The sequence below is a fragment of the Scardinius erythrophthalmus genome (assembly GCF_964197995.2).
Source record: "Scardinius erythrophthalmus genome assembly, chromosome: 5".
Lineage (NCBI taxonomy): Eukaryota > Metazoa > Chordata > Actinopteri > Cypriniformes > Leuciscidae > Scardinius > Scardinius erythrophthalmus.
The window spans coordinates 26591924-26831984 of record NC_138225.1 but is presented as its reverse complement, the minus strand read 5'-3'; the positions used below and the strand labels follow the sequence as shown (position 1 = coordinate 26831984).

Sequence of the window (240061 nt, the reverse complement as noted above, 5' to 3'; positions counted from 1 at the left end):
CCCACCCGGCTCGTTGGAATATCAGTTGGATATGTTTGAAGTACTTCTGCTGCTATATTGAATTTCTACTTTTGCTTACATATCCCTCACTGCTGTTGTTTCATTTCTCTTGTTCGTTCTTTTGAGTGCTCTATGATTTTTGTTTTGTTTTGGTTTGGTTTTTTTGGGGGGAGAACACGCAATGGAGTTTTGGGGAGGCGGATCCTTTTGTAACTGTTGGCAATTGAACGTTTCTCAGTTGTTGTTGTTGTTGTGGTTGTATTTAAAAGTTGTTGTTATTTTTTGAATAGTTAACAGCACCAACCTGTACAGTTCTCACCCTGGCAACACTACTGTAAATGTGATGGCAATGTTGCAGTGATGTTGCCAAGGGTTTGACATGCTGTCACCACGACACCGGGGTTTCACTGCACCATGTCTTTATCAAACAGTACGGAGGACCACAGTAGAGGAGGGCTGGTGCAATGCATGCTGGGAATTCTTGACAGATTCCCTTAAAGATTCAGTTCAAGGTTGGGCTGCGTCCCAGTCTTTATAAATTGTGCCCAGTTTGTACTTCAGATATACTAAATAATCACCTAGTGGCAATTTATTAAGATGAAAAGGGTAACTTAAGTATTATTGGGTAAACTAGTTTACAGAAACTGTCGGCTTTGCGTGTCTACATAAACGGTGGCCATATTATGAGTGCCATAATATATTGGTATGGTAAGATACGGTGTACCTTGGAAATCACTGTAGTGCTATATTTGCATTGATATCGTCATGAAATAAATTTTATATGATGAACATAGCATCATGTGTGCGAGTAACAGTGTGTGTGTGTGTGTGTGTGTGTGTGTGTGTGTGTGTGTGTGTGTGTGTGTGTGTGTGTGTGTGTGTGTGAGAGAGAGAGTAAAAGAAACTGTTGAAACCCACATGGCTTTAATGTCTTCTTGTCCTGCAGTCTACTCATGATACGATCAATTGGATATCTGCTATCACAGTCTGATGTGCTAATGTTTTTATTCATTCATTCACTCTCTCTTCATCCTGACCTTCTAGGCTTGTTGTTTCAGCATCCAGTTTCACTGTGGGCAGTTGTTCCTTACTCAAGTGTCAGCATCATGAATACAAGGTGCTGTAACAACAGTCTGTTGCAGAAATGTGTGGACTTGCTGTTCACTGATGTCCTGTATCAAAGATGCAGCTCTCATACAACGGTCTCCTGTATAAGATATTGTTGGCCCTGATCTGTCATCTGTCTCCTGAACTTCATTAATCATTACATACGTTGTTTGACTTTTTTTGATATAACAGATGTATCAAGAGTGCAAGATTTAGACTTCTGAAGTATTGGATTTATACGTAATGATTTGCTGTCCAATATAGTTAGATAAAAGGAATGCTTGGCCACTTCCCAGTACTTTTTTTGTTTCCCTGCATTAAGAAAAATGGTACTGCTTAATTAATTCTACACTGTAAAATTGGGATGTTTGTAGAACTAAAAAAAAAAAAAAAATGACTTTCACACTTTAGATTAGGGTTCAATTCTCACTATTAATTACGACTTTTGCCTTAATAAACTCCTAATAACTGCTTATTAAATAGTTAGTAAGGTAGTTGTTAAGTTTAGGTATTGGGTAATGCTAATAAGCAACTAGTTATTAGTTAGAATTGGACCCTAATTTTTAATTACATATTATTAATTCTTTATATAATTCATTATTTTAAAATGAATCTCTTACTGAACGTAAAATGTCAAATTGCCATTAATCTGCTATCATTTTAAAAATGAATTCTAGACATCAAGACAAGGTTTTGAACATGATGAAATCAATGGCAATGTAAATAAAACTTGCAAGTAGCCAAGCAATGTAACCCTTGCTGAATTCGGAACCGCATGCTTATATACCACTCTTACTACTTTTACAATATCTTTCTATGACAGAAATAGTTGGGGTAGTATGCGATTCTGAATTCACACATAGGCTATTTAAGTATTAATGCCCCAGTGCATGCTGGGAATATGGCAAATAAATTTTTTTTAATGTAGCGCTGTCTGAACTAAAGAATTAATTAATCCAGTTGTATCTATCTGTAATGCCAATTGACAGTCAGAGTAGTATCTACGTTAATCAAGTAAATCTTTAGTTATTTATTTTCAGTACCATTTACTTAATCTAAGATTATGTTTTACAGTGCATCTGATAATCTGAGGCCTTTGGGAGTCTTTGCACATCCTGAGAGGAGTTTTTCCTGACTTCACCTGAGACTTCCCATTGCAGGGCACATGACGAGTGTCTCCTTGGCAATGGCCACCTGAGATACTGACAGCTGAAAGATGCCCCCACAAGTCTCTGCCATCACAGCCTTTACAATTTGTCACTTTGCTGAGGGGGCGGGGCTAAGTGCGCCGCATAGCGTTGCTATTGGCCAAGACGTGACTTGAGTTTTGCCCAGGGATGGCAATTTTTCTTTTTTTTTTTCTTCTTCTTTTTTTCAGGCAGAGCTTGTCCTACTGCAGTATAGGCACATTAGTGCTGCACTGCTCGCTCTCGCTCTCTCTCTCTCTCTCTGTCTCTCTCGCTCACTCTCTCTCTCTCTCTCTCTCTCTCTCTCTCTCTCTCTCTCTGCGGAATGCGCACTGCACTTTTGGGTGGGCAGAACACCGGGCGTCACAGAGGGAGCGAGATCTACTCACACTCGGTTCTCGCTTGAGTGCTCAGGTTTCGGCAGAGTGCCTTGAGAATCGCTTGTACCCTGTTTTTCAAATAAAAACGCTTTCCATTGAGACCTAAAAGCTCGTTTTAACCATTTCTCTACACTATTCAAGGGTTGAATAGCTCTTTATTACTCTCAAAGAGAGTGTTAGCCTCGAGGCGTTGACTCTGTGAGTGCACATTTATTTCGGCAAGGAAAATGGCAAAAGATGATAAGGAGAACGGGTGGAAAGAGTTCTTCTGGAACCCGAGGACGCGCGAGTTCTGCGGGAGGACCGCGAGCAGTTGGGGTAAGTCTTACACAGCATTGACAGGATTACACTCATGCATGTATGATAATTAGTTCCACATCATTTTGCATTATAATATGTATCTGAGCTGCAAACTTTAGCACAGTGAGGCTCACTGTTTGTGCGGAGAAGTTCACTGAACAGACACGTCGCTGTCCGAGGTGCTGAAACTCCAGTTGCTTTGCCGGGCTGTAATGCGTCACATGCGTTTCCTCTTCTCGGCGTGTTTATGCAGCTGCAAAACGTAAGACGTTAGAATTGGTGTGTGTTTATGCTTGCCAAATGAACGAAATTTGTATGTACGGATAGATGTTACTGTACTCAATGATTATTGTCTTATTATTCTGGACTTTGCGGTCAGAAGTGTTGAATGCGCGGCATCAGCCAATGAACAGCGCGGAGAAATGTGATGCGTCGAGTTACTGCAAAACTCCACAATGCGCTTCTGGCAGAATGTCTAAAGCTGGGATGGGCTACTTCGGTCCTGGAGGTCTACTGTCCTGCAGAGTTTAGCTTCAGCCCTAATCAAACACACCTGAACAAGCTAATCAAGGTCTTCGGGATTACTAGAAAGCTACAGGCAGATGTGTTTTTATCAGGGTTGGAGGGTTGGAGCTAAACTCTGCAGGACACTGGCCCTCCAGGACCGAAGTTGCCCATCCCTGCTCTAAAGGCTTGCACACATCAGTATTTCCTGAACCACATTCTGTAAAGAATGGTCATTTTAACTGCAGAAGAATGTCAAAATTCTGCAGTAGTTAAATACCTTACTATGTACAGTTGTTTACAGAAGTATTAATTATTGTATAATGTTTTGTGAAAGATTACAACCTACTTAACGAGGCAGTTCAAATATAGTGAAAATACTGTATAAGTGATGTTTTTGTTAAAATTATGAATCACTTTAATTGGAAAAGGGGCATTAGTTTCTTTCTGTGTAGCAGTCATGTAGATTGGAGGGCTTTGTGTTGTATTTTATAATGTTTATTGCATTATTTTACCGTTTTACCAAACAGTTGTTATAGAGGCCAGTTTTGATTAACTTTAGCCCTTAGTGTGCCACCTTTATCATTATGTGTACATTTGATCATAAGGCTGGTATAAACCTAATTTAATGACAGTTAGGAACTGCAACATATACTGTCACCAAATGCCAACCCTTCATTTTGATAACATCATCAGCCAGTATTTTTTTTTTTTTTTTTTTTTTTTAGGCTGTTAGGCAGTTTTACAATGTTCATTCTGCTTTTGGTTTAAACCTGGTTAAACTTTCCAAACATATCCAAATCTAAATAGAAGTGAACCATAAAACACCTTTAGCCCATTACATGCTGCTGCAAATTGTCTTTTGCAGTGACATTGGGATGATTTAATCTAGCCAAGGGCCATTTTGAGTGTGTGCGTGAGGGTTTGTGAATTAGTGTAAGATGTAATCCTTTACTAATAGGCTCATTGGTTGCCTTGGTGAGGCTATCATGTGGAGACGCAGCCTATTCAAGGGCCGTAGATTAATTCTGGAACTGAATGTATCTTTTAATCAGGGTGTGATGGCATTAATTGCCATCCAAAATTGCCCGCTGGGCATCTATAACTCAGCTGTCAATGCTATGGGATTGTGTGTGTGTGTGTGTGTGTGTGTGTGAGAGAGAGAGAGAGAGAGAGAGAGAGAGAGAGAGAGAGAGAGAGAGAGAGAGAGAAAGAGAGAGAGAGAGAGAGTGCACTTGAGTTGGAAAAATGCTAGATCACTGCCCTCAAGACTTCCATGTATGCCAGCACATTTTGCTCTAGGGAGCTGAGTGTGTAACACTTCACCGAGTGTGTGTGTGTGTGTGTGTGTGTGTGTGTGTGTGTGTGTGTGTGTGTGTGTGTGTGTGTGTGTGTGTGTGTGTGTGTGTGTGTGTGTGTGTGTGAGAGAGATGCTCTGAGGACTAGCTGCCCAGTTAAGCCAGTGTGCTCTCTAAGACTCCTTAATTAGTCTATTTTTGTCTGTGCCCAAACCAGAGTGAACCTGGGTATGCTTAGATTCTTTAACAAAGTACATCCTCATTACTGGAGCTTAATCGTGACCTATGGAGGACGGTGGAAGCTGCAGCTACATTCATACAGCTGTGTTTTCTATTGAAACATATCCAAGGTTTCTTTCAGGATTCATGGGGCACAGAGGAGTCAATACATCCGGTAAAAGCACTTAAACCTGATCTTACTACAGCTCTCTGGAGGGTCATAAACAGCCTGTGCCCCATCTTGTTGTTAAACATCACTCTTGCAAAGGCTGTAAGTGAATCTCTAAACCACTCCTGGGAATGACAGGAGTAATTACAGAATTACATATTGCAGCATCCGACAGCAGAAGATCTTGAAGTTATGACAACATACGTTTTTACATTGCTTTAACTCATCAAAATAAATAATTTTCAACTTTAAGTTATACACCAATAAGGTATACAAGATTCAACTCATTTTGAAGCATTTTTAAGTTCAAATGACTTAAACATTTAAGTTGATTGCACTTAAAAATTTAAGGCAGCAACTTTTTTTTTTTACAGGGAAAGTTTTGGAGATATTATAGGGCTGATATTCTAGATCAGGGGTTCCCAAGAAAAAATGATCAGCCAAACCCCTTTGACAAAATGTTTACTTAAAGTAAATCATTTAGACTTTAAGTTAATATTTCAATAATTTAACAAAACATTTGTATGGCTCTCTGATGACGGTTAACAGTAAGTAAAAAATAAAAATTCATCTTTTTTAGTAAGCATTTAATTTTGATTGAGATGAAATTATGTAATTTTACCTGCATATTATCCTTAATATTGTACTACAAATGTAAAAAACAATGAGCCTTGCATGGCGAACACATATGAGGTCTTCTGAAAGTAGCGCCAGTTTCAGTTTAGTTTCCGAACAAGTACAGTACAGTACAGCGTTGCAATGGATGACTGGCAATGTTCAAATCAAGAGCTATGTAATAAGCGATTTGCTGCAGTTACCCTGAGGAGCTTTTTTCTTTTTTCTTTTTTAACCTGATCTAACCCTTATCTTTGTTTGTGTAACTTAATTGATTATAAGTATTTTTGCCTTAAATAAAATCAGTTAATTTAGTTACAATGTGAAGCACATTGTAATGTTATCATTTAGTTACTATATGTATAGTAATGCATCCATTACAAAGTTCTTGTTGCCAAAACAGGAAATTGATATTCACTTGATATTCCCTTTGTCTACATCACAGCTGTATGTTCCTCTGAAGCTGTGTTTGATAGTATGGTGGCCTGGTAGGTTTGATGAATCAGAAAGGATGTGTGCATAGATCTAAAGAGACTGTTTGTATGGGTTTGTGTCTGTATTAATGAACAGATCACAGCGGCACATTTTGCTCCTGTCTTTCAGGTTGCATTCAAATTAGAGGGTTGAAATAGGGAGGGTGACTTTCATCATGATGAGAGACAGATAAAGAAACAGAAGAGCACCGATAGTGTATCACTCTCACCCGGTGCAGAATTCACCACACGCACACACACACACAGATCGTGAGGAGGGCCAGCAGAGCTAATGAGGATGTACCACATTTTAACCCTATAACCGAGTTCAGCAGGTAATGTTTGATAATGCAGGAACTTGGTGTCCTGATAGAGCTGTTATTTTAAGGTTCTCCTGCTGTGAGATTAAGTAGTGCTTAATCATTCAATCATTTGGGCATTGTAAGTCTCTGCATTAGGCAACGTTCTCACCTTATCTTTGCTCGGTTTTTCTCTTACGCATCCATTGCGTCGTTTTTCACTCTCTCCAGGCATATTAACACACACTCCTGTGTAATCCTAGCCTGAAGAGTAACCTCACATTGCACTGCTGTTATTGATCAGTGAAAGCCTGTCTGTGCGGGGAGCTCCTGGATGCAGAGGAGCGGGGGGGGATAGAGATCCGGTATCCCTCCTCTCTCGGCCCGGGGCAACCTGATCGGCGGTCCCCAGGGGCCTCGCTGCCTGAAGCTCAGGTGTCCCGTAGCTTAATGAGCTCTCCTCAGGCGTACACACTCCTGCAAACATCCCTCATATCCCCTCTATGGAATGATAGAGCTTGATCTGTTCAAAATAGCAACCATAAATTATGTAATGTGTTGGTGAATATGTTTTGAAGTGCATTCTTAGTACAGAGGCAAATGGAGGTGCTGCTTTTTATCAGAGTATTCAGGTAATTAACATAAAATGTTAGGCAGTCCAAAAGTCCTACAAGATATACTATTTTGAGCAACATTTTCCTGATATATAATATAAATACTACATGTACACTGCTGTTCAGAAGTTTGGGATTAGTAGGCCTACATTTTTTAAAATGAAATAATACTTTTAATTAGCAAGGATGCAACTGTGCAAAACATTTCCAGTTCAAATAAATGCTGTTCTTTTGAACATTATATTAATATTAATAATAATAATAATAATAATAAAGTCAGTTTCCGCAAAAATTCAGCAGCACAGTTGATGTTTCTTGAGCAGCAAATCAGCATATTATTTTACAATGTATTTTAGTGATGTCAAAGCTGAATTTCCAGCATCATTACTCCAGTCTTCAGTGTCACATTATCCTTCAGAAATCATTCTAAACTAAAATAGAAAATTTTAATTGTAATGATATTTCACAATATTACTGTTTTAATGTATTTTATTGCAGTCTTGGTGAGTAGAAAATACCTGTGAGTAGAATGTATATAATTATTACTACTATTGTTACAAGTCTATTGCAAAAAGGTGTTTAAAATAGTGACCATCATACATGTTCCCATACACTTAACAGTATACAGTATATATGCATTTTAAACTTTTGACATTAACTGTCAGCTATGTCAACTACCCATATGATAAATATTACCGTTATATCAATGGCTCATAAACAATACTTATTTATGCAAAATGGCTCCGTCTGTCATTAACATGAGCAAAAACTCCTGGCTCTTTTATAACCATATATGGTGCCAGATTATTTTACGAAATTACAGTACAGAGTACAGACATTAAATTCCTTATGAATAAACAACCATTGGCGTCATTTAGCCATTCATCTAAGTGGTACTGCCAAATATCAACCCATAATGCCAGTGCTGCAGTCTGTAAAGATACCTATTTAGCGCAGTTGTGTGGACAATCATCTTTATGATTAAGAGTGCTTGCATGACTGTCTGTAGAGACATAGGCTACTCTGGAGTTTTTAAACCATACAGTTTATTCCCTGAAAATCCCCCTTGTGATTTAATCTGCCCTCTTCTCCTCCTTCTGTCACCATCCCTCCCCTTTTCACCCCTCTTAACACACATCTGCCCTGAAGTAATTCAAATTTGTCAGAGGCATTGACCAGAAAGGATTACAAGAATTCCTGTATGGGACATTTGTGTGTGAAAGTATGAATGTGTGTGAGACAGAACTGCAGTGAATGTGTATTAATGTACTGTATAAATATATGAATGAGGAGAGGAGATCGGGATGCTCTGGTGAGAAGTTAAGAGGATTAGGCCTACTAGTCATTTCTTTTCTCAGTTACATCAGCAGAAGGAGGGAGAGGAAGCAAGAAAAAGTGTAAAAGATGCAAAAGATGATTATGGTCATATAATATTCTGTATATCTTATAACAAACACTCTGTTCACAAATATGTTTTTATAAAAGAGTGTAGAGTGTAGGAGAAGTTACAATAAGGGAAAACAAGTTTTATCCTATAACATTTCATTGAGTCATTGGGTCAAGACACACTAAATGTATAGCTCTGATGTAATTTCTGTCAAGAATAAATAGGGATTGTTTGCAAAACATACTTTTGCAAACTACTCCTAGACTGCTGGCCCAATCTGAAAAATTCTTTGGAGTCCCTATGCAAATATTAGTTAATTAAAGGCTTAGTTCAACTAAAAAAATAAAATTGTCCCATAATTTACTGGCCATCAAGCCATCCTTTGCATATATGACTTTCTTTCTTAAGCCAAAAACAATCTGAGTTAAATTAAAAATATCCTGGCTCTTCCAAGCTTTATAATGGGAGTGAATGGTAACTGCGATTGCCGGACGTTACCGGAAGCCAGTGATTATAGTTTATAAATGCATAAATATTGATATTTTTCTTATAAAAACGCATCGCTTCACTTCAGAAGGCCTTTATTAACACCCTGGAGCCATATGGATTACTTTTATGATGTATGGATGCGCTTTTTTGGGGCTTTAAAATCTGTTACCATTCACTCCCATTATAAAGCTCGGAAGAGCCAGGATATTTTTAATATATCTCTGATTGTGTTTGGCTGAAAGAAGAAAGTCATATACGCCTAGGATGGCTTGAGGGTGAGTAAATTATGGGTTCATTTTCATTTTTGGGTGAACTAACCGTTTAAAGGAGAACTTGGTAACTTTTTTAACTTAATAAAACTGTCTAGAAATCATTTGGATGGTTAAACAACCTGTTCTGGTGATATTGGTGACATTCCCCGCTCCCCCCAGCGTTCCCAGGCGGAAAACCAACCTTGCAACTTGGGGACTACCGTCCCGGCAAGATAGAAATTGGAAGTCTCGTGAGAAACGAGAACGAGAACGGGAACGAGCGCGAAACACGAATTGCTTTATGGCAATTCGACATAAACACACGCATGTATGATGTATTACCAGATTACCCACCTCGGTAGCTCCACGCGATACAGTTGGCTTGCTCTGATCAAAACAAACGCACATGAGCAGCGGTAGAGAGGGGGAGGAGGCCGCCGCAAGTGAGTTTTTTACGACCGTGTTGTGAAATATACGCCCCCCCACAGCTGTAGGGGGAGCTCGTGGGGAAAACATGCGGCAACAAAACGGAAAATCAGCGAAGAAGTGACTAGAGTTCGCTAGAGTTGCCGAGTTCTCCTTTAACGGTAACATTTGTCACTCATTAAAGGTATGGCGGAGGATTTTTTACTTCCGGGTGGAATACCTATACTATTGGTCCTCCTAATTGTCAATCATTCTGGTGAATCAATCAAACTTTTCAAAAAGTGGAGAGGGCGGGTCTTATCTAAAATTCGGAAAGATCCTCCGCTATACCTTTAATATTAACCTTTTATCTAGCATGGCTGCCACATACTGTACCAAAATAAATGTATTGGCTTTGGCCACTTTTACTTTAAATGCTGTAACTCTTAAAAGAACAAGATATGTAAACAAACTTTGGTATATTAATATAAGAGCTCAAATTAAGGACGCATGGCAAATTTGGAGGGACTTGGCCACTTGGCAGCACTATCACAGTGAAAACCTTAAAAATGGCTCTCACTATACAGGACTGTTGTTCAATCTATATTTTGTATGTAGTATACTTGTTCCATCAGTGGGGACAGTCATATATAAAAATAGCCGCCATCAGCCAATCAGTATCGCCTGCAGCTACAGACAGGTTAAAATGATCTGCTCAAAACACATATAAAGTGGGAGACATGTAAAATTTGCTTGTGCTGATTGGACAGTAGGTGGCATCAAAAATGCTCCTTGAAATGTATGGGGCATTTACATTGTCATTGTGCTATCTGTCTGTCAAAAATGCTTAATGCCATGCAAAATATGGGTTCATGGTGCCTAAACTCTAATAATTCCTGTATGCAGCTGTATTTATTTGTCAATTTAAATGAATCAGCATTATTTATTATTATTATTATTATTTGTAGTAGTAGTAGTAGTAGTTATTAATAATTAATATTCGAAATGTTATTCACCCATAATTCCCTTAAAAAGTATATTTTGATGCTAAGTTTGACCAGTGACACATATTTTGCATGTAGTGTATGGGGAATTTCCTTGAGTGCAGGATGTGTTCGTTTTGAGTTTGTATTTGAACGTGTGTGTCCATATAGGTCTGATCCTGCTGTTTTATCTGGCATTCTACATTTTCCTGGCTGGATTATTTACTCTCACCATGTACGCAATGCTGCAGACACTCGATGACCACAAACCAACATACCAAGATAGACTTTCAACTCCAGGTGATACACACAGACTTGTTCCTATACATGTGGAAACCTTTTATAATATTTTTTTAAATTGAGCAAATTATAACCACTGCACCCGAATGTTACCATTAATTGGTCTGTTCATTAGCCTTTTTGATGTATAATAAATGCAAACATATTTCGGTCACAGTGATTGTGCCAATTAAGACATTTCTGTCTGAAAATGTACCTATCATATCGTTACCCCTAACTTAACCCTACCCATAAGTTATCCCTAAAATCAGAGGGAAATGATTGGTGAATAACACTGATGTAGAAGCACCTATAGTTGTAAGCCTAAACTTGACATAAACTGTAAACTTGTCCCTCAAATCTGACTGGTTGATTGGAATGTTGTTCCAGGATCAACAAAGATGTTGATCCAGAAACATGTTGTACTTGGTGAAATCACGGTGACCCAAACATACACACACTCACAGACTACATCTGTGAACATCGCCTCTTATTGGTTCTCTGTTGTTTTGTAGGGATGATGATCAGACCTAGAGGAGAGCAGTTGGAGATCGATTACACAGTAGAGTACACAGAGACCTGGGAAAGATATGTCCAGGCCCTCAATAACTTCCTCTCTCGTGAGTACATAATATATGTAGGCCTATTACAGAGAAACTGCTGCAGTTATTTTACTAATATAATTACGCATGTAATTTAGCAAGACATTCACAGAAGGTTATGTCCTTTTGCTTCTTTTATGCAGCCTACAATGACTCAGTCCAGGCCCAGAAGAATTACGAGTGTAAACCAGATCAGTACTTCATCCAGGAGGACAGCGGCAGTTTGAAAAACTTCCCCAAGCGTTCCTGCCAGTTCAACCGCTCCATATTGGAGGATTGCTCTGGAATCACAGATCGCTATTATGGTTACAACGAGGGCAAGCCCTGCGTCATCATCAAGCTCAACCGTGTAAGACGTCGAGCTTGGAATGGAATGTGAAATCTTTGTGTCAGAAACATTTACAATAATATCCAAAAAGTTGTACCAGTAATGGACAATGGTCAAATTACAGTTTATGGTAACACTTTAGTTTAGGGTCCAATTCTCACTATTAACTACACTTTTAAGAAAAATGGTTCTAAACAGTACCAAATTAGGGTTCTTCGGGTTATAACAATAGCAGAACCCTTTTTGGTGCTAAATAGAATGGTGCTTTTTATAAGGTTCCATAAAGAACATGCTTTTAAAGTGCTATATAGGACCTTAATGGTGGTATAAATAATTCATTAACATTAGTATATTGGTATCTTCATATTATTAATATTACTATTATTTTTTATAAATTATTTATTAATATTGTTTTTTAAGTCCTCTATCTGCTTGGTCTTATATCTTGTTGCCTCTTTTTAGGTTTTACATTTTAAAAAAAACAGCATGTTATGTCAATTAGGTAGCTACTTTTATTTTTTATTGACATGGATGGCAGGTTGTAGCAAACATGACAGTGCTCTAACAACAGAGGATAGCTGAATACATTAATAAATAACAATTGACATTGAACACGATATAGATGTAGACCAACTTACAGTGAAATATCCTCAAAATCCTCTATGATGTCTTTACGTCCTTCATTATGTGTGTGTATTCTGAGTGGCAGTTTCTCTGTGCAGATGATGAGGTTATGATTTGGACAGAATCTAAAATACACAATTGAATTTAGAGTTATGTCTTTTCCATTTGATTATGTAAAAACAATTATGTTCATGAAGGCCAAAATTAGCAAAAATGGATAGTATGAGTCCTTTACCATGTTAAAAGGAAAAAGTGATTTAAAGTCATGGGATGGCTTTTATGTTTTTGTGACTGGGTATGTTTAGGCATAAAGTCATAATAATAAAGTAAAAAAACAGTTTGGATCATAAATTCCATATCTCTTGTTACTCACTTTGTAGAGAAGAGAAGATGAGTAACGTTATCCTTAACTGAACAGAGCTGCTCACACTTACATGTTCTGTTAAACTAAAAAGAGACAAAGACATGATTGTTAGGAAATGATTGTTACCATTTTAAAGTTATAATGTATAGACATTTTAAGACAGAAATCATTTACCTGTTGAGAGTATGTTGACAGTCAGTGTAGTTGTATAGCTGAGCTCCAGAAAATCAGTATGAGGAGGCTTTGACAGTTACAGATTTGAAACACAAAAAGGCGGGAATAAAGAACCCTAAACTCTTAACAGGAAGAACCATTACAGCATATAAAGGGTTCTTCAGGAATATACTGTTCTAAATAGAACTGTTTCTATGTGTAAAGAACCTTAAAGAACCATTTTTTTTTTAGAGTGTAGTTGCTTATTAGCATGCATATTACTAGGCCTTATTCTGCATGATCATATTCTACATTCCTTAATCTTACCCAATACCTTAACTTAACAACTACCTTAATAACTATTAATAAGCGGTAATTAGGAGTTTACTGAGGCAAACATTATAGTTAATAGTGAGAATTGGGCCCTAATCTAAAGTGTTACCCAGTTTATATGCAAACATATTGTACCGCTCAATCCTTCAATTGGCAAATCAGAGACAAGTATTCCTGCAGACTCTCCCACCTGACTGTTTATAATAGTTCATCCAAGTTATTTTAGATTCGTAACGAGACCCAATTTGACCTTTTGGTTCTTATCTGTGGGTCACTTTCTTTTTCTCTCTCATTTCAATCTTTTTTGCAGGTGATCAATCTGTTACCTTCTCAAAGCAAGATTCCTCCTTACGTCACATGTAATGCTAAGGTAAGAGCGCTCTGTCTCAGTCTCCCACTCTCTTCTTATCCTTCAGTCTGTTAGAAAGGGATTGATTTCAGATTAAAGTTACATGAGCCATTCAACAAGGCCACCAGATTAAATTAGCCAGTAATCAGAACTGCGGCCAGCTTCAGAGAAAAGCTGCCACGACAGACTATGCGCTGCCGACTCACGTGCAAATAAACGAGAAGATACAAGCTGAAATGAGAACAAGTTAAGAAACATTGGTGTGTTTCCCATGCATTGTAAGTCAGAATGCATTCAGCATTTATTAGTTGGTGCAAGATTCAGTCTCTTTGCACTGTTTTCAAATTCCATGAAACTGAGAGGTGGGCGTGTTTAAGCCATTATCTCATTTGCATAATTACTTTAGATGTTTAGTTTTAGAAAATGAAATAGTTTTAGTTAACAACACCGTTGCTTGTTTGTATTCACCTACTGTAGGTTAGTTTAAGTTGTTGTTACCCCACTGTAATGCCACACATTGTCAGGTGGCAAACTTTGATCTGTATTGCATTAGAGCAGATGTTTTTCATGCTCTTTCCCGGAGCTTTCTCAATAGCGTGTGCCATTGGAATCCGAATCAATTATGTTTGTGTTGGTTCTGGCTGTCGACCAGTGGTTTAATCTGATGGTGCCATTCAGGCTCATGCAGATATGTTCCTTTTTTCATTTTAACACATCTTGCCCTTTTGTCATCATGGACACATCATTCCTCCTCCTGTGTTCTGTATTGTTGTCATTTAATTGTTGCTTTCATTGTTTGTTCAATGAGTGTTGTTTTACACCATTGCTCATCATCTTCGTTTATGTTTCATGTGGATGATTTGTTTTGTTTTTTCTGTCTCATCTGTTCTCCCCATCCATTCTTGTCAGAAATACAAAGTTGGGAAAGACGAGTGGGTAAGAATAATAGACAGAATAAAGAATAATCATTTTAACAGAGTATTTTACAGCTTCGATATTCTGCAAGGAGAGAAAAATTGGAAGCCAGACTTTATATTTTTCTCAAACTGACCAATCTTTATTTAAGTTTAAAATCTATGTTTTAGCAGCAAAAGATAAAATGATTATTCATACAGTCAGATCATATGCTAGATAATTCCAGCATAAGATCATATCAAGGGGTATTTGTTTAATATAGTAATAGTAGTTTTGGTATTAGAACAGGTTGATACCCTCAGATCAAATGCTGAGCTGAGATGAACTGAATGTATCCCTCCCTCTGTAGACGGATGACTCAGACAAAATTGGTGAACTGAAGTACTTTCCCCCCAATGGCACCTTGAATCTTATGTACTTTCCATACTATGGCAAGAAATCCCAGGTACAATGCACACACACACACACTTGGAGAATACACCTGTAAGCACACAGACACACATCTTTCATATGTACTTAAAGTCAGCATGAACTTAAAATCTGTTTTGTTTCATTATTATTATTATTATTGACCATTTTAAATCAAAATGCAAAAACTGAATTTTCCGGTGAAATGTCATACATCTCTCATATGCTGGAATTCGCGGCGACGTGTGCTGGAATTCTCCAATCAGTTAGTCCACTTAAACTCCGCCCCTTTCTTACAATCAATCTAGAGATCGCATTCAGATCTTCCTCCGTCCAATAATCAATTGATGGAAAGAATTGTCCCCATCCTACATGTTTTTTTTCTCGATAACCCGTTTCCTCAGATGTACATGATTAAATGGAAGAAAAGACTCAGGCTGCATCTGAAATCGCATACTTCTCTGCTATACAGCGAAAAACAGTATGTGACAAAAGAAGTATGTCTGAATTCATAGCACTCATAAAAGAGTAGGCAAAAAGTATCCGTAGGAACCCGTAGGAATGATCTACTTCTTCAGGCGAGATTCTGAAGTGTGCATACGATGTACACTTTACTATCCCATGAAGCCACAGGCGAGGATTTATGAATGGCAGTGAAGCGACGCAACTAACACTGGTAGGCAGGGTTCGAATTATGATTTCATCTTTGTGGGGGTCTCTAAAAAAAAAAAAAAAAAAAAAAAAAAGTAGCCTATGAGCAGGGGCGGTGTAGCTTAATAATGTAATATAAAAAATATAAAAATTTGTAAATATAATACAAATTTAATAAAAAAAAAAAGCGTTGGTAACACAATTCAATTTAAATAGTACATTTGGTTTAATTTGTCTTCAAATTCAAAAACACGCGTGTACTTAAGTGGTCTAGTGGTAGAACTTTTGCCAAGCGTGTCAGAGGTTCTGGGTTCGAATCCGTACTCGTATAGGTTTTTTTTTCTTTTCTTTTTATCAAATCCAATTATGTTTATCAGTGGTTGTATATCAGGCAGAGACACATTTATGTGCATTTTGTTTTGTAATTTCACTGGAACGAATAGAGTCTCCACAACGGATTGAAGCGCGCGTCCGAGTGAAGAATGCGAAGCCACAAACAAACACAGTATCCGCGCCACTGATCGCAGCGGCAACGAGCACTTTGATCACTTGATTTAAGCATAAGGATGTATTGTAGTGTGATGACGATCCGAGATCCCGTGAGATCCATGTGTTTGGCATCTTGTCCTATCTTTTAAGTCATGCTACAGTAGTCTGAAGGAAAAAGTGCTTTATTTGTAATTTAAAATAATGGTGCTGATGATTTTTAGAGACCCCCACAGGTATATGATTTTACAGCTTTCATGGGAGCTCATCCTCTCTCTATGGGAGCTCAACTCCCACTGGCTCCCACATAATTCGAACCATGCTGGTAGGTCACATGATAATGACAACATGGCGAATGTAGTATGTCCAAATTCATACTACACACATTCATACTATATATAACATATTTTTAGTGGTCGTGAAGTAATTACTTATTCAAAATAAGTACCTACTCAGGAGAGTATGCGCTTTCGGACGCAGCCTTCAAGTGCAATCAGTGGCTGAATCAGAAATCGCCCCCTATACCCTCAAATAGGGCGTTATTTGAGGGGACAGCCAGTTGTAGTGGTGTCCGAAACCATAGTGGGCATTATTAAGTGCACTTATTCAATCCCACATTGCACTGCAGTAACGAGTGTTCAACCGATGTACGTTCAACGTCTGTCTGAATTCGCTCACTCCTTTTCATTCACTCCTTCAAGTGAACAGTGTTAGTGGACTAATGTAAGAAATAGTGAATGAGGGTTTAGGGGGCGATTTCAGATTCAGCCAGTATTTTATGTTGTGCTGACATGGTATTCATCTGATACTGACACCTAGTGATGTGGATGTAGCATCACAGGAAGAAAAGGGATAGGACAAGTTGATTTCATTTTAGAAATGTGCTATGCACAGCAAATGAAAGTGTCCAATAACAGGAGGCAACTGAGATAAAGCGAGTTGTATTCAGTTGGTCATGTGATCTCAACATCTCAATACAGCTTTTATTAGGCCACCTTTAATAAATGAGCCACATCTCACTCTTCTTCTGCTGCAGGTAAACTACTCTCAGCCTCTGGTGGCCATAAAGTTCCTCAACATCACCATGAATGAGGATGTCAACGTGGAGTGCAGAATCAATGCTGATGGCTTTGGTGTGGGCAGTGAGCGAGACAAGTTTGCTGGGCGCATTTCCTTCAAACTGAGGATCAACTCCAGATTTTAAATAGATGAAATTATGTTCCTTTATTTCACACACACACACACACACACACACACACACACACACACACACACACACACACACACACACACACACACACACACACACACACACACACACACACACACACACACACACACACACACACACACACACACACACACACACACACAACAGAAGGCACAATATGCACAGAAGGCACAGCTAGAGACATAAGCCAGGCACAGCAATCCTCAGCACAGACAGATCAGAGAATAATACTTCAACATTTCAAAGATTTTTTTTTTTTTCATTTGAGACTGTAGTGAGGTTGTAGAGAGTTATCAAGGTTGTGGTTTTGTGTGTATTAATGTGTGTACATCTGTGTGTGCGTGTGTTTGCATGTGTGAGTTGAGATATTACAGTATTTATTTTCTGAAACAAAAGTTAAACCGCATGCTCAGCTATGAGAGCTATTTATTAAATAATATATTATTCTATTAAACAATAGTAAGAATAAAGGGACATCATTTTTTAAAAGGAGAAAAAGTCAGAACTTAAAAAATGCTGTTTTTCTTCCATTAGTAGCTGTAATAATTTAGCAGAAAATAATTATGATTTCAAAGCAGTTGTCTATGACTTAATGTGAGAGATCTCATGTTTGGATTTCATGCTCTTGAGTGCTAGCTAAGAAAGGTTTTTTTTTTTTTTTTGCATGCATGCATGCATGCATGTATCAGTTGTAAAAATTGGTACTGAAACCTCTCCTCTGTCTGATTTGTGGATATTTTATACCAACATGTAGATAACACTGATCAAAGTCAGCTCTACATTCATCTTCAACACACATGAAAAATCTGATACATTCTGATTCATACAGTACAAACATTTCTGCATTCCTATTGGTTTCGGCACTGACTGTCATATGCGTCACGTTTCATTTATTGTGAGGCGTGTCTATTTAAGTTTGTTTATATGTATAAATAGATCTTTTGCAGTATTTTCCTTTTTTTTTCTTTTTTGCATGTGTAATCCTATTTGTCTCACATGGTGAGGGGATATGATGTTTTGTATTGATTTGCAGCGGCTCAGAGGACGACAACAGGCCTGGGTTCAGTTCAAAATCTGAAAAATAGGTAGAAAAAGTTTAATATGTGTGTGTGAGAATACGTATGGATTTCTGCATGTGTGTGTGTGTGTGTTTTATTTGATTTGATTTCATTTCTTTTATGTTAATCTTTGTGCACAATTTACTTTCTGAATATATTTGGATTTTGTTGTAAGTGATTCCATAGAGACAGAGAGAGGCTCTAAGAGCAGGAACAGCAGGCTTATGTTTCTGCTGATAAGGGAGACAGAAGTGAATCCAACCCAGTCCTTACCCTGCATGAGTCAATAAAACAAACAAACAAAAAAACAAGGTCACCCACCTCATTTCTCATCATTTTTAAAATCTCATTTTTTCCTTCTTTTATGTTTTTAAACAGAAAAAACTCCCCTTTGAGCACATACACATGCTCATGCTCCATGCTTTGAGTGTCTTGTGTTTCATGTTTAGGCTACTGTCATACGGAGAAGAGAACGGATCAGCCATAAGAATATACACGCATGCTTCTCTGTGCCGTAGTCGCTCTGACAAGAATCTGTGTGTACACTTCCTCTAATGCCCTAATCCTTTAATCTCACTAGATAATCCTAAATAGGTATGGTGCTCTACACACCGACATTTCTCCAAAAGTCTGTCTATCTATCCATCTATCAGACATAAGTTAAGTGTCTTCACTTATTGAAGAATATTCAATTGAGTGACAAATTACATTTGATCACGTTCACATGTTGCTCTGTGATGTCTGTATTGCATATTTTTTGTTTGTGCAAGGTAAGGATGTTATCTGACCCAGCAGAGAAAGCTTCAAATCAACAAAATGAAATATTCATTTACCTCAGGTCCCAGCTCACATATCATTAACTTGATCCTGTTCAATAGTCCTGTACACTCTGGAGTGAAAGATCAACATAATTCTAATTGTGTTACATAATTCTAATTTTGCAGTATAATTCCAATATTGTTCTAATTTTTTTTTTTTTTTTTTTTTGAGAATGCTGTTCATTTTCTTTACCATGCACAAAAAGGCAAAAGAGAACAGCTGTAAGTGCAGACTTTGCTGCAAGCAGGCTTAGTTGGAGATTTTGCAAACAGCGCCCCCACCGTTTCTACGGGTGAACTACACATTTAATAGTACCTATTAGCATGTGTTTATTAAAGGTATAGTTCACCCAAAATTCTGTCATCATTTACTCGCCCTCAAGTTGTTACAAACCTGTATGAGTTTCTTTCCTCTGTTGTGCACAAAATAAGACCCATTGACGTCCATGGTTCCATTCCATTTGTTTTTCCTACTATGGAAGTCAATGGCTACCAACTGTCTGGTTACAAACATTCTTCAAAATATCTTATTTTTTGTTCATCAGAAGAAAGAAACTCGTACAGGTTTGGAACAACTTGAGGGGGAGTAAATGAAGACAGAATTTCATGTTTGGGCGAACTATCCCTTTAATATGAAAAGCAATATATATTTTTATTTTGTGTCAATTTCGTGTATAAAGAAAAGTTACGTAATATATGTTTATTTTCCTTTGGAATGGCTGATCATGAAGATAATTATGTATTAGTAGCACATATTTAAATAAATATATAGATGAGAATGGCTAGATGTGTTTTAAAATCACCTGCAATACAGAAAAGATAGTATATTTTCAAAGAACCTATATTTTTATTTTTGTTGAGCATTTTATGAAAAAAGCATGGGGAATGTATGATATATTAAGCTGTGCAGTGCTTATTATAAAGGAGGTCACAAGGCTTACTTAGCCCGAGAATGTAATAATTCATGGTCACCAGTCTGGATCTCACCGTAGCCTTTGAAATACCAAAATATATGCAACTTTTATGTTTCATAACACTACAAATGTCACAGTGATTAAACAGATCATGCCAAAGATGATGATCTGTTAGAACAAATTAAATGTCTCCTGTTAACATATTAACCATATGAACTGAACAGCTTTTGAAAACAAGATGACAAGTCATCCATCTAATGTATATGAAGCATACGAAAAGGGATATATAATAAATGCTGTGGTTTGGATGTATTTGAACAGATAAAGTGGGTTGTGTAAACAGGCCCAGCAACATCACAGAACAAAACTGCAGTTTATTCGATATGGCTCAATGTTCAGTGATTCACACAGAACTGGACCTTGCGCAAAGTGTGCTGAAATGTTTGACGAACAATAAGAGGGTGAAATTATATTACCTAGTCAGTTAAATTAATTATATAAACGCCTTATACTGTATATGTTCAGAAGCTTAATCTAATGTATTGAAATAACAAACTTAATAAATTGAACAAAAATACACTGTCTGCTCTTCATCAATAAAATCTGCATTCGAAATTCTATAACTCAATTCTGGAGGTAAAAAGGGTTCAAACCAAGGTTTCTTGAGTTTACATTAGTGATATCTGTTCAACTAAAACAGACTAATAAAGAGCAGAGCTGGCATACCCACACAATTGCATGCTCAGTATTTCCATTGTCCACATGACAATATGAATGCCATATGTATTTGTGTAAGTTTGCCCTTATAAATCATTTTCATGCATGTTAGCAGTGGTCACTATGCGAAACTTTATGAAAAACAGTCTCAGCTAAATCCGAATTATGGCCAATTTCATTGCAATAAATACTGAGTTTTTATTTGAGAACCTTTCTTTATTTGCTTGAGCTTTGGTTTCCTGAAATAATATTCATATGTGACTCAATGCAAGGTTAAATATCCATTTTTATGTCTAAAAATGTGATTTCATAAATATTATCATTATCATATAATCTCAAATATTTTGAAAGAATGGTTTAAACAATACATTTCAGTACATTTTCAAGTTTACTGTTCAAAATTATTGTAAAATAATATAATTTAGCACACTTTCTGTTCCATACCCCTCTGTGCTCTTCATTTAGAGCCAATTTTAGCCACCTTGAGAGGTTTCTGTAAACCGACCGCTTAAGAAAACAAGTAAAAGAAAATAGTTGCATTGCTATAGTTGCTATCTCATGTCATCATGCCAGAATAGATGTAGGCATGTGTGTGTGAGAGTTTAATATCGCCTGGACAATCATTAGGTATCAGTTGAACAGTTATAAAACTGAATTTGATAAGCATATGGATTGTAAAAATGTTTTTCTGCTGAAACTTGAACTTACATAACAAAGTCTGTCACTTTTTCTGTGCCTGCATTTCTGGATCTTTCATAATCAACTACTATTATGGTGCAAACCTATTGAAAACTGCTAATATCTCCACAAAAATCAATGCATGTTTTTTTTTCTCCAATATCAGGAAAACAGAAGACAAACACTGAGCACAGCATGTTGACCTGTTGCCTAGTTTCTATAAAAAGTTGTTAACAATATTAATTATTGATTTATGTTCTGTATTTATGTAAATTGTAAGTTGTTTTAACAACAAAAAGCTATTACATTTAAGGTGTCAAGTCATTATTAATAATCCTTTAGGAAAGCTGACCTTTCTTTGAGTATTTCTTCTTGTATTTCTCCCATTTATCCAGCTGTGTCTTCATTCTCTTCTTATAAAGGTTCAAAGTTCTAGTCTTGTATTTTAGTGTCCTGTTCTTTAGGTTGGTCCCATTCTTATTTCCCTTTCTCTTTCTACACTCAGGGTAGATCCAGCATGCCGTGTTCCTTTAGAGCAACTTCAATTCTCTTGTACACTTCTCCTATCGCTCTCACAACCCTGTTCAGTACCACAGTGGCTTCTGCCTGCGTTCCCACACACACCAACTTGTAGAAATAAGGTCGTTCAGGCATAGCAAGAAAGGCCAGCTCTGCTCCTTTTCTCACAAACCAGGTGTGATGGTGGGCCAGTGTGCGCTGGTAAGTCTCTTTGCAGAGGTCAGAAGGGCTACGTAGACGCTCTCCTTCAGTTGCATCCTTCCCTAGTTCCTGCAGGAAGCTTTGCAACCAGAGCAGAGCGCGGTGTAAGCGCAGAAGAGTCCGGCAGCCTGAGTTCGTCTGCTGGTGAAAATCCACCAAACCATTCTCCAACTCCCATTTAATCATAGACCGAACAGATGTGTATCCGTGGTTCATTTCAGAGTAGCTAGAAGATCTGTTATTTGATGACACTGTGTCTCCTTGCTGAGTCATTCTTTTTCTGTCTTTCATTTTCTTCTCTGCCTCTTTTTCCGCTTTTTGTGCCAGGTCACGGATGATGGTGGTTTTTGACTCAATTTCTTGTGAAATTAAACCCACCATTGGCCCCAAGGCTTCCAAAAACCTTAAATGCACAGAAAAGAGGAGAGATATTTTGAACATGTCATGCATGTTTCTACTTTATTTATGATATTATTATCAGAGTGTTGCAGTTCTCGGATTTGATTGGCCAGTTGGTGTTGTGAAAAGAGTAGTATGTCCGATTCATGTACTTGTGCACTATTTTATACTTCAGTTTTTTTGTATAAATAGTGTGAGTAGTGTGTTTACAGTGGAAAAAAGCACTTAAAATACACAGATGATACACTTAATTCACCAAAAAAGTTAAGAGTGAATTGAGTGTGCAATTTTGGACACCGTATCAATTCATACAGTAGATGGATGCATGTAGTAGTGCATAGTATAGGTGAATAGTGTATAGTGCAGGAGTTCTCAGCTCTTACCCTCAAGGATCACTTTCATGCAGAGTTTTGCTCCAACCCTAATCACCTGAACACAGTAATCAAGGACTTAGGGATTACTAGAAAGTTGCAGGTAGGTGAGTTTAATCAAGGTTGGAGCTAAACTCTGCAGGAAAGTGAACCTCTCAACCAAATTTGGCAAGCCTTGGTTTAGTGACATTTGGGACACAACTAGGCCAATAGTAGCCTATTCATAAAATATTAGGTGAAAAGTACCGGTATGACCTACTAAGTCTGGCGAGATTCTGAGGCTTGCATCTGATGGACACTTTACTATTCCATGAGGCCATGGGAGAGCAGTTGTGAATGGCAGTGAAGCGACACAACTGACGCAGGCGCATTGTCACATGACATTGACACACCGAATTATACTCATACTAGCTATATAATACATACTTTTTGAATGGTATAGACTAGAGGTAAGTTCTTCAAATGTAGTACCTACTTTTAGACGCAGCTAGTAACTCTTTCTGCAAGTTACATTGGTAATCCAGTTGGTGGCGGCAAGTGACTTTTGAGTCAGTTGTTGAATCATTTATTTAACCAATCTGTTCAACAACATTGTTTCATTCTGGAACGAAACACCACTAATGTGTGTTGCTCTGAGACACGCAATGGTTTATTCTTGCTTTGCTACTTGTTGGTAAAAAAAAATAAAAAATGCACAAAATAATGTGTCTAAAATATAAATAACTATTCAGTAGTAACTTGTTTATTGAAGTTCGTGTTCTTCATCTTGCTGCTCGTATGTTATAGCTTAGGAATATTTAGGTTAGCATAGCCTGCTATATGATGAGATTATGTCCGTTAACCTACCTGATAAGCTCATCCCAGCTTGCTAGGTATGGCTTTAGCAGCACGTCATTGGCCGAGACTGGTGCTTCCTGCAGGTGAGCCAGCAAATCGGCAATTTGAAACCTCTGACCAGGACACACCCTCAGTGGAGCCTCACCTTTATCTGAACTATTAACTAAAGCCAAAGACGGAGGCTGAGAAAAGACAAGAGGTGGAAGCGTGAGGTAAGAGGGACAGATTTCTAAGGAGAGTGGTGCAATAAAATGAGTGACAATAACTGGGCAAAGTTCCTGTTACCACGCACAAGCTGGAAATAACTGACAGCTTCGTATTATATCGTGTTCTCTTTTATATTTTACCATTCTTACCTTGATTTTTAGGCTATAAGCTAACGAACAAGTATCCCAGTGTTGCTCCAGGTTCCCATCTACAAGGAGAGGCAGAGGATGGGAGAATAAATATTTTTAAACAGGAAGAGAAAATAAAAAAGTAATACAGTCAAATCACAGTTTCATAGAGTGTAAGTTAATTAGACTCCCACAGAAACACATCCAGGAGTAGTGATAGGCAAGAGTACTCGAGTACTCGTACGTGACTGCGATGATCAGTCATGAAAATGAGGATTGCCCTGACTTTAAAAAATATATTTATCTTTTTTTCTGATTGGTTATTGCAGCATTTGTGGTGGTTCCTGAGGTCTGATTTGTTAGCGTTAGACATTACGCATTCCAGACCGGCGAAATAAAGTGAAACTGGATTTGAAAGCGCGCACTGCAGTGATGCCTGGATTCACTTTAATCATGACATGTAGTTAAGTGCAAAATGTGCAGCGCCAATCTATCATATACAAAACATTATAATGAGAACACGTTTGTAATAGAATGTTGTAAATTCTCTGTGCTTTAGTTTTTACAGCGCGCTGTTATGGAAGATAGTGTCCACAACAAGAGTTACACATCAGACTAGCACGATCAAGATCATGTGCGCATTCACGTCCTTTTGTGCAGATGTAAATTGAAGGATTACTTTTATGATGTCTATATCTGAATAATCTCAAATATTAGACGCATTTGATTGAGTTTAATACCCAGCTAGCATGATACAATGATACAAATGAGAAAATGTTGACAAAAATGCCCATCCCTATCCTAGAGGTCTATAAACTGTATCACTGACTTGCATGAGTAAATATTTATCTGAATATTAAAGGAGTAGTTACCTCCAAAATAATAATAAAAAACCTGTCATCTTTTACTCATCCTTATGCCATTTTAAACATAAAGACTTACTTTTTTTTCCTGAAGAGAAAAAAACGTCAACTATACAAATGTGAAAATAATGCGTAACTGCGTTCCTAAATGCATGCTAAACCCAGCACATGCACAGATAGAGTTCACTGCATTCATTCACTTTGAACTGAGAGAAGGACCTGATCGCAGAGTGAAGTGCACACTTCTCTTTGTGCAGTGCAGTCAGACAGTCTTTTGATAAGGACACATAGCCTTATCACACTTTGATTTTAGTTTGTTTGACAGCAATGGTGCAAAACACGACATTAAAAACTTTTTATGTTTTTATGGGAAGTTTAAATATACTTTCTGGCTGCCACAGTCTAGTTAATGAATAGGAAGCACTGAAATTGATTTGTGGCAGTCAATGTTGATATTGTGGCGAGCCGCCACAGATAAATCAGTATGGGAAACACTCCAGCTACTTTCATGAACTGTACACAAGATACAAAATAAGATCAAATATATTTTCAGCGTCTGTTCATTGATGAGTGCACTGTAAAAAAATATATAATCATGATGAAGACATGACAACATATGTTTTTACATTAACATTAAAATTATTTTAGCAATTTCAACTTGCTATACAAGATTCAACTCAATTTAAGTCAGCTTAATATAATTTAAGTTGAAATTACTTGATTATACTCAAAAATTTAAGGCAGCTGAACTTGAGTTTTTCAGTTGAAAGGTGGAAATCCCTTACAGTGTGATGGTCAATCAGCTCTGCTGTAACAGCCATACAGAGGGACAAGAAAATCTGGCCTATGAACCAATTGTACATGCACCAAATATGTTACATCGAGTCTGTCGAAGAACAAATAAAAAAAAAATATGGAAAAACTTACGTAGCCACATGGAGCCAAGCAAAAGGAGGATGAAGACTATAGCAACACAAGCCCTGAATTTGACTCCCATAATGATCTGCTGTCCTCCTCTCCGCTGCGTCTCTTCGGGTGGCCTCTCTTTCCTTCTCAGTCTATTCACTCACGCTCTCTCCTCAGCATCTCTACACCACCACCACTGCGCTCAGTACCTTTCTTCTCTTACACAGTGTTTTTTTGATTGGGTTTCAATCTTCGCTCAAACTCAAATTGCCTGGCGAATCCTTACTCTCATGTTTTTACACTACTGCACAGACGCAAACTCTATGTAATTTCCTGTTTTGTGTTACTCCTCTCTTTCTGCATCTCCAGTTTATTCCACCAGCCTAACTTATGCTAAGTTGATCTTTGCATTATGTTGTTTTTCTTTCTCTCATCTCCTGTCCTGCTCTCTCTGTATTGTCAGTCTCCAATGATCTTGCTCAATCAGAGTCCATAGATTAGTCAGGAGCAACAAATCACTCCTTATTTGGCAAGCCCTAAGCAAACTGTAGTAACCTTTACACCAACACGTACAGACACTACACACTTGTACAACGCGTCACAAATAAATTGTGAAATCCTGAAATCCGCAAGGGAAGGTCCTGGGTTTTATCTGTCCAATATGTGCATCTCTCAACGAAAGAGAGATTTCTTTCTTCGACAGAAAATAAGGACTGTTTGAAAGATTCAAATGTCCCATTCAAATGTTGAATTCAAATGCGTCACATTCAAATGTTCTGGTTAGGCAGCTAAATAATGTTGTTGGTTTTTATTCTTTAATTACCTTAAATGTATATATTTGTATCATTTTAGTGAATCTGACACACTTTTCAAAGAGATGGTCTTTGAATTTGTATATTTAGAATGGTTGAGTTGCATGACAATGCCAATGTTAATCAAGTCAGCACTGGACAGTCACTCTGACCTAATATGTCAGCGAGCACCTTAAAAAGAAGCTGTCATGCCCTAAAAACCTCACCACACTGGTTTGAAAGCTGATTAATTTTAATGCCCCAGTTTGGCAGAGTAAGTATGATTGTAGGCATTAGCAGTCTACCCAAGTCATCTGTTATAATTTATAGACCTCAGTTCATTTACACAAAGGCAAAACATAGTCACTCATCAAGGGTGACATTATCTGATCAAAGCTATCATTAATTCACACGCTATATATTATCAATGTCATTTCCCTCCTCATGATTAAATTATTCTCATCTCTAAGGTGATATATTAAAAGTCTGAAATTTTTTCAGCCTAAAAGATATCGTCATATTTTTTAAAAGCAACACCAAAGCACTTTTCCTCTTCCGTCCCCCTACAGGTTGGAAGCGGAATTGTCCAGTACCGCTGTCGTAAATAATTTAGCCTACCGCAGCCTACCATCGCACGCACGCTATTTGTTTATCCAGCAAAAATTAGGAATAAAGGAAAAATTCATATGAATTGTGTGTTCCTTGGACAAATAATGCATTTTCATGAAAGGAATAAAAGAGAAATGAAAATGAAAATGAAAATGTTTATCCAGCACTGGCTTTGGATATAACGATGTCCACAGACAAGGTAGAGTATGTTGCATGGTTTTATGAAAATATGATGTATTGCGACATCAGAAATTTTATATAGACTCCTCCACCTATCGGCTATAGTAACTCTTGCCGTAAAGCAAGTCAAATTTGTAGTTTATTATTGTCTCATTCGAGCTACAGATCTGCTACCCAATCTGGCAAACTTGCATAGTGCGGTTATAGCCGATAGAGGGTCGCAAAGCGAATGCAGAAATGCCGTTCACCCTGTTACGAGTTGATGAACCACTGAAATGATTTTGGAAACATTATTTTATGGTACAAAAGAATATTTGGTGTTGCTTTAAGGGGTGGTTCCTTAAAGGAATTTCAGCATACGGCTACTGTTTGATTGGCTAACATCATTGCACAGGAAACAATATCAACAGCCACTCGACTCGCTATTGCATGCAAGAAGAGTTTTGAAAACATATAAAACTTCAATTTACAGACAAAGCATTATTCAATAATTTACTTACGAATTTTGACGCAGCTGCTGTCAGAGACAATACCGTTGACTGCTTCATCTTATCTATCAAGAAAGGTTTGTTTGCAAACCTTTACACACGTTTACAAAACAATTTGCAGTCAAATACTCTGAACAAACATAAGCTCAAACGCAATCCATGACACCATTTAAAACAGACCATCCACTTGTTCCAGATGCTGGTATGCTTCTAAAGTCTCAACAGAAATGAACAAATGAGCAGTTTAAACAGAACGCATCAAAGTGAAATTTTCTTTATGCGTCCAATGGCTAGAGAATACCCATAATGCACTGCCAGTGAAAGTCGCACCGAATGAATTCCCGAGTCTGACCAGAAGATGGTGCCTGCAGCTGATTTATCATACAGGTAGGCTATAACTTCCTAAGTTTAATTAAAGTTGATATAGCTTCCATAACAGAACTGAAGATACATTTTTTCATCTTACTACTGGAGCAGCCATTTTAATACTGTAAGTTTCAAATTATTATGACATAAAATTTGAAAACCAAATTTAGTAAAATACCAAACTCCATGTCAGTATATTGTAGCCTGGCTTGCGATCTCTTAAGTGTCGCACATTAGAAACGAAGCTTCGCAGCAGCACTAATTGTGTTCCCAGCAACATATTTCTGCATCATATGTCAGCGAGTGGTGCAAAAGCTTATTAAAGTGGTATTTAAGTGTGCAGTAGGGACTCTTATTCTGGCTGTAGCCTACTGAAGACGAAGCTGTTTGACCAATCAAATGAAAGGGGCGTTTCAGCGCCGCCCACGTGCGAACTAAATATCAAAGCCATAAACCGATTTGTAAACCACAAACGAAAATTGAGAAATCGAGCCGAAATCTCATTTTCCATGTATTAAACTAAATGAAAAAAACAAATAAACGATCCGTCTTTTCATTTCTCGTTATTCCATTCCAAATAAGAAATTAAATGATCAGATGATACACGGACCCTACCACAATCATTTCAAGAACACATACAGCAGTGGTTATCAACCCCTGGTGTATCTTTGGAAAAATGTATCTTCAGTTCTGTTATGGAAACTATATAAACCTTAATTAAACATAGGAAGTTATACCTGCAACAAAGGGGGCTGCAGGATGACTTAAAGGTATTTCAGTTTACTAATTATTTATATAAAATAATCTAACTATACTCTAAATTAAAATGCTAAAAACAGACAAAATCAAGATTTAGACTGCAATATATTTCTTTTAAATTACTACTGTTTTTATTTAAATAAACATACAATTCTTGAAATTTCTGGAATCACAAAATTAATCGTGGTTAATAATTTAATACATCAATAACACCAAAGCTGCAAGTGCAAGTTGTTTTTGCTGCAAAGAACCATTGAAGAACCTTTATTTGAGTGTAGCAGAGCTCCCCCTGCTGGACTGTTTTTATATTTATTTATTTATTTATTTATTACTTAAAGAATACATTTGGAATTGAGGAGGTGCGGATATGCAAGCAACCCTTGTATCTACCAACAATTTTTCAGGAGGCTTTTCAACAATCTAACAATTTGGGATGTTTGCTACATGCTCATGGTGAGATTAATCCAATATGATGAATACATTTTGGTAAGACACATTTAGAAAATTAAGACAAAAAGTCACTGTTCATGACACTTATCACATGCATCTTTGACATTCTCATTTGGCAAAGACAGTGAGTCACGTTTCCCCGGATGTGGAGTTTCCGGTTACCCACATAGAACACGGTTCAATTTCAGGTCATATTAATAGTACACAAAGGAGACAGGAATTCATGCTCCGGTAAACCCACCAACAAGCTTTGCAATCCAGTAACACTTAAGCTCATGTACCTTGTACCACTTAAGCCCAGTGGCCACAGCAACTGGCCAAGCAATGCATCGATGCCACTTGGCTCATACAGAATGTAAATAAAACAAAAATCCACTAAATAAACAACATGATTCCATAATCTAATTTAAATGGCATCAAAGAGCCTGACCTCTCCTGTTATTAAAGTCTGTGTGCATAAGATTATTCAAACATCAGTAGATCATGGTGGCTATTTCATTTGAAATGGTGTGCAGACATTCTTTATAACCGACCTATAGTGTCAGCTATCATAGTGTGTGCTGGACCTCATAAATCATTTAAAACCTGACATGTAGGACAGTTTTGTACATGAGCTCACCACTCAGACATCTCTCATAACTCACCGTTGAGCTTTTTACCTTCTGGGAACAAAAATAAACTTTTAACAGTCCTCGTTGTTCCCTCACACACACACACACACACTTTATATTGACCTTTATTGGTTTGATACTGAGCTATCTGTCCCCTACCCCTACTGCCAAACCCTATTGCGTTTATAGGTGTTTCCCTCATAAAGACATGCCAATGTAAGATAATTTCAAGTTTTATCTTGTGAGGACATTTGGTCCCCATGTAGACTGTGAGAGAAAAAACTGTAGAAAAAGGAAAGGTACTGGCAATTTTCTGCCAGGACATCTGTTATTTTATGCAATGCGTAATTCAAATACAAGTAAAACACCAGTGAAAAAATCATATTATGTACATTGGGGCATATTTTTACGGACTTTTCTTATACAACACAACACACCATTGGCTCCATAACCCCTGCATTTACTTTGTTCCAGTGATATACAGAGCAGAGCACTGGTTATTTATACCCACGTGCATGGGAGACATCAACACTGTGGCCCTTAAGCCCCCCTCCCCACCCTTACACCTGTTGACATTGCTTATCATTTGCTCAGACTGAAACACAATTCCCCAAGGCTGAACAACACTATCAATAACCGTTATACGTATCGTCATTAAGCCATTATGATACTGGAAATGCACGACTGTAAGCATCATCATGAGCTCGCGCAGCAGTTCAGTGAACCAAAGCGACTGGCACTTGAAATTCACGCTCCTGTCAGCATGATTTTGGCTCTATTTATTATATCTGAGGTCACTTACAGTCATACTTGAGAAGCAGCCTACATAATCTGAATCATTGTTGCTTATTATTAGTGGCGTTATGATATTGGCGATAAGTGAATGTGACTTTAAGAGCGCTGTAACTCGAGCCTCGTGCAGTGACAGCTGTAGCACCGAAGAGAAGAGAGAGAGCTTGGTTACTGACTGCTGGAAAGTTACGTGTCTGTCTCTTTATTACCAACTTTCAAGACCGTCTTTTGGCGACCATGGCCATGGCCGACCGGTTCGGCAGGACGTGTGTATTTGCTTTTGCGCTCGTGGCCACTGTATTAGTATTACAAGGTACGTGCTCTTGTGTACTTCAAACAGTGACTGACGTGGCTCTCCGTCTTTATCACACTTGCCACTGCACTGTGACCGCGGGCAGCCTTATATTGAAGTGCATTATATTTTATAAAGGTCCTTTCTATTTTGTGGGTATTTAATCATATAAAAATGTAATAAGGCGATAAAGCTGTTACAAACATTAACATTAGGTGTTACTGCAGTGTAAACTACTCATTGGGTTTACAGTGCTGAGTCAGTAAAGTATTAAATGACTAATGTATATTATGAATATTATGCTATGATGTGGAATCTTGTAACATTAAAATTGAATGATAATTGATATATCTCCCTAGGAAATCTTAAATATTACTATGTTAACTTTTAGTAATAAATTCTATAAACTCTCAGTTTTCACACTTACACTAATTTATTCAATTTGTCTACTAACAATGTTTTTGTTAGTACGTTTTAAAGCTATTTTCTGTCTTTCATTTTGCAGTCAGTGGAAATGAGGAGAGGCAGTTGATTGCAGATAAATTTAAGAACTACAATAAAAATATTCGACCAGCAAGAAACATTGATGAAAAAGTGAAGGTTCAGGTCAAGTTAACCCTTACCAACCTCATCTCCTTGGTAACTAATCTCCCTGCCAACAGTAACAAGTATTGTGAGTTTTTAGTAAACAGACATATATATATCATTACATTATATCAGTGATCTAAATAGCAGTAAAAATAAGTAAAAGCTGAAATATTACAAATAACATAAAATTTGTTTTTAGAAATGTGCATGTACATCATTGCTAGTATATTATAAAATATTTTGGTAATATTTAGATGTTTGTAGTTTCTTTTATATATAATTCAATTATATTTTCAACAGGGACTGTGCACAGTGCAACTAGAGACTATTTACATTTAGAATCTTTTCTTCCCTGAACAGAATGAAAAAGCGGAGACTCTCACTACAAATGTTTGGATTGAGATTGTAAGTATCTTATGCAACCTCCTAGGGGCCGCTCACACAGTACATGTTTTTACTTTTAAAGTCGCAATGTAACAGAAGTAACGACAGATCTTTTCATTCATTCGAGTGAAACAGATTATCGAAAAATAAAACAATGTAAGGATAGTACTCTCTTCTCTTCACTGGTTGTGATTGGATGGAGGCAGTTTGATAGCTTGCAGTCCATTGAAGAAAAAAAAAAAGGATTTAAATGATTATAGAAGTCTGGTATACATCACAAGAGAGAGGTCTGACTTTTTCCTGGAACACTTATGACATTTTGATAAAAAATTATGTGCTTAAAAAAAGCATATACATAAATGAATCTACATACGATCAATAACATGGATTTTGAACAGGTGAATTAAAACACTAAAATGTGATACCCAGTGTAAAAAAAGAAACAAAACATTTTAAACTTGGCATGGCACATTTATACACATTGTATACACATTTAAAGACGTCTGTCTCGTGCGTTTACAGAAAAACAATAGAAACGCAGTGCAGTAGGATACAAAAACTTGTTTTGTGTGAATGGCCTTCAAGATGCTTCAAAGAAATAATTTATCTTTCATATTCATTTATCTTAATTATCTTATATTTCAAGATTTAAAATATTGAGCTACAGTACTTTTTTTTTTTAGCTTTTTCCTATTCCTTTGCATCATTTCTCCATATTTACTTGATCTTTTTTTCTGAACAATTTTCTCTCTCCTATTTTTGCTCCTTCATTGGTTCACGATTATAATCTAAAATGTCTTATAACGCTGTACATGTGTCTGTCTGCACTTCTTTTTTCTGTTCTACACTCACCTTAAGGATTACTAGGAACACCATACTAATACTGTGTTTGACCCCCTTTCACCTTCAGAACTGCCTTAATTCTACGTGGCATTGATTCAACAAGGGGCTGAAGGCATTCTTTAGAAATGTTGGCCCATATTGATAGGATAGCATCTTGCAGTTGATGGAGATTTTTGGGATGCACATCCAGGGCACGAAGCTCCCGTTCCACCATTTTAGTACAGTGAACTCATTGACATGTTCAAGAAACCAATTTGAAATGATTCGAGCTTTGTGACATGGTGCATTATCCTGCTGGAAGTAGCCATCAGAGGATGGGTACATGGTGGTCATAGAGGGATGGACATGGTCAGAAACAATGCTCAGGTAGGCCGTGGCATTTTAACGATGCCCAATTGGCACTAAGGGGCCTAAAGTGTGCCAAGAAAACATCCCCACACCATTACACCACCACCAGCAGCCTGCACAGTGGTAACAAGGCATGATGGATCCACGTTCTCATTCTGTTTACGCCAAATTCTGACTCTACCATCTGAATGTCTCAACAGAAATTGAGACTCATCAGACCAGGCAACATTTTTCCAGTCTTCAACTGTCCAATTTTGGTGAGCTTGTGCAAACTGTAGCCTCTTTTTCCTATTTGTAGTGGAGATGAGTGGTACCCGGTGGGGTCTTCTGCTGTTGTAGCCCATCCGCCTCAAGGTTGTGCGTGTTGTGGCTTCACAAATGCTTTGCTGCATACCTCGGTTGTAACGAGTGGTTATTTCAGTCAAAGTTGCTCTTCTATCAGCTTGAATCAGTCGGACCATTCTCCTCTGACCTCTGGCATCAACAAGGCATTTTCGCCCACAGGACTGCTGCATACTGGATGTTTTTCCCTTTTCACACCATTCTTTGTAAACCCTAGAAATGGTTGTGCGTGAAAATCCCAGTAACTGAGCAGATTGTGAAATACTCAGACCGGCCCGTCTGGCACCAACAACCATGCCACGCTCAAAATTGCTTAAATCACCTTTCTTTCCCATTCTGACATTCAGTTTGGAGTTCAGGAGATTGTCTTTACCAGGACCACACCCCTAAATGCATTGAAGCAACTGCCATGTGATTGGTTGATTAGATAATTGCATTAATGAGAAATTGAACAGGTGTTCCTAATAATCCTTTAGGTGAGTGTATAGCCGTTTCTCAATACCAAGTACGCAATGTTCGGACTTGAGTCCTTGGTAGTTCGGACTAACAAGTTCGACTCAGGAGAACGAACTCCCGAGGACGGGAGGACGCGAGTCCGATAACTCTGCAAATGGAACAGCGGCGTACTTGATAGTGTCACTCAACTCGCTCTGGCTACTCCGGTTATCTCTTTATAGGCTACAAATAAAACAAAATATGTTATAAACCACCACTTTGCCTCTTTTCATTTTCATTTAAAAAAGATCTTTAACATAATGGCCACACAAATGAGGTTCAGGCAACGCAATTGATTATCTTCACTGCATATTTACAACAACACGAAATATAAAGCACAACCCTGACTCTTTTTGTTTTCATTTTAAAAATATGATGAATAAAAAACATTATAATATTGATCATTAAAACGAACATTTAGCAAAAAGAGACAGGGTTGTGTCATATATGTATATACAGTGAAGAGAATGTAGGCAACATGTAGGCTATTATAATAAAATATTTTATATGTTTTAAATATATAAAATAAAATGACATAACCTTTTTTGCTAAATGTCAGTTTTAATGATCAATAATAGCCATTCTAAAAGTATAAGTACAGTGAGGAAAATAAGTATTTGAACACCCTGCTATTTTGCAAGTTCTCCCACTTGGAAATCATGGAGGGGTCTGAAATTGTCATCGTAGGTGCATGTCCACTGTGAGAGACATAATCTAAAAAAAAAATCCAGAAATCACAATATATGATTTTTTAACTATTTATTTGTATGATACAGCTGCAAATAAGTATTTGAACACCTGTCTATCAGCTAGAATTCTGACCCTCAAAGACCTGTTAGTCTGCCTTTAAAATGTCCACCTCCACTCCATTTATTATCCTAAATTAGATGCACCTGTTTGAGGTCGTTAGGTGCATAAAGACACCTGTCCACCCCATACAATCAGTAAGAATCCAACTACTAACATGGCCAAGACCAAAGAGCTGTCCAAAGACACTAGAGACAAAATTGTACACCTCCACAAGGCTGGAAAGGGCTACGGGGAAATTGCCAAGCAGCTTGGTGAAAAAAGGTCCACTGTTGGAGCAATCATTAGAAAATGGAAGAAGCTAAACATGACTGTCAATCTCCCTCGGACTGGGGCTCCATGCAAGATCTCACCTCGTGGGGTCTCAATGATCCTAAGAAAGGTGAGAAATCAGCCCAGAACTTCACGGGAGGAGCTGGTCAATGACCTGAAAAGAGCTGGGACCACCGTTTCCAAGGTTACTGTTGGTAATACACTAAGACGTCATGGTTTGAAATCATGCATGGCACGGAAGGTTCCCCTGCTTAAACCAGCACATGTCAAGGCCCATCTTAAGTTTGCCAATGACCATTTGGATGATCATGGGAGAAAGTCATGTGGTCAGATGAGACCAAAATATAACTTTTTGGTCATAATTCCATTAAACGTGTTTGGAGGAAGAAGAATGATGAGTACCATCCCAAGAACACCATCCCTACTGTGAAGCATGGGGGTGGTAGCATCATGCTTTGGGGGTGTTTTTCTGCACATGGGACAGGGCAACTGCACTGTATTAAGGAGAGGATGACCGGGGCCATGTATTGCGAGATTTTGTGGAACAACCTCCTTCCCTCAGTTAGAGCATTGAAGATGGGTCGAGGCTGGGTCTTAATGACCTGAAGCACACAGCCAGGATAACCAAGGAGTGGCTCTGTAAGAAGCATATCAAGGTTCTGGCGTGGCCTAGCCAGTCTCCAGACCTAAACCCAATAGAGAATCTTTGGAGGGAGCTCAAACTCCATGTTTCTCAGCGACAGCCCAGAAACCTGACTGATCTAGAGAAGATCTGTGTGGAAGAGTGGGCCAAAATCCCTCCTGCAGTGTGTGCAAACCTGGTGAAAAACTACAGGAAACGTTTGACCTCTGTAATTGCAAACAAAGGCTACTGTACCAAATATTAACATTGATTTTCTCAGGTGTTCAAATACTTATTTGCAGCTGTATCACACAAATAAATAGTTAAAAAATCATACATTGTGATTTCTGGATTTTTTTTTTTAGATTATGTCTCTCACAGTGGACATGCACCTACGATGACAATTTCAGACCCCTCCATGATTTCTAAGTGGGAGAACTTGCAAAATAGCAGGGTGTTCAAATACTTATTTTCCTCACTGTAGCCTAAAAGGTATAAGAAGCTATACAATAATAAAGCCAACGATTCAGTCAAACATAAGTCAGCTCTCTAGGCTACATAGTTAAATAGACTAACGTTAAATAAAGCTATAACTTCACTTTGCCCTCAGCTAAAACGTTGCAGGGAACAAATAATACATTAATGAGACAAATAAAATAAATAAATCGCCTGTTGGATATACACAAGACGATTTAAATCTCATGTTATACCCAGACTGTAAAAGGTTATACCACTAGACTAGAGACATCCGAGCCAACGGCAAGTCAGCAGCAGAAGCCGAGGAAAGGCTGTTCTCGGCGGGGTACGAGCGCCGAGCGTCCGATTTCCTGGTTCTCACAACTCCGAAAACGTCAGATCAAATTTTCAAATAGGCGCTATCTTTATAAATAAACCAAAGATTTGAGCTTTAAACAACTACATTCTCGCCTGAAATACTCTTAAAACTACATTTCGTGACACATTTATAGCAGTATTTTTAAATTACGCGGGGTTTCTCCTCTGCTATTGACGCTTGCTGGTTGGTGGTGTGAGATGCATTCTGGGATACCTGGCTTGTCAAGTCCGCACAAGTCACCTCTTGATGCATCCTCGGTAAAAGGGGCGGATCAAGAACACATCCGGGGATTCGAACTGGACTTGGCTAGATGTGAACTTTGAATTGGCACAGTACTAGGGCAGCGACTGATGACGTTTCACAAGTCCACAAGAACACAAGTACAGACAAGAACGCATATTGAGAAACGGCTTATGTCCTGCTAATTCCTGCTTTTCTTCTTTCATGTTTCTGCTCTTTAGCAATGGCAGGATTACCGTCTTGCATGGAATACATCAGAATATCATGGCATTGATACGATCCGTGTGCCATACAACACTGTGTGGCTACCAGACATAGTTTTGGAAAACAAGTGAGTTAGCAGTAAAAGAGTGAGTTTTCCAATATTGTCACTTGAAAAATGACCTCTTTTCTACTCTCTTAACAGCATTGATGGCAAGTTTGATGTGGCATACTACGCTAATGTGTTGATTTCGAGTGACGGCTCCATGTACTGGCTTCCCCCTGCCATCTACCGCAGTACCTGTACCATTGAGATCACCTACTTCCCTTTTGACTGGCAGAACTGCACACTAGTCTTCAGGTTGGCACAGAGTGAGATTTTGGTTTAAAGGGATACTTCACCGATTAGCATTAAGCTTTGTATCAGTAGAAACCCGGTAGTATTTTCGAATGACCGTGCTTCCCTCCCCATGTCCCGCTGAGACGAGAGATTTCTGTATTGTGTGTCCGGAAATAAAAACCCTCCGATGACGCAAAAGTCGTCATTTTGCATCATTGGAGGCTTTTTTTTGGCCAGAGGCTAGAGACTACAGCAAGTAGTAGGAGCTAGTTCACATGTTTTCAACCCGTCCGTAGGGGGTGGGATCTCACGATAAAACAACGTATTTTCAGTTTCGAGTCAACTAGTAGCCTAGTTGTATCATTTCTTCCAATACTGCCCTCTGTAACTGGTAAGCGTGGCTTGAGAGTGGCCTCGTAGGGCAGCGAAGCAAGTGCATTCTGTGAGTTTCATCCACATGAGCCAAAAATACATTTTCTGGCTTTTCTCAGTCTAGAAGGCACCAACTTCTAAAATAATTTCACATTTCTACTACATAAATGACCCAATTTAAATACACAGTCATCTTTCCAGCGGTGAAATATACCTTTAAATGCAAGTCTCATGGGTTCATGGAGATTCATGATTTTTTTCATTTTTATTATTTCTTTTTATGTAAAGCTAGATATATTTTATTTTACATCTACAGGTCTCAGACATACAGTGCAAATGAAATTATTATGGTATTGGCAGAAGATGCAGATACAGGGAAGCCTATTGAGTGGGTGGACATCGATCCTGAGGCCTTCACAGGTGCAAAATCTACACACACACACTAAGACACAAATTTGAGATCACTAAGATTTTTTTACAAGAAATTAATAACTTTATTCAGTAAGGACAGACTTAATATGATCAAAAGTGACAGTAAAGGCATTTATAATGTTGCTTAATATTTTTATTTCAAATGCTGTTCTATTGAAATTTATATTCATTAAAGAATCCTGCACAAAAAAAAAAAAAACGCATCCCAGTTTCCACAAAATATGAAACAGAAGAACTGTTTGTACCATTGATAATAATAAATGTTTCTTAAGCACCAAATCAGCATATTAAAATGATTTCTGAATGATCATGTGACACTGAAGATTGGAGTAATGACTGCTGAAAATTCAGCTTTGCCATTACAGAAATAAATTAAATTTTAAAATATATTCAAGAAAACAGTTTTTTGAAATTGTAACATTTCACAAATGTTTTTTTTTACTGTATATTTGATAAAAAATGCAGCCTTGGTGAGCATAAGAGACTACACACAAAAACAGAAAAAAATGTACAGTATAGACCTCAAATTTTTTAACGGTGGTGTAATTTATTCAAAATTTGAAACAAAAAAATTTCAATGAACCGATTAAAAATAATGATGAAACTCTTAAAGCAATTACAATTCAAAAAGATAAATCAAGAACAGATAAAATAGAGAGTCTGTAAAAATCGCATGGCATCACAATTGGGCATCACATGTCTTTCTTCTGATGCTCTAATTATATGTTCTCACAGAAAACGGGGAGTGGGCAATCAAGCACCGTCCCGCCCGTAAGATGACGGACTCACGTTACTCCCCCGATGACCTAGAGTACCAGGAGGTGTATTTCAACCTCATCATCCAGCGGAAACCACTCTTCTACATCATCAACATCATCCTGCCCTGCTCTCTCATCTCCTCTCTGGTTGTTCTGGCCTTTTTTCTACCTGCACAAGGTGTTTGCATGTGTAGATATTCTGAGGTTAATGTACAGTATGCCTCAAAATACAGTATTAAGATCCCTTTCTATTTGTCTTACAATGTTGGTAGTGGTACTCCCTCTGTCTGTCTCTGTACACTGTTTATCTTTCTTTCTGTCTCTTTTAGCTGGAGGGCAGAAGTTGACTGTGTCCATTTCTGTACTGTTGGCTCAGACTGTGTTTCTCTTCCTGATTGCTCAGAAGATTCCAGAAACGTCACTTTCCGTGCCTCTTATTGGCAAGTGAGTGTCAGTGTGTAGACAGCTGCATTTTTAAACCAAGTTGTATCAGTCTTACTGGCTTTAACTCCACTCTTTCTTGCTTTGTTTTAGGTATTTAATCTTCGTCATGTGTATGACCACACTGATCGTGACCAACTGCATTATTGTCCTCAACTTCTCCCTCCGCAGTCCCAGTACACACAACATGTCGCACACCATCAAACATGTGCGTTTATGTGTGTTTTGTCCTAAATATATCATATTTCCTAATTATAAATATTGCTGAATCTGTAGTCCTTCTTTTACTGTACTTCTCTTATATCCACTAGATTTTCCTCGTGGTGGTCCCTCGTTTCCTTGGCATGGCCTCATTTGTGGATGAGGAGGAGCCAGGTGGAGGGACGTATGAAATGAGGGAGAGGCGCCGCAGTTCGTTTGGGCTGATGCAGAGGGCAGAGGAATATGTTTTGAAACAGCCGCGCAGTGAGATGATGTTTGATAAGCAGAGAGAAAGACATGGACTTATGCGCTCAATTGGTAAAACAAATTCAAACATTCACATACCTAAAGAATTCATTATTATACAGGAATATAGGGAACTACAGATGCATACATGTGGTCGGTCGGCATAAAACGGAAGTATCCAAGTGAAACGGCTTCTTGTACGGCGGAACTTGATCTTGTCCTTTAGGAATTAATTGAAAGATTGTGGTTTGCTATTGCTGTGATCTCATCTGAATGACAGGTTGTCCCGCCCTCGTGCCAGTGAACACTTCATCAGAGAAGAGAAGAGATGAGATGTCGCTACAAGGCGGAGGGGAAGTTATTCTGATTAAAGATTATAAGGGCACATGAATTTAAAAGAAATGTGCACGGATAAATCATATTTAATAAACACTGCAATGTTCCATAAAATTTTGATTCAATTAAATCAAAATGGACAATTCTTATTTTTTTAAAGAATGTTGCAGTGTTTATTATAAAGGAAATGTCCATGCACATCATTATTTTTTTTTATTTCATGTGCACTCTTCAATCAAAAATGCTAACCTCCCCTCCCCCTCGAAATGACATTTGTTCTCTTCATGACCTATGTCTCAGCAGAAGGTGGGACTAAATTTCCTCCACAAGTTGATTGTAAAGTGGTATTCAGATCTGCCTCCATTTAGTAAGCAACGACCAACTTCCTATGATCCAGTCAATTCCCGAAGACGAAATCTAGTCCCGCCATACATTTTTTTCTCATTCCAGAAGCCGTTTTACTCGGCTATATGACACAATATGGAAGAAAAAAAACTGTCAACTTCTGTTTCATGCCGACTTTAACAATTAGTGGTGAAGTGTGTAAAACATTTAATTCCGTTGTAGCTTCAAATGTGTTTGTGTATGTCTCCCTCTAGTGGATGAAATTGATGTGAGCAGTACGGCAAACCTATACAAGAGTCTGGCAAAGACAGCACCAGAAATAAAAGAGTGTGTGGATGCCTGTAACTTCATTGCTGAATCCACTAAGCAGCAGAATGACATCGGATCTGTAAGTGTGTGTTTGTGTCCTAGCAAGAAAACACTTTTATAAACATCATAAGTGCGGTCATCTCCGCTAACAGACTGTTTTATTTATCTTGTTTTTCCTCTTTTTTTTCCGCAGGAGATGGAGAGTTGGGTGCTGATTGGAAAGATGATTGACAAGGTTTGTTTCTGGGCAGCCATATTGCTATTCTCTGTTGGAACAGTGGCCATCTTCCTCATGGGTCACTTCAACCAGGCACCTGAGTACCCATTTCCTTGGGAGAACAAAAAGTACTTACCTGAGTAGAGAAGAAACTCTGACGACTCTGTCCAAAAGGTAGAGAGCTGGAACAAGCAAAGAGGCAATTCCTTTCTGCTTATTTGGAACATAAAAAATACTAGGACAAGTTTTATATCTGGAGTTAGAGTACAACAAGCTGTACATGATTTGAACAGTATCGTTCGACTTGATATGAGATCTTGTCTTATATTTGTCCATGCATGCATTGACATTGTGTACTAAATATTACTTACACTAGTGGGATTTTTACAGGAATGCACATTTTGCTTATAGTTGTGCAAAAAAAAGAAAGAAAAGGATTAGTGAAATAACAAGGAATAAATTATAAAGATTTAAGCTCATTTCATACCATGTAATGGTTCTCCAGTTCTCTGTGGCTGCATTTTGCAACGCCCCAACCCAGGTTATCATCTCTGTTTACAGTGTGTGTTACTGTTCACAGTGTGTTACATCAGACCCATTTTTATAACTGATTGTACTGTAGTATTTAGCATTAGTATTATTGAGATGCATGTTCATTTTTGTTTGTTCTATCTTATGTATTTCATTGTCGTTTTAAATGTTAAATTTCACTTATGCAATTTTACAGTTTATTTACTATAAGCTTTACACACACACACACATATATATTAATTAACACTGTCTTAAGATATGCACTGCAAATTTATAAGAAAAAAAGTTTGAAGTCTGCTTGTAAGAACACTTTTAAATCCTTATTAAGCACTGTGCTGTTCTGATTTTTCTACATGCACCAAAGACGGAGAAGAAATTAACTGGCATATGCAAGGTAGACATCTATTTGATTATTTTTTTTAGCTCAGCTACCACACTTGTAGAAAGAAAAATTGTACAAAAGCTGTCTATGGGGCAGAATTCTTTTAAAAGGTATACATACACTTTTTTAAAAGGTAATACTATATAGGCTACCTTTAAGGTACTAATATGTTCCCTTGAGGGGTAAATAAAGTACAAAAGTGTAGAATAAATCCAGTGACATCTTTTGTCTTTTTTTTTTTTGAGAGAGAGTTTTACTTTAATATGTAAAGGTACAGACAATTTAGTAGTCTACAGTTACAAATTAACAGAACAATTTCTAATATAGACAACACAGTAGGCCTACGGTCGGTCACGATCTCTGTGAATGTGTGTATAATTATTATGTGTATAAAAGTGGAGGGATATATTGCAAGGAACTCTGACTTCAGCAGCAGTTACATTTTAGTTTTCAAGTTAAAGTGAAAAAATGTGTTTTACAGTGCACAGTGAAATGGTTTCATGTGAAAAGGGTGAGCCTGTTTAAACGGTATTTTTAATTTCACAATGACGATTTCCTGTGCTGTTGCTAGCCTAAAGTGCACTGAGGGTGTTAATTTCCTGCCATACCCAGAGCTTTCTGTCGTGTTGCTTCCTGTGGTCCAAGCTCTCTGAGTGTCTCCTCTGATGTAGATATTATCAGTGTGTTGTTGTTAAATCCACTGTTCCACCAGTGCAGATGCTCCATCAGCGCCTCTGAGGATATTCTGTAACAAGACGCTGCGTATCTGTGCTGCAGCACGCGTCGCATCTACGCAAATTACGGTGTGGTTGTGGAACGTTTACGCCAATGACAAATACACTTGGGGAATATTTGTTTTAATAATCCAGACAGCACTTATAGGGACAATATATTTAAGGAATGTTTCTCTAAACGGACCACATTTATATATGCGCCAGAACTGCCATGTAAAAGGTAGCTGCATACGTAGGCTACTTATGGATTCTTCTGGAGATCATTCTCGGGGTTTTACGGTAAATTCGGCCTCTCAAGTTTGTCTACGTTGAATGTTACAGCAGCAAACCTACTACGCCTTGGAAGTTGTGATGGGAGAAAAGTTATGCAGAAGTTGGAGTATAACTTGGAAATAACAACATACGAAACTACAAAGAGCAAAACAAACACTTAATCGCGACAGTTTCCTTGTGGGTGAGTAATATTTAATAAAGTCTTGTTTAGAAGGAGGAAATACGATCACCATGCATCGGAAAATGTGGCTTCACACATATTTTCAACAGTGTGTTGTAAAATATAATTCTTACGCTTGTCTTTACAATCTGTGAAACCCTTTAAATCTCATACGATTTTATAAAGGTTTTAGAGTTTCGTTTTATTTGGCGAGTGAAGGGTGTCCCATAAAACACGAGACAGGAATGTTAATGGCCACAAAATGAAGAAGGTCATTGATGCATAATAATGGATCTGTCCCAAAAACTAGTGAGCTGCCTATCTAGACAGTATTTGTTGCACCGTAAACGCGTGATGTTCACGGCCACGGGTTACATTCTTCATTCCCACATCCTCTGTTCTTGACCGTTTAAGGATTATTAGTGGACAGCCTCATCCGGGTTGCCAGTAAGAAGCAGGTTTAGAGAGATTTTTGAAGAGGAAAGTGTATGGGATAGTTGTGTGTGCGCACTGCTCACGGGACACAAGAAGATACGAGAATTATCAGTCATAATCGTAACGTTATTCCTGCCAGGTAACGTTAGTGGGGGAAAATCATTTCAAGTGTTTGAATATTAGATAGATTGATTTCGATTTACATTATAATTATGTATTGAATGCATGCATTACCTTCATAATACCCAATTTTACAGACTTAAAGGTTTAGTTCACCCAAAAATGAAAATTCTGTCATTAATTACTCACCCACGTGTCGTTCCAATCCAAACCTGAAGCTCAAACAGAACGCGCTGCGTAACACACGAGGATGAACATCATTGGTTCTCGCACTCAAGTGAACATGCTTGAGCTTCCATTCACCATAATTCATGTGTGAGCTGATGAATGTTAATATATAAATAAAAGCCTACATTTAATCTGTTCATCAAAGTGATCGTGTCTCTTGGGAAATTTTGGACTAAACCGCTCCTTTATGATCTTTTTGTAGAATCAAAGTGGTAGCATTGCTGTCAATCAAGGGACATAAATCTCTCAGATTTCATTAAAAATATCTTGCTTTGTATTCTTAAGACGAACGAAAGTACGGGTTTGGAACAACAGTGTGAGTAATTAACGACAAAAAAAGTTTTTTTTTTTTTTTTGGTAAACAAGTATCTGTTAATTAATTGTGGTTGTAAGCAGCTTGAGCTGTTATCAGGTAAATTGCTCTTCAGGAAATCACATAGTTTTGAGTCATGGGCACAGTTCAGGATTTGTAGCTGTGGTTTTCATATCTAGGCAAAAGAGTTGCACATTTGGAAATCAAATGCAAACAGCTGCAGTAGGCTATATCTTGAGAGTGAACTACAGTGTCAAATCATTTTACTCATACATGGTTTTATGATCGGTTTTATCTGCTATCTTTTTATACGTTTATGATTTGTTTAACTTCTCCCTCCCCTTCTTCCAGCTCCTCCAGTTTACTTTAGCTTCTCTCTCTCTCCCACTGTGTCTAGTGTTTCACATGGAGCCTGGTTGCCTGGCAACAGTGGGCCCAGTCAGCCAGTGCAACACCCTCTAATAGACCTTATTCAGAGCAGCGCCATGACAGGTATGACAGCGAGGCTGTGAGGGATAGACTTGCCGTGTTTTCATTGGCATCTGCTGTAAAAAGCTGTACAAGCTCCTAAATCACTTAACGTTTTCCACAGCTCATGGTGTCTGGAGTTTTTTTCGTCTGCTGAAATTTCTTTTTGACTGCAGAACAATCAAATAACAGTAGGCCTACAACCCACTGAATAGATGCATGTCTATCCCTCACAGCCTTGCTTTCATTCCTGTTAAAAATCAAAGATGGCGCTGCTGTGAATAAGGTCTATTACCTTTTCTTGGTATACTACTGTTCTCTTCCTTTTTGACTTAAAATATTTGAATTTATAGTACACTACCATTCAAAAGTTTGGAGGTAGTTAGTTGGCAAAAATACAGTAAAATAAGTTTTATTACAATTAAAAAAAAAACTATTTTAATGTATTTTAAAATGTAATTTATGATGGCAAAGCTGAAAATATATTCAGCAGCCATTACTCCAGTCTTCAGCGTTACATGATTCTTCAGAAATCATTATAATATGCTGATTTAGTGCACAAGAAACATTTTTCCTATTACTATTAATGTCTACAACAGTTGTGCTGCTTCATATATTTGTGGAAACTGTGACATTAGTGAGATTTCAGGATTCTTTGATAATTGGAAAGTTTAAAAGAAATATAAATCTTTTACAACAATTGAAAGTTTAATTTTGATCAATTTAAGCAATAGTATTAATTTATTTTAAAACAATTTGTTTGTCATTTGTGTCAGTGATAATGTCAGAGTAATATCCAGTGTCGTAACAGAACCTCAGAGACATGGTAATTATCATATTACCTAAGGCATCTCTTACTCTGCTTTGTTAATTACTTACAACAGCACTTTTTCACAGCCTGTTCCTGGAGGTTCCCCACAATGTCATGGATATCTTATGATAGGTTAGTGAGTCATCTGTGCCACAGCTGGAGTGCAGTTTTTTTATTGCTAGAATGTTGTGCTCTTTTGTTTAGTGGCAAAGTTGCTTTAGAAATACAACGCAGTTCAGCCCAAAGACCATCTGGATTGATTCCAACAGCCACAAGGGCTTTAGCTTTTTTGTCCTAGTTATTTTTACTTGTTCCTAAATGAATACAGATTATGTGATAATAACATTGCGCAGACAAATCCTGTGCCTGTGAATATAAAATACATGCACAGTGATAACAATAATTAATGTTTTAATCATACATCTTTTCATACATATCATGCTATGTGGCTTAAGTTTCTTTACAATTAAATTGCATACAAACTGTCAAAATATGAAACGTGCTTTTATATATACCGAATAATAAAAGGAGAATAATACATCACAGAAGAAAAAATACATAGAAGATTATGGAAATATTGGTTTCAAGTAATATAAAGCATATAGAAGATAAAATGTGTTGATATAGATGGTATGAATGGTTAGATGATTCTTTAGTTCCCAAAGCTCCACATCCTGCTATTAAACATGTGAACTTTGTGTTAGAAGCCCAGATCTCTATCCATCTCTCTCCTCCCTGCATCACTTTTTAACCCTCTGCTGCTGCAATAAATCAAATGAATGTACTATATTTTAGTTCGATAATGTTTTTTATTTAATATTTTGTATTTTTAGGGGATTTTATGGTATTAAATTATATTTATGGTATAGTTATAATCCATTTCTTACCTGTTAATCACTTTTTAAGCATAGATGTGAAATGAAATTTTCTACTTAAACTGTCTTAAATCTTGAATGCTAAGTTTTGGGAGTTAATTTTTAGTCCACCTCTGCAAAATGGACTTCAGGGTATAGATGGACTAAAATGAACTCCAAAACTTACTGTCAGATTCTGGAAGATGAATTCTTCAAATAGTGGTAGAGGATGTGGTGCTGGTTTTTTTTTTTTTTTTTTTTGACCCAATGAGCATTTCACTGTCCAATGGTCTTGCCTTAACTGCAATTTTTAGTATTGCATTAGTATTGCATCCTTCTAATGGGCATTTCATCATTTTTGACTTTTCAGTCTGAGTTAAATCTCTTTTTTGGCTTATTTTATCTGTAAACGAAAATGTGCCTAATAATTCTGCACACCTGAATATAAGGCGCTTTTCATTTCCAGCCTTCATGAACAATTAGCTATATACCACTTATTTTTAAATAAAAAATTAATAGTAGCTATTAAGATTAATGTGGTTTGGAATTGGTAAAATGTGCCTGAAAAAAGTATGATCGGAAAATCAATGTGCCTAAAAATTCCGCATGCTCTGTAGTTTTATGTCATGTTAACGTATGCATTTTGAAAAACTGTTGAAAAAACAAAGTGAATTTCCTCTTTTTTTCCCTCTTTGTGTGCGTGGGTGTTCATTTGTTGGTGTGTTTGAACAGGTGTGTCGTGGTCCAGAGGCCTTATGGCTAGTCCTGAGACGAATGCAGCTCAAAGGTGGCGAAAATGTGTGGACACTGTGCTGTGCGACCTTACTGAGGATCAGCTGAAATCTATCAAAAACAATAGTGGTGAGACAAATCACATACAATAGTGTTAATTAACAGATCACAAAGTTTGAAACCTGCCTGTAACTCTCCAGTAACCCAAAAGACCATGATCGTTTAGGTCATGTGTTTTTACTTTGAGCTTGAATATGCACCACTTGTGCACACAGTTTTCATTGGCTTTTTAGTTTGTTCATTGCTTGCCTCATAGCTATGATCACCGTGTAAATTGTTGGCATACCTTTCTATTGTCTGTCCACACCCTGATGGACAATTTCAAAACTTATTGGAGTTTTTAAGTCTGTTTTAATAGTTTCGACATTTAACATTAACCGTTTATCAGTTTTAAATGGAACAACATGAAAATAATTATTGGTTTATTGGTGTTGGCTAAAATTGTTACAAAGAGCACAACAGCTTTTTTTTATGTAGATATATATTTGTCACAAAAACAAATAAGTTTACCATTTATATTTGTAGTTACAGTGTCATGTACCAAGAGCACAGAAGGTTTTCTATATAGACAATGACAATATGAGCTGTAAGAAAATTTGATTGACACAATGTCTCAAATGTGATCAAATAATTCCAGTGCTCAGTTCCTCATTGCAACTAAGGAATTTCAGGGGACAGGCATAATGCTTGTGACATTTTCTCAGTGTTTATTTTATTACAGAACAAAACCAGTTATTAGTTATTTGCTTAACAACTCACAGTTAACATACAGACTTCTTTTCAATCACTCTTTTGTCTCTAAGGACTAAAGTTTATTTATGCCACATCCACATGTCAGTCATGCTGTAAGAACAGGTAATGAAAGTTTTACAATGGGTTGTACTTCTTTGTGAAAAATTGTGAAACATGTAGAATGCAGAGAGAGGAGTGACTGGCTTCACAGCTCTTTTCTCTCATTCACATACTTCTAGAAGGATTGTGTTCTTAAGCACAACACTGAAACTCAGTGACTTGCCTGATCTTTGACCTCTGGTGTTATAACATTGTTGATACTGAGGCCTGTCACAGTGGCTGTTCTTCAAAACACAACGAGGAGGAACGAAGGGGCCAAAGTCTGGGATTCAAATCTAATTCAAACTTGAAAATAAACAAATAATTATTATGGTGTCAAATAAATCTGCACTATTTCTAGGTCACTAATCTATTTCTCATTGAAGCTCAAGATGCTCTTTGGATCATTTTAAATCACACAGGTGTTGTAGTCTAGACCAGCTCATTCGAGTCTGAATCAAGACAGAGTTCAAATGCTCCAGAGTCCACGACAAGGCCAAGACCATGAAAATGTGGTCTTTAAATCTGAGTCCGAGAGCATGTTTCATGGCCTTGGTCTTGTTATGAAATTGGGAGCATGTGGGCTCAGTCTTGACTCTCTTCTGGTCTTGACCTTAACTCAAACTCGAGTCAGCTGGTCTCGACTACAACACTGGGTTTTACACAAACTTGAGTTCATGCATCTTGAGTGCTGCTTTCATTAAAACAGAAGTTCATGATGATTTTTCAATTAAACTTTTCACTTATATTGTTTTGTATTTTTAGTATTAAGTTAGGCAAACGAAAAAAGCATTTTCGCAATAGTGGCTTTATTCTTGTCTTTTTGTGTCTCTCTATCAGAGGAGCGTGACTTTTTCGTTGTACATCATCTAGCAGACCTGAAGGAGGGAGCCATTCCTCCTCTCATTCATGGCACACCTATCACCTGCAAAGTGGAAAACATGGAGCGATACACTACCCGCTCCAAGGTACGTTTGTGAGTTTTTACTTAACTGTGTAATGTTGCGTTATACCTGACAGTCTAAATATCTTGTTTGTAGGTAAATGTGTGCACTTTGTACACAGTCCGTCTGACACATGGTGAGTTCACATGGACAGTGAAAAAAAGGTACAAGCACTTCCAGGAGCTCCACAGAGACCTGTACAAACACAAAGTGTTGCTACAGTTCTTGCCTCTGGGGAGGTGAGCGCACACACACACATGCAAATTCACCACGCTTCATTTGTTTGACCTGGAGTTTTGACTTTGTGGTTTCCTTTCATTTTGCTTGTGATTTGAATTAGATTTGCCATTCAGAGACAACAGCTGGCAGGTTTGACAGAGGACATGCCGACTTTACACGGAACCGATAGAATCAGGAGAACGTCTAGCAAACCGGTACATATGAACTAAAGCAAAGCATCACTTCTTTCCAAAAGTTACACACCTAACGTGTTGTACAAGGTGTTTATATTTGTGTTTTCCAGAAATATCTGGAGGAATATTTAAACAACTTGCTAGAAAACACCTTCTACAGGAACTTTCATGGGCTGGTGAGAAGCATACATGCACATACTGTAAATACGTATAATTGCCCTACCCCTTAAAGAAAGACTTTACATTTTTAGAATTAAAATACACATAATTTAAAAGAAATAAGCATTATTGTAAAAAAAATAATAATAATAATTTGACTGGTATGTGGTTTGGTTTTATATGGTTTAACTATGTTTTTAACTGATATTCGTATACCTTTTGAATAATTTTCAACTTTACATATTGACAGTTATCCGTCCTTCAGTATTGGGTCTACTGAATAATAAAAAATAATGCATATGTTTTTATTGTTGAAATTGTATTAAACAATTTTATGGATATTGGCTACTGGACCACATAACAGTAATATAATAATATTGGTCGATCTGTAATGTTTCTTAATTTAAAGGTCCCATGGCATGGACTATTTTATTATTTTATAATGTTTCCTGGTGTGCCCTTATAATGTTAGTATGTTTTTTAGATCAAAAATTGTCATAATTTAAAAAATAATTTTTCCTAGCCTGATTTTAGCCTCTGATTTGACCGCTGTTTGAAGGGGCGTGTCTGCTGAGAGACTTCGGTGTAAACGTCCACTGCTGTGATTGGCTGACATGCTTGCATATGAAATAGCTAGCATTACATGTGGAACTCTCTCGAAATCTTTTAGTATTACAGCTATTATACGTTTTTACTATTACAGCTATCGAGATTAACGAATCGTGAGAAGTTTAAGTATTTAGATCCATTCCCATCACATAAAAGGTTGCAGTGATGAGCATTGAGCAGATGACAGACAGTCTGTTGATCGCGTGAATGAAGATCTTATCATAGCAACACAGTTTCTGCACTCTCACTAATGCTTTCACCAATGCAAACATGATGTAAATACAGTAAGAGCTTCGTTGTGCAGTGTAACAGCGTCATTGATTTCATAACGAGTTTTGGCAAGTGTCCAGATAAACTCATGCTGTGTGATTGACAGCTTGGGTGATTGGAAAGGGATTGTTCTTTGATCGCTTTCGGTATATATTTTAATCACAGTTTAAATAAGATTATATTTTTAATACTACTACTACTTTACATCCTATGAAGAGAAACAATGTGAAGTTGATATTTTAGTCACTGGCTTGATTTACTGATGCATAACAGTATTGAACGATTTTAAAAGAAAGATTATCTGTCTGAACTTGAACAATTACACATCAGAAATTCACATAACCCACTGGTTCTTCAGAGGCTCGGATGAAGGAACTAAAAAAATACTTATGTGTTCATTTGTACATCCAAACACTGAGCACCTGCTATGCTTCGCTCGTTTGCAAGCCATGATGTCTCTCGAGGAAAAAACAATATCGCGCTCATGTAGCTCATTTTCTCAAAGGCGAAGCAGGATACCCAAGGCTCGGTTTACACCTATCACAATTTCTAGCCACTAGACCATAGGCAGGCTAGGGGAACTAAAAACCTCATAAAGTAAACATTTTCATGCCATGGGACCTTTAAGGATGTCCCGGATGTCTCCAAAAAGACTTTTTGTCAGATTTAGCTAAATTCTGGAGACAATTTTGTATACTTAGTGTATCCGAGTTGATCCCCTCACACACACAAATACAAAGTTACAGAGGATTTTGGTTGCATACATACATACTTAAGAGTGTGTGTATCATGCTCTCAGTTAGACTTCCTGGCAATCAGTCCGCTGTCCTTCATCAGAGACCTTGGACCCAAAGGCCTGTGAGTACAGACTGTGTGTGTTTCTTCTTTTGTGATTTTAGTAATATTCCATTGTTGCTTACATGTATTTCTGCAACTCTTTTTTTAGTTTTTGTTTGTTTATTTGTTTGTCTCAGAGAAGGCTATATTCTGAAACGGTCCGGGGGTCACCGCATCCAGGGGCTCAACTGTATCGGACACCATCAGTTCTGCTTCCGCTGGTCCCGTCGCTGGCTTGTGGTGAAGGATTCGTTCCTCCTGTACATGTCCAGGTGAGTTCACTACAAAACAATTAAACCCACATGTGAATTGATATCGGTTACCTTACATTGCTTCATGCTATTTTATTTTGTTTCATGTTACAACATACATATATTTATTCATTCTCCTTTAGGATGAGTCATGTTTACCAGAACCCTTTATTGTCATGTGGCAAACCTCTAATTTTACCCTCAGAAAACACTGATTACCACATCCAGCAGAGAGACGCTACATCCAGCATGTTTCATCTATGCACTTATATACAATGTAGGGTGGAAAGGATTGTCTCTCAAAACAAATATTGATCCCTCTCAGCCTGCAGCTTACTTCCTGCTTCAAAATCACAGAAGGTTATAGAAAGTTTAAAGCTGTAGTTTAAGATGATACTGGAGTTAGTACTTGGATTAGAAGCCTGTCAAACAGGTCCTTCCCTTTACTATATCCATTATAGAGGTCATCGGTGTTGTGTCATTAACCAGAACAGACGCTAGGTCATTAAAGGACTATCACAAGTGTGTAAATCTCTAATAGAATTTAAGATACATTTGCACAGGTCAGGAGTGTCACATTTAACCACTCGGTTGCACAGCACTGAATGCCTCTCTCAGTATTTTAACAGCATTTTAAAACACTGCAGGAAAGACATTTTGAGGAAATGACATGACTCATAGGTTTTCCTTCTACTTTTGTAGCTTGAGCCTGTTTAGGTAGTTGCAGTAACCATGCATTATGCCTGTATGCCAAACAATTCTAGAAAACAGAACGGTTTCCTTGAAAACAGGTGAAACTTTGCCCAGCCCTTTATTGTGTGCTTGTAAAAAGCCGTCGGTATGCTGTACAGGCACTTCTATATTTGAATCTGTAGCGTACTCTTACTTTTTCTTGCGTACTCGTACTTCTCCCATGTTGCCGGTACTCTGACCACCCCATCATAAAATATATTGGCTATTCAATGTCGTGCTTGTTTACATATCTTCATAAAGGACAATCAGAGGTGTTGTCTCTGTGGCTGACTGGCCTCATCTGGGTGTGGACCTCCTCATCAGTTGTTTATATGTGTTTGACATATACAGTATATATTATTAGCACTATATATAAAACTCTCTTCCACTATTTTACACCTTCTCCACCTCTCACAATTACTATCGTTTACTATTCTTTTTAATGTTTTTGAAAGAGGTCTCTTATACTTACCGAGGCTCCATTTATTTGATCAGAAATACAGTAAAAGCAGACATATTGTTGAATATTATTACAATTTATTTGAATATATTTTTGAATTCATTCCTGTGATGGTAAAGTGGAATTTTCTGCATCATTACTCCAGTCTTCAGTGTCACATGATCCTTCAGAAATCATTCTAATATGCTGATTTCTTATGATTAATGTCAAAAGAAGTGCATTTATTTGAAATAGAAATCTTTTGTAACATAATTATCTTTACTATCACTTTTGATCATTTTAATGCATCCTTGCTGAAGAGTCTTAATTTCGTACTGGCCCCATACTTTTGAACGGTAGTGTATAATCAATGCGAACCTGACAAAATTATTTTGTTCTTTGTATTGTTTTTGAAATCATATATTTATACTTTTTATTCTGTGTATAAAATGCTGCTGGAGTCTGCTCTGAATAGACTCAGCATTTGTTATTGTTTGTTACAATACTCATATTTAATGTGGATTAATATTTAATGTTACATTCTAAATAATAACTAATGTTTTTGTAATAGATTTTTCTTGTTGTTGTTTTCTATCATGGCTGTGTATGAGCAGAGATCCCGGCAATGTGTCGTTTGTACTGCTTTATGACCCTGAGCTGAAGGTGTTGGTTGGACGTGTTTACACTGATACTAAGTATGGCGTCTGCATCGAGAACTTCAGCAGGTAAAACAGTGGAGACCAATATTAGGAAGTCTTCCCACTACTGATATAGACAGTTTTACAGAGGCATGTGTAGCCACAGCTGGTGTGTGTGTGTGTGTGTGTGTGTGTGTGTGTGTGTGTGTGTTTTTTAGGAAGCTGGTGATTAAGTGCAGTAGCTACAGGCAGGCCCAGTGGTGGAGTCATGAGATTCGATGTCTCTCTGAGCGATGTGATTTCCTCCAGACCCATCGCTTCGAAGGCTTTGCCCCACCCAGGCCGGACACCCTCACAAAGTGGTGTGTGCATATACATAATATGTCCTGGGATGTACTTTTGTTCAAAGAACACTGATTGATTGACTAGTTAGATAATGAAGTGGGTACTGAGTAAATGACTTACTGGTTGATTGACAGGTATGTTAACGGGAATGGCTATTTCTCTGACCTGGCTGATGCACTGGAACAGGCCAAGGAGGAGATCTTCATCACTGATTGGTGGTAAGTGTGCTACCACACACACATGTACAGTAGATGGCCTGAAAGCGTCAATTGCTCCATTTGAAATGACATACTGTCAAGTATATGTACAGCACTCCCATTTGATGAAAAAGAGACTATTTTTTTGACCGTGTGTGGTATATATACAATCCAGACATACTGCTTCCACCATGTTGGCATTGCTATGTGACCCCCGATAATGGTTGCATCACTGTTCTCCGCCATTTACAAATATGAGGATTATTCCTCTCCTGTGGCCTCATGGGATAGTAACATGTTCTTTGAAACATTGAAAAGTATTTTAACCTATGGACGTACTACTCATGTGACTTACTGTTTTTCGTATGCTAAAAACTTCCATTCAGTGGTTTGGGATCAGTAAGTTTATATTTTTATTTACCAAGGACACATTAAATTGTACATTAATAATGTTACAAAAGATATGTATTTCAAATAAATGTTGTTTTTTCTAAATTTCTATTCATCGAAGAAACCTGAAGAAAAACATTTTCAGGGTTTCCATAAAAAAGCAGCACAAAGATAAAAATAAGAAATGTTTCTTGAGCAACAAATCAGCATATCAGAATGATTTCTGAAGCATGACACTGAAGACTGGAGTAATGATGCTGAAAATTATGATTTACCATCACAAGAATAATTTCTATATATATATATTTTTTTTAACTGTATTTTTGATCAAATTAATGCAGACTTGGTGAGCATAAGAGATCTTTTTTAAAAACATTAAAGGGGACATATCATGCTAAATCCACTTTTTTTAGCCCTTAAATGCATTTTGTTGTATATTTGGAGTGTTTAGAAGTACAGAAAAGTTGAAATTATTCTCTTCAGGTGCTTCGTTGATATCTTTATATTCTGTTTTGGCCTTATTTTTCAACCTGTTCCGATTTTTCTGTTATCTATGACGTTTTGTGAACTATTACGTCACAGTATTTGCAGCGGAACTGCCAAATAAGGACGTTGACTTCCAGCCCAACACTTCGAGCAATCCGCCATTTTTATTTCTCGCTGGAATTTTGTAGTCCAAGCTAAAAGATGCAGAAGTTACGAGAGGGTAAGTTAAAATGCTCGGTTGTTGTATGTAGTAACCCACACGCTTCATTACACCGTCTAATGTAGATGAACTGAAAGAACGAGCAGAGAGAGAGACCCGTTCGCACGCGCGCGCGCACTCTCTCTCTTCGGAGCCAGGCAAAAATGTAAACAAGACACCGTCTCCAAACTAGACGCTGTCTTGCTCTCTCTCCCTCGCACATATTAATCAAAATAAATCGACACGGTGGTAAAAGGTCGGAAGACCAAAGTTTCTTGTGTAAATACAGTAACACACCATTGCGATACATCCATATGAAGACGTTGTTCTGCAGGTTCGTCGTCTTCATTTTCATCTCGCTCCGGCTCCGACTCTGGCTCGAACATGTAAGGCTGGCTGGACAAGTCTTCCGTTGTTGACATTTTGTTAACAACGTGTTAATAAAAAGTTTCTGTGCCGCTAGATAATCGTATCTCTGCTATCAAACTACAAAAATGGCCGAACGGGGTGGAGTTGAACCTCTACAACCTGGAGAGGGGGCGGGGTATGAAGTGTCTCAGTTGTATTTAAAGAGACCGCACCAAAACGAGTTGATCTCAGACGCACGTCAGAAAAGGGTAGAAAAGGGGCCCGTGGAGCTATAATAATGAGGAATTCAGACCCAAGCATTGCAGTTCCGCTTTATATAGACTACAAATGTATGATTTATATGTAAAAAGGAACGATTTAAAAGCATGATATGTCTCCTTTAACACATTTTACAAACTCCAATTTTTTTTAACCATAGTTAACTTGGGAAGTAGGCATTTTCGGATGCTGGGAATATCTGAGATTCAGTTGTTCAATATTGTGTTGTCATTGTTGAATGTTGTGTTGTGTTGTCATGATTGAAAGTGCTGTGAAGACATTTGAGTTTTCTCTCTGCAGGCTCAGTCCAGAGGTTTTCCTCAAACGTCCAGCTACAGGAACATACTGGCGCCTGGACAAGATTCTCAAACGCAAAGCAGTATGGAGGAAAAATCTTTTACATTACATTTATTCCTTTATACATTTCATAAGTTCTCTCCCCTATATATCTTAAAAGCTGTCCATCTGTCAAACTATGTAAGTGTTTAAATATGTTGATTGCCATATACTTTAACATTGCTCGTGTGTGTGTGTGTGTGTGTGTGTGTGTGTGTGTGTGTGTGTGTGTGTGTGTGTGTGTGTGTGTGTGTGTGTGTGTGTGTGTGTGTGTGTGTGTGTGTGTGTGTGTGTGTGTGTGTGTGTGTGTGTGTGTGGTGTTTAGGAACAGGGAGTGAAGGTGTGTGTGTTGTTGTATAAGGAGGTGGAACTGGCTCTGGGTATCAATAGCGGCTACAGCAAGAGAACACTAATGAACATGCACCCCAATATTAAGGTTTGATTTACAACACACATCTGCTCATACTGCTGTTCTCTTCTCCCTCCCAATTTTGTCATTCTTTCACATCATGACAGCTGTCTTATTGTGTTCTTTTTTTATATAGATGATTCATTCCATATTTCCTTTTCCTTAGGTGATGCGTCACCCTGATCATGTTTCCTCAGTTGTGTTCCTCTGGGCCCATCATGAGAAAATGGTAGCCATCGACCAATCAGTGGCCTTCGTGGGTGGGTTGGATCTTGCGTTTGGGAGGTGGGATGACAGCGACTATAGGCTGAGTGATCTGGAACCGCCAAAACCAGCCAATCATGCAGAGGCAGGCCCAGAGGTACAATTGTGACCAGTAGATATGATGAAATCCTTTAATGATCCTGTAGTCTTCATCTCTCCCTGTTTAATTTCTGTCTTTTAACTTCCCTCTCCCTCTCCCTCTTCCTGACTCAGTCTGATACTGTGGATGGCTCTGCAGTTCCTCTGACAGTATCTGCGTCAGAGTGTGAGGATGAAGTCGATCTGAGCTGTAATGCCCTCTTGTGGCTGGGAAAAGATTACAGCAACTTTATCAAGAGAGACTGGACACAGCTGGATCAGCCCTATCAAGGTACACAGTCCAATGTAGATTTACATCACTACTTAAATATATATATTTTTTTAAATAAACCATCTAACACTTGCATATCTTTTTATAAAAACGGCATAATTTTTGAACTAAAACCTTAAGGGTGCTCCGATCAGGTTTTTTGGGGCCAATTATAGATCACTGGAAGCAGTATTGGTCGATACAATCACCGATACCGATCACTGGAATAAATAATACTACATGATAAATAGAAGGCTTCAAATAGACCCACTGAGGTTATTTAGCTAGTCTCAACAACAATGTATTTTAACATGTATTTTTGAAGAGATGAGGAAATATCATGAATTGACAACTCTTTATTTACTGGCAAATAACATGTGCAACATATTCCATTTCCTCTCTTCGAGGTGATTAGGAAAAATTCACTGTTAAATTAAATATAGATTAATCCTACTAAATCTACTAAAGAGCAGTTGAGTGATTTGCTCTTTGTCTTTTCTTGTTTGATTAACATTAATGACACAGACGGCAGCAGGAATATTAGGCTGCTGTCACTTTAAGACCTAATGCACAGATCTAATATACTGTTACACATGTGACGAATTTCTAAAAATGTTATGTTCACTTAAGACATAACCAACAGTATTTAATCATATACTCACCAAGCCAGGTATTTTTACATATTTCTGTGTGTATTTATCCATTTAGGTGCGAACCCGAAACTCGAAGTTCACTTTGCTTGTCTGTTTTCCACTCCATCTCTTAGCGCACACACAGAAAGTCGCTTGGGGAACAATTTCTATTTCGCGGCTTAATGCGGTTTTAATAACTCTTTATCATCGAGCACATGCTGCAGTTTAGCAACAGTAGACTGCATTCTATGACAATCGCCGGTCTAGCTGATTTGAACGTTAAGTTTTGCTTTTAGGGAGGAACGAAAGTGCACCGCTGAGAAGGAAAGAAATGTACTAAAATCACACAGCCCGAGTTTCTTTCTGTCATGCTGTAGGGTTGCTGTCGTCGCAATTTCTCCACTCTCTGCAAAGACGTTGCAGATGTATTGTCCTTTTCAGACACTTGGTAGAACTGTCAGACCGTAATGTAATGATTTGGTGCTCAAGTTTTCACTGTTGAAAACAAATTTTTTTTTTTTAAAGAACAGAATTCTTCTTATGATTATCATTTAATTATCATTTGATATTTATGCTTTGCAAGAACAAAGATAAGGGAATATTGAATGTGGGTATAGCCAGTAGAGTAGCTTCTGCTTTTTCCCCCTCAGACAATGTTGACAGAACTGAGGTGCCACGCATCCCCTGGCGAGACCTGGGTGCGGTGCATCATGGGAAAGCAGCCAGAGATCTTGCACGACACTTCATCCAGCGCTGGAACTTCACTAAGGTCAGAAATCAAATGACTAATTTTAGTGATTGTTTTTGAATCTATATGCACTCTGGAAACTTCTGTCATTGATTTTTTCTTAATATATTCTATTTGTCTTTTAAGATCTTTAAGAACAAGTACAAGGATGACTTCTACCCGTACCTACTGCCGAAATCACACTACACAGCAAATAAGCTGCCATTCACAATCCCTGGTGTCACAAAAGCCTCTGTACAGGTACATGTGTGTTCATGCAGTTTTCCTCATTTCATTTATTTTGTTTTGCTTTTTGCCATCATCATTTATTTATGTCTGTTTCTCTTTCATACTCCCCTTTATTTTTCTCCCAGGTTCTTCGTTCTGTGGATCGCTGGTCCACTGGCACATGTGAACATTCAATCCTCAATGCCTATGTACATGTTATTGAGAACAGCGAGCATTACATTTATATAGAGGTAACACTCATTCTATGACCTTACCAAAAGCATTTACCTCTGACTCATAAGACTTCACGCACACACAGCTGAACAGACACTGTGTTCTGTTCACACACAAAGTCTCAGTGTTGTGGAGTTGTTTACAGTGTTCTCTCCCACTAGGATCATGTGATTCTACTGCATTCAGCTGGCAACACACAATAGCCCTCTGCACTTGCCTCATGCTCAGAAACAGGGTCCTAATGCGAGTCAGCTAAACTAAGAAGAATGGATGTTATGGATAATAATATTATTAATTATTTAAGATGGACTTTACAACTCTTAAGAGAAAATTATGAATTTATTAATGAATTTATTTAAATTTTATTTAGGTATTTTATAAGAATGTTCCAATTATTATCTATTTTCTAAAGAAAACAATGTCAGGCTTTGTCATTTATAATTTTGTACTACACACATCTAATTAGTCTACTAGTATGCTAGATTATAGAAGTAAATTGAGGCTATCCTAAGTTTGAGAGTTTATTTATGGTGATTTCTATTGGGATAGTTTTCTATAATTCTGTCATCATTTACTCACCCTTATGTAATTTCCAACTTGTATGTCTTTCTTTCTTTCTTCTGCGGAACACTAAAGAAGATATTTTGAGAAATGTCTCAGTGTTTTGTTGTCCATAAAATGGAAGCCAATGGTCACCAAAACGGTTTCGTTACCTACATTCTTCAAAATATCTTCTTTAGTGTTCTGCAGAAGAAAGAAACCCAAACAGGTTTGGAACGACATCAGATGATTTAACAATAGTCTTCAAAAAAACATGTATTTTTGGGGATACCTTTTATTTATTTAAAATATTCATAAACATTTGTTTCTTTGGTAAGACAATAGTGATCTTAAAGCTAATTCACACTGCACCAACAGACCATTACCGACCATTACAGACGATCGCAAGATTACAGCATGACATCTCAGACTTTCAATGACCGGAAACAAGCGCTGGCCAACAGGGGTAACGCACTGATCTGACAAAACCCGACGAACATGTCTGTTGCTGTAGGTCGACATCTGTAGGTGCGGTGTGAATAAGCCATTACAGGGAGAATGTTACAGTAAGCATGTTGGCTGCTGGTCGTTGGCTGTGGAACATTTAGTGAGGCAGCTTTACTGGACATAGAACTTTTGCGAAGATCACATGCTGCAGCCCACCATGTCCGTTTGATGCTCTTAGACAATCACATTATTTCAGTACCAGATTCCCAGAGCTTAGCAAACAAGTGAGACAAATGAAACAAACCCCTCTCTGTCCCTCCTCTTTTTTAGAATCAGTTCTTCATCAGCTGCTCAGATGAGAAAAATGTACACAACACCATCGGAGATGCTATTGTCAAACGGATCCTACGGGCTCACAGGTGTGTTACCTCTGTGAAAATAATACAAGTTGCAGTCAAATGAAATGTATTCTGCTGTGTTTCTTATTAGCATGAAGTGTAAGCTTTGTTTGAATTGTTTTAGTGAGGGGAAGAAGTACAGGGTGTTTGTTGTAATTCCCCTGCTGCCCGGCTTTGAGGGTGACATCAGTCAGGGAGGAGGAAACGCCATTCAGGCTATACTTCACTTCACCTACAGGTACACACACACACACACACACACACACACACACACACACACTACATTAATACACACTCTCACCACCCAAAATATGCAATCGTGTTTTACTAAGAGAACTTTTTCTGTGTGTAGAACGATTAATCGAGGAGAACACTCCATTCTTTCAAGACTAAAGGAACAAAGTAAGTATCTGGCAGAAACATATTTAGCTGTCTGTAATTCTGCCACTCTGGTAGAGTACATTTTTAGATACTGTCTTGTTCTCCATCTGTTACTTTCACATTTGTCTGTTTATCAGTGACTAAATGATTTAGTTTATCTGATGTTGTTGTTTTTAGCAATGTATTATAAAATTCTACCCATTAACCAATCACACTAATGGTTTACCATTTATTGTTTTAATGATTGTCTCATCTTCTCATCAGTGCAGGACGAATGGACTCAGTATATTTCTCTGTGTGGTCTGCGCACACACACTCAGCTCGGCCAATGCCCTGTTACAGAGCTCATCTATGTCCACAGCAAAGCCCTTATCGCTGACGACCGTTGCTACATCATAGGTGAGACATTTGGCTTCAGATTAACACAATAAGACACAAGAGACTATGGGCCCTATCTTGCACCCAGCGCAATTGACTTTGTACACCGACGCATGTATCATTCCTATTTTGCACCCGCGCAAAGCGGACTTTTCCCTCCACAGACGCACGTCGGTAAGTTAGGAAATACACTTGCGCTCCCTGGGCGGTTCAGCGCAAAGAGGAGGCGTGTTCCGGCACAAACGTTCCTTCATGCTATTTTACAGGTTTAGAAAACAATTGCGCCACTAACCAGGAAAAAATAGTTTAAAGTCAGTGGTGCGTTGCGCATGTTATTCATATGCTATTTTAAGAGTGCATGCTTGGCCATAATCAATGTAGCGTGTGCACAACGTGCATACACTTTGATTCTCTCATCTACACAGAAGCAGCAGTTTTAATTTTTTGCAAATCATACATTATTACGATAGATAGATAGATAGATAGATAGATAGATAGATAGATAGATAGATAGATAGATAGATAGATAGATAGATAGATAGATAGATAGATAGATAGATAGATAGATAGATAGACAATTTATTATAAAAGCATACATCTAGCTTACGCATTTACCCAAATTATCATACGCCTGTTTAACCGAAGTTAATTTGGGTGGGTTTCTCCATTTCAATGGAACTTCTCTCTTTTACGGCCGTGACGAGAGCGTTGCTCTCCTTGGCTGTGAACCGCTCCTGGCGCGCGCCTGGCAAATCCGCCGTTACAATAGCAATCCGCTATGGAAAAAGCGCGTCTGCTTTTAAAGGGAATGTGAGATGACGCTCTGATTGGTTTATTTCACGCCCAAACCACACCTATGAATAATGAAGCTACTTCAGACCAACCCCTTTTAGATTTGCGCCGGGCGCAAGAGTCATTTATCCCGCCGGGAAAATAGCAACAGCGCCTAAGACCCGCCCACAAAGTTACTTGCGCTTTGCGCTTGACACTTGTGTTTCAGATCGTTAAAATAGGGCCCAATGTCTGTGATTCAAAGATGGATGTAAGACAGATGTTTGAAGAAATTAAAACTTTTATTTAACAAGGACACATTAAATTGATACAAAGTGACAGTAAAGACATTTGTGTTGTTACAAAAGTATTTTTTTTTTTTTCAAATAAATCTAGGCATCAAAGAATCTTAAAAAAAAAACATCACGGTTAAAAATATTAGGCAGCACAACTGTTTTAAACTGTAATTAGAAGGTGATAACCAGATAATAATGATAAGACAAGTTTCTTGAGCACCAAATCAGCATATTTGAAAGATTTCTGAAGGATCATGCGACACTGAAGAAAGTTATAATGCTGAAAATTCAGATTTCCCTTCACAGGAATAAATTAAATTCAGCAGTCATGTTAAATCATAATAATATTTCACAAAATCACTGCTTTACTCTATTTTTGATCAAATAAATGCTGCCTTGGTGAACACAAGAATCTTCTTTCAAAAACATTAAACTTTTGAAACCCCCCACAGACCCATGGTGGAAAATGGTGAAAATTAATCATCATCAAAGCTCAACTTCGATCTGATGACCGTCTTTAAATCATTTTGATTTTATATAGGTTTAACAAAGCAAAATATATAAAGTACCCCTGGGGTATTTGCACCTTGGGATGGGATTTGGGAATCGCTGACCCATGATACTTACTATTTGCATGAAAAAGCTCCAAAATCCTCCTGTACGTTGAAATCTAAAGTTCTTCAAAATGTCCTTCCTCTCCTGTTGTTATCAGGGTCAGCCAACATCAATGACAGGAGCATGCTGGGCAGTCGTGACAGCGAGCTGGCAGTGCTGGTTGAGGATGAGGAAAGAGTTCCCTCAGTCATGAACGGAGAGGAGTACCAGGCTGGACCACTAGCACTCGCCTTACGAAAGGAGTGCTTCAGGTGTGTGTATACTTGTGTCCAAAGCTGCGACAGAGATGCACCAGAACATGTTTTTAAAGTTGACTAGCTCTCTGTGAAGAAGTCAGAAAGAGTCACAACCACCAACCAAAAAAAATTGTGTTAATCAAACACATACTATATGAAACTTACATCAGACTTATATCAGAGTCTTCTCTGAAAAACCTGAACTTTTAGGGAATTTTAAACACAGCTTGGAAAAGTCATGAAAATTTCCATAGTAAATGAAAATGTCTTTGGATATGCTTTGCATGGAGGCTCAGAAAACTTGATCCTCCAGCGCTTCCAGTACTGAATCTACAGCGCTATGGCATTGTGAGTTATCAGTCTGAATCCAATGTGATTCAAGGCTGTATAACAAAAATTAAAGGCAAGAAAACATGTCTTTCTATTGAGCTGTCATCGCAAACTGCAAGCAAGAACATATATGCACAGTGCAACCAGTGTACACTACCGTTTAAACTTTAAAGGTTTGGGGTTGGTAAGATATTTTTGTGTCTTTGAAAGAAGTCTGTTATGCTCACCAAGGCTGTGTTTATTTGATTTAAAAATTCAGTAAATATTGTGAAAAGCTGAATTTTCAGCAGCCATTACTTCAATCTTCAGTGTCACGTGATCCTTCAGAAATCATTTTAACATGATGATTTGGTTCATAAGAAGCATTTCTTATTATCAAAGTTGAAAACAGTTGTGCTGCTTAATAGTTTTTTTTTTAGAAACCATGATCATTTCTTTTTTATGGAAGCTTTGTTTCCGCCACAAAATAAAAATAAATAAAAGATAATTGCGACTTTTTATCTCACAATTGCGAGTTTACATCTCGCAATTCTGACTTTATTTCTCAAAATTGCGAGATATAAAGTCAGAATTGCGTGAAATAAAGTCGCAATTGCGTGATATAAAGTCAGAATTGCGAGATATAAAGTCAGAATTGCGTGTTATAAAGTCAGAATTCTGACTTTTTTCTCAGAATTGCGACTTTATATCTCGCAATTGCGACTTTATTTCTCAGAATTGCGACTTTATTTCTCACAATTCTGACTTCATATCTCGCAATTCTGAGAAAAAAAGTCAGAATTGCGAGATGTAAACTCTCAATTGTGAGAAAAAAAGTCAGAATTGTGAGATAAAAAGCAATTATTATTATTTATGTATTATTCAGTGGCGGAAACAAGCTTCCATACTTTTTCCTCAGCATTCTTTGATAAATATGAAGATAAAAAAAACAGCATTTATTTGAAATAGAAATCTTTTGTAAAATGTTAAATATCTTTACTGTCACGTTTGTAATGTAATGTGTCCTTGCTTAATAGAAGTATTAATTTCTAAAAGAAAAAAAACTTTTGAACGCTAGTGTAGTTAGATTCACAACAAATGAGTTTCATGAGCTAGATAGTGAATCGTTCAAGACGAATCACAAACCATGATTTACTGATTTTAGACTAGCAGACCTTAATGACTGTGACAAATTAAAGCATTTAATTTATGGAATTTGTCACGAAATGTCAAGCACAATTGATTGGAAATGAGTAACAGAGATACGAGTATGATATTAGTAGTCAATAGCCAATCACTTTGTATCTTTTTGCATTTCTTTCCATGAAATACCTTAAACAGTCATAATCCATCTCTTTTTCATGAGAATGGTTCTGTAGCTATGATAGATCTCTGTTTGTGCAGTGAAGCACCTCAGCTTCCCATTTTGTCCAACTTCTCCCCTGTCTGTGTAGGAGTGTGTGAGTGAAAGAGAGAGGTGTGTGCGTGTGTGTGAGCAGAGCAATTTGTGTTGGCACGCTGCGTTCCATACTGCCAGCTACCAGAACATCTCTTGGTTGCCAAGGGAAACAGTGAGATGTTTCTAATGACGTGTGTCTGCAGCACCTTTCACTGCTAGTCTTGGCATGTGACCTCAAGTGATTGTGTTAATGTCCGTCTCTGGGTCCTATGATTTGATTGAATTATTCCACTTTAATCTCCTCACATAATAGTTTTCACAGTTCACATTTCTATTTGCTTTATGAGACTTTCCGCAGGCTTTCTACACCCCAAGGGTGCACTGTATCAGTTTGTTGATATTTTCTTTTTTGATGCTGACTTGTCCCTAATGGATGAAGTAAAATGCTCTGAAAATACCTCTTTATATGATATGATTAAAAATTGAAATAAGATGTAGACTGAGATTGTGCAACCACAATTTTTAGTCCTAGTTTGAGCATTTGATTCAAAGGAGCGAACTCTGGAAAGGGGGAGGGGGAGTTCTCACGTGATTTATCAACATAATATGGTTCTTTTGAAGTGTTACCTTGTGAAACATAATTAAAACAATAATGATACGTTACATTTACATGACAACGATGTACTAAAAACGGAAAAGTGTTTCGCTTGCAGACGACAACGCTGTCAAAACGATCCCTGTTCACACAGATGACGATAGTTGACGATGTCACTTTGTAAAATAAAAAAAACAATCCGCCTATAGACTGAATATGTAATATGCGCGCATGACATCACCGTTTTAACACATTCGCTTTTTTGTAGTTTACACGGAGACAGTAATAGCATTATTTTTAAAAAGTTGCACTTTAAAACCTGTTTTCAAAAGTTTGTTGTGTATTGTTGTGTAAATGAATGGCCAAAATGCATCAAAGGTTTTTCCGTTTTTAGTTGAAAATGGTGTTGTGTAAATGACCCCTGAGCATAAAGATGTACAGCATTAAACTAGCATCTTATACGACTGCTCTAAATACTGTTAAACTAAACTAACTGTCTAAATTCACCCTTTACCTCCTCTCCTCAGTGTACTTCTCGGAGCAAAATCTGACCCAACTCTGGACATCGATGATCCGATCAGTGATCATTTCTTCAACAATGTTTGGAACAAAATCGCCCAAACCAATGCCGTCATCTATGAGAAGGTGAGGGACAGACCTTGTGTTCTGAATTTCTCCACACCCCCTCTATGCCATTTATGAATCTGATGTCTTTAACTAAAGGTTTTCATTTAAAGTCAATGTGCTGGGTTCGAACTGATACAAATGCATTGAATGCAAGTCTAAACTATGACAAAACCTGCAATTACTGTAATTTGCAGGTTGTGCAGCAGTCCTGCAGACAATAGCACCACTCCCATGTACTTCTATGCTATCATTACCCACATATTTACACTCACAATGCTAATCCCAGAGATCTCGATGGTTGCATGTTCTAGTTATGGATTAGGTTTCTGGATTCTTTTCACCTTAAAATAAAAGTTGGCCAGTGGATGTACTACTGTACCTTTTCTTTACTGTGCAGGTCTTCCGATGTCTTCCACTGGACTCCATCCGTAACTTGCGTGAGTTGCAGGGGCACGGGAACACGGAGAATCTCAGTCTTACCGACCCGGAGAAAGCCAGAGAAGAATTACAGGCCATCCAGGGCATTCTGGTCCATTTTCCGCTGCATTTCCTTTGTGAGGAGTACTTGCTCCCGTCATTTAAAAGCAAAGAAGGAATGGTTCCTATGGATGTGTGGACGTAGCAGGGAAAAGCATCAAATAGTTTGAAGTGTGCCAGTGAAACAGGATTACAGAGTTTAAAATATCACACATCGGCTAACTGAGCTATAAGCTGCTGCCACACTTTTTTGTCCATTTATGTTTGGACTAACGTAATGGTAGTAAATGTATGATTATCTCTGAACACTAACCCAAATACAGTGTAGAAACACATGCTGATCTTATATAAGAAGATAAATGCGTTTATATTAGGAGAATCACACGGTGCAGTTGCTAATTTTATGAAGATACAATGAAATGACATCGATCTTCTCCCCAAACGCCCATTACGGCCACAGATGTCATGATCTGAGTATTTAAGATGGCCGAGGATGTGCTGCATATTATCGAGGATAAAATGAGGAACAAGGAAAGAAGAGAAAACTAGGAAAAAGAGAGAGAGAGAGAGAGAGAGTATTTTTGATGACTGAGGAACAGAACGTACATTTATTGTTGTGAATGTGTGTGGGTGGATAGCATTGCTTTACCTTCTTTTCCCTCTCTCTTTATTTTTTTCTTGCGTGCACTACACCTCTCAATGCAGTGGCAGCAAATCTGTCAGAACATTTGTGGTTGTTATGGTGACGGTTATAAAGAGCTGACTTGGTCTTGGCTGCTGAGAGAGCGATAGAGAGAACGAAAGAAAGAGAGGAAGATCGAGAAGAATCAGGAAAAAATAGACAAACCGTAAAAACAGGGATAACTGTCTGTGGGTGCTGGCGTACTTGGTAAGGGAAAATTATGCAATGTTTTTTGAAACAGGTAGGGGGGAGTGTTACGGAGCAGGGATCAGGTGGGGCATCAAACATGTTGAGATATTCAGGGGGAGTCTCTCAGCTCAACATTTATCACCAACCACCCCCCACCCCATCTCCATGACAACCAGAAGAAATTATTGTTATGTAATTATGTCAGTGGCCCAGAAGGTTCCACTTTGAGTTTTTTGAAGGGGGTGTCGACACAAGTGGAGAGCACACTGGAGACCAGAAAAGCAAAGCTAATTTTGTCAATGCCCCACTTTGTAAATGATTAGTAATCTCACATGTAATGCTGTAGAATGTTGTAGGTGACTTTACCTGCACTGGAACAGAATGTTTTAGGGTTTGACCACTGAAGACACAATCATTAATATACTGTAACATTCTAATCACATCAAGCAGTCAACTTTATGAACTGACAATTGTGCTGTTTTTAAAAATCACTCTATACCTGTTGTATCTGCTTTTGCACATTTTTATACTGTTTATGTACTATATACAATTGCTTTTATTTAGAAAGCATACTGAGCTCACAGACTAATACTTAAATTAATCTTGGCTAACACTATGTGTTTTCACAACTTCTGAATGTCTACTATAGACAGCTAGGATAGACAGCAAATTAAATTTTCTTGAGATGAAAACGAGGCTATGAAGGACAGACTTGCAGTCTTTACAACGGCATGCTTTCTATAAAGATCCTAAATCACATGTCATTTTCAAAACTCACTTTCAAAACTGTTTTATGGTGTTTTTGGCTACATGCATGACGTATTTTTGGATTAATGACTATAAATGCAATATCATAGTTATCTGTGAGCAATTGAGCAATCAATTATTTTTCCTTCTGTTCTCCATCTGAATAAATATACCATTCACTTCAGAGCTTTGTGTTGTTTGTTGTTCACCAGATCACAAAACTCACGGTTTGGATCAGTTTTTAGGTCACGAATCGGATCAATTTTCGGATTAGCAAGAATTATTTTTTAAAATGTAATAGGCAAATGAACAGACAGTAAAACAATTACAAGCATACATAGCCTACAAACATAAAGTCACAAATAAATGAAGGACTAACTGTAGTATTCATTTCGGGTACAGAAATGTAATAATTGAATGTAAAATAACACTATGTCCACTGTATAAATGTAATATAGATAAATCTTTGTTAAAGCTGTGTTTTGTTGTTTGATTAACATGACAGACAACAGCAGGTATTTATAGGTTACTGTCACTTTAAGACTCCATGCACGCACTGATCCAGTGTAATGATACACATCCGATTTCTTTCTCAACTTTTTCACTGAAGACATGTTTACGAAAATACTTGCTGAGACGGGTATTTTGAGTGACATAAATTGTGTGTGTGTGTGTGTGTTCATCCAAATGGAGGAATCAGTTTACGCGCAATATCCTCCTGAGACCCAGAAAAAATAATTTTTTTAAATGTAGTTTTTTTTCCATGCCATCACACTGTTTAGAGCACAATAAACAAATGGTAAAAAAAACATTTTTGAAAAATAATATTTTATTCATACGTTATGCTATGTCCTCTGTAGTGGACACCAGGACTAAGTTGTTTAAAAAATGAAATTATATGTATAGGCAAAAACAATGGGATTTTTTTTTTCAATCACCAATAAATTTGGGGGTTTCAGGATTTTTTCAACCAAAATTTGTATAAAGATTATTCTCAACTATGTTATGAAAGAAATAACGGAATGAATTGATACACCATTTTACTTTATGCAATATGTGGGTAAAATGTCCATAAATTAATATTCCCATTCAATGCAATGTATCTATAAACTGTATCTAATTTGCACATTAATGTGTTCATGGAGCAACATTTAATGAAAAAAGAAGTGTAATAATTGGCAACATTTTAATAATAATATCTAATATTTCTAATCTAATATATCAAAACAAAAGAACCAACTGAAACAGGAGAATTTAAGTAAATAAATTGTTTAAGTATAAGACCTTTTTTTTAAAGCAAAGTAAATGATAATAATATATATATTTAAAACTAGCGAAACCAAATAGTCTATAAAAGTTCTATAATTTACTGTCATGTCATTCCAAACCTTCTTATGCAGAACAAAATAGAAAATATTTTAAGGAACGTTGGATATTTTTTGGTGACCACTATCTTTTGCGTTCCACCGAGGGTCAAGAACGACATGAGGGCAAATGATGAATGTTAATATTATTATTTTGTTTTCCAGATGAGCTATCCCTTCAATAAACATACTAAATTATGTCTTAAATTAGAAAATTGTTAAAGTGTGAGAGTTAGGCTTATGTAAGTTTATGAGAACAAAATATCATTAGCTTTGTATAAAAGTCAATGTAAAGCCTAAAAACAATTACAAAACTATGTTCTGCAATAGTTTATTTTATTTTATTTTTTTATGTTCTGCTACAGTTATTGAGGTATTATCCCGGTACCACCTGTCTCCATTGTAACTAGCTTATTCGGGAAGTTTGTCCCTGTTGTAGCACCGTAGCAATTCAGTCAAACAGTACAGGAAGACGGGAGTGAGAAAGTGCAAGGGAGGGGGGAAAATAAAGTGGCTGGAAAACAGAGTGTTGTGTATTCTTGCAGAGGAGGGACGTCACAGCCCGGACACAGCAGAAGTAGGAATAGGATCATACCAACACAGGGAGAGAGAAGTTCAATCTGACCCATGAAAACAAACGAGATTACAGCAAAAGGATAAAGTTTATTTCCGAGGCGACTCGTTCTAACAAATATCTTAATAATAATAATATTATGTAACGCTATGCATCGTGACGAGTAACTGCCTTAAAGGGTCCGGCCTGAAAACAAGGTGCTGTTTCTGATTTCCCGTTCTTCCCCCTTTCCTTCTCTTCAACAAATCGGCGGAGGTTTTGCGCACAACCGGGAGGTGCCGCTGACTGACATCAGGAGGGAATGAAAGTTTGCCAGGCGGGCGGAATTTTATTCGACGTAAACACTTCTTGTTTTTGACATCAGGACCGCGTATTTCAATCCGAGACGCATTGTAGAGACTTTTAAAAACTGTGGACATTAACTGAGCCGAACAGTGCCATCGAAATCCACACAGAAATCCCGTTTAAGGCGTGTGCGTGGGTTGCGCCGTAACATGACGGCTGTGGCAGATTGACGCGGATATCACGAGCGAGCGCCGCTGTTTTGGAGCTCGGCTTTTGACTTATCTTGAAGTTCTGCCTCTTTATTTACATATTTTGTGATTTCTACTGCTCGTGTATATATTATTCTACTGTTTTGACTGAGGTAGGCTTGGCTTAACTTACGCAGTGCTGCCAAAATGAGTTTAGAGACGGAGTGCAGTGTGGCACATCTGATTCAAGCTCATGTAAATGTTGCCATGCAGTCTTTAGGATTATAGGCTCAACCTCAGCCCTTATCATCGATAAATGTTCGCTAGGCATTTCGCGAACACTTGCATGAAGAACCGGACCACTTAGCCTTAAAGAACCCTTTGTGCTCCGATAAAGAAGAAACAAAAATTTTATGGTCAGAAATCCTGCAGCTGTTGTCGGTTAAACTGGTCGCGGCGGGGACGAGCCAAATGTTTCTCCGGGGACCTCACAAGTTTTTCTGAACTGTCCATTGAAAGAAATATACTGATCAAATAAAAATACCGCTGTCGTAGCTGCAGTTTTGGAGTACATATTTTGAATTTCCTCCTGAATCGCTGTAAAAATGTCAGAAAACGCACCTACGCGGAGTCTGGATGACATCGACCTGGCCGCCCTGCGGGTGAGTGTGTGTGTATGTGTGTGTGTGTGTGTGTTCACCTGCCTGCACCTGCCAGAGGCCTTCACACCCAAACAAATCCATAATAGTATGATCTATGCCGATATTATGAGTTATGAGGAAAATATATACATAACGAGCTTTTAATAACGACCTTAAAGGTTTACTAGCTCGTGATTGATTATTTCCTGCGAGCAGGTGAGTCTTGGGCCTGTATTGTGTAATAAAATAATCAAGGCCTGGAGTGTTTATTTATTTCTGTGTGTGTAAGTCTAGGTCTCTCTCTCTCTCACACACACACGCACACGTACATTTGTGGTTTGGGAGGGCCTAGTTTGCAAATAAGTGTTGACACTGAATATGCTTCCTCTGTAATCTTAGAATATCTCCCTTGTTGAATGGGGAATGCCCTGCAAAACATTAGTGTAACTTTACATTTAGGCCATCACTCACCATGTTTACGTACAATACAAAAAGGAATGATTCAGTGGACTGTCTGGGTTTTTTTTTTTTTTAAATGGCTTGGCTGCTTAGTTTTTTTTTTTTTTTTACAAAAACTCACCATTCCCTACTGACCAGATGCTGGAAAGTCTTAGTTAATGGATACATTTGATATGTTTACAGCAACGATTGAGTCCATTTTGTGAGGGGAGAAAATGAGTTGCCCACGTAGTATGGAGAAGTGGGCAGATTATTTTCTTGACATTAATCCAGACTTTATGGCAAGAAGATGATAATCCTTCACCAAAGTATATTTTAGCAGGAAACCAGCTAAAATACCATTTTAGCAACAAATGCACTCTGTCAGTAACGGTCAGTACGATTTTGGAATATTTTTCAAAGAATTCTCTCATGTTCACCAAGGCTGCATTTATTTAATCAGAAATACATTGAAACTCGAATATTGTGAATTATGTTTACTATTTAAAACATCTCTTGTTTTTAATATAAAACTAAATGCTTTTTTTTTTGCAGGATTCTGTGAATAGACAGAAATCTTTGTAACATTAATGAATTTACTGTCACATTGGCTCAATTTAATGCATCTTTGCTGAATGAAAAGTATTATTATTATTTTTTTTTTTAATCTTACTGACCCCAAACCTATGCACTGTGCACATTAGCCTTAGAATAGCTGGCATATTATGTTGTATACTAGAATAGACTGTGTGTATTTAATGTGCAAGCAGAAGGCTAATCTAGTCATCTAGCTTAGAGGTATGTAAGCAGGTGGCTAATCCAGTGTCTTAGGGCTAATTATGATCACTAATTAGGTGAATACCAGCATATAGATAAGGTAACATGTCAATCTGAAAATAAAAATCATTTTACTTTTAGTATAATTTTTATGTGCTTTTGTCATTTTTATTGTATTACTATTTAGGTTTAAATTATTTATTTTTCCATTTCAGTTTTAGGCTAGTTTTTATTTCCAATTGATTATTATTCAACTTAAAAGTATTTCACTTAATTTTCAATTAGTTTTCATTAAAATGTCATACAGTAAATCTATGCCAGACATCTCCAATCATTTAGTTAGTTGCCAAAGCAAAATTTCCAATTTTTAAAGTTTTTTTTTTTTCATTTAATGTTTAGGCCTATATATTTTTTTTTTCAATGAACAAAAATGTTTTAATAGTTTTTCGAGGTATGCGTCCTTCCTAAACAACTGCTTTGAACCTTGCGGACTGGACATAAACACGACAGGACTGTCCTTTTGACACTTCAGCAGTTACGTGTGTTAGTGCGGTTGTGTATATGCCATAAACGTTAGACCTCTGGCCGTAACTCTATATCTCTTGTGTGTTGGTACAGTGAGTTCCTGGGCACGGCTCTCCCAGGGTGTGATGTGTGTGATATTGCCCCTAGAGAGAGAGAGAGAGAGAGAGAGAGAAAGAGCACGATGATTCACTTAAGCTCATTGTTTGATAGCTGTCCTATATAACACCCACATACAGCGTAGATGCACATTTAGGTGAGCATAACACATTTAGACTATCTCAAGAGTTCTGCCTTACATGTGGTCCTCTAGCTAGAATCGCACACGGCCGAGGTGGTTAGTAGTTTCGTTGTATTGTTTTTGAACTTGAGAGCAGCCTGCTCTCAAGTTCACCTGTGGTCATCTCAGTTTCAGTTCTTGTAAGGATCACTTTTAAATAACATTGACTTGCCAGAGCATCAAACTTGGCACAGAAGCAGCTGAAGTTATTTGCTGGCTCCTGAATTTTGTGAAGTCATGTATTTAAATTGGTCTATTATTACATAACATAGACTGTAAAAAAAGATGGACGACGCACCTTCATTCTTTTTCATTGTAGAAAAGTGAAGCCGCCAATGTCCCAATCTTGCGCTGATTCGCTACCCGTGAGCGGAGAAGTATGAAGTGGAGCCGAAGTATCAAGGCCCCTCCCACACTCCTGCAGAATCAGTTAGTACAGTTTACAGCAGAACAACTCATGTCAGTGTGAAATAAACAGTTATGGAAATGTAGAAATTAAAGCTCCAAACTCCTCCTGAAAATCCTGAAAAAAAAGTCTGTTGGTGCTTCAGTGGCTACTTCGCTCAGAGAATCATGACGTGTCACTCCCGTTTTTACAACATCAAATAACTAACTAAAACCAAACTACCTAAAATGACAGAAGCGATCTTTGAAAAAAAAAAAAAGAAGTGTAAATTGATTTAGTTTGTCTCATAGGCCATTAGACTACATGAAGAGGGCGGTGTTTATGACCTATACAGCGCCCAACCACCTGGGGGCGATTGAAACGTTTTGGCTTCACTTTTCAGGAAATGTGCGGCATCATTTTTACATAATCATAATAGCAGCCTGTTTGACAGTTGGGTTGTTTATGTAAATGCGACAAATGCTAATGATATCTTAACAGAAACCAAAATATCAAATAGTAGTGGTGTAAGATATTGGTTAAACACAAACTAATGAATATGCATGTCATGATGACTAGAAAAATCTGCTATACTGTACCTTACAAAATGTAACAGAAGCTTGTTATTGACTGATCAAAATAAACCAGCTGAAGTACACGTGCCTAAAGCCAGATGTTTGCCTTACATTGTCAAGAAGAGAATATTTATTAATGTTTGTTGGTATCTGTATTCATGAGGTTGCAGGTTAATGATGTAACTTGATCTAGTGATGCTTAAATATTGATAACCGTAGGCTGGCTCTGATGGGTATTACTTTAGTGTCTAATGGCTTCATCTTCCTGTCAGATAACTGCATGCTGTTCTGAATATTTCCAATAGCTGTTTTTGTTTTCCAACCTTAAAGGGGGAGTTCACCCCCCCCCCCAAAAAAAGTTATATGTGAATAAAAGCCTGAATTCAATCTGTTCATTATATAAAGCAATCATGTCCATTTAGAAAATTTGGACTAAACCGCTCATGAAGGTGAGTAGCCTAATTAATGAAAATTAAAAAAAAAATGTTAATGCCGGCTAAACATAGGCTGCTGATGATGATGTCTGTCACCCATCGCGATGGACGATGGTATCGTCTATCGGCCCAACCCTAATCTAAGCTAGGCCTATTTATTCAGATTAAATTTTTATATTGAACCAACTTCATTCCAGGTCAATGCTATCTTAATGATTAATAAAACTGTCAGTCAAACAGATAGGCAGGCATAATTTGTCAGTTCAATTGTTAATTCAACAATTGTTCCAAACCAATTTGGCAAAAAAAAAAAAAAAAAAACTGTATAAAACCATCTACCTATATAAAACTATAACAAGGTGTCGAGAGTGTGTGCATCTTTTTCCATTAAGTAAATTTCTCACGTGTTGCCAAGGATTGACGCGATGTCACCGTCCGGAGCAGAAGGTGGTTGTAATGCACCAAAAAGCTGGTTGTAGGGCCCTATAAAATCTGTATTATTTTTTCCCACATTCCAAATTCATTGTTTTTCTGTGTTAATTTTTCTGGACTCCCATTTTAATGGTTAAAGGGCACCTATTATGCAAAATTCACTTTTACATGGTGTTTGAACATAAATGTGTGTTGGCAGTGTGTGAGCAAAACCACCCTAGAATGATAAAAATCCACCCAGTGGTTTTTTTTTTACAATCCCCATAAATCATAAGCACTGTCTCAGAACGAGCTGTTCTCAGATTCGGTGCAATGTGATGTAGAATTGCACAGGCCCCTCCCACAACTGTTGAGTGACACTTCAGTTTGAGCATAAACCCGCCCTGAGTGAGCTGGACACAGAATCCGCCATTGTTCGAAGCCTGAGCAGCTGTAGACAAGAATGTCTCCTAAGCTATTGAGGTGTGTTGTTGTTGTTGGATGTAAGAATGAACATATCAGTCTTCATTTACTCTCGTTGTTACTCGAGGATGGATCAGTACTGTTTGTGATCCAGCTTACGGTCTCCGGAGCGACAGGACTAACGTTACTGACCACGGCAGAGATGAAAGTGAGAGCGCGCGCTTTATGACAGCTCATCGAATAGTTTTACGGATTTACAGTGTACTAGTTTATTAAGCACCCACTGAAAAGGTGTGTATATATTTGTTTACTGTTAGTTGTAACGAGTGTTTTGTGTACTTCGCTGTGTATGTTCCATGCTAATGAAATGGAGAGAGAGAGAGTTTATGGATAAGACTTTCATGCTCACATCTTATACTGTGTTTATTCTGCTTTTACTGTGATTCTCTGGAGTAAAACTAACGCTTCATCTTTTGTGTGATGTACAATAAACTTAATTGAACTCATCAGTATACTTTGGTCATCATTCGGACGAGGTCTGCTACAGCAGGCTTGTATTAATAATGGATAAAAGCAGATGACAAATAAGTTATAACCATAATTAAGCTAAACTATACCTGTTCTATCTCTATACAGCATATATTCTCTGGTTCTGTGGGCATTATTGTCCGACTCCGAGTCAAAATGAACACCGCTACTGAGAGTTTCTGTTTTGATATTATCAGATGAGATTGTCATGACCATAGACTGTAAAAAAAGATGGACGACGCCCCTTCGCTCTCTTCCATTGATGAGAACTGAAGCCGCCAGAGTCCCGATATGGCGCTGACATATTGGAACTTGAATCTGCGCAGTAGCGACTCGCAGAATGCACTCAGGGAGAGTGGATTCTGCACACTTTTTAAAAAATTGATTGCAGTACGACAAGAGGCTTGTTAAAATAAAGTAAATACAATCTCCTCAGTCCTCTGAAGATCCCGAAAAAAATGTCCGTTGGTGCTTCAGTGACTACTTCGCTCAGAGAACCTGTCAATCACAGCTGTCAATCATGACGTTACACCACCGCATCACGTAACTAACTAAAAAACAACTTATTTTTGAAACAGACACTTAAACTTACATCAGCGTGATAAAAACGGCAGCAAATGAAAGAAACCACCTTTGGAAAAAAGATATTTGAAGTGTAATTTAATTGTTTAGTTGGTCTCACGTCCCGTTGAATAACATGGGTAGGCGGCGCTTATGACCTATACCAGGACCAGTCACTGGGGGGCGATCGAGACGTTTTGGCTTCACTTTTCAGGGCTTGTGTGGCACGCTTTTTCCTGACTGAAGCGCGAGCTCGTGAGGCTCCGCCCCCTGTGCCGGCAGCAGCAGATAATTTGCATTTAAAGGGATACACACTAAAACAGCACGTTTTTCTGAGCCCCAAAAAATGACAATTTAAACATGCTGTAAAAAAATATCTGTTGGGTATTTTGAGCTAAAACTTCACATATATACTCTGGGGACATCAGAGACTTATTTTGCAACTTGTGAAAAGGGTCATAATAGGTGCCCTTTAAATTAAATTATAGTAATCAAAAAGCATGTGTAATTGATTGAAATCATGAAACGTATACAATTGAACAATAATTTCTAAACAATTTTTCTCAATTTTTTTTTTTCCATTTTACTGGTTCAAACTGTAATGACCAATTATTTAAAATGTTGGCCTAATGATTTAAGCAAAACTTTCTTCAAAGTTTAAACTTTTTATATTGACGGGTTGCCAAGTATACCTTTGAGTCTCTCTGTGTTTTTATAATATGACGATAGTTTTTCTCAAATCAAGCTAAAATGCGGCTAAAGTGACGCTCAGAGCGACTTTGTAGATGAAGTTCATCCATTAATGTCTTCATATAGGCTGAAAACATTGCGTGCTTCAGTGAGTGTGTGCCTGAATCCCTGCATCTGCGTCATTCATTCACAGAGATGCGCAGAACTTGCATGATTCCTTTTTAAATGGTCTTTATGCGGTTTAATATTCACAGACACTGGTCTGTATCGCGCTTTTATTTACTGTTATTTAGTAAATTGTTTTTATGCCTGGATTCCACATTTCCTTGCGTGTTTTTCGCATCGCGGAAATGAAATCATATGGTCCTACAGTTGCTAACCACCGTAAAACACGAAGAAGAATTCACCGTCTCTTACTGATCCAGCATCAGTGATACTTAGCAGTTGTATTTCCGATTTCAGCTTGAGCTTTAGAAATGCTTGGGAAAATGTAGCTTGTGTGGACGCTACCGCACTACTTGATTAAAAAGAGAGCTTTGCTACTGAACAGCTATTTGATTCAGAAAACAGCGACGGCTACCACTACGCTACTGAGAAATGTAGTTAAACTAGTAAACTAGTAGTGCCCAACACTGCTAAGTAGTCTAGCTGTGATAACTTTACCCATATTAAAGTACCCCTATTTTACTTTTTTGAACATTACCTTTTATGCTGTGTGTATAGCTGTTTATGAATGTAAAAGTCGCAAAGTTTTAAAGATCAAAGTGCACTACAAATAAAGTAACTGTCTCCTAAAAGAAAGAATTGATTCTGAACTGCCTAAACAAGTCGTCAGCAATTCCAGTCTCACTTCCTGTTACATACCTACGGAACAATGTATACATTTGCATAATTCCAATTTCATTGGCTGCCCGCGAACAACGTCTCCTTTGACCTTCCCTCAATCACTGTATTTGTAGCTGAGGCCTGGAAGAGTTTGGTTTGTTTTGTCGAGATGCTATTTTCAGCACTGTGAATCCACTTTGCACTTATCAAGTTCTGAGGAAGACTCCGGAGCTGAAATTCAGATATGGTAAGAGGCGTTTCATTTTGTCACGCTGCAAGTGGTAGACCAATCATAACAGACTTGGCTGGGTATGCTTGCAGAAAGAAGTGGTTTAGAGAGACTGAATCTTTGAGCAAACTAATTTGCAATTTTGGTGTCATCGTTACAGTGTAATTACACTCACCTAAAGGATTATTAGGAACACCTGTTCAATTTCTCATTAATGCAATTATCTAATCAACCAATCACATGGCAGTTGCTTCAATGCATTTAGGGGTGTGGTCCTGGTCAAGACAATCTCCTGAACTCCAAACTGAATGTCAGAATGGGAAAGAAAGGTGATTTAAGCAATTTTGAGCGTGGCATGGTTGTTGGTGCCAGACGGGCCGGTCTGAGTATTTCACAATCTGCACAGTTACTGGGATTTTCACACACAACCATTTCTAGGGTTTACAAAGAATGGTGTGAAAAGGGAAAAACATCCAGTATGCGGCAGTCCTGTGGGCGAAAATGCCTTGTTGATGCTAGAGGTCAGAGGAGAATGGGCCGACTGATTCAAGCTGATAGAAGAGCAACTTTGACTGAAATAACCACTTGTTACAACCGAGGTTTGCAGCAAAGCATTTGTGAAGCCACAACACGCACAACCTTGAGGCGGATGGGCTACAACAGCAGAAGACCCCACCGGGTACCACTCATCTCCACTACAAATAGGAAAAAGAGGCTACAATTTGCACAAGCTCACCAAAATTGGACAGTTGAAGACTGGAAAAATGTTGCCTGGTCTGATGAGTCTCGATTTCTGTTGAGACATTCAGATGGTAGAGTCAGAATTTGGCGTAAACAGAATGAGAACGTGGATCCATCATGCCTTGTTACCACTGTGCAGGCTGGTGGTGGCGGTGTAATGGTGTGGGGGATGTTTTCTTGGCACACTTTAGGCCCCTTAGTGCCAATTGGGCATCGTTTAAATGCCACAACCTACCTGAGCATTGTTTCTGACCATGGCCATCCCTTTATGACCACCATGTACCCATCCTCTGATGGCTACTTCCAGCAGGATAATACACCATGTCACAAAGCTCGAATCATTTCAAATTGGTTTCTTGAACATGACAATGAGTTCACTGTACTAAAATGGTGGAACGGGAGCTTCGTGCCCTGGATGTGCATCCCACAAATCTCCATCAACTGCAAGATGCTATCCTATCAATATGGGCCAACATTTCTAAAGAATGCTTTCAGCCCCTTGTTGAATCAATGCCACGTAGAATTAAGGCAGTTCTGAAGGCGAAAGGGGGTCAGACACAGTATTAGTATGGTGTTCCTAATAATCCTTTAGGTGAGTGTATATTAGTGATATATCAGTGTAATTATATATTTAAGTACTGAGTGATATTAAGTAACTACATGTACTTACTATAGGGTTAGGGTAGGATTAGGATTTGGTTGAGGGTTAGTTTCATGTAATTATGCATAATTTACTGTTATTACTATGGTAAGTACATGTAATATATTTAACAAGGACACTGTAAAATAAAGTGTTACCACAATTTTTTTCGAAGGGGTTTTGTAGTCTAATTTGCTCAACTTTTATGAGAGCATCATTTCTCTGTTAGCATGGCAATTTAAATATCAAGATTTTTTTTTGTGTGTCATTTTTAAATTTGATTTAATGTTTTTTCAGTATTTTAAATGGGTTTTTCAGTGAACATTTACATATATTGGCACATTGCAGTTTATGTGCTGTCCTGTCACTCATCACACATGCATGGACATACACTGGCTCATTTGGAAGATTTACCCTGTTTTTTTATTTTATTTTAAATTCTGTTGTTTCACAATTTTTGAAAAGCCACAGGCAAACTTCCCCCCTGTATTCTCCAGGGAAAGTCTTATTATATGTTTATCATCTTATTCATCGGCTCATTTATTAATTTCCCTGCGTACGTGTCATCTGAGACAGATGCTCTCTCTAGAGTATAGACTAATTTCCTTTGATCTTTTTAAACTCAGTTTGAATATTATAAAGGCACTAAAATATAGGTTGGATATGATGTGCTATTTTATGTTATAAATGCTCATTTTTTAATCTTGTTTGTGTCTGTTCTCATTTCCATTCGCCCTCTTACTGATGTTTCACATAAGAGCATGTTGCTCACTTACAGCTCACCACTCCAGATCTCTTTAAGAGAGGGAGAGAGGAAAAGATAAAAAGGAGATGAAGAGAGTGAGAGAGGAAAAAGATTGCAGTTATTGGAGGCAGATGAGAGCGAGATGATCATGGTGTGTATATGTGTGTGAGAGCTAGGAAGAACGTTAGCCTTGTCCACCCACAGAGCTGTACCGAGGCCATATTGAATCACGCACTGTGTGTGTGTGTGTGTGTGTGTGTGTGTGTGTGTGTGTGCGCGTGCGCTGCGCTGGCTGTTTTTAACCCTCTACTCATTCTAGTTTTTGGCTGCGCTCCCCAGCTGAAGCCACACATAAGATGTACATAAAGCTGCTTGAGAGTTGCATAATGGGTCTTAATACACCACAATGCAGCATCAACTCCTTTTTTAAACCTTGGGGTTTGTAAAAGCATGACGCTTTGTCTTGTTCTCAATGGCTGAGCAGGTAATGGTTCTGTCATTGCCATCCTGAGCCAGAAGGGATCTGCTCGTCTAAGAGAGTAAAATGATCTCCAAAAATAAGCTTGATTTAGGCCATGAAATATTTTCTTTCCTGGTCATCGTAGACTTAGTTCAAATCGTGTAGTTTGGATATTTTACACTGAGAGTGACAATAAGAAAGTACAGAGAGTGAAGTTCTGACTTATAAGGTTCAAAACACACCCAGTGCAAGTTACAAATGCTGACACTTCTAGCTTTGCTAGCTCTATTTCATGCATACTGAAATGCCCGACCACAATTTATCAATTCTTAGTATTGCCACAAGGGGAGCCATAACTATATTAGCATAAAATATAAGGGAAAAAATCTGCCGTTTCATCAAGAATTTATTGATTCTGATTTGTCTTAAATATCCTGGTTATTTAACGGTTTCATTAACCGTTCTTTTAGAAATGTAAGACAGTTCTTGACAAAAGGTTAAACCGTTAAGATCAATTATTAGATTTGATTTATATCACCTCTAAAAAGATGTGAAAAGTCAATATGTAACTATTTATTGGCTTTAAATAAAATAAAATCTAATAACTGGTCTTAACTGTAAATAAAAACAACAACGCTAAAATACCAAATGGAGAACAGTTTCTTTTTTTTAATGGCACAGAATTAATTAACTCGATGTACCTCTACCTTTCCCTGAGGTTTGCTTTGCCAACGTAAGAGCACATATCAAAGAATGTTCAACCATTTTGGTCAAATTCTGGCATCTGCGTTCACATTCCTGAGTAAAGGATGTTTCTGGCCTAAGCCTCTAAGGTATTTCGGGGTCTTAATGTCATTGGACTGAAGTACGTAAATCCAAATGAATTTCCCTCTACAGTCTTTATTTTAGGGGTTTGCATGATTGTATGATTTCACAATCTTAAATTTTTTTTTCTCTCCGTCAGGACCCAGCAGGAATCTTTGAGCTGGTGGAAGTCGTGGGCAACGGCACCTACGGACAAGTGTACAAGGTGAGATACAGATGGAGGGCAGGAGAAGGAGGGATGGCGATATTTGTTAGGAGTAAATGCTATCCTATGGTTACTCAGCAATCTTAGATGACCTCTCGAATGATAAATAAAACTCCAATTTGTGTTCTTAGAAAAATCGAGTTATGTACCACCATTTGTGTTTTGAGTGCGAGAGTGAAGATGGATTGAGTGGTTGCTGGTACATGAGTAACAGAGGACAGAAGTTGTTTAAAGCAGTTGTGTTCATGTGTACGTGAGGGCATGTGAGAGAATGTCATTGCACTCTCAGCGTGGTGCAATAACACAGAGTACCTCAGATCACTGCAGCTGCGCTCAGACCTGTCAATACTCGCCGTTGAGATGAAGATGCCTGGATGAGGGGAGGAAGCTGACAGAGCCGAATGAATGGAGAATAGAACAAATGCAGATAAATTCAATGGTTAAAGCTAAATTGTGTAATTTCTGTACTATTAGTGCCACCAAACAGAATTTGAAAAATAACTGTGGTTTTCAAACAGATTTCCTTAACCCTCCTCATCTACAATTAGTCAGTCAAACATATAGTGCAGTGATGCTGTTTCGGGTTAGTCGGGTATGTTTACACTTTTTGGATAAATTGGTCTACAAATGGCTTTCTTATAGTCTGCATATTAAGCTGGGATATGAGGGAGTATTTTAACATAGAAAAAAATACATTCTTCATTTTAAAGGAACCACATGACATGTAGTGTGTAATAAGTCATTATACTTGCAGACTCATAGTGATTTTAACCCTAAAGGCCTCTGTAATTATTGCAATGTATGGCATAACAGTCTTTAAAGAGTGTGTAGGGTGTAATTTGTACTTCAGGCTGTATTGTTTGGAAAATGTGTCGTTTATAGACTGTAGTGAGGATATAGTTTATGTCATGTTTAATGAGTGTGTACTGTAGTTTATAAAGGAATGCAGTATGAATGTGTTTAGCTTTTGGGTTGACAGTGATGTGGTTTATCTAGCTTAGTTTTAGTGTTGTGTTTAATAATGTAGTTTGTAGACTAGTGTATACTATGTGTCTTCCCGTTCTCAAAGTACTATGGTTTTAGCACAATCATTTTGAAAGGGTAATTGAATGCAAATAAGAATATGTCCGCAATATGTTATATATAAATATACTGTTATGTTATACATTAATATACTATAATGTACCTTTTTTTGGATTTAATCATTTGTCGAGCCAAAAAAAATAATTTGTTTGGAAATACATACACTACCTTTCAAAAGTTTGTGGTATGTAAGATTTTTTTGAAAGACGTCTTTTATACTCGCCAAGTCTATGTATTTTTTTAATCAAAAATGCAAACAGTGATTTTGTAAAATATTATTACAATTTAAAATAACTGTTTCTATTTTAATATATTTGAAACTGTAATTTATTCAGCAAAGCTGAACTTCCAGCAGCCATTACTTTAGTATTCGGTGTCACATGATCCTTCAGAAATCGATATGCTGATTATGCTTCAGCAAATAGTTTTTTTTTTTTTTGATGAATAGAAAGTTCAATGAACAGCATTTATTTGAAATATAAATCATTTGTAACATTACAAATGCCTTTGCTGTCAATTGTGATCAATTTAATTCGCCCTTGTTGAATAAAAGTATCCATTTCTTAAAAAAAATGTATTACCCCACACTTGTGAATGCCAGTGTATTTTTTGTCAGTTTTCATCATACTTCTATGCCTTACTGCCTAATTTTTGCTCATGTAATATTAAATATGGTGGTATCTACTCTGATTATGGTGTATTAACAAATATTCTATGCTACTTGCTATTGAAATTCTTTCTGTCTCAGGGTCGTCATGTAAAGACGGGCCAGCTGGCGGCCATAAAGGTCATGGATGTGACTGAGGAAGAGGAGGAGGAGATTAAAGCTGAGATCAACATGCTGAAGAAGTACAGTCACCATAGAAACATTGCCACCTACTACGGAGCTTTCGTGAAGAAGAGTCCGCCCGGACACGATGACCAGCTCTGGGTCTGTGCTTCCTCAGACTTCTGAACCTGATCGTCTCCTGACCTTATAACTGATCTCATAACTGCTCAAATTCTTGCATCATGACACTGTGATCAGATACATCTATAGTCTGCCATTAACTGAAATGGTTTAGCATGAAAAATATATATATCTTGGTCATGGACCTTGTTGATTTGGGAAAACAATGGCTTGTATCAGCTTGCAGTTTCATATATGTACATATATGTGTGTTTTTGTTCAGCTGGTGATGGAGTTTTGTGGTGCCGGCTCAGTGACAGACTTGGTGAAGAACACAAAGGGCAACTCTCTGAAAGAAGACTGGATCGCTTATATCTGCAGAGAGATACTGAGAGTAAGACTCTTAAAGTCACCATGAAATCAAAATTGACAATTCTTATTGCAGTGTTTATTATGAATGATTTATCTGTGTGCATCATTTCTTTTTCTTCATTCATGTGCCTTCGTAGTCTTTAAACAAAAACTTTAACTCCTCCCCCTCGCAATGACATCTCTTTACTGATGGCATGTGTGCCTGCAAGTGTGTGGGACAATAATGCATCCCTTCCAGCAAACTGCATATGTCGCAACATAGAAAAAAAGATGATCTCAATTTTCATTTCATGCTGACTTTAACAATACATATTACATGCCTGATACATGGTGCCTAACTGCAGCCTTACTTTAGTACTTGCTTGAATTGTATATGTAATGTTGCACAGCCAGTAAACACGGTCTCTCTGTTCCTCAGGGTCTGTCTCACCTCCATGCTCATAAAGTCATCCACAGAGACATCAAGGGACAGAATGTACTGCTTACAGAGAACGCAGAGGTTAAACTTGGTGAGTGGGATATTTGCTTGACAAAAAAAACAAAACAGACTAGCTCAGTAACTGTGATATTTGATTTGTGCAGCCCAGTTTTGTATGTTTGAGTGTGTCTGTTGTCTTGCCCATATCCTTTCTGATTAGAGAACATCTTTTAACAACTAGAGCAAAGCACTGAAGCTCATTAATATAGGCCTGACACCACGACAAAAATATCTTCACACACCACAACCCAAGGGAGAGTGTGGCTTAAGTGGAAGAGTGTGTCTGTGTATGAGAAGGAAGGAATTAGCATAGATGAATATAAACATTTTAGCTGCGCAACAGGTTTCATAAGACTTTGAAAGCAAAACTTGTCGTGTAATATTCCAGACCCTAATTGCTTCCTCTTTCCTCACTCTTTCTGTAGTGGATTTTGGGGTGAGTGCACAGTTGGATCGTACAGTCGGCAGAAGAAACACTTTCATTGGCACTCCGTACTGGATGGCCCCAGAAGTCATCGCCTGTGATGAGAATCCTGACTCCACCTATGATTACAGGGTAAAATGAGCTTCTGACTGATGATGTACACCACTGTTTCTCAACCAAAAGTGGGTCGCAAGACCGTTTTGAGTGGTTTGGATGTGTGCAGTCAAAGAAACAACAGACTTTTTATCTATGTTTAATTCTATGTTTTTCTGATGCGAGACTTTTATTTTGAAAGATGTTCATGAAAGCTGTTGAAATTTCTTTAGAAAATCTCATTGACCTCAAACCTTTTTACGGTATTATACATCTGTGTGTGGGCCACATTGTCTTTTTTTTTAAAGGTACATCAGGCATTTTCCCATTTTTTTATCTAAAGAAACAATTGGTACTTTTGACAAATATATTTTACAATAAGTTTAACAGACAGATCTAGAATTAGCTGCGTAAGAGGGTCTTCTGTCATGGTGGCTGCCATGTTGAGATCACATAAAGCCCTGTTATCATATGCCGATGATACCAATACTGACGCCTCTATCACAAGGAGAGGGTTTTGTGAATTCTGATGATAAAATGGGGATGTTTAATTATATCAATTAAACGTTATAAAGCCATTATCAACATTTAAATGGGACTAGTTGTTTGTTTTCTGTTTAACAAGAATAATACAATATTGTCAATCAACAACTCGTGAGATTTAAAGCAATATTAATTCCCTTAAAAATCTGTCTACAGAAAATACACGTGACATTTAGCTTGGTAATTATTCAGTGAAGTGATACTGAATACTACACTTTTCTCTGTTTGGTTTGAATGGCTATAGCATTGTCTGCGAGGAGAAATGGTTCCTCTAAGTCTGAACTACTGTTTGTTGACAAAGTTCTTTGTTTTTCACCTTTTAGCTCATGATACACGTTAATGTATTGTACATAACCAATAAACAATGCAATGTGAGGATCCTGTTAATACACATTAGTATTGGTAGTATGAATTTGTCCATTTCAGTCCACCCATCCCTATTATTGCACCCCTGTATTGACTGATTTTGTGTGTGTGTGTGTGTGTGTGTGTGTGTGTGTGTGTGTGTGTGTGTGTGTGTGTGTGTGTGTGTGTGTGTGTGTGTGTGTGTGTGTGTGTGTGTGTGTGTGTGTGTGTGTGTGTGTGTGTGTGTGTGTGTGTGTGTGTGTGTGTCTGCCTGAATAAAATAACCTTTTTTTATTTTTTATTTTACAACAGAGTGATATCTGGTCTCTGGGAATCACCGCTATAGAGATGGCTGAAGGAGCACCTCGTAAGTACACTGTCTGTGTGTTTACAGATGCAGATTACAGTGTGGATCCAGACCTTAATATGAACAAAATAACTATCAGTCCCTCGTAGCAGCAGTATGACACTCACATTACAATCGCAATTGCAGCTCCTGTTTTTAAGTGAATATTCAAAAAAGGGTTGAATATGTGAGTTTGCACAGTTACTGCTTTCACTTTACCCCTCACATACTCTGGTCTGAAATGCAAATGGGGTGACGTATGCTGTAACGTTCTGTTTCTTACAAGCACAGTTATCGTCTTCTGCATTAAATGCTCAAGCTATTTAGAGTCGTGTGGATTCTGATGGGCTGTCAAATTCTTATCGTTCATCAGCTGGAAAAAACGTTCTGAAAAAGATCCAAATGATATTCCTCTGTTGTTATCATTATATTTATTGTGTGGACTTTCCTATTCTCATTGAATTAAAATTATTATTAAAACTTTATAGTTTTCATTATAGTTAACATCCTTAGTGTAAATGGGCCTTGAAGATGATTTGTTTTTTTCTTCAATTTAAAAAAAAAAAATCTATTTAAAACATTTCACATTTTACAAACCAAGCAAACAGTAATACTAAACGTCCCTCTTTCCCATACCTGTTATGCCAGTTGAACAAAAGAAGTAATAGAGTAACAGAGGTCGATCTGTACTCCATTGTCATAACTTATGCAGCACAACACTTAGTCATATGCTCACACGGACACCGTGTAGCAGCGGCCCAGTCAGCGGTCTACTTTCGTTCATGAATTGTGGTCCCCTCTTGAATCAGTTCGTTTGTTAATTGGGCACATAGGTGAAAGAGTCTTTTATCAGCATGTTTGATCTCTGTGCTCTTTCCCTCAGCGTTGTGTGACATGCATCCCATGCGAGCTTTGTTCCTTATCCCACGGAACCCTCCTCCTAAACTGAAGTCCAAGAAATGGTGAGGACACGCTGTTTCAGCTGTTATTTTAAGATCAAGCTATATTTTCCTTCTTCCTTCCCTCCCCTTTTTCCCCTCATCTATATATACATGCACTGCATACTAAGTTATGATTGCTGCCATCCATATAGGTTCTCTTTTTGTATGTGGTTTCCTCGTTTCTCAGGCAGGAGTTGCAGCGTTTGCTTTCACACCTCTATCCTCACACATATAGAGTGCTGTTGCATGACGAAAAATGAGTTCTCTTTCTACCTTCATTTCATCTATGTTTTTATCTTTTCTTCCTGTTGGTTGCAGTTTTCATATATTGGCATGCCGTGCTATAGTTTTCAGATTGGAGTTATTTTGGTACTTTTGGTCAGAGCCCTGCCCTTGAACAGCTGGTTATAGAAGTAGAGATGGAGCATTTGTTGGGTTTGAATGAAAAAGGCGGCCTTGTTTTGTTTTACTGCATTCTCTTCAGCCTGTTCTGTTGGCATTCTGTGTCTGTCTGATTTTGTATAATTTAGAATCTTTTTGCCTTTATAACTTTATATTAAACTATTACAGGGCTCATCAAGGAGGAGTTTTTCTTGTTTAATATGTTTCTTTTTAGCAATATCAGAAATAAATATACACTGTTCAAAAGTTGGGGTTAATATATTTCTTAAAGTGCCCTAATTATGCTATTTTAAAGGTTCATAATTTTGTTTTGGAGGTCTTCTACAACAGGTTTACATGCATCAAAGGTCAAAAAACACTTTCATTTTCTCACAATATACACTGCACATCACCATATTTTTCAATGATTCTCAAATGACGCATCCAAAGATTCAGTCTCTCTAAATCCCTCCTTTCCATGAGCTACTCTGCTCTAATTTGCCAGACGGCCCAGTCTTTTGTGATTGGTCTACAGCTTACAGTGTGTGTCGGAAACAAAACGCCATTACCATAACTGAATTTCAGCTCCGGAGGCTTCCTCAAGTTCACCGATTATACACACTGTAAAGACAGAAACGATGATGTCGATTTTACCATATCATTCTGAGCGCGAGTCCAATGATGAAACATTGGAAGAACTAGTTATTCAACCCGAACCTCCATCGGAAGGACGACTTGAGCAGGATGTTTCTCAGTGATGCGTTGCTCAGTTTGAAGTACATTATGAGATGTTGCAACTGTAATTCTTCAGCATTAACAAGTGTTTGTCCATCAACAAGTAGATTTCTATTTTATTGCAGTGCATGTGTTGAAACTATATCAATAACTGTATCAATATCAATGCATATGTTAGCCGAGCACTGACATGAATGACTCATGTAACATTAAAGTTTTTAAAACAAATCTTGCTCCATCCTTTATCCATCCAATAACAACAACAGTCAGTCTGCATTAATGGACACAATTTTAGGCAGTATTGGACCCAGAGCTCATTTGCAGAAGTATTTCAGTATGACAGTAATAACGTGAGTTAGACCTACACAATATAAAACACAATTCTACTGTTTTGAAAACCCAGTAGAAAATATATACATCTTTAATGGAGAAGCTTTTTGTAAATCCCATTTAGACCTCACAGAGATTTGAGAAGCAATCATCAAAAGGTTATAATGCTGTTGTATTGCTGTGGTAATTCTTCACATCTTTTGGAAGTGTTTACAAAGAGAATTTGCTTTCCCAGAGCATAAAACAGCGGCTTCTTGACATGTACACAACACCAGCTTCAGTGTTTGAGGGCAGGTCAAAGTTAATGTTGTTTGCGGGCAGCCAATGCAGACCATAGGTGGGCATTTGGCAAATGTGTTACGTATGCAGGTCACGAAAGAGTTCCTGACGACCCGTTTAGGCTGTTCAGAGTCGATTTCTTTCTTTTGGGAGACAATAACTTATTTATCGTGCACTTTTGACTTTACAATTTTGCAGACCGTTTACATTCACAGACAGCTGTATCACACACTGCATGAAAGGTAATATTTGAAAAAGCATAATTGGGGCACTTTAAAACATAAAAATAACAAAAAAATGTACTGATTGAATGTAAACGGTCTGCAACGGCCTAGTACAATAGCATTCTATAATCAGTTTTATTTTTTTAATTGACTTTCTTGCTAATACATTAATGTTTTTCTGTCTCTTTCAGGTCTAAGAAGTTTATTGACTTCATCGAGGGTTGTCTTGTGAAGTCCTATCCCAGTCGTCCATCCACAGAACAGCTATTGAAGCACTCGTTCATCAGAGACCAGCCCACTGAGAGACAGGTCCGCATCCAGCTCAAAGATCACATCGACCGTACACGCAAGAAACGTGGCGAGAAAGGTATGTGCAATGCGTTTTCTTTAATGTTGCCTTTGCAAATGATTTTAGACAAAACATAAGAGCAATAGAGCTTTATTAAACACAGAAGCCCCAAACATTTCATGACCCAAGCACTTAATAATTAATTCAGTAGTTAAATCAGTTTTATCATCAGAGTCAGGACAGATGCAGGGGCTCCTCTTGGACTATAGATTATAATTTGTCCACCGGAGCTCTGTGGTGGAACAGAATATTTAATAAAGTTTGTTTACTTGCCTTTGTGCAGTGAGGTCACCAAGACTCCCATCCAATCAGAGCTCATCTTTGCCTTGGACCACAAATAGGGTGCTTGTGCATAACTGCATAGCTTAGAGTAACTTATGAGATCTGTGGCCAGGAGTGTAATCAAATAGCACAGCTGGGCTTGAATTATGTTTCTTTCTGGATATGAAGAATGAAGAACAGCTAAAAATGGAAGCAGCCAGCCAGCAGCCTTCAGCATTATTATTAGAGCTCACATGGTATCAGTTAAGGAAGAGTGCAGATGATTTAGACTCTAAAGTGCTGCAGTATGCATAAACTGTGTTGAGCCATATTATATTAATGCCTAAAGTCTTTTTTGTTATTTTCCTGCCCTCATCTCTGTCTCTCTCTCTCTCTCTCTCTCTCTCTCTCTCTCTCTCTCTCTCTCTCTTTTTCATTTTGTCTTGATTCCTCTCAGAGGAGACTGAGTATGAGTACAGCGGTAGTGATGAAGAGGATGAGAACAGAGGTGATGAGAGAGAATCCAGGTAAACACAGCAGCATCTGTGTTTACACAACCCTACATAGCACTACACAACATTGCAGAAGCTCTCCCCAGTGTTACTGACATTTTGTGTTAACTTAGCATTATATAGTGTGTGAATTTTATATCAAAGTTTAATGTATAGAGACACCAGAGATAGCTAAACTCTAGGGTCGAGCTGCATTAAAGTGAGAAAAAAATTTTTTGCAACTTGACTTAAACTATTAGGTAATTGACCTGAAACTTCACATAAACTAGTAGATAATTTTACTTAAGATTTGATTTGGTAATCAATTTTCTTTGAGAACTGACTTAAACTAGTAGATAGCTGACTTGAGATTGAGACTAGTTGATAACTGACTTGAGTACTAGTACATAACTGACTTGACTTGAACTAGTAGATAACTGATTTGAGACTTGGCTTGAATTAAATTTATATTTTGATTCACATAAAACTTCTGAGAAAAGATTTGAGACTTGTCTGTACATGTCTGAATGAGTCAGTAATAAGTAAGCCATTTGTTTGTTTAAGGTGGGATCATCAAATCATGACAAATGCTATTTGGAAACAATCACTATTTTTGCAATTGCGCTTGGAGCTTTGGGGCAGAAATTACAGCCTTAATAGATTTGTTTAGGGAACTATTTTATGTGCATAGATGGTTCCTCGTAATGCTCCATTAATGCTTTATCATATTACTCAACATGGATCAATCCCTACTCACTTGCACATGAGTGCATGCCCTTGATGTAACTGAGAGAGAAATGAACGTACAGTCCTCCTTGCAAACCTTAACTGTCTAAATCAACTGACTCTCCTGTTTCTCTGTTTATTTATGTCTGAAGCTCTATTTTGAATGTTCCTGGTGAGTCGACATTGCGGAGGGATTTCCTGCGGCTGCAGCAAGAGAATAAGGAGCGTTCAGAGGCCTTAAAAAGACAGCAGGCGCAGCTCGCCGCTCAGCGCAGAGACCCCGAGGAGCACAAACGCCAGCTGCTGCATGACCGGCAGAAACGGATAGAGGAGCAGAAAGAACAGAGGCGTCGCTTAGAGGAGGTACACATGCATGCATGTGCACATGAAAGTCACTGAACATCATCTTTCTTCTCACAGGAAATAAGGGCAGAGTGCCAATCATAAAAGGTGGTCTGTATTTGCGTACTGACAGATACTTGCTCTGTTTGAGATGTGGTATTTTCCTCCATGCATAACTTACATTTCACAGGTATAATCTCCATCTGTCAGTGTTAGAAAGTCTTGCAAAAATTCCCATTTGCTGTCTGAAGTGGACGAGCCTTATGTAAGCTAGTCTCTGCTAAACTTCAGCGAACGAGGGCCGCTACCGCACGCAAGCGCCAAACAGACAGATCGCAAAAGAATAGGAGCGCGATAATTCTGACTAAAATATACATATATACACAGATTACACACACACACAGACAGAATTAAATTTTTTTGGCCTTATCACCCGGCCCTATGAACCACTTTTATAATACTTTTATGGTTCTTTTTGCAACCTTCCCTGAAGCATAACAGCTTCATCTTTATTTACTTTCATTATATTTAAAAACGTGCCCAGTGTATTATTTTGGGTTCCACAGAATAGAAGGTGATAAAAGTAAGTAATAACAAGAGTAATCAATGACAAGATTTTCATTGTTTGGTGGCCTAATCCTTAAAGTGTTTAACATTTTATTTCCTGTCCATGAATGTTTGACTGAATAGATCAGAACAGCTCATTGAACGCTGCTAAAAGTTTATGAGCAGAATATTTTAGAAAAGTCAATGTTTGACATAAAACACGTAGGTCACAGCCAGAAGATTTACAGCAGTGTTTGTTGAAGTGCTGAACATTTTTCTCTTATCTGGAGCCGGTCTTTCTTCATTAGAGTGAACACAGGGAGGTATTTGTGGAATTTTGTTAGGTACATGTTGGTGAATTTGAGAGACACACCCGGTAAATGGGTGAGAACTCTACATACTCTGCAAAGTCAGACTTTTAATTGATTTAGTTTTGAGTGGTCATTGTCACTAGATGACTGTGGAAGGACATGATTAGCATGACTGCCTGATTATCCTACACTAGCTGAGTGAGACATGGGGTGATGAATAGGCCACAACACAAAGGACTGTGTGTATTTGTTATGTACTGAGCATCATAAGCCATTATATTCATGTCTGCCTTTGTACACTAGGAGAGATTCCCAAAGTCAAGCCCCTCACAGCTAAGCTAATTAAATCAAGAACAGGTGGGATCAAGACATGTTTGCTGGGGGATATAGAATATGGCACTTAATTAACTTTGTATAGTAGGGTACAAAAGTCTGAGACCACTTTAAAAATCTGACCAAATTTGCAATCCCATTGAAAGCAAAGGAATATTTTGAGCTGAAATATATTATTTTCATTTAATAATGCACTACCATTCAAAAGTGTATTACTTTTATTCAGCAAAGATGCATTAAATTGATCAAAAAGGACTGTAAAGACATTTATAATGTTACAAAAGATTTCCATTTCAAATAAATGCTGAATTAAATGGATTTCAAAAAGAATTCGGGGGGACAAAATCTATCACTAAAATATTAAGCCCAATTGTTTTGAACATTTGATAATAAGAAATGTTTCCAAAGCACAAAACCAGCAAAGTATTTAAATAGAAAACTGTAGAAAAATATTTCACAATATTACTGTTTTAACTGTATATTTTAATCAAATAAATGCAGCCTTGGTGAACATAAGATACTTCTTTCAAAAGCATTTAATAATCTTACTTGATAGAATAATAATAATAGGAACAATAAATATTAATAATAATTATAACATCATTATTAATAACATTATTGGTATTTAAATAATATTAATTTAACAATTTTAAAGTTAATATTTAACTCTTCTGCACTATTTCTAGCTCACTAATCATAAAAGTAAATTTGTCATTGAGTAGTCGGATGTTCTTCCATTGAAGTGCAAGATGCTTTTCTCATCATCTCTAATACTACTTATATGAAAAAAATAATATATATACATGCATATATACTGTATATATATCCCATAAATTTCTCACAAACACACTTTGTCTTGCTATCAGTGATATTTAAATTCAAATGAATAATTATACTGTAAAATTGCTTGTGTTGGGAATGATATAGTTTAGGTTTGCTGTTCAAAGTTTCATACTGTATATAGGCCATGTGCAGTGTGACAGCAGCACCATCTAGCCACTAACCCACTGAATACAGCACCGCAGTGCACTGACTCACCAATATCACTATACTCACCCTCTCTCACCATAACTGTGGCCAATGTCTTAGTCACTTTCGCTTTCTCTCTTTTCTCTGGCTGTGTTCTCTGTTCTCTCCCCCTTAATTTCCCTTCTCAAAAGCATTACATGATTTTTTAGCAACAGGAAGGCTCTCATTATTTCAGCCAAATATGTTAAAGTGACTCACTCTCTCTATCTCTCTCACACACGCACAGCAACAGAGGAAGGAGAGAGAGATGGTGCGGCAGCAACAGGATAAAGCTCCTCACCGGAGACTCGATGACATGAGACGAGAGGAGGACAGGAGGATGGCAGAGAGAGAGCAGGTAACCAATCACAGCCACAGAACTGCAGCCGGGCCGGCCAATCGCAGCCTGGCGTGGGTGTTCCCCACTCAGCACAGCTCTGGCCCTGGAATGTCTGTGGAGTGGTTGCCATGGCAGCAGGTTCTCAAATGCAGTGTGTGTGTGTGTGTGTGTGTGTGTGTGTGTGTGTGTGTGTGTGTGTGTGTGTGTGTGGGTGTGTGTGTGGGTGTGGGTGTGGGTGAGCCGTGTGCAGCCCTACATTCAATACAATTCAAACTGACAGAAACACAAAAGACCAATCAGCATGAATTAGTGCACAATGTGCCACAGGACACACTCTTCAGAACGACCTCACATGTACATGCCTCACATCACACTTCCTTCAGTTTTCCTCCTCTAAACGACTGGAGAAACACGCATACGCAACACACTCCTCAGAGTGGCAGGAACTAGTTGTAAACACTCACTGCGTGCCATTTTAAGATTATAAAAGCAGTGTGACGTTACGGCTCTACCGCAGTAAGTGAATGAAGCGCATGGAACAAATCTCTCTCTGTCGAGGTGTCTTCAGCCATTTTAAAAAGCCCATCAGAAACACTTCTTTAAAATGTCTGCCTCTATCTTCAGAGGCTGCACAGACAGGTGTATCTGTCCGCTCCCTCAAATATCTTTTTATTCTATCCTTTAGAGTCTATTCTGATCCGTCTCTTCCTTCCTCTCCTCTTCCACTGCTCCCCATTTCTCTCTCTCTCTCTCTCTCTCTCTCTCTCTCTCTCTCTCTCTCTCTCTCTCTCTCTCTCTCTCTCTCTCTCTCTCTCTCTCTCTCTCTCTCTCTCTCTCTCTCTCTCTCTCTCTCTCTCTCTCTCTCTCTCTCCATCCCTCTCTCTGTAGGAGTTTATAAGACATAAGTTGGAGGAAGAACAGCGGCAGTTAGAGATACTGCAGCAACAATTACTGCAGGAGCAGGCATTGCTAATGGTAACACTCCATTCTTTCTCTTCCCTCTGTCAGTCCTCAGACAGTTTTGGTGCGTGTCATGTTACAGCACCCCGAGATTGTGCTGGAATGATCAGAATCCGCCTGGTTTCAGAATTTGAAACATGCAAAGCAGGGTTTTTAAATGTTCTGGAGCATGGGTCTTTAATTATTTAATTATTCATTTGATGAAAATATGCACTAAAGAAAAACACAGTATTAAGTTAAATTCACCCAAAGCTAGTGTTAAGAAGCTTAAGTTGAGCTAAATGTTTAATTGTTCCTTCCAAATTAAAATAAAATAAGTTATTTAAAATTATTTGATTAAAAATGCTGTAAAAACAGTAATATTGTGAAATATCATTAAACTTGTAAAATATCAGTTTTCTATTTGAATATATTTTAAAGATGTAATTTAGCTGTAATCAAAGCTGAATTTTCATCAGCAAGTACTCCATTCTTCGGTGTCACATGACCCTTCAGAAATCATCATAATATACTGATTTGTTGTTCAAGAAGCATTTATTATCATTATCTGTGTTGAAAACAGTTGTGCTGCTGGTTCATATTTTTGTGGAAACAGTGATAAAAAAAAATGTCAGGATTAATTTGATGAAGAAAGTTCAATAGAACAGCATTTATTTGAAATAGAAATCTTTTTTAACATTGTAAAAGTATTTACCGATCAATTGAATGCATCCTTACTGAATAAAAGTATTAATTTAAAAAACACAACTTTACTGACTCTAAACTTTTTAACGGTAGTTTATTTATAAATGAAAACAACAACGCTTTTAAGTATAAAGCAGTTTTAGACCCCTGTTCTTAAACATGAGAACCTTTGCTGAAGTGAGACACGTGTATGTCTTCACAGCTCCGTTTATGCTTTAGTCAATATAACATAAAGATTTGATTTGGTAATTTGTTTATATTGCTTGGATTAGTTTCATTTTAAATGTACAATTTGCTGCGAACAAGGTCAAAATATCAGAAGAAAATACAATATGACATAATTACACACAATATTACATCACTGTGTACCCAATACAGCAAAGCTGTTTTACATATTGTCCAATTGCTTGGAATCCTTGACAGAAGAATTGTACAGCTAAGGGAAATGTTTTTCTTTCATTCTTTAGTTGTCAAAAACTTCAGAGAATGTGAGCCAATATATCCTAAAACTCAAATAATCACGTTTTTGTGTGTAATTATTCATTAATTCATAATTATTTCCTTTGCATGTTGGGAAGGGGCATATGTTTTACATTTTTCTTTGTGTCTCTGTGTTTGCGCATGTGACACTGTGCTGTTTTGTGTTAATTATTTCCTGTGCCTGCAAAAATGCCATGTAATGACTTCTACATTTTTTCTAGTTAATAAGTTATTGTTTGTTCGTGTGTGTGAAGGAGTACAAGCGTAAACAGCTGGAGGAGCAGAGACAGTCGGAGAGACTTCAGAGACAGCTGCAGCAGGAGCACGCGTATCTTGTCTCACTGCAGCAGCAGCAGCAACAAGACAAGAAACCACAGATGTACCACTACAGCAAGAACCTAGAGAACAACAAACCAGCCTGGGCTAGAGAGGTACGCTTACACCCTGCTGAAAACAACAGTGCTCTGAATTGAAGCATCACAATATAAATTCTCATGCTTTGTTTCTCAGGTTGAGGAGCGCAGTAAACTGAACAGACAGGGCTCTCCTAAAATCTGCACTACAGTCTCTGACACCAACATACAGTCCCGTTCAGAATCAATCAGCCAATCAGGAGCTTCACAGACTCCACCCATGCAGAGACCCGTGGAACCACAGGGTGGGCAGGGAAAGGTGTGCTACCTGTCATTTTATTCCCTCACTCAAATCTCAGCGGTCAGAATGCAGTGTGAATAAATATTTCTTAAAAAATACAAGAAAACATTTGCGTGAGTCTGCGTTGGACTATATACTTTTGTCTTTTGTTTAAAGCCAGGGACACACCAAGCCGACGGTCTGCCATCCGTTTTTGAGATCCGGCCGACATAGTTTTTTCTGTGTGTTCCGCGCCATTGGCTCTAGTTGGACGTTTTTATTTTTTTTTGGCCGATTCAATAGAATCTGCGTCGGGCCGTCGGTGAGCGAGAGAACTCTGATTGGCTGTTCAGTTTAGCAAACGAGTCGGTGCACGACAATAAACACGAAAGTGATGAAAGCAAGCCAAGAAGTCATGACGGCACAGACAGAAAGGCTGTTCTAATTTCACGTCATATTACCTGAGCGTTCAACAGCGCAAATATTTTCATAATAACATGAGCGGAGTGGAATAAAGAACGTGATCAGCATGGTTTATATTCAAAAACGTTTTTTGCTTTGGTTATGGTTTGTATAACTGCTTTTGCGTTCCCTTTTTGAATGACGAATATAGATGAGTTTATCTGCTTCAATTGACAGTTATCTCATTTACACGCAGGCGCAGAACACGCGCTAGTCGACAGTCGTCTCTAGTCCTTTCGGTGTGTTCAAGCATAGATTTTTTCCCCGACGTAGGCGATGCGAGGCGACAACATAGTCGACCTTTATCAGCGCTAGTTCTTTGGCGTCGTTTTGGTGTGTCTCTAACTTAATGATATGGAAATGCAAATACAAAACAATATATTGATTTCCTGTCCACCTCAGTAATTTAATGTCTTTGAACTATGTACACTATTGTTCAAAAGTGTGTGTGGTCGGTAATATTTCACAGTCGCTCAAAAAACACTTCTTATTATCATTGTTTAATGCAGTCGTGCTGCTTCATATTTTTGTGGAAACCGTGATACATTTTTTCCTGATTCTTTAATGAATAGTAAGTTCAAAAGAACTATTTGAAATCTAAATATTGTAACATCATAAATGTCTTTACTGACATTTTTTTAAATAAGTTGTTATTGCTGGGAAAAAAACTCATTCTTGAAGAAAAATATTCTTAAACTTTTGAACGGTAGTGTACATTTTAGGGTTTTCTCCAGCATATATTGATTTGTTGTTATTAGCCATTATTTTTTTGATGAATTAATAGTCATTTTTCATGTACTTCATTTTAATTGATTAAAAATAGCCATAAAAAGCCTTGATAAGAAAGAAAAAGACAGTGATTTGCAGGAGGATGTCATCATTTCTGTTCTTTAATGCTGCATGCTCTGGCTAACACTTAACTCTCTTTTCATTGACTTTGTTTTTTCTTTTTCTTTCCTGTGGGGCCCACTCGCTTCCTCTGTAATCCTCCAACATTTTTGGGAACATCCTCTTCACTTGCATATCCTGCACTTGATCTTCTACCTTACTCTGCTGCCCAACCCTCATTGCCTGTAAACTGCTTTACTGATTTACGCTCTCTAAAACTCTTCTAAACCCCTTTTGCAAAACAAACAAAAAAATCCTAATTTCTCTCTCAAATAAAAATAAATATCTAACCTTGCCCAATTGGCCTACCTTTTACCCTCTCACTTTTCTTTTGGCTTATGTCTCATCTTTTATCCTGTCCTCTTGTCCTCACTCCCATCTACCGTAGTTCCAGATGGCCCACCTGGTGCCGTTAAAACCGTACGCCGCTCCTGTCCCTCGCTCCCAGTCTCTTTGTGATCAGCCCACTAAGACCATGTCCGCCTTCCCCACCCAGGATCCCTCTCCCACACCCACACCTCGTCCTCTACACTCCAGAGAACTAGTCCGTCAGAACTCTGACCCCACCTCAGAGACCCCTGCCCCTCAGTCTCGACCAATGAGAGACGACCGGGGACCCTGGATCCGTCTTCCTGAGATTGAACAACCTCCTAAAGTAAGACAGAATATTGTTTTTTGTTTTCTTTCTCTCTCTCATACAGTTTTTGTAAAGCTCAGGTGTGTGCAAATACACAGTGTAATAGGTGATTATTAATATCATTGTGGTTTAATGTATAATTTTCCCATAATCCCTTGTCCTTCTCTCTCCCTTAGATTCCTCAGAGAACGGCCTCCATAGCCACCGCACTGAACACAAATCTCTCCTCTGGTATCAGACACCCAGTCCGAGCAAGGTAACGTACACACACATTCAACTGAAGTGACACAAATCATATGACTGCACTGACTCCTGCACGGTGTGTTTATTCCGTGTCAGTAATCCCGATCTGAGTCGCAATGAGCGCTGGGAGAGAGGAGACAGCATGAGCATCATGTCCAACCTGCCACAGACCGGCTCTCTAGAGAGACACCGCATACTCAGTGAGTGTTGTGTGGGTCGTGTTTTGCCAACTTGCAGAATTTAGTGCAAAATCAAGCACACTCTGCAATCTTTGCGTTAGCTTGCAATTTGTCCTATTTCCACAATTTGACCGCAAAAAACTCCTGGCAGGGAGAAAAGCAAGATTAGCTTATAAAAATCCCAAACAAATTAATCAATACATGTTCACCTGTCCTGCAGAAAAGCAGAATTATGAGTATTTCTGTGCTGGTGCCACCATTGCCTTGTGCAAATGAAGCAAATGAAATCCAGGTGGCACTGCTTAATAAATGTTATAAAAAGGTTTGTATGATTGTTAGATAATAGAAAATAATGTTTAATCATTCCAATCCATCTGGGGACATTTGCAGTTGGAAAACAGGGTTTGTCTGCAGGAATTATAAAGTTTATAATGTTGTCGTGGGTTCATTTCAGGCTCGTCCAAGATGGATTCCTCCCCCACCCTCTCTCATGACGGCCGACACAAACCAGGAGAATCCCGAACCTCATCGAGGCCCAGCAGGCCAGCGGTGAGATACAGATACACACACACACAAACAAAAGAGTCGCATGTTAAAATACACTCACTCATGCACATAGAGTCCCAAATCGTTCACCTGTGTCTTGTATAGAATGAACACACTCGGCCCTCCTCTAAACACTAACCTCTGTTCCTTACATTTCCTCTGCTCCTTTATCCTTCTCATCCCTTTCTCCTCACATCAATCTCTTTTCCTCCCTCTTCCTGCCCTCAGAGCTATAAGAGAGCGATAGGAGAGGTCAGTGCCCGTATCCGTGTATCAGCATGAGTCTGTATCGGTGTGTGTTCTTGCATGCTTGCATTTTCTCATAATGATGCTAATTGTCAAATGAATGTTGTTTTTTCATTACATTTTGAAAATAATGAATAATAAAAATGTAATTCTGGTGAATCACAGCATAAATTACATAAGATTCAAATATTAAGTCTGTCAATCGAATTAATTACGGTTTGGATATGCAGATGAATTAATCAAGTGAATCAATAATCACTTACCATATGCAATACCATTCAAAAGTTTGGGGTCAGTGTTTTTTTTTTTTTTAGATATTAATACTATTGTATAGGGGGTGTTGTGGCGCAATGGATAAGACACATGCCTTTGGTGTGAGAGACCCGGGTTCGAATCCACTGTGAGACACCAATGTGTCCCTGAGCAAGACACTTAACCCCTAGTTGCTCCAGAGGCGTGCGACCTCTGACATATATAGCAATTGTAAGTCGCTTTGGATAAAAGCGTCAGCTAAATGAATAAATGTAAATGTAAATGTAAATGTATTGTTCAGCAAGGATGCATTAAATTGATCAAAGTGACAGTAAAGACCTGTATGTTACAAAAGATTTCGATTTCAAATAAATGCTGTTCTGTTGAACTTTTCATTCATTTAAAAATCCTGAGAAAAAACGAATCAGGGTTTCCACAAATGTTTAAGTAGTTAACTGTTTTCAAAATGATCAAAAATGATTTCTGAAGGAACAAGCGACACTGAAGACTGGAGTAACGATGCTGAAAATTCAGCTTTACAATCACAGGAATAAATTACTTTTATAATGTGTTAAAATAGAAAACATTTTTGATCAAATAAATGCAGCCTTGGAAGAGCGAAAGGGACTTTTTTACAACATCTTACCAGCATCAAACTTTTGAACAGTACTGTATATTTTCTGACAAAGGCATACCAATGAAGATGAGTTCAGATGAGTAAAGGCAGATAAGAAAAGCATTAAATAGACAAAAAGATTCTACAGCAATCCATTTTTGCAGGGATCCATTCTTAAAGGGATATCTCACTAACAAAATGGCATTCTTTACTGGCCCTGTCAGTCCAAACCTGTATGACTGACTTCTGTGGAATACAAAATAAGATTTTTCCCCCATACTATCATTCATTGAGGTGTTGTTTTTGAACCCATTGGCTTTCATTATTTGATCATGTGACATATGTGAACATTAAAATGTATTTTTTGGTGTTCCGCTGAAGAAAGAAATTGATGACAGAATATACATTTCTGGGTGAACTATTCCTTTAAGAGCCGTTCACAGAGGATGCGCTATTTACACTTGCATCTCAGAACATTGCGTAGGATCTCACGTTTTTTCCCCCAGAAATCTCTGTCCTGTTGTTTTCAACTGAACACCAGTCCACAACCATCGCATCTGTAGAGGGACAGTCCCACGTTCACAGCCTTTGTATAACCACATTCACCTTCCCCACCAAAGATCCCATTACCACAACCACTTTCCAGATAGCTTTTGAAAGCCAGAATGCATGATCAAAATCTTATGGTCTGACTTAATCTGGGGAGATCCAATGTTATTGTAATGGTGACTCTAGATGTGAGATGTGATGAAGTGTTGCTCACTTGCCTGTTGATTTCTTCTTCATGTGAATGTGTCAGGATCATGGGCTGTACTCTAAGGAGCGGGCAGAGGAGCAGCCGCGGCCCCCGGTGAAGGCTAATGACTACTCCTCTTCCTCAGAAAGCAGTGAAAGCAGTGAAGAGAGTGAGAGTGGAGAGGGAGCAGAAGAGGAAAGCCCTACTGACCGGTAGGAGACAACGATTGTGTGATTTTTTTTTTTTTTTTTTTACTATGTTTTTTGGTTTTCATTTGTTTTCTTTTAATGTGTGTATCAGCCCACGTGATGCAGATTCTGACTCTGTAAACACTATGGTGGTCCATGAGGAGGAGGAAGGTGAAGGAGGAGACGAAGAACGTGCTGGAGGATATGGAGACCAAACCATGCTTGTACAAAGGGTAGGATTTGTGTGTGTGTATACGTACTGGTTTTACCTACATTGAGGATTAAATGTATTCAGATTTCAGGTCTCTACACCCACATTATAAGGACATCCAGCTGTCCCTTTAATTCAAATGGCTAATTAAACTTCCTAAACATTTCTTAAATAAAATGTAAGTTTTCTGTGAGGGTTATGTTTGGGGGGTGATTCACTACCTACAGTTTGAGAGTTTCAATCAGTAGTGCCTCAAAAATATTTTGAGTGTTTGTTTGCATGTGTAAAAAAAAAGGGGTTTACTGCTTTTGATGGACTGTGTTTTTCCTATGTGAAATCAAGTAGAACATGAATAATACCAGTGCCAATATGTGTTTGTTTCTGTGTGTTTGTTTTTGGCAGACTCCAGAGAAGCGTAGTCATAATGGATACACCAACCTGCCTGATGTGGTTCAGCCCTCCCACTCTCCCACAGACTCGGCCTCCCACTCTTCCCCTGGGAAAGACTCTGCCTATGATGTGAGCTCTGCCCACCTAACTTTTAAAAGCTTCATTCTCTCCACCATATATAATTGTATCATGTTTTCTTACTTTGTTTGAGTGATAAACAGATACACTGCACAACATGTGTGTAGTTGATTGATTAACTAAGATCATGCAATCAATTTCAGTATCAGTCCAGGGGATTGGTAAAGGCCTCTGGAAAGTCCTCTTTTACTACTTTTGTGGACCTAGGAATGTACCAACCATCAGGGGGCACAGGAGATAACATCTCTGTTGGAGGTACGGTATTAAATTGACTGACAATTGCTGAGTATTTTTTTACAATCTTGCATGAACTGTCCCATTAATGTTGTTTCTAATGCTCAAATAGCATTAAAGGGGTCATGACACAACGAATCACATTTTCTTTGATCTTTTGACATATAAGAGGTCACTGTACTATTAAAAACAACTGAAAAATTCATCCTCACTGCAAAAATACCAAGATGCCAAAAAGACTTGTTTTCCACCTCCGTCCATTTGTGACATCACACTGCAACAGATTTGCGTTTGACTGCCTCCGCAACACTTCAACTCCTATTTTATCCGTTCATAGTAATATGAGTGTACTGTCTTTGTATATCTAAAGTCTTTGAAGTGTGTCTTTTGAAAATGATTTACTATCATTGCTTCATTGTTGTGAAGTTGCTGTTGACAGATGACTCAATCACTCACTGCTGTGCTTCTCGGTTCTCTGCTTGTGTCGTTTGTGGGTGTTGTAGGTCTGGGCTCACGTTTTGAGCAGCTGAAGCTGGAAGTAAGGAAAGGCTCCATGGTTAATGTCAATCCCACCAACACTCGTCCAGTTAGTGACACTCCTGAAATCCGCAAATACAAGAAGAGATTCAATTCTGAAATCCTCTGTGCTGCTCTCTGGGGTAAGAGCTGAACGAGAACGGGTTGTGTGCGTGTGCGTGTGTGTGCGTGTGTGTGTGTGTGTGTGTGTGTGTGTGTGTGTGTGTGTGTGTGTGTGAAAGCTTGCCAGTGTTTGCTATACTAACTAGCTACATTTTTCATTATGGTTTCTCAGCTGTCTTTTAAGGTCGGCATGAAACAGATGTGATAGTCTTATCCTCCCTATTGCAACGTTTATCTAAAGTGAAACTAGAAAAACTTCTCAAAACTTCTCAAACTAGAAAAAATGTAGTGCGGGACTTGATTTTGTCCATTGGAAATCAATTGAATGGTTGGACCGTTGTGGTTTGCTACTGCTGTGATCTCATGTGAGTGACAGGTTGTTCAGGCCTTGCGCCAGTAAACAGGATTTTTTTATTTTTTATTAAAGGTTACGAGGGCACATGCATTTTAAAAATGTGCACGGATACATTATTTATAATAAATACTGCACTATTCCGTAAAATATAAGAATTGTCCATTTTGATTTTTTGGTGACTTTAACAATTCAGTTTCGCAATCTGAACACATGTATAGCTGCTTTTGAGAGAGCTGCTAACAACTTGAGCTAGCTTACAAAACAGACATGTCCAAGTTAGCGCATCGAGAGCCCTTTTAAAATGTCCTTGATTTCAAGTACCATTGGGTCATTTCGGGTAATTTTAGCTCATTGGTGTGTGTTTTGTGTGAAGTTTGCGCAATTTGGCACGTTGATGAGAACGTGTCTCAATGTCCCTCAAACCCATGCATATTTAAGCTAAAAATGTTTGAAGCAAGTGTCCTAGAAACAGGACCGTTTCCTCTGGTTCTGCAGCGATGCCAGTGCAACAAGTGATTTCTACCTCAACTCAACTTTCTGCCCATTGACATTTTCTGCCCAAATCTTTTCCAAACTTGTGCTGCTTCATCAGCTTGTCACTTGGCAGTCGAGTTATTTACAGCATTTGTCACAATATGAGTTCATACGGGAAGTAAGGCTATGTGTGTGCAACTCTTTGATGTACTGATATGAACTTTCTGTTGTCATTGCCTTAATTCCCTGAATGTGCAAGACTACTTTGGTGGCAGTGCCACCCACTGGCCAAATTACATAAAATATGGACAAAAAGTATAGAAACGGCCATTGGGTCATGTTTCTTAGCTCCAAACATTTCTCGGTGCCTGGAATTCAATACTTAAGTTTCACCACAAAGTTTTCTGCTGTTTTGAACAGTAAATCTTTTTCTTTCTTTCTTTTTTTGCTGCTACTCCTTCAGAGTCTGTCAAACTGCCTTATCAAAATAGTTTTGACTGCATCTGAACTACTTTAAATTCAGTGAAGCCCAAAGCTTGACAAGCTATATTTTTGAGAGTAGCTCCCCAAACACTGCCTGTGCATGTTATAGGTCATGAGGGTGTGTGTTATAACTGTTTGTTCTGTCAGGTGTGAATCTGCTGGTGGGGACAGAGAACGGTCTGAAGCTGCTGGATCGAAGTGGCCAGGGTAAAGTTTATCCACTGATCAACTCGCGCAGGTTTCAGCAGATGGACGTTCTGGAGGGACTGAACCTCCTCATCACTATATCAGGTTACACACGGACTTATTTATCACTTACACAAACACATACATGCATCTGTTAGGATTAGGAGGACACATGGATACATACAAGCACATCATTTAGAGCAGTGGTTCCCAACCTTTTTTTGTCTGAGACCCCCCTTTTCCCAAGAAAATATTTTAGGGCCCCCCTTCACATTTAATGATATTATTGCTCTTGTAAACTTGCAGCAAGGATGACAGAATATGTTGTTTTCAAGCAAACGGTATGTTTACTATAACCAGATATGTTTATGCACAAATAATAGCCTATAATATTGAAAATACAATAACAAAAACATCAGTAGGCACTTTGTAATTTAAAAACGTAAGCCTAGGAGTAGCCTATAAAGTGGCCCTATTTAAAAATGCAATAACAAAAATATTCACACTGGTGTGTAGGTAAAAAAAAAAAAAAAAAAAAAGTATATAGGCTATTACAAAATGACTGCTGTCTGGGAACTCAATACTTGCATGTTATTTGTGAGGCTTTATCAATGTGAGGCTTTATTCTTGACGCTTTTGGCGCTATAACGAGCGATAATAAACTTGCGTTTATAATAATGCGTCTTTCGGAAGAACATTGTAGCCGGAACTACTTCTCTCTGTGTACGTCTATGACGAGTCACGCAGGTACTGGGCTACTCCGCAGCGGCAGCGATCCGAACCAGTGTGAAATAGTCCCAATGTAAACACTTATTATAGGTGTACCATAGTGGTTCAGGATAAGACAAAAACACGGATTGGAAAATGGATTCATGATGAACTCGCTCATAATATACATTTTGTAAATTTTGAACAGAAAAAAGTTAAGGACTTGTATTTAATGCTCATTGCCCAAAACTATTCAAAATACGACGCGACCCCCCACAGAGCTCGCTGAGGCCCCCTTGTGGGCCGCGACCCCCCTGTTGGGAACCACTGATTTAGAGGATCTTCATGTTCAGTATTTCTCTCTCAGGCAAGAAGAATAAGGTGCGTGTGTATTATCTGGCCTGGCTGAGGAATAAAATCCTCCATAATGACCCAGAGGTGGAGAAGAAACAGGGCTGGACCACTGTAGGGGAAATGGAGGGCTGTGTCCACTACAAAGTTGGTAAGTGTACAATTATAGACTGCACTGATACTAAATTTCTCCTTATCTGCAGATACCGATAATTAGATTTTCTTAAGGAAAAAATCTCTCCTAACTAATGCTGTAAACTATACAAGGAACAATCTCATTTGGTACTTTACTATAGTTTTAGATGTTAATGTTAACAACAGAGCTATTATATTCAACTGGTATTTATTTTCAGAAATCATTTTGAAAATAACTGAAATGTTTGTATGCAATTCATAAACACTCGTCTTGATGGCAAATTTATTAAAGCATACATATCAACAGTAAATAAGCTCCTCTGTAGTGTTTTTGATAGCCAACTAGTGAACTGTGAACACGGAATAACTTTACTGAGGTAAATGCAACATTATGTGGCATTGTTCACAAGATGATTGATTGATTATCCACGGTTGAAACACTGATTGAGGAATTGATTCATTTCGGTAAGTCGTACTGTATCTTTAAACATCTTTTGACGTTCATGCATAATTTGTGTGTGCGATATAACTTGGATTAAAGTGGAAGACTCGTGCTCCGCGCTGTCGCTTGAATTGAGGTGTCTACAGTTCTGTTGCCACCTCAGATACGTCACTTTTAAGTACTTCATTGCATTTATTAAAGTTGCTATGAACTTTTTTTTTTTTTCAGTGAAATATGAAAGGATTAAGTTTCTGGTTATCGCTATGAAGAATGCGGTGGAGGTTTACGCCTGGGCTCCCAAACCTTACCACAAATTCATGGCCTTCAAGGTAGACCACAAGTTTTTCTTATTGTCAGATTGGTTTATTTATCATGTGCTCGACTTACATGGTGTTTACTGGCCGTTACAAGGTTGTTGTTTTTTTAAACTGAGGGTAATTTTGGGGTCAGTAAGAGATTTTTTTTTGTTCGGCATATTAGACTGATTTCTGAAGGATCATGTGACTCTGAAGAGACTGGAGTAATGATGCTGAAAATTCAGCTTTGAATTTTGAAAAAAAAAAAAAAAAAAACAGAGAGAGAGAGAGCGCAGTTTTTGTTTACAAGTAGCAAGTTTCAGGTTCACTTTAAGGTTTTTTTGTAAAGCATTTCTTTACAACATTAAACAGGACAAACACTGGATTAACTACCTTGGCAAATTTTTGTAAAAGATTCACTTCATCATTCCACACAATCTCTGTAATGTGCTGTAATTTCAGCCTTCGACTCATTCGTATGTGTCTTTCTTCCCAGTCGTTTGGAGACCTGCCACATAGGCCTCTGTTGGTTGACCTCACAGTGGAAGAGGGTCAGAGGTTAAAAGTCATCTATGGGTCAAGTGCTGGCTTCCATGCCATTGATGTTGACTCTGGAAACAACTATGACATCTACATTCCTGTACATGTGAGTTACGCTGTCATGTGATGCACCTTTTTCACAAGATGACATGGAAGCGATCAGTGCTTTGTTGATCAATTGGAAAATAAAGAAGGATACTTGCAGAGAAATGAGTCTCCTTTGATGTTTGTTCCTCTCTTTCATTCTCTCTTACTTTCTTCGCATCTGTCAGATCCAGTCACAGGTGATTCCTCACGCCATTGTATTCCTGCCCAATTCAGATGGGATGGAGATGCTGTTGTGCTATGAGGATGAGGGCGTTTACGTCAACACGTATGGACGCATCATTAAAGATGTAGTGCTGCAGTGGGGAGAAATGCCCACATCAGTGGGTGAGTGTGCACACACAAACATATTCTTCTCTCTGCAGAATCGCGAAAATGGGGAAAGGCCTGTCTGAATGAAAGCACATAAGTTGTTTCAAATACACAAATGATCCAACAGAGGATTGTGTTGCAGTATATTTTTCTTGTTGTAGATGAACCTTAGAGACCCTATTAATGAAGTGAATGATAAAATATTCTTATGTCTCTTTATTTGTGTTATGCATATATAGCCCACATCTGCTCTAATCAGATTATGGGCTGGGGAGAGAAAGCCATTGAGATCCGTTCTGTTGAGACGGGACACCTGGATGGAGTCTTCATGCACAAGAGAGCTCAGAGGCTTAAGTTCCTGTGTGAAAGAAATGATAAGGTGATACATTTTCACACACACACACTGCACTTTGCACAAATGGGGTACAAAATAGGGCCTCTTTTTCAAAATAAATGCACATACTATAGTGGATACTAAACCTTAGGAGGTTTATATGTTATATGTATTCTATGGTCTATGATATCTGCAAGTTTTACAATTCTGTTACATACAAAAAGTACATATCTAAATACAGTTTAAACCCCTGATTTGTTTTTCCCCCCGTGCAAGAAACATTAAATAAACATCACCAAAATTTATTAAAAAAAAATATGATGATAAACACTACAATTGCTGTAAAAATTGAGAAAATGTGATAATATTTTCCTGTAGAGAACAAATTATGTTGTAATTTTTTGTGATTTTTAAAATAGGGTAATACTTAAAATATTATTTACTTCTATTAACTGAATATCAATTCAGTAGAAATACTCAGAAAATATTATTTTCACAAAACTCATCCACTTTATAATGCAATCATGTTTTTTCTTTCTTTTTTTTCAGGTGTTTTTTGCGTCAGTGCGTTCTGGCGGCAGCAGTCAGGTCTACTTTATGACCCTCAACAGAAACTGCATTATGAACTGGTGAAAGAGCCGCCACATAAACATAGATTCTGCTGTGTGCATACATACAAACACTGAAGAGATAAAGAGTCCTCACACACAACACCACCCACATACACTCTCACACTGTGTAAATACACACACTCCTACAGACATAACACACACATAGTTATTTACTTCACATCTTCCTGAAGACACTCCTTCACCATTCTCCTGTGATCTCTGAGCCAACTGTACTAGGCGTGTGTGTGTGTCTGCCGTGAGCGCGCTGCTGACCTCAATGTGGTGTTCATCTAATCATGGGTTAGCTTTCAGCTCACTGGGGCCAACGTTCCTCTCCGATGATATTTCTGAAGTTTTTAGGACCAGACAAAAAGGATAATTGTACATTATTCTACTAGAAATGTGTGTAAACTACGAGAATCGTTCAATTGTTGCGCGTCTTGCGACGCAGCAGCGGTGTGTGTGTGTTTGAGAGACTTTATAAGCTACTTTGAGCAGCAGAAACAACTTGAAACTCCAGTGGTGTGAGGTGGTACTGCAACATCTGTAATTTTCCATTTCCACTGTATAGTGTAGTAGTTGTTTGTTAATGGTTGCATTCAGAGTTTCAGATAAAAGTGATATAATGCTTTCTTTCAACAAGTAGAAGTTTAGAAACTGATTTAACAATGAGTTTTAACATATTCTGAGACGGCTTCCCTTCCGAACGAGGGAAGGTTTTCACTTTCTTGATGTATAAACAATAATCTGACGCCTATGTCACCAAACTGTTTGTTCGATGGAAATGTTGGTGGCCGCTTACAAAGCAGAATCTTGCGTTTTACTTTTCCACTAGTCAGCTGGTGAGACCAAGTCACCCATAATGGAGCAACAGTCTCTGGTTTCGCTTTTCAAAGCACTTTTTTTTTTCTATGTGAGAAGTATCATCATATATATACTACAGTTTAATATTCTCCGTATGTAAACGTATTTGGTATTATTCCTACTTTTATTATCTGCTGTTCTATAGCTGTTCTATTGCAATACGTGCTGTGTGCTCGTTCTTGTTCGAAGTTTCACGAGGGAGTTTCTCTTGGGTTATTCTGATTTTAGGCAGGAAGATACAGTAAGTTACTCCGGATATGATTAAAAGCACTTTTTGGCAGCATAAACGTATAGTTCGGTTGTCACAATGTAAATTGTACATAGCAGTCATGATCGTATTTAGATAAGTCTTATTTGTATTCAGTAGGCACATGATTTTTTTTTTTTTTTTTTTAGGAGTACAATCATTACACGACTGCATAATACACTTGAGAGTGATTTCATAACCGAGTCAAGTTTGTGCTGTCAAAATTGCTTCTGGAAAGTGTAGTTTTTTTAGGCAGGCTTGTAGTTCATCAGGGACGTGTGCATTTGATCAGACTTTTTTGTTTAATATTTGGACCCCACCATGTTTTAGCAACAGAAACGTCATGCTTTATACAAAGACTTGGGTGGATCGGAGCAAGAATATTCTTTTGTTTATCTGACAGTGTGCAAACGAAGTGTGTGTGTGTGTGTGTGTGTGTGTGTGTGTGTGTGAGAGAGAGAGAGAGTGAGCGGTGGAAATATGAATCGGTAAGATACAGTAGGATCACTACTACAAAGCAATAGTTTAAGGATTAGTGACGGGTTTGTGCCTGGTGTTACTGTCTCCAGCTCTGCAATACTAGACCAGAGATTATTCTCAAACTTTTCACTCATTTCCATGCAGATAATCTACATTTACATGAATTGAACACCTTCTCAATCTAGTCTTTTCATTTCTCATTCCCTATTTGACAAAGATGGTATTATACCATTGTATCACTGTAACAAGTTTGTGTACTCTAATATTTGTTGAACATTTTTTTTGTAGTTATTAACACTAAATGATTTTAGCACTGATTTGTAAAGTAGTTTGTGGCGGTACAATCATCATGGGTTACCTAATTGCCCCTCCCCTCCCCTCTCGCTGGACTCATTGGCTGCTGTCGCACAGTCTAGACGAGCACTAAATGCCAATGACACATTCAGTCAGTCATCATTTAACATTGCGGCGCAACACTTCAGACAAATAATTATAAACGGTTGCATTTCAGAGAGAGGCGGAGACTAATAGTTTGATTTTTCATCATCTGTAGGTGTGCGAAATCAAACTGTACTTGAACACTACTGTGCCATTATAACCGATTCACTCTCTCTGAGACTTATTTAATTTTCTTCTCGCCCCTCATCTTTTACTTGCTATAGAACTTAAGCATTTTCTTGCTTAGTAAATCAAACTGCCATGTTTACTGAAATAACAGTGCCTTGGATTAGGGTTGGGTGTATTTGATCGATTGTGTGCATGAGTGTGTGTGTGTGTGTGTGTGTGTGTGTGTGTGTGAGCATGTGATTGTTTCAATAAGAACTGAAGTTCAGGGAAGAGAATAAGTCCAGTGCGCAGTTATAGGTCTTGTGCCAACAAAGTGCACTTAAACTGACGATAGCCAGAGCACCAAGACAGGCTCCTCTCACTCTGTTTTAGCACAAAGCCATGCCATATAGAGTCCATTCCTCCAGTTTGAAGGCAGTGCGTTCCTCCGCAGTATTTAGATGTTTCTTTAACACCATAATGCAGTTCGAACGCCCTACGGTTACATGACACGATGAGCTCTTTGTTCCAAAGTGCGTGATGGTGATGCTTGTAGCTCCCATTTCAGTGGCTATATCATTTTGCCAAACAGGGAAAGCCTCTGGTTTTCATGCCGGAGGTTCACAAAAGGTTCGGGTTGTCATGGTGAGGAGCTGCTCGCATGCGTTTGATGTAACAGTCCCTGGCATCCCAAGAGCTCTTGGAATTTGCTGAGATTTTGCCTTTATGCTTAAAAGTAAATGTGTATAACAGCATTCACGCTAATGACAGAATTTATGTTTTTATAGCAGAATAATGATATAATGAACAACAAAATAAAAACTAGAGGGGAGATAAGCTTTATTAATTAGATGGAAGAGTTTATATTTGGATTTCCATGGCCTGTCGGGAGGAAATGTGTGTGTGTGTGTGTGTGTGTGTATATAACCCCTGAATCATTCTTATTTTTGACCTAAATAGATGTGAATTGACAAAAAAAAGAATATAATGAACGTAACCTTGTCAGTAGAAATGAATAAAGAATTGCATTTATGTATGTAACAGCATTTTTTTTTTGGAGCACAAAGCTTCTCCCTGTCGAGCTGTACATTCAGTTCGACTCGTCTCTCTCCCCTCTTTTTCCCAGCGAGTGTTATAAAAGCGAGCGTGTGGGTGTGCGACTGTGCATGTGTGAATAGGAGAGCTATTTTTGCGTTTATATCCGCGTGTGTGCTGTTCATTATTCCCTCAGAGGAAAGAGAGCGGGGGGGGGGGGGATAGAGAGAGAGAGAGGGAAAAAACAAGACCAGTCGAAAGCTATCGAGAACCAGTATGTTCAAACATACACACATCACCACAGATGCGACTCCGGTCATGTTTGTAAATGCCACTGACAAACACATTTTAGTCATTCTACAGCAGCTGACCACAGGCCTGATCTCGTACAAAAGCTCGTATTGATGTGAAATATCACATGTCAGGGGTTGCTTTGAAGGTACCCGTTGTTGGCTTTATTGCAGACGTTATTGAATGTAATCAGTTTGTTTTATTCCGGTTTATTAAACTGATCTGTTGAAGGCTTGTAAGAGTTTGACCGAATCCATGGTTTAGGTGCACTTGTACAGATGATATTTTACACTCCATCCCCTTCCTAAAGTCTGCAACAGATTTGCATTAAATGCCCATTCTCTATTCTACCCAACAAGAGTCTAGACCAGGTCATGTGTGTAGCGGTCTTCGAGAGACGTGGAGCTGTCTGGTTTTCGTTTTAAGGCCTTTACTGCTGTGTTTGAGGTATTTATCTACTCTAACAACAAGTGGCATATCTCTTGTCGTTCTCTAGTAATACAAATTAATCCCTTAGCTGATTTTTTTTTGTAAAATATTTACTACTCCAAAGAAAAAGAGTTCATCATTTGTAGTTCTTTTACCGTGTGCTTTTGGTTCAATCTCATAGCAGTAGCCAGGAGAGGTTAAAGGTTGGGTTTGGAGGTCTTGACAAAGTTGATCCTCTGTGATGGGTTGATTATTATAATTTACTGCTTATAATTTTTTGTTTCAGAAAAAAAGTAGATGTTTCAGACATTTTTAGTGTTTCTGTTTAGGAGAGGGAATGATTTCATGAACAGATGATTTTAAGTCTTAACGATTGAATGCATTCACAAGTCTGTAATGTCTCAATACAGCATTATTTGAGAATTAAAATAACTTGATCTGTTACAACTCCTTGTGTAACTCCTTCTTTTTTTTGTATTCCTTCCAAGCTCACTCACTGTTAGATTTCTTTAAACAATAAATTTGAATTCTGTTTGAATCATGTTATTAGCTTATTCCTGCATGTGTCCATATCATTTTATGACATGTTAGATAATTATCAAATAGATTAAATCGTAGAAGTCAATTAAATGTTTTACATGGTGACATTAAAAGTATGTGCATCCAATCAAACTTTATTGCATTAAGGTGCAAATGTATCATTTATAAATAATATGGCTAATGTGTTCAGTATCACACTTATATTGTTGTATATGCGTTTATAACATTGTCATATTCATAATATTCCTTGCTGGGCCAGTGCAGTTTATTCTATGGTAAAAAAAAAAAAAAAATTTAATGCTTGATTTTAAGGACACTTTTGTATTCTAAGCCACTTTTAATACTGTTTTGGCTCAATATTTGATGTCTAATGTGAAGTCTGGGCCCTGAAACTAAACCAGTTATTATGAACTGAGTCATTTATAATAATTATAAGTATTTACATATACATATGTGATCGACCATTAGTCACTTATTTAGTGACACCAAACACATTTGTTTCAGCTTTCTTTATTTTCCTTAGGGTGTGGCACACAGGAAAACATGAATAAAATAAGCTTTTAAAAAAAGTCAAATCTAAACAAAAATGAAGGACAAACATCACATATTTACTTGTATACTGGAATATGCCGGCATACGCATCTATAAAAACATGGACTACATAGTGTGATCTGTATCAACCAGGGCTGCGTTTCATAAAAGAATCGTGAGCCCAAGTTGATGGAGGAGACCACTGCCACCAATGTTCTCTTAATCGACTTATCTCACAATGCTTTTGGGAAACACAGCCCAGGACATTCCTGGTGGGTAACTGTCTCAGGGTCTTCCATATTTTTAACTCTACATGCTCATAGAAACATCAGTACTTCAGGCTTAATTTTGAGTATAGAAGACAGAATGAGTCAAAATAAACATGAAAGCGCTTCAATGGATCAACTCCAACTCCCAAGGTCTCAAAATGATCAAAAGTATGTCAAACGGGTTTCAAATAAACGTTTTGGATTGTACGCTCAAATTAGACGACTCACTCAACACGCATTCCTCCTAATGCACTTGTGTCTCTTAGTGAGTAAAGGTACCGTGTAGGTCCAGCAAAGCTTAAGTAAGGGAAAAAGTGTGTAAGTGTGTGTGTAAACATTCCTGTTTTAAACTTGTGGTTCAAACCTACCTATAGTGTAACTATATATGTATACAATGGTGTGGCACTGAAAAGATTTGGTGTAAACTTATAACTAATTGCCGTTATATATATAGTATGTACAGTTCTTTGTCAGGCATGTGTGTCTGTGTAGGCAAGTGTACATCATATGTACAGTAAAGTACATACAGTGTGTATGATGAGTGAATAATGTGTACTATATGTGAGCTGTGTTGTCAGTTCCAGATCTTCAGGAAGCTGTCCCAGGAACCTGTAGACACGGCCATGCCATCATCTGTGACCCCAAGACAGCTCACGCGATTGTCATGGCCAGCCAGCACTCCTGTAAGAGACGACGAGTGTGAAGAGTTCAAGTGTAACAACGGGGTTTCGAAAAAAAATAAAGTATTTTAGTAGATCTCCCACCTCATACACCATGGAAAAAATATATTTATATAAAAATAAAAAGATATAACTATTCATAAAAAAAATTAAGTAGTCTCCTGCTAAAATAAAAAAAAAAAATTATATGTTTGAATATATTTTAAAATGATAGCAAAGCTGAATTTTTAGCATTATTACTCCAGTCTTCAGTGCCACATGCTCCTTCAAAAATGATCTTCTTATCAATGTTGAAAAATAAGTAAAATAGTAAAAATGTATCTATGTAAAAGCATTCTTTTTTTTTTTTTGATTATGGTGTTTTTGTTAATAATGAGCATTTAAAAAAAAATTGTAAATAAAACGTGCAATGTGAAGCAATTACACTACAATGCAACAAAACCAGCTTGCACTGTAGGCAGCTTTTGTTGATCTTAATGGGACGAGAGCCAATATAGTTTCGTTATGATCATCTGATGCAATGATTTGGTGCTAAACAGTATTTTCCATTTATGTTCCCACCAATGCCAGGCTAAACACTCCTCAAACCACCTTAACCTCCTAGATCCTACATCGCGATTGTTACGGGACCTCCCAGTTAACAAATAAAGCACTGTGCAAATGGTTACAAGTCACATGAGAATAACACCAGCACGTTCACCTGCTCGGTCTCCCTTCATGGCGTCCCAGATGTTGCAGTTAAAGTCGTCGTATCCAGCGAGCAGCAGGCGGCCAGAGCGGGAGAAGGCCACAGAGGTGATACCGCAGATGATATTATCATGAGAGTATAAACACAGCTCCTGATCTGCGCGCAGGTCGAACAGCCTGCAGGTGGCGTCGTCGGAACCGGTTGCAAATGCACTGCCGCTGGGGAAGAACTGAGAGATGGAGGAGAAAATGAGCGAACAAGGAAATAACAGTAATGTGTATTTCTTTAAGCAGCGTGTTTACTCACACAGACAGCGTTGATGTCTGACTCGTGACCGGTGAACGTCTGTCTGCACATGCTGTCTCTGATGTCCCAGAGTTTAATGGAGGCGTCACAGGCCCCAGAGATGAAGGTCCGAGAGTCTGGAGCCAATGACAGACTCATCACATCTCCGCTGTGACCCGAGAACAGCGTGGTCTGCTGCCCAGTCTCGATGTCCCACAGAGCACTGGAACAAACACAAACGCTTTAGGTTAAGACGAACAGCCTGCACATAGGTTATTGAAGTCTTGTAACTGAACGTAAACAGGCTGTTTAAGTACGACAGTGGTTCTCAAGAAAAACAAACAATGATAAATGCAAATAATGATTAACAGGTTTAACTTTCAAAGGAGAGGATAAACACTTCCTATTTCATTTGCTGTTGATGTCCAAACTATTTTGCCGTAGATTCACTTGGCATGGAGTTGGGCAAGTTGTGTAATCTTTATCTTCAAAATCTTTAAACAAAACTATGCAGGATAAAAAAAAAACCACCAGACTACAAATAAATCACTTTCAACAGTGAGAAAAGTGGCTTGTGCTGACTGGAAGTGTTTGTGCGATGAATATCAGTTGCTGAGATCAAAGGGATAGTTCTTCCAAAAATGAAAATTCTGTCATCATTCGCTCGCCCGATTTTCGTTCCAAACCCGTAAGACTTTCGTTCATCTTCGGAACATAAAAGACAATGTTCGATTTCGGTCCCTCCATTGACAGTCTTCAAAAAGTTCAGAAAGAGATGGTAAAACTAATCCATATGATCCAAGCGGTTTAGTCCAAATTTTCTGAAGAGACTTGATCACTTTAAATGATGAACAGATTGAATTTAGGCTTTTATTCACATTTAAAAAATTGATCAGCGAATATAAACCGTACTTGCTTGATGAACAAACCTCACGGGGTGCTGCGTTACACACGAGAATGAACCTCATTGGTTCTCGCACGTCAAGCAAGCATGCTTGAGCTTCCGTTCGCCATAATTCATGTGTGCGTTGATGAATATGCGAATAAAAGCCTAAATTCAATCTGTTCAGCATATAAAGCGATCGAGTCTCTTCAGAAAATTTGGAATAAACCGCTCGATTCATATGGATTAGTTTTACGATCTCTTTATGAACTTTTCGAAGCATCAAAGTGGAAGTTGTGTTGCTGTCAGCTCTCAGATTTCAGATCCTCATTTGTGTTCCGAAGATTAATGAAAGTCTTACGGGTTTGGAACGACATGAGGGTGAGTGAATTACAGAATTTTCATTTTTGGGTGAGCTAACCCTTTAATAATAATCGTTCATCAAAAATGTACATTATTAAAATCAACAGGAATTGATTTTTGTTTACATTTGTACGATAAACAATTTTGGTACTATGTTGGAGATGCCATACTGTACATCTGGGTCCTGAAGCAAAACCACTTGAGAACCACTGTAGAAGAGTGTAGGGTTTCATATTTATTACTGAACACACCAGGTTGTGTCTCCTGAACTGGTGATAATCTGATTGTCATCTATGAAACGGCAACAGGAAAGGTAACCTAGGAAATGAACAGGCAGGAAGTCAACATGTCACACCCTGAAACAGCATGATGCTGAAGAAACATCCTTTTGTGATTGGATCGGATTCTTTTTACTTTCAGAAGTACAGAAAAAGATTAAGTCATGAGTAGTACATTTGATTACTGCCAACAACACTGCATGCAAAAAATATATATAAACATTCTGAGATTGATATTTCGTTTAATAGGAGCCATTCGTTTGTAAATGAGGGTGCGAGTATGTGGGCCTCATTTATAAAAGGTTGCGTAGAAACCGTCCTACATTTGATCTTTTTCTTATCATTTCTCAAAAGCGAGTATGTGTGATTCAGAGAACGAACGTACACACAAAGAACGTGCGTACGCCTCTCTTCCAAATGTGAAATCTACAGTGTGAATCACAAATGATCTTGAAATTGCGTGCCGCTTGTACACTGGACAAAGCTGAAACTATCCAAGCACTTTCAGCATTTAGATCCTGCTTGCACATAACTTTTGGTTTTCTACAAAGCTTAAGAGCTTCTGGGTCACTATTTTTGAGACCATCCCTGGTTTCTTAGGTAGATCGATCTCCCCTTGCCCACTGATAGCTATTTTTGGAATCACTTCTGAATCATGTAATTTTACAAAGATACAATCTGATTGTACAGCTTTTCTCATGCTCTTAGCAAAACGATTAATATTGCTGAGATGGAAGAATCGTAGGCCTCCAACTCCAACACAATGTCCTCTTTTTCTTAAAGTTAGAAAAAACGAAACTCTCTCTAAGAGGCTCGTCTAACCAGTTTAATAAAGCTTGGGGCCATTTTAAGCAATATGTCAGGGAACATGTTTTATTGTCTGACTTAGACTGAATCTTATTTCCAGCATTCATTTTCTGTTCAATTTTCTTTAATCATGCAGACTGTGCACTTTTATTGTTTTGTTAAGCCACGCTTTTATTTACCCTTCTTCTTTTTCTTCTGGGTATTATTATTTAAGATGATTTTGTCTTTGTTTTGCTTTGTTTGTAACATTGTTTGAAACTCATAATTAAAGTATTTAAAAAAAAACAAATTGTGTGCAGCTGAATGGTTTCAGATCTCTGCCTTGTAAACGGCTAATAATTAGCGTCATTAGCATAAAAAAGAGCACCTGTCAACGTCCAAATCCTTTACGTCAGATGAGCGGCAAAAATTGCTTAGATTTCCAAATACCTGCAGTACTCCGATTCTCTGCCATAATGACAAGTGCGTACGTCTGCTTAGACCCTGACGAAGCGCTAAGCACTTGTTCACGTCAAAGGCCATTTTTTTTAAATGTGAACATTGGCACAGATTTTAGCGCACGGTTTATAAATGAGGCCCCGTGTGTGTGTATCAAACCTGTGTGACCAGGCAGCTCCCGGCTGACTCTAACATTGCCCTCTCTCGTCTTTAAGCTGTATATGGAGCAAATGTTGTCCAGTCCACCACAGGCCACAAAGTTTCCGGATGGCGCATACGCACATGTCATCACCCATGATGACCGTAACGGGATGGCGTGCATCTGAAGTTTATAATATACACGCGAAGGTTTGAACAGGTTGTTGAACATTGGATAATGACAGGAAAAACACACATGCTGATAATCTTTACAACATATAGAACTGACCTTTTGGCAGTGTCAGTACTATAGTAATAATAATTTGTTTACCTGATGATTTTAATGTGACCTTACAAATCACTTACTACATGAACAACCTGCCGTTGGTTTACTCAATGGTGATAGTTCATGGAAAGCTTAACTTGTACGTGTAACACTACGATGGAGCTACAGACCTTGTTTGTAGTGTAGCTGTCCCAGATTATGAGTTTTCCATCTTGTGAGGCACTAACAAGAAGCCTGAGGAGAGGAGAAGAAAGCGGACATAAATATATATATATATATATATATAAAATAATAGATAAAAAAAGAGTATATAAGACAGGAAAATGGCTGGTGGTCTTACTGAAACTCTTATTTACTTTACAGAGGCAACAATGAATATATAAACTACATTTAAAGCTTTCAGTTGCACTCTCTTAATTTCTTTATTCAAACTTAATTTAGAAAAAAAATCACCAAGCTTATATGTTATTTCTTTATAAGTTTATGTTTTCTAAGTACCGCCACTCTCTATATGCAGAGTATGGCACCATGGGGGGCAACAACTGGAGATTTTTTACCAAGAAATCGATTTCCAGTTTTGTTTTTTTGCTTAGGGCACCAATGAGTCCCTGTGTTTTGTATCTTTACACAGCAGCAACTCTAATTCTAACTGGTTACTAGTCTGTTGTGCCCTGTTGACCACAGGAATGAATCTGGTCTCCCTCGGACTCCAAAGCGATTTACAAGATAACAATTAGCCTTCTATGCTAAAATTCCCTCATGCAATCTCTATGGTTATCATGCTAATCCAATAGCCTATGTAGATAGCATATACAGTGTGTAGTTACTATTTTATTAAAATGCTGAATTTCATTCTATGGTCAAATGAATATGGTAATATTTTCTATTCAAAACAATAATGATGTCGAATTGTCTACTTAAGGCCCAGATATACTTCATTTTCCACTTTCCGCTTAATCTCATACACAGTTGTAAGAGCATGTAAGACTTTTTGAAGTATAATTCTTTGACTGCGAGCACGGATAAATTAATTTGGCCCATGCGCACCAATGGACCTTCCTTTTCAAGCACTCAAATCAAATGCACTGTTTTATAAATGACAAAAACGCAGACAATGGTAGTATAATTTTGGCTTTGTAGTTGTAACTGTGAAGATGGCACTCATGTGCAACACATCCTTGGAGCTTATGAAAGCTCACAAAAATGACACGTCTTTAAAGAAATTCATTTCGATTGTGACACCAGTGTAGCCGTAGATGATAAGTTAACATGTGGGTCATGTGTGATGAGTTAACATGTGGGTCAGTGTGTCGTGTTGTTCATTGTCTTCTGTGCCGCCAACAGGTGAAAAACCAAAGCCAAGTCACGACTTGCTGAGTCATGCTCATTTGCTACTTTTAACCTTTTTTTTTTGGAACTCTTTGATGCCAGGTGTGAGAGCAGACTGTGGCACAGTTGTGAGAAGGCTGAAGATAGAGATACCTGGAATCTGTGCCCCAGTGCATGGCGTAGATTTTAGCCAAATGCCCACGCAGCGTGCGCCTCGTCCTCATCTGTATCCTCCCCACTGGGTCCAGGCCTGCTGTTATCTACCAAACACACACACAACACATGAGTGGAAAACCCATAGACCCCTGGAGATCACATCATTCAGGTCCTAAATGTAATTATGTCTTACCTGAGTAAGTGTGGAATCTCCACATGCTTTCCTGGCATCCTGAGAGACAACAGACAAATGTTAGCTGAATAATTTTGCAGTCACCATTTGCAGGTGGAGGTATGGCCTGTTTCTGAAGTAATCAGGATATCTCAATGCACAGTTCATTTTGAGTGGAGTCTATGGGAAGCTACAATAGCATCACTGAAAATTGTTTATGATCTCTAAAAGGCAAACACAATAACAACACCAAAACCAAAATTCTTTAAATTGATTAGATTTGATTTCCTCAAACATATTTTATTAGATTGTAATATTTCTAGCCCTCATTTCTAGAAAATGTTTTATTCTGTTAATACCCTTGAAAAAGATTTTCATTCGAGTACATCCAAATGATGAAGCAAAATCCAAACATGGGTCTTATATATATAATTTATTTTATAATTCAAGTATGGTTTTCATGATGAAAAGAGCCAAAGAATGTGAGCATAGTGGAGCCAAACCCATAGTCATAGTCTAAGAACTCATAATTTGACAAACTGTGTAATTACTGAGTTTGCAAAAGTTTTTAGAGCAGTTAAAATGAGGATCAGTGATAAGTCGAATTTCATATAAATGTATATAGCTATGACATGATACATTTAAAGCCAACTGTCATTATGGCAACCCTGACCCCAAAGCAGAGAGTGAAAAATAAGGACCATTATTTTTCAGCATTATCAGTACTGGGACTCACTCTGATCTGATTACGCAGTTGCTCAGCCTCCTGTCGAAGCTGCTCAAGCTCACTCATCTTGAAATGATCTTTAACTTTACCCTCTGACCTCTCTCACCCCCTCAGACACCTGTAGATTAAAACATGACATATGAATAATGTTAGAGAGGACACAGTATTCCTGTTAAACACAGTTTTTTAGGTTTGACAAGCTGACCAGCAAAATGTGTTTCAAATGCAATTTGAAATTAGAACCTTTTATTTTTTTACATAAAAAAATGGTTTTAAGATTTTACAAAAAGTAAACAAACAGGAAATCCTGTACATACTGCACAATACTGATCAGTTGGAGAAGGTTCCCACACACAAAACTAAATGATGTGCACCATTTTGTATAAAGATTTTTGTTACATGTAAAAAATGTCTAAAATATTTGTTCATCACTAATCATTTCATAGTGCAGATGTGCTGCAGGATTTAGATTAACATTACGCCATAATCTTTAATCTGGCATAATCTATCAAATAATAGGATTAATGTTCCGAGATCCATTCCAAACACAGAAACAAGATCTGGAATCAGGATTATAATAGATTGTAAATTAAAAGAGAGTGTATCAAACAGAAAGAGAGAAGAAATTTACATGACCTGAAATCGAACATTAGGTTACACATTCAAACCGGCATGCAAAAACACACAGGATTTTTTGCATATATTTTTACAGTCAAATATGTCACAAATCATCAACCAATCACAAAGATCTTTTAGATCTTATAAACAGTTCTACTTTGCATGTTTTCCAGTTATAGCCACACAGATCTCGGTATGGCTATTGTCTCAATGCTAATGGAGAACTGTGAGACACGAATGCAAAAATTATTGTTATTATCCTCTTACCACACACTTATTAGAAAGATTCAACTCCCTCAACACAAACACAACACCACAGAAGGAGGAAAAAAATGTATAAGAGAAAATCTGTGATGAAATTCTACACAAAGAGCATTAAAGTTACAAACACCCACTTTAAAACTTACATCAGAGCCAATCAGAAAGAAACAGCAGCACTTGGTGTATAATGCCATTTACCCACAAAACCTTTCATTTCGATAAATGGCTATGCTCTGAGGAAATGTAGATAATCTACATGACTTAAGGTCTTCAAGCAAGTTGGGAAAGAAGCAGTTGGTTACGGGGAGAGTGGTTAGTTAGCCTATCCTCTGGTCCACACTAGTGCACCAATGCCATCTTGACTAATATGTAGAGTTTGAAATCGGGTATAAATGGGTTAGAAACAGCCTGAGGATCAAACATTATCTATTTATTAACCTGCTGTTTTTTTTTTTTCCTTATTTGCAGTGGTGTTATATTATTGTCAGCACTATGTAAAACAATACGACTTCATGCATTAAACATGACTTGAGGGGGCTGTCAGCTAAGCACCAAACAAGGCCACCGCCTCGGAGTAGGCAAATGTTTTCTCCGTGTTCATGAAACAAAGGTAAAATGTTTTCTACTACTATTTTACACACAGAACGCCATAAACAGTTGAGATGTGGAAACAGCATGTTGCATTCGGCTTCATCACGTCGACGCAGAATGGCAGGTCTACGGAACCATTTTCGGTTAAACCAACGTTCGATTCCAGCACCGACACAAACGCGACAATGATCTATTATGTTCTGTGGATTTGTGTCCATTAACTAGACGGAGTTCTGATAGCATGAACTATAAAGAAATGTCAGCCTTGGCCCCACCCTTACAGCTTAATGCAGAGTGGCATATGCACTCTCTGCATACTGCGAGTAAAGGGAGAAAAGTAAGCGGCATTTCTATCGTTTACTGGCACTGTGGTTTTCACTGAAACCGCAACCTATCCTTTTAAACCCGAGAGACAGCTGCAAAACGTGCGTTTGCTTGATCACATGGGTTACGTTTATATTTCAGTCAGATCGTCCTACGCCCAGAACAACAGACAAATGCACGGTTAACATCCTCTTTATCTTGCTACTGACATACGTATGGCAAGCCGTTTTAACATGTAGCATAGCTCTTATTTTTTTTTTACTGTATGTTACTAATTTTTTATTGTTAGTGTCTTGGGGATCTGTGTATGAGATAGGCTAACAGCTATTTACTTCTAACTGGTATGTATTCCAATGGTTCTATCTAGCTTTGCTAATTTGATTAGTCACTACTTATTCTTTAGAACTAATTTAAATAGTTACTATTCCAGTTTTCTAAGTACTTGAACAGAACCAACCAGTTATTACACAGTGAGTATTCAAATTGTACTAGTATTTATTTTTTTTATCTACCAATAAGATTATATATAATAAGAATACAGTAAACATTCTGACTAATTATTACATGACAAGCAAAAAGGCAATAAATACTTGGGTCTTATTAATAAGCACTAGTATTTAATACATATACTGGTAAAGCTGAAATAGATACTAGTAACTATCCCAATTTCTTTTAAAAAGTATTAGTACCCAATGAATATTAAAAACTAAAATTTGTCCCAGCAACAACTGGAATTCCTACCAGTAGGAAGTGAATAATAAGTAGGCTATCCAGTGAATTCAGTATCTAGTGAAAAGGAACTAGTCACTATTCGATTGATGACTAGTAATTTAAAAACACGTTATAGTAAATATAGATATTTAGTAAGTAGGGCTGTCAAAATTAACATTCATTTTGTGATTCATTTTTTCTTCTTCTTAAGTTTAAGGGACATTCTACCAGAAACGTACATTTCCACTTATAAAAAATCTTGGGGGGAAAAAATATTCTTAAATCTGAACGTTGAGTCATATGGAGGACATGTTCAACTATGAGAAACACATATCATGTCATCTCAGCATTTTTTTATGATTGAATAAAATACATTTTTATACGCATTTCACCCCTAAAATGTCAGGCCTTGTCACAGATAAATTTGTATGTTAGAATTGTTTCCTAATGAATTTCTTTGATACAAATAGCATTTTCTTATCTTATTGATCATACGTATCTAACATGGTTTTGTAATTCCTTTTTAGAAATATAAGTAAATTTTTGGTCAACTGTAATACACAAAATCACAGAATACCCGCCAAGCACTCATATAGTTGTAAAATAACCAGCTTTACATAGGAGATTTTTAAAAAAACATAGTAGTGGATATATACCCCCACGTTAAAACCTTTTACAGTCTATGGTTAAAACGCGTTAAAAATATATAGCGCAATATAGTTCACTTCAGAATTAAAATTTCCTGATAATTTACTCACCCCCACATCATCCAAGATGTTCATGTCTTTATTTCTTCAGTCGAAAAGAAATTAAGGTTTTTGAGGAAAACATTCCAGGAATTTTCTCCATATAGTGGACTTCAATGGGGTACAGTGGTTTGAAGGTCCAAATTTGAGTTTCAGTGTAGCTTCAAAGGGCTCTACATGATCCCAGCTGAGGAACAAGGGTCTTATCTAACGAAACGATCTGTAATTTTCTAAATATATATCTATATACTTTTTAACCACAAATGATCGTCTTGCACTAGCTCTGCGATGCGCCACACATTACGTAATCATGTTTAAAGGTCATGCGTGTTCCGGTTAAGAAAGGTAGGATGGGGACAAAAAACTAATACTCATGTTGTCCTCCAACTTCAAAATCGTCCAACATCGTTGTTTTACCTTTTATTTTTTTTTATTTTTTTTTTGTAAATGGTGTTTGACAGTCTTTGCACGTTCGCTTTGTAAACACTAGTTGGTACTTCCGCCTATGTCACACGTGAACTTTCAACGTGATTACGTAATGCTTGGCGCATCGCAGAGCTAGTGCAAGATGATCATTTGAAACTGCAATTTGGACCTTCAAACCATTGTACCCTATTACAGAGTCCTCGACGGGTCCTGTTTGATCAACCCGCCCCGCACCCGCAGTAATTAACAGAACACCCGACCCGATATCTGACAGAAACACTAATTTTAGTCCGTACCCGACCCGTTTGACATAAAAACCGCAACCTGAACCGCACCCGCATTAAATCTCCTACATGAGGTAGACAAAAATCATTTTTCGCATGTATCCTAACACAAGAAATAAAACCAACATTAAGCATTCTGAGTCAAATTGTGCTGTAATTAGCAGCCTTTAACGGTCTTCAGACAGAGCGTGAACACAAATAAGCATGGGACCATTTGAAAGCAGCTGTCAAATGCACCAAATGAGTTGAAATAGTATTGGCTATTGGACCTGCAGTCCACCCGTGTCTACCGCGCGTCCGACCCGCACCGCACCCGATACATAAATATTATTCCACCCGTTACATTAAATATTAGCGGGTCACCCGTGTGCAGGACTCTGGAGATGTACGAGACTCTGGACTCACGAGATGTAAATCCTGGAATGTTTTCCTCAAAAACCTTAATTTCTTTTCGACTGAAGAAAGAAAGTCATGAACATCTTGGATGACGTGGGGTCGAGTAAATTATCAGGAAATTTTTATTCTGAAGTGAACTAATCCTTTAATGCAACACTTTTTCTTCTGTCATCCTTGAAAATTTTAAATTAAACATGAAAATTATACCATAATTTACTCACCCTCAAGCCATCCTAGGTGTATATGACATTTTTCTTTCAGCCGAACACAATCGGATTTATATTTAATAAAATCCTAGCTCTTCCCATCTTTGTAATGACATTGAATAATGTCTGAGTTTTTGAAGCTCCAAAGAGCCCATCCATCCATCATAAAAGTATTCCATACGATTCCAGTGGATTAAGAATGAGAGAGTAGAGTTTGAGAATAGACACCTTTCGCGAAAACCATGTAACTAGTAAACGCGCGTATAGGGCCGTTGCTGGAAGCCAGTGATTAGCCTATAGTTTACGAAGTTTTAAATATGGATATTTTTCTTACTCGCTTCACTTCAGAAGGCATTTATTATCCCGTATGGATTACTTTTATGATGGATGGATGCACTTTTTGGAGCTTCAAAAACTGGCTATTCAATGCCATTACAGAAGAGCCAGGATATTATTTAATATAACTCCAATTGTTCTGGGCTGAAAGACTAAAGTCATATACACTTAGGATGGCTTGAGGGCGAGTAAATTATGGGATCATTTTCATTTATGGGTGAACTAGGCTATTTCTGTAAAGTGACAGCAATGTGCAGTGTTTAATTATTCCATTTCTGTATATTTACCTGTTAGACCTACCAAAAAATCTTAAAGAACAAGGTTACATGAGTCAAAATAAAGCCCTGATATATTAAAGGCACCGCTAAATGTGACATTTATTACAATGGGTTTATCATAGGCAGAGTATGTAAGGCAAGGGTAAAAAATTACTGTGGGCTTGGGACAATTTAAAAAATGATCTTATGTGCAATAATTCAATAATTGATGTTATGTACAGAAAAATATGCCTTAATTCGATTTTTTTTCCAAAATCGATTGACAGCACTAGTATAAGGAATATAAGTTAAAACAGCTTGCCACAATCAGAGCTGTGGCGTAAAGCGCTGGAGGCTGCGGCCAGCTGAAGAACAGGAGGCTTCTGCTCCAATTCACGACTCACGGCTAAAATTAAACATGCAGTACCTTTAAATACAAACGTACTATGATATATAATCTCCATAATATTCCTACTGATTGTGAATAACAATCCACTATGTGATTTGGTGACAAAAATAATAAAATCCCAAATTCTAAAGTTGATCTTCACATTACAAATGAACATGAACCATTTTAATCATTTAAAACTCTGATGCCCTTCCTACTTTTCATCATATGTCTTATCTCGGTCCCACCATTCGGATGAATCTTAGAATTGAATAGTAACGTTACCTGTTAATCTTCCTGTTTGGCTTTAGTCACTCCTCGCGTAAAGTGAGTGGAATGCTGAAGTGGCTGGCGGAAGTAATTCGCAGGGAATTTTTCTGCTGGAAAATGATTAGGACTGCATACTGTCGGTTCTTTCCTGGTGCTAGTTAGGCCTCGGCGACTCTGTGTTTCATGTATGAAACGAATCAAAACGATGTTACCAAAAAGTATGGAGCCACCATGTCGCCTTCTGGTCGTTTTGAAAGGATGGGAAAAAACCACTGTGGCGTTATTCCTGATTTCATCAGCACACTTTGCTTTTGTAGAGAGAAAAAAAAGCGACTCAAGTAATATAATTAGCGATAAATGTAATAAGTCCAAATAAAGCTTTCGAATTAAGAACACGTCGTCGTTGTCTTTATATTGCGTTGCTTAATCCTCGCCTCTTTCCTTCCGAGTGCCTTCTTCCTCAGTCTTCTCGTGTTGGTCGCTTCGTTTTGGCCGCCGCGTCCAAGAAATGTCCTATTCAATGAAATGCGAGGCACCCCGTGGCCCTTCAAAAAATGAAAATAAAGTAACTAAATTCGACTTGGTTATCTCTCCGGAGGAGCATTTAACCCATCCATCAGTTCAAACGTGACTGTGCCAGAATAGGAGGCGGGGTGAATTCAACATAAACAGTATGCTATATTTGTTTTGTTTTTTTAAATAATTCAAATAATGTGCGCTCACTATGCTGTCAATTCAGTCCCATATGAAATCATTCGGTCTGCACCAGAAACACGTAGCATCACTATTGCGCGATTCAACCACACCCATTTTATTGCGAATGTACCACTGCAGCGCAGACCTCCACCGCGGTGCCAAACAGCGGCTCAGGGGGGTGAACAGCACCTCACACTGGAGCACACTTGAGTTTAGGTCGCTAAAGCAAAATGTCAGTTCTTTCATGAAATGTGGAAAGGAGAATATGCAGATTTCAATTTAAATGTTTGCAGAAATTGACAAATAAATGACTTGGAAAGAATAGTGACATTGTGCAGAATTCCCCCTACGCGGTGCTCAGTGACTCCGTGAATGCGCTCCTGAGCAGAGTGTTGCCAGATCGCGCAGGGAAAAACAAAAAATAAGCGACTTTTCCTAAGAGACATGGCGGAGCTAAGAGAAGGGAACAAACTATGATAGATATAGGCCTACTATGGCTCTAAGCCTCCAATAGTTGGGTGTAGGCTATATGGAAGTGCGATTAGCCTAGTCGCAGTTTATTGGGATTTGGAGGCCAAGGACCAGCAATAAAAATGTGACTGCATTTTCCGAAAATAAGTTTAAAAGACTGGCCATATACTTTACATTTGCGCTGTAAAATAAATAAATAAACGCAAGCCGAGTCAGTAATAATACGCGGACATGGCAACACAGTCTGAGCGCAAACCGTACGTCATATGAGGCCTGAAGTTCAAAAGATTGCGTATGCTTTTAATTTGAACATATTTTATAATCAATTTATTTCCAATATAGTAAATACACATCCAAAAATCCCTCCACTCCAGCATTTTCCAAACAGCTAATTATAACCCAGATAAGTTAACCAACCTCACACTTTCTCAAATTACTTCGAGCTGTAATTAAAATTCCCCTGTAAAGGCATTCAGTAATGTAATGCGCACTTTCTCTCTAGAGACAAAAAGCTGCCACCCACCGGAGACACACTCCTAATTACACCTGCCATAATTACCCGTTGAGGGGAGGGGCATAGACATGTTATAGGTGCACTTGCTGATTGGTCCGTATTAAAAGAAAAGTGTGCTCCGATTTTTGTGTATGCTATAATACTTTGATTGTTAAAAATGTATTATTTATTGCTTTTTTATTTACTTCTACAACTGTGCACCCTTTAAACTGGCACACACATTATGGAGTAGGGCAGCAAAATGTGATTTACATCCCTCCCCTCAACAAATGTAGTGATGGTACATTCCACCTGCCCTTACTCCCCATAAGGTACTGTAGTAGCTGTGGATGGGTTGCCCAGCAACACCATTTCCAGAGAACCAAGCATGCAGTATGTGGTTGGATGGACATGAACTGTTCTGCATTAATCCTCCACACATATATTCATAGCCACTTAGGTAGGTCACATAATATCTTACCTAGTCTATGATGGAGTTTACTTCATGTCTGTAAGCAGTAATACAACCACGTATAAAACATTTTGAAATTTAAAAGCTTTAAACATGCCCTCTGGCAACATATAGGCTATGATTCTGGAGAAGATGAGTGTGATCACACTCCTCTCTACATAGATTCACAGATGGCAGAGAAAGAGGAAGGTTCAGACCAGATTTTAATTTAGAGCAACAACATTAGATCTAAAAATAAAGAGTTTTTTCATTATAGAGTGTTATTCCATTTGTCGACCTCTAGAGCTCGCTATTGCTCTTTCTTACAGCAAGCTGAGGGAAAATGCTGTGTAAATGAGAACCATTTGAACAAATGCCATGTATAAGTCAAACAATGTTTTAATATGTAAATAATAATAATAATTAGTTAATAGTTAATTTCCAACAACTATCAAAACTGAAGAAAAAAAACCCATGAAATCAAATGGGCAGGATTCTATGAAACTTTTGTTATTCTAGGAAGTTGCCACTTGATCTTTAACCCAACAGTGATTTATCTAGTGTTCTGCTTCAAGCTCCCTCTAATGTTTAACCCTGAAGTGTGTTTAATCAAACAACATCCTGTAGTGTAAGATCATATGACAGCAGTTTCAAAACCTTAAAGGGTTAGTTCACCCAAAAATGAAAATTCTGTCAGTAATTACTCACCCTCATGTTGTTCCAACCGCGTAAGACCTTCGTTCATCTTCGGAACACAAATTAAGATATTTTTGATGAAATCTGAGCCATGTCTCACTCCTCCATAGGCTGCTATGTGACCAAAACTTGCTGGCCCAGAAAAGTTATTAAAAAGATCGTTAATATAGTCCAAGTAACTCCAGTGGCTCAATCTTAAGTATATCAAGCGACGAGAATACTTTTTGTGCGCAAAAACAAACAAAAATAACGACTTTATTCCACTTTTCATTTCCTTCTCTCTGGGCCTCGTAGTGTTTTTGCGCTGCGCGTCTGTGTTGCACGTCATCACGCATCACACACATGACCGGCGTCGGCCAATAGTGAGCCTACGTGGTGACGTGTAACACAGACGCGCTGCGCAAAAACACTACGCGAACCAACTAGAGGTCCAGAGAGAAGGAAATGAATAGTGGAATAAAGTCGTTATTTTTGTTTGTTTTTGCGCACAAAAAGTATTCTCGTCGCTTGATAAACTTAAGATTGAGCTACTGGAGTCACTTGGACTATATTAACGATCTCTTTAATAACTTTTCTGGGCCAGCAAGTTTCGGTCACATAGCAGCCTATGGAGGAGTGAGACATGGCTCAGATTTCATCAAAAATATCTTAATTTGTGTTCCGAAGATGAACGAAGGTCTTACGCAGTTGGAACAACATGAGGGTGAGTAATTACTGACAGAATTTTCATTTTTGGGTGAACTAACCCTTTAAACCTAAAACTGTCTCTCACTCAATTTATGCAAAACATCAGTTTTCAATGCACAGAATTTACATTTTGTCCAGATGTGCTTTTTAGACAGGTACTAGGTAGTTGTAATTTTTATTATTATTAGTCCATACAGTAAGCTACTCAGAGATAAGTAATACACTTCCCCTTTGTCGCCATGACGAACTCATTGATTATCTGTAGGCCTACTAAGGAGACCACATCATGGAGCACTGCATCTATAAATAACGATGATCATTCCGATTACATCATTCCAATTTTTTATTTAAATAAACACATTCATTCTCATATAGATCCACTTTTATATTCAAAAATGTTTTTAAACATATATCTGTAGTACTGTGCAATAGTCTTAGGCATGCACATTAGTATTTTCACCAGAAAAAAAAAAGGTTTTTATGTCTTATTCCATCCGTTACATTAAATATTAGCGGGTCGCTCGTGTGCAGGACTCTGGAGTCACGAGATGTAAATCCTGGAATGTTTTCCTCAAAAACTTTAATTTCTTTTCGACTGAACAAAGAAAGTCATGAACATCTTGGATGACGTGGGGTTGAGTAAATTATCAGGAAATTTTTTATTCTGCAGTGAACTAATCCTTTAATGCAACACTTTTTCTTCTGTCATCCTTGAAAAATTTAAATTAAAAATTATCCCATAATTTACTCACCCTCAAGCCATCCTAGGTGTATATGACATTTTTCTTTCAGCCGAACACAATCGGATTTATATTTAATAATATCCTAGCTCTTCCCATCTTTATAATGACATTGAATAATGTCTGAGTTTTTGAAGCTCCAAAAAGCCCATCCATCCATCATAAAACTATTTCGTATGATTCCAGTGGATTAAAAATGAGAGAGTAGCGTTTTAGGTGTGTCAGTAGGAAATATCAGTTTAAATTTCCCGAAATTTCTGCGATTAATTGTAATAATCCAGTGAGATTTTTGTATGCACAAGGAGTCTGTTAGGACTATTCTAAGGGCCCACGCACTTTTGGGGCATCCAGAGATCGATTTTATTAATAGAATGAGTGCGGTAGGGGACCCAACCTCATATTCTTTCATTGGGCCCAAAATTGCTAGCGGCACCCCTGCTAATCACTGACAGACTCGATGATGGTGAGATCAGATCTCCGTGTGGAGCATACAGGCTGTTGTCAGACTCCCTGTGCATACAAAAATCTCACTGGATTATTTCAATGAATGGCAAAATTAATGTTTGGAAATACATTAACTGATATTTCCTACTGACACACTACAGCAAGATATAAATAATAAAAAAATAAAAAATAAATAAATAAATAAAAATTCAGGTGAAAATACTAACGTGCCTAAGATTTTTGCACAGTACTGTTTATTGTAAATAACCTAATAATAAACAATTACTTTACTCACAACAACTAAAGGCTCAAAGAAAGAAAACTACAAATTCCAGGCTGCTGTTGACGTCATTATTCCTCGACACTACTTGTGATGATAGCAGAACGCGACAGCTTGAGCAAGATTTACAAAACACTTTAGGTTTTCTGTGCTTTTAACATTATAACCAGGTAACGTATCGAAGTACTGGTAATGGAAGCGAGGCCGTAAACTATTCTATTCTAGCCCTCAGTTAGCTTAGACAGAAACCCAAACCATCTCTTTTGAGCTCTGCAATCACGTATATAACATTACATCTCACAGTGAAATACTGCCGTGGATCAGAATAACCATGACTTTGAGCATGGACATCAGCGTTTCTTTTCTCAAGTGCGAACTCGCCTCCACTATCGACCATGCGGTAAGATGCGCAGTAGAATCAGTGTTGAAAGAAACAGCGCGAGTTGTTGGCATAAAGCTGGCCGCGGCTCGTAATGCTGCCGCAGAGTCGCACAAAGAGAACCAGAGCCTGCGCGAGAGACTGGAGATCTCCGAGAGCGAGCTGAAAGCGGTTCGCTACTACATGACTGCGGCTGAAAAGAATATCAAACAGTGTTTACTTCTCAACAGAACCCTGCCTGGGTCAAATATAGTGCACACAAACGCAGACGACGCACAATTTGTGTTTCCATCATGTGCTGCGGATGGAAGCCCCACATCACAGGCGCAGAGCAGAGATTCCTCCCGCAAGACCTTCCGAAACTCACCGGGAAGAATTCACAGTCCTAAAAATCTCCCTAGTGTTGGCCTCTGTCTCCCCACGGTACAGTCTGACTGGCCTCGTGAGTGTGTCAACCGCAGAAAGACACGAGGGTCTTCAGTTGGCAACAGTTCAGCACTCAGGAGTGACCCCACGACCGCACAGACTCTTCTGGAAAACAGTGCTGTTCTCTTTAAACCAGAAGATGAGACAGAAGGCACGTTTTACATCACGAATGAGGGCGAAAAAGGTTCATTTTTGTTATTATTATTTCCATTCACCAATAGGATTTTGCCCTCCAGTGTTTGGTCTTCACTAGAAAATCAGCTAACGTTAGGTAGGTGGGTTTGACTGAGCTAAACTGTAGAACAGTGGCCCTCCAGGACCGGATTTGAGGAACCCTGCCATAGAGTAATGATCATAGCTGTTTATTAGCCATCTAAAGCTTGACATATGAAATAATAGCCAGAAATATATTTAGACAAAATATATATTTTAAAAGAGTTGCATGTAGTGAGAATATGGAGCTAACAAAACTGAGCAAAAACATTTGTTGCAGATGTTCTTTATAAAGCAATAAAGATTCTCATAGCCTGTAATGTAAATCAACGAGACTTTTATAACAGTATAACACTGCTTGCATAACATGCAAGTTTTATGATCAAAGCTCTGTAATTTTAATTTTGAAGGGCAAAGCAGATGATGCAATACCACGATGATTGATAAATGCACAAAAAAACTTTTCTCAAAAGCCTGTTGTATCATATTTGATACTTACATTTTTTAACACTTTTTTTTTTCTAAAATATGATGCAAGATACTCAAGTAATCCTAAATTGCTTCAGTCCAGTAAGTGTATATCTTGACATATTACTAACGATATAAAAGTTATAACATTTACTTTACAGAAAAAAGATGTGTACCATGACCTGAAGGGGGACATTTTTAGAATTATTCTAAAAGGCCTTTTGCTTACTGAAAAAGTATGAACGTTTTCAGTAGTTTTGGTCATGTTGATAATTCAGAGGGCTTAGAAAATGTATGTATCAAATATGATACAGGAGGCTTTATTGGATTAACAGCATGTCAGATTCTTTAGTCTGAGTTTAGTTTCATCCATATAAACGTGAGCTTTTCTTTGTTTTACAGACAACTGTTCTGCAGCAACAGACACTGAGAGGAGACACGAGGAGCCAGAAGTTTCAGGCCCCTCCGCAAACCCACCAGTGGAGCAGTCTGACATGACGAATTTTGAGTTTGAAATAAGCACACCTGCTGGGAATGTTAATGAGCTGGAGCTGATACAGGTGATGGAGGACACTGATGATATCAAACAGGGCACCATTAAAATCGAAGACGATCCTGATTCACTCACGTTAGAGCCTCCCTCATCAAATCCAGCTGTAGTCTCTTCATCCAATTCCATGCAAGAGTTAGCACAAATCTCCTCGCCTCCAGTGCCGGAGAGCGATGGCGATGCTTTGCTGGCCTTGGCGCCACCTGTGGGGAGTGACTCCAGGTTCAGCGGGACAGTCGATAGCCCTGATAAAGTGCACCGCTGCAACATTTGTGGCCGGGGATTTAGACGTTTCTACTGCTTGAAAACACACCAGCGCATACACACGGGAGAACGGCCGTATCCGTGCAGATACTGCGAGAAACGCTTCCGCCATTTGGACAGCTTACACAAGCACCAGCGCATTCACACGGGAGAGAGACCGTACCGCTGCGCCGAGTGCGGATGCTGCTTTAGAGAACTCGGTCAACTCAAAAAGCACAGACTCAAACACTCACCCACATTTGTTCCGGTGGCCAATCCCTCCTTCCCTCTCCTCCCGGCCGGACCCTCCTATGTCTGGTCACATCTCAACACACAGTCTTTGGATTCAGTCTAGGCTTGTGATAGTAACACTTTTCAAAGCTGTAATTGCGGAAACTTGGTCTACAGTATTATGGCGGTATTGAATTATGTTACAAAAACAGGTTAAAAAGATGAACAAACTTGTCCTCTTAATAACCTGGAGCTTTTACGTACATTTTTATTGTGCATTGTTTTAAATTAAACATATTGTTTCAAACAGATTAAAGTGCAAAAGAATACAACTATAAAGAATCAGAACATTTTTCAACCATTATCTGAGTATCTTTTCTGGGCTGGCCTGTTTTAATCCAGAAGTGGAAACAAATGCTTAGTATTTAATAAATATTAAATGCTTATGTTTATTTGAAAATAAATATCAAGTATTTGGTGTTGATTGATTAATACCATAGTGAAACATTTAAAGGCTATTTGATTTAATCTCCATGAGTTCAGAAACAGAAAGTCATCAGTGTTAACCAGTTAATGGAAAATCGTAACAGTTCGAATAATGAGGTATCTAGAATGATTCATTTTATTTTGAAGTGTGCATGATAACAATACCGTACTTTCATTACCACAATATACCGTGCTATCGAATAATGGCCAATGTCTAATTCAGTCTGAGGCCATAAGAATTATGGTGTTGTGCAAAACACTCCTCACATAAAGTTAATTCAGTAACAGTGTGGTCCAGAATCAATTGGAGTTATATTGGAAGATATATATTTGCCTGATTGTATGAACATTTTTACACATCAACATATCATTTAGATCCATATACATATGTACAAAATACCTTCTCAAACATGCAGCATAGCCAGAATTTACGAGTTGTTTTCATACATAAGAACAACTTGATGTTACACTGCGAAAATTTGAAATGGGTTCCAGATAAGAATAAACTTTTCAATAATGAATCTGGTCTTGAGAATTCATTTTGCTCACTGTCATGCAACAATGTGCATCCTGCATAAATCAGAACTGAAACTAATTATTTTTTATACTTGGTATAAATGTAGCACTTCAAAGATTTTTAAATGCATCAGTTTAACATTTTGACCTGACAAATAAAAGCAGAAAGACTACTGCTGGGGGAATACAATTACTAAATACACATTTATCTGGTTGGCCTACTAACGTGATAATTATTATTATTATTATTATAAGTTTGATACAACCTAAAATTAAGAAATGTGTATGTATGGTACATTGTTTTCTGATAAATAAATAAAAAAGTTTGACTAATCAGATAGGTCTTTAATTAACGAGTTAACTAGTAAACAGCACATATGGTTCTCTCATGTTCTGCTCAAAATCATCCCCCTCTTGTGATATTTCACCCGTCCTCTCCGTGGAGTCACATGGGCACTTTCTCTGTCCCGTGACTTTTTTTCTTTTCTTTTTTTTTCTTTTTTACAAATAAAGGGTCAGCCAGGCGGCGCACAGTCCCGCCGTACTACCGTATGAAAGTACGGTTTCGATTAGGACCTTTCCATGGACCGTTACGTAATAGAAATGTGTTTTCATTAGGTCCTGCTGTCTGTTGTTCATTGTCAGGTTCACATGGGTCTCATACCATCCGTCACGTCCCGGGGGTTTGATCACGAGATCTGAGAACTTTCTACCTGCGATTCTTTAAAGAAACGAAACCAACTCGACATGATGCTCTAATGAAACATTAGGACATCCTGCATCCACATTCTCAAAACGAGTAGTTCGGTTTTCTTGTGGTTTTGTGTAGTTTCTTCATTAAAGCGGAAGTAACATACTGCATTTAGATCGGCGTCGCCGCTGTTTGTTTACAAAGGACAGGTAGGTTGTGTTTGTTTCTTAACCTCCCTACTGTACTTTACCGTTAACGTTATATGTGTCACGAATGATAACCGTACACGCCCTGGCATCAATGACTGCTTAAGGAGATGGAGGTCTCATTCTCCTCTAGAAATGTCATGCCTTTTCTGGAATGAATGTCTGCTAGTTTATTCAAACTACTTGGATGTTGTTGTTGTATGGCAGCGGGGCATTTTATAGTCAGGTTATCCTCTTTACCTTTATAGGACTTAACATTTGTTTTTCAACCGCGTATTTCGGATTGTTTGCATTGTCATGCACTTCCGCTGCTAGAACGACATTTGTTGCAAAAACACCCAAGACGTTCAATGAGACTTTCATTGTCTTGTAGTTTCAGGGTTCCCACTGTCTGAAACTGATTCAGGCCTGAAAAAGCCATGGAAATAAACAAAATTCTAAGCCACTGACATTTCTATGGTGAAGGGATTATGTTATGAGTTATGCTCAGCTCTAAAATAATTAATCAGCTTGATGTTTTGAAAGTAAACTCTGTAAAAAAAATTAAAAAAAAAATCCTTATCCAACTCTCATGAACTTGACATTACCATAGTAAGAGTAACTGCTTTTTATTATAATTTTATGTCTGCTTTTTGACCCATTTTTAAAATAATAATCATTAGATTACAACAACAAAAATACACACTACCATTCAAAAGTTTGAGATTAGGGTTAAAGGATTAGTTCACCCAAAAATGAAAATTATGTCATTAATGACTCACCCTCATGTCGTTCCAAGCCCGTAAGACCTCCGTTCATCTTCGGAACACAGTTTAAGATATTTTAGATTTAGTCCGAGAGCTTTCTGTTCCTCCATTGAAAGTCAATGGACGGCATACTGTCCACGTCCAGAAAGGCAGTACAGACATCATCAAAGTAGTCAATGTGACATCAGTGGCTCAATCTTAAGTTTATAAAGCGACGAGAATACTTTTTGTGCGCAAAAAGTAAACAAAAATAACGACTTTATTCCACTATTCATTTCCTTCTCTCTAGGCCTCGAGTGAGTTCACATGGTGTTTTTGCGTAGCGCGTCTGTGTTGTACGTCACACATGACCAGCGTCGGCCAATAGTGAGCCTACGTGTGACGTACAACATAGACGCACTGCGCAAAAACACTACGTGAAATAGTTTGAGGCCCATAGAGAAGGAAATGAATAGTGGAATAAAGTCGTTATTTCTGTTTACTTTTTGCGCACAAAAAGTATTCTCGTCGCTTGATAAACTTAAGATTGAGCCACTGATGTCACATGGACTACTTTGATGATGTCTGTACTGCCTTTCTGGACGTGGACAGTATGCCGTCCATTGACTTTCAATGGAGGAACAGAAAGCTCTCGGACTAAATCTAAAATATCTTAAACTGTGTTCCGAAGATGAACGGAGGTCTAACGGGCTTGGAACGACATGAGGGTGAGTCATTAATGACATCATTTTCATTTTTGGGTGAACTAACCCTTTAAAATAACATTTTTTTTTAAATATTATTTTAAAATGTAATTTATTCCTGATTTTTCAGCTTCATTACTCTTCATTCATTACTTCATTACAGCATTTGCTGCTCAAGAAACATTTATAAATGTTGAAAACAGCGTAATTTTGAGGAATCATGATCCATTTTTTGTTTCAAGTTTTTTTTGATGAATAGAAAGTTCAAAAGAACAGCGTTTATTTGAAATAGATTTTTTTTAACATTGTTGTAACAGTTTTCACTGTGCAAAATAAAAATACTAACCAATTAAAATGGCCCCAAGCTTTTGAACAGTAATTTAGATTTAGCATATTTCAATAATAATAAAAACAGTCAAAGCTCTTTTAATAGCTGACAAAAGTTAAAAAAATATATTTGTCTTTTTTTTTTTTGATTGTACTGAGCAGGAAACGATTTTATCTGTAGGTTCCTGTTTTTCAGACCATGGCAAACGAGCACTCGCCTCTTCTTGTTCACGGGGTGTACAGCATGATGGGAGGTGCTGAAGATTCCAGGGGTGTGTCAGCAGTGACAGGAGAGGTATCCCCCAAATCAAACCCCCGCAAACTCAACACCTTCTTTGGTGTCATGGTGCCCACCATCCTCTCCATGTTCAGTATTGTGCTCTTTCTTCGCACAGGTGAGTGTGACGTTGGAAAAGACAGAAGAGTATGGCAGTAGATTTTATTAAAGGGACACTTCACCCATTTGCATTAAGCTTTGCATTGTTAGAAACCCAGTCATACTATTGAATGGTCATGCAACATTTTTTCATTTTCCCCCGAGACGAGAGAAATCTGTATTTACCTCTTTACACTTCCTCCCACAATGACGCAAAAATCGTCATTTTGCGTCATTGTAGGAGGAAGTGTAAGAGGGGGGGATTTCTGTTAAGACTACAAGCACTAGATCCACCCTTTCAAACCCGCCCATAGGGGGTTGGACCTAATGCACTAACAGACCTATCACAGATCAGTGCGAGTGCGTTTGATTTCAACGGCAGAAACCTGCAGAAAACAGGGACAAAGAAAGCTGAGTAGTAGGGGTTACCATACTCTATTTCCCGGACATGTCCGGCCGTCGAGATCGACAAAAATGTCCGGGATTCAGCTTTTGCTTTCTGCGGTCGCCATCCATTGTTTACATGCTCACCTTTTGTTTCAATCTAACTGAATTCACCCCGATTGGTGAATCTGAATGTAATGTTTACATGAATTTAAACAAGTGATCGGTTGATTTGCGTTTTAGCATTGCTAAGAAAATACCCGCACCTCCGTGAGAGATAGCCCATGAGACCGGTGCATCTCACAGGCGCGCTCATCAGTAATCACAGTAATACAGGGAGCAGGACGAGGCTAGCGCCGCGGGAGAAAGACGCGAGGCCGGTGGCGTGATCGGTTGAAAGACGCGAGGCCGGTGGCGTGATCGGTTGATGTGTGTTTTACCATTGCTAAGAAAATACCTGCTCCTCCGTGCGAGATACGAGAACAGTGCCTCACAGGTGTCGGTCGTCGTCAGTAATCACGCCACCGGCCTCGCGCCGTTCTCCCGCGCCCCTCAGCCTCGTCCTGCTCGCCACAGTAAACATGATGAATGGCGACTGTAGAACGCAAAAGCCGAATCCCGGACATTTTGGGCAAACTCGTCACGGAGACTCACTCGTAGCCTAGCCTTGCCTTGATGTTTTTGTTCTCAACTGCGCTGTCTTACCGGTAGGCGTGGCTTGGGAGTGGCCTTGTAGGGCAGCGAAGCAAGTGCATTCTGGGAGTTGTTGTCTTTCATCCACATAAGCCAAAAATACATTTTCTGGCTTTTCTCAGTCTAGAAAGCTCCAAATTCAAAAATAATTTCACATTTCTTCTACATAAATGACCCACTTTCAATACATATTCATGTCTCCACGGGTGAAATGACCGTTTAAGCATTTTAATATGGTGATGTATCACAATATAATTCCCCTCTGTGTGGCTCTGGGTGTGTTTTTGTGCATAAATAATTCTGATAAGCGTCTATGTTTCAGGTTTTGTTGTGGGCCAGGCTGGTCTTCTCCATGGTCTCCTCATGCTGTGTGTGGCCTACTTCATCATTTCATTGACAATCCTGTCTATATGTGCCATTTCAACTAATGGCGCTGTGGAAGGGGGCGGGGCCTACTGTATCCTTAACCAATCTCTTTGCCTTATAGAGTGCTAGTTGCAGGGTTCCAAATGCTGTTTTTTGAAGGGTAATAGTGCAACAGTGCCCGCCCCCTTTTTCAGCGGCGCTGGTTCTAGAAGTATTTTTTTTTTTTCATTCATTTTTCCCATAGGGATTTTAAAATAGTCTTTGTTAAGGAGTTATAAGCCCTGGCCTGAAACAAGACAATCAGCTATGAAGTGAATCACTACACTACAAAGAAAAAGACAAAGGTACAAGACTGTGTACTTAACGGTTTTATTGAGGGAAAGAACTACAATCCCATGAAGCATTGCGAACTGCATAATCAAATTAAAATGATAGAGAAATAAAAAACTACTCATTTACAAATGTTGATTATATGTATAAAAGCCAATACGTTTTAAGTGTATTGCAAAAATGTGCATATATACAAACATTTCAGCATTTTGAGAGCATAGGGAGATAAATTCGATTACATAATTCGCAATGCTTCATGGGAGTGGGCGGAGCTAAAGAGCTATTTTGGTGTGTGTTGTTTTTTTGACTCTCTGGTAATGTAGTTTTTCCACCAGGAATTCCACTGTTAAACACGATTATTGAGAAAAAAAAAAAAAAAAGCTGAAATAACGTGGAGCCCTTTGATAACTTCAAGTCCATTAACAAAGGTTACATGCTATGGTCACTTCAAGGAAGTCATTTTATCGTTTATGGTCACATGACACAGGGTCGATTCATTTTTAAGCTAGATGGGAGGAAAGTTCTAAAGATAAAGATAAAGATAAAGAAGAAACAGAATCAATTAAAGGGTTGGTTCAACCAAAAATTAAAAATCTGTCATTAATTACTCACTCTCATGTTGTTCTAAACCCATAAGACTTTTGTTAATCTTCGGAACACAAATGAAGATTATTTTTTTTATTAAATTCGAGAGATTTCGGAACCCCCCCCCACACACACACACACACACACACACACACACACACACACACCCACACACACACTTTCAAGGCCCAGAAAGGTAGTAAGGACATTGTTAAGTCAGCCTGGTTGTTATTCATCAGTGGAGACATTTTTTAAAAAAAATTATCCAGTCCTTATATTTGGATAGTTAGCCGATGCTAGGCTAGCGCGAGTCAAGGGTAGATGTTAGCCAGCCATTAAAAACCGTTTTACACACTCCACAGTGCACCAAACGCAAATCAATTATAACACTAGACTATCGATGCAAATGTCCGTTGAGAGAATAATGTTAGAAATCAAACTTACCTTTCATCACATTGCATTAGTTATAATTTGTTCCCTGTAATCACAAGCCTTGTCTACAGCAGCAGCGGAGTGATATTGATTACCTAGGCAACCGAGTGAGCCGGTACACACATGTACGGCACACACTGTAGTGCGCTTCTTTTCTGTGTTTACTTTTTGCCGCATTACTAACTGGAGCAAAGTAAAATTCCGCAGCTGCTGAGAAACTAGTTCCTTTGGGATCATTGAGATGAAAGGTAAGTTTGATTTCTAACATTATTCTCTCAACGTACATTTGCATCGATAGTCTAGTGTTATAATTGATTTGCGTTTGGTGCACTGTGGAGTGGGTAAAACGTTTTTTAATGCCTGGCTAACATCTACCCTTGACTCGCGCTAGCCTAGCATCGGCTAACTATCCAAATATAAGGACTGGATAATTTTTTTTAAAAAATGTCTCCACTGATGAATAACAACCAGGCTGACTTAAAAATGAGGTCCGATGTCAAAAATCCCGAACCACCCCTTTAATGTTATGCAGCGAGGAGATCACTTTTTGTGCATAAAAAAAAAACAACAACAAAAATAACGACTTTATTCACCAATTTCTTCTCTTCTGTGTCAGTCTCTGACGCTGTTCACATGAGCACCTCGACACATGCGTGAGCTGCTGACGCAGGAGCCGGTCGATACTGAGCCGGCTTTCTGACGTAGAACCTGGAAGCGCTGCACTGTTTACAATGTGAACAGTGTCAGAGACTGACACGGAGGAGAAGAAATTGTTGAATAAAGTCATTGTTTCTGTTTATTTTTTTGCGCACAAAAAGTATTCTCGTTGCTTCATAACATTAAAGGTGCAGTAGGTGATCTGGGAAATGCTAACTTTAGCCGGCTAGCTAAAGAAGGAGAAACCGAAGCGCTTGCTTGTATACGTAATTATGTGATTGTGAAATGACTCCAATTCAGAAGCTGACCTGTTGACATAAAGGAAAGAATGCACTGTATTTCAGCTTTATTCATATGCGATGTCTGGACATATCGCAGCACAGTCGAATCTCACTGAGTTATCTGCATAGGGCAAAGTCAGCGTTACAACTCTAACTGTACTGTACTGTTTGCCTGCCATTCTCACTCTGTTTGCACAGTGTATGAGAATGGGCTAATGACGTATGATGTCTGCATGAACAGGCTGTGCAGTGTTATATAAACACACGTTGACTGACAGGGGACACAAATGGCATAATTTAATTCTGACCAAATTAAAAAAGTGAATGAACTTATGGTCCTATGCCTTCCACTGGCATATATATTTATATATATATATATATATATATATATATATGTATATATATATATATATATGTATATGTGTGTGTATATATACACCCATTTAGACCGCTTAACATTGTGATTGCTATCAAGATATGAGGACATTTTCAACCAGCATAACAAAACAATTTTTTTAGAGAATCACCTATTGTGCTTTTAATGTTGAACCACTTTAGTCACATGGACTATTTTACTAAGTCTTTAGTACCTTTATGGGCCTTGAAAGTGGTGATTACGTTGCAGTCTATGTGAGGATGCAAAGCTCTCGGATTTCAGCAAAAAAATCTTAATTTGTCTTACTGGTTTGGAATAACATGAGGGTGAGTAATTAATGACAGAATTTTAATTTTTTTGGGTGAACCAACCCTTTAAGTTGTTTTGTTTGTGATATATTACAGACATTTTCATCATGCATTTCATATGAAGTTTGTATGACTATCTTTGTGAGGGCATTAATTGATATAATGCAATCCTAGACCCGACTAAATGACTAACCCAAACCTTAACCCTAAAACCAGGGTTAAGGTGAGGATAATGAAGAAATTACATTGTCTTTCATTGCTCCCTTTGCCAAGTGCATTCCAAACGGCTAAATTTTGAGAAACAGGTGCCTTCCTCCCTCCAAAGTCTCCACTTCAAGGGCTTTGCCCCTCGGAGTGAGAAAGGCATATGGATGCTCCCTTCCTATTGGAATTTGTTGTTCATGAGTGTTTGCATATTGTTGTTGTTGACGTTTAACTCTTTAGTATTAGTCATGATCAGTCGTTCTCTGGGGCCCGAGTTTGGAGGCAGTATCGGCCTGATGTTTTACTTGGCGAAGGTATGTGCATGTGGCGTCTATGTCCTCGGCCTGGTGGAGGCCATACTGGACGTCTTCGGGAAGGATCCAGGTGAGCGCTGCATTGAAGCACACTGTACTTAACAGTCTTTGAAGCAAAAGAAATCAGTAACACAGAGCCTTTTTTTACAGCGAAGCTTCTCTTTTCTTCTCTCTCCAGGCTCTGCTGTGTCACAGGGGCTGCGTGTGTTGCCGCAGGGCTACTGGTACAATGTGTTGTACTCCTCTGTAGTGCTGTTGCTATGTCTGGTGGTGTGTCTGGTCGGTGCTCATATCTACGCCAAAGCCTCTTTTATCATTCTGCTGGTGGTGACGGTGTCTCTGATCTCCATCATCATCAGCCCCCTTATACTCAGTCCACAGCGCTTCAACATCACACACACATATGACAACAACCACAGCGTCACTGTCAGCTCCAGCTACACAGGCTTCAACGGCACTACATTAAAGAACAACCTTGGACGTGAGTGAGATTATCATCAATGCAATAATGATGACAGTTGATGCTCTTTAGCAGTTATATTTCAAAATACTTCGAAGACAAATGAGACTGATCACAATTATGGAGTCCTGTCTGTTAGATAAAACATTTAGTGGAAAAAAAAGGTATATTGGACAGTGAAATATTCAAATGATTGGATATTTATACTTTTCTAATGATATTTTAAAAAACGCGAACAAAGAGGCAAACATTTGACTGAAGAACTGAACGTTCCTCAAAAGAACATTTTGATTTACAAGTAAAGGAAGTTTATAATAATTTTTTGCACATAATTGTAGTTTGAGTTCAGTAATGTTTTCATTCAGCAAAGATACATTCAGTTGATCAAATGTGATAGTAAAGACTTTTAGATTGTTGGATTGTTTAAACTAAAGCATGTTTGATTAAAGTTTTTAATTAAGAGATATTTATAAATAATATAACAGAGATATAGTCTTGCTCAAAAGTTTACATACACCGTGCAGAATCTGCAAAATGTTAATTATTTTAACAAAATAAGAGGGATCATACAAAATGCATATTATTTTATATTTAGTCCTGTCCTCAATATGATATTTGACATAAAAGATGTTTACATATACTCCACAAGACAAAAAAATTGCGGAATTTATAAAAATGATCCCGTTCAAAAGTTTACATACCCTCGATTCTTAATACTGTGTCGCAGTGCTAAATTAAAAAATAATGTTTAAACAAAATAAGAAAAATTTGGACATCTTCATCCTGTTCAAAAGTTTTCACCCCCCTGCTCTTAATGCTTTGTGTTTCTATCTGGAACATCAATGAATGTTTGTACCTTTTTTAATGGTTGCGTTTGAGTCCCTCAAATGCCCTCCATGCGAAAATATGTATCTCAAAATCATACAGTCACTGCTGAAATGGGTTCAAATATGCAAAGGATGCTGGAAACCTGAAGGATTTTTCTGAATAACATTGGGCAGTTTAACTGCTCAGGACAAACAAGGGATATGGTAAACTTTTTATGTAAAAATAAATGGTATGTAAACTTTTGAACGGGGTCTTTTTTATAAATTCAGCTATTTTATTTGTCTTGTGGACTATATGTAAACATCTTTTTATGTAAAATATCTAGCATGCATTTTGTATGATCCCTATTATTTAGCAGATTCTGTAAACTTTTGAGCATGACTGTAAGTACAGTAGTACAGAGACCAACAGCAGAAACAGAAAGTTATCTCTGACCTATGTACAAACATGTTAACAGCAAATTCTCCATGAATTTCCACGGTGTTGATATTATTGTAGTGTGGTACAAGTACATGCAAGTACAGTTATAAAATGTAGTTTTCCACTAAAATCATGAAACTGTTCCAATAACAAACGCACAATAGTTTGCAGAGTACTTGGAAGATTATGGATGACCTCAAGTGCAGTCATATATAACAGGCTCTGTATTGCAGTCATCCATCAGGGAGCACACATAAAGCTCTTTTCATTCATTTATATAATTACTGCACTGGCATGAATTTTGTCCATATGTCTCCTCCTGTAGCGCACTACTCTCTGGACTACAGTACCAACACAATGATGTCTTTCGCCACTGTATTTGCTGTGATGTTCACTAGCTGCACAGGCATCATGGCAGGAGCCAACATGTCGGGTACAAAACCAGAGACGCCCACATACACCATTCACGCAGTTACTTTAATTGGATTCTCTTTTTTGGTTGCTGATGTGTTTGTGTTGCCTTTTACAATACTCATAACATAACTCTTATAACGGATGAGTGTCAAAAACATGTCATTTGATTTGTCTCACTTCCTCAGGTGAGCTGAAGGACCCCAGTGAGTCAATACCTAAAGGGACTATCATAGCGGTGTCCTACACCTTCACTGTCTACCTGCTTCTCTTCCTGCTCCTGAGCTCTACCTGCGACAGGTGCCGTTAACGACACTCAAGCCACATGGAAAAACATAATGCGTTTACACAATGCTTTGTTTTTCCTCTCATTCGTCTCTCCTTTATTCCTCCTGTCGTTCTCTTGGTTTCTCTCTCTCAGGTTGTTGTTGATCAATGATTATGCAGTGTTCCAGCGTGTGAACATGTGGCCTCCATTGGTGACGATTGGGGTGTACTGCGCATCTCTCTCAGCTGCTATGTGCTCAATGATAGGAGCTTCCCGAATCCTCCACGCTCTTGCTCTGGACCAGCTTTTTGGTTAGTGTGCATTTGAGGGTTTGGTCTTTTTAAGGGACACATTTCAGACTGGAAACTGATACTGAGATGGTGATACAGTGCTATGCATAAGTTTAGACACCCATGCTAAAGTTGACTAAAAAGAAGAATAAAAAATCTTTTGGAAATTGAACTTAATGCCTTAATTAAAAAAATTAGGAAAATCCAACCTTTAAGGACACCAATTTTCTTTGTGAATGAATAATGTATCGTAAATAAATAAATGTTCTTCCTTAAAATACAGGGTGCCTAAGTGTGGACACCCCTATGTTGTGTCTTTTTTATTTTTAAAGTTTTTTTATTTTAAAAGTTACTTCATGGATCCAGGATACTATGCATCCTGATAAAGTTCCCTTGGCCTTTGGAATTAAAATAGCCCCACATCATCACATAGCCTTCACCATACCTAGAGATTGGCATGCTTTTATTTCAGATTTGCATTGAGAGATGATCTTATGGAAAATACTCCATGCCAATCTCTAGGTATGGTGAAGGCTATGTGATGATGTGGGGCTATTTTAATTCCAAATTGGTGTCCTTAAATTGTCCTTAATTTTTCCTAATTTTTTTCAATTCAAACTTCAAACTTTGAATTTTTTTCAATTCAAAAGTTCAATTTGCAAAAGATGATTTTTTTATTCCTCTTTTTAGTCAACTTTAGCATGGGTGTCTAAACTTATGCATAGCACTGTATATGGTATGGTTGTTGACATCTCCACAAGAAGTGTTATTGGAAAATACTTGGGCTTGTTATTGAGCAATACTTGGAAAACGGTTTTCATCGTTCCTAAGAAAAATGATTAGTGAATATTTTTCAGTTTTGTTTCATTTTTGTCACATTTTCTAGGCTGTTATATGGTGTGAGAGGTCATATGTTCTGTGCAAGAAGGTAAAAAAGGGACATTTTTACTAAAAGAATCATAACACATGCTCATTTCCTTCAATCATTTTCTTCTGAAATCGGTTAATTGACACAATCAAAAAACAATCTATTCTTATTGAGAATTTATTTATGAAAATTTTACAATTTTTCCTGTCAAAACATATATTTAAAAAATCATTCACAGGAATCACAGAAAATGATTTGTCACACAGTGGGATCGTGGTGTTACAGATTATTATTATTATATAGAAACTTATTGTAGAAAAGTTATGTAAAGCATCTTGAAAAGTTTCAATTTAAGGAATAAAAAAGCGTAAAACAGCATAAATGTAAGATATCTAGAATGCAAGCCTTCTCAAAACACCAGTACACATTTATTTAAAATATAATGCATGTACAAATAGGAAACATCAGTTCACTATTTTCGGATTGTTTGCATAAAAGAAAAAGAATAAGAATATATTTGTCTGGCTCATATAACACATTTTAAATTCTTGTATGATTTAATGTCACACACTTTTTCCAAGACTCTTTACTAAATTACTATTTGATTGTGATTATACACTAGAATTGAAAAGTTTGGTGTCAGTAAGATTTGTTTTTTATGTTTTTGAAATATTTTTTTTTTGCTCACCAAGGCTGCACTTATTTGATCAAAAATACTATAAAATGATTTTATTTATTAATTAGTAAAATATTGTGAAATGTATTACAACTGAAAATAGCTGTTTTTAATTTAATACATTTTAAAATGTAATTTATTTATATGATGGCACAGCTGAATTTTCAGCATCATTACATTTTTAGCGCAATTTTCCACCGGACAAAATTGCGATTGTTAACTCATGATTTCTGTTCTGTCTGTGCGCACCAATCTTGCACTTCTATCTACTCCTTAACCAGACCACCTAGAGACTTCGGGTTTTCGGCATTATGTTAAGGAAGGTCTAATCTCGGGAACACTAAAAAAAATCCAGGAAAAGATTTACTATCTCTTAGTGTTGTGATCACATGACGTGAGAAAATTGCGCTAAAACACTCACTGAGTTTTTATTACTTGTTTCATTCATGTACAGTTTTTCAGGATTTTATAACGAATAGAAAGTTCAAAAGAACAGCATTTATTCAAAATAGAAGTTTTTGTAACAGTGTTTAAGTACTTATTCTGATTTTTGACAAATTTAATACATCTTTTTGGAATAAAAGTATTAATTTCTTGAAAAAATAAAATGACCCCAAACTTTTAAATGGTAGTGTAAACATATAAAATGATGTCCTAACAGTATAATTCCCTGGATTTAGGAAATCATACTGTCAACCACCCATTGACGCAGTAACTAAGTTACATGGTTTGGAGTTTGAGGAGACTGTTATGATATGATGGTGTAATAGTATCCTGGAGTGAGATGATAGTACTGCTCTGTTGGGGTGTGTCATGGGTTTGTTGATCTGTGCTGTGTGTGTGTGTGTGTGATCTGGTTTCAGGTCTGCCTCTGGCTCCGGCTGCAGTCACCTCCAGCTCTGGGAACCCATGGGTATCTGTGCTCTACACCTGGGGCCTGGTGCAGGTACAGGGAGCTGTGTGCATATGTCTTTGGATGCTATTTCTGTGACACGTAAAATATAAAGAATATGTCTGTTAAGGCACACTATGCAGTTTCCGTTTTTCTCAAACAGCAACCCCTAGAGTCACTGTGGAGTACTTGTATTTAACGTTACTGTCGTAAATACCACTCACGCAGAGCCGTCTCTGCACTCACGGCCTGATCCCTCGTTTTCTTTTCCTTGACTCTTCCGACCACGCTTTCTTCGTCGTCTCTGCCATGATTCACATTTGAAATGCGTGCTAGTGTCTTCCATAGAGGCTGCTTCATATGTTGTTGATGTATGTGACGTCGTGCCGTAAAGCAACTCGTGATTCTCGCAAGATTTGTCGGGACCCCACCCCACCCCACCCCAGATCTCTTTCCAATCTGGACGATTCGCCCTACTACGAGTTTGTTTACCATCGAAATGATTTTGAAGCTATTATATTAAGGTAAAAATCTTGCATTGTGTGCCTTTAAGATTTTGTGTGTGTGTGTGTGTGTGTGTGTGTGTGTGTTGTAGTGTACGCTGTTTGCAGGACAGCTGAATGTGATTGCTGGTATCGTGACAGTGTTTTACCTGTTGGCGTATGCTGCGGTTGATTTGGCCTGTCTGGCTCTGGAATGGGCCTCCGCTCCAAACTTCAGGTACTGGTGTGTCTCTGTCTGTCTGTCTGTCTGTCTGTCTGTGTGTGGTCTTTTTATAAGGTAATTGTGACTTTATATCTCACAATGTGACTTCATGTTATAATGTGACTATGTCTTAGCCTAGAAATCTAGACGCACCCTAGCGGCAGCAAAATTTATTTTGCAGCCAGGGTAGTCTAGCAACTCTCCTTTGACTTTCGGAGCTGTAAAAACCTAAATTGGGTCAGGCCAATCACATCGTGTAAAGAGTAGGCGGGGCGGGCTTAACATAATGACGACAGAGTTGCGACGGTTCCCCCTGCTACTTGAAAACAAAGAATGGCTGCTGCAGCTGGCGAACAGCGGTCTTTCGAATCGGCTTTGGCCGAGACTCTGGAGGACTTGGAGTTAAGTTTTTCTTTGAGAAAAGAGCAAAGAACGGCACTTAAGTCATTCTTAAAAAAGGAAGATGTGTTTGTAGTTTTGCTGGCCAGATTCAAAAGTTGAATCTATCAACTAACGTTAGCTGCGCTGTTGGGAAAACGCTCTGGTTGGTTGAAGCGCTGTCCTATTGCGTGCAGAGGGAATTTGAAAGACAGCCGTTTATCCCGCCCCTCGGATTGAGCCGTGTCTATGGTGAGTTGCCAGACCTAACATCTTGATGTAGGTCTGGCTTGCCAGGCTAACTATGTCTTGCGTCTGGAACTTTATTTCTTGTAATTGCGACTTCATGACTTTTATCTCACAATGTAAGAATCTCCTATTTTCAACTTGTGTCTAATAATAACTTTTCTATTGTTTTTTACCCTGAGGTGGTGTTTCAGTTTGCTTTTGATAATCGCTCAAAGGACATGTTCTGTCGATTCTTTAGATTCTGTAAATGTACTGTACCTTTCAAAAGCTTGGGGTCGGTTGTATGTTTTTGATAGTCTCTTTTGCTGACCAAGGTTGCATTTATTGGATCAAAAAAATACAGTAAAAACAGAAATATTATGTGTAAAGTTTAAAAGGCCAGCATGAAATAGAAATCTTTACTGTCACTTTTGATTGATTTAATGCATCCTTGCGGAATAAAAGTATTTATTTCTTAAAATCGTAATGACCCCAAATTTTCCATTCTTCTTTCTTTCCAGGCCCACATTTCAGTTTTTCTCTTGGCACACATGTTTGTTGGGTATTGTCAGCTGTGTGGTAATGATGTTCGTGATAAACCCAGTGTATTCCTCGGCCAGTATCGTCCTGCTGCTACTCCTCCTGCTGATCCTGCACTACCGCTCTCCCACCAGCAGCTGGGGCTACATCAGCCAAGCACTAATCTTCCATCAGGTACATACACACACACACACACACACACACACACAAAACACATGTGAATGCACTAAATTTTAAATCCATAAGACAATCTTTCTCTGCTCTTTCAGGTGAGGAAGTACCTTCTGATGTTAGACTCCCGTAAGGATCATGTGAAGTTCTGGCGGCCACAGGTCTTACTGATGGTGGCGAACCCACGCTCCTCCTGTCAGCTCATCTGCTTTGTCAACCAGCTGAAGAAAGGAGGGCTGTTTGTTCTTGGACATGTGCAGATCGGAGATCTAGGTAGGACATTTAGGTTTAGGTTCAGGCGGCAGCTTTATGAGAGAACCCAAGTTTCACAAGACAAATAGACCAAAAGTTTCTACCCTTGTTAGTTACCACTTATGTGTTTTTATGATCTCTGGCTGAAATCCAGACGTTTTAACTGCTTCCTCCGATTCTTAAAGAAAAAATCAGAGATCATGTACAGTACCAGTCAAAAGTTTGGAAACATTACTATTTTTAATGTTTTTGAAAGAAGTCTCTTATGCTCATCAAGCCTGCAGTTAAAAAAAAAACAGTAATATTATGAAATATTATTACAATTTAAAATAATGGTTCTCTTTTTTAATATATTTTAAATGTAATTTATTTTTGTGATGCAAAGCTGAATTTTCATCAGCAAGTACTCCAGTCTTTGGTGTCTTATGATCCTTCAGAAATCATTCTAATATGATGATTTGATACTCAGTTATTATCAATGATGGAAACAGTTGTGCTGTTTAATATATTTTTTTGGAATACTTTTTTCAGGATTCATTGATGAGTAAAACGTTAACAGCATTTATTCATAAAAACAGCATTTATTCAAAATAAAAACATTTCTAACAATATAAATCATTACCATCACCTTTTATCAATTTAACGCATCCTTGTTGAATTAAAGTACTAATTTCTTTAAAAAAAAAAAGTTATTGTTCCCAAACTTTTGAACGGTAGTGTATATTGTTACAAAATATTTCTATTCTAAATAAATACAGTTCTTTTTAACTTTTTATTCATCAAATAATCCTGAAAGAAGTATCTCAGGTTATAAAAAAACTGCAGGCTTGATGAGCATAAGAGACTTCTTTCAAAAACATTAAAAATAGTAATGTTTCCAAACTTTTGACTGGTACTGTATACCTAAAGTTTTAGAATGCTGCTTTCTCCAAAAACTATGTGCAGTTGCATAAACATTTCCTGAGTTTATATAAATTGGGTCATTGTTGCTGTGTGGGTATGGTCAGGATGCTCAAATAAACAGAGACATGTTTTGATAACATCACATAGTCACAGGGCTTTTACACTTTTCAGGGAGGTCGGATACACCAAAATACCTCATGTTGTTTTGTTGTTTCAATTGTAATCTGTTCAGTTCAGTCAGTTTGGCTGGTAACTCGGGCTCATCCACCCCCATAGAACCTCAAGGGACACTTCACCCAAAAATGTACTCACCCTCATCATGTCGTTCCAAATCTGTTTGACTTCTTTCTTCTGCGAAGCATAGAAGAAGATATTTTGAAGAATGTCGATAACCAAACCATTTTGATTGGCATTGACTTCCATTGGATGGACAAAAAACACTTCTAAAAATTAATCTCAAAATATTTTCTTAATAACAAATGTCTAAATGATGACAGAATTCTCATTTTTGGCTGAACTATCCCTTTATTATACTAAACAGTTTTCCTCTCTTCCTCCTGTAAACTCATTTTACTTTATCATGTTGTTGCACACAGAATGGAAAGGAGCAAATGACCAAACGTAATCTCTCTGAACTCTCTCTTGCAGACATGTTGCCCTCAGACCCAGTGCAGCCGCAGTATAATTTCTGGTTGAGTCTGGTGGATAAGTTGGGTGTGAAGGCCTTTGTGGATCTGACTCTTTCTCCCTCCGTCAGGCAGGGCACTCAACATCTGCTCCGCATCACTGGACTGGGTGAGACATTTCCTGATCAGGTTATCTTTTTGACACGGAGCCAGAAAGCATCTATTAGATTAGATTCTAGATCCTCATTGTTACTGTACAAAGTACAAGTGCCTAGCCAGTGAAATTACAGACAGAGAGTCCTAGACAAGTTGGCAGCACAAATAGTTTCACAAAAAAAAAAAAAAAAAATTGTTTCGCAAATTAAAACACATAGACTGCTAAAAAAAAAATACCATAAAAGTACTCAAATCACAAGGAACAAAGCAACACGTTCCCTTTAGAGCAGTTTGTTAGAGAACTTTAAATGTATTCAAAGAAAGCACTTCCTTCAGTTTAGCTGAACATAATCTTGAGTTGGCTGTAAACAGTCACTGTTTGTGTCATTCAGACTTTTGGGGTTAGGCATCTTGTGAGCCAGTTCTTTTTAGTGCATCAAAAACACGTAGAGACTGTTTCACAAACAAATGACTCCTATGGGTTAGTCCATATTAATGATTCATAAAGATACAGCACAACCAGTGTTAACTGATTTCACAACAAATGATACTTGTGAGCTGATTCTTTTTAGTGAATCAAAAACATACAGACCGACCAGTGTAGTCCATTTCAGAAACGAATGACTACTGTGAGCTGGTTCTTTTTAGTAAATCAAAAACTCTTCCAGTTCTTTTAATGAACAGTTTAAATGAGTTTGAAACTCTGCTCTGTATAACATGACATGTAGAGAATCTTCAAATCAGAATCCAATTATTTAAAATGTATCAATACTTCTATGTATTCTCTTCTTTTCCAGGAGGTATGAAGCCCAATACCCTGGTCTTGGGCTTCTATGACAACTGCTACCCAGAGGACTACTTCCTGCAGGACCCTGTCTTTTGCGAGGGCGATAGGGGTGAGGGGGATAATTTTGGGGTTGACCTCCCATCCTTACAGGCTCATTTTCCACTGGTGCGCCATGCGGAGAGCCATCGCACGCTGCAGCCCGAGGAGTATGTGAGCATCATCCTTGATGCCATAAAAATGGGCAAGAATGTTTGTTTAGCCAGGTACTTCTTCCAGCTACCGCCTAATAGCAAAGGTGTAACAAGCATTAGGGGAAATGACAGCGTGGACACCATCGACGTGTGGCCGACAAATCTACTGTCCCCTGACAGTGCCAGTTGCGCAGACGTGTGCAGTCTTTTCCTGCTTCAGATGGCGTGCGTGTTAAACATGGCCAGCAGGTGGCGTCGTGCGAGGTTACGTATATTCGTTTGTGTGGAGTCGGAATCGGGAGACCAGGGCTGGCTGGCTAAAGAGGAGCAATTTAGAGAGTTGCTGGGCAAGCTGAGGATCCGTGCCTCTATTAAGATTGTGGCGTGGGATAACGTGGCACGCATGTTTAGAGAGCAAAGCTCAGAGAGGCAAAAAGTGTCTGAAGACTTCCTGTGTGCTGTGAATGCCCTACTGAAGGAACACAGCTCTCCAGCAGCGGTGCGCTTCCTGTACTTGCCCCACCCTCCCTCCAGTTCGGAGCTGTCACAGCAGTACCTGACGCAGCTGGACGCTTTGACTCGAGACCTGGGCCCAGCTCTCTTGATTCACGGGGTCACACCAGTCACGTGTACTGAGCTCTGAGAAACAATAACCAAAGCGTGTTCGTGTGATAGAGAGGAAAATCTGAAATGTTAGTGAGCGGAATACAAGTGTATAAGTACTTCTTAAATGGTGGGTGATCTTGAAGACCATCAAAAATGGGTGGAGTTTGTGCTCTTGGTAAAAATGTTATTTAAAGATGGATGGATGGAGTGTGTGTTTTTGGTGAAAACGGCTTGTGTTTATGGGTGTATTCTGCCAAATCATGTTGCAGCGTGCGATTTATTTTTGCGTTCTTCATGCGTCTCCGTTTGATCGCATCAACAGCAAGTTTAGTGTTTTAGTGGAAAGGGAGTGTCTGCATATACATTTGAATGGCTAATGTTCATTGTAAATATTTAAACAGACCCTGTGATCCATGTTTTTGTGTTTGTGCAAGACACTGTATGGAAAAAATAACATTGACTTTAACTGGGATGGAAAGAATTTGTCTAAATGAGACATGGTTATTGTTGGCACAGTAATAGGGCAAAGTGAGCCTGTTCTCTCAATTTTTGTTATTGTGTTGTACTGTTGAATCTTTTTGTTAATCATTTCTGCGTTTTGTTATTGTGATGCACTGTTGAGGCATTTTGTCAATCATTTCTGCTTTGTCTTAGTATGAAACAAACCCTCTGTACCAATTTTGACCCAGGTAGAGCTTGCAGGCCAATGAGGAGTCCTCAGGGGTTTATTTTTGATGTGATGGCAGAAATGCTGTTCCCAGCTTTCCGATTAGAGTTCTTACATTGGATTTGCGCATTCATGGTGTATTTACTGGACAGACATGTGTTATTTATTATTATTACATTTCGTGTGTGCTTGTATGAGAAAGCAGGGAGAAAGAGTGTAAGTGTTTTCTTGTGCACCTGCTTTCATTAGTAGGTCTGGATTTCATGTTGTGGGGCTCACGAAATCCCCCAGATCATTTGCATTACCTTTTGTTTTTTTTTTGCACCCTGCCGTTTTTACAGTTCAAATGCTCTTTGTACTTATGAATGTTCTGACTGGCTGAAGGCAGAGGTGAAAGGTCATGAATGGCATCTGATTGGTCCGAGTTGATGATGATGTTTGTGTTGAGTCTGTGCTGGTCTTTGGGAACTGAAAAGGGACACTGGCTATAAATAATACTTGAATATTTTGCACATTTGCGCATGTTAATTTGTCAGCATTAACAAAAAACAATGCAGAAGCCCAAGAATATCAGGCCTTTATAATATCTGTACAAGAGGTCTTAAGATAAACAAGTAATTCCATTCTGTACATACATAATTATATTGTAAAAAAGTACTCAAGTATGTAAAAATTGCGTTACACAATCCAGTTTACAGATAATCCGGAATATTTAGAAATCAGACATTAAGGCACATCATTAACATTAATATACTTTCAAAAATACATTCATACAATCATGATCTTTGGTGGACAATTTAGCTCAACAGGACGTTCAGTTAGGATGTAATGCAATTACCCAGCATTAGCACTGTATATGCAATAGCTTAATATGATATGGAGAGTTTGTAAACCGAATATTAAATGATTAAACAAAACATTTGTCATCTTTTTCCTTCATTGACTCTTTTATGATGAAATTATAATTATATTCCACCCTAGAGTGTTCATGTCACATTATGGAAAAGCAATAAATACATGAAGTATTTAGATAGCCTACAGTATAAACTAGCTTTTATAAAGTAGTTAATGTGTTCCAGTCCTGTCCTATGGCTTTTTCACATTTCCAAATTTAGAATACAGTGCTTCATGGGAGTGGGTGGAGCTAGAGAGCTAATTTTAGAGTGTTTTGCTTTGTTCATCTCTGATTGGTGTTATTTTCTGTACAGAGTCATGGCTAATGTAGTTTTTCACCAGGAATTCCGCTGTTAAACATGATTATTTACAACCTATACAACCTCGTAGCTCACAGTAAGTCTGTCTTTAAAGGTGTTCTGGAACCCAGAATGATTACTGAAGGATCATGTGACTGTGCGAAGACTCGAGTAATTATGCTGAAAATAAATTACATTGAAAATTATTTTTTTTTCACATTTTTCAGTTATATTAAATTGTAATATTTCACAATTTTACTGTATTTTTGATCAAATAATCACAGCCGTAGTAAGCATACTAAGCATACTTTTTTTTTTTTTTTTACCCAGCTTAGTGTAAATGTCATTGAACTCTGAAAAGGGTCAATAGTTTGATACTGCTGAACCTGATTCCTATACAAATACACTTATATTAACTGTACATAGACCTTAGATCTGCCAACTTAACAGAAAATGTATAAATGTGAGTGTATTGTTACAATGCATCTGATTGCCTGTCACTGCAGTAGAAACAATTTGTGTGTATAGTTCTTATTAATATCATTAGGCATATGTTTGTGTGTTATGTACATCTCTGTGGTCCACGGTGTGTGTGTCAGTCCTGTTTGTTGATTGTCTGCGCCATCCTCTCCTTTAATTTTGGTTCAACGATACGAGCAAATTCTGCCACGAGTTTTACACAAAAGGACGTGAGACGCAGCCAGCCCGGGAAAAAAATGGACAGAGCAATGTGCTGAAACAACAAAAAGTGCTAAGTTAACTTTCTTTAACATATTCAGATTTCTAAATTTTTGTTTTTTAAAATAAGATAAATTTCTACATTATCACACAACCCTGTATCTTTATATAGTGCAAACTGTGTATTGAGGAGGATCAAAAATGTGTATAAAGGCTGTGTTTACCTGCAGTGCATGAGTTAAACATCCACTTGTGTACGTTGTGTAACCTACAGTGTTCAGAGCATCTCTAGCAAAAGAAGCAGCACTTTTTATCAGTGGATTCACCGGCAAATTATGAGTCATATTTGTGGAGACCATAAACGGGGCTACACACTGGACAAAGGAAGAGAAATAACATCAGCGTTTGCCAAACAATGTTTATACAAGATGTTTACTAGTACTGGACTCACTTGAACCGTGATTCCTCCTGACCTGTATTCTGCATGCAGACTGCGAGAGAAATATGTAACAAATATCTGGGTGTAAGAGAAGAGCAAGACACACTTTAGTGTTTTTGTTTGGGCAAGGTAGTATTTTAGTGGTTTGTTTGTAACAAAGTTGTACCTTGGTTGCAGAATACACTGACACCATTGGCTGAGGCTGAGAGGCTGCCTCTGATGATATGTTTATAATGAGGCCTTTTCCCCTGAGAGTAAACACAAGCCCTCAGTTAAAGCATAAACACAGTTTTCAGAATTGAACAGATAAGATCAGAGCCGGCTGCGGGTTTACCTTTCAACCATGCCTGGCAAAATGAGTCTGCACATCTACAAAACAAATGATAACGTTATTATCGGCATCACTGTTGTCGTCGCCACCAAACTCTTTTCGGTATCAGAATCACAGATGTAACATTTTCTATAAAAAGATATGTTATGAGAGCCTTTCTATTAAACCAATATACAGTTAAAACATTTTCAATTATAATGTATTCCTGTGATGGCATGAATTTTCAGCATCATTACTCCAGTCTTCAGTGTCACATGATCCTTCAGAAATCACTCTAATATGCTGAATAGGACGATTAATAATTTTGTGGAAACCATTATTAATCTTTTTATTTCCAGGATAGAAAGTTCAAAAGAAAAGCATCTTTTGTAGCATTATAAATGTTTTTACTGTCACTTTTTGCCAATTTAATCCTTGCTGAATAAAACTATTCATTTATGTAAGAAAAATAAATCTTACTGATCTTCTCATACTATTGGAAATGTGTATATATTGTGATGGATTTTTAATAGATAAGAACCATGTTCATGTTCCTAACTCTAAAAATCTGACTTTTAGATTATCTAACATTATGATAAACTCTTACCTGACTTCCCTGTTCTAGGTCTAACAAATATAACAAACCAAATCTTACTTCCCCTTCCAGGCCTAACCTTGTGACAAACTTTGGACAATGTACCAAAACGTTCTGTTCTTTGTCCGTATTATGTCATGCTATATTGAGTAATCAACTGAACTCTTAACCCTTAACAATGTTTTGGATGATTCGAGATGTTTTTGCTTATGCCAGTAACAGAGGGTAAAAATGGCTTGCTTTACCAATTGAACCAGTTATATTGTAGATCTTATGATCAGCATGCTGTGTCTGTCTTTATCCTATGAAACCTGATGTATTATTCTTTTTGGGCGAGATTCTCTGGAGAACTGCTCTGAGAGCTCTCCCGGCCGTGATTAAAGCATTTAAAGGACATTTGCTGAAGTCTGTCTGTCATTAATGCTGCGCAGCAAGGTATTTAGCGAAACACTAGAGACCTTACTACCAAGTGATAGTGTGGGTCGCGTTAAGAACACTAGAGACCTTATTCCCAAGTGATAGTGTTCGATAGGGGGCGAGACGTCGTTCGACTCTTTGTGAGACTCTTAGGCGGGGTCAACCTGTGCGTTCAGAGGTAACTCAACTGAGTATAATATTTTCTAGTATAGAGGACATCAGGTTCAACCTAAGTCAGGTGCGTAGGGGAAAAATCTACCGCAATATAAATACACATACACACCCTTTCAAGAGTTTGGAATCAGTTAGATTTTTTTAAAGAAATAGTTTTATTCAGCAAGAATGCATTCAATTTATCCAAAGTAACAGTAAAGACAATACTGGATTATATCTATATAATAAACATCCATTGTTATATCCATTTCCATCTATAGCCAAGTATTTATTTTTTTTTTACGTGCGTATGTAGGACACAAAATGGCACCCATTTTTTAGAATGACCTATGTAATCAATGTATGCTAATACTATGTCAAGATGATATATTGTATGACAAACCATGTGTAAACAGGTTCACATAGAGATTTTCTTACTTGAGTGACAGACAGCATGTTACAGTTTATCACCTGTGTGATTCTCTGGAAACAGAAGAAAGTACTTTATATTGTAGACTCTCATGCAATGGATTCAGATTACAATAAAGTCAAGATGTGTGGTGTAGGAAAGGTGTTTCAGACCTGGTCTGGATCAGGAACATCCAGAAAATTAGCCAGAACCCCAATATAGTTCATACCTACATTGTTCACTATAAGGAGAAGAGAAGAAATCAATCATTTATACACCTATCTTCAACTTTTTATTGATTTGTATTTTATTATCCTACTTGTTGATAGCATGGAGCTCCTGCTAAGAAAAATGGACATTACACCATAGAAAACAAGCTGGGGGGGAAACAGCATCTGTGACTTTATAGAGATAAATGCATTATTACATTACTGCTAATATTTACACATAAAAAAGTCCTATTTGGTATTTGCCCCAGCTAGTTACACTGAATAATGAGGCAGAGGTCAATTAGCATTGCTCCTAAACACCTAGAGGTGATTTAGTCTATTATTCCAGTTATTTAACAGCTGATTAAAGTAAAATATAGGGGGAAGAATGACCAAACACAGAAAAGGAGTAGCTGACATTTATTTTAAATTTCCAATTTTATTTATAGTACTTGTCACATTGCAGCTTAACTGAACAACAACAAAAAAAATTATATATATATAAAGTTATATATATATTATTTATATAAAACCTCAGTGCCTTATAGCCCACATTTAGCAGTTTAGAGTTGTAGTCTTCACAAATGTATTTTATATAGAAGAAGGTACAGTAGCAAAAATATTCATGTACGGTCATGGTCAATGGTCATGTTAAACTAAATTACAAAGTTTTTGGACCCAGAAATGCAAAAACATTTAAGCTATGACCCCTATTAGGCTTGTCAAAATTCAGTTCATTCGTTTACACCATCCTCACTGCATTGTATAAATATATCATTCTTGATCATTATCTTACCCAGAATTCCTATGTCCAGCCCCACTAGCTGTTGTGCGATAACTGGGTAGATGGAATGGCCTTCTGTAAAGTCTGTCTGAATCACATGTGTCTGTCGATTGTACTGAGTCTCTGGAACAAACAAAACAAAGCTGATTTATGCTCTTTTTACTCTTTACAAATAATACATAGTTTTTGTCTGGCTAAAAGAACATAGATTAAATATGGATTACAATTGAGCTGAGTATCAGACCATCCTTTTGGCAGTATATATGCAAATATGGTTGATGACAGTTTAAAACGTTATGGTTTGTCAAATTCCAACCTGTGGAAATTTTTCTCTTCACTCTCACTTTGTAACTCACCTATTTCTTTGGCAACGCTGCGAAGCTTTTCTTCAGAGCGACTGATCAGAACGATGTTTAATCCTCGTTTGGCAAGCTAAGATACAAATACGTAAAAGAAACATTATATATGTGCATGTGTACAGAGGTAGAGGTAAATAGAAGTGAATTAGTAAGTACTTTTCCGTACGAATGAAAGCCATTGTGGAAGTCAATCACAGGAGTCTTTCACTGTTTTGATAAGATAAGGAAGACTGCAAACGCATTGTATGATGGACATCCTCTCATTAATCAGACTACTTTCCTCTTCCTTGACTGAGGACAAGAACACACTGTCACAGCCAAGAGAGGGCTGGATTCTAATCTGTTAAAATACTTGACCACATCCATATGGTTTTGGAAAACGGAAATTACTAGTGCATCTGGATTATGGCAATTCGCCTATGAAGTCAAACACTGCACTAAAATTGCATTTTAATGACAATTATAGAACAAACTTGACTTAGGGTGTTTTAAGTCACCAAACGCAGTCAAATATTGCATGTAGCTTTAAGAAACCCTAACTATGCATCTCGGATTAATAGTTAACTACAAACTTCAAAGATCTTTAGTGGATGTTTTAGTATAAAAACAGGTGCTATTACACTCCCATGTAATTAATGTTTTCAAAAAAACTGTTATTTACTGACCTCTTCAGCATATGCTCGACCAATCCCTGATGTCGCTCCAGTTACAACTGTGAGAGACAAGGGAAAGTTTTGTGAAATTTGTCAATTTCAAATATCAGCACTCTTTCCTCTTTTGTCTTCTACTGTCAGTTATCATTAGATCACCCACCTTTAACCACTATAATTGTCTTTAGTATCTGATGTTTAAAGGTGTTTTGTTATTAAGTAAATAAGAACATGTCTGACAAGGCAGCAATGATGAGTTTCTGGCTGTGCTGATGCCCTGAGCAGAACGAGTACTGTACTGTTCAACCAATGCAAAAGTACACCCCTGCAGAAAAACATAACATAGGTCACAAGCACATGTTGCGTTTTTGACACTAGATGTTGGTGTGACGCCCCTTCATGCTGTTTAACCGCAAACATCTGTCCTGCTCCAGCAAGACCCTGCTGCCTCACTTGCCTGCCAGACTCCCTATGGTCCACCAGCTAATCAGAAGGGTTTTGCTGGTTAAAGCATGGTCCACCAGCTGAACCAGCAGAAAACATGTGCTGAGCGGTACAAACCGGCATGGACCAGCACAAAATTCATGCTGGTAACAGATCTTTAAGGTAATCCGTTTATTTAGTTTAACTAACACAGACGGGTGTCAAAACCTGATACATTGACTTACTCCATATAATGTTTCCTGGTCTCATAAAAGCTGGTCCCCATGTATAAAGCAGTACAGCAGACAACTTTACATTTACATGAGTAAATTAGTTTAGGCAGCTCATATAAGACAATGAAATCATTTAATAACACCAGAGTGCCAGTTTCTATGTTCAAAAATTTCACAAATTTAGTTTAAAAACTTCACAAATGCTGTGGTGAATTCTTCATGATCAAACTTTAATGGCAATCCATTTGAACAGTTATTCCTTAAAACTAAGTAGTACGTTTTAATTATTAGTATGTAATGTCATAGTGATTCATATATTTTCCAGTTTTACTATTAACTATTAGATACTAGTACCTATTTCAAAAGAAGTTAATTGAATAGTGATCAATTCAGTTGGCCATTATAAAAAGGAAATATATAATGTAGCCTATATATGCTACCAATAACAATTTAGAAATATAATATAGTGTATAATAAATGGGTAATTGTATCTAATAAATAGAAAAATAGGTAGGCTACTAGTACCTGATGATTAGTTGCTAGTTTAACAAGAACAGGTACCAGCAACAACTGACTTGCATATAATCAAACAGAATTCAATAGCAAAATGTGTCATTTGAGGGTCGATGACGTATAACGATTTTCGACAGGCCAATTTTACAATACAAAAAAATAATACCTGTTGCAATTGTTAAAACATTAAGGATGTTATGTACACAAACTCATATAAAAAATTAATTTAAGTGATTTTAGTGTTTCTTCATCTGGATGAATTGGCCATATCCTTAAAAAAATGTCATGTGGTGCAACCGTGATTTATCTTAAAATCAATAAAAAAAATGTTTACAAGTTCTTAGTAATTAAAGCGTTTAGAAAAAGTATTTGCATTTCTTTTGAGTTTTTGTAAATAATGATCTCATTTTTTGTTCTAGAATTTCAGAGTTGGTATTCTTAAATCTTAAATCCTTCTTAAATCTAGTTAACAGACTTATTTTTCCTGTAAATCACATAAAACTGAAACATATTTTAAAAATATAATCCATTTAAGCATTCTGTATTAGTGATTCATATTTCAGCCACAGAAATAAGAATTTTTTTTTTTTTTTTACAGTGATTGCTTTTATTGGTCGCACCACATGAAGAGTGGTCGCTCCAAATGACACAAAGACCTTATATAGTAAAAAATCTAATTAAAGAGATCAATGATCAATACATTTTATACAAAAAATAGATATAAACCAGATTTTATACAAACTTCACAGAATTTTCCTGAACAAACATATATAAAAATCTATATTTTTTAAATTTTATATAAAAATCACAATCGCAAACATAAGTGCACCTGCACCATTTAATTTAACTTGACTTGGAATTTATTTCTAACAAATAATAATGTTATAGATACAAGTATTGTATACAGGTAACACACAGGTAACCAAAATGCATACAAATCTATTCCAAATGATACTAAATTAAAGTATTTTTTGTATATAAACCATCAATTGAATATAAAAGCACAAAAACTGCCAATCTAGGACATACATCTATCATGGAAAACAGTCTGCAGTGGTCGGACCACATGATATTTGGTCGCACCACATGATATTTTCAAATTCAGTCAAAATTTACAGAACCAGAATTGGCCACCTAAACAAAACAAGCAAGCTTCCCACAAAAGTTCACTACGACATTTATAATAAAAATATATATTTTAAGAAATAACTTTAATATTATTATTTTTAGGTCATACCACATGACATCCAAATGTGGTAACTACATACCAACCATTACAATGGTTTATAATTGCTGCTTGCTGCTTCCATGGGTCCTTGGAAAATTGTTATATGATGTAACTTCCTGTGTTTGAATAGTTTTCAACATAAAAGTCCCAAAACGGTAGTTCCTTGATGGTCGCACCACATGATTTTTCATAAAATGGACATCATAGGACAAAGTTTGTTTGTATATTATGATGGAAATATAAATACAAATGCTTTGAATATTTTGGGAAATCATGCCAAATAGTGCAGAAAATAAATTTGAATTAATTTAGAGTAATTTCAAAGACGTTTTCAAAACAGATGTCATGGCCGGACAGTCGCACCACATGATATTTTGATACTTAAAAAGAAATAAATAATAATAATAATAATAATAATAATTACAAATAACGAAAGGTTTTTGAAAAGTTAAAGTGAGTACATACATGGGAGAGGTACTACAAATATACAGTATCTTTGTATGCATGATTTAAACCCGTTTTCACCTGAAAAAAATGCAATCGTACAGAAAATGTAGGCGTCACGTCATTGACCCATGAACACTGGTATAGTTACTTGTAGCTATTGTGACTAAAAATATGAAATATTCATAACGCAAAAATAGATTTGGTGAAGGGAATAAATGTTACAACGGCTTGCCAAACACATTTACAGTGAAATAATAAGCTGTATTGCATCAACGAAACAACGTAATTGTATCATTACAGGATGAGAAAGGAACCCACTCTGCAGCTGTGAGGAGCGACTTACCAGCCCACTGGCCATATGTCCTCAAGTCCGTTTGCCAGATCTCAGAGATCATGTATGCCTTGAATCCGTGCCAACACTGCCATGACCACCTCAGCAGGAAATATACAACCGTAACGAAACCAATGCAACACAACATCATTGACGAACATCTGCACTCTGAAATGTCTCCCATCTTACTTCTTTAAAACTACGCGTTTGTGTCACAGAGTGGTCCAGAGTTTAGGGTTGAGGGGGAAACTCAACACACAGACAGACACACACCAACGCTTACATACATGCTCCTCCCATTGTGCTTGAGGTCTGGCCGTCATTGGTCGGCAGTAGGCTATAAGACACAATGTCACTGATTCTTGAAACTTATGCAAAAACATGTCCCACTAAGAGAAGTGCAAATTCTTTTGGAAATTAATAACATTTTCATGAATAAAAAGAATCAAGGTTATAATCGGGGGTCCTTTGCACATATGTAAGGTTCTTTTATAGATTTATTTTTATTAATTTAATGATTATATGCTGGCCCATTGCCTACAAAATCAGTTGTCCTCGGATAGGTGATAATCATTTAAACTTGATTAAAAAACAAAACGTAATAATTGAATTGAATAATATCTTTACCACATGAAAGAGTACATTGCAATATGAATTAAAAACTAACAGTGAGTTTTTAACAATATTTACTATTATTTTGTGGTTGCTCAAAATGTGTCCCACATATTCGTCACCGCCGTCATTTATTTATAAAAAGCAATAAAATCAGGCAACTACATTCCTAAGGACCCCATTTTCAAACCTTCAGCTCTACTGCATGCTTCAAAATCACTCAAGCTCCCTTAAGTTTGCTATTTTCTCTTAAACTTGTTCATATTTTTGGACGTAGGTTTTTGTAAAACAAAAACCTCCAAATGGTCCTCAATGGAGGATAGAATATAATTGTTGATCACAATACCCGATATGACATGTAATGTTTCATTAAAGGGTTGGTTCACCCAAAAATGAAAATTCTGTAAGTAATTAGTCACACTCATGTTGTTCCAACCCCGTAAGACTTTCCGTAAGACTTTAAATCTGAGAGCTGTCTCTCTCCTCCATAGGCTTCTATGGGATCGAAACTTGCCGGCCCAGAAACGTTAGTAAAGACATCGTTAAAATAGCCCAAGTGACTACAATGGCTCAACCCATAAGTTTGTCAAGCGACGAGTATAATTTTTGTGCGCAAAAACAAAATAACGACTTTATTTAACTATTCACCTTCTTCTGTGTGGGCCTGAGTGAATTCACTTAGTGTAACAGCGCAGCGCTTCTGGGTTGTACGTCACCACGTAGGCTCACCCACAAACGTGCCGCACAAGCCATGAAAAGTTAAACCAAAACGTCTCGACCGCCCCCCGGTGACTGGTCCTAGTATAGGTCATAAACCCCGCCTCCCCGTGTTATTCAACGGGACTTGAGACCAAGTAAACAATTTAATTACACTTCAAATATCTTTTTTCCGAAGGTGGTTTCTGTAATTTACTGTAGTTTTTATCACGCTGATGTAAATTCAAGTGTTTGTTTTTAAAATAAGTTTGTTTTTAGTTAGTTATTTGATGCTACAAAAACGGTGGTGTGACGTCATGATTGACAGCTGTGATTGACAGGTTCTCTGAGCGAAGTAGTCACTGAAGCACCAACAGACTTTTTTTCGGGATCTTCTGAGGACTGAGGAGATTGGTGCTTTAAATTTAATATCTAAATTTCTATAATTAATTATTTCACACCGAGAGTGAGGGCGGGGCCTTGATTTCGCGGCTTTACTTCCTGCTCACTACTGCGCAGGCCTGGTCCCGAAATCGCTACTGCGCAGACTCAAACTCCAAGATGTCAGCGCCATATCGGGACTCTGTTGGCTTCAGTTCTCACCAATGGAAGAGACCGAAGAGGCATAGACTGTCACAGTATATACAGTGTTCTGTGTTTTCTGTGTTTGGTTCTGTGTTGATTGTGTTCACCTGGACTCATTAACTCTGATTACACCTGTTCCTTGCTTCCATTGTTCCAGCTGCCACTCATTTAGGTCATGTGTGTATATATACTCTGTCTTGTGTTGTGTCAGTTGCTGGTTCATTGTCTGAATTCAAGTTTCTGTGTTAATGGTGTTGTGGTTTTATGTATTTACTATATTCATTTGGATTACCGTGTTGTCTCGTGTTTGGATTATTGTTCTTCGTGTCGTCTCCGTGTGGATGTTCCGGTCTGTTCCTGGTTTTCACCATTGATCATCTTCCACCAACGCCACTACCAATCATCCAGCACTCTCCACCACCGTTATCCTTTGATCATCGTTGTTGCTATCTGGACATTACACCATTCCTCATTTCTGTGTTGTGTGTTTACCTGTTTATAATAAACTCTCTTTTACTTTGCACTTGCGCCTACATCCTCATCAATCGCACCGTGACATAGATGTTATCCTGTAAATGCAACCATTAGTAGATTCATACTGTTTGTGATAAATGCACTTTTTGTAACACATCAATTGAAGATATTGAACATTTATTTTTGTATTGCCCTTTTTCTATTTCTTTTTGGACTGACTTTAAAATAGACATGAGTCATGAAAAAAAAATTAAACAGATGTCTTAATTTAGAACCTCATGACATTTTACTTTGTTTCCAAAACCCATATTTTTCTGGAAAACAAAATTATAACTAATCTTTTAATTATTTTGGCGAAGTTTTATATTCATAAGACAAAAATAACTCAAAAGAAACCCTCCTATATTACCTTTTATAACACTGATCTCACAATATACTTAGAAACTCTTTCAAACATGAGATCACAAAACAAAAAGCTTATAAAAACAATGCAAATTTTAAAGCTTTTCAAATACATATAACTGCCCTGATACTATAAACTTTCATTTCTGTATCTATTATTTATTTTTTATTTTATTATTATTATTATTATGTACATTTATACTTTTGTTGTTGTTGTTATTCTTTGGTTTATACATTTTGAATAATATTTATTTTGTATTATATGCCTTGTATTCATTTTGATTTTTGTTGCGTTGTACTTGAAATGTTTGTAATTTAACTAAATAAAAAAAGGGGCGTTGGCCATTTTTTTTACAGTCTGTGCTCACCTATCACACACATGACCAGCATTGGCCAATAGTGAGCCTACGTGGTACAACCCAGAAGCGCTGCGCTGTTACACTACGTGAATTCACTCAGGCCCACACAGAAGAAAATGAATAGTTAAAGTCGTTATTTTGCTCGTTTTTGCGCACAAAAAGTATTCTCGTCGCTTGATAAACTATGGGTTGAGCCACTGTAGTCACTTGGAATATTTTAACAATGTCTTTACTAACGTTCTGGCCCAGCAAGTTTCGATCCCATAGAAGCTTATGGAGGAGCGAGACAGCTCTTCAGATTTCATCAGGATTGTTATTTTTTGGACCAAATCGTTAAATAAAGTTGTTAAGCAAGAAGCCATTGACTTGAGTGGTATAAACCAGTGGTTCTCAAAATGGGGTCCGCGTGGACCCCTGGTGGTCTGTGAACTATAGCCAGGGGGTCCGTGAAATAATTTATAACAGCCTACCGTTTTTTCCGGACAATAACTCGTGTTTAATTCATCATCTGAAACATGCTATTTATTCCAAAGTAACTTATATAATGCCTTTAACCTCAAATAATCTAAAACAAGTAGGCACTTAAAGGTTTCTATAGATATATAATCTATCTATATAAATATTTCTGTGCATCAAGTAGGCCTATTCACTGTGTTTTAGCTTATTTTGGGGGACAGAACCCGCATCCTGATGTTTTCTTTATTTTTAAAAGGCATACCCAGCTAACACACGACGTAACAGTTACGTAATGTATTGTACTTTTTGGTCACGTCATGACTTTACTAACTGACAACGCAACAACGTCGCATGCTCGGAATTTCATTACCATCATATTACCAACCCACAACGTCGTCAGTACGTCCTCCTAAGTTATAACCAACAACGTTCCAGATACGTACTCTATTCGTAATAACTTGGTAATTTCAAATTGCTTCAAACAGCCTCAAACACTGGAGCGAAGATGAGTTGCCATGGAAACGGCGCGGCACCGACCGACCGCCCCACTGACTGACTGCAACTGACAAAGCAGCTGAACTCCCTCTCTCTCGCTGTTATTTTTCACTGCTTTCAGGTGAGTTTAGTCTCTAAAATCACACAAATAATACACACAACTGTTCTTGACACTTCTCTTACTTGTAATTGACACACTTCTGTTGAATATTTGCTTTATAGAAATGGTTGATGCCGCGTTCCAGGCAACCTGTAACCCGTGTTTTTCCAACTCGTAACTGGGAGTACATCGATCTAGTACGAGTTCACGGGTGGGAAGTTACGGGTTTTACTGCCGTTCCAGTGCACTTTCACGGGTATAAGGTTGGAAAAACACGGGTTACAGGTTGCCTGGAACGGTGTACTCCCAGTTACGAGTTGGAAAAACGCGGGTTACAGGTTGCCTGGAACGGTGCAGCCTACTCCCAGTTACGAGTTGGAAAAACACGGGTCACAGGTTGCCTGGAACGCGGCATTAGTGTCTTAATAGGAAAAAGTCCGTTAGAATCTCAAACGTTTTAAGAAGAGGTAACGTTACGCTTACGTTATGCTAACTTCATAGCTTGAGCTTGTGATATGAAAGTTTAGGCTTTTAATCACATCTTATGGGTCGATGAGAGGTTTTGATAGTTTTGTAAAAAAAAAAAAAAGTTAGTTTGGAAGTGAACTAATTTATTTAACATAAACGTATGTATTTAACATAAACTCATACTCGATGACGTCACTTACATGGAGTGTGAAAATTAGCTGAAACTAGCTCAATGGTTAACACAAATTGATAAAAATAGTTCTGTGATTTCAGCAGCAACAAAATAATCCTTCTACAACAGAGGGGAAGCTCCACGACTTCAACATTTCTGAAGAAAGCTGCTGCCAGAGAAGTTAACAGGTGAAGTGAGGAAGCTCATTAAATAACTTCATATCCAATTTCTCACAATATTTTGTCACCTACTGTATATCACCATGCATCTGTTATTTTCTTATTTTTTAAATTCTCATATTTACATTTACATTTATTTGTTTAATTATTCAGACACCATTTTAAATTGTTTTCTCATTAGTCTGTTCATTTGTTCGGACAGTTGCACCACCACCTGACATTTTGGGTGTTTAATGCTGCCTTCTAGCCTGGCAAGCCAGACCTACATCAAGATGTTGGGTCTGGCAACTCACCATAGACACGGCTCAATCCGAGGGGCGGGATAAATAACTGTCTTTCAAATTCCCTCTGCCCGCAATAGGACAGCGCTTCAACCAACCAGAATGTTTTCCCAACAGCGGAGCTAACGTTAGTTAATAGATTCAACTTTTGCCATATCTGGCCGGCAAAACTACGAACACATCTTCCTTTTTTTAAGAATGACTTAAGTGCCGTTCTTTGCTCTTTTCTCAAAGAAAAACCTAACTCCAAGTCCTCCAGAGTCGCGGACAAAGCCGATTCGAAAGACTGTTCGCCAGCAGCAGCAGCCATTCTTTGTTTTCAAGTAGCAGGGGGAACCGTCGCAACTCTGTCGTCATTATGTTAAGCCCGCCCCGCCTACTCTATACACAACGTGATTGGCCTGACCCAATTTAGGTTTTTGCAGCTCCGAAAGTCAATGGAGAGTTGCTAGACTACCCTGGCTGCAAAATACATTTTGCTGCCGCTAGGGTGCGTCTAGATTTCTAGGCTAGCTGCCTTCAGGAATAATCATAAATAGGCCTAGTTTCCTAGTTAAAAAAAAATGGACATCGTAATCACGACTTCAGAAGAAGAAAAACAAAATATTATGTATTATTAAATGTACAAAAAAAAATGATTTCAAACTAAGGTTTTATAGAATATAGTGATACATGTCATGAAGTTATCAAATTATTTTAAAAGCAAATAATGTACTTGCCACAACATAACTTTGTGGCAATGTTTAGATAAATATATGAGCTATTTTTAAACAAAACTGTCTGCTTACAGATTCTGTCTTTCAGTGCTAATTGCTTTGTGTATTTAAATGTTAAATGGAAAAACACTCAACTGTTCTTTTTTCTTGCATTTTTCTTGTCTTATTCTTGCTTTGTTATTAGGGCCACCAAAATGAAGACGTATAGGAGTAGTTCAATGTTCAAGCTTTTGGGGGAAACCTTGTCCATTTAAATGCTAGTAAACCTGTTTGCATACTGTTTTTGCTGTTTGTGCTTTTGTTCTATAGTAAATGAACTAAATCAACCAAATTTTGAGTCTGTATCTTTCATATGTCGTTGAAAAAGTCTCTAAAATAGTTTTGGGCCAATGAGGACAAGTTAAATTAGACCACTGCATGTCCGCCCTTATTATTAAAAACTAAAATGACCAAGTGGTTACCAACACACGAATGTCGATCCACAACGTTGCCACGACGTCGCCGTTACTTACTGACAACGTTACAAAGTTACGTCATGGCAACAGATCCAGGAATTTCACGACAAAAGTTTGGTCACCAGATTACGTTGCAGTTACGTAAGTCACGTATTTGTGTTAGATGACATTCTGTAGTTATTTTTAATGTATACACAATAGACAGTTTACCGTTTTGAATGATGTGGCCTACTCTTATCTGTATGGCCATAAATTAGATTATTAATTTGTTTCCACAGCTGAGGAAAAGAAAAAAAGAAAGTGATCGCGCCGGCGCCTTGCGAGCGTGCGCAATATGTCAGTTCTAGCCAGGTTCTAGCACTGCTAATTTGATATTGCAGCCTCTTAGTTATCAAAATAAAATACAGTCAACCAAACTTATAATCTGTGCAGTTTCAGTTTCGATTCAAATTAATTTGTTCGACTTGGTGCCGTTTAAAATAAATGTTGTCTGTACACTATTATGATTATTATTATTGTGATGATTATTATTATTATTATTTTATAGGGTACTTATTTTCATTCTTGTTTTTTTCTGAATACCATTAATTTAAGAGTTTGCTGTGGAGTGAGGGGAAGTAATAGGCTACGCCTCAACAACTCAACAAAGTTTGACGCACTCAGGTGCAACTTGTTTTCTGGCAAATACGGTAAATTATAAAATGGTGCTGTATTACATTATAACATTATTACAATGGATTCCTATTCAACCCAAATACACTGTATGTTTTTTTTTCTAATTACAATGGATATAAGGTCAATTTAACAACACATAAGATAACTTTTCCCTAGCAAGATAAACCCCCCTAGCAAGATAACTTTTGGGACCTCAGTATTTAGAAAACCCTGCATACGACCCTGAGTGGAGACCATTTTTGTGCAAAAAAAAAAAAGCAATATTTGTTTTAACAACATTAACTTTGGGGTCGGTCACTGTTATAAATATGAGGGGGTCCTTGAAAATGTTTTTCCCCTGTAAGGGGTCCCTGGCTCCAAAATGTTTGATAACCCATGGTATAAACATTGGTAGGCCACTGTCACCACTGTTATATTTTATATGCTTACAATATGTTTCATCAGTGCTGTTGAGTTTCTCTTTTAATACAAAAATATGTTTGTTAAATAAAAAAACATTACTTTTTCTATTTAGGCTTAAAGTAAACGTTGTATGATGTTAGATCTTTTAAAGAATTCGCATTAAAAATGAGTTCCAAACAACCAGCTTGGTTGCTCCACAACTTCAGTGTCTTTGAACTTGGAATGTTCGCGTTGCGCAGTTTAAAGCGAAAGGCAGAGTGATTATCAGCTCTGTGAGCAGTGAAGATTCTATGGTCAATATTCCAGTTGACTGCCAACACACCCAGGGTACAGGTTGAGGATGCTGGTCCTATACCAATGCAAAAGAGGAAAGGTCCTTTGGCAATGTTGATGGAGGAAATGGAATGGGAGGAAAGTGAGCAAGAGCCAATGGCGCAAGAACCACTGACCAAGAGTGGTCCTGACGGGACTGTGACAGATCTATCTGCTGATGTAGTTCATGCTGATGACCAGAACGGGTGGTTAGCAAAGGCTGTCACTGTGGACGCTCATCATCAAGATGTGGAAGTGGAGGTTTTTCTACCCTCATGGGCACACGATTCTATCCAAAAGGAGGTGGAAAGGATATGTGCTTCATACCATTTGACCATATTCTGGTCAAACTTGTGGAACCGTCATCACCAGGTCGTGCAAGCAGGACAAGGGAGATATAGAACCTGTCTGCTGAAGTCATGGACTTCATAGAGGAGAAATATATACACCATACTTCCTGATAAAGCTAAATTAGTGGTGGAGTGATGTAAATCAGTCAGGGAATACTCACAGGAGTTCACATATGAGTTATTATTTTTGTGCCATATGTGTTTTGTGGTATTTACACAGAATGCTTTCTGTATTTTGAAACATTTCAGTTTATGGGAAAGAGACTGTAAGACGTAGTTATTCATTTATTATTTCAGTTTATTGTCTAGTTTACAGAAGAATATGATCTATATTAGTGGGGGGCATTACAAGACAGTTAAATATGAGGTCAGTGATGAATTCTATCTTATTGCTACTGGTAATGATTTCTTTTTTACTTAGGATGATGATTATTAAGGGGTACTTTTATTAATTATAGCCTATTGCTAATTGAACCTATTTGTGTCTTATTGAATGTTTGCCACAGTGTTCGCAATTGTTGTTCTCTGTTCTTCACGTCCAATATACAGTTTACAGTCTAGTTTTCAGAAGAATATAAAGTAAGATTTTATGAGTAGGGGGCACTAGATGACAGCTTAAGATGATGTCAGTGATGCATTGTACATTATTCCTACTGGTAATGACTTTATTTTTTACTATGATGATTTGATATTTCATGATATGGGGATGGGGGTACTTTTAATAATGATTTCACTTAATTGTACCTTATATTCCTTGAAAAATGTTTCACGAGTTCACATGTTAATGAAATCTGATGTAATATTATAATGCGTATTTGGCTTGCTGTCCGGGGGGAGGGCTCCGAGCTCGGAATTCGGCCCGAACCCAGAGTAGCCTACTCCCCCCTATAAATGTATAGATCATAGGTATCTATGAGCAGACCCAGCCGAATGTGAGGTGATGGGGTGGTGGCGGGATGCTGAGAAATTAGTCATGAGACAGGAGGTAAGGGAAGGCTTTATTTAAACTGGCTTCTTTTTGTGCTGATTGGACGATTACCTGAACATGCTCCTCCCGAACTTTGTTATATAAAACTTCATTTATCACAGTGCTCAGGATTGTTATTTTTTTGGACCAAATCGTTAAATAAAGTTGTTAAGCAAGAAGCCATTGACTTGAGTGGTATAAACAGTGGTAGGCCACTGTCACCACCGTAAAGACACCGTAAAACATTTTATACATCCCTGTTTTAGCCTATTTGTTTTAAATGAATATGCTTACAATATGTTTAATCAGTGCTGTCGAGTCATTAAAGTCATAGTCTCTTTTAATACAAAAAAATGTTTGTTAAATAAAAAAACATTACTTTTATGATGTTAGATCTAAAACAGTATAAAAATGAACAAAAGTGAATATTCAACATTTAACAGCATATACTACTAAGAATGCCAGATAATTATTTAAAAACTCTAAATGCATATTAGACTAAATAAATAAAAAATACTTGGCTTTTTATTGTGTCTGCATGACGGTGTTGACAAAAACAAAGTAATAACTGGTAAAACGCCTATTTTATGAAAAAAAAAAAAAAAAAAATACAATATGAGGAGGTTGCACTGGTCCGGTACATTGCTGAACAAAAGCCAATACCTTGGTCTATAATGATATAGCCTACTTCAGATTTTGTAATTTAACTAACTTTTTATTTTCAAAATTAAAACCTGCTTTATCCAAATTCCCAATAATCACTGATGTATTATGTAAATAAAATGGAACACCAGATCCTCGAAAGAGTTACTCCGCCTCGAAACAAACGCATAGCTCGTGTTAAGGTGAGATGTCCTCTTACTGTAGGCTACTCTTCACATATCTCCGATTATGTTGATCCCCTTGAATAAGTGATAGGCGATATGTTTTGAATATGAATCGATAAACGACCTGCCATCCACATGTTTATCACTTCTGAATGACACCCTGTTTGAACAATTTATTATTGTACGAAACAGATAAGCCACGGACTATCCCTGCATGCGCGTAATTTGCACGGGGGTTACGGGGGTCATGACCCCCTCAAAAATCAGATCCAGCTAATATAACCCCCCCCAATATCATCACATCATTAAGATTAAAATAAATATGAAATATTCCGAATTAATACTTTTGTTCGTTTTCTTTATTAATTTCATTTGCCAGCAAGATAGTATCATATTTTAAATAATCTGTAATGTACCCCCCCGCCCGCCACACCGACTACTTGGTATTACCCAACCCGCTTTCTCTAAGTTTGTTCACTATTTTGCGCAGTCGCTGGGATGATGAATGGTTGGAGAAAGCTGACGTTGCATGCTAACGGATGGAAAGATGAAAAGGACACTGAAAGGCAGCCAGACAACGATTTTTCATTGTTGGTCGACACCAGCCAAAAAGAGGAAAAATCCTGACCAAACGAGCTAAGTTAGCTGTTAAGTTAGCTCAGCGTCACTGGTTTTGTGCCCATCTTTATTATTTCCTTTATTTATTGACCATACACTCAAAACAAAACAAAGACACATTTAAATGTAAGCCTTACTTAACCTTTTCACACGTAAGTTTAAAAGTTTTTCAAGGCGACCGTTATTGATCGTAGTATCACTTTATGGTTCCCATGGAGACGCGTCATTCATTGCTTGTCACACCGCAGCCACAATAGCGCAGAATGACTGATGATCTGCTTTTATTTCCTTTTTTATTCAAAATTTCACAAATTTGTTAGCTATAGCAGGATATATCTGATATTCCGATTGTCAAATATGTGCAAGTGGATGTGTCTTGTTGTTCAAACACCCTTATAACGATCGCGTTAGTTGAGCTGTATGTGCAACGTATTTTAGGTATCTTATTAAAATACCTAAAAAAATACGTACATTATTAGGAATTTACCACCTCTGGCTCAATTTGAGATTTTTTTTTTTTTTGCATGGAGTTTGCAAAGTGATAAAATGAATCAAAGCACAACTAACGTTAGTCCACACTTGTATTTTCTCAGTTTGTGAATTTGAGCTTAAACACTTAATTTAACTACTGTGTCATTATGGCATAAATAGTCAAGTGAACAGCTGCATTTACGGTAAGTAGCCTAAATCAGTAAAAGTATCACAATGTACAGGGTGGGCCATTTATATGGATACACCGTAATAACATGGGAATGGTTGGTGATATTAAAGTCCTGTTTGTGGCACATTAGTGGCCACCATGGTCACCACCCATCTTGAGGAGTTTGCCCCCTCACATATACTAATGTGCCACAAACAGGACTTTAATATCACCAACCATTCCCATGTTATTACGGTGTATCCATATAAATGGCCCACCCTGTATTTCTAATACAGGAACGGCAAATTAGCATGTTACCTTTTACACAAGAAAATTATTCAATAAATAAATAAATATGCCGCGAGTTTAACCCCCCCAATAGTAGACCCAAAGTTACGCCCTTGTATCCCTGATTGTAGACACTAATATTAAATCACAAACAAACGCTATAAACTTAAACAGCACCTCGCCTGAATGCTGTTATTTCCTGATTTTGATCTAGGAACATGTTGTACTTGAAATCTCATTCACGAGTGGGGTTCTCAGTAGAATGTGATTTCACGGTCTTCACAAAGTACAGCATGTTCCTGGATCAACATCTTTGTTGATCCTGGAACAACATTCCAAACAACCAATCAAATTTTAGGGACAAGTTTACAGTTTATGTCCAGTTTAGACTTACAATCAGGGTTAGGTGCCAATACATCAGTGTTATTCACCCATTGTTTCCCTCTGATTTAAGGGATAAGTTATGGGTTATGTTAGGTTTAGGGGTAAGGATAGGGCTAGGATTCAATTTTTGTACTGAAATGTTGTTCTAGGATCAGCAAAATATGTTGATCCAGGAACATGTCTTACTTGGCAAAATGACGGTGACCCCGCTATACCACATTTACCTCTCACATTAAGCTATAGCCTACTGACAAACATGGTTCGAATTACGTGGGAGTTGAGCTCCCATAGAGAGAGGATGAGCTCCCATGAAAGCAGTAAAATCATACACCTGTGTGGGGGTCTCTAAAAATCATCAGCACCATTATTTTAAATTACAAATAAAGCAGTTTTTCCTTCAGACTACTGTAGCGTGACTTAAAAGATAGGACAAGATGCCAAACACATGGATCTCGCGGGATCTCGGATCGTCATCACACTACATCCTTATGCTTCGCTTTCTGCCAGGACTTTTACTGACTTTTCTGAACTCACAGAAGTGACGTCAACGATATACAAAGTATTTTATTGTATTTTTAAACGCACTGCTGTAATCTAAAAATGATCATATGAATTATTTTTAAGATGGGAATATAAAAATATTTGTGACTAAGAAACAATTACCTATAACTAAAACTTTATTATCACTAAATGCTAAATGCAGATGATATCACATTTTTTTTCCGGTGAATACCATAATCGGTGAATTCCATTCTGTCCCATAAATGACACTTTGTAACCTGAACAGACAACAAATATTGCACGCACTGTTAATGTCAGATAAAATGATCCCACCCTGTCATAATCAGTTGAAAAGCAGTGAAAAACAGGTCATATAAGGTTGTGCTTGACATTAGTGAGTAAAGACAAAGTGAAAGCTATGTGGTTCTTTGGTATTCCCCTTCATTCAAGCTGTGATTACAAGCAGGAACATACCGGTTCAGGCACAGACGTGTTTATGATCTGCCAGTGAAGAAGGTATTTGTTTGCTTTTTAATGTTTTGTTTAGTTACTTCACTCTCTACATGTTCTGTTATCATTGTGAACAGTCAGTTCAGAGGAAATTGACATTTGTACATTTATGACTTGTACACTAGGAATGAATAAGTGTTGTCTCGTTGTATTAAGAATTAAGTATTGACTAATGACTGATTTGAAAACTGAGACTGTGTTGAATATGCATATGTTGTTCTCCAGTGGCTTAAACACCTTTTAATTTACTCTAAATTACCAATATTTCTCTGTATTGTTCTCAGGTTTCTCAGTCTATCTGTGGATGTGGAACAGGACATTTTAGACCATGAACAGTCCAAAGGTAACAAACGCTTTTATTTTTGTTTCATTTTCATTTTATTTTCATGAATTTGTACAATCTGCACTTAAGGAGTCTGCACTGAGTGTGTAGACTTGGAATTAAGCCTTTCCCCATTATTATTTGATTCACGGGACCGGACACCAGTTATCTTGCCAAGAAAAATCTTTATTCTTATATGTCAGGAGTGAAACTTGGGAAGATGTTGTATTCATGCCAGGTCTCTCCGTTTCCTTGTTTCTCTGAGTCGGTACAGTAAGATTGAGCTTATATACATCACAGAGAGACTTACAACTTCCTTGTAAGGTAGCAAAACATGTTGCTTGAGCTTTAAAAATGGAACGTATATGTCATGCTTACACATGGCACCATCCACTTTCTATATTAAGAAACTATCCTCATGGTGTATACATTCGTGGTACATTTGCATCAGATTGCACACATACCTCTAAGCAAAATATAGCTCATCCCAGATCTCTGCTCAGCACACATGTACAACATACTCTGACTTCACAAAATACATTATGAAATTATTATGAAAATTAATATAGAAAAAGAATACTAAAAAATAACATTAAACAGTAATTTTTATAGTTAATTTTAGTAGTCTTCAGACTCAGAGTGTAAAACTATTTTTCCAAAAAAAAACGTAATATGTACCGCAATATGTTGTTAGTCAAGTCATGTATACAGTGAATTTTGTAACACTTCAATAAGATATTATAATAAATAACTTTTAGACACAAATTTGCCTCTATTTTTTTTTTTTTTTTTTGCTCCACCAACAAAAATATATCCAACGAAGCCAGCACAATTTATCACTATTGCATCTCCAACCAACACACAGTTGCCCTGTTACCGAATGATTCAGTGTTTTTGATAGAATCAGTTGAGTGAATAATTCAATGACTCAATCATAAGGACAGTGGCTGTGTTCGAAACCGCATACTGTATAGTAGGTACTACATTTGGTTTTAAACTTGCTTCACAACCATTAAAAAGTATGTTCTATGAATGTATGTAGCATGAATTAAATTCAGTTGTACTACATCTGCCATGTTGTCACTGTCATGTGACCTAGGGAATCAGCTGCGTTGCTTCCCTTCCATTTACAAATCCTCTTCCATGGCCTCATAGTATAGTAAAGTGTTCTTAGTTAGCGCACTTCAGAATGGCTGCATCCGAAATCACATACTTCCCCACAATATATTTGGCAAAAAAAACAGTATGTGACAAGAAGTATGTCTGAATTCATAGTACTCATAAAAGAGTAGGCAAAAAGTATCCGGAAGACCTACTGCTTCAGGCAAGATTTTGAAGTGTGCATATGATGGACACTTTACTATCCCATGAGGCCTCAGGAGAAGAGTTGTGAAAGGTAGTGAAGCGACGAAACTGACGCTGGTAGGTCACATGAAAATGACAACATGTTGAATGTACTTCGTCTAAATTATATTCATAGTACACATATAGAACATACTTTTTTAGTGGTTGGCTCATAGTGACCAAAGTCATTTGTTGCCACCTAATACTGACATAATGTATCCTGCAGCAAAGGGTCACTGAAGGACGAATGTTCACTGTTTGTCTGACTTTTTAGTGTCCCCATTGTCAGCAGTCTGATATCAGAAAGCTGGATGGTCAGCGTGCGGTCTGCAGGTCTTGTTCTAAAGTGAAGAGGTGCGTGTTTCAGTTCTGCTGGGCATGTCAGAGGGAATGGCCTCGCGATGCTTCGACCACCAACTCCTGCATGCTGCCGAACTGTGCGCTCCGTGCTGCCCTCCTCAGCGTGAAACTGATCAGTGAACCACAAAGTTCGGTGAAAGGATGCCCGTTCCTCAGGGCCTGTCCTGGATGTCATGCCCTGCTAACACACAACGGTGAGGGGTGCCCTAACATAATTTGTCCACACTGCAACGAGGAGTTCTGCTTTCGCTGCCTGCGCCCAGAATGCTTTGACAATGATGACTATGACTATGACGATGATGATGATGATGATGATGATCATGTTGATCCTGAGCCCTGTGTGATAGTGGATAACACTGAGGTCCTTCGACATCTTGAACTGTAGTAGTGGATAAACTGAAAAACTCTGAGGATAAACTACTAAATACTAAAAATATTATTTAATTTAAATTTGATTGATTTAATAATGGGAAAGGAAAAGAGTAATTTCCAAAGAGAATAAATTTTTACACCAAAAGTTGTGTTTTTCTCTTTTCTTTGTAAGCCAGAGGTGCAGAAATAAATGCAATTATAATTAGATCAAATTATAACCCTGATGATTCAAATAATTGTTTGAGAGAATGAAGAGAAACATTTTGGAACTGAAGAATTCATATTAAATTTGTGATTTTGGTTAACTGTAAACTTCTGCATGTAATTTCATTTCATTATTTGAATAGGCAACACGAGTAACTTGCAGATTCGTTGTAAAAGCTGCAGTGAATCTTGACATTTTTCGAGAATGGAAAAGTACCTCAGAACATATTTAGATTATGGTAAAGAGGATTAGGATGCAGTAAAATAGATTCATAATTACAGCATTGATGAGGGATCAGAGCCAGAACTTTCCTTCACTGGTCAGCAGCTGTCGCTATAATTTAAATTAATAGTATTTTTCAAGAAAAACAGACAAACAGCCAAACAACGACACATACTGGCTTATACCTTTCTCAGATGAAAGTAATTTTTTTGAAGACTGTCAATATGGTATCTTTTTTGAATCTATTTTATTGTCTGTAGAAAAACTGAAAGTGAAAGAAGCAGGTCTGTTGGTATTCCCCTGTTTAAGCTTACAGGAAATAAACAGAAAGTTTCGTGTCAATATACGCACAAAGAAGTGGACACAACACTGTGAGTCAACCGGTACGTAGCCTACTGATTTAATTTTACTTCTAGTTGTTTAAAAACTGTTTTTGGCTTGTCAAAGTTAAATTTTAGTATGGCTGTTACATCAAAGCAAATTTGTCCACGTCTAAAAATGTTTTTTGATTGATCCATACTGGTGATTTAGCTATGAATAAAATCATTTTGCTAAATATTAGCCTGAATTGGCAAGCAAGCTAGTTGTCCAAAATGGCAGCTATGGGGCAAAGTGAGCCAAATGCTGTAGGTTAAATTGAGCCAGCGTTTTAACTTACCCCACCATAGAGCACTGTAAATTTAAGTTAAATATCTTAAGTATAAACTGGTATAATTTCAATGTAATATGAACTAGTTCAGTTTGTTTATATGATTGGAACAAATAAACTTCTCTGATAAGAACCAAAAGATGCTTAATCATATATATCTTTCCAACTGTAGTCCCTAATTTGCCTAACATGTTAGACATTGCAGGAAAAACTACCATGCCAAGAACCTTTAAAAGAGATAAATTATCTTTAAAATTTCACATGGGTTTGATTCAGATTCAGTTGGTCAGTTTACACCCAGATGGTGCTACTTACCCACTGACTCGGATCAACTTACCCCTAATATGGGGTAAATTTAGCCATATTTTTAGAACCCTTTGTCAGATGTATTCTGATCATTTTAAATGATAGGAAACATTTCTTACAACTTTCATTGTACTCCTGCCTAATTATTTCTTTTCTTGAGGAGCACATAAGTAAAAAAATGGCTCATCTTACCCCACTCTCCCCTAATGTCTGTGTCAGTGTCCTCAGATTCCCTGCCAGCACAGTTTTCAATACCTTTGTCTTACCTTTTCCTTTCTAATCCGTTGACCCTCGTCTACTCTCTCTCTCACTCAGGTTTGTCATCTGTGAATGTAGTCCAGGAGGATTTGAGCCATGAACGTTCCAAAGGTAGATTGACCGTGCGAGAGCTCCGATATCCATCATGACGTCAGACATTTCGTACACGCTATTATTAGGCACTTGTTCTGACATAGTATAGGAGGGGAATTAAGCTCTTAGACTTCATTTAGCACACTATGCCAAGGGGTCTGATTAACTGTGACGCAGTTTTCCACTGATAAGTGTCTAGAAGAGCCTTCCTGGGTTAAAACTTTTAGGGTCATTAAGCTATAGCTATTAGTTTAGTTGTATTTTAGATGTGAAAATTGTGAACAATTTACTCCTAAGGCAACTAGTAAGATTAGTATTTTTTATTTATTTATTTTTTTTGCAGTTTTGATTCTGTAGTTGAATGAATAAGCTTATGATGTAACTATGTCAGGGTCAAATGCTTCAGATTTGGGTTGTAAAGTACATGAGTCATTGTACTCCCATACTGTTCTTGATTAGGCCAGAGCATTATTTAAGGTAATTGTACTTGAAGTAGGCCTACTTTTGAAGAAAAATACTTGTACTAGTTTTATTCCTTAAACTAAAATAATTTATTTACCCCTCAGAATGTAATTACACCTTCAATTACGCCAATAAGGCTACATATTTCACCGGTCATTGTGTGTTTGTGCCTATATATATATACAAAATCTTATCTACCTATTGATTTATGTCAATTTATAAAGTTTTAAAAAAAAGTATTTATGGAAATTGTAAATATTGTGCAAATGTTCACTCAAATAAATATTTAGCTGGATGCTAAATTGCAAGTTAATGGAATCTGTGAAGTAGGGCCCCTCTTTATTTATTTGTGTGACCAAATCCCACAAATTTTTTTCCTCGTTTCCCAGTGTCCCATTTGTCAGCAGTCTGATATTGGCATTCTGGATGGTCAGTGTGCGGTCTGCAGGTCTTGCTCTAAATCCAAGCGGTGCGTGTTTCAGTTTTGCTTGGCATGTCAGAGAGAATGGCCACGCAACTCTTCGACCACCAAATCCTGCATGCTGCCGAACTGTGCACTCCGTGCTGCCCTCCTCAGCGACACAAAAATCAGTGACCCACAAAGCTCGGTGAAAGGATGTCCATACTTCAGGGCCTGTCCAGGTTGCAAGGCCCTGCTGACACACAACGGAAAAGGCTGTCCCAACATTGTCTGCCCTCATTGTGGTGGACACTTCTGCTTCCGCTGCCTGCGTCAAAGGTGCATCGGGGTAATAAATATTGAAGCCTTAGCGCTTCTTAACCATAGGCTGTCCTTCTTTCAAGATGATGTAAGTCCATGTAGAGTGGTGGACAACAAGCAGAGTCTTACAGTTTTGGGACTGTAATGAGAAAGTTTTGAACACAAAAGACAAATGACAACGCTGAAATCATACCTAATGAAAAACACCCAGTTAAGGCCTATCATATGTGACTTATTAATACTGCAAACATGTTATTTTAAAATTTGCTATTCTTTCTACATGTTTAGTAACAGGTAAATAAAAAAACAGTTTAATGAATGTACCTTGGATTATTTAGAAGTGATTCAGATTATCTTTTTTTTTTCAAATATGAAATGCTGACTACATATTAATATCAATAAACATCTTTTTAAAATCTTACAAAATCTTTGTTTATTCACCAAAATCAGAATCTTTGTAATATTATGAATGCCTTTAGGACCCAATTATGTTGCAGGACATTGATTTTGAGAGAGAAATGTCTAGAAAACTTTCAGTCAATTTAAACATATGCCTTAGAGTTTACTGAAAGCTTTTTAAGATACTTTTTAACATGCTAAAAACTTGTATACTTGTAAAAACAATGTTGCCAGAGTCTCCAGGCCTGCTTGGTTTTTGGGGATCTGATTACACTCTTTGTTTGGCTAAATTTATAAACACAGAAGCATCTTCTGAAATTCACTTTTTTTTTACATAATTGTTGCCATTCTCTTGCTCGCTGATTTACAAGTTCATATTAGGTGTGTTGGTTGAGGTTCAGAAGGTCAGCAATATGGGTTAACATGACCAGTGCTTTTTAGCCCACCTGGAATGCCACAGGTTTTCTTGGCTGCATCAGGATCCATCCTGCACATCTGCATGAATGAAGCTTAGTTATTACTTGCTTTGATATGCCATGTAGATACAGCCTACATCATTCACCCAAATATGAAAATACTCATCCACATATCAGTCCTTGACTTTTTGTTATTGTGCTTTTATATAAGGAACAGAATTCAATTTAAGTTGTTATTTACTAGAAATCTTTTGCTTGACAACCGTGGTCGCTACATTCACTTTAATCGTATGGAAAAGCAGCTTAGGGGCTAATCACAAAAGAACACGTTTTTGTGGAATGAAAAAAGCCTGCAAGGTCTAGAGATGCGTTTTTAAAAGTTGAACTTGATTGCTGTGTTTTTAGAACACAGTGTCATGCCCGAGACGCTACAAAAAACTTGAGACATGAGCGCAACGATAAAACACATACTTAGCTCATATTCGGCTACATAATAAAACTAGTAAAATGCAGCTCATTGCAATGTAAAAACGCATTCTTCATAACCTTCTGCCATTAAAAAAAAAATAAAAAATCCTTTTGTGTTCCACAGTAGAAAGAAATGTACCGGTTTCGAAGGACATGAGGATGAGCAAATAATTGTAGGATTTTCATTGTTGGGTGAGCTATTTTTTATTTAAACATTACTGCAGTTTTACAAAAATACTGCATACACACACATTTTTGCTGTATTTGAGCATTTATAAACTTTATCAGTTTTTAATAATTTATAAAACTTCTAACAGTTTTACTATGATAATGTACTGATAATTCTTTGACTAATAATTCAAAATTATTTTAGACAATGTTTGAGGCTACCTGTATCCCCCCAGCTCATCTCTCTCTCTGATTGGAGGTAAGAGGCTTGCCGGTTGAAGCTCAGCACAACCCAATCTGACTAATCTGATTATCTTAAAATGGACTCCTATCAATCATGAGCTAGCGTGAGACACACACACAAGCAGGCCTAGTGCTAGTGAGATCAGACAGTTACTTGTTCCAACCAGCAACAAGTTAAAAGTATTGGGCAGGAAACAGTCATGACCGAGTGAAAAGCCTTAAAGGTTTGTGTTTATGTCCCCTCAACCTCTTGACACTATTATGACCTTGATCAAGACACTTGTGGTGCTGTAACATGTCCTGATGTACTGAAAAATGATGTAAAAAAATGTGAATGGGTGGAGAGTGAGACAAAAGATATACGCGCTTTGTTTTTCTCTGTCCGGCACAGCATGTTGGGTCAAAAGGTGAACTTTGTTTCCAGTGCTCCAACAGCACTCTGATTAATGTGAGCCAACCACATAGTGTTTAATAGGGCTGTGGTCAAAGCTAAGCCAATATTGCCAGTGGCCGCATGGAGGTCCTCTTTCTGTTAGGACCATTAATGGGGCCAGTAAAGGGGAAGGAACGATTAAACTGGATCAAGTGAACGGCGGCAACATTCTGTCAGGAAAAAGACTCGTAGAAGTAGGGAGTAACAATAAACAGTCTTCATTTAAACTGGTAGATGGTAAATACGGGGGGGCTTTTGTAGTATGGCGCAGATGAGGGTGATTGCTGGCAGGTGTGGGTGATTATGAAGTGAGTGTAGGTGGGAGCCAGGGAGGATGATGGGAAGTGTAGTGCAGAGGTGACAGGTGAATCATGACACATTCAAAAACAGACCAAACCATTACTTTACTTTGAGGGAAAAGAATGGTCCAAAACATACACCACCATTCAAAAGTTTGAGGTCTGTATAATTTTAGTAATTTTATAAGATTTCAGGATTCTTTGATGAATACAAAATTCCAAAAAGCATTTATTTGAAATGGAAACCTAAGCCACTATTATGTGTCTGATCTCTATGGCTAAATGTCAGATTTTCAAATTTAATCGTTTTATTGCCTTGGGCCATTTCTATTTTACAAATCAATATTTAATATTTTGGTCAAACTAATTTGTTTAAATTAGTTTGTATAAATTTGAATAAAGTCCCAAGCAATGTTCCAGTTTTGGAGGGCTGCTCAAGGATATAGTCAGGGCGTAATCTTCACAGGCTTTGACCTTAAAGCGCTTACCACTCCACAAGCTCTGAATGACTACCTCACAGCTCCCTCTCTCTTGTTTCATATATCTCCATCCTTCCATTTCATTTTTTAACAGCTTCTCATAATAAGAGCTTGCTGACCTTGCACCCTTTATCCAAGTCTTCTCCAGGAAGCCTTTAAGCGCTTTTATGTCTGACCCACAAATATCAGGCTGAAAAGTATTTTTTATGTCAAAGCAAACTTTAATAAGAAGAGTGTAATAGTGTTGTGTTATAGGACTCAATGTCACAATGAACAAAGGTATCGTGGCTTAGGGCTTCCTGGGAACTCAAATCTCATTTCACCTCTTGGGCATTCCTAGCCAAGCTTATAAACTCAAGAAAGATCAAGAAGAAAGGAGGAGGAGCAGGAAAGAATGAGGGACACACTGACACTTGGAAGTTTTTTAATGTAACATCATTTTAAACCTGTTAAAGTTGTGCTGTGTGATCTTCATATTGTCCGATTTTCTGTGCATTGTGTTAACTTGATGCTCATTTACTGTCACAAAGATGTATGTAGAGACATGAATATTGTTCCTCATTTAAAAAAATTTTCCCCCAAAATAAATCAATAGTACCTCTGGGAAAAAAAGAGACTTTAGTCATGTTAGTAGCCGAACAAAATCTGTGACCTAAACAATGTGGCTGCCATACTGAGTACCAAATACCAAATACTACTCATTTATTTCAGTTACTATTTTCTGAAAATTTTCTAATATTGGAATATTAATTACGGCTGACTGTGAATAGTGAATTTCGGGGGACCGCCATATTGGCCAGTGTAACATAAAAAAAAAATTACAGAGTGCACCTGAGGAAACAAGTTGGAGCAGGACACTACAGGTACAATCTGTTACATTTGTTGGCTCACTGTTGATCCTACACAGACTTAATTGTGCTTAATTATCAACCATCACGCAACTGTCACGGTATTGCATTAAAAAGGAAATAGTCTGCCAAAACCAACCATTTATAGTTGGACTCAGAGAGTAGAGATAGCTAAAATGATTTTAAATAAATAAATAAATAAATAGTCTAATGTTTTGACTGAGAGTGTGAGTATATAAGTTTGGTGAATATTTCAATTTCCTTCAAATTGTCAATCAATATCAATCAATATATTTCTAAGCCACAATCTCACATTCACTGAGGAGGCAAAATGCCTTTTGCCATGTATGTGTGGATTATAGGCTAAAGAGGGTTAAGAAGTCACCTCTTAGATTCCCGGCCTGCCCCTCCTTTCTCCTCTGCTCATTCCTTGTCCAGCGCTACCTCTCTCTCTCTCTCTCTCTCTCTATCTCTCTCTCTCTCTCTCTCTCTCTCTCTCTCTCTCTCTCTCTCTCTCTCTTCTTTCTCTTTCTCTCTCTCTGTCAGTAAATCTGTGTGTTCCCAGTAAGACCCAGGACTCAGAGAGGCTCTTGTTCCAGTGGCCTCCCCCATTAGGCTCTCCAGACTGGGGCAGGACTCAGTTTAATAGAGGGCCTTCAACCTCCGGAGACCACAAACCAAAAATCAACTATCCATTGTAAAAAGAGAAAGGTGGATTTCTACTTCTATACTTTTTATACAATTCTTTTCAAAGACATTTTTTTTAAAGACTGCTCTTCTATTTGTTTTTACATGGAATATTTGTCTTTTCTCCACCTTCAATTTGGACTTTTACATTTTTAAATTGGATTTTGTCATCTACATCCACCTCTCCCGCTGGCTCTTCCCAGACTCTCTGTGTTCTAATGGAACGAGCACCCATCATGGCTCTCAATTTGCCAAACACACCAGGTTAGCCAATATTTTGCTCCTCTATTAAACAATCCTATATTAAGAGTAAAAGTAGTTTTCAATATTAAATTTGCTCGAGTAGTCCTGGATTCTTAGAGAATTATAGGACTTCCCTGAGGGATGCCAAGTAATCTTAGGTTGTTACAACATCATTAGATATGCTTTGGCTTTTTTTTTTTTACTTTGTATAAGCAGAGTCTGTTAAATAATTTTGTTTAATATAATATATGCATTATTTTATTTCTCTATTCTGAATAGTATATTATGAATAGTTTTCTTATCAGCCAAAAAGTAGTTTAGATCTAATTTTATTGGGTCTACTTAGTTAAATGTCAACTGTCTGAATCAATTTACAAAAGATGTAATTTGCTAATAACTATATGCTAACATTCAAATATATGATTCTTTGTGGTGAAGAAATATTTCACTATAATGTTTTTGTATGTTCAGTCACTTAAACTAACACATTACATACTTTATACATATCCAGGTACAAAGAGGAAACTTTACTGCAAATGCTAAAAGAATGACATCACCATGTTATATATCAACTTGAATGTATACATATGTGTTTTTAACACATCATTGGCTATAAAAAGGAGGTTATAAGTAGACAGCTAGACAGAAAAACGTTCCACTATTCTAATTTCGATTTTTTTCTATCCTAATTTTGTATGTGCAGCTTAATATCCATCAGAAAGACACAAAATATGATCCATGTGTACATGTTCAGATCATGAGAATCATGCAGTAATTTCCAGCAGCCAATGATCAGCTATAATAACAGCATTGGCGCATTTACTGTATATAACAGGACATTCCCTTTGAATGTAAAAGCAGCCTTAATAAATCTTAATAGTAACGAGGAATATCTAGATTTAAAACCTCTATGAGATGGCATGTATACATGGAGCTGACATAACCATATTGTCCTATTAAATTAGCTTTGATGACTATATTTACATATTTAAATACTGCAAGTGAAATATTTAAGCAGCTTGTATTAGGACCAAAAATGTGACATTCCTTTAGCTGATGAAACTATTGTGCTGTTATGCCGTACATAAAAATTGCTGTGGTGTACCAGTGATCCAATATTACAGACAGTAAATTACTCAAACAGGGGGGTAACCCGTCGTGGAATCCCGTGCAATCCGCTGTAATCCTGGGGTATTTAAGTGCTGGCTAAAGGTCCAAAGAAAGAAAGAAAGCCAGACGGTTAAGACGTAAAGGTGAGAGGAAAGTTATACAGAAGTAATACAGAATACTAAAGACATGGATTAAAAGTTGAAGAATAACGAAAAATCGGAGAAGAAAAGACTTCTGACAGGTCAAGAGATACAGAGTGATGATTGTGTAAAGAGATAAGGTTGATAAAGATTAAGATTGATTAAGCCTTACGTTATTTGGCAGTTATTATGGCCAGGGCTAATGAAGGCAGAGCTTATAATCTGCTTTCTGCCTGTTGAGCAATGGATAGAGGCAGAGAGAGACAGCCTGGTACATGTTGTGTGACACTTCACCCCAGCTCCACCTTTAAACACAGATGGCACATGAGTCAGGTGAGGAAGTGGTTGGTCAGCTGACCAGACCAAGCCTGCAATCAGAGATCAGGTCTCTAGGATCGCAATAGAAAGGCCAGAATGAGTAGTGGTTTGAAGAAGACTTCTATACTCTGCTTACTATTTCTCAGTTTCACTTTGGTCACCACAGAAGCTTTATTAGCAAACCGAACAGCATTTAAATGAGAGTTGCCACTCTGAAAGGATGTAATAGATAGATATCATTCTGTTAAAAGAAATAATATGAATATATAAATATATTTAATTCTCGCTAAACACATAATTCAGGCTGGAACCCTATATTTCTGCCTCAGTAAAAAATAAATTGCAAGATAGTTTAAAATAAGAAATCAAGTCACATTGTGAGATGTAGTCACAATTATGATTTTATCAAGATGAAAAGTCATAATACTTTTTAGGTGGATATGGGCTTTACTTTTCAGACTTTTCTTTACCCAAAAAAAGGATCTGCTTTTATTTTATTTTTTAATTTACATATTTTTTATGTTTTTGAAAGAAGTCTCTCACCAAGGCATTTATTTGATCAAAAATAAAGTAAAAACGGTAATATTGTTACTATAATAATACTTTTAATATCAATTTTATTTATTTATTTTAAAATGTAATTAATTCCTTTTAATATAATTATTAAACAGTATATAAATATTTATATACAAACAATATATATATATATATATGTGTGTGTGTGTGTGTGTATATATATATGCATGTGTGTGTGTGTGTGTCTGCTTAATATTTTTGGATTATTTGATGAATAGAAAATTCAAAAGAACAGCATTTATTTAAACATTTTTAAGACATTTGCGTTTGCGACATTTATTGTCCTTGCTGAATAAAAGTATTCATTTTGTTTAAATAAAATCTTACTGACCCCCAGCTTTTGAACCGTAGTGTAGATCTGTTGACCTTCGTATCATTATGAATGATGACCCTGATGCTGATGTTTGAGCCACTTTTGCGTCACTAATAAATATAGTAAACAATGGTGAAACGAACTGCAATATTCTAATTCTAGGAAGAAAGACTAATTTTGTCTTTTTCTGTTCTGTTTCTGTCCCTTGTCTTTCCCCCTCTCTTTCACCAAACCTTTATTGTTTCTCTAAAACACAACTGCACACATTTGCTCCATCTCCATAACAGACAGTGATGGCTGGTTATTGTGCAATAGTTTTGGGCTAGTGCCCCTCAGTGGGTAGAACCCAAATCGAGAGCTGGGTGTTTTGAGTGTGTTTTTATCAGCCTTCATACTGTCTCTGACAAAATATTCACATAAACACACAACATCTCTCAGTGGCACCTGTTTTCTCATCATCCCTGACACTTAACAGTAGAAAAAAAAATGGAAATGGATGACCACAGAAACTCTAGCTTTCTTTGCCAGTCCCACCATCCACAATGGCAACCACAGTCTTCAGCAGGAAAGCGACGGCGAAAACCAACCTCAAAGCAAAAAGCAAAAAGCCCCGATGGCCCAGCGAGCTCAGTGTCCTCGACCCCAGTGCTACGCAGCCACAGCTGGTGGGGGAACAGTTTGCTCCTTCCTCTAGTCATGCTATCATACTTGCCCTGTGAGGCCTGGGGCACCACCTTCAAAATTGCCATCGTAGGACCATGGGCGTGTGACCCTATGTACTCCAAAGCCCTGCCAGACCTGGCTGCCCGATTAGCCATTAGCCGTATCAACAAAGACCCCGACCTCAACAAAGGCTACTGGTATGATTACACACTAATTAATGAGGATTGCTCGAGCTCGAGAGGCCTGGTACGCTTTGCCGAGCTTGAGGGTTACGGTGCGGCCTTTCTTGGACCGGCAAACCCTGCCTACTGCACTGCTGCTGCACTGCTGGCAAAGAATTGGAACAAGGGCATCCTGTCCTGGGCTTGCCTGAAGGCTGACATGAATAAGGAAATGTATCCCTCCTTTCTGCGGCCGCTCCCATTGTCTTCTCGCGTGCTCTTCTCTGTGCTGCGCTTTTTCCGCTGGGCACATGTTGGGATTATAACTGTGGAGAACGACATGTGGGAAGCGACTGGGCATGAACTTGCAGCATCCCTGCGTGCTCTTGGTCTGCCAGTTGGCACGGTTGTTACCATGGGGGCGGACAAGGAGGGACCACGACGAGCCCTCAAGGCAATACGAGAGATGGATCGAGTGAGGGGTGAGTTCTGAGTTATGTTTAAAAAGGTACACTTAAAATGCGCAGCAAGTAACTCTTAACTAAAGTTTTTTTCAGAACAGCGGTCAGAGTTTTCAAATGAAATGATCTGATTCTATATCCTCAGTTATACTAAGATAAATTAAATCTGTGATTTAGGATTGAAAATATTATCCATATGTCATATAAAAGAAAATGTATGTAATCTAAAATGCACTGTACATACATTTAAAAAACATATATTTATTCCATTATTTTAACAATGTTTATTTATCATTTAAGTGTAAGCTCTTCTGTGAGTGTAATATAATTAGGACAGACACTATAAATATTATTATAATATAATATTATACTACAAAAGTTTGTTATATCTGTTATTGTGTTATATCTCATTGTTTTTTAATAATTATTAACATCAACTTATTCCTTCGTTTATTGCTCAATTCTTTTTCCTTCCTCTTCATTTGTGTGTGTGTGTGTGTGTGTGTGTGTGTGTGTGCGGGCGCGCAGTTGTCATTATGTGCATGCACTCTGTTCTGATTGGTGGAGAGGAACAGTATCGGTTGCTAACCACTGCACTGGACATGAGAATGATTGACCGAGGATACATCTTCATTCCATATGACACACTGCTGTATTCACTGCCATATAAAAATGTGAACTATCCAATCCTGGCCAATGACACCAAACTGCGACGAGCATACGATGGGGTCTTAACAATAACCATGGACCAAGGGGAACAAAACTTCTATGAGGCCTTTAATGCAGCACAGGAATCCTATGACATCCGCACCAGCACACCAGCTGAAGAGGTAACACACTGAGTTTGAACTCGTTTTACCAAATGGTTTTAGAACTAGTGGTCTCATTTTAAACAAGCAATATAGGGACACAAATAGCAAAAGCAAACGCTATAGTTATTAGAAAGAATTTTTGCCACAATAGTGATTCTTCAGATGTTTTTTAGCACAGAAAAAAAGGCGTTAAGCGTTATGTATTTAATATGTACATCATTTGTTTAAGCTAAAACATTTGCAGGTTGGTGTTTTGTCCCTAAATGATTCTCATAAAACCATAAAAACATTTTTCGTTACTTGAAATAAAAGAAATGTTACATGAAATCAAATCAGATATGGCACTGACATGTTTTAATATATTTTAGTATAAGTTTATTTCAGTTAAAACAGCTCAAACATGCATTTTAGTCTGGGACTAAGTTTAAGCCTTGTCTGTGAAACCGAGGGTTGATGTACTAAAATAACAAACTGAAATAAAAATGAATAAAAAATATATAGACACATCCTAATGACAAATGACCAAAACGAATTCAGAATATTTGTAAAAAACTATAATAATGATACTAAAATAACACTTTGATAAAGTAAACAACAGAGACATATTAAGTTTTCCCTGGTATGAGAAATTGCTTAGAATCACACTAAGACTCTTGTGTTATTTGTCCTATTTTTGTGTTTTTTCTTTCTTGGCAGGTTTCTCCATTTTTTGGGACGATTTATAACATGCTCTATTATACAGCCATGGCTGCAGAGCAGAGTCGTGCTACGAGTGGTGGGCGCTGGGTATCGGGTGATGCACTGGCTAACAACGAAGGCGGATTTGAATTCAATGGCTTTAACCAACAGATATCAGCAGGTTCTGATGGAGAAGGAATGCAGGCACGCTACGCTGTCCTGGATTCAGATGGATCTGGCTCCAGCCTACACCTCACGCACGCCCTAGAAGCACCGCACACGTATGGAAAATATGGAGCGTTGAAGTACTTTGGGAAATCGATTCATTTTGCTGGAGCGTCTCCGAGCAGTGACTCAAACTGCTGGTTCAGCCCTTATATCGCTTGTAGTGGAGGTGAGGAAGCAGAAGTTCATTACATTAAAAAATTTCATTACATTACATTTTGTCATCAATATCACAACTGGTTCTGTTTCTCATTCTTTCTTTTTTGTTTCAGGCCTGGATGGAGTTTTCTTCCTCCTTTTTTTGTTCATTGTGTTGATAGGTGGGGCAGGTGTCCTTTTTCTCCAAGTAAGGTATGAATTGACTTGCTTGAGTTTTAGCAAACCACCTTGTGTTGAACAAGTTTATAGTCTTACTGACAAACAAATAAGTATATGAGTGTGTGTGTGTGTGTCCAGGAAACACGGTCAGGTGGGGGCATTTGGTGGAGGTGGAGGAGGAGGGGGAGGAAGCGCTGCTAAGATAGTGCTGACACTGGATGACTTGGTCTTCATCAACACCACACTCAGCAGGAGGGTCAGTCACAAATGCTCTCTCTCTCTCGCTATGTGTGTCTGTCTTGCTCATAGACTTTGTCTATGTCTGATTCACTTTCAATTTCTCTCTCTGTGAGTAGAATCTGAATGAGGAGAGTATGATAATAATTTAATTCTATAATTTTAGTGTGTGCCCTGCTGATGGAAATAAATAGGACAATAATGAGTCTTTTCATTGAAATTACTCAGTCATTAATTCTCTCTCTTCTTCATAGATTTTTTGTGGATGCCTCTCTCATTATCAGTTTCTCTCTTTCTTCTTTCTCTCTGTAGAAGCTGAATGAGGACAGTATGGTGAAGAGTCAACTAGATGTTAAAACCCCACACCATTCAGTTTCAGCTCGCAGTTACATTACTTCCTCTCCTGAAACGTCCAACGTTGCTGTGTTTGAGGTGTGTGAAATCTGTGCGTTTTGTGTCCAGGCATACACCATAATAAGCTGTTAGCAAAGTGTTTTGGTTCTATATTAAAGCAATATTCTGAATACCAGAAGGTAACCAATGTTTCAGACAAAATTTGACCAGTTAGTTTGTATATTTTTGAATATAGTTCCAAAGAAAGCCTAATGCACCAAACTGGAACAGCAATTTGAAAGAAGTTGTGCTTCAGTTGTTCAAAGTGTCAAGTAATCGCTCTAGGTTTTTAAAGCTCTACTCAAGGTTTTCCATTTCCTACTCGATAAAAACATATTGATCTAATTTGATACCAAAAAGTAAGACTGATTACCCCTAACTAACGGCTAGTTAGTCATACTATAGTTTCTTACTAGTTCTTAAAAAAATGAAAATTCTCTCATTAAAGGGATAGTTCACCCAAAAATTAAAATGCTGTCCTCATTTACTCACTCTCATGTTGTTCCAAACCTGTATGACTTTCTCTCTTCTGCTGAACACAAAAGAAGATATTTTGAAGAAAGTCGGTAACCAAACGACTGATGGACCCCATTGACTTCCATAGTAGGAAAAAAAAAATACTATGGAAGTCAATGGGGACCAACAACTGTTTAATTACCAACCTTTTTTAAAATATCTTCTTTTGTGTTCAGCAGAAGAAAGGAAAGCATACAGGTTTGGAACAACATGAGGGTAAGTAAATGATGACAGCATTTTCATTTTTTGGTGAACTATCCCTTTAATTACTCACCATTATGTCTTCCAAACCTGTAAGACCTTAGTCCATCTTCGTAACACAAATTAAGATTTTTTTTATGAAATCTGAGAGCTTTGTGATCCGTTCATAGGCAGCAACATCATTGCAACTTTCAAGGCCCAGAAAGGTAGTAAAGACATCGTTAAAATAGTCCATGTGACTACAGTGGTTCAACCTTAATGTTAAGAAGCGATGAGAATACTTTTTGTGCACAATAAAACCCCAAAAATAACTACTTTATTCAACAATTTCTTCTCTTCTGTGTCAGTCTCTGACGCTCTTCATGTGAGCACCTCGACATATGCGTGAGCTGCTGACGCAGGAGCCGGCCGATACTGAGCCGGATTTCTGACGTAGAACCCGGAGGCGCTGAACTGTGTTTACAACGTGAACAGCATCAGAGACTGACACAGAGGAGAAGAAATTGTTGAATAAAGTCATTGTTTTTGTTTGTTTTTTACGCACAAAAAGTATTCTCATCGCTTCATAACATTAAGGTTGAACCACTGCAGTTACATGGACTATTTTAACGATGTCTTTATTACCTTTGCAATGACGTTGCTGCCTATGGCTGGTTCAGAAACCTCTCGGATTTCATCAAAAATATCTTAATCTGTGTTCCGAAGATGAACGAAGGAATTTCATTTTTGGGTCAACAAACCCTTTAAGGCACAGTCTTGCACACAATGGCTATGTTTATGTAACTGGCCCCAGCAATGCTGGATTTTTAATCAGGGTGCTTGGTGATTAAAGTAAGCGCTAAATTTCAAAAACCTGTACGTTATTGCAGGCAAACTAAGCTTACAATTAGATTAGAGGACTGTGGTATAAAGTAGCCTGTATATTATTATGAACAACATACAGCAGTTAGTTGTAAATCAGATGTTGTGGAGACGTATTAGTTGTATGCAGAATATGTCGAAAGCTGCAGATGTCTGTGTTTTACAAAATTCTACACATCACTTCTCCCTTGCGTGTTTATCAAACTGTACATTATGCATTTCATTATAATATTATATAATTAATAAAACATACGTACCAATAAAAGAGTAGTCCTCGTAATTCAATTGAATCCATTTACAGTACCTTATTTAAATGAATTCCATAGAATTATACATATTTTCCCTCTAAACTCAGTGTAGGAAATGAGAAAAACAGAGTCAGGAGATTCTGTCTGCGCACGTGGTTTGGCGTTGTCTTAAACTGAATTGTTCCGTGTTGTCAGGGTGATTGGGTTTGGCTGAAGAAATGCCCCTGTGGAGATTCTGTTTCAGAAATCGCTGAGAGCACACAGGCCATCTTTATCAAGGTAAGAGAGAGAAAGTGAGAGAAAAGAAATGAAAGTTAGCTAATAAGTTGTGGACAGGTTTTAAAAGGAAAACTGAATGCTGCTTACCTTCTATACCCTCTTTTTTGCTTCTGTTGCTCCCTTCTCTATCTCTCTAGCTGAGAGACATGCGCCATGAGAATCTGAACTTGTTTCTGGGTCTGTTCGTGGATAATGGCATATTTGGCATTGTTACGGAGCACTGCACCAGAGGCAGCCTGGAAGACCTACTCAACAACGAGGAAATGAGACTGGACTGGATGTTCAAATCCTCTCTTCTCCTTGATCTGATCAGGGTGAGGAATTGAAGCGATGGAAGGAAAGCTCAATTAACAAAGGGTTGAATGAATGCATAGATGAAGAGATATGTAAGAACAACTCAGTAAGAAGATGAAGATATGGATGAAAATGTGTTAAGTAATGATCTGTCAAAGATGTCACCTGCGTTCATCTTCTCATACATCTCTGTCAATTTTCTCTCAGGGAATGAAGTACTTGCATAATCGTGGGATTATTCATGGACGCATGAAGTCAAGAAACTGTGTGGTAGATGGCAGGTTTGTTCTGAAGGTTACAGATTATGGCTTCAATGAAATCATCAACTGTCAAAACATCGTCTTGGAGGACAGCAAACCGGAGGGTACGAATAATACATATGGAAAGTGTCATGAGAACCAGGATATAAAGGCTCCTCTTGCTTGCTTTTATGTATTCAGTCTTTCTGGTTGACTCTGATCTCTGTATCTTTGATTCAGATCAATTTTGGACGGCTCCAGAGATCCTGCGGAACCCTAATCTGAAGAAGAAGGGGGCGTTTTCAGCAGATGTATACAGCTTTGCTATTATCATGCAGGAGGTGATCTCTCGCTGCGCGCCCTTTTGCATGTTGGATATGCCTCCTGAAGGTTTGACACTATCACACACCACTACATAATCGCTTACCACGTCGATGTTCATTTTTCCATGTTTACCTAATTAATGGAGAAGCTGAAAATAGCAATGATTTAATTAGGCTTGTTTGGAGCAATTCAGTTGTGTATCTCTGTGTGCAGAAATCATAGATAAGGTGCGCTCTCCTCCACCGCTGTGCAGACCCTCTGTGTCTGTGGATGAAGCTCCGCTGGAGGTGATTCAGATCATGAAGCAGGCCTGGAGTGAGGAGCCTGACAAGAGACCCACATTTGAGGAGATCTTCAAACAGGTACAGCTTCTTTTTCTCTCATGCGCGCGCACACACACACTCACACACACGCACAAATTCTCATGAGAACTGTCTTAAGATCTTTAAACTGAAGATCCTTACACACACACACACACACACACACACACACATCTAAATTCGCTATCCTTGTGGGGACTCTCCATAGATGTAATGGTTTTTATACTGTACAAACTGTATATTGTATCACCTTACACTAACCCTACCTCTAAACCTACCCATCAGACATAACATTCTGCATTTTATTTTATTTAAAAAAACAACAACAACAAGCTCTTTTCCTCATGGGGCCCAGAAAATGTCCACACAAGGACAAGGATTTTGGATAGTGCCACCTTTGTGGGGACATTTTGTCCCCATAATGTAGGGTTTACATATTGACCATATAAAACATAGGGAAGAAAACAAAAAATACTGTTCTCTGTCTCTTACTTTCTTACTTGCAGTTTAAAAATGTGAACAAGGGAAAGAAGACAAATATAATTGACTCAATGTTAAGGATGCTGGAGCAGTACTCCTCAAACCTGGAGGATCTGATCCGAGAGAGGACTGAAGAACTAGAGGTAGAGCGTCAGAAAACTGATGCTCTCTTAGCCCAGATGCTGCCCAAGTGAGTCCCACTTCAGTCTAACTTCACCCTTCTTTCCCTATTCTCTTCTTGTTTCTTATAATGCCATTCTGTCTTTCAGGTCTGTGGCTTTGGCATTAAAGACAGGAAAGCCAGTAAAACCGGAGCACTTTTCAGACGTCACACTGTATTTCAGTGATATCGTGGGTTTCACCACCATTTCTGCTCTGAGTGAACCTATCGAAGTGGTCGATCTGCTTAACGACCTCTACACACTCTTCGATGGAATTATTGCAATCCACGATGTCTACAAGGTCCGCATGAGCTTTTTTATGTTTGACTTATACTGTTGTGGAAATTGAGGAGATTCTTTCATGATACTGATCTCATAATATCAAATTTAGAGTGTTTTTGCTGCAGATCCCTTTTAAAAAAATCTGAGACTCCCAGAAAAAAATGGTACAAAAGTTGTCACTGGGGCGGTTCTCTTTTGAACCTTATTTAATTGAATATTTAAATTCATATTAGTACCTAAATGGTACATTTTTACACGTTTGAAAGGGTGTGCCCTGGTGAAAGGTTTTGGACCATTTTTTTCTGAGAGTGCATAAAAAAGGGAAAATACTGTAAAATATTTCTTCTTTGGTAAGATATTCTTTTAAAGATTTTAATCTTTTAATGGGCTAAATTAAAATAATAAATTATTTCTATAACATTTTATAATCTGAGGTCATTTCTATAGCACATGCAAACAGTATTTTTACAAGGAACATTTTATATGACAAATTATATATCAACAGGTGGAGACTATTGGTGATGCGTACATGGTGGCATCAGGTGTTCCGAACCGAAATGGTAACCGTCACGCAGCAGAGATGGCCAACATGTCTCTAGACATTCTGCACTGCATCGGAACATTTCAAATGAGGCACATGCCTGACGTCAAAGTCAAAATCCGCATTGGACTCCACTCTGGTAAGAAAAGCACAATGCACACAAACACTTACACCAATAGCATTCAAAATAGTTTGGGGTCTTTTGTGGAGCCCTTTTTTGTTGCGTTTATTGAGATTGAATAGTAGAGAACTGACAGGAAGCTAAGTGAGAGAGAGAGAGAGGGGGATAGGATTGGGAAAGATTCCCGAGCCAGGACTCGAACTCTGCACTACGTGTCAAAGCGCTGCCACAAGGCTTCAACACAGTTCAAATAGCAATATTGTGAAATTACAAATTTAAAATAACAGTTTTCTATTTTATTGTAAAGCATTTTACTAGCACTTTATGCACTTCTCACAAAGTTAAAATCAGCCATATAATTTCAGTGACAAAAATGGCCCAGTCTTACATCACCAAACTGAACATAGTGCTAAATGTAAATACGTATTTACACTTGATCCTCTGATGGCTGTGTATTCCTAGAACAAGTGAAATGTAAATCCCGGGCATCATCCAATTAACAGATTCATCCAATTAGTAAGCACAGTGCTGGGCCTTTCCCCCACCGCCCAACTCAGCAGAGATCACATGGTGCTTGCACAGGTGTGACTGACGCAGCGTTATGTAATTCTATGAAATGTAATGCGGTCGCTAATGTCCTAACTTATTATTTATGTGTGTCTGTACAGGTCCAGTGGTGGCGGGCGTAGTTGGGTTGAAGATGCCTCGGTACTGTCTATTCGGGGACACAGTAAACACAGCTTCCCGAATGGAATCCACAGGGTTGCGTGAGTCCACCTAAAACTTTTGTGTTGTATATGTATATACATCAGCACGCGTCTGATACTAACAATGTACGCTTTTTTTGACTTGTGTCTGAAGTCGTGATTCCAGGAATATGTCTCTGGCTAAGGTTCAGTAGTTAGTGTTTTGTGTGTTCGTTTGTGTGTGTGCTGATCAGTGAGTGCATGTCAGTGAGAAGCTCAGAGGGCTTAAAGTGAAGAGTTCCCTGTAAGCTCTTAAGAGTATAAGCCAAATTAGAAAGAAAATTCTGCTTTAAAGCTAATGTCCTCTTAGAACTCAGCCTCCGCTATCACCCTGAACTCTCTGACCTTTAATCAGACCTTCTGTCACATTTATCCAAGAACATTTACTTCACGTTCCATGCTGAAGAACATGGACAAAATGTGTGAAATTTGATTAAAGATTTGCTAACGCACTACCATTCAAAAGTTGCTGTTTTTTAAAAGAAATCAATACTTTTTATTCAACTGATCAAAAGTGAAAGCAAAGACATTTATAATGTTGTCCTGTTCTTCAATAAAATCCTGATTTTTATTTATTTATTACAGTTTCCACCAAAATATCAAGCAGTAGCACTGTTTTCAACATTGCTAATAATAATTAATGTTTCTTGAGCAGCAAATCAGCATATCAGAATGATTTCTGAAGGATCATGTGACACTGAAGACTGGAGGAATGATGCTGAAAATTCAGCTTTGGCATCACAGGAATAAATTATATTTTAAAATATATTTTATCTTCTCCAACTATCTATATATAAAATAAGTGATTTTGTGAAGTATTATTAACATATTAAACTAATATATTTTACTGTATTCTTTATTAAATTAATACATTTTTTAACTTTTGAATGGTAGTGTGCATTGAATTAGACTACTTCAGAATTAATGTAAACATTATCATATTGTACAAGAAGACTTTGTTTGAAAATCAGGTTGTTTCAAATTAATCTTAAATGAAAGATTAAAGATGTTTTCATCATAGACTGGGCCACAAAGGTCACACGTTTAGTACTGTGTGATTTCACCTACGCAATGAAATGACTAGAACACACTTGCCCAGATAATCTGAAGGAAACGAAAGAGTGACAGAACGTCTCCAGTGATGTAACAAAGCCTAGTGCGTCAGATCGAAAACTTTAACAGTTAGAGGCATACTGTCATCTAGTGGTTTCTCAGGGAACATCATTACCTTCAAATAGAACTCTGCACAATGTTCTTGATGAGTCTGTATGAACTCATACAGAAGAAATCAGTGTGGGCAATGATTATGCGATACATTTGTAACAATTTATTTTGATTTATTGTTTATTTAATAATTAATCTAAAAAAAAATGTTTTTGTTTGTTTGTTTTTTTTGCTTTTTTTTTTTTGCTCTCCCTGTTTCTACAGCTTACAGAATTCATGTCAACCAGAGTACTGTTGATGTCCTGAACAGCCTCAAACTTGGCTATAAAATAGATTGTAGGGGCAGGACAGAGCTCAAGGTACACACACACACACACACACACACACACACACACACACACACACTGACAAATGTTTCTTCAGTTCATGCATTTTTATGTCTCAGTTGATTTTTATTAAAATTACTATAATGCTAACTATGATCTAAACAGACAGTAAAAAAAATCATCAATTCAATATTTTTTGTGAAAGTGATTGTATAATAAATACATATTTACACAATTTCATCTGTCCCAAATTTCTGCCATCATCTCCACCGCAACAGACAATTTTTGTTCCTAATACAGATTTATCAGACGTTTTACTTGTTTTTAAAGATTTTTTGGCACTTGAGAAATATGAGACGTGATGTATGTAGAACAAAAAATGAATGCTAATTATGACATAAACGAAAGAAAGGAGACGACCACTTTATTTCAAAAATGTTTACAATTTCCATCGCCGTCATTTCCACCACATAATGTTATTACACAGAATACATCATTTGAAATGTGATGGAAAAGAAACTATAAAGGTTCATGACTTTCAGAAAAAAATGACAAAAATAAAATAATTCTTCACTGTTGCATATATGTCCTCCATTGGACATTATTAGTAAACAAATTCAGTAAACTAGTGTGAAGTCCCACGAAACACACACTATAACCAAGGGAACACACTCTATTATACAGTATTGTACTAAATGCCTCATAAATGTCTTGAAGCCTGTCATATGAGCTCCTGTCATTCTCTTACAGGGTAAAGGTGTAGAGGAAACATTTTGGTTGGTTGGGAGGGATGGATTTACCAAGGCACTACCTATACCGCCAGACCGTACTCCTGGGTAAGAAAGAAAAAACACTTCTGTATTCATGTACACCTAGAGTAAACTAAACGTGTTGCGTTGATATGCTGATATCTTTCTTTATGTTGCCACAAAGGGCGAGCAACCATGGTATCAGCTTGGATGAGATTCCGGTTGACAGGCGGCAGAAATTCCTGGATCGACAAAAGAATATGGGCTGAGGTTGAGAACAGAGACATTTCAGTGATTTGTCACATTTGTTTTATTTCTTAGTTTGGAAGATTTCAGTTTTCTGCCTAATGAATGGATAAAAGAGTTTACAGTTCACTAATGTAGTTGCTGTTACAACTATACCTACAGTACATGTCTTAGTTCTGTCATTCCAAACCTATATGATTTTCTTTCTTCTATGGAACATAAAAAAGATATTTTGAAAAATCACTGGGATCCAGTGTTGCTCTGGATGGCATTTAATTTATGTTGAGAAAGAAAACATACAGGTTTGGATACATGAGAGTGAGTAAATGATGAGAAAATTTACTTTTTATTTTTTTTAGGTGTCTGTCCCTTTAAGCTCTGCAACTTAAGGTTGTTCAAACTTTTGAACTCATGCTGTTCTGTTTCTGTGCCTTCCAATAGGCTGTGATGCTCATGTTTCTGCACCAGCCTATCGAATTTAGGAGAAAGTGGGGCAAGGGGATGAAAGGAGTGGAATGAGGTGTTCAAAAAACTTTTTCTACCCGATTCATTCCAAAAAAGAGTGGAAAACCTCACTAGGACATCTGACAAAAGGCACAAACACTTGACCTGAACGCCAGTCCATCGAAACCATCAGCTCAACAAGATGGCATGTACCAGCTGCTATGGATGGTCACAGAGAACTTTTTTTTTAAACTGTATAGTTTATACTGCAGTTCATCCAATGCTGAGATGAAAATGAGAACATGCCTCATTCATCTGTGATCCCTCCAGTTAATCCACTTCTACAAAGAGATTTATTTTCTTCATTTCATCGTTTATAAGACAAAAGTGAAGGATGGTGCTTGTTTATAATGGCACCTGACAACTTAGTTATAATTCAGTGGAAAATAACAGCAATAATATCCATGTGTTGAAATTATTTAAAATATTGTGTTGAATTTATTTGCTAGGAATATCAGGCTATAATAAATAGGTGCTAGTTCAAAAAACGTCACATTCTTCACATTTTCCTTTTTAAAATGCTTTCATTCTGTTTCATTTCATGTGGCACTGTTTGGCCTTTATAGAAAGCGAAATGCATTCAGAGCAGTTTCCATGGCCAATAAAACAACTTTCAAACCCAAGACTATATGGCAGAGAATTACTTGCTATCATTTGAGTAGCTTACGTCAATTGTCCTCTTTGAGTTAAGAGTTAGAGGTACTTTAAAAGAGGAAACTCGCCGAGACAGACGCAAATTGTCAGGTTTATAATAGCATGGCACATTGTCTTGATATACTCGGCACATTCCATGCATAATATCCTGATGTCAAACCCTGCTTCAGAGTCCTGAAATATTACCAAAGAGAAAACATATCAGAAATGTATCCAAAGATTATCTCAGCACTATTTTGCCTGCTCGTGCACTCTGTAAATATATGCTATGTGTCCCAAAAGGGGAATTATTTGAAAGAATGCCATGACAGACTTTTAAATGTGTGGTCTGGATATCTTCATTAAGATAGGAGGGTTCTGGCGCCTGTGGCTGTCCAGGATGACGTTCTGTCACCTGATACCTAAAGCACAATCAGGGGAGCTACAGTCACAGCAGGATGTAGCTGAATTTCAATAGCAAATCTCACCATTTTATCTTGTCTGTGATTATGTAAATAAAAAATGGTTTTAGTGAATGTGCAGATTCTTTCTTAGTGTATGCGTGTGCTTATTTAGCTCCATATCAGTATGTGAATCCTCAGTCTATAAACTTTACCTTCCTAGAATTATGAAATGTAAATCTTTGAATTACACAAGTAGCCTAGCTGAAGTTGAAGGAATAATTTTTTTTATCAACAACAAAAAGGTTATAAGATTTTCTCAGTTATCACCTATTTTATGTTTGTTTGGACAGTTTCAGATAACATGTCAGTTCAAAGTCTTCTTCCACACATCGGAGTAGCAAATATCGTGTAGCAGCCCACAAACACGGATGTTTCTCCCACATTGAACAAGAGTTACAGGTATGAGGATGTCAACACACAAGAAACAAAAGATCCCAGTGTTAATTCTACCCAGATGTATTATTATTAATTTAAACATTTAATCAAGTTGTATATCCGTGCGATGATAAAAGAAGGAAAAGACATCTCTGTTTTGCGTGCATATGTCAAGGCTAATATGACTGATTGATAAAGACGCGCGAAGGATTGGGTGTCAACTCGTGCTCGGGTGACTCGAGTAAACGGAGTCTGAGCTGAATTATAATTCGCCTAGAACTAGGACATGTTGGCTCCGCCCAATTATCAACAACCATCTCGTTGATTGGACACAGAAACGTAACTGAGGCGGAGTCCATGGGTGTGTCATGAAGCGTGACCAAACTATGATTGGCTTTCGTCTCCCTCTATCAGAATCCGAATAGCGGCTCCTAGAGCCAAACCACATTTTACACATTAAGGAACTGTCTCTGGTAAAGTGGCGCTGATACTAACACAGGATAAATAATATTGTGCCGTCTTGGTCATTGTTTTCAAATTGAAGAAGTGTAAATGGTCCGTCAAGAAACCAAACGAATTATTTTGACATTAGAGCAATAATTTCCTTATGCGTTATTTCAAACAATGTGCCTAAATGATGAGGGTCTGTCTTCTCTGAAATAAGACGAACACAATTCCGGTTAAGTCAACGGAGAACTCGCTTGACATGCACTTCACGGACTTCCACGGAGTACGGTAACATAAGGTAAACCTCTGGAAATATGAAATGTGTAAATGATATCTTATATATTCAGATATAGTCTACCTATTTGTTATCTGAATTGTTGTCGTCACCTCGTATTAGTTTATGCAAGTTTTGTAACAACCGCTGCCTGAATGAGTTTATTTTCTGACAGGTGCATTTTACGGGGGAATACGTGGCTTAATAAGAAGTCACAGTAATATGTATAGACCGACAGGCGCATCTTTCTGTATTAGCTCGTTGTGTCTGCACGCGCATATTTCTCTTTGGCTCGCGCTCTGTTCTGCTGTCACGCGCGTGTGAATGCTCTGTTTGTCTACATGTTGCGAGGGCGCATCTAACTGCTTGGCAGCGCTCGGGCTCTCAGCTTCAAACCGTGCGAACCGCTCTTCCCCAACCCCCGTTGCACTGCTCAGCCCAGCCAGCGAGGGCGGGGCCAGCCCAAATAAATGTGGGGAGGGAAAAAAAAACGAAGACAACAAACCTTAAAAATGTAGGCCACGGCGCGTGACCCAGTTCCTCATGAACAACACAGCGAGTGTGAATGTGGAGCACGGTTATTATCCCCCACGCCCGGCACGGTTCCAGGGCGGGTTCTACTGTGTGTTTTTCTCTCTGTGCCAAGCAATGTTCGGGGGCTTTTAGACATATGAAAGAGAAGAAAGAAATGTTAAATGTATCCAATTGCTATTTAAAAAGGTAACTAGTTGTCGAAAGTTTTTAAAGTATTTTACAGGTCTCAACATGTTTTATTTTCTCTAGCTGTTTTATTTCTGTTTTGACACAAATGAAATAAGTAAACCAAATAAGAAATGAGTAAAAGAGTTTTGAACATTTATATGTAGGCTATATAAAATGTTTTAAAAAAAATAATAATAACCTTTTACTTATTTTATGCATCAATTGTGTCAAAAGCAAATATAGGCTATCTATCTATCTATCTATCTATCTATCTATCTATCTATCTATCTATCTATCTATCTATCTAGACCAGCTCTTCAATCTCTATTGACCACAGCCCTCAATAAACAGGAAACATTTACAACTGAACACAGCATGAGCTGTTTCACTCAGCAGGCTCATATCTTGCCTGGGAGCTTAATCTTTTCCCCTAAATGTAGATCAGTTATGTGTTTTTTTTTTTTTTTTGTGTGTGTGTTTTTTTACTACAGATAAAGCTTCGGGTGTGGTTGTGAGAGATCAGATAAAATGAATTTTCCATTAACGTATAGCCCGTGGGCTGACCAGGTGGTAAACTACATCTCTTCACCTGTTGATTACACATGGGGAGTGAGCCAGTGTCAATTTCAATAGATGTGTTTTGTGATTTGAAGTCAGGCTGGGCTGGGCTGCTCCTATAGGCTTTTGTGTGGTTTTGACCATAGTGAATACAGAAAGAGAAGATTGTAGTGTTGTGTGTGTGTGACAGATATTTTGTTTTGGGCCCCTTGGAGAAGGAGATCAGTCTGAAGCTGACCTACTTTTCTCCTTTACTCCATACCTGCAGAGCTATTTATACCCATGGCACAGGGCTACAGGAGCAACTCAGACCATCTCTCCCCTCACAAATGCACACATAGGCATTTTATTCTCACACACATATGTGTACACATCTCCTGCCATCTCACAGTTTTTTTTGTTTTTGTTTTTGTTTTTTATTATAATTTTCCCAGCCTGGCCTGTGGAGAGCATTCCCACCCACCCACACGACGTGAAATCCACACCCCCTCAGGAGTGCAGTGAGGGTGAGCTGTATTCTTTTAAAGGGTCTGGTCCCAGTATGCATGTGGAAGCCTGTTTCACATATCAAAGCATGCCTAATGAATGCTTTTCTGTTTAATCTATGTAATAAGGATCAACCCACATCTGTAATTATTTGTTTGTCCCAGAATGTTTGGAGACTTGAATTACTAGTTATCACAAAAGAAAAAGTCATGTTGATTCTTGCTACGTTGTTAAGTAAACAAAATATGCTTCAACTGAGTATTTCCTTTTTTCTTAAAAAAAAAATAAATGTTACAGTAAGGTACTTGCGTTACAATGGAAATAATATGTGGTGAATCTGTAAAACTTTAAAAAACTCAGTTTAAGTTGAACAGCCACAAAACATAGCTAAATAAAATGCATGTTAACATGATTTTGTGAATACTAACATACTAACCTTTTTTGCGAAGTTAAATCCAGCTGTCAACCCTAAAACGTCTGTAAAAATGCTGAGAACAAATAATAAACAAATTTTAATACACGTGTTTTTTTAGCTTCATTCTAAGCCGCAGTTACATTTCTTGTAAACGCCTCATTGTAAAATGTATTTTTTAAATATTTGTTTGTGGTAATCAACATTAAGGTGTGGTCACATTTACCATTGCTCTGAGGAATTTCACAGGTGAAATCCAGTCATGTCAATAGTAATCTATTCGATCAGGAGTTTCACCTGAATGCAAAAAAGTTCCCGTGCTAATTCACAGGGTTGACAACAGAAACCATCTTGGTTTGAAAGTGACTTCTATGTGTGTATGCATCACTACAATTAAAAAACAACCTTTTTTGAAACCTTTTAATCCTGAAATTTCGCTACAGTGCCCGCACATTTATGCCATAAATGCTGTTGACTCAGCTTAACTTGTATTGAACCCGTAATAATACTTTAACAAGGAATAGTCCAATCTTACACAACCGATTTGGACACTTTTATATTTCATAAGACCTTCATAACAATTTATATCTCTTTATGGTTACAGGAGACAAAAGCACCATTGTGCAGATAGAGGGATGGAGGACAGGAGGCACCTGCCTCTAGATGGAGGTGGCAATCCCAAGTGCTCCGCTTTAGCAGATAAAGATAAAGTGGTCAGGATAGAGCAGGGTGACCCAGAGACCTCAACACAAATGCGTGTGAGAAAAGACGATCTCTGTGATGTTCCTCGCAAGGTGCCTCGTTTCCAGTATGTGGATTTCCCTTCCCTGCACCAGTGCATCCAAAAGCTTTCTGTGCCTCCACTGAACGGTTGGCTGGGATCCTGCTCGTTGGCAAAGGCACCAAACTGTAGGCCCTCCAGTCCTAAAGAAAAGGTGCCCAAGTTTAAATACGTGGACTACCCATCTCTCCACCACTGCATTCAGCAGCTTTCCGTGCCTCCATTAGAAAGCTGGAGTGCAGGGCTGGTCAGCTTTAATGCAGAGGGGAGACAGGAAGCGTCTGGATTGCAGAAGAGGCCCTTTCAACCTGGGAATGTGAAGAAGAACCAGAGGAATGAGGCAGGAGTTCGAAACAACGAGAGTAGAGTTACAGGATTTTCTTTCCCAAGAGACACACACACCTCAGTCTCAGGCAAGGAGGGGAGGCCTCAACACAACTACACCTCAGAGGCTCCACAGAGGTTAGAGGAAGGTAACGCAAGGTCCTGTGCTATGAAACCAGAATCTGGTTCGCGATCAGATTGCGGTTCCAGGTTCGAATTTGGTTCTGGATCTCAGAGCAACACAGCGGTGAGAAGCGACAGGCCGTCGGTTATTAGCATGGTATACACAGATAAGCAGAAGCACTGGACAAAGGCAGACCACCTGGAAGAACAATTGAACTCTCCAGATTCAGTCGGACGGGTACCGTGGAATACCCTCCCGGAGTCAGTCTGCCCATTCTGCCAACAGATGTTCACAAACCCAGAGCAGTTCAGGGCTCACCAGAGGAGCCATAAAGATAAGGTGACTAATGCTAACTCTTAAGTATATCCAACTAGACAATGATTACATCCAGCACAACTTCTCACATACACAACTACATAGTCAACATTTGAAGTGGATCAAAAAAGTTGTCCAAAGACAAGAACGGGTATTGTTCAAAATTCATGTATAACTTTGGTGAAAGGTTTTTGATCCACTTCAAATGTATATTCTCTTAAAGGGATAGATCACCCAAAAATTATGAAAGTTATTTCATTTACACCCACACAAAATAAGATATTTAAAATAAAATTTGTCCATGCAATAAAAGAAAACTGGGGTCCAATGTGGTTTTGTATCCCACTGATTTTTATCTTAGGGGCATAAAACTTTCTTCAGAATTGTTTTGTTTCACATAAATAAATCTAAGTCATGCTGGTTTGCAATAACATAAGGGTAAATGATGACTTAATTTTCATTTTTGCGTAAACTTTCCCTTCCTTAATTCCTTTAGTTTATTACAGCAACTTGCATTCAGCTTTAGCAACTTTTGCATTCAGCCTCCATTATTTCCAAGTAACCACAGTGTAATTCTTATCTTCACAGAGACCAAATTGATGTGCAGAAGAACTGAGTGAGAGCTGCCTTTGCAAACAATTAACCAACAAACCATCATCAGAGGCCTTCTTGTCTTGTGACTGGCTATAGTGGTGCTTGCTGGCAGGACTATAGGGAGATCAAAGACACGATAAACACATTAGACAGTTTTGGGTTCAGACCTTAGGGAGAACGAAAGCTTTTGTCTTGATTTATAGTGTGAAGTCTGAAAAGGCAGAAATTGACAGACAGAAACACAAGCATACAATATGCATGTTTGCTTGCACACACCTAGGCGCATACACTTGCAATGGTGCCGACACACACACAGAGAGAGAGAGAGAGAGAGTCAGTCCTATTTATGATTTAGAAGAGGTCAGTATTTACTTCCCCACATAAGGATGGGGTTTCAGCTCAAGACAGGGGATTAGAACCAGATTGGTTGTCTCTTCCACACATATAATATGAGTGTTTTTACAGGGGTGGGTGAAGCTCGATGAACTGGTGCATAAGAGGATACATTTTATTTCATATGTGTTCACCACACTGTGTGCATGGTGGCAGGCTAAATATTTAGCTTTTGGTGCCTACAAAATAATGGCTATTACTAATGCACAAACAAACAGGCTTGTTATTGATTTGTTACATTAGCTTTTTATTGTTTTGTATGTTTTTTTTAAATGTTTTTGGAAATTAATGTCTAGTGGCTTTGAGCTGGTAGCTTTAAATATTAAAAAATGTACCGCTTGTTTTCAAGTGTTTAGTTGTGTGAGTAAAGTTTTTTTCATACAGAAACAAATGTTTGACTTTTCAGTACAGGTATGCCCTGTGCGAAGAAAACCTGTTTGGCAGGTTACCTCTCGGTTTAAAAGTTTTAAGCTATAAACAAAAGAGCTAAACAACCACAGTAACAAAACTCACTATTTTCATTTTAAACCTTAAGTCTAAATGGTTTTTTAAAAAGTAAAAAAAGTGTTTGACTTTGTTTACAAACTTTTTAAGGAACATAATGCATTTACATTATAGTGAAGATCTGACCTGCTAAAACATCTTTTCTTTATTAATAAGTACTATACATTTATAATTCACAGTCAAGTAATTTACATTTTATCTTATTTAAAGGGGTCATGAAATGAGAAATACAATTTTCCTTGAAGTTCTGACATATAAGAGGTCATCATATTATAAGAATATCATGAAAGTTTCAGAACTGAAAATTTCCTTGTTAGTCCAAAATCAGCTTTTATTGTTACCAGGCCCAGCGAACGACTCGTCCTGGACTGTGGCTCTTTATGACGATATAGAGTATTGAAACCATCACTTAGAACCCACTAGCGTTAGTGAGTTGAGGAAGAGAGAAGAGCACAGGGTCACTCACTGGAATAAAAATAACATTACCTTCCAAAGGATCCTAATGCTAGAATTGTGGTTATTTATTTTCAATAATGTGAATTAGAGTTCTCAACGGGCCTAAAAATTACAACCCGACCCGACCCGGCCCGTGGCTTTTAAAGCCCGGACCCGATGTAACCCGACACATAAACATGAATTATCTGCCCGAACCCGACCCGCGGCCCGACACCGCGTCGGATTTTTTTTTTTCTCTCATAAACGTATTATCATCATGACCAGCAGATGGGAATTCAAATCAACCTTTAATGTTCACACCTTTTAACAATACAAACAAACAACTGAAACAATAAACTTTAAATATATAAATAGGCTGTAGTAGCGGCGGTGAATTCACCTGCCTCAAGTTTACTCCTCACTCCATCTTCTTCTCCAGACTAAAGGCGTGCACGCAGCGGCGTCAGGTCTGCCCCGAGAATGTGGTCTGCCCCGCCCCTCTCCATGATGCACGTTACACGCAGCAGCCAGACTTTCTTTACGGTCAACAGCAGCGATGATTAATAAATGTTTTATTTATTTTTTGAGCGGAAAAGATTAAGCCCGAGGTCCGACCCGACCCGAGTCATTTGATTATATTTTCGACCCGAACCCGGCCCGAACCCGCGGGTCCCGTCGGGCCGACCCGACCCGTTGAGAACTCTAATGTGAATGTCTCAATTGAACATAATTTATTCGTATTCGGTACATTTCACTGGATTCTTTGGTAAATCAGTCCGCAAACTCTGCGCAGACTTTACAGGCTTTTATAATATAGGATCGACAGTATTGCCACAACATGTAAGTAACCCTGTTCAGTCTAATGCCTGATCTGTGACCAGTGATTTCTGATGTAATTCATGTAGCTGCAGTCAGATCCCAGCAAACACATTTGTGGCAACTTCTGTGGCACATTACATTTCTACTATGGCTACGTCGCTGTCTATGTGCTTGCAACATCGTAACAATGTAGAATTGTAAGATGCGACAGGGCTGTAACAACGTTGTTGTTCAAAAAAAAACACGGTCTCTGTAGACAGGCCAGACTTCACAGACGGCAATAAAAACAAACTGGGCCAACCTGCACCACGAAACAACAAACAGTGTTCCAGCCAATAACCGACAAGAATTATTTGGGGGTGGGGGGGTTAGTGCATGTGCACATGAAGAGGGGTGTGGGGAGTGGAGGAGAGAGAAGCATGAAGAGGGAAGTTAGCTAGAGGAGAGATGTCCTAGACAACGACTAACTTTAGAATTATATTCTCTTGAATTTTGATATGGCCGACACACGACCAAAGAGACGACGTTCCGATGAACAAATAGCAAAGAAGAGGGAAATGGAAGCACGGAAGGGAGGGGGAGTGGACAGGATGAGGAGGAGGGATGGTCAAGCCTCCGTTTTGTTTGACAATACTTTGAACGTCATCAAGAAGTGACGTCACCCAACATCGCTTAGAGCACCTTTAAAGGGCACCTATTATGCAAAATTCACTTTTACATGGTGTTTGAACATAAATGTGTGTTGGCAGTGTGTGAGCAAAACCGCCCTAGAATGATAAAAATCCACCCAGTGTTTTTTTTTACAATCTCAATAAATCATAAGCACTGTCTCAGAACACCCTGTTCTGAGATTGCTCTCACTGTGATGTAGAATTGCGCTAAGCCCCACCGACGTGATTTGATTGACACTGTGGTTACCCCGCCCTCGGTGATCTGTACACCATCGCCATTGTTTCAACGACAGCCGGTAATGTCTCCTAAGAGGTGTAGGTGTTCTGTTGTGGGATGTAAGAATGGACATAGTAGTCTTCACTGACATCAGAGCCACTGAAAACTCAGCGGATGGATTTTATTTATGAAGAAAAGGCGCCACTTAAACTTCCTAAATACGTTTATGTTTGCGCGAATCATTTTCTGACTGACTGTTTAGTGAACGAGGGTCAAAGTTAATCCACAAGTGTGGATCGTTGCCTACTGTTCGCGATCCAACGTCACCTCCAGAAGAAGTAAGTGTATTTTATGATTTTTTTAGCAAATAGTCATATCAATAGATGTCAGCCAGTTCAACAACAAATCTGCGTCTAAAGCTATTTATTGTCGTCGCCATAGGATGTCTCAACAAACAACGTCAGACAGTTTTATGTCACGTATTATTTTTTGCAGCAATTACAAATGTAAATAAATTAAGGTCTGCTCTATCTCCATAGACAGTATATAACCGTCTATCTCCCTGCAGCATATGTTTTCTGGTTCTGTATAGCCATCTTCTCACATTTGCCACATAAGCACCTGTACCACAAGTATGTCAACAGGACGCAACAGCACCCCTCGCATAAATATAATTTCGTTTGTACTAAAAAAATAATTCAAAAAAATAATTCTTAGCAAACGTTATCACAGTATTTGTGTGTATGTAGTTTAAAAAAATTGCGCGAACGTTATCACAATTTGTGTGTGTGTGTGTGTGTGTGTGTGTGTGTGTGTGTGTGTATGTGTGTTGCACATCCATAATTGCAAAGGGGACGCGATTAAAACTTTGTAAGTACATAAATGTATCAAATAACCATTCCGAGACGTCTTGGTCCATTCTCATTTCGTGTTTCTTCTGCCGGAGTCTCTTCATCATCTGGGTCCAGCAGGGCGGGGATATGCAGCTCATTTACATTTAAGGTGGTACACACCAAAACAGCTCTTAATGGAACCAATTCAACCCTCTACAAGAATATCACAGACCTCGTGAGTTGATACATGATGATCCTTTGTTACAACCTACCCCCTACCCCACTACCGGGGTAGGTTGTAACACATGCTGGCGTAAGTTGCGCACAAAAAGTATTCTCGTCGTTTGATACACTTAAGGTTGAGCCACTGTAGTCACTTGGACTATTTTAACAATGTTTTTACTAACTTTTCTGGGCCGGCAGAATTAAATTGCCTAGAAGCCTATGGAGGAGTGAGCCAGCTCTCAGATTTCATAAAAAATATCTTTCACGAGTTCACACTTACAAATAAGTCAGATAGAATAAATGCGTATTTGGCGTGCTGTCCGAGGAGAGGGCTCCGGGCTCGGTATTTGGCCCGAACCCAGAGTACTCCCCCCGTATTCCTGGCTGTGAAAGAACAAGCCAAGAGTGAGGAGTCGGGGTGGTGGAGGGATGCTGAAAACTGTCAAGGAATGTTAGGTGAGTTGACAGAGTGAATACATATATATGCACCCTCTCATGCTGATAGGGTAGACATGGTAATTGTTTGATGAGTTGATTGATTGATTGATTGATTGATTGATTGATTGATTGATTGATTGATTGATTGATTGATTGATTGATTGATTGATTGATTGATTGATTGATTATTTGAACGTGCTCCTCCCGAACTTTGTTAATAAAACATAATTAATTTGTGTTCCGAAGATGAATGAAAGTCTTACGGGGTTGGAACAACATAAGGGTGAGTAATTACTGACAGAATTTTCATTTTTGGGTGAACTAACCCTTAATATAAGTAGTGTGGGGGTGCCAAACTAGCACTGTGGTCCAGTTTGTGGTCCAGTCTCTTCATGCTCCGTCTGTAAAGTGAACAGATTGACTGATGTTACTAATGGTGATTTATTATTTCATAAACATTTAATAATAACAGTGTGGCTACTCCATAAATGTTAACCCTTAAGTTATTTAGGCTGTGATTTGAGAACTATAAATATGAAATCACACAAGATTCAAATGTAGCTTACAAATGTTATACAATGGAAAGGTTCAATAACACATTGTAAAAGGATTACACCTGAAAATTAAAACTTCCATCGTTGAAGGGAAAATAAGATAATGTGCATCAAAATTCTGTTACTGCTAAACTTTTCTAATTTGTACTAATTTTGAAGTAGGAATATACTTTCATTGTATGACAATAGCAGCATTGAGAAAAGTCTTCTGAAGCTATTATAATAAAATTATAAAAATGTATAAACCAGGGCTTGGCATTAACCCTGGTCTTGTACTTGTCCTTTGGACAAATAAATTGGTCATTCACTTGTAAAAAAAAGAAAAAAAAAGAAAAAGTTACTTCAATTTTTTGTGCGCGCGCGGCTGTGCGCTTAAATTAAAAGAGCACATTAATATAAAACGGTGATTCAGCTGATTTGTAACAATCTGAACACTAAGCGGTTGCGTGACATTCGTGTGTTAATACTAGGCACAAATGGCATTATAACACCCCTTTAATTTGCCCTCCAGGTGGGCGTTCCGTCACGTGAAATGAATAAACTATGAATTAACCATCCAGTGAATACTTTTAAGTTAAATAAATTAGTTTACTTCCATTCACAGATTGAAAAATTGCCAGCAAAACCTTTGTTACAAAACTATCAAAATCTCTCATCTACACATGAGATGTGATTAAAAGCCTAAACTGTCTAGTCAACCTAATGTTATCTCTAAATTAGTTAGCCTAAACGGTTGAGATGCTAATAAGGCTTTTCCCGAAGGCACTAACCATTCCTATAAAGTAAATATTCAACGGAAGCGTGTCATTTACATGAATGTGAAAGAATGTGTCAGACTCAGAAACAGTGAGAGACGGAGCTGCTGCTTGTGGTCAGTTGAGCTGCCGACCCGTTTCCATGGTAACGCCCTCCGCTCCAGTTAAAATGCAACTCAAATGTTCAGCGCGCGCGCCCATTAAAATACGTAGGAGTCACGCAGTATTTACATAAAAGTAGAATTTTAAGGTAAGATTTTAAATAGATTTGATAATCAGATAAAATATCCTGAAATTTGATACATTATTAAGTGTATATAAGAATATGAAGCATTGAGAATGTAAAACAATGTTTACAAAGTCATTTATATAATATAATATAATATAATATAATATAATATAATATAATATAATATAATATAATATAATATAATATAGCTTTATAGAAATGGTTAACGTGGTGTTAAAAAAATTAGCAAATTTGTTTATTAAAACATGATATAAGGCATGAATATATTTTATAATACTGTATATGTACACATATTTACAGATGTAACATGAGAAACAATTTCTAAGATTTATGTTCAATGTATTTTTGAAATAATAGCCTATATTTTCAAAATGTATTTCAATATATTTAACAGTGCTTCACATATGTGGATAGCCTATATTAATATGAATTTATTAATAGGCTGTATAAGTGCTGGTTTATTGGGGTCTATGTTGTTATTAACTACTCTGATGTTTAAAATGTTTTTATGGATGTATATAGGCATATTATGTAAATGTAGTGAAGTGTACATTTGTTAACAAGTGTACTTAACATTATGAGAATGTTCAGCAAGTAACATATGTTCCCAGAACGTAAATATAACATTCAGAAAATACTAATAACATTATAAGGACGTTCTGAGAATGTTGTTCTAAGAAAGTTTTCTATCAACATTATAATAACGTTAAGAATGTTCCAAAAACATTATTTTAATAATGTTTTGTACTAACATTTACACAACTTAGCTGTTAGCTGGGCTACTACAATAATGTCTGAGGATAGTTGTTCTGGTGACCTGGATAAAACATCAGGCACTATGTTGCAATGGCCTTTTCGATATTTGACTGTAAAGTCGTAACCCTGCAACCGTATATTGTCCAACAAGTCAGTTGCAATGAAGGCTGAGGATGTTGAAATACCCAAGTGAGTGCAGTGTGATCGGTAATGACCTCAAATGTCCTCCCTTCAAGATATAGTCTCCATTTTTCAACTGCCCAGATGACTGCTAAACACTTGACTTATCTGCTCCTCTGAGGAGTCTGGATGCATATTAAATGACTCTTTCACCATCCTCCATCTCTTGGGTAAGTATTGCACCCAGTCCCATCTCGCTTGCATCCGTTGGCTCCCGAAATGGTTTATTGAAGTCTGGCGGTAAGAGAACTGGTGCTTGAGTCAAGTCCTGTTTTATGATGTTGAAAGCTCTTTGACATTCTTCTTCCCAAATCCAGGTGGATTTTTTTTGCTTGAGGGCATGTAAAGGTGCTGCTTTTGTTGAGAAATGTGTAATGAAATGATGTTGCGTTGCATGAAGTTACATTTTCCTAGGTTAAGTGTAAGTCCAGCATTGTGTAAACAATGGAATACCTGAGTGAGGTCGTCGGTGTGTACACGACTACATCATCTATATATGTGACCCTGGACCACAAAACCAGTCTTATGTGTATTTTTTCTAAAATTGAGATTTATACATCATCTGAAAGCTGAATACACAATCTTTTCATTGATGTATGGTTTATTAGGATAGGACAATATTTGTCCGAGAAACAACTATTTGAAAATCTGGAATCTGAGGGTGCAGAAAAATCGGAATATTGAGAAAATTGCTTTTAAAGTTGTCCATTTCTATTGGTGATAGTGCTGCATCCATTCACAAAAATAATTGTTTTATATATTTAAGGTGGGAAATTTACAAAATATCTTCATGGAACATGATCTTTACTTAATATCCTAATGATTTTTGACATAAAAGAAAAAACTATAATTTTGACCCATACAATGTTTTGTTGGCTATTGCCACAAATATACCCGTGCAACATAAGACTGGTTTTGTGATCCAGGGTCACATATAGCAGACAACACTTGCCTTTGAGGGCTCTCAACACCGTCTCCATAAGTCTCTCAAATGAGGCCGCTGAGTTTTTGAGGCCGAAAGGTAAACACAAGAAATCAAAGAAGCCTGCTGAAGTCACAAATGCTGTTTTCTGTACGCTATCCTCTTCCATATCAAGTTGCCAATAGCCGCTTTTGAGATCCAATGTACTGAAGACAGTAGCGCCATGGAAAGACGCATTTAAGCCTCTACAATCAATGCACATGGTGAAACAGATGGTTGTATGATTTTTTTATTCAGCATTTCCTGAATTTCATCATCAACAAATTTCTGTTTGTCCATAGAAAGTCTGTATGCCCTTTTTCTGACTGGCAGTTCATCAGTGGTTATAATTTGATGTTTGACCATGCTAGAATCTCTTTTGAGTATACAGTATGCCAGTCAATCAACAGATGTTCCAATTTTTCCTTGTATAGTGTTGTGGTCTCTGCTTTACCTGTTAGTTTTTGTATAGATTGAACACAGTGTCATCAATGGGAAGTATGGGTATGGCCAAGAAGAAATAGACTGAAGAAGAATCTTGCGTCACAAATTGGAAAAACGGATTTGCTTCCTGGCTGCTTGTAGATGATAAGCCATTTTGGGCTTTACTGAAATCCAGCACAATCCCAGAATGCAACAAGAAATCCATTCATAAAATGACTGGTACTGTTAAATCTCTGTCTTTCAAGATAAACAGTGTCTAGGTACATTTTGGACCCTGTATTTTACATGGCCATGTCACCTTTCCAGTAGCTGCTTGCTTTTTCCCATTGGCTAACATAAATGTTTGGCCCTTGCTTGGCTGACATGGTTCACCCTGATTCAGTTGTTTCCAGACTGATTCTTGAATTAGAGACAGTGAACAGCCTGTGTCCACCATGGCTGAAAAAAACCTATCACGTAAGATTATAGGTATATTGACCGTCTTAGTTACAGTTTGATGTTGCATTTTGATGGACTGCACCATTCTCATGCTTGCTGGCATTTTTCTTTTTTGCTCCTCAAAATTTACTTGATTCCAATATTTTTTGGCTTCATCAAAATCCCGTTCAAATTGTGTTCCAGTTTTAACCAGCTCGCCAAAATTTGTCACGGTACCTCTTAACAAACTAGCCAGGCGGGGATTGCAGTTACGTAATATGGCCAGTACAATGTCTTTCTCTGACTTATTCTTTCTCCATCTTAAACAAAGACCACGATAATGAAATGCGAAGTCTCTAATGCTCTCCTTGGGCCCTTGCTTTTTCTCCACCAGCCGTCTTGACGCCACATCTTCATAATCGTCGCTAAGAAAAGATCGTTGGAAGATATCTTTGAATTGCCCCCAACTATTTACTTTCCTTCTCTCGGCTTTCCACCAGTCTTTAGCAGTTTCCTTAAGCACTGTCTCTGGCACGGACAAGTGCACGGACACCACCGTCTCCAGATCGGACACCAACGACTCCGGCACAGACACCACTACCTCCGGATTGGACACCAACGTCTCCGGCACGGATACCACCGTCTCCGGCATGGACAAGTGCTCGGACACCGCCGTCTCCGGATTGGACACTGCCGTCTCCGGAATGGACACTGCCGTCTCCAGAATGGACACCACCGTCTCTGGCACGGACACCAACGTCTCCGGCACAGACACCGGCACGGACACCACCGTCCCCGGCACGGACAGCAAAGTCTCTGGCACAGACACCAACGTCTCCGGCATGGACACCAACGTCTCCGGCATGGACACCGACACGGACACCAATGTCTCCGGCACGGACACCAACGTCTCCGGCACGGACAAGTGCATGGACACCGCCATCTCCGGCACGGACACCAACGTCTTCGGAACGGACACCACTGTCTTGAATTATGAAAATTAAAATCAAATTATTGATATAAAAAATTACATTGTTACTAGTAGCAATTCATTTGTTGATATCAAGAATAGAGAAATCGAAAATAAAGCATTTACTAGTAATGTATTTTATGTATGTAATGTATTTCATGTGAAATTGGAATTTAAACTAGTAAGAAATCAATTGTTGATATCAATGATATCTATGGTGACATTTCCCTAGTGAAAAATACAATTCCAGATATCAATAATTATCATTTTATATAGTGAAAATGTTATAGTTGATATCAAGAATTCATATCCTGGAAATGAATAAAAGTTAAAACGGCTTGCCATACTCCTTGACGATCTCACTTTGACATGATTGGTTCCATATGGCTCTGGTTACAAGGTAGTTTTTGACGTTAGAAACACCAGCGATTTCAAACCAATGCTGCGTCTCAATTCGCCTACTTATACTACGCCCTAAAAGTAAGTACTCTTAAATATTATATAATCTATAATATCATTAAACATGGCAATTCCATGTTTCCTCCAAACAACATTTTCCTAATAATCAAGACAGGCACACGAAAGGTCAACGAACAACATTTATTAAATGTGTGTGGCAGAAACACGTTTATTCAACAGAATCTCTGCTTAGAGAAAACTACCTGTTTGATTTTGGCCAAATTAAAGATCTGCATACGTGGTGCATACAGAATTGAACAGGTCACACAAACCTTTTAAATACATTTGTCCTTGGGTTAAAGAAAACAGGAATATTTTGGATGGCAGCCTCTCAGTTTAGTACATAAAATTATATAATTAATCACTTGTTTACAAAGTGCCATGGAAAGTCAAACTGTCATTGCTTAAAATGTTCTTATACTGAACATGTTAGTTTCCTGTAATTAATTGGATTATCTTTTATTTTCTCAATAGACATATCTGTCATATTAGCAGAACACGTCCAGGGAGATTTCAAAGCACCTAAGATATGATTATCACGTCATAATAACCCAATAGTAATTCCAGGACTTTCCAGAAGTCAGCTGTGGGTTGTTCCTGTAAACAAATCATTCATTTCTACGCAGAACAACGGATCGACAACACAACATTGAAATTTAGTGAGAATTAAAAAAAAAAAATCTCACTCAAACAGATCAGATGAAACGAAGAACCAGGAAATACTGTGTGAAAAATGCAGATATAAACACAAATAAGGAAGAGCTGAGAAATGCGAGACAAACAGTTATACTGCGGGTTGCAAGAAGAAAGACAACAATGGGAGCTGGTAATTGTTTTGTTTATTACTTTACCATTCAAAATGTAGCCTATAACTGATTATGAACAAGTTTGTTTATAAATATATTTACAACCATCGAAAAAATACTTTCACTTTCACTTTTGTCCTGAGAAAAGTACGATGCTTGTCAATCGTATAATTGCACATTTCAGATGTTGTAAAGCCCCCCCAAAAATTGCCAATCACTGTTCTGTAGGAAATTCACAGGTGTACAGTCTGACTGATGATCTTGGCCAGGAGGGAACTATTTTAAAGGTGAGAACGCTTTATTGTTAAAGACAATTTGCTATACTATAATGTTGCAGTTGAATATAAATATCCTTAAAAGCAATTTAAAAATGGTAGTTGCTCAAAAAGATTGTAAAGCCTCATGCACACTATAGTGCTGGCAGGGCTACTGGTTAAATCACTGGATTACACTGATCAAATTAGGCATTTTATCTTCTGTCTAGTCTGTGAAGGAGCTTTCTCCTCCCTCTCAAACACTAATGGATAACCAATCCGTCAACACTTCTGCATCTCAAAAAGATGAAAAAAACCCAGATCCCACAAACACAGTGAGCACTGCATGTTAACTTCATTTAATTGTCACTAACCACAGTCTGAATCAAGCCCATCAGTCTCAAGAAGTTGCAAATGTTTATTAATTAGCACCCATGTCTTACATTTTTCCAGTGCCCAGTTTGTTTCTCTGCACCGAAACCTGCATGTATAAAAGGGTGTGCTACAAGCGAACAGCTTCACTGTACTCACTGCCTGACCACTCAGCTCCTGTGTAGCTCCTGCCTCTACCCCTGCACTTCTGCAGCCTGCCCCAACAAGCTGTGCCCCCTCGTCTCCACACTGCTAACCTGCGAAGTGGTATCCGATCCAAACAGTCGTGTGCTTGGTTGTCCAATGTTCAGAGCCTGTCCCAAGTGTCACAATCTGATTATGCATGAACGAGGATGCAAGTTTGTGATATGCTCATCATGCAGTTACTGGTTCTGTTTCATCTGCTTACAAGATGATTGTAGCAAGGATAAAGCAAACTACTGGTCACTAACTTGCACAAAGCAGAGAGCAGAAAGACAGAGATTTTTTTCACCACAATCCTGAACAGAGGTTCATCACAGGGTTGGAAAATACTTTCTAAAATGCAAATCCAAGATTTGGCAGTTGCTATAAAGAAGTAAACAATAAATTAATTAATTTCACAAACTGATTCACACTACAAAATAAATATAATATAGCATTTACTATTTTCCCCTGTGCTTTGAACTTATGTTTTGCCTTACATCTGACCTGGACTTTGGTTAGCAAGCATATCAACTCAAGTATGGAAATAATCACTTATGGTTAAAATTAACACTGGTTAAAACTAGCAGACTTGTATCGTGTAAAATATTGTTATTAGTGAAACTGACAGAACATTATCTCTTACTAGGACTCTGTGCCACTCTACTTCTTTTATACTTAAAAGGCAATATTATCAGTTGAAATGACAGCTCATGGTACAATATTAGAAGATACATACAATATTTCATTTTAAGTATTGAAGATTTAAAAAGGTTTTGTATAATTTGTGCTGGTCAGACAAAGTACAGGAAAAAGTACAGAAAAAAAAAGTTAAGATGAAGTAAGGATGACGTTCATAGGAAGTCTGTGCATTGAAACATACAAAGTTTAATGATTATTCAATAAACCTTGCTAATTTTTTGTCATATGCTTTCTGCTATTTCACACCTCAAGAATTTTGGTTAATACAGCTTTGGGCACTGGACAAAATACAGATTTGTTAACTGATTTGGGGTATCAGATAAGATTATCTGTTAACTGGTTTTGGGTATCAGAAAAAAAAAAAAACAGTTTTGGATACCAAACAAAATGGATGTCTGACAAAATCTGGTAAAAAGACTGGATCCAATATTTCTGGAGTGAAGATTCAATCTAACTGTTCATATTAAAGACACACACAACAGAGTACTGCCCAGATTCAGGGTCCTATTGTCAGGCACTTTAAATCTAAGGGAAAGAAAGATATTTTGTGTTAAGTGTTAAGGTATAATGGTTCAATTCATATGATGGATACTTTCTATTCAAAGCAGGGACTGTCCTGTCAGGGATGAATGCAGGAATATAATCTTAAAGGGATAATTCACCTAAAAATAAAAGTTCTGTGATTATTTACTCACTCTCATGTCATTCGAACAAATTAAATCTGTTCATCATATAAAACGATCATGTCTCTTCACAAGACTTGAATTAAACGACTTGATTCATATGGATTCAATTTGACACCTTTATAACCATTTTGGATCTTCTAAGGTTTGGTCACCTCACTCACTTGGAAGTTCAATGGAGGGACAGAAACAGGTTTCATTGAAAATATCTTAATTTGTGCTTTGAATAGGGAGGCACCGATATGATTATAATTTTTTTTGGTCGATACAGATTGACAAACAACTATTGGCCGATTCCGATATGTGTCACTTGCTTATTTGAACTTTTGTCATTAAAACAGATTAGTGTTTTGATCATTTTAATTTAGCAGTTCAGAAATGCATGCATTAGTAAAATAATTTCTATTGAACATGGATTGGATCCATTTAACATTCAACTTGCCAAAATAAATACAACAGAACAAAGATGCATATGAAATAAACAGTGCTTTTCAGGTAGGTCTAACAGTAGTTTTTAGGTACAGAAATAAAGTAATCAAATGTAAAATATATTCTTCATTGTTTAAATTAAATATACATTAATCATTATTAAAGTCACAAAAGTTATTTAGGCTAGAATGGTGAGCGTTTTGTTTGTCTTTTGTTGTTTGATTAACATTAAAACAAGCAGCAGGAATATTATACTATTACACCGTCATTTTATTTCTCAAATGTTTATTTAAGATATAACCAACTATGTTTACAAGGATACTAGCCAAGATGAGCATTTTTATATAATTTTGTATGAATGAGAAGAAGTGAAAGAGAACTCAATTCAGTATTTGCACATGGTCTATAACTTAAGATGTGTGTGCACACAAAACTTCTCACACAGTGAGTAGAATTGAGTTCTCTTTCGCATCTTCTTGCACATGAATGTTTAAATTGGCAAGGCTTAAAAACACGTGCAAAGGACAAACTTTCATGAAGATGCAGCACTGGCCTGATCGGGATCAACTCAACTGTCCCGAGCATCGTTCACGCTGGCCACAGGCAGTCCTTATTATCGAGTTAGAAATTATAGTATAGTTTTAAATTGATCAAAATTCGGCCGATAAATATCAGCGGCCGATACATCGGTGCATCTCTAGTTTTGAAGATTAACCAATCTAAGTGAGTAAATGGTGACAGAATTTTCATTTTTAGGAGAACTATCCCTTTAATAACTTTGGACCCTATATTGGATCCATCACAAGACTAACATTAATAGTGAATTTACACAACTGTTGTCATGAACACTGATGAACCTTCAATCCACCATCATTTCGAAACTTTTTTCCACACTGACGGCAAACATAAGGTTTCTCTCCCGTATGAAGGCGGAAGTGGCGCTTGAGTGTCAATGCGTGACGGAAGCGTGCGCTGCATATAGAGCAAGTGTATGGCCTCTCTCCTGTATGGATCCTCTGATGGATCTTGAGATGGTGCTTACGGTTGAAGTCTCGCCCACATAGGCTACAATGATAAGGGCTCCGGCCGGGGGGAAACGCGTGGCACCCAGGACTCTTATAATGGTTGTTGTGGAGCTTTGGGAAGTGGTTTTGTTGGCCTGAGCTTGAGGATGACAGGAAATCTAAGTCTAGAGGCAGAGAAAAGGGAAAACTACATGTAAAAATCTTGCAATATGGCATATTACTGCATGCTTAAATGGATCAGTCAGTTTATAATTGTACTCGGTGCAAATTAATATCACCCTACTAGCATGGCATATTATTTATATATAGTACAACAGTAGTACTAACCAAGGGGATGGTTGGTGGACTGAAAGTGCATATTTGATTGACAGCTCTCTGTGTGCAATGGCTCAGGTCTCCAGTCTTCCAATAGTCGAGACTGAGCCAGAGAAAGGCTGTCTGAGTTGGGCTCCTCCACCACAGAGAGGGACACTGGGATTGGATCATCATAACTCTCATCTTTCTCCACTTTTACAGCCACTTCAAGGGATGACCCCCCACTTGTAACTGTCCCAGCACATGTCTGGTCAGTTTTGGTCATATTGTGCTGATCATTCTTGATGTCTGAAAAGGGAGTAACTCATTAGTTTCATCAATCCAGTCCAAACTATGCACAGTAGCAATAGATGTATACATTGCAAAAAAAATATACTGTTAAATTTACAGTAAAAAAAAAAAAAAATCACAGTAAAACTATTGTGACACTGTTTCAGGTATTACAGAATGACATATTGGTGCCTATATAACAGTATATTTCATTAAGCAATATAACGTTAATCAACCAATTAGCTATCAAAATCGCTTTTTACCTTAAAATGTACTGTTAACAACCATTATAATACAGGTGGTACAACAGAAAGCCACATAACTGATCAGATCAGAGTTCATTGTAAGTGGCCTGTCCATAAAACATGGCCAATATTTGTTCAGGGTAAACTAAAATAATGAAATAAACATTAACCAAGCAACAGAAAGTACCCATAAAAGACACCCTACTGTACATTACTAATATAAAATAAATAAATAAATAAATAAATAAATAAATAAATAAATAAATACAACTAAATAAAACAACCATAGGTGATGATTATATAATAATGTAATCACACAAAAATAATGTGAAAGTTAAACCATTTAAAAGGTATGGTAAGTATATGATAAGGTAACTTAGTAAAACCTGTGACTTAACTATGGCATTTTTGCAGCCCTTTCTGTAAGAATTGCATTTATTTATTTGTTATTATTTATTTTACAGTGTGTAAGCAAGTGTAACTTGAATACTGTCATGAGGTGATACGGGTACCACTACTGAGACAGCAACATATGTCGTTATTATGGCTAATAACAACTCACACGGGGTAAAATGAAAAAGGAAAGAGTAAACATGAAGTCAAAATGGGCCAAAAGTTTTAAAGGTGTGTTGCGCTATCATTAACAGTCTGTCATTTTAACTGATTTAAAACTTTAATTTATGCATTCGTCTTTAAACATCAAATAGCTTACCATGTGTGTCATTTAATCTATAGTGAGTTGATTCCTCAAGTGTATCCGAGTTTAAAGTCTGAGCGCACGCGCCTCCATTTTGGTTCCCACAGATTGATCCTCGCTGGAATATATTAGTTTCCTTGGATCCACATACCTCATAATCATGTTCCGAGTTCACAGTGGGCTCGGTTTGTTGTCCTACGTTAAGGGTAACGTTATTTAACTGCCGACCCCCACGCTGAACCCTGCTGCAGCTGATTGGAGCCTTTGTCACCAAATGTTTGGTACTACCGATGGGAAAATCCTCGAGTCTCTGTGGCTGTTGATCCAGGCGACCACACACAGTTGACAGTTGCGTTTCAGCTGTTTGCAGCCTAAACTTGAGCGCACTGTTGTCCCGCAGAGCCTCTTGAATCTTGCCCTGCACATCTCTCAGCGCTCTGTCAAGCAGTCTGGTTATCTCCGCAACGGCGATCTCTACCGCAACACCGAGCGCGTTTTGAAGGGTCGCAGTCAGTTCATCTTGAAACGAGAACGATACCTCAGCGATCACTGCGGGGTTTGCAGGACCACCGTTCACCTCCATTTCCTTTCTCGTTTAAAATAACTTTTCGCCAATATTATAATATCTTAGGACTTAGGAGTAGACGAAGAGCACCGCTCACCGTATAACCCTGAAGAGGCGAACGTTTATTAGCTGGCCAACCAAATCATTCCCTTCGTTGGGTGAATTTAAAACAACTGAACATTTGTACTTAGTTTTAAACGAGCTCAATTTAACTCTTCAAAAAACAAACTACCAGAATACATTAAAAAACACACAATTCACTGTCGTCAACCCTGGTAAAATGTCAAATATAAAATAATTGAATAAAACTCCGGAATAAGACACAGTTGTCCTCGTTGTTTTTAAAAAGGTTTTATTTTCTTCTTTTTTTCACATTTACCTTTTAAGACAGGGCTCATAGCAATTTTCTAATGAACACTTACTAATGTGAAAAAGAAAACCAGAGTAATACTAAAATAGCAAATATTTTGACATTAGCCTATTTGACATTATTAATGTATAAACATTTTCACAAAGTCGTGTGGAGGGTTTACGTTTGTTCACTTTACATGTGTGAAACTGATATACAAAACGAAAATTATCATGTTCACAAGGTCAAGAATCCGGGGATTAAATAACCAGAATGTTATTAATTTTCACTGAAAGCTATTTAAGTTGACCGCATAACGTAAGGTAAGAACACGAAACAATGCATAGGTGATTATATATTGATAGCTATTTTTTAAATAAAAGTAATTTGTATTTTTTTAATTAGTTGAATTATAGCTAATCATCATAATCAACAACCGAGGGACCGGAGTCCAGTCTAAGAAAATTTAGTAGCCTAAGCATGCAGAAAAACGTGATCCTCAAAGAAAGAAAGAAAGAAAGAAAGAAAGAAAGAAAGAAAGAAAGAAAGAAAGAAAGAAAGAAAGAAAGAAAGAATGTTAGGGAAATACTGTCCTGAGATATCAACCTGATCTCCGCAGTAGGCTATTTGAAATCAGTCAAATCAAAAGTGACCGCTGTCAGATTCTGACAGCCGTTCTGCCTTATGTACGTTTACAATTTACAAGCCCATATATGGGAAGCCGGAAGCTGAGCGCGCCATACGTGAACTTGGAGCATTTTCGTGGATTTGGAGGTTTATCGCATCTGTCAACAACGGCGTTAACCGCCGAGCGTCCTAAAAGTAATAGAGGACAGAGGAAAAATAAAGAGACCAAAAAGCGTCAGGACCAACAAAGCAGCAATATGAGAATGAACACTAGTAAAGATTTTCTTCCCAGAAGTTAGGTGAGCGCTTGAGTGGCTTGATAAGCGCATGCCGATTAAAGATGGGGTGGTAGTAGATTTTAGGTGAAAGTTACCATGTTCTTTAACAGCACTATGTAAAATGAAAATGTAAATATGTAGTAGGCCTCTTAAAATAATGTAGCAATTAAAGGTTTTCTTCTGTGGATTTTTCGCACTATTCAAAGGCTATTTCATGTTGTGTTTCCTGCACTTGAAGAAATGATTTGACATGTATTCATTTTGTTTTCTTACACGTAAACATGTTAGTGTTGGTGGCGCTTCGTACTATACAACTGGGGAACCGAAACACTGAACTATAGGCCTATATCCCTATCTTACTAAATTGGTCGTTTTTGGCTGAAATATTAACTGTTTAATGTTCCTGTTGTAAATAGAACATTTATATGTAGTTAAGCAAACTGCAGAAATAAATTTTGCATCCGCATTAATATCTTGTCTTGATACGGGTGAAAACTGTCAAATGAGTTTCGTCTTATTGCACTGACACAAAAACATTGCAAAAGGCAACCAACAGGTGTCGCAAACGCCTCACCATGAATGATGCACTAGCGCAAGAGACTTGCCAATGACAGTGGAGAGGGGGATTCCGCATTTAATAATTAAAAAATGCAATAGCCTACTACGTGAAAATTAGAATCATGTGTATATTTTCCTTTTAAAAATTATTCTAAAAAATAAATCCGACATGCATTCCCTCTAAATTGCCATATCCAGACTGGCAGTTAAAAGAAACCCTTAATGTGGAATATAAAATCTGGCACAAGAAATGTGTTCGTTAAACCTCGAGGATGTTTGTATCTTTTAACGAATCCATATGCAGACTGAACACTGAAATCAGTGCAGTCTCAGTTCCGTTCTGTGTACACCGTGTAGCCTACATGAACTGGCATTAACGGGTTTACCAGTCTCGTGCAGGCAGAGGGTGGCATCCGAGGTAGAGCTGTACAGTAAACAATTTTGGTACGCTTGCAATGATACACAGCAGAACCGCATGCTAGTGCAGACGTCGCATGCCGCATGTGCACGCCTGTCAGTGGAGCCTGGGTGCACACAACCATACAAGCTGGACCAGGAGGAAAACAATCTCGAGCGTTTATTTGGGCTCTCCTCGAGGGCTCATGATTGCACGATGAGAGAGAAGAGGACTGCCGCTGTCATGAACGAACGTAAAACATAACACAGATTTTAGGCAGGCATTGGTGGATTAAAAAAAAACCAAGCAACTCGCCCAGCAATGGAGAACCAGGCGGCGATGGAACAGCAGAGCTACGAGGACGTGCGGAAAAGCGGTTATCTCCGCAAGCAGAAATCTATGCACCGGCGCTTTTTCGTTCTCCGGGCTGCATCGGAGCAGGGCCCGGCCAGACTAGAATATTATGAAAACGAAAAGAAATTCCGAAGCAAATCACCAGTCCCAAAGAAAGCAGTGAACCTAGACTCTTGCTTCAACATCAACAAACGGGCAGATTCAAAGAACAAACACATGATAGTGCTGTATACCCGCGGGGAGAGCTTTGCCATAGCCGCGGACACTGAAGAGGTCCAAAACGAATGGTACCAGGCCATGCTGGATCTACAGTGTAAATGTGAGTCAGAAATTATGTTGTACCCTTGAGTCGAATTCGTGAATGACCTGTCTTTCGCATATATGCTGCAGCATCATAGACCTTGGCGGTTGTAGTTTCTTAACCTGCCCATCAACTTGCGTGTTGGTGATGGGAGCCCCCTTGGCTTCAGATGATCTATTTTTGCGAAGCCGTTTGGAATCAAATGCACGTTCTACCCCACCCGTCTGTTTAATGTAGCCACCACACCTGGAAATGTGGACGCAAGCGGTATTAAAATGCCATGGCCATGATTACGGTGCATGCTTTGTAGAACCATACAATGCATCCATGAATAGATAAATTCATAATTTAATTTTAATCGAATTGTTTAGAGAAAATCGAGATGTACTATTTGAATGCTCTCATCACTAGACATAACTACTATAGCGCGTAGTGCGAGAGTGGCGCATTGTGCAAGCGCTGCTGCAGCGCTCAGGAGTCAGTACTGTTTTTGTTTTCTACACATTTGTGCATGTTGTACGTGTAACCTACATTTCTGTCATAGACTCATAGCGATTCTGCCGGGGAGGGGAGCCGCGGCAGCCGTGCGTGTTTATTGGAATACGGGTCTCCTCTTGCCCAATCCCTCGTGTTTTGGTAGAACATGACCCCCGCCACTGAATGAACCGATCACCGAGTTGAACAGCAGGCCATCAGTGTGATGATATGGAGACATTAGTTGCCGAGCAAGCGATTCTATAAGCCTTCCTCGGTTTAATTTGCATCCGTATAATGGATTTACATGGCTGTAGTGTTTGTATAGTAACTGCACGGAGATCATCTCTTTTTCCATTTTTTTACAAGAACGCTACGAAATGTGCAACATTGGTCAGATAAATGCAACCGATAAATGGCATGCAAACAACAGCCACATCAGTTTTATATTATACACTAAAATATATTATATTATGCAACCGTTTATAATTGTACACTAATCTAACCAGTCAAAAATTGCTCTGACCTGGGCTGGTTGGTTTGATCGGCACAGTGCTACTTTCTTGTTCTTAACTAAAAGCTGTCACGAAAATGTAACAACATTTTGACCCTATGACCCTCTCAAAACTTGAAGAGGTAAGGACCATTTTTCATCCACTCCACAGCTTAAATCTTATAAAATAATTTAGAGAAATAAAAAAATAATGTTTACCTCTACTGACACACGCTTATAAAACAAGCACACACACACACACACGCACGCACGCACGCACGCACACACACACACACACACACACACACACACACACACACACACACACACACACACACACACACACACACACACACACATTTGCATGTGGTGAAGTAGTAGTAATTAAACTAAATAATTTGTGAATTACATAATAAAATAGCATGTTTTCATGCCATTCTTTTAAAAAGATAACATTGGGTAAGAGGAGCAACATAATCTTAACATTTTGTTCTAAACATATTGAAAATATAGTGAAATTAGTATTTTTCACGACTTTAATTGTAAATATTTTTTTTTCCACTATACAATTCTACTTCAAACTTTAATGATGTGACCAACAAGTGACTTTTTATTTACATTAGTGTGGCTTAATAACACAAAACTTCCTTTGACTAATAGTGTGCTGTGGACAGTTTTGGACATACATTGTGGACATACTTTTTTTTGTGACAATTCTGATTGGAAATGATCTGATATTTAAATGGTGTCTCTATTGACACAATCAGCACAGTACTACATACTTTACAATTTATTTAAATATATGCATTTTTATTACATTTTTATATTGTGTTTCTATCTTTATTTTGTATCTGTAGGTAAGACTCCTGATGAGTGTGGCAGTGGAGGAGACTGTGAACTGCCTTCCCCTGGCCCTGCCTTTAAGGAGGTCTGGCAAGTTAAAGTCTGGCCAAAAGGTTTGGGCCAGGCCAGGAATCTAGTTGGAATCTACAGACTTTGCTTAACGGACAAAACAGTCAACTTTGTCAAACTCAACTCTGATGTTGCAGCTGTGGTCCTCCAGCTGATGAATGTCCGACGCTGTGGCCACTCAGAGAACTTCTTTTTCATTGAAGTGGGTCGTTCTGCCATGACAGGCCCTGGAGAATTCTGGATGCAAGTAGAGGATTCAGTTGTGGCACAGAACATGCATGAGACCCTTCTTGAGGCCATGAAGGCTCTGAGTGAAGAGTTTCGTCAAAGAAGCAAATCCCAAACTGTTGGTGTGAGCTGTGGAGGAGGAACTGCCTCTAACCCTATCAGTGTACCTTCTAGACGACACCACCCAAATCTACCACCTTCCCAGGTTGGTTTTTCCAGACGTGCTAGAACGGAAACCCCTGGAGTCTCGAACACCAACACGTCTCCAACTCCACGGCATGGATTTTCTAGGTCACGGACAGCCAGCATTGGGGCTCGTACAGAGGATGGAGGGGGTAGAGCAACGGCACTCAGCACAAGTCCAAGTCTCAATGGTTCATCCTGCTCAACTACCCCAACCCTGAGGCCTAAACCCACACGAGCACCCACTCCAGCGAAGATCACCCTCAGCCTAGCACGATACACCCCAAATCCTGCACCTTCCCCAGCCCCCAGCCTCTCATCCAGCTCTGGTCATGGGTCAGAATGTGGGTTAGGTGGAGCTGCCTTTGGAACAGTGCCCATCTGCACTTATGCTCGAATTCCTCAGAGAGTGTCCATGTCAGGATCACCCAGTGATTATGGTTCCTCAGATGAGTATGGCTCCAGCCCCGGAGAGCACTCACTGCTTGCCGCAGGGCTCCCTGGTGCCCTTGTTGAAGGTAGAGCCAGTTATATCCTTATGGGTCACAGAGAAGGGTCTCACAAACGTGTTCATGGACGCAGGGTTCTTCGTCGTTCATCTAGTCGCGAGTGTGAGGCTGACCGCAGGCTGCTCAGCAAGCGTGCTTCCTTACCCCCCACCTCTACCCAGGAGCGTTTGGTCCCACACCGCAGGGAGGAGGAAGAAGAGGATGAAGAAGACTATGCAGTGATGTCACGCAGTGCAAGTAGAGAGTCTTTCACTTCACGCCGAGGCTCAGGGGGTTCAGCTACAACATCATTGGTGCAGGAAAACTCAGCAGATAAAGGGGTCAGTACTAAAGGGGGACCTGAAGACTCCTCAATTGAGAGTGGCTACATGTCCATGTTGCCAGGTGTTACAGCTCCTCCTGCTTCATTGTCACTATCAGTTTCTGGTTCAGATGTAGTGCCAAAAGGTGGAGATGAATACATGGCCATGACTCCCAATAGTAGTGTCTCACCCCCTCAGCAAATCCGCCTACCCATTAATGAGGGCTACATGATGATGTCTCCTAACAGTAGCTGTTCACCAGACTTGCATGGCCTGAGTGGATGCATTTGGGGCAGCAGGGGCAGCATGGAGAGTCGGGCAGGCAGCGACTACATGAACATGTCACCTATTAGTGCCAGGTCAGCTTGCAGTACTCCTCCATCACACCCAGAGCAGCAACCACAGCAGCCAAAGATGGTCTATTCTTATTTTTCGCTGCCACGTTCATATAAACACACTGCCCTCTCAACCCGTTTTGAAGATGATCTGGATAGGGTTTGTATGGGTAGAGGTGAAGCTGGAGGAAAGGTTGGTTACCATTGTGGAGGGGACACACCTGTGGGCTCAGGTGGTGGTGGACAACTCTCTCTGTCCTCATCCTCTTTCTCCTCTAGTTCAGCTAGCAGTGAAAGCCTTGAAGACAGGTCATTGTCTCTGTCTGTTGGTGGAGTGGGAAGAGCAACCAGACTGACCACAGGACACAGGGTAGGGGGAGCTCACCCCAAAGTTTCAGCCCAACACCATCACCAGCAGAAATGTGGGCCAGGTTTTCAGAAACAGGGTCATTTACAGCCAAGAAAGGACAAGTTGTCCAACTTTTTTGTGGATATGTCCAAAGCCAATACGTTGCCGAGAGTCAGGGAGACTTTGCTCCCAACTGCATCCTTGAGCCCTGGAGAGTATGTGAGCATTATTTATCAGGGTGAGCGAAGAGGACATAACAAGAGGAGGACTACAGCTGAGCCAGGGAACTCCATGGCACAAGGACAACAAAGAGCCTTTCACCGACCACAGCCATGTCAAGGTGGTTCTGCCAACCTTCCCCGGAGCTTCTCGGCACCCCTCTCCACCTCTATCTCTTTATCCTCTGAATATGTGAACATGGACTTAGGTAATTCACCTTCTCTCACTCCTCTTTCTTCTTTTAAACCTGCTCCAAAGGTCAGAGACGAGATCAGCAGAGCTCCTCATGTAAAACAAGAAGTGGAAATGGGACTCAGGAAGAGCAGCATGACAGGCTTGACATCTACAGATGTCACTGCTGCTCCGTTTACAGACTATACTGAGATGAAATTTGGATTGGATGGAGATAAAACATCCATGTCCCCTAAACCTGGCCAAACACCTCTACCATCCTCCATGGAGCAGGAACATAAAATGAATTATCCTTCACCCAAAGCTTTTTCAAATGTGGATCAGGGTGCCCGTCTAGTGAGGGTGGAATCATCAGCAAGAAGGCGGCATCGCTCTGAGACATTCATAGCACCTCCAACTCTCAACCTCTCCCCCTCTGCTTCCCCTTCTCCTTTTCCTGAAACACCACATTGTGGTCCACCACGACAGCAAGGATTAGAGAACAACCTGTGGTCTAATAATCAGCCACCCTCTCCACAGTGTGCCAGCCCTGGAGTGGCAACTCTTCCTGCTGCTCAGGCATCTTCCTTAAACCTGGAGCAAGGCCTGAACTACATTGATTTAGACTTAGTCACTAAGGAGAATCAAACCAGTGTGGATGGACCTTCTGGCCCTCACTCATTTTTCTCTCCTGTAGTTGGAGGGTTGACTGGGGGATTGGGTGGAGCAGGAGGAAACACCACCTCCAGCATCAACACATATGCCAGCATTGATTTCATCAAATCGGATGAATTGAGAGTTCATCAGAGCAGCAGGAAGGACAGCAAAGGTAAAAGCACTGTACACTACTAAACTTTATTTGCTCCATTTTCTGAAGCCCAATTCATGTTTGCCTTTCCATACTGTTACCATTTAGTTTTTCAAAGTATTAATCTCTGGTTTTCTCAAAACTGTCAATGGTGTTCTCACAGAACATTATTAGTGGTATCACCTCTCACATAAATCTCCTTATCAGAATAATAATGCTTATAAAGTAACAATATTCCATATCAACATATGATTCAAACATTCATTCAAGACTCATGTAATTATTTTTTATTCAGTGGATGTGTGTTAGAAATGACAAAATATTTCCTGCTGTGCTCACAGTGATGGTAATGGGCTTTTCAGGGGTAATTTTGGGGCCTCACTCCTCTCTTTTGATATAGAACAATAGTAAATATTGTTAAGAGGGCTAGTTCTGCTCTCTGCCTGTTTCCATTTGGGAAGTGGAGGTGGAGTATAAGAAGAATCTGACAGCTTTTGCGTTGTATTAACCACAGATCATTTAGGTTGTTAGTTTTGAGTGTGTGTATGTTACAGTTTATGAATGCATGATAAGGGCAGTGTGAGTGAGTACAGACATGTGTGTGTGTGTGTGTGTGTGCCTGTGATGTGTGTGGATTGAGAATATAGCATATTTGTGGCTTATCTAAGTGTTTATAAGGGATACCTCTGAGCAGCCCTGTATCCACATATATATTTAACTCACTGTGATTGTAGATAATTATGGCTATTTAACTTCAGTCTAGCTGAAAATGTTCCTGAATGTGGTTCTGCTTCTACTCATCTCTCTCCTCTTTTCTCTTTCTCCTTTTCTTCTTCTAAGTCTTTCATCTTGACCTTCTATCTCTCTTGGTAACATATATACTCTCTGCAAGAATGTGCTCTAACTTCTAACCTTTATTAAATGTTTTACATTTTTACATTTGGCAGATGCTTTTATCCAAAGCAACTTACATTGCATTTCAAGGTACACATTTTTACATTCTTATCAGTTCTTGCTTTCCCTGGGAATCGAACACATGATCTTGGCGTTGCAAGCGCCAATGCTCTACTGAGCTACAGGAAGTCTTTTAGCTGTAAATTGGGGCTAAGGACATGATTTTCATATGTAATTCACTTCACGCTCTGTGACATGCCATTGATCACAGAACTGGTGCATAGTTGTCTTAAAACGACTAGTCAGACGAGTGGATTATTTTGATTTTATGATAGGCTTCAGGTCAGTGTTATCCGGTGGTTCTCAACCCTGCACTTTCTCGATCCCTGTCTGCATAAATTTGAATGTTCACCCAAAATGTCTTCATTAAGTTGCTGTATGCAAAGTTTTGCTGTTAAATCATCATTGCTGATTGTGCAGAAAGACAACTGTATTGATTTTCTCAAAACGTTTAAACACAATGGGCCCTATCCAGGGCAGGACTTAGGGGCCTGGGGGCCCCTGGGCTTGAGTTTATGTTTGGGCCCTACATATGCTAAATTACACAAGAATTAAAATATGCTTTGAGGTTCCTAGAACAATTAGTATATGTTGCATACTAATTGTTCTAGGAACCTCAAAGCATATTTTAATTCTTGTGTAATTTAGCATATGTAGGGCCCAAACATAAACAAACATAAGCTTATAGTCAAAGTTTAGTGGTAGGCTAAAATTAAATAGTAATTATAATACAATATAATGCAGGATGTGCTCTCTCAGTTGAGAGAAGATCAAAATAATAAATAATAAAGCCAAGTGATGAACAGTATTTTTTAAATTCATTGTCATATCGGTGTCCTTTTATGTCCAATTCTTAAATTTAGTCAACAAATTTAATCAGAATACAGAGACACGATGTATGGCTATTGTTACCAAGGCAAGGCAAGGCAAGTTTATTTATATAGCACATTTCATACACAATGGCAATTCAAAGTGTTTTACATAGAAGAAATTAAAATAATAAAAAGAAATAAGAATAATTAAAACAGTTTAGAAAAATAAAATAAAATACAGTACATTACAAACAGTCGGACGAACAGTGGCACAGTGCTCATTCAGTAAATGCACAGCTAAACAGAAGTGTTTTGAGTCTGGATTTGAAAGTGACTACAGTAGGAGCACATCTGATCCCCTCTGGAAGCTGGTTCCAGTTGCGGCTGGCATAGCTAAAAGCGGACTCGCCATGCTTAGAGTGAACCCTTGGTATTTCTAGCTGATATGATCCTAATGATCTGAGTGATCTGTTGGGTTTATATTCAGTGAGCATATCTGCAATATATTGAGGTCCTAGGCCATTGAATGATTTATATACCAGTAATAATACTTTAAAATCAATCCTAAATCTAAATGGGAGCCAGTGTAAAGACCTGAGGACTGGTGTGATATGTTCATATTTTCTGGTTCTGCTCAGAATCCTGGCTGCAGCGTTCTGTATGAGCTGCAACTGTCTTATGGTCTTTTTGGGAAGGCCAGTGAGGAGTCCATTACAATAATCCACCCTGCTGATGATGAAAGCATGAACAAGTTTCTCTAAGTCTTGTCTGGAAACAAAGCATCTAATTCTTGCAATATTTTTCAGATAATAGTATGCTGATTTAGTTATTGCTTTGACATGACTACTGAAACTAAGGTCTGACTCTAGTGACACACCAAGATTCCTGACTTGATTTTTAGTTGTTTGACCCCTAGAGTGAAGGTATGCGTTCACCTTGAGAACTTCATCTTTGTTTCCAAACGCGATGACTTCAGTTTTGTCTTTGTTTATCTGAAGTAAGTTTTGACACATCCAACTGTTGACTTCATCAATGCATTGGCACAGGGAGTCAATGGGGCTGTAATCGTTAGGCGATAGGGCTAAGTAGAACTGTGTTATGGTCTCCTATACTCACATAATAACCTCTCCCATCTAAGTATGACCTGAACCATTTTAGGACTATCCCAAAAAGCCCCACCCAGTTTTCCAGCCTGTCAAGAAGTATGTTATGATCGACAGTGTCAAATGCAGCACTGAGGTCGAGTAGTACCAGCACTGATAATTTGCCTGTATCAGTATTTAAGCGAAGATCGTTTATTATCTTTATGAGCGCTGTCTCTGTGCTGTGGTGCGGTCGGAAACCAGATTGAAAATTGTCAGAGTATCCATTCGAGCATAAGAATTTGTTCAGCTGATTGAAGACAACTTTTTCAATGATCTTGCCTATGAAAGGAAAATTTGAAATCGGCCTATAGTTGCTTAATATGGTCTTATCCAGATTGCTCTTTTTCAGGAGGGGCTTGACAACTGCCATTTTCAGGGAGTTTGGAAAACTCCCAGAGAGAAATGAGGCATTTACCACTTCTAGGAGATCTGCTTCTAAACTGTTTAACACACTTTTGAAAAAAGATGTGGGAAGTGTGTCAAGAGCGCAGGTTGATGTTTTAAGGTGCTGTACGGTTTCTTCCAAAATTTTGCCATCAATTTCTTTGAAATCAGACTTAGTAACTACTATCTGTCTGACCCCAGCGCAACTCAAAGATGTGCTGATCACCTTTCTGATATTATTGATTTTCTCAGAGAAGAAAGAAGCAAACTCACTGCACTTGTTGTCTGAGAGCATTTCACTGGGAATCTGGCTTCCAAATCTGGCTTCCTTTTACCAAATAAAAGGAAGTTGGTATCAATAAAATCCTGGCTGTTTTTGGCTGTTTAGACATGGCACATATGGATTTACACAGCAAATTTGAATTGCATGTTTCATGTTTCAACAGATTCATGTTTTAAATGTAAAATTGTAATGTAGAAATATTAAATGATAGAAATAAATGAAATGTCTACTTTTTAACTATGAAACTAACACCGCCAGTAGGTGGCGGCAAGTCTCCAAAAAGAGCCCCTATCATACACCTGGCAATATGCAAATGTTTTTTGCTAGTTTCAACCCGGAGCATTTGATAATTTTCACGTCCTGTGCCACGTTGTTTAAATATAAATGCATTTGTGCCCATTGGTGCACCGCCATGTAAATAGCAAATCCGCCATAGCGCGACCGCCACTGGCTTTTAAAGGGAATGGGAGATGAGACTTGGAGATTGGTTTATTGTACGTTACACCCAAAACACACCCATTACTCATTAAGAGAAAAGGGACAACCCATTTAGACCATGCGCTGGGACCATGCACTTTTGGAATCCAAAAGTGGATTCAGACACGCACTAAGTGCACTTGCTCCGTGCGCTTTAGACCATGTGCTTAGATTGTTAAAATAATGCCTTATGTTTTCAACATTGCTCTGATTGTTTAAGGAGCCCAGCATGGCAACATTGACTCAACCAATGGTTTTGAGGGCAAGATTACCTATTTTTCCAAACAATAGTAGATGGAGGAAGTGTTTTCTAAACAGACATTTTATTTGCAATTCCATTTGGTGCTGCAAGTGGAACAGAAATTGCACACTGCGATTTAATTTAAGTTTTCTGTTGAAAAAGTGAGTAGTGCTTGCCCATGCAGAAGTTGCTATCACAATGCTACACTAAGGCATGCTAAAGTGTTCTGAGTGTGTTTTGCAGTGCATGCACCACTAATTATTTTAACCAAGTGTCTAATCTTCCATAACTCGTATATCTCAGATTTGCTGAACAAAGATTTAGAGTCATTCAAAACTTTTAAAAAAAGAAAGAAAGAATGTCAAGGTAGTATCCTTGACTGTACAATTTAGTTCAGCATCCTGAAAACCATCTTATGCAAACTACTTACCATCAGAGTGGAAAGTGAGCGGAGGTGATTCAAAAACAAGGGTAGGATATTGGATAAGACTAATAGTATGAAAGACAAAGAATGTTTTAGTGGGTGAAAGAAAGATGACACCAGAGAACAAAATAATAGACTGACAGGGAAAATATGGCCTCAGAAAGACAGTAAGGTTAAGACTAGATTGAGAGAGAAAGATTAACAGAGACAGACAAGAAGTCAGAGCATCAATGCAGGTATTGTTTGACTCAAAGTGACGCTCTGAAGGCTTTACCTCATACAAACCCAGTCACCACAGTGGTGCTAAGAAGAGGGGAATCTGCTCCAACCCAAAGCTGTCTAGACAAAGCAGGTTGTTGTAGGTCAGAGGAGCTGCAATCTAGCTGACCCATCAGCAGCCCTGAGGAGAAGACATTCCTTTACAGTGGACTAAGGAAGGGCATTTACTCACACTAGCATTATTGCATGTCAATGTATGTGTGTCTTTTGTGTATGTGCAGTGATTCATTACATTACCGAAGTGGAATTATCATTCACGAGTTCAGGCTTTATTTAGGCTACATTTATTCCGGCTTCCTCTTGTGCTGGTTGGTTACCTAAATGTGCTCCTCCCGAACTTTGTTACATAAAATTTCATTTAGTAAAAAAAAAAGGAGAAAAAAAATTCCAAATTGTCCCTAGTTAAGTGTATCTTTTCCCAGTAACATACCTCTCAGGGCTAAAGTTTAGAAATGGTTTTGTCTGCATGCATATTTGTTAAAGCACAAATCTTTGCTCTCCTTTCGTAAGCTGCTACCATGTGCTGATTTTGCGTCTTGTGGTTTCTATTTTTTTGGTTGTTTTGTTTCATTATATGAACTGCATTAGAGGGTTTTTGTAGTCTACATCTGATCCTGCAACCTAATTGGAGCTGATGAAGCAGAATCCACTGAATAAAGGAACAGTGTAATTTTATTCAAAGGCCTATTCTGCATCTCAATACAAATAGTGTAGTTATTACTAACTTGTTTTGTAATAATTTTTTTTATTACGGGGGTGGGGGGGGGGTTCTTTAAAAAAATAATTTAAAAAGATTCAAATAAATAAATAAAATGAGTAAATAAATAACAATCTAACAATACAGTAATATGAGTAGGGATATGTGCATCTAACAATACAGTAATATGACTAGGGGAAAAAACATAGGCTAATAATGTAGCTGCTTGAAAGACAATATTTTCCAAATATATTTTAGATTTGTTAAAAAAAAACTATATACTCACATGATGAGGGTCATATTCGGGGGTCCATGGCATCTGAAAGACTGAAAAGCAGATTGTCTAGGCTGCTTATTCCATACAACAAAAGTGAATTAATGGAATTGTCAAGCTTTAAAGGCACAATATGTAAGATTTTTGCATTAAAATATCCAAAAACCACTAGCACAGTGTTAAATTTTGTTCCGTAGTACGGTGTACATTTTAGGACATCGTCAGACCTCAGTCATACAATGACAAGGCGTCATGCCTCAGACTAAAAGGCTTCAGTCACAGGACAAAACGGCATCGTGCCTCAGACTGAAAGGCTTCAAGTCTCAGGAAAAACTACGTCAGGTGTCAGGTCTGGTACAATTAGACATCAGACAAAACGGACTCAGATTAAAAGTTATCAGACAAAAAGACATCAGACGAAACGGACTCAGATTAAAAGTTATCAGACAAAAAGGCATCAGCCGAAACGGACTCAGAATAAAAGCTATCAGACAAAAAGACATCAGCCGAAAAGTTATCAGACAAAAAGACATCAGAGTAAACGGACTCAGGTGGAGTGTGACGTGTCGCGCTGCCCCGCCCCATATGACGTCACGTGGTTCATAACAAGCAAACTGGTGTGGAACGGTAGATGATGGCAGATGGAGGTAAGTCGCTCCTGATTTAATTTTAACGATAACTTAACTTGTTACTACAGTTTGCCAACGTACAAGCTAACGTTAGCTAATTGCAATATTACAAACTTTTAAACTTGCACACAATACTCATGAAATGCATGTTCTCCTGTGTGTACAACTGAATTAGTTTAGCATTTAATTAAAATCGTTAAAATTAAATATATCAGGAGCGACTTACCTCCATCTGCCATCATCTACCGTTCCACACCAGTTTGCTTGTTATGAACCGCGTGACGTCATATGGGGGG

General features: G+C 38.0%; 14 protein-coding genes and 1 long non-coding RNA gene across 31 annotated transcripts; 11 read left to right on the top strand and 4 right to left on the bottom strand.

Annotated features, from left to right (window-relative positions):
- Positions 1-2901: 2901 nt before the first annotated feature.
- Positions 2902-17376, top strand: atp1b2b (ATPase Na+/K+ transporting subunit beta 2b; the record flags this gene model as incomplete). Its single annotated transcript, XM_081364763.1, has 8 exons — positions 2902-2992; positions 10852-10980; positions 11475-11579; positions 11705-11910; positions 13674-13733; positions 14622-14648; positions 14977-15072; positions 17209-17376. 8 exons carry the CDS (start codon positions 2902-2904, stop codon positions 17374-17376), a joined length of 882 nt encoding a protein of 293 aa, XP_081220889.1.
- Positions 17377-21114: 3738 nt separating this feature from the next.
- gltpd2b (glycolipid transfer protein domain containing 2b) lies at positions 21115-26490 on the bottom strand. Its single transcript, XM_081365805.1, has 4 exons — positions 26041-26490; positions 24272-24330; positions 23925-24097; positions 21115-22711 (listed from the first exon to the last, which is right to left on the bottom strand). Exons 1-4 carry the CDS (start codon positions 26108-26110, stop codon positions 22090-22092), a joined length of 924 nt encoding a protein of 307 aa, XP_081221931.1. The 5' UTR covers positions 26111-26490; the 3' UTR covers positions 21115-22089.
- A 4456-nt stretch (positions 26491-30946) lies between these two features.
- On the top strand, positions 30947-42193 carry chrne (cholinergic receptor, nicotinic, epsilon). The gene is made up of 12 exons (XM_081365261.1): positions 30947-31378; positions 31863-31996; positions 32306-32350; positions 37356-37465; positions 37541-37696; positions 38364-38467; positions 39215-39415; positions 39567-39681; positions 39772-39886; positions 39990-40197; positions 41061-41194; positions 41309-42193. Exons 1-12 carry the CDS (start codon positions 31303-31305, stop codon positions 41474-41476), a joined length of 1566 nt encoding a protein of 521 aa, XP_081221387.1. The 5' UTR covers positions 30947-31302; the 3' UTR covers positions 41477-42193.
- Positions 42194-42854: 661 nt separating this feature from the next.
- Positions 42855-68250, top strand: pld2 (phospholipase D2). Of its 3 annotated transcripts, none has more exons than XM_081365259.1 (25): positions 42855-43433; positions 47374-47502; positions 49105-49232; positions 49305-49447; positions 49549-49642; positions 49732-49797; positions 51459-51517; positions 51634-51768; positions 53533-53643; positions 53775-53918; positions 54036-54119; positions 56101-56179; positions 56462-56572; positions 56712-56906; positions 57023-57179; positions 58441-58559; positions 58665-58778; positions 58892-58996; positions 60297-60385; positions 60489-60602; positions 60717-60766; positions 61010-61144; positions 62903-63056; positions 65872-65989; positions 66369-68250. In XM_081365259.1, exons 2-25 carry the CDS (start codon positions 47397-47399, stop codon positions 66591-66593), a joined length of 2835 nt encoding a protein of 944 aa, XP_081221385.1. In that variant the 5' UTR covers positions 42855-43433; positions 47374-47396; the 3' UTR covers positions 66594-68250. The 3 variants fall into 3 exon arrangements, with proteins under 3 accessions (XP_081221385.1, XP_081221386.1, XP_081221384.1); XM_081365260.1 differs by lacking the exon at positions 42855-43433 and adding an exon at positions 43865-43986; XM_081365258.1 differs by lacking the exon at positions 42855-43433 and adding an exon at positions 45879-45919.
- Positions 68251-69928: 1678 nt separating this feature from the next.
- mink1 (misshapen-like kinase 1) lies at positions 69929-113015 on the top strand. 5 transcript variants are annotated; one of them, XM_081366275.1, is made up of 32 exons: positions 70288-71139; positions 81747-81812; positions 83644-83826; positions 84068-84178; positions 84575-84665; positions 85060-85190; positions 86352-86406; positions 87269-87347; positions 89467-89642; positions 90343-90412; positions 91255-91465; positions 93890-94000; positions 94871-94957; positions 96361-96537; positions 96617-96778; positions 98478-98744; positions 98903-98982; positions 99066-99169; positions 99603-99697; positions 99923-99946; positions 101608-101756; positions 101845-101965; positions 102346-102462; positions 102615-102726; positions 103209-103364; positions 104804-104947; positions 105918-106052; positions 106707-106807; positions 107271-107420; positions 107587-107746; positions 107971-108110; positions 108615-113015. In XM_081366275.1, exons 1-32 carry the CDS (start codon positions 71083-71085, stop codon positions 108696-108698), a joined length of 3906 nt encoding a protein of 1301 aa, XP_081222401.1. In that variant the 5' UTR covers positions 70288-71082; the 3' UTR covers positions 108699-113015. The 5 variants fall into 5 exon arrangements, with proteins under 5 accessions (XP_081222404.1, XP_081222401.1, XP_081222403.1 ...); XM_081366277.1 differs by lacking the exon at positions 94871-94957; XM_081366276.1 differs by lacking the exon at positions 99923-99946.
- Positions 113016-113211: 196 nt separating this feature from the next.
- gnb2 (guanine nucleotide binding protein (G protein), beta polypeptide 2) lies at positions 113212-132818 on the bottom strand. Of its 3 annotated transcripts, none has more exons than XM_081366282.1 (10): positions 126968-127805; positions 121148-121256; positions 120433-120471; positions 120237-120343; positions 118925-118988; positions 118490-118652; positions 117059-117125; positions 115583-115784; positions 115289-115505; positions 113212-114589 (listed from the first exon to the last, which is right to left on the bottom strand). In XM_081366282.1, exons 2-10 carry the CDS (start codon positions 121202-121204, stop codon positions 114483-114485), a joined length of 1023 nt encoding a protein of 340 aa, XP_081222408.1. In that variant the 5' UTR covers positions 121205-121256; positions 126968-127805; the 3' UTR covers positions 113212-114482. The 3 variants fall into 3 exon arrangements, with proteins under 3 accessions (XP_081222408.1, XP_081222409.1, XP_081222410.1); XM_081366283.1 differs by lacking the exon at positions 126968-127805 and adding an exon at positions 132657-132818 and having other exon boundaries at positions 113606-114589; XM_081366284.1 differs by lacking the exon at positions 126968-127805 and adding an exon at positions 132567-132756 and having other exon boundaries at positions 113606-114589.
- On the top strand, positions 131984-135425 carry LOC308691250 (uncharacterized protein). Of its 2 annotated transcripts, none has more exons than XM_081366281.1 (2): positions 131984-132899; positions 133799-135425. In XM_081366281.1, the coding sequence occupies exons 1-2, from the start codon at positions 132242-132244 to the stop codon at positions 134542-134544; spliced, it is 1404 nt and encodes a 467-aa protein (XP_081222407.1). In that variant the 5' UTR covers positions 131984-132241; the 3' UTR covers positions 134545-135425. The 2 variants fall into 2 exon arrangements, with proteins under 2 accessions (XP_081222407.1, XP_081222406.1); XM_081366280.1 differs by having other exon boundaries at positions 132116-132986; positions 133799-135419.
- Positions 135426-135815: 390 nt separating this feature from the next.
- slc12a9 (solute carrier family 12 member 9) lies at positions 135816-155613 on the top strand. The gene is made up of 14 exons (XM_081366550.1): positions 135816-136322; positions 138272-138470; positions 139851-139985; positions 143314-143451; positions 143560-143862; positions 145415-145522; positions 145689-145800; positions 145922-146079; positions 148466-148548; positions 149090-149214; positions 150327-150519; positions 150615-150789; positions 152320-152466; positions 153251-155613. The coding sequence occupies exons 2-14, from the start codon at positions 138275-138277 to the stop codon at positions 154072-154074; spliced, it is 2697 nt and encodes an 898-aa protein (XP_081222676.1). The 5' UTR covers positions 135816-136322; positions 138272-138274; the 3' UTR covers positions 154075-155613.
- Positions 155265-164389, bottom strand: hsd20b2 (hydroxysteroid (20-beta) dehydrogenase 2). 3 transcript variants are annotated; one of them, XM_081366551.1, is made up of 12 exons: positions 164088-164389; positions 160916-160962; positions 160248-160323; positions 159904-160014; positions 159072-159139; positions 158928-158972; positions 157349-157383; positions 157181-157262; positions 157027-157092; positions 156800-156949; positions 156468-156630; positions 155265-156077 (listed from the first exon to the last, which is right to left on the bottom strand). In XM_081366551.1, the coding sequence occupies exons 1-11, from the start codon at positions 164257-164259 to the stop codon at positions 156493-156495; spliced, it is 990 nt and encodes a 329-aa protein (XP_081222677.1). In that variant the 5' UTR covers positions 164260-164389; the 3' UTR covers positions 155265-156077; positions 156468-156492. The 3 variants fall into 3 exon arrangements, with proteins under 3 accessions (XP_081222677.1, XP_081222678.1, XP_081222679.1); XM_081366552.1 differs by having other exon boundaries at positions 155265-156630; XM_081366553.1 differs by having other exon boundaries at positions 155603-156630; positions 156800-156863.
- Positions 164390-176860: 12471 nt separating this feature from the next.
- Positions 176861-183685, top strand: LOC308691042 (uncharacterized protein). The gene is made up of 6 exons (XM_081365896.1): positions 176861-177005; positions 177284-177342; positions 178940-179219; positions 180085-180207; positions 181095-181148; positions 181982-183685. Exons 2-6 carry the CDS (start codon positions 177328-177330, stop codon positions 182002-182004), a joined length of 495 nt encoding a protein of 164 aa, XP_081222022.1. The 5' UTR covers positions 176861-177005; positions 177284-177327; the 3' UTR covers positions 182005-183685.
- Positions 183686-189939: 6254 nt separating this feature from the next.
- gucy2d (guanylate cyclase 2D, retinal) lies at positions 189940-203170 on the top strand (the record flags this gene model as incomplete). Its single annotated transcript, XM_081365735.1, has 19 exons — positions 189940-190759; positions 191267-191568; positions 192247-192622; positions 192726-192804; positions 192910-193027; positions 193321-193440; positions 195423-195506; positions 195644-195820; positions 196008-196164; positions 196280-196429; positions 196577-196725; positions 197190-197353; positions 197433-197625; positions 198112-198286; positions 198937-199035; positions 200443-200537; positions 201255-201340; positions 201438-201523; positions 201941-203170. 18 exons carry the CDS (start codon positions 189940-189942, stop codon positions 201520-201522), a joined length of 3429 nt encoding a protein of 1142 aa, XP_081221861.1. The 3' UTR covers position 201523; positions 201941-203170.
- Positions 203171-203890: 720 nt separating this feature from the next.
- On the top strand, positions 203891-209269 carry LOC308690770 (uncharacterized protein). 5 transcript variants are annotated; one of them, XM_081365455.1, is made up of 5 exons: positions 203912-204220; positions 205390-205465; positions 205891-205962; positions 206959-207922; positions 208487-209269. In XM_081365455.1, the coding sequence occupies exons 4-5, from the start codon at positions 206990-206992 to the stop codon at positions 208496-208498; spliced, it is 945 nt and encodes a 314-aa protein (XP_081221581.1). In that variant the 5' UTR covers positions 203912-204220; positions 205390-205465; positions 205891-205962; positions 206959-206989; the 3' UTR covers positions 208499-209269. The 5 variants fall into 5 exon arrangements, with proteins under 5 accessions (XP_081221582.1, XP_081221579.1, XP_081221578.1 ...); XM_081365454.1 differs by having other exon boundaries at positions 203915-204220; positions 205390-205468; XM_081365453.1 differs by lacking the exon at positions 205390-205465 and having other exon boundaries at positions 203910-204220.
- Positions 209270-218695: 9426 nt separating this feature from the next.
- Positions 218696-221313, top strand: LOC308690716. Its single transcript, XR_014030178.1, has 5 exons — positions 218696-218794; positions 219248-219599; positions 219808-219866; positions 220064-220168; positions 220287-221313. It is a non-coding gene; the product is annotated as an uncharacterized lncRNA (long non-coding RNA).
- LOC308690715 (uncharacterized protein) lies at positions 219593-225475 on the bottom strand. Of its 2 annotated transcripts, XM_081365374.1 has the most exons (4): positions 224770-225435; positions 223555-223830; positions 223037-223391; positions 219593-221615 (listed from the first exon to the last, which is right to left on the bottom strand). In XM_081365374.1, the coding sequence occupies exons 1-3, from the start codon at positions 225335-225337 to the stop codon at positions 223042-223044; spliced, it is 1194 nt and encodes a 397-aa protein (XP_081221500.1). In that variant the 5' UTR covers positions 225338-225435; the 3' UTR covers positions 219593-221615; positions 223037-223041. The 2 variants fall into 2 exon arrangements, with proteins under 2 accessions (XP_081221500.1, XP_081221499.1); XM_081365373.1 differs by having other exon boundaries at positions 221042-223391; positions 224770-225475.
- Positions 225476-227849: 2374 nt separating this feature from the next.
- LOC308690361 (insulin receptor substrate 1) lies at positions 227850-233210 on the top strand (the record flags this gene model as incomplete). Its single annotated transcript, XM_081364762.1, has 2 exons — positions 227850-228201; positions 230008-233210. The coding sequence occupies 2 exons, from the start codon at positions 227850-227852 to the stop codon at positions 233208-233210; spliced, it is 3555 nt and encodes a 1184-aa protein (XP_081220888.1).
- Positions 233211-240061: the final 6851 nt, after the last annotated feature.

Coding starts and splice junctions, on each gene's coding strand:
- LOC308691250 (XM_081366280.1), top strand. CDS start 132,242: ATGACTTTGAGCATGGACATCAGCGTTTCTTTTCTCAAGTGCGAACTC. Junction 132,987..133,798: donor AGAAAATCAGCTAACGTTAG/GTAGGTGGGTTT, acceptor TTTGTTTTACAG/ACAACTGTTCTGCAGCAACA.
- LOC308691042 (XM_081365896.1), top strand. Junction 179,220..180,084: donor TGCCCTGCTAACACACAACG/GTGAGGGGTGCC, acceptor TATTGTCTGTAG/AAAAACTGAAAGTGAAAGAA. Junction 180,208..181,094: donor ACAACACTGTGAGTCAACCG/GTACGTAGCCTA, acceptor TCTCTCACTCAG/GTTTGTCATCTGTGAATGTA.
- pld2 (XM_081365258.1), top strand. Junction 49,448..49,548: donor CAGTTCTTGCCTCTGGGGAG/GTGAGCGCACAC, acceptor GATTTGAATTAG/ATTTGCCATTCAGAGACAAC. Junction 56,907..57,022: donor ATGCAGAGGCAGGCCCAGAG/GTACAATTGTGA, acceptor TTCCTGACTCAG/TCTGATACTGTGGATGGCTC.
- gltpd2b (XM_081365805.1), bottom strand. CDS start 26,110: ATGGGAGTCAAATTCAGGGCTTGTGTTGCTATAGTCTTCATCCTCCTT. Junction 24,331..26,040: donor GCTTGGCTCCATGTGGCTAC/GTAAGTTTTTCC, acceptor CTCTCCTTGTAG/ATGGGAACCTGGAGCAACAC. Junction 22,712..23,924: donor AGCTGGGATGAGCTTATCAG/GTAGGTTAACGG, acceptor TGTGCATTTAAG/GTTTTTGGAAGCCTTGGGGC.
- gnb2 (XM_081366283.1), bottom strand. CDS start 121,204: ATGAGTGAGCTTGAGCAGCTTCGACAGGAGGCTGAGCAACTGCGTAAT. Junction 117,126..118,489: donor GGAGCTGCCTGGTCACACAG/GTTTGATACACA, acceptor TTCATTTCCTAG/GTTACCTTTCCTGTTGCCGT. Junction 114,590..115,288: donor CATGAAGGGAGACCGAGCAG/GTGAACGTGCTG, acceptor CGTCTCTTACAG/GAGTGCTGGCTGGCCATGAC.
- slc12a9 (XM_081366550.1), top strand. CDS start 138,275: ATGGCAAACGAGCACTCGCCTCTTCTTGTTCACGGGGTGTACAGCATG. Junction 139,986..143,313: donor GGAAGGGGGCGGGGCCTACT/GTATCCTTAACC, acceptor CTTTAGTATTAG/TCATGATCAGTCGTTCTCTG. Junction 150,520..150,614: donor AAGCACTAATCTTCCATCAG/GTACATACACAC, acceptor CTGCTCTTTCAG/GTGAGGAAGTACCTTCTGAT.
- LOC308690770 (XM_081365456.1), top strand. CDS start 206,990: ATGGAGGACAGGAGGCACCTGCCTCTAGATGGAGGTGGCAATCCCAAG.
- LOC308690715 (XM_081365373.1), bottom strand. CDS start 225,337: ATGGAGGTGAACGGTGGTCCTGCAAACCCCGCAGTGATCGCTGAGGTA. Junction 223,831..224,769: donor TAGATTAAATGACACACATG/GTAAGCTATTTG, acceptor CTCCCTTTTCAG/ACATCAAGAATGATCAGCAC. Junction 223,392..223,554: donor GTCCACCAACCATCCCCTTG/GTTAGTACTACT, acceptor CTCTGCCTCTAG/ACTTAGATTTCCTGTCATCC.
- mink1 (XM_081366275.1), top strand. CDS start 71,083: ATGTCAGAAAACGCACCTACGCGGAGTCTGGATGACATCGACCTGGCC. Junction 96,779..98,477: donor CACAGGGTGGGCAGGGAAAG/GTGTGCTACCTG, acceptor CATCTACCGTAG/TTCCAGATGGCCCACCTGGT. Junction 99,698..99,922: donor CGAGGCCCAGCAGGCCAGCG/GTGAGATACAGA, acceptor TCCTGCCCTCAG/AGCTATAAGAGAGCGATAGG.
- chrne (XM_081365261.1), top strand. CDS start 31,303: ATGGCCATGGCCGACCGGTTCGGCAGGACGTGTGTATTTGCTTTTGCG. Junction 32,351..37,355: donor CAAATGTTTGGATTGAGATT/GTAAGTATCTTA, acceptor TCTGCTCTTTAG/CAATGGCAGGATTACCGTCT. Junction 39,682..39,771: donor TCCGTGCCTCTTATTGGCAA/GTGAGTGTCAGT, acceptor GCTTTGTTTTAG/GTATTTAATCTTCGTCATGT.
- hsd20b2 (XM_081366552.1), bottom strand. CDS start 164,259: ATGGGAGACATTTCAGAGTGCAGATGTTCGTCAATGATGTTGTGTTGC. Junction 160,324..160,915: donor GTCGAGCATATGCTGAAGAG/GTCAGTAAATAA, acceptor TTTGTATCTTAG/CTTGCCAAACGAGGATTAAA. Junction 158,973..159,071: donor ATGTTCCTGATCCAGACCAG/GTCTGAAACACC, acceptor TTCTGTTTCCAG/AGAATCACACAGGTGATAAA.